The 288,358-nt window shown below is 39.8% G+C and overlaps 1 protein-coding gene across 1 annotated transcript; it reads right to left on the bottom strand.

The window, feature by feature from the left end:
• Positions 1-757: 757 nt before the first annotated feature.
• Positions 758-148,997, bottom strand: NTNG1 (netrin G1). Its single transcript, XM_059478691.1, has 10 exons — positions 148,781-148,997; positions 142,146-142,845; positions 86,862-87,502; positions 58,863-59,035; positions 49,024-49,050; positions 39,379-39,444; positions 37,400-37,459; positions 32,260-32,427; positions 26,772-26,909; positions 758-1,966 (listed from the first exon to the last, which is right to left on the bottom strand). Exons 2-10 carry the CDS (start codon positions 142,389-142,391, stop codon positions 1,722-1,724), a joined length of 1,764 nt encoding a protein of 587 aa, XP_059334674.1. The 5' UTR covers positions 142,392-142,845; positions 148,781-148,997; the 3' UTR covers positions 758-1,721.
• Between the last annotated feature and the right edge of the window lie 139,361 nt (positions 148,998-288,358).

A 288,358-nucleotide genomic window follows, 5' to 3' on the forward strand; every position in this document is an offset into this window, starting at 1 on the left:
AATTGCCAGGAAATGAATTCACACAGTCCTGCTACCTTTAGAATTTTTTTTTTTCCCAGGACTTTGAAACACTGCTGTGGTTTTGGCTTGCCTCTCTAGTCTTGCTATTCTTTTCTGTCACACTCAGTAATTGGCCTAATAAAAGGCAGTAACAAGAATTTATTACACCTTGGGCGATACTTGAAACAAACTTTATTTGCTGGAGCAGCACTTTTTATCTACTCGCTGCTGTATATTTTGACAGTCTTTCTAAATATTAAATCTGACTTTATTAAAAGTTAAATCTTGGTGCTTATTTGTGATTGCTGCTGTTTTTGCAGTTTCTTAAGCAGACTAGTACATATATAAACATATCTTTTTTAATGAAGCTTTTGGAGAAATAATGTAAGCTGTAGATCTATCTGCTTATTGCCAGAGTCCACAAAAAAGGTATGAATTAAAGACCAGCTTCTATGATATTAGAATTTAGTTTTGGAATTTAATGTATGTGATTAATTGAGAGAACAAAGATGCGAACTTTTCAGAGCTTTTTCAAGGTTCAGATTTGATGAAATCTTCCTCGAGCAAATGATGCCCTTAACATTTTAAGTTCACAAAGTAACAGTAGTAAAATTAAAGCTAGATTAGATTGCTGTGATGTAATTTCCACTTTGAAATCTGGGTTTCCTCCAGATACTGAATGGTAAAACCATAAACTTTTTTTGTTTGTTTGCTTTCTAAAAAGGCCTTAAGAAAGAGCAGTAAGTCATCCTGGAACTGTTTATGCAGGAATTTTTATTCTTTGAAATTTTCCAGTGTTAAAGCAACAAGAAAACATTTATAATGTCCTTTGGTGGAATCTTATTACACTTGTTATATATGTAAACTGATATTCTTTGATGCCAGCACGTTGCCCATACAGAGAAATCTCTGCACAATTAAATGAAAGGAAAAAGAAAAGGACTAAATAAAAAGTAATAGTTTTCTCTTACCTGATTAGAATTAAATACATTAATAAATTGGCTGGTAACACAAATAGGCAATAATACAAAAAATCTACATTGTACATTATTTCAAGAAAAATAACTTCATTTGAATACAAAAGGATAAATACACTTTTTGTCCTATAGCCACTCTTGTACAGTAGGTGAACACAGCATCTTACTGATGCAGTGCTGCTAAGGTATACAAGGATATGACTGGCTCGAGTTGTATTGAGGGGGCTGTTACACATGTGCATCACTAACATCAGACAAAGAAATCTTTCAACCAACAAGGGTTACAGAGCAACGTTCACTAAAGCACAGGTTGGAAAGGATTCGGGGACTGAAGCAGGCCAATATGGCAGCTTTTACAGATTTCCTTATACCCACAATGCACTGACAGCAAAGAATGCCTTGGTTTGGTCAGTCCACACACCGGGCGGACGTACAGGAGCGCACCAGAGGAGCAGCGGGTGTCGTTGGGGTTCTGGGCTGTCAAAGCCATGTCAGTCCCGCAGCCGATCGATCTGACAGAGCAGGCGGCTGCCAGCGTGTCTGGAGGCAGAGGGGAGCAGTGTCCGCTCGCAGCCCTGTCCGTGACTGAGTGATATGGCTTAGTTCAGTTCGGCCTTCCTAGTTTGTGTGGTTATTTTGACGGTGTTTTTCCTTTAGGGATTCCAGTGGCGAACGCCGGGGTTCTGTCCCGTTCCCGCGGCCAGGGGCCGTGCACAGTCCGGGTGTGAGGCCCGCGGCGCGGCCTCAGCAGCCCCGGGGCGGGCGGGCCGCGAGCAGCGCCAGCAGCGGCAGCAGGAGGAGCCGCGGGCCGGGCCCCGCTCCCGCCCGGCCCGGGGCCGAGCTGCGGCCGCCGCAGCCGCCCGGCTCCCGCTCGCAGCGCAGCTTCTCGCACAGGATGCCCGTGTAGGCCGGCGGGCACTGGCACCGCACGTTGTTGATGCAGGTCCCGCCGTTCTGGCAGTGCAGGAGCTCATTGTCACACACGTTCGCTGCAAGACACCGGGGGAAGGGGGACAGAACAGAGAGCAGCGTAAGTTTGTTTTCAGCAGAAATTCACCAGAACTGAGGCTCCACTTCCCTCCTCTTCCTGAATATATAAGGGACTCTGCTTTTTCAAATACTAGGATTCTTTTTTTTCCCCTAAAAGACTGTATTCTTGGAAAACCATCGAATTCACTTAACACCACTGACTAAAGTATTGATTAATTTTATATGAAGGACTATTTAATAATGAAATAATAAGAATTTTAATACGTGCCTTGTGCTAATGTCTGCATCGTTATTACTGAACTGGAACTAGGTGGTGTGTGCTATATGAAAGGGACAATGTGTCTAGAGCTTTTGGAAACCACGAACAGTGGTTAAAAATGCAATGTGGCTTTGCTGAAGTAAAAAGATCTGCATGAGAGGGAAGGTTTTATAATCAAGAACTACATGTATTAGTGATCTGAAAAAATTGTGCAAAAAAATAAGGCAAGCACAGGCAGGAAATTCAGCATGCTGTTGGATGGGGATTATAGGGTACAGACATGTGGAAATAAAAGATAACGTTATTTCCATTATAGATCAAATATTTCATTCTAATTAGATTTGCTGCTTTGGTACATGGCACCTTAAAGCTATCTCAGATATCTTAGATATTGTAGCCTGATAATAACTTCAGAAATCAGATTTGACAAGGGAGTTAGGAGACAATAATACAGGCAAAACTTTTAGACATGCATAATATTATAGTATTTGAAAAGCTGACAGCTTTACTTTGTACTGCTTAATACGAAATCAAATATTTCATGAGTGACAATGCAGAGGTATGAGCAACATACTAATTAAATGTGTCAATCTGTGTTTTATTTCAGATGCTATCACTAGTATGATATGTGTTGGATTACAGCCCTGCCTTCCACAGCGAGGCAATTTTAGTAAAGAACTTACACCTATGATGTAGGTAGAAGGTAACATAAAAGCTTTAACTTGGAGAATTAGGGAAGAGATTATTGGAGTAAGAAGCAGATTCAACATCATGTAATATTTATGTATACCTTAGCCTAAAATGCTCTAAATAATTCAGAATAGAGAAATTATTGTTAATTTTATCTTAAACATTACTGTTTATTGCTACAAAGAAGTACAGTTTTGCAATTATTAATTTAATTACTTTTAAAAGCAGTCCAAATATAATGAGAATTACAAATGAAATAGTCCAGGTTCTTAAGCGGTGTAGTTCTACATAAATCTGCACAATTTTGTGCACCACTAACCTCACTGGTAATCTTATGTGTCCTGGCTTGCTTTCAGAAAAATAATTTTCTCACCCTAGAAGGTCTCTCCAATAGCTGCTTTCTGATGTTCTGCACCCAAGTGGGCCAAATAATGCAATATGTTGGAAATTTGTAGATGCAATTAAGAGGGACCAGTAAATCAATATTTTTTTTTACTGAGTCCTTTAGCAGTCAAAGGTTTTTACTAAGAGCTATGGATTTAATACTGTTGTCCAGTTTCTGAATTGCAATGGAAAAAATTGAATATTAAGGTACAACAACACATTTTGTCGATGATTCTATGTCTGAATTTTAATGTTCTACTCATACTTTAGAAAAAATGTGTAAGAAACAGTAAGTCCCCATCAAATAAATGTGATGAGATTAACAACCCAAAAAATACCATGGTAACAGGCAGAAAAAATTAACTGTATTTTAATACAGTCAATATTTGCATTAAATCTCTTATAACTGAGGGTATGTATCTTTGAAGCTGACTTTATTATTTAGATTATATATATTTAGTCATCTTAATATGCAAAATCAAAGTACTTTATCTGATGGTACAGCTACTGGAGCTGCATGTTCTGGACTACTCATTGCTGGGATGCTTCCTACAGTTTAGGCAGTGAAAATTGTGAAATATCTGTCCCATCAATACACATCCTTGTTTGCCTTGACAAACTCAGTGGGACTCAACAGTTCACTAAATGCCACTTCTTAACCAGCAGAGGAGATGATTCACTTCACATTTTGCCTGGAATAATTTATCCAAATTTTCTCAAGCATGAAGTAAACCATATTTTTTAAAATGTATTATAAAACAAATATCTTTCCTATTTCAAAATTTATTTTGCATACTACAGCCTGTTATTTGAAGAGATCCTTAGCCCAGATCTGGTCTATAGTTGTAGGTGAGTGGAGATGAGGGGCTGAAGAGGTACTTTGCTCTGTGCTGGCTGTTCTGCCTGACACAAAATTCTGCCATCTACAAAATTCTGGATACAATGTTATAGATGCTGATTTCTAAATCAGACCATTTCTTTCTCATTAGGAAGTTTTTGACATGTGCTTAAAAAAGGGATGGATCAAAAGCTTCATAGTTATTCTTATATGAATGTTTTAAATGTTTGCCCACAGGAATGCAGGTAGGTTTTATTGTCTCAGCAAAATAGCTGAAAATTCTGGAATTGTTGATCTTGTATTGTCACAGCTTTCCTAATTTTGTGCTTCTCTTTCTCTTGCACACAGACATGTATGCACATATATGTATCATGCAGATAGCAACTGTGAGCTGGAAATTATATGCAAAAAATCTGGAAATGTTATGAAATCCCATTATTTTTTGCCAATTTTCTTTTGTCTTTATTCTGACCCACTCTAATACCATTTTAACCTTTCCGAAAGTATGGTCATGATTACTTTGAAAACTTTAGTATTGACTAATGATTATCTGAATGGCATCAGATACCAAGTTCTGACCAAAGAATGAAACATGGAGAAGTGACACAAGTAAAAGACTTAATTCTGAAGTCATCACATTGTAGACTGTTAAGACCTGTGTGGCTGAACTAGCTGTGGATTTGCTGGCAGATCCTCCTTACTTAGAAGCCAGAACACCAAACGGGTCACTTATAAACCAAAACAGGAATCTCATTTGTTTTGGAGAGCTTTGCAGGCCTTTTTGAGGGATGTTTCTGAGCACAGTCTCCAGATCTGTGCTACTGCATGAAGTGAAATATTTAAAGTAAACGAAAGAAAATGGTTTTAAAATTATTCTCATAATTCATCAATTTGCAATCTAACTATGGTTCAGTTATAGGATCCTTAAAACACTTCACAAAGAAGACAGAAAGGAAGGCACAACATGCTTTGCTATATGTGCTATGCACAAACTATTCTTGATCTTTAATTGCAATGTTAATGAATTTGGGAATGGAACAAAAAAGGAAAACAAGGGAAAATATCCATCTTTGAGCCAGCTCAAGGGATAGTCTTAGCCTGCCATAAATGTGCTAGTGTTTCACAGAATTTATATTGGGAATTAAATGAAATATTGTGAGTAACACAGCTGTTTGACAAATTACTACTTTCCTCTTAAATGTTCAAATCTGAATAATACATGAAAATTCCCGAGTCTCTCCAAAACTCAACTTTAATATCTTTGCAGCTTCTTGAAAGAAAAGAGTTAGACAGCTCTGGCTGATTTTAGTTCTGAGGCAGCAACAGAGACAGAGAAGAAGAAATGCAGGGATTGCTCTCTTCAGTCTGGGGGGGCACCTGGCACAGCCGTGTGCTCTCGGCTTGAGGACCTTCTGTTGCTGTGTCTGGGCAGCTGCAGAGCACATGCCGAGGGCCTTAGGTTCTGTCTGCTGCCCAGACAGAACAACAAGGTGCTACAGAGCTTAAATACAGTTTCTTCTACACTCCTGTCTTTCCTAAAGACCATCCAAGAGGGAAGATAACATTTCTACCTTTCTTTGTGCTACGTTAATTTTTGTACAGCTTGCTGACAGCAGCATCTTGTTCAGGTGGGATAGGCTATTGACACATTTTTTTGATTGTATTCTCTTTCTGCATCAAAATATGGATTTATGATGAAATTTTCTTTGTGGGAACAACATAAAGATCATTAATGTTTTTAAAGAAAAGTTTTTATGATAGGTCCTTGCTTCCTTTCTTGAACTCTTAAGACTTAAATTTCAAACAATGTTTCCTACATTTGCTTCTATCACTATTTTCCTTCAGTGTGCGCCTTTTGTCACATCATTTGTTACAGACTTCTCTCTCCCTCTCTCTCTTTTTAAAACCATCCCTTCACTTTCCTCCTTTTTGTCTCCCAGATCATGAGTATCACAGTCCCTGGACAGGTTTGCTGGGTTGACAGCTTTGAATATATTACACAACATATTTGTCTTTTCTAAAGCACTGATGCAAGCTTTGTCCTGACTTCTGCTGCAGTGAATTTTCCATACTGTTTGTCAGTGGTTTTTGTTACTAGCACCACTGAATTTTTGACCTTGGATTCCATCCATTGTTCATAATTTTGAGAGCATGCAGGTCTCATGCTAAAGAAATTATTCTTGTCTGTTTTTTTCTCTAATGCATTTGTAGCCTTGGTACTTCCTATTTAGTAAAGAATATTACTTGAACTCATGAATGAGGAAGATTTCACATGCTAACAGAATATTCTGTCTGTGCATAAGTGAGTAAAAACCCAGATAGTGAAACCCATGTTTTCAGTAATGATGTTTATAGGTAGCTCCAACATAAGCAGTGGCTGTCTATATATAGACCCTGAACAGCACATTGAAATGCCATGAAAAAATTGGGAGGTTTCATCTCACTGCATAAATAAGTACAGTAAATCCAGGCCAAGCACAAGCGATTTCTTGTCAAATGCAGAATTAGTTCCTGTGAATACTATGAGGAGCCTGTAACTAACATGCATTATTCTCTAAATCTGTGATCATTTAATCAATAAATGGTAAAAACAATCTCAACATATAAAAGAAATTGCAGTGAATGAAGCTTGTGTGTATGCCTGATGAGAATGTGAGCATCTGCACATACATATATAGCTAGAAAACCTCTGCAGTTGTGACAGTATTAGCAACATTTTCACCACAAATTGTCAAATAGGCAGAAATGGAATTGAGGAATGCAAAAGACTTAGTCTCATTTGAATGTAAAGGTGTCAAATTCTTTTCAATTGTACCCAGTTGCATGTTCCAGTTGAACATAAGTGACTGCAATCAAAATATTTCAAATTGCCACAGTCAGCAATGAATACCTTCAGTATTTGGCAAAAAATCCTGAAAATACAATATATAATTGTATATAATAATACAATATATAATTGCTGTGTGTTGAATACGTCTACATGGAATTCCACTGACTTATGAGATTTCACCCATGTAGCACAGATGTCAGGTAAGAGGATATAAGGGCATGGGGAAAACAGTAGTCAGACTTCTCCTGAAAGGTTACAGCTGCTGCTCTTACAGTTCGTGTTGCACAGAACATGACAATACTTCAGGTTTTTATAGCTTAAGTACCTTACTCATTTGACTAACCAATAAGTAATAACTGAGATGAAGCCTTTGTCACTGAGATTTCTTCCCCTGCCTGTCTTCCAATTAGAAGGACTCATTTTACTTATTTTATTCCAATGTTTAGAATTTAATTTATTGTTACTGTTTACATTACTGCCAAATGGCTTTAAAATGTTTTACTACTGTGAATATGTGTCAGTGTTGATCAGACTTGTTCAGTGCTTTGAATCCACAAACATACCTGATATGAAAAACAGCTACTGTTCTTATAAATGAGATATTCATAATAATTTCTTTGCTTGGAAGTGACACTAATTCATCATTTGTTGTAGTAGTAAAACTATCTTAGGATACTATCACGACAAGGCAGATGATTTTGATAGCATGAAAATAAAACTGGTTTGCACTTCTCTACCAAAGCACATTCTTAAGCTAAGACAAAATAAATCACTGCAGACAAGTACAAGCCTAAAGCATATCTTACTGTGTCAAAATTATGGTCACAAAATGACAAACATTAATACAAAGATCTCTGGTGCAAAGTTGAAACAATGTTGTGATTAATTATACTGCCAGCAATACAAGGAAATAAACATTGACCAAGCGAGAGTCGTTTCTAAAGGCAGACATCTCCATCTTGACTTGTCTTAGAAATGCCTGTTAGAAACACAATTGAAATGGCACTTGATTTTTTATCAAACCACTTTTATTGAGTTATCAGAGAGTAAATGAATAGGGGAGTAATGGAGATACTGTGTTCACTGAAAATTTCCAGTAGAATTTTTAGATTGTTTGCCTACATGTAATTTCTGTTTTTTTCTGCACAACAGGCAGTTCAAAGCCAAGCCAGTTCTAATCAAATTGCAGGTGAAGTCTTCAGAGTTTCTACAAGAAAATGTAGCTATTACTCAGAGTTCTGCCCAGCACACAGCCAGAGAATGGATGGTGATTCCTCTCTCCTACAGATAGGCAGTAATTTATCCTAGCATCCACATGGGTAAGCTTAGTTGATTATCTCTCACCACTGAAAGTGCAAAATCCTGTACAGAATATGTGGGGGGTTTTAATCATGGTATGAGGATAGCAGAGATAGCAAGTTACTGTTTTTCACAGGTTGTGTCTGTGCTTTCTCATTTTTCATCTCTATTCTTAATCTAAAATCCTTGGGTTTAATTAATAAAGAATTATGAGAAGAAATACATCTAACCTGTTTCAAAGGACACGAGGAAAAACTGAATTTTGGAATTGATACTCATACATGATAGCCATAGTAGCTTTGGTAAAACTACACAATTGTGTATTAAGATGGATGAAAACAAATCCAGATTTAGTTATCTAAGAATTATAGTTGAACTAATACCTTTCAATCTTCCATGGTTTCAGGAAATGAATGATTTAACCTTGTGGTTTTCTGATTTTGATGGTTCCAATTTCATACTTGTACAAAAGAGGATGATTCCCAAAGTGGGGGGAAGAAAAATTTCCCTATTCTTTTTATTGCTTTGCTTATAAAGGAGCACCACGGAATTGGTATGACCCTGATCATACTTTAGGGTAATCTCAGGAGAGCAATAAACTACATATCAGCTTTAGTTGCTCAGAAGGGACTACATGCCCCTATCATTCATATTTCACTTACAAAGCTGGAAGCTGCAGTGCCATTACTCCTCTCTGCCTGGAGAAAAATGAACATTCTTACATGACCTGTCTTCTCTTCCCTTAACTAGGAAAAGAAGCAGTTATAACTTCAGAGTTGTTGTTGGTTTTTTTGTTTATTTTTTTCTATTGCCAACAGCAAGGGCAGGGTTTAGATGTAACCACTATCAGTAAAACTAGTTAAGCACAAAAAGTGCTCAGATGCAAAAGATGAAGTCAACAAAAGGCCTTATGAATTGGGGGATGGGATTTGGTTCCCTAAATACAAGCAGCTACCGCCATTGGCTTTCCAGAAGTCACTTCAGACATGTACATGGAGCTGGCAGGTGTGTCCAGGGGCTCTGGGGGCTGTAACTGGGGAGCAGTGCTGCCAGGGGCTGTAACTGGGGGGCTGTAACTGGGGAGCAGTGCTGCCAGGGGCTCTGGGGGCTGTAACTGGGGAGCTGTAACTGGGGAGCAGTGCTGCCAGGGGCTGTAACTGGGGGGCTGTAACTGAGGAGCAGTGCTGCCAGGGGCTGTAACTGGGGGGCTGTAACTGGGGAGTAGTGCTGCCAGGGGCTCTGGGGGCTGTAACTGGGGAGCAGTGCTGCCAGGGGCTGTAACTGGGGGGCTGTAACTGGGGAGCAGTGCTGCCAGGGGCTCTGGGGGGCTGTAACTGAGGAGCAGTGCTGCCAGGGGCTCTGGGGGCTGTAACTGGGGAGCAGTGCTGCCAGGGGCTCTGGGGGCTGTAACTGGGGAGCAGTGCTGCCAGGGGCTCTGGGGGCTGTAACTGGGGAGCAGTGCTGCCAGGGGCTCTGGGGGCTGTAACTGGGGGGCTGTAACTGGGGAGCAGTGCTGCCAGGGGCTCCTGGGCCCTGCTCTGCTGGCAGCCTCTGCCTGCTGCAGATTCCCATTTGAGCTCCAGCTGAGCCCTGCAGGCTGTACCTGACCCCGTGGTTGCAGCTGGAGCTGCTCTGCTGCCCTGGCCTGGGGGGCTGTGTGCAGGGAAACTCCTGTCCTGCTGTCCTCACCCCTCCTGTCCTGCTCTGGGCTCATTTGGGAGCGCCCAGCTGCTGTTCCTCCTGAGACATCTGTGGCCACCTCAGTCCTGTCCAAAGGGCTGGCAGGGTGACCTTGCCTGCACAGGAGCATTTTCTGCTTCATGTGCAACAACGGGATTTTCTTGGAACTTGATTTTCCCAAGAATTATGAAACAGACCTGCAACAAGTATTGCTTTTACAGAGCACGAAACCACAGGAGAAAGTCTGGAAAACAAACCAAAGCAGGATCTTGCGAAGGTCAGCAATTCAAATACATGATTATGAATTATATAAAAGGCTGAATGTTCCTGCATCCTTGGCTGCTAAGGTGTTTGATTTGGAATAATGTTATGGGCACAAAAGAATGCAAAGAATTTGTCTTTGTTTGCAGAGAAAATAGTTTCTCTTTTGGCTATTCTTCCCAGTGAACACTACACTGAAGGCTTTGAAAATCTATTAAATAGCCCCAAACACTTGTTACTGTATTTGGCAGCAAAACCAAAGGCAAGATAATCACAACTGAAAATACTTCCCCAATGATTTAGGGGATTAGAATAATTTTAGTAAGCGTTTCCCTAAATTTTTTTAGGGAAGGGATAAAAGAGAGTGACAGAATGTGTTGTTGGTGGCTTCTATTAATAATTACTGCTATCCTAAAGTAATTTGTAATCTAAAATAATTTGAAAGTTACAAACTTTCTTCTCGCATTTGGCTTTCATTTGTCTGAAAGCCAATTGCATGGGAGCTTTTGAACAATTGAGAAAAAACACCTACTGGAAATATATGTTATGATCAACTTCTAAACTACATAAACCCAGCATTTGTAATGGAAGCACCAACAATCTTTAACTGCACTGCAGTCATTATCAAGGGTATTAAAGTGGGATGGGTATGTAACTAAATGGAAATGTGACTGATCAGCTCTTTTGCAGTGACCACAAGGAAAGGTAAAGTCAACTTTGTATCCATATGTCATTATATATTCCTTCCGTGTGCATTTGCCAAAAGAAAGGTTTAAGATATCAGGACAGTGTTCTCCTACAGGATACAAAAGCACCAGTGTGTAAAGTTAATGGTGTAGAATCTCTCAGGAGATGAACATTCTGAATTTGTGTGAACATTGGTTACAATGCAAAGACAAAGGTAAAAGATTTGCATAATTCCTACAACATGTATGAAGTGAGGGATGGGGTTTTTTGTTCAAGTAACAATGCTGTGAATCAGGAGATCTTTCTGAATGAATCTACATTGATTTATTGTTTTGAGTGTGAATGAAATGCTGCAGAGTGCTTTTGCTGAGCCAGCTTTAGAATGGGGATAAAAACACTTCCCTATAGGTGTCAAAGCTATTCAGAGTAAAACTTCTTATTGCTAGTGAACAATGGGGAAGTTGATGCCAAGGAAAGTCCAATGAGTTCCCTCCTTTTGCTTGCCTGTGCAAACAAAAGGAGGGAATGATGCAGGTCCTGTGAATTCCTGCTCTATTTATTACATTGCACTGCTGATTAGATAAATGCAACAGCAGAGTTGATTATTGTTTCCAGGGGAGTTTGCTGACAGTCAGCTTTAAAAAGGTTTCTAAACTATGTAGTTTAAAAAAGGACTATGCAATCTTGTCCAATTGTCATATGTGATTGTCAGTATTTAATCATCTTATGCAATCTCAAATACCAATGTTGTGTATTGTATCTCCTTCTAATCTCACCTATCAGAACTTCTGCTGCTTCATATTCATACATAAGGTACACAGTAAAGATATGCAAATCTTTTATCCACTCTGCTTCACCTGACCTATAAAAATATTACCTGTTGTCTATTTTTGTATGACATTAAAATTAAAAAATTAATTCAACAGGCAAATTTTTATATCCTAATTCCTGTCTGAGATATACCAGATGATAACATGCTCTCTTGTGAGAGGGATTTTAATTGGTGCAATGCTTTACTTTTCCACTCTTTTCATCAGAATACCAATAAGATGATTCAAACAGCTGGCATGTAGCGCTCTGCAAAAATAAGAACGAATAAATTAATGTATCAAATAATTAAAGCTATTAGTTGCTTCATGCTAGTTTTCATCAACAATATTTATTGCTGCACACAGACTTGCTTGGGGTTATCATTGTGCATTTATCTTCATGACAGAGCAACCATTAGATGGGAAACCCCAGATAACAGTGCCTCTCTTTCCAATGCAATCTTCTTCAGGCACACCAGTTTTTCTGCAGTGTTTTGCCAAGTGTAACCAATGTCACAGTCTTAGCCAGTGTTTTTTTACCTGAAAACATCTAAAAAACTGATTTATCACACAGTTCAACAAAAATGTCTGAAAGATGTTCATTATTACACACCAACCAATAGAGCGGAGGCAGGCATAGAGGCAACCTACAGATTTTTCACAATACTGATACACAGGCTACCACTAATAAGTTGTTTCAAGAGTAACAGAATTATATTAATATTTTTAACCAACTTTAAAGTTTTGCTATAATGTAGAAAAAGATCTGAATAAACACAGACCTGTCTTAGAGAGTACATAGCATGGTTTGTTTGGGATAATACCTGAAAAGTTCTTTCTATCAGCATACCAACTAAAGATAATGTCTCTAACCATGGATGTTGATATTGCATACTATGACAATCTGTTAAGGTAATTCAGGATATTAAAAAGACCAGAGTTATATTCTCATGAGTAAGAGCTGTTTCCCTGTGAGCTTTATATGGTTCTAGCATTGCTTTTGGCATGCTGATTAACTTACTTATATTTCTGTTTATCAATTGTGATGCACAAAGGTGTTAAAATTTAATTATTAATGAAGACTGAAATAACCTGGGTTCCTTGAGGAATAGATAACTGCCAAGTGTGATTTCACTTCAAAGTACTTTCCTTATTTTAAAATTATTTTCTCCAATTTTTAATTTGTCAAGTCATGCCAGAGTTGAAAAATACCAAGGATATCTCCTTTAATTGTTATCTAATAAATTACTGTAGATAATGTGCTAGATATTTCCAAAGATATATTGTATCAATAGCTTTAAATCTAATGATGGAAAGAAGTAGTTGTGTTACTTAAAAAGTCTTCCACCTGCACTTAAGGCTGAGAAACCAAGACCTTGGTCATTTTCTGTTCCTGAGAATCTGTGTGTGCAGCAATGTCACAAACCTCTGGCTTGGAAAAGGAACGGTCACACAAAACCCACTCAATTTTTAGGAAAATGTACTTTTAGAATGCACTTTCAAAACATCATGTTCTGACTATATTTCTTTTAAAACTCTCAGTGAAAAAGGAGACAAGTTTCTGCACAACAGACCTGGGATGATGATTAATCTGTGTTTCCTGACAAGTTTATCTCATTGGGTCCAGTGCTGTCATCTGCCCCAGAGAACCCTCTACATTACATTGGAGATCTCACAGCTCCTATCATGTTTGTCCTTCTCTTCCAGCAGCCTTGGCAGTGATGGCAATGGAAACCTGACTGATCATATCCCAGCTCCCTGAGAACTCTGTATTCCTTGACATTGACTCCTATGGCAAGAGGGGATTTGCAACACATCTGTGCTGCTGCCTGCATGTGCTAGTGGAGGGCCAGGAAAGGCTCTCATTCCAGGTAGGATGAATTTCTGTAGGCCTGGAGCCTTTTCAGGGACCACCCCTGGGGGCAAACAGCAATGGGGCCTCCTCCTGCTCCATGGAACCCCAAGGCAAGCAGGGCTGGCAAGCAGGGCCAGCCAGCACAGCGCCTGCTCAGGTTTCAAACACAGCCCCAGAGTGCAGTGAGGGTATGACAGGAGTGTGAAAGGCAAAGGTTTTCTGCTGTGAGACAGCATTTCTGAAGTGGTAGCATGGCAGATCCGAGTGGGATGCTGGTTTTCTGGAGACTGCCAGAAGCTACAGAATGAGTAGCTGTTTAGCTAAAACAGCAGGAGGAGTGATGAGGGGAAGTAGTTGGAACTGGAACAGTTCTGGAGAAGGGTTTGGGCTAAAGCCAGGGCGGGTAGGAGTAGGTGAGGGAGGTGCTCAACACATCTTAGCTGGTTCAATGTTTTGTATTTGCAAAACACTCAGGGTCCTTCTAATGGTGCAGTGCAGCGTGGGCTGCAGCATCATCAGTAAGTTGTCATCTTGCCACTGAATAAAAGATATAACTGGAGTACATTTCTCAAAGTGTCTTTGCACTTTGTTTTAAATCAGTAATGGTTTAGCATGAACTAGCAAAGCTCTCAGGTCATTGCAGAAAAATTATTGCAGGATATGGCTTTATTTTGACAGGTGGTGTAAATCTTGACCCAAATTTTCATACCTTTGCAGAAGTTATGCAGTGTACATGCCACCTTTCATATTTCTCCCTAGTTGTGTACCAAAGGCACATGTGCAAATGTAATTGGAAGCATTTCAAAGCATCCAGCTCAATTTTTGAGATGTTTGTGTTGCAGTATGTTGCAGTATGCTGTTGTAATCTAAGATATGTGGAATAGGATGCTCTTTCTGAGAGTAGAAGCCTCCTTGCAGAGCTGGGCTTTGCTGCATAATGTCAACATAATGGAGCTGATTTAAGGATGCTATGCTTGCCCTCAAGATGAATATCCTTGCACTAGCAAGTCCCAGTTTAAATCTCATTATGGGATTCTCCTGTTCTGAAATCAGTAGGAAGTAAGTTAGGTTTTTGAATTTTGTGAGAGTAACTTGTCTGCCTTAGATGCTTAGAGATTGCCTCATGATCAAAATGCAGCTTCAGCTCTTTAAGCTGCATGTGATGAAACTGTTCACACTCCTTGGAAATGAAATTCTAAATTCTTCAAGGTAAGAGTCCTATTTCAAGGATCCTTTGGCTTAAAAAGCAAGCTGAATTCCCATTTAAAATATGTGAGCCATTCAGAGCTCAGTGGTGCAGCATCTCATGAACAGAACACCCTACTGAACTGTCTCCTATGGACTGCTGTTCTGTACTGAGGACACTGGAGTTGGTTCCTCCTGCACTTGTCAGTGTATCTGGGGACTGGGTAGTGCATGTGGGAACAAACCTGGTAGCTCTTTATTTCAGCCTCTGTGTGCCCCTGATCTGTAGCTGCTTGGTGCTGCTTCTTAAGGCTCACCTAAACACCTGTTAAAGGGAGAATTCCTCCTCCAAAGAGATAATGGCTGAACTCCTTATAACCTAGAAGTTTTGAAGGGCAAGAATAGATCCTTGAGTCTATTGGAAAAGGTTTCAAATTTAAGCAGGAAAGAGTGTAAGAACAGAGGTTAGTTGGATACTGGTTCCATGAGCTGGAACAATGTTTTGGGTCATCCACAGAGAGATCTGTAAATCTGGAAAAATACAGATAAATGTCTAAAAAGTATGAAAGATTTGGAGAACTATTCCACTCATTCTCTAGAAAGGGAATAAAGTGGGTAAATTGATGTACAGGCAAGTGCAAATCAAAATGCTGGCTCTAGATTCAGCCAGTGGCATCAGTGCAGTTGTTACTATTGTCCACCTGTAAGTTTAAATTTTAAAATACTAGCTTGCATGTTTGATGGATTTCAGAGTTACTTTAGGTACAGGGGCATGCCTAATGTTAAGGTGTGTTTCTGCTCTGAATTGAAACATTTTAAATCAATGTAATCCTAAAGTAATCAGGTTTTCTAATGTCAGATTTGTACTTCTGTAGAGCTGACTATTGTAGTATCTAACAGCTTTCCATGGTTCTCCCTGTCCATCTGAACAAAAAGACAGACAAGTCATTGGCAAGAAGAAAAAAGCATATCAAGAAGTACCTGTCCAAGATGTAGTTATAAAAATGCAACATAATTTTGGGTATTACACTTTAATCATCCTGGACCTCAGCTGCCTGTTGACATCAGTGGTGTTAATGAATACAGTCCCTTTAATATAATTATTTCAAGTTGACTTCAGATACAAGTAGTCTTCTATAGAAATTAATTGCCAACAACTGAATTAGGATCAGAATCTTCCCTCTTCTCTGTAACATCTTTAAACTTCCAGCACTGTCACTTCTCACCTGATGATTACAGGTAACAATTTTATTAACAATTTAATTATTCTCTTTAGAAGCTAAGGTAAATATAAGGAGGTTGGCTTCTTCCAGAAGTCTCTTAAAATTATTTTACCATTGACTGTAGTCCAACATTAGAGAAGAACAGGCCATTATCAACAAAACTCAACAGGCCATTATCAACAGCTCAAAGTTGTGCTGATTTGGGAGAAATTGAAAGAGCAATGCTGTTAATATTTTACTGAACATCATGGTACTTTTGTGTGGGCTATGAGTCCCCTCTAAATTTATACTGTAAATCCTGTAAAGCTCTATTCACTTTCACAGTGAGTTTGTGCTGTAAAAGCTGATAGTCAAAGATCTGACAGAAAGCTGGACTGACATTTACGAGATCAAGCTTTTGTTCCTGATTTTATCATATCCATGTTCCTTGTCAAAATCTTTCCTTGCATGCTTAACCTGAAGAGGAATTTGAAATAGCTGGAAGGGCTGGTCCATGTCTCAGGTGTATGGATCTGGGAGAAGAGATCATGCAGACACTTATTAGAGACAAATGCAAGGAAAAGCTAAAGGGGCAGAATGTCTGCAGGGGATTTGGTGAGCTGGTTGTATTTTAGAGTAAATGCAGAGTAAAGTGAGTATCAAAAAACCCCCAAACCTATTTAACAGGATTCTTATAAAAATTACATTGTTAGCAGCAGATTTAAAAAACTTTATAAGAAAATACATTTACAAAGGGTAAAGAAAGGGTAAAAAAACCAAAACCAATCATCAGTTATGATGAAATGAAGGAAAAAAGAAAAGAGTACAAACGAGGTATAACAGGTTAAAGTACCAAGGTAGGCCAGAAATGATTGAGAAATTTAGTAAAGTCATAAAAATTAGCCATTAATATTTTTTTTCTAAACGTAGGAGAAACCAGGTCTTCTAGAAAGGCTGTAGGGCAAATAAATGCTTTGTAAGGTAGGGAAGGGAAAAATCTATTAACTATAGAAGAGCTTTGGGAGGTTACCAGACTCCTGTGGTGATGGGGGCGTGTTCTGGAGGTGTGTCTGAATGTTTATACAAACATTATTTAAAAATGGAAGTCTGTTGCATCATACCAAAAGAAGCAAATATTACTGCTGAGAAATTTTTAAAAAATGCAGAAATAATATTTTCACTGCTACTTGTGATTTTTCTAATTTAATTTTTCTTATTTTCAGGATGGGCTTGATTAACTACAAAAAAGGACCTGTGGCAGGTGTGATTTTTATAAAGATTTCAAGGAGATGGAGAGGAACTAGAGACTGGAAATCAGAACTTCCTCAGCAGGCAAGTTAATAGAAATTGTGATAAAGAACAGAATTAACAGTTAGATGAGTGAACATGATGAGTATGTAAGAGAGAAATAATAATGTACAAACCTGTAAAGGATTTTTTTAAAGAATCAAGTAACTATATGGATGCAAAAGATCTGGTTGACAATGTATTTTACTCTACAAAAAGCATTTTCCAAGATGCCTCAGCAAGGATTTTGTTTTTTCCTTTTATTTTTTTTAATGGAATAATTAAAGCTTGAATAATAAGAAGCAGCATAAGAATAGATGTCAGGAACTACTAATCAGTCTTATGAGGACTTACACATATAGAATTCTGCTAGAAAAGTGAACAAAGCATGGTCTAATAAATTTGCTCAGACTACAAAGGTATTGTGGCTGTAAAGACCTTCAGAAGAATTTCTAAGTTGTGAGTGACAGAAATTAAGTGTTCAAAAATAAAGTATTCCTACAGATACTTGGCTTTACTATTTAGAAAAGGCACCCTAAGAGTCGTTCAGGGTGTTTTACTGAAAATTTTGACTTAATGCTCTCCATCAGTCAGAAAAGCAAATAGATTATTGAATTTTTCAAGACAGGAAAAAGAGTGAAGTGGAAACACCACAATGTCACTATATAGCTTCATGATGTGCCTATCTCTTGACCACTGCATGAAGTCCTGTTATTGAAAAGATGTGTATATATATATATATATATATATATATATATATATGTGTGTGTGTGTGTAGTAATACCATAAAAGGTAGAATGAAAAGCTGTCACAGCTATAAGCAGGCCATATAAAAGAAGAGATTAAATAGATTATGTTTCTTCAGCGTAAGAAAGGAAAGACAGATTGAAGAAAAATAAAATATATGTCTTTAAAATCACAGATGTCATGGAAAAGCTGAATTGGAAATGATTATTCATTTATTCTTCCTCTCAAGAACCAAGAAGGAATAACCAACCAGTTAAACAAAGGTATTTAATTATTATTGTTCTTGTGCCCAGAACATTTGGATAACAAAAGTATTAATGTCTCAAGAAGTTATTAGGCAAATTAGTGGCTGAAGGACTCACTGAGAGCAATTAAATATGAAGATACTGATGAATTCTTTGGCTAAGAAAATCTATAAGCTGCACCTTCCAGCATCTGGATGCCTCTGCTGCCTGAAGCTCATACAGCCTGCAAGTGTCACACAGAGGGCACTGGTCCAGCTCAGAACAGCTTTAGTTTCTATTGTGAGATGTTCCATTGCCTGCAAGCATGCAAGGATGAAGATAAACACATGACTCACAGGAGTGAAGGGTTTTGAAGACTAGCTCTAAAATGAACCCGGTAAAATGGTCAGAAAATAGGGTGACATGGGAACTGGGAAATGCAAAAAGGCACTTCTGTTAAGTGTTTTAGTTAAGAGCTCAGATCTTGAAAAGTCTTGATTAGATTCAGAAATTCTTTGCTGAATCGCTCAATTTATTGATACTAAATAATAACACCCTTATTTAGTTTGACTAAATTTCCTTAAAACCTTCAGTCTGAATTTTTTAACCCCACCTGTACAGATTACTCATAACAAACACTATCAGGTAATCAAGACATTCAAAATATTTTGAACAAGTGAGTAAAACAGTAGTAGTATGTAACGAAGGTCTTGAATTCCTTTCCTGTTAGATACTACAATAGTCAGCTCTACAGAAGTACAAATCTGACATTAGAAAACCTGATTACTTTAGGATTACATTGATTTAGCATGTTTAAATTCAGAGCAGAAACACACCTTAACAATAGGCATGCCCCTGTACCTAAAGTAAGGCTGAAATCCATCAAACATGCAAGCTAGTATTTTAAAATTTAAACTTACAGGTGGACAAAATCATAGTATACCTACTTTCATGGCATCCATTTATTAATGGTAATTAAAAGGCATTTTTTAACTTTAATACCACTGGGGAAGCTTAGCTTCTGTTAGTGGAGGCTGTCAGCACTTTGCAAGTTAAAACCCATCAGCTTCTTCTAAAGGAAACTTTGGTTTCCATACTGTTGTGTCTGCACATGTGTAAAGGAAGTTAAAACAACAACTGTTGAAACCAGTTGATAATGATAATCAGCATGTGCTGGTGAGCAATGCCATCAGTTGCATCAGTGCCAAGATAGGAAACCTTGGCTATCTTTATTTGCCTCAGGTCAGTAATTTTTATCTGCAGTTAAGTAGGATGAAGATTACTTTACTTACTTCTAAATGGTCCTTTTAAGGCCCCTTCATAAAAATGCCCCATCTGGGTGAGTCTGTGCTGCTATTGATCTCTTAGTCTGTCCTCATAAAAAGGCAGTGAGCAGGCAAATTACACAGAATCTATGGCCACTGAGCAGGCTTAAAAGGAAAGCGTGACAGATTTTTCAGAGGAAAAGAAGTCCTGCTCATCACTGTTCAAATGAACATTTAATAATTCATAACAACTGAGTTATAAGTTTCCCCTTCAATACGCTTCCAAATGTGAATAGATTAAGTAGTAATTGCTATCAAGCTTTATGTTCTATTTCATGTACCTAATAAAAGTTTATCTAGTGGAGCTTACTTTGTATCTTTTTGATCTATTCCTAACTGACTGCAATATACTCTATTAAAATATTTATCGTAGTGCTATCAAATATTAACCATTTTAAAATCATCTGACTGAAGAAAACAAATAATGTTACTTGTTTAAGTTTTCATGAATTTCCTGATATTTAGTTGTTCAGAACTCCCCCCAATATAACACTAAAAATACACAAGATGCTACAAATTGTATTCACTCTCTTTGAATTGGGCTGTTTTGGAAATGCACTCTGCTCACATCCATCACCACTGTCCAATTTGGCTCTTCATGCAGAATTTGAGTTTTGTTGTCTGAAAAGTTTTGATTCTGCTACAGTACAAGAGAATATTAGAGAGGTGTTGGTTTTTCTATAGCTTAGTGGATTTTTAAAACTATTTTAGGAGAGTACAGAATGTTGGGGTTTTTTTTAAGAGTAACATTTTTAAGACATTTCCCTAACTATCCACCTGCTCGTCCTTCTGAAATTGTGTGGCTTTGTCAGGTAAAAATACTGGCAAGTTCCTAGGGTGTAGAATGGTCTAGTGATGGGGAGTGATGTGCCATGGTTGCATGGCAGCCCAGCCCAGCCTGGCTGCCAGGCTTCCATCTCTCCCCACTGAGTGGGTTATGCTCTCCCAGGGTGCTCCTGCTTGTTCAACCAGAGGATGATTCATATCACAGAACTAACATAGCAAAAAAACCTATTCTTTTTTGGTTAGTGTCCTGCTGAGTTAGATCTGAAATCATTCAGTGAAAGGTCAAACAACTGCCTGAGAGATTGCTAGGAGTGTGGGACTAAATAGTGGGGAATTTGGAGAAGAGGGATTGTAGCACTTGCAATTAGAGCAGTTTGGACAGCCATGAAATAGCAGCTTTGAAGCTGACACCTGGGCAAGATCAAGAGGAGAACAACCTCTCTGCTCCAATCCAATCCCTCACCTTGCTGGGGAAAAATTGTTCTGTTAAAGGTCAGGTGTATAGATGTTACTACTGAACCATTTCTTTTTGCTTTGGAGAAACCAATTCCTGATCACCAGGTTATCAGAGTAAATCTCCTGAAGAGCTGCGGTCTGTCAGGAGCTTGGTGCCTCTCAATAATATGGTAACTATGCAAGCTAGTCCCCTCTTTTGAGCTTCACTCTCTGCTTGGTTTTATTTACTTGTTATTTTCTTTGGCTTCTCCACACACAGGTATTACCTAATTCACAACCTCTTCCAGCACAGAAGCACCGAGATAAAGTCCTTAAGCTCTCCCCAGCACCCCTCTAGTCTATTCCTTCTGCAGGTTCTTCCATTTCCACAATATCCCACACACTTTGTAGGCAGCAGTGCTAAAAGAAGAAAATTAAAGCATGGTCTCTAGCCTAGACGTGCTACAGGAATTATGCAGATCTGTATAACTCTCTCAGAGCATCTTATGTTTTCATCTCCTCTGTGCTCTTCATAGAGGAGAGGTGCCTCACTTAATCATTTCTGTTCATATACAGTGTTTGTGTTCTGACATGTTTACTCTGACTAAAATATATTCTCCCCAGACAGGGAGATCAACCTTCCTTTTCTCCTTCAAATCTAGCATCTCATTAAAAAATAATAACATTCCATGATATTTATACTTTGGTGAGCAACTTTCTGTGTATCCTAGTATCTATACGAGTATGCTGTGGGTTGTATATTTTGGAAGGAACGCATTAATAAGCACATTTGCATTGTTGTTTCTCAAGTTTAAAAGACCCTGGTTTTAAAAGGATATCAGGATGGCATTACACCTGTAAGTCCTCAGCACACTTCCCCTGAGGCAAGCAGAACTAGTGTTTTGCATCATCTGAGGATCAGGTCTGATAATGCTGTAATTTTGTTTGTATTCTTGCCTTGCTTGTCTTACATCTCTAAACCATACTTTGCCGTGAGTTGCAGAAGTTGGATTTTGGATTCATGTAAAGAGAATTATTCTGGATTTAAATTTGCAGCCATTTGAAGGAGAGTCTGTTCCTCTTGCATCCAAACCCCTGTACACACACACAATTTCTTTAGTCTGCATAACAGCCATGTAAAATAGGTATTTTGAAAGCAGTATAAAGACCAGGGACAGATGACTGTTCCCTGAGGACAACAATGCTCAGCTCCAGCAGAACTTTATCCTTTTCCATAAATTCTTCTTATATTTTACTTCCCTTCAGCTCCAAGTATAGCAGTGTGGTTACTACTACCAGCCTTGGCACCAAACCACAGCAGAACTGAAATATATACAGCACCTGTGCAGAAGGGAGTCCTACTGTATCCTGATCAGCTAACAGCATTAAAACTGCTATTGGTAAAAAGATATAAAAATAGATAGGTGGATCTTCTATGGCTCCCACACAGGCAGTTGCAATGGTGAACCAGAAAGCAGGGCACCTTGATTCTGCATTTCTGTTTTTTTTTTTTTGTCTTTTTCCCTAGGCAGAAGTTCAATGTGTAGGTATTGTATACATCTGTGTACAAACGTGTAAAAGATCACTAACCTTCACTGGGGAGACCATTGCATTTATATGTATTTAATCTGTCTAGAAAGAAGTGTAGGGTGTATTTTTTTGAAAAAGATTTTAGAAGAAATTAGATGGTATATGTCTTTTCCTCTTTTCTTGCTGAATGCTAAATCCAATCTTCCAAAAGCAAATGTTAATATTAAGTTCCAAGTTTACAATTTCAAGTCTGATTTTCTTTGGCAACTCAATCTGCATGATGATTTTGATCAAATGCCCCATCTTCTAACATTTGTAACACATGAAAAAATCCACCCCTAAAAAGCTCATATTTAAATAATCATATAATAAGTTAAATGCATGCTGTGACAGAATATGAATTATCTGACTGGCTGCAGATTAATACAAGTTTAGTCTGGAAGACAGATACAAGTACTGAGTCCAATTTGAGCGTTGAAGATAAGAGTCTAATCCTTTGCTTGCTTCTGCTTAAATGAATGAGAAAGGGTAAAATGGGATAGATTGTTCAGACCTTGATATAAGGCATCTGACTGAAAACTCATTCGCTAATTGTTTAAGATTGGCACCATTGAACCAAGATAATTTAAAACACTGAATTGCTACGGGGTGCCAGCTACCATTGGTAACACTCACTCACTCTAGGCCTTTGTAGTGCTGTGGGTTCAATGTGTTTACTTGGTTTTTGTATGAAGGGAGATAGAGAATATTATTAGTCATTGAACCTTCCCTCACCTTTTCCCCTGTGAGGAACATGCCTAATGAAAATTCGAGCTGTGCTGCCAAACTGATATTGGCAAAAGATCTTTTCTGTGCCTGATTGGATAAATATGCAGCTGGTTTTGGAATCAATGCTTCTGTGAGTGAAATGAAAAGATGTTACTTTAAAATGCTGTAGTATATATGCAATGGACTTTAGTCAGCTGAAATGTCATGGCCAAGAAATACACAAGATGCAAGACTGTGAGCAATACACGTAGAAGATCAAGCGAATGCTCCTACTTAATATTTTCGTGGTGTTTAAATATTTTTGCTTTTGATACAGGTTCCTTTTTTCAAAAAACACTATGTTCAGTTAAAAACTGGCCCAAATCAACTGTAGTTGCAGGTTAAATTTCTTGCCAGGCTTGGAGCTTTTAGTTCTGTTTTAATGTTAATTTTTAAAGGAAATCGTTCAGTTTCTATAAAATAGAAAAATCAAATATATGCTATGCTATGTAATTTCTCATGTTCCAGGAGTTCTAAAAGGGTTTCAGGACCAAACTGTTCTGTTCTGAATTCATTGCTGTGCTTTGATCCTGGTGAGAAAATCCATTGTGGGTATGTGGCAGGGAGGCCCCGCTGAGCCCAGCACGTTCCCGCACGCCCACGCCTGCGGCCGCAGGGGACCTGGGGAGGGCTCAGAAGCTGCGCCAGGCACAGCCACATCTATTGTGCCTCTTCTTCTGAGGGCAGCAGACCTTCCTGTACCAGCCAGACCCCGCTGACCGCTGCGTCTCTGCAGCACAAACCCTGAATGCAAGAAGATAACAGCTGCTATCACAGTGCTTTTTATCTGGGAGGCAAAGTCTAAAATTGCATCTGACCTCGGTGTGTGCAGAGACACCAAGCGAGGAGCGCTCTGCCTGGATCCTCAAAGGGTTTAGATTAAATCACTAAGAGTGAGGTACCTAAATAAATAGTTCTGAGGATAATAGCTTCTGTGACTTCTACTTTGTGTGGTGCAAAGTAGACTCCAAACTGTAATTTATCAAATGATATATTGCAGGCCTTAGAAAACACAACTCGGCTTTTGTGTTGGTTTTTCCCTAATAGGTTTACTAATATATAAAATTATGACACTCCATTTACTTATAGAATCATACATGTAATTAAACTAGCTATGGTATAGATTTAAATAGTTTATTTATAGTCAAGCTTCTGTTTGCACTAGGTGCAAACCATTGGGTTTTTAGCAACAAAGCTCCATAAGAATAGAATTTCATAATAATGCCAATAGCCTATGTATAACAAAAACTAAACAAGCACATATTGGTCTGTCGAGTGAGTGTGTGTATCCATCTTTGCATATCTATGTTCCTGTGCAGCACAGGCTTAGGGAAAAGCTGATCAAAACCACATGCTACGTGTCCAGACAAATAATCTTTTTGAGCTTTGCCAAGGCAACAGAATGAATTCTTATTTTTCTCGTATATTGGGGTCTGCCTGCTTGCCCGGTCATTTGTTTAGAATTCAATGGGAAAATAAGAACACTAAAACTGACACTGTACAAAATTAAATTAATTGGAATTCTGTTCCTTCATGATAAGACTTGAAATGAGATTTAAATCAGTTTGTGGTTGGTAAAACATGGCAATTTGATGTCTGTTCCATAAAACTGACAACTGCATCTAGTTGTTTTTCTTCTGAAATTGATCAGATAATTTGTGCAAACTTGGAAAATATCTGACAGTTACACAATCAGACTGAGATTTGTTCAGAAAATTACAACATAGTGAAGGAAACTCAATTAGTTTTGTCAGCAAATATAAAGGCACTAGCTTGCATTTCCAGAAACTGTCCAAAGCTTTTACAGATACTCTTGATTCAGCTAAAATCAAGCTAATTATATGCTGGGCTCAAAAGTTCCTCATTAAAAGAACATTATTTGTCTTATAATATTCAAACTCTAAAAGATAGAAAGTACTGAAATGATTAAGTAATTGCTTTGACAAACTGGTGTGTATATATATTACTGTAAAATTTACTCAACAGTCCTCCAGACTTGTTCAGTACCTCAGCTACTTAGTATCTTTTTAAAACCCACTGGGCTACTTAATATCTTTTTTAAATCCACTGGGTGGACACAGTGGTAAATTTTCTTTATCCAAATTCTATGCAGAGAACCATACTGATTTCTGATTTGCTTTTTTCCCTTGTAGTTCGGGTCACTGCAATATTTCCAATGCTTCATAAATCCCAATGGTTATTTTGCCAGTGTCTAGGATAAAGTACAGGGTGGTAACAACCCTGCATATGGGGTGCAAGGCAGAGGGAGACCTCCTATTTCTGAGTGTGTTATTTGGGAGGTAACTAGGATCTGATTTGGTGAAGAATTAGTAATAGAGAACTTAGAAACTTGAAACATTACTTCAGCTGCTTTCTGCTGCAATTCTAATTGCCCAATAATTTTGTGAATCATAACTCAAGTAGAAGCAGCTGGAAAATGAGAACACAGTCAACAACCACGTGTGAAAAATATGGTTTAAATGCCCTGCTAAATACAGGACCTTGCTGGTAGAAGCTGAGGAAGTCCAGTTTTCTCAGGTTGCAGTGAACAGTGTTACCTGTGCAAGCTTCTTTTCTTTTCATATACTATCTTTAATGCTATTTGGTTAATTATCACAATATTACCTGAAATTATTTATTGGTTTTCTTTCCAGATATAATTTGTTGAGTTGTCACAGGTCCAGCTTTTCTGCTTCAGCAGTACCCATCACTTGGAGAGGCAGTGGTAATCCTCTACCATTATTGTCTTGTATGACTGTTGACCAATTTATAGTACTTGTCTAATTGGTGTCAGTAATTACATTTTCTTGGGATTCTCATTGTTGAGAATACAAAGCCAGCTCTTGTAGAAATCTGTCTTTAATGTGTGTGTGGTTAAGAAGGCAGAAAGGCAGTGAGAGAAGGTGAAAGAAAAATGTCAAAGGACCCTCCAGAGTTTCTGGAAGTAGATAATCAAAACTGTTAAAAGAATAAGTCTTAAGAATTTACTACAAACAAAACTTGCAGTAAAAGTCTAATCCTGTATATACTGAAGTGATATTTCTACTCACTTGTTTACAAGACCCGTTAACCAGAAGAGAAGCAAATATATAAATAAGTATTGAAACAACATGTGTTCTAGCACCATTTAAGGAAAATTTCAGCTCTTATTTTTAAGGGTGTTAAGTACACTTCCATTTTTTTTCCAACCATTAGGTTTCACCTAGTTTCACTAATTATTACAGGTACCAAGCCAATGTTTTGCAGCTATTGTCCAGGGATAGTTTTAAAGGTATGAAAGCATAATTAACTTAGTCAAGAAGCTGAAGTTTAGGACAGAAAAAAGTGAACATGCAGAGAAATCACCTTCTTTCTTTTAGTAGGAATTCTGAATTTGGAAGTAATATGCTGATGTTTTAGTATACAAAACTTACTTCATAGTTGCCAAGACATGTGTATTTACCTATGCCAGCGGGAGGTCCTCCGGGTGTTAGTGGGAGAGAGGGAGGACACTGAAAGTGCATTGAATTAATTGGGTGGCACAGTCAGTGCCCTCAGCTGGGAGTCTCCCAAGGGTCAGGCATTATGGCACTGGTACAGCCCCGAGCTTTCACTTGTTCTCTGCTCCCAAGAACTGGCACATGACAGCACACGGACGAGAGGCAGCGCAGCTGCAGGAGAGGGGCGACTCTCAGAGTTACTTACGTTGGCAGCCCAAGCTGTGCCAGATATATCCCGGCAGACATTTATCACATTTAGGCCCTGATGTTCCCTCCTTACACTCACAAAATCCTCTGTCATTACAGCGATCATGGACTGAACCAAAAGGGTTACAATAACAGTCTGCAGAAACAAGACAACACATACACACTGGATTCAGGTCTACATGTGGAGATAATTCATTCAATACCAATAAAGGCTGCATTTCCAGTGCTAAAGGTAAAGGAAGACTGTCTATTAAGAACATCTAGTGTACTGAATATAATTACTACATGTCCATTTATTTGTTTGCATGTGTCATTTCAGGAAGAGATGTTTTATGATGCAAAGAGAAAAAGTAGACAGAAAAGATATAAAGGCAGAAGATACCATGGTCTTGAGGGTAAGTGATTGTAACAGATTCTCTTTGGCAAGTATATTTTTGACAATTTAATGAACATTAGAAAAGCTTTGTATAGTATGGATATATCCACGTGCCATCAGGGTGAAATGTTTTGCTTTATTAAAATAAGCTTATCTGTATTACTCAATATTTTCAAAAGTGCTAGATATCTTTACAGAGCTATATAAATGCACTTTACTTATTTCCAAGATAGTCTTCCTTTATAAGTTTGAGCAGTATAATAATTTAAGTGAATATCTGCCATTAAATTGATGAGATTGATTTATCAGTGACATTAATAAACCTTTTTCATATTCTGCAATGAAAAGCTTGAGGTGAGCACTAATGTAATGCAAAACCTTTAAGAACAGGCTTTATGCAGCCATTTTAATTTCTCTCACCTCCCAGCGTGCAGATGGAAAATGCAGTGAGGCTCATTCCCCGCTGTATATTTTTCACATGTGTTCAGCTAATTAAAGAATAAGTAGGGTAACACATTTCCTCCCACAACACTTACTGTGTTGTTCATTCACAGCCCTTTTCTTTAATGCGATTACAATGTCTGTGTTCAGCTTTCAGCCAGCTGAACAAAGGCAAGGAGCTCACAGAGCTCATTTTTGGCATTCCTGTTCTTCACCTTGGTTATTTAGATTTTGTTTTCAAATGAAGGGTTATCTCATTTTTATGTAGACCCATGTAGACCCAGAGTAACTTCACTGTTAACTGAGACCACAGACTCCTTTTGGAAGCATCTGATCTCTGCTTCTTGCTGATTTGGGGTAACCTGCTGGGAGTCTGGATTTATATGTTTGTGAATCAGTGCTGCTTTGATGACTACATCTGCCAATTGTTCCCTAGCATTAGGTTAAACCTCAGTGGTACCATAAATGAAAAAATGGTCTTGAACTGGGAAGTTACATATGTATATATATCCAATGAAAAAAACTAACAGGAAAACAATTGCTAGAAAGACATTTGTCATCTGTTGTCTCACTGTTTATTAGCTATAAATTACAGATGGCACTCTGAACATTTGGAATGCTGACGAAGAATAGTTACCTTTGGCAAAAGGGTTCCACAATAATAATAGAGTCAAAATAGCTGGCAGCATTCATTAATGAAGCGGAAAACTGACATGCCAAAAATACTCTGCAAGGCTGAGTATTGCAGCAAAGTGAGTGCCATTGAAAAGCTGGGAATTCTGATGTTAATCAGATGTATCAAATGTTTATGTAAACAGGCATAGACTTGAGATACATTCTGAATGCAGGAAGTGAATTTTGCTTCAAGAGTGTTTACAGAAAACCTTGAAAGACAAAAGCTTGGAATTACATTAAAAACAGAGGGTCCAATTCTTGTTAAAAATAGCTTTGTTAGATATAATGAAGTTACAGTGATTTAAACAAGTATTTGTGAAAAAAGTAGCCTGTGATTCTGGAAGTTATATTTTCCAGAGAACAAGATCCTCAACCACTGACAGGTTTCCTACTGAGCTCTATCATATAAACGTGTAGGAAGTTCCAGGCCCATATCATGCAATTGAAGGGAAAGTAAAGAGTAGAAACAAAGTTTTAGGCCAGGCCATTTTGCAAAATTAGTAGATCCAATCAGAACACACAACAGACTAATTCTAGCTTCCATCTTTCCCAATTGATACCACAGTAATATAACCTACAGAACATTCAGATTGTCCAACACAATATCAGACTTTGTGGAACACTTCCCGAGGCCTACCAAATATTGAAGACATTACAAATCTCAAAGGTCACAATTTCAGTGTGCCACAGGGAGGCAGCAAGTATCTCCAATGCTCTTACAACAACAGGGCACTAAGGAACACTAAACTAACATTCCCAGATCATCGTAATAAGCAAACCACACACAGAAAAAGCCCCTGCAGATCTGAACTGAGAAAGAATTTTCATCCTAATCTGGGAACTATTTGTAAGGATAGGAAGATAACAGAAATGGTAATGTGTTCACTGGGGTTCACTCTATCAATGTGATGCTTCAAACAAAACACAATGAGCGTAAATAAGAAAGGAGGTGGGAAAATGGGCTGAGGTTTGCTGCTTATTAGTCTGGGCTGACAGTGGCTCCAGGACAACCCCCAGGGTTAACTTCATGTGTCATTAGGTGTTAACTGAAGCCTAAGCCTGACTGACTGCAAGGGTGGCTCTGTTAAAAGTGTGACAGCAATCACCAGTTGAGTATTTATGCAGTGAGGCAGAGGCCATGTTTTATTACTCTGGGTCTACCTGGTGGTTTCCATGCTATCCTTGCTTGTCAGTGTGTGCATTGACTGAAAGTCACTTGGGCTTTATCAAGAAATAAAAATCTCTTCAAGCTGTTAAATTATTTTTCACACCGAATGAATAATTTCAAACTTCAGAATACCTTGATTTCTTCTGAAACTACAGTTGCCCATATGAGGTAATTTTGCAGTTAATGTACAAATCCACAAATTTTTGATATTTCATTTTAGGAAATAAAATCTATTTTGCTGCTAAAGAAATTAAGGGCATCAAGAATTTAGATTTAAGCCCACTGTATAATACATTGCATTTGGCTCACTGGTAAAAAAAACTTCTCAGGATTTGAATTCTTTATTCTTAAAAATTAAGCATTTTACATTTTCTCCATTGATTTAGCATCAGCTAAAATTTACAGATTTGTTATCCATGTACTTACCATATGTATTCAGCAAACTGTGAAGCAGTTTTGATAAATCAGAGCCAAAGCCCTAATAGCTGCCATTAAACTAGCTCATCCAAACATTTGTTACCTTTCTACATACATGGCTGAAGAGGAAAGAATGAGCCTGAAAAATGACTTTCATACGGGAATAAGACTTGTACATATCACTGCAAATCTGCTTATTAAAATGTTCATGCCAACATTTCATTGTAGTTAAAACACAGAACACTGCTTTTAAACTCAGAGAAAAGAGAAATGAGCATTTCCAATAGAGCAAGACTGTGCTTGACCTAGAAGGTGGTGAATCCATCAACTCTCTCACAGGTGAAAATGGTCCATGTTTTGCCCAATTAAATCTTAGGAGCCCCAGATCAAGACAGCACTTTAAGAACAAACTTCTCTGTTTTCTGAAAAGTGCTTAGGTGTCTGTTCATTTCACTGACTTTACACAAGAAGTAGGAAAGACCTCTTAAGTTGGCAAATCAGCTAGAACACATACATTAGAAACATACATTTTGTATGGTAACTGTGATCTGGAAAACTGTCTTAGTCCAGCAAGAATGTTATTTATTTCAAATTAATTACCTAACGTGTAGAAAACCAAGGTTTGATCCTATAGTTATTTCACATAGTGCAATTCTCATCGGAGTCCAAGAGAATTCTGCTTGCATTAAGATGGAAAGTCAGCAAATGTTTCACATTGCCTATTTGTTTTGCTAAATAAAAGATCTAAAAAAATTATTTCCTCACTGTCTTGGCAATTTTAAAATGCACAGTTGTCTTACCATGACATTTTAAATATATCACTTATAAATTTATTTTAAAATTACTTATTTTTGGCTTTTTGTTTACGAACTTCCTTGTCTTATGTAGCTGCAGCTGCTGTCTTAGCATTTCAGTGTATGTTGGAAAACAACATACTGAATGAGCTGATGAAAAATTCCAAACAGACCAATTTAGAGTTGTATTCATTAGGTCTATTTAGGCAGCTGAAATTATACAGCCCTGATGCCATACCAATGATGTCTGTCATCGACATCAAACAAATATGTGGGACAGTAGTTTTTTCCCAAGAACATTTGATTTTGTTAATCTCCTCAGCACAGTCATACAAAATCATGACTTGCCTACTAAAGTTCTTATTAGCTCTGACTAATTAGTGGCAAAGGAGACCATGCATTTCCTGAATGCATTGCCAAGCAAGTTAAAAGGACACATGAAATGCCGTGCATGGATGGATCTGTGTGTTTATCACAAGATAAATATGTAAATCTGTCAAGTTACAAACTCAAATAATAGCAACTTAAATAGTTTCTGGCTTGAATCTCAACAGTGGATTATAAATATATTAAAATATAATTTATTCACCCATAGTCTATTTTGATTTTACAGTATCTGCTAACTACTCTTTGCTTCCTGGAAGATGAAAAGAAAAAAAATCACAATGAAAATACAGAACAGGTCGTACTGGTGCTTATGTCTATAGAAACATGGTATTATTAAATTCTCCACTTCTGTTTGTTATTAGAACAGTGTTTTTAGTGACTATCTGTTAATTACTGGCCATTGTACAAAGGTTCCTTTATTGACTATGTTCAGGCTTCACCTGAAGTGTCCTAACTTTGCTGTATACTGTCTGTGGTGACATGAGAACAAATGCATATTCTTCTAGCGTGCTAAGATCCTAAATTTTTTCCTAATACGCTTTTCTTATTGTGTTCTAACATTTTCTCTAATTCTGCAGTTTGAATATTTATCACAGATGCTTGTTCTAAAGCACTGTTTTCACCTAGGAATCCCTTTTCTAAATGGACATCGTGTCACACTGATTTGACAAATTCTGTTTCTAACCTCATGGGCATAATTTGAGTTCCTCCTCTAAGTAGCGGGGAGGTGACACTGCATTTACAGCCCTGTGTCTGGGAGCAGAATTAGCTGCAACATGTGAAATTCAGTGAATAAAAGGGATTAACAGAGGTCCCTCCCCATGTCCTCTTGATACAGCTGGCAGCTTTTGTAGGTATACATTCAAGAGTATGTGCAAGTAATTGGAAAAGTCAGATTGGGACCAGGTATTTAAGACTCATTAATTTTCATGTGTGACCCCAGTGTGGCTCCCTCCTATGTAAGGAGAGCACATGCAGTTTCTTAGGGTTTTCTGGGGAAAGTCTACCCAGTACCCAAAGCAAGAGAGATTTGTTATTAATTACAGATTCAAAATGCCTCCTTGGGGCTACCAGGGCAATAGAAATGAGGTGAGAAGTCTACACAGGTGCTCTGATCCATTGAAAAAGCTCATTCTGGCTTCAGTGGCAAGTAAGCAGCAGTGGTCCCTAGCAGCTGCCAGGAGCTGCAAAGGCACAGAAGAAAAGGCGCAGTTATCCCAGGACTGACCTATGCACACATTTTCATCGTCCAGCTCTGCGGAAGCATTTCTGAAGTAGCCCAGCCTGCATAACTCGCAGTGCTGACCTCTAGTGTTGTGCTTACAGCTCACGCAAATGACCGTATTGAGCAGCTCGATGTAACTGCACCGGTTGGAGTGCCCGAAGCATTCACAGTCTTTCAAGGAAGAACAGAAATGTATACAAAGTGTATACAGCAGCAGAGTAATAGCACATTACATGCTTAGTAAAAATGAACCATGAGCAGAAGTATGAATGAATGGCACATACATGTTAATCAATGTAACATGGACAGCAGCAGATGTTTATCTGCAATGGAAGTGGAGCTGGTTTCAGGCAGGTTAGCGTGACCCGACAACCATGGCATGACGTCGGAGGTTGGCTGTTGTTGGCAGACCTGATGGAACTGAAGCATTTGCAGTTGTAAACCTTTCAGGGTTACTGGAGGTTCAGTTTCCGCTGAGAGAAATGCACATATTTTTGCACATTTGAGATGAGTATAGATCAAGACCCGGGAAAAAACCTCCTCGTATTAACAATGTTAAATTCGGTGGACAAAATTGTCAAACTTAATTATGATTAAATCCACAACTGTAAGTAAAATAATTTTTTTTCTGACAGAAATGGAGAATATTCAAAAATGCTGTTGAACTTGGAGTGATATAACTGGTAAGCACCTTGAGAACTAGAGTGTTTCATGGCCAAACAAGTCTCTAGTTTGACAATTTTGGCCAACACCTCCTAAAACGATTAACAGTGAAGAAAAGGAAGGAAGACAGTTATTGGAGAACTACATCAACTGTACTTTTGAGGTAAGCATTAACCGGTTTTTGTATTCTGAGATGAAAACCAGTTGGGCTAGAAACGATTATGAAAATTCTGAAATGTGTACTGACTAGAAAGCATGCTTTTTACAGCCATCTGAAATGAAGTTGGCATGACAGCCACTTAAAAAAAAAACCTTCATTAAATATAGAATGCTAGTGCCTTTTAGTTTTTAATCATGAGCAATACTTGGCTTTATGCAGAACAAAGAAAAAATTAGAAATGTACGAATAACATTATGGAAGACAGAGCTCTGCTTTGTGTAGAATACTTGTGTAAACCTGACTGCTCAACTCTTGGGATTATGAAGCCAGAATGAATGCAGGAAAGGTTACTAGGATGATAAAAGAAGTTGAATCTATTTAAAAAGTGAAGACTAGGAAAATTTGACTTGTTTAGTCTAGCAAACTTATGATAGAAGGTATCACCTTCTTGTATAAATACAGCAAGGAGCTAAGCCTTCTGCCATCCTAATGGACAATACTGGCACAAGAACAAATGGGTGTTAACAGGCTACTGGGAAATTTCAGCTGGAAATTAGAAGATGGTATCTAGGCTTTAGGGCAGTGAGGTTGTTGGACGCTTTCCATTTGTCACAAAACACATTGATGCTTTACAGATGTAGTTTATTAACTGGTAGAATAAATTACAGTATGTTTCCTGCAATAATGGAGCATTGGATGCAGTGACTTGGAAGGGCTTTGAGGTCTTGAAGTTACCTTGTAATTAGACAAAGCTCTAGCAGGGGGTGTAAAATGTTTCCATATATGACAGAGGCCAAGTCCCCTGTGCTGCCTTTCCTCTGGTATGCTCCTGGTTATGCTGGGGCACCTAATCATCCCCCTGGCTGGTGGAGTGGGCTTCACATACAGTATTTGAGCCTGTCTGTATTTTTGTAAGGAAACAACAGTTGCAGGACATGTTTCTGAGTATGCTCTGCACTCCCAATACATGGATATTTCTTTGGCTTTTGTCTGATGTACTGGACTGTAAATAGATTGCACCGTAAATGGATTAAATTTTTTTAGACACTTAGCACAACATATGTTTCAATCTTGAGAGCTGCCTTTCTGCTGCCAGAAAACATTAATCCATTTTACATACATGCATTTAGTTAACATATATTTCTTGTTCTCTTCAATGTTATTCTGCTAAATCAGTGTTTTGTGGTTCATGCTATTCTGGTAATTTTGATGCTGGTAACTGCTGGAGTACAGGAAAATATTAGTGTATCAGTCCCAGTATGTTACCACTTGACACAAGTAAGGAGGAAAAAATGTTAGTTTGTTGTCTTGCAGCTGGTCAGTCTGATTCAGCATCTCAGCCAGCCACCCTGCAGCATTTCTCCCCAAGTATATCCATCTTGCTCAAGTGAAAACTGCCTGTGTGGAACAGATGAGATCTAAAAGTGGAAAATAGCACTAGCAAACAGGAGTAATGGAAAATTGGTGTGATTTTGTTTGCGTTTTATTTTTAAAGTAAGAAAGACTGACTAGTGATAAGCAATCTGATCTTTCTGAAGCCAAGAATCAGAAGCAAGGCTGTCAGTCTTTCTGTCCGACAAAGGACCTGTCTTCTGCTACCAACAGATAACTTGTTTTGGTGAGATAATACTGTATTGGTATGTTGGTCAGACTTGTTGCTAAACATTTTCATATTCCAGGTGAATTTAGAGGAAATAATTTGCTTATATACTATAAAGAAAAGCTGACTATGCTACATTATCTTTTGTATTTAAGGCAGAAGAAAGAAAGTGAAAATAGTTCATGAATGAATGACTGCACTACTTCCACTCTGAAACTGCAATACAACTTTCAATTATATTACTACTACACATAATTAACCATAGCAACAGCACAGAAACAAAAGCTGCACATTAAGCAATTCACTCTCAACACAGGGTCTGCTCCAAGTTATGATTTGGAGTGAAGAAACCTCTAATAATTACGAAGCACTTGGATGCATGCATGCACTGTGAAACATAAGCAGGAGGACTGTTCAAGTTCAGAGGTGGGTCATCAATACTTAAGGTAAACAAAGAGATCAGTTTTTAAACTTCGTTGCATTTCTATGGGTATTGCTCTTTTGTAACAACTGTGCCGTGTGAAACCAAGTCTTTGTCTCAAAGTTAACTAAGATACAGGAGTGCTCTAGTAGTCTTGGTCAGGTAAGTAAATGCTACATGGGGTAGAAAAAGCCACAGTTAACTCAAAAACAGTCCATCATCTGATCAAATATTAGCAAAGCAAAAAAAAAAGAAATGGCAAGTAATGATTAAATCAATTTTGTGATAGTGTTTGCTTCTCCCCTGCCTCCCCTCCATATTAGTGCAGTAAATTTTTGCTGTTGGTCTGGTCAGTGAATCATTTTTACATCCCTCTGTGCTTACAAAAATAAGCTATGTAAGAAGTCCTCCTATGATTGAAATGGAATTACTTTTTGTACTGGCTACATGAGGTGCTATCCTAAGCCACTCAGACATAGCACACAGAATTGCATTCAGCACCGTGCCAGCTGGGAAGCTGTCAGTGCTGTATGGCCCTTCCAGCAGATCATGTGGTTCACCTTAACCAGAAAGTATTCTGCTTGTTAGACCTGTCAGAAGCACAGCTTAGGGTCCTTAGGCACACAGCTCTGGCCAGCAGCCTAAAGCACTGTCACGCACTGGCAAAGTCATGCAAACACTGAAGGGAATGGGGTAAAGTCTCAAAATCAGGCTGCACATGGTTTACCAACCATTGTGAAATGACATGAGCTTCTTACAGTGCTAGAAAATGCTGCTTTCAGTTCTGAGTACCACATGTCAGAAAAGACACAGATAAGTTGAATAACAATAAGGAGTGAATGGTTCAGAAACTAAAAATCTCAGAGAAGAGATAATGACAGCTAGATAGGTTTAACGTGAAGGAAAAAGGGATTGCCATGTTAGATGTGATCATTGTTTTTGGCTGAGAAGCATTGACTCTCTGAGCCTGCCTGACTATTTTCCAGTGCAATGATTTTATTGAAACAATCTTGATTCTGTTGCAGAAAGCATGATAAAATTGCCCACTGAAGCAGGCTCACGAATTTGATAATCTAATTGTTTTGTTTCTATAAATTGAACAATTTCCCCCCATTCTAATGCTATAAACTTACATCTTTGAGATAACATACTATTATTGTAGGGATGAAGTTCAGCTGAAGCTTTAGCTATTATGACCATTAAAACATGAAATGTCATCACATGAAACAATGATAAACACACAAGGAAGGGTAGCATCATGTCTAAACTAAGGTTGCATGAGACAGCTATTAGTGTCACTTTGTAATTAAAAGCACAAAGCATATTTCAAGAAAAGTACATTCACAAATCATTAAATTATATTTTCTTTTTCATTTTCCGCTCACTCCGTGCTCCTCCTCCATACACTAAGGCAAACAAAGGAGATTTCATTGTAACCTTAGAAATTACCTGCTTCATAACAAATAGTATGGCTCATTACCATGATCTCATCAAATGGGTCAAACTAAGTTCACACATTTCTTAATAACCCTTTTCCTTGTTCATATGTATTTCATGAATAATGAGATATTCACAATAGCTGCAGAAAGACAAAACATCTTCATACATACTCTTTACAGATAAATTGATGAGGAAAAACAGTGAAAAGATCTCAGGGTTCAGACTGTGAATGACAGATATGCAAATGAAACAGGTTGTCTGTAAGTCAGAAAGAATATTTGCATCCTTTATTATATTCATAAAATTCCATCATTTTTATAGAACACTAGAACATCAGTTCCAAATGTAATGCCTGCACTCTGAATTTGCACACTTACAATAAAATGAAGACATAAGGCACACTTACAATGCACTAAAAGACACAACAATGCATTACATTCCATGGCATTTACAGATACTTCTTGAGGACATGGACAATTGGTATTTTATGGATTGTTTGCCCTCAACTAATCTGCTTATGTTTCCTCTTTTACAATTTATGCATATCACTGAGGAAAACAAGACTCTAGTAAACATCTGCTTTCTAGGCAAGGATCTGAATAGTCATATTCATACATTTATCTCCTTTAAAAATAAATGCCATGTCGCTTTATTTGCCACCAACAACTGTCTAAGAAGCATATTTATTTTTCTTTGTATGGCTTATGTTTATGTGACTTAATGCTTCTGTTGTATTCAATGAAGATGCCTCACCAGTAAACTAATGGGTACACTCCACAGATATTCCAGATTCATACAGTGCAATGTTTTCACAACACAGAGCACTATGGGATCACTGTATGAATCCTAGAATTCCTACCTCTCTTGTGGTTTGCAACTTGAACAGAAGAAACAGTTGACATAGCTAATTTGGGAGCAACTGGATAGGTAATAAAATGAACAGCAAATTAGAAAAAGTGTCATATAGGAACAAATCAAAATATTAAAATAAACATATTTATTTTCTAACTTTTGAATTTAATAATGGTTATTTTTTGTAAAGAAAGGGTAAAGTTTCAGAAAATGAGTTACACATTATCAATTATTGAATTATTTGAGCTGTAACACCCAAGACGAAGACAGGGAATGTAATTCACATCTATGCGCTTTGGCAGTTTTGTGTTAGCGTTTATTTGGCGGTTTCTCCCAATCCATGACAAATAACTATATGATAACCAGAGTGGTCTGAAAAGGGTTTTATTGAATTTGAATGCATATTTATTCTGGCCAATTAGCATAAACCTAAACCCCACAATAAAATATTTAGATATAGGCAGATTTCTATAATAATTCTTTTCATACACTATCCTTAAATGAAGTATTTAATCTACAACTATATGTTAAACACTGTAACAATATGCTGCAAACGCACAAAAGCTGAATAGAAATGCTTTGAAGTTTTTGTGTTTTGTGCTCCCTACCAAAACATCAAAACTGAATTTACTTAAACTCTTATTTTTGGGGAAGAAACACTGAGTAATTCTGTGCTGTTTACAACATATTTTGCAATGAAGTTGGGTCTTAGATCACACACAGTATAATAAGGCAATGAAATCCATTAGAAATGCTAAGTATAATTTAACTGAGAATGGTTTAATTTAAAATTCTTCTGAATAACGTAGGCTAATCCTTACAGAGAGCAGAGGAAAAGAGATCAGTCTGGGCAGGGTTTTTTGTTTGTTTAAAAAAGACATGCAAAAACTTGGGAAATACAGTGAAAGCTAAATGAAATTGGAATGCTATGTATTACTTTATCAGGGATATTTAGTTTTAAATATATAGTGAATAATCCAAACTAGAGTACATTTCTAATCCTTACATAGAGCACAGATCAATTAGTATTTTCTGGTTTGTTGGGCACGTAGAAACTTGCATATATAACATGGCAGATTTCACATGCACATGGGGTGTTTTTGATTTGGTGATTGTGATCCACAGACTTAATTACAGCCCTTCCCATGTAATTCCCAACAGATTCCCAATACATCTCATTTGGTGTAGTGGCCATTTTCTAGATTGCCTTTTCATTAATTTTATCCTCCACCTCTGTGTGTTATAGCACAGAAAGGACATCCTTTGAACATGAAAGTAAGCCACAGGCCAGATTTCTGCAGGGACTTTGGGGGGAGGAAAGGGCGGTAAATAAGAACAGAAGAAGGAAATTATTTTTATAATGAGCAATCACTTTGAAATGTGAAGTGTAGCTGAATACTTCTTCAACTAACAAAGAATCTTAGTTTTATTAATCATCTTAAGAAGTAATTTTGTTTCTTTCAGTGCTAATTGTCACATCACAGTATGAAAGTAATTTTTTGTGTAGCACTCAAATTGTAGAAAACCATAGGTCATTCCTGCAGAGAACTTGCTTGTATTGTGGATGGCATGAAAGCTGAGAATGCTTCTCAGCTCACTTGGGAAAACAAAGTGGAAACAAGACATTAAAAATGCGTTTGATGTTGACAGCAACAACCTTTGTTCACTGAAAAATCTAAAATTTACTCAAAATACAGATTGTGCTATCTAAACAAGTCCAAAATTTTCCTGGGCTTTCAGTGTATCACAGATTTTAGTCTGTATGTCTATTATTCCCATATTTGCAGTAATGTTCACAGTCTGAGTGTTGGAACACTCCCTTTTCAGGTGAAGTTTGTTTTATAGTTATTTTCTCATAGGATAGCATTACTTAGCACCAGAGAAAAATGAGTTGGAGTATCATTGTTATTACTTTTGCCACCCTGTGGGACTTGTTGAGAGCAATTTCAGTACCTTTAGACCACTAGGAATTTTACAGCATCCTACCTTGGTTTGGTTTAGAAACCTCAAGGGAAGAAATATTCGGCCATATCCTATCAAACTTTGGAGGATCTGCATGCATCAGGAAAAATCAGGTTTTGTTATTTACATCTGTGATATTGTTCTAAACAGGCAAGCATATGGACAAAGACAGAGATTACACACAGCTATTACTGGACTAGTCTAAGTTGCACTAGAACAGAACATGACTCCACAGTGAACAAGAAAACAAGCAATTGATGATTCCCAAAACACCAAATGGACATAAAATACTGTGCATAACAATTTCTCTTCTATGGCTTAAAATATAACTTTTCATGATGAGAAGATATCCTAGGCCAATATATATAGTTCTAACACCAGGAACAAAACAGGAACATATTGTGTTAAATCTGCTCTGCAGAGATAAAACAACAGTATCAGACAAATATGGACTTCTTACCAAAGACACATATCTTACTGTGACATCCTGTTTCAGGGCCTTTTGAGTGAATTACATATCTGTTATCAGAAGAAATATATTTACCAGTAGAGTGGGCCTCTTCTTTGGCTCTCACACTTTTGTGCATTTCATCAATTTCCTATCATCTGATATGTCTGCTGATATATTTTACAGCTTGATTTTTTTTTTTTTTTTGTCATAACGTTAAATATCTAAGTTTCTTAGAAGTTTTACAAAATGTGTTACTTGCATGAAGCACTTTGTGGGAGCAGTAGAATTAGCTGTGTCTCTTTAGATCTTCATCTCCTTTGATTAATATGTTCTGGAGCTGGGGAAGTGAGGAATGCCAACCCTTAGCAGACTGGTGCTGGGTCTTGGAGCTGAAAGTGAAGGGGATGAGGTTCTGGGGAAGGAAAGAAAACTTGTTTCTCTGTTGCCATCTGCTGAGCTTTGAATATTAGACTTGGACCATGTTTTTATACTCTTTTCTGAGTACTGCAGTGGTTGTGTCTTGTCTGAACCAAACAGAATTCTTCTTAAGGGTCACATCAGCCTTTGTCCCTGAAGTCCTCCCACACAAAGAACAATGAAAGGAAAGGAAAGGATGGGGACCTGCACTGTGCCATTTGCTGTTAGGCAGTCTTCTGCATTTGAAAGGGTCAAGTTGTAATTTAATCCCATAATTACATCAGATTCTTATATTTTTGTGCTTTTTCCTTATCAATCCAGAAAACAGAAGAAAGAAAAATGGAACCAGTTTGGTAGATTCTCAAAGAGTCTACATATTGACTGACATTAACCTGCCTCTGCAGGACAGATCCACCAATTCCCACACATAGGAAGTGCAAGTGCCCCAGTCAGAGTGGATGACAAGAAGTATCTCCAAGCTGTCCCTAGGGAGGTGCTGTGGTAACCCTCACCCCTCCACTGACACACTGCTACCAAGCACCTGACAGACCACCTTCCTCCTCATCAGACACTCACTGACAAATTACTTGCACAGTTAATTCTCTGTCAAATTTTGATAGATTTAGGAACACTGAGACTTGACCTAAACATTTTAGGCATAACATAAAAATCAGGAGTTAAAAAAGGAAAAGCAGTCATTATGGACTATGTTGTCCTGCTGTCTCCTGAGCCTTTTTTTTCTTTTAGCCATTGTGCAGCATCAGAGTTGTCACTGGTCACATTTCAGACTGGAGCTTCAAATATCCTACTTGTATTGTTGAGTACAGTGTGGCACACCTGCTATAAATATTCATGTGTATAGTGGTCTTCAACTGAAAAGGCCTAGGTATTACCAGAGGTAAAATTAATGGTTTCAAAGAACTTTGTAATGCCTTAGGACTAACCCTCTGGAATTTGTCATTTCATAAACTGTAAGTCCTATATAGTAAATCAGATACTTTACATAAACTGATATAATCAGTAATATTTAATATATAATTTATCCTGATCATGATTTTTCTAAGTAATATCATTCCTTGTAATGCAGAAAAAATTATATTTACATATTGTTTAGAAATTCTATAAATGCTATAGATCTGTGCTTGTTTTAGCAAACTTAAAATGTAGGTTGTGACTTACTGCAAAATAATTAAAAATTCCCTGACCCTTTAAATTAGATAACACTGAACTGAGTTTCTTAATGGGCACCCAAAACAATAAAGTTGGAGTTTACAGTGCCTGGAGATTACCATTTAAGTATTATTACTAGTGATTATTACTGGTTATTACTGCTAATCATAACCATATTAGAAGGGACTTCTGGAGGTCATTTATTTCCACAGTTTGCTCATGGCGGGGTCAACTTTAAAGTTAGATGAGGTTGTTGAGGGTCATATCCAGCTGAAACCAGCTGCTGCTTTGCAGTGTGGTTAGTGCTCCTTAGACTTAATGCTTCTGTCATGTGCTTTTTTCAGTCTTTGGTTAAGAGGGTACCTTTTACTCGCATCCTTTATTCATGGCCTGTATTTCCATCAAGATTACAGCTTTCTTGATAAAGGTCTCTCTTTCTATCTTTGAATGTTTTTTTTAATGGCACTGACTTGAAATGTTTTATCTGAAAAGGTAGGTGAGAAGTCCAAGTCCAAGAATGTTGGATGTCATTCCCGCATGTACATTGGAGCAGATGAGTCATCCCTTGAACAGACACTGGGAAGATTCATTTAGCAGCTAGTTATTCTTTCACAGCAACCTGTGAAAATATTTCTAGTCCTTGGTGATTACCACCAAGGGCTTTATTTATAGAGGAGCTGACTAGATAAACCAATCTTTTTCCAGAAGTTCCATGCCTGGAAAGTGCTTTTTGTAATTAGAGTCATTATTTACCAGAATAATAAATGAATCTTGGGGTAGGTATTCTATAATTCTATTCTATTTTAATCTACTGTAGACTATTCCATGACAGTTGTTCTGGGCAAACAAGGCTAAGAAATGTGAAAAGAGTTTCTAAATGTATGTTTGAGTGTTATTATTTAAAAGTGAAGCTACTGTAGGCATCTTTAAGAGTGGAGGTATGCAAGCTGTGTGACTGAGAAAAAAATCAGATATGACATTTTAAATTTACATTGGATATTTTTGCATCTTTAGTTACTATTGTTCCAAAGCCAATTACATGTAGAAAGTAACTACTGAAAAAAAATTTTAATTTTCTGAAGTAAGAAAAAACTTACTGCATTATATTTATTAGATGTATAATTTCCTTTTTCTCCTCCCAATCTTTTTCTTTTTTTTTTATTTCCTCCCTGACATACTGTATTCAGAACTACTTCCAATATTAAATGAAGAAAATCTGCCTGAATTATTCACTGGAAGTACAATCTGCACCATGGGCTCTATCATGGTTTCAAGTGGGGGAAATAAAGGAAATGAATGGGGAGTTTCAGCCTAATTCCAACCTGACAGCTGCACATGAAAACAACCTGTCACGATCTTGGCAGAAATTAATGGGCATTTTGTTGGTTTCTCACTCCAACCAAGTACTGAGCTGGCAGTAAAAGGAAAGTGTATTCCCAGAGAGAGGGGCTGTCCCTGCTCAGGGATGAGGGCGGAGGTGATGGAGCACAGAATTCTCCGCTGCAGCCAACAGTGCCCGATCCCCTCCTCAGGTGATCCTGCAGGCCCAGCCCTCAGACACTGCAGCTGCTGGAAATTACTACCCATAAATCTCCAAGTCTTAAATAATGCTCACTAGTGGCAGACAGGGAGCACTTGTGTTGGCAACTATCGTTATTAATTTAATTTTTAATAACAATAAGGAACCCCAGTGAGATATGCTGATTAAGATGTTTTCTAACTTTCTTTCAATTTAAAAAAAATTAAAAATGTATCAGTATAAACTTAATGATTCAGTAGAACTTCATGTCTCTAGCCACAGAAAGCTGGCCTTGCTGCTACCTATTTTAAACCATGAGTAGGCAGCAGTAAATATCTGTTCTCAATTACAGATGCCTGCTGAGGACAGTGGACTTATTACAGTTGTTTTAGGTGCTAATATTGAACAAAAAAATTAGGATTTTTAAGAAATAATGCTCACTGAAATCACTGGCAGATTTAGTAGCTGCTGGAATAACCAAGTGTGTTTATATCAGGTTATATTCCACCATTTCTTGCAATCATCATGTCATTGTTACAGCATTTCTATCTCCTTTGGTCTTTTGGAAGCTATGATAATCTGCCTCACATAAAATTTGCCTTTTAGCACTTTCAATAAACTGCAAAATCTAAATCACTGAAAGAGAGAAATGCTGATTTTTTTTTTATCAACCCTTTATTAAGTTAAAAAAATAGTAGGCCAATATTAGGCAATCTTTCTTGGAGCAATGTAGGAAGTTTCATACCTGTTCCTTTGAAGAAAGGAGAATTCTGCATAAATGTGGAGATGTGGTTGTTTTATGGTAGCTCCTCAGCCATAACAGCTTTTATAACTGTTGGAAGAATTTAAATGTAATTAGTCCTTTATGTGTCCACTTGCAGAGTAAAAAGAAAGTGATCTTTTCAGAGGATTAAAAATAATCCAAGGATCCATCTCTGGAAACCTTCAGAGATCAGAAAAAATATACCACTGATTTGAACAAATTTTTGGCTGATTCTCAAAATAGTGAGGGCTGAGGGAATTCTTCAATTTTAAGTATTTCCATTAAAATGTTTATGGAAGTGCACAATGAATGCCAGTATTTTTGGAATGAAACATTTAGGTACTTTGTCATTGATTACTTTGTTGATCGTTTGCAGGGGTTGTGTTGTTATTTTTTATTTGGACTGGTTCTGCTTTTTCCTATAAAATGTTAAAATTGTCTGATCACCTGGAATTACTGTGCAGTAATTCACAACTGATGAACAGTAAATCAAGATTTTTTTTTTAAATCACTATGCTGATTTGGAAACCTCATTCTTTGCTTCAGTCAGTGAAATAAAACGATGTCTTAAGGAACAGAAAGAAGAAGATGAGAGGGTAACATAGAAATGCATTTTTTCCTTTTTTTTCTGACAATTTCTCCCCAAGTTTTATAGATAATTAGATTTTAAAATATCTTTTTGGGTCATCTCTACTCTCTATAAACTTCCCTGAGTAACTGAGCTCAACTTGCATATAGCAAGTGCCATGTGCTTTGCATGGGTACCATGGTACATATTGAAATGTTACCATGTTATTTTCTAGAGTATCCTATCACTAGATTATTTATTAATGGTTAAAAGAAAGATAACTATGAACTGAGTAGTTCTCTATATATTGCAGCACATTAAAAAGCATTGAAAACACTATGTTTTCAGATTGATAGACTGATTTAAAATAAGATGATGGTGGAAAACTGGGAAGAGGAATGAGAAACAACTCTAAACTGCCAGTGGCTGTGTCTGACACTGCTGAGCACAGATCTTCTTATCTGTTAAAATTGGTGGATCTGGCAAAAGCAAAACTGAAACAAAGGCTCTCCCAAATCCCACCCAAGGACCTGGCAGTGCTCCCTGGGGCAGCACTGGTGGTTTCTGACCCTGCCCTTGAAATCACTTGATTTATTTATGTATTTGTCACAGCAGTTTTAGCAAAGAGGCAGTTTCTGCTCTGTGCTGGGCTCAGTTCTGCTTCCTCACCTTCGGGGGTCACACCCTACTATAGAACAGGAAACTGCCTTTGTTGGGACTCCTACCAGGTACAACTATCTGTAATGGAATTATTTGGAATGTAAATTTCTCTCAGATCCAGTATTCAAATGAGCACATCATACCACAAAGGCTGTTTGTATTTTCTTTCAGCTCAGTAATGTTTTAATACAGTGTAAAATTGAATTTTTAAAGCAAAAGATTCCAAGAGCTTCAAAGCATTAACGGAGGGAAAACAACTACTGGCTTGATATTATAATCAGTTATCTAGATAAGGTGATTGCCTTAGACTGGAAGCCTGATTAACTGTATTATTTATTAGAAGGTCAGATTTGGATAAAATTAAATTGAAATGCTTATATGTCCAAACTAATAGATACAGTCTGAAGACAATATTTGAGTTTTTTAAGGAGATAAATATCTTAATGGTCCTTCAACAGTACAGCTTTCTGTAAAACTTGACCTCAAATAATGATAGAAAAGTAATGTACAACCTAGTTATGCATGTTTATGCCCTGCTGACATGTTGGGTATAGACTCTAGTCTGGAGTTCGGCATGGTAATGGCTTTGCTCACATGACTGAAGATTTAATAAGAGAACTTCTTGGTTACTGCAAAAGGGCAAAAATCAGGTCCAAAATACTTTGTGTTGTTATTAAAAAAGAAAAGAAAATCCACTAGTATTTACTCTCACCTCCTTTTAAGGTATATATTTACCACATTAGAATTTCATTACAAATGTGAAAAACAAAGCTACACTCATCCAGACACTATTTTACACTATTTTAGCTCCAGAAAAATACCTATGAGATTTTTCAAGGTTAAGAAAACAATAAAATAAGAAAGTGCCCATTCAGTCTTTTTTTTTTTTTATTACTTCATCTTGCATTCATTATCATTAAAAAAAAGTTATCTTAATTTAAAATTGACTATAAGGAAGAACAAAACCACAGAGAACAAAGCAGAAAATATTGTTTGGTTATTGTGATTGCATCTTGCACTTGGGTGCATGGTCTGTCTCTAAACTCTGACTCATCTGCCAGCAGCAGGCTTTAAGGTGATAATCGCCCACACAGAGCTATTTGCACATCATGTCTATCTTATCCTCTATCTAATTATACCCTCTGTAACAAACTGTTTAGCATAATTAGTAGAATTATGCTTTGCAAAAAGAAAGAAGCAATAGTTTAGAAGATTCAATTTTTTGAAGGCATCCATGTACAGATTAGTAGTGTTGGTATTTCATCACAATAATGAACATTTTGATGCACTGGTCTATGTAAAATTTGTATAATCATTATTTTAGCAAGTAAAATAATGCAGTTTTCAGGATATTTACATACTGTATATAAGCATTGATTAAAATTATCAAATGGTTTTGGGACTCATTAATTGCTAACACTTTCACCAGTATTTTTTCAGACATGGCTGAAAAATGCTGAAAGAGCCAGCACTGCAATCAAGAATGCTGGAAATGATCACAGAACCTATTATTCAACTGATAGACAACAGCAGGTACAAATGACCTTAATGGAAAAGCTCTGGGTTGTTGTTTTTGGGGTTTTTTTGTTTGCTTTGTTTTCTTCTAGATGATCAGAAAGGATGTTTACTAATGACCACTGGTTTTTTGTGTTCAAATTTTAGTGCTAAGCTGCTTTAATACAAATATCTTTGAGGTAAAAAAAAAAAAAAAAAAGGAAAAAAGAGAATAATACATATATGTGCACACAGGTGAATATATTTTATTATTTGCTGGCTTTCATTGCAGTCTCAAAAAAGTGTTAAATGAGCATTGCTTGAGGTGGCATCTTCTTTGCATGCTGGAAATTTAGTGTTTCTAACTCCCCTGCCCCAACCCCATCCTCTTTATAAACTAGAAAAATCTGGGAGCACACAAAAGCCAATACCCCCCTGTAGGTGTTTGCTGCCAGGTAAAATGGAACCCAAACTGTATCTCCTGAGAGTAACTTCCTGCCCCCAGATGGGGAAAAACTCTGCTGATACGAAAACAAATACTGTGTTAGTATAGGCAAAACAAAAATCATGCAGAATCCATTAAAGCAGCCACGACTAATTAATCTTGTTTGGTTTTGTGTTAATTGGACTTCTGTTAAATTCTATTTGAGAACAGGATAAATTTATGGATTCTATCCTTGTTTAACAAAAATTCTGCTATTCCTATGTTATAGGAGAGGTGTTCAGAACATTAGGCAAGTAGACTTATTTCTCCCCTGAGATATTTAAGAAAAATCACATGGAAAAAGCAAGCAGAGTATCAGTATTTACTTGTGCTCATGAAGAGATGCTCATACTTCACCCTTTTCTGGTAGACAAAGAAACATGTCGAATTCTACCACATATTATCCCAAGACATTAACAGCAGACTAAAGATAAAACACAGATTTGCATAAATTCTTGTATTTCCTATAGAATGTTAAACAGAATTTTCTCTGTCTGTAATAAATAAACTGTACTAATCATCCCAGTGTAAAATACAAAGAGGTCAACAATGCATCCTTTCAGCTCACCATAGTTCAAAAGGTATTTGAGTTTCCCTATTAAGTTTTCAAAGGCCAACATCTGCTGATGCTCAGAAATGGTAGATGTGGTGACGAAGGCTGTATGGAGGGTGAAGTGAAAACACAACCATATAGACCATGCAACACAGTAGTACTAAGAAACTATAGCACAATCAAACTCCAAAGAACTATTTCCCATTCATCCCGTTTCTGTTATTAGTGGCAGGAGTATTTCTGAGAATGGTGACATAAACTTACTCTCTTTCATTTAGTTTTTTTTTTTTTGTAATGTATTATGTATAAACACAAAGTTTTGAAAATAGCACATCACTATGAATCTGCAGGCGTGCAAATACCAGAGCAGACACTAGAGCAGGCAAATGACATTATTAAGATTGAAGGCTTTCATTTGCACATTATTGTCATTGATGCTGTTGTTCTATTTAAAGCAGAAAACAGATGCTGTGGCATTCAGCTGCTAATGCTACTTGCACTTGCAAGGGAGAGAGTTTTGATTGCATTTAACTTGCCTGTCTAGAGCTTGACAAATCAGTGCTATTCATCAACTTAAGTAAACTGAATTGATTAAAAATTTATAGTCCTGACCCTGCATCATAAGAAGTGAGACAGTTTTACCCAAATTGTGAAAAACTTTTCACTTGGGTATCAGGTATGGCAAATTGCATTTAACAACTGTGGTATTTTATAACTGTGATTGTGCTGTATTATGCAAGTTGTGCCCAAACTATCTGCAAAGCTAAGGCTGTGGGGAATATTCTTTCCTTGAGCCACAGTGGGATCCCATTTCTCCCTCCCTGCTTTACTGGCAATTAACTAACATGCCATGACTGTGTGCACTCCTCAGCTGTGGAGCTCAGCCGAGGCTCACAGCTCAGCTGCTGTGCACTTGGTCTCTCCACGTGTTTTGTTTAAGTAATCATCTCTTTCATTGATATAGTAGTTCTTTATGTAACAGTGTTATGGTTTTGTTATAGTTTGAGTTGCATTTTGGTACTTTGATTACATACAGGAAAGCATTTTTCTGTGAAGGAACACAATTCTATTTATTTTGTGGAGTAAAGCCGAGTTCAAAGCCTGCTAGAGTTAATGCAGATTCCAGCAGATACACTGCATTTGTTAATCTACTTCATAGAAATGAAAGCTATTCCATTTATAAACTTTTCCATTTGCTCTTTGAATTTACACACACATATACATGCATTAAAATTATTGGTCCTATACTTCTGTTATTAGCAAACACTTCTCTTCAAAATGCTCAACAAATATTTTCTCTGCAACAATGTCTTAATTCTTTGTGTCACACTAGTTTTATAGGACTTGGTGCTCATCTGCTGATAAGATCAATCAGAAAATCCGGGGCTGAATGCAGATGTAAGGAGTGACATTGTCTCTGACCACATAATAACAGTTACATGTTAATGCCAGAGAGGAAGGCCAATAAACAGCCCCTGCACCACAGGGCATGCTGTCAGAGAAACATTATCTACACCAGAAAGGGATGTTGGGAAATCAGATCCATGAAGCTGAATGACAATGCAGAACAATACTGGTTTTATTACTTACTACCAATACTGGAAATACTGGGTATACCTGCAGAGAAAGAAAACACAAAGAAGTGTAGTTAGCTGTTTGCTGTAGTTGGGTGAGCTATTACACCTAAGATTCTGAAAACATCTTTAGAATTCTTTATCAATACATAGTTAAACTCAAGCATCTGCCATTATGTGCCCAGTCCTTTATAAATGCAGTCTTTTAGATTTTTCAGTATGGGGCTGCAGGGACCACTAAAATGCATTGACAGATGGGATCTATACCAGCTCTCTGAACTTCATGAATTTGTTCAGAACAGTTTTGTATTTCAACTAACCAGCCATTAGGTTTAATGCTGTAGATAAAAATATCAGTCATGCATGTATTATGCAGATCCAGGAGAGTAATTTAACCAAGGGATAGATGCACTGCTAACTGCTTTGGCCAGCTGCTTAAATCAGTTGGTACCTTCTGTTGCATTAATTGTATAGAACTATTTTTTCCCTCTTTTACCTGACAGTTATCTAAATTAAGCTATGTAAAAGAAATGTAATTGAGTGAAACAATCTAATGCAGTAGGTTGGCCATATTGATTAAGCCTCTCATTGATTTTTTTTTTTCTGTGTTCATTTCAATTCCTAAACCGAATTGATGCAAGGAAACCATTCCAAAGACAGGTGAAATTTACCATAAGAGGAGGGGCTGTTAAGGAGTAAACTCCTTCACTGGATAAGCAGTGTGAGATCTCATGCTGTATAATGCAATCTCAAGAACTGGCTTCTAGTCATGTCTGCCCTGAAAGCTAGGCTTTGTGTGCAGCACAAAACTATGGATATGAAATCTTTCCTGAAATGCCATTTCCTTAAGATTAAATGCCATTGTTAATGGACTGTGGCTCATCACTTGGGTTAGTCAGTATTGAAATCCTGGGTATTTGCATCCTCTTCCTTAAATACAGTTTGCCTTTTTAAAGTTTTATTGATTTTGTGGTATGCATTTTCTTGCAGAAATCTGTCTGTTTCTCCATTAAACATCTGCTACACTTCTTTCATCTATCTTAAAGTTCTGCCTTACTCAGAGACAGCATGGACCTCACTCTGCAATTAAGTGAAGGAATGTCTTGAGAATAAATTATATTCAATGTCAGCAAGGTTGCAGAGTCAAGCTGGGAAAAATCCTCACTTGTGGCATGGCTAAGACAATGCTGAAGTAAGAGAATTTGCAGAATGGGGACCAAAGCCAGACTTGTTATGTTTCCCCACATTAGTCCTGGGACACATATCAGAATTGCAGCTCCTGGGTTTCATAGCCTATGGAAGCTGTGGCCTGGCAGAGCACCCTGGACAGCACCTGCTGCTCACCCAGCCCCACACTCAGATGCTGTTTGCAAACTTAATTATTTCTACTTCTGCTGAGATTAACGTGCATTTTCCAAAAGTTTAGCACCATGAGGTATTGAAAGCTAAATGCAAATATCCTCATAATAAAACAATGTGGTCATAGTTCCAATAGTAACAAAAAGTGCTTTTTTTTTGGTTAAGATAATTAAAGAGAACATCTATCCCCTTATTTTAAATGTCAAAAAGACAATCAATTTTCAAATATTTTTCCTTGAAGTTTCAATAGCAGCTTGTTTCAAGTTTTGCAAGTCATTGTAGCTGGTTTAAATTAGCAGGATTCACTTTCCTTTATACACTCATGGAACCTACACAAATATTAGATAAAAGACAAAAACTGTGTTCTCGCAGTCACACTTGTGCTGTGAAATGGTATTTGTATTTCCTCTGGGTATACTCCCCCGCCTCAAACCTCTCTGTCTCCTACACACACATACAAATATCCTTTCCTTTCTCTCCTGAACAGATTGTAGCAAAGGAAGAGGTTTTCCTGCAAGTCTGCTTGCCTCATATTATTGTACTTCAAAATTTTCAATGAATTCATAGTGATGAATGCTTCCTGAGCAGAGAATAATGAACACAAGATGCCTGCTAGCCTGAGGGCTCTGTATTAACCTTGCAAAGATATCTTCAGGTTCTGTTTCAAAAGCTGTTTTGCTATTTCTGTACAGAGTTTCTTAGCTGGTGTGGTGTTCTGTAACCAGACTGGTTTTTGTACTACCAGGTATCCCTGTGTGAGGTGACTGGCCTTGATAGTGCACTACTTTATGCCCTTCTTACTAAAGAGAGTGAGAATGACACTTCTGAGTTTGTCTGGAAAAGAAGCTGGTTATGTAGGGCCACGAAGCAGGATCTATTAACACTCTGAGAAAACCGCACATATGATGGGGAAATTATTCTTAGAAGGAGTGTTTGTGTGAGATCTGGAGTTACATATTGAGGCTAGCTCTTGAATTCAGCTGAGCTGGATTTGCTGCAAGTCCTTAGGTAATCAGGCACAGGAGGTGTGATTCTGCTCTCCTTCTCTCTCCGTGTGGAGGCAGGCAAGGGCCTGAGTGCAGGGCTCTGCCCATGCCACCACTGCTGGGGACTGTGGGGTCATCCCCCACTGCTGGGGACACCCACAGGCTGTGGGGTCATCCCCCACTGCTGGGGACACCCACAGGCTGTGGGGTCATCCCCCCACTGCTGGGGACACCCACAGGCTGTGGGATCATCCCTGCACTGCTGGGGACACCCACAGGCTGTGGGGTCATCCCCCACTGCTGGGGACACCCACAGGCTGTGAGATCATCCCTGCACTGCTGGGGACACCCACAGGCTGTGGGGTCATCCCCCCACTGCTGGGGACACCCACAGGCTGTGGGGTCATCCCCCCACTGCTGGCCCTTGGCTTGAACCTGGTGTTGCATGGTGTGGATTGTTTCCAGTCAGCCTTGTACTGAAATGTGTGAGTACTCTGCAGCAGTGAAGTGATGGGGACAGGTTAGAGAGATGAAGGATCAGGCCTCCTTTGATGGACAATTCTATTGAACAAGGTACAAAAAGGGATTCAATTTACATCTATTCAGTTGTTAAACCAAAGCAATGTTCAGCCTAAATTATCTTCCAGTTGAAATCACTGGGATGGTTACTAATGGTAATAGATTTACAGTGAAGGCACATCAAGTAAAGCATGCAAAATAAGTTCAGAGGTTGGTATTGCCCCTGAAATTGCAAATATTGCAGGAAAAAGTCACTAATACTATTTATTATTTTTGACTTGAGGGCGGTGGTTTGGTATATTACATGTTCACTGTAAGTGCATCTAAATATATATGCATTACTTGAGAGGAAAAAAATCTGGTGTTTTCCTTTCGTATGATCTTCTGCATCTGCCCTGTAATTTTCTCATTTCCCCTACTTCCAGAAATGGGTTGTTTTAGCTCTTAGCTACCATGGAGCTGGCTATTGAGATGAAGAAAAAAGCAAATCAGATGCTAGCGAAGAAAGCAAGTTTTTGATTCTGTCTCTAGTTTGTGTCAGTGTGAAATCCTTAACACAAAGAAATGGATCAAGCTTTCAGTGAGAAGGACCACACTGCTGCTTCCAGTGTCAGGGCAGGTCATACCCTGCAGACCCTCTTAGCACCTCCATTGTCAGTGCCTGCATGTGCTTCTGGCAGGACTCTTTAAACAGGAACAAAATACAGAGCTTTGCATAGCAGAGTCAGAGCAGGGATGTTAATGCCTCATCCAATCTTTTGCTAGAATATCTGCCCTGCAGCATGACTCCCTGCAGTGAGTCTTTCTTCCCTTTGCAGCTCTTCCATTGAGGAATGATTGCAATATCAGATGCTCAGCATCAATTTCAGAACTTCTGAATTCTCTAGCAATTTAAAGCCCCGAGAAGCTCCATGATACTGGTGTCTTGTAATCCCTCAAAGGGAGTGATCATTATGATCATAGGAGTAAACTTTTCATGGATTGTTAAACCTGTAGTCAGACGAAGGATTACACACAGTGAAAGAAAATTCTTTGGAAATTTCATCTGTTTCATTGCAAGAGCCCCAGAACTCCTGCTACTGTTAATTTTGCAGTTGTTCCTCTGTATAGATTGAATTCATAGCAAAGGAACTGCTTTGATGAAGTTTGTTATCCCTCACCTCTGCTTTCCCAAGCGATATTACCAGAAATAAATGGGACAGAGGAAATGGCTATTGTTTTATTGGGTAACATCTTTTAAAATTTGGACTTCTTCATGTTATGTTTTAGTGAGTCCAAACCAGTATTGAAAATTCTGCTTAGGAAACACCCAGTGAGATCAAAAGATTTTCTTTTTCAAGTAATTGTAATTTATTGATAGAATATTAGAAACTTTGAAAAGCCTGAAACTCATACTATTTTTAGCACTTTGAATATCTTAAAACAGACACTTTGCCTTCCCATGCTGCTGCTGCTTAAGGACCAGAAGTCTCTTTCATTTCACTGTATATGGCAAAACCAGAGTTGTTTGAAACCAGTGACATACAGAAACATTTCCCAGCAACAGATGTCACCACAGCCAGCACAACCAACCAGCTCAGCAGGGTCATGCAAGAGGGTAGAGTGAAAAATACAGCATGTTATTTATAATACATTGTTTTTAAGTATGTACGTACAATGTTTTGCTGGCTATTGCACTGGATACCCAGTTGAAGGAAAATGAGTTTCTCAGTTGCAGATTTTGCAGTTTTTCCTGACACTCCTGTTTACCTGAATGCTGTTGATACACTGCAGTTTTGTCCTCACACTAAGTTTCCCAGCCTTCTGTGTGACATGTTCCTGTGGCTTTATACCTTCTGTAAGCTTCATGGACTTACAGAAGGTATATTACATACTACTAATATTAGTATGTAATATAAATATAAAATAGGAGCAATATGAAGCTTTGCTGTTTTGTAACATTGATTGATATCTTCCTTTTTCTCTTTGAAACACATTGTCGAAAACATCAAGGAGCAAAATTTTGTAACTTTAATATAAGTGTCCCATTCCTTCAACTCAAGTCATAGAGAAGACACTGGAAAACTTCCAGGTACTTGGGAGAATGGGCCCTTAGAAAATGGGACACTGTCTAGTTTATGAGTCTGCTTTGACTGGAAAGCAGGATGTGTGATCCTTTCAGTTAGAGGTTACCTGGATTCCTGACTACAAAGTGCAACTTCTTGGACAACTTCATTTATGCTGGTCCTTCAGGATGGCTTTGTGTCAGCAAGTATTTATGGGGAAAACTGAACATCAGTGAGGGTAATACCAGTGCACTTCTGGAGGTGCCATAAATTTTGCCAGAAACTGTTTCTGCATCCATCCTGCATGGATGCCTTGTAAGTCTTTTGCCTTTCAGGGAGGTTTAAGGCTGTGCTGCTGAGACAGAGGCTGTACCATGGCAGGGGGACCCACTGCAGGAGAAATTTGGTAAACTGAGATTGTCTGCCTGACTCTTGAGTGAAAAGAACCACCAATGTTTCCCAAAGGCCAACCCTTTGTTTCATGTTGAACAATGAATTACAACAGTCATGTAACAGCTGGGAGTTCTGCTGAGTGTGGGGCACTTCTGATACAGGTTATTGGTGGTGAAGGGACTGACACAAAGCGAGCAGGCTTTGATGCGGGGCAGCTCAGTGCAGTCTGAGACAGCTCTGTCTGATGGAGCAAAGAACCTAAGTGCCAAAGATGATCTAAACAATGAGAGGAAGAAAAGGGCTAGTGCTGTCAGACACATACAACTGCTGAGGAGAAAAGCTATCCTGTAATACCAAGTAGAGAGAAATTCAATAAGTTCATTTTGTGTGTCAAAACATATTGCAGAAAAAACTATCTATAGAATGTGGCAGCACGAGGGAATGAATGTAATCACAAAATAGTCAATAAGATAGAGTGGAAATATAAAATAAATGCTGTGTGGAGACAAATGGAGAAATATTGTTAGTGCCAGTAAACAACAGAGTACTTGCTGTCTTTCACAGGGAAAGCATGGAAATATGTTTTGCATTCTCCTGAAGAAGTCAGGGTGACTTAAAATGGTGAAGAGATAAATGGATAAAGAAAACAGCTTTGAGTCAAGGTTTCCGCTATGACTACAGAATAATCTGCAATGGTCTTCTGTTTCAGGGGCTGTAGCTTGAAAAGGTATGATAAAGTCTTACTGGCCACAAAAAATGGCCGAGACAGAGCTATGGAAATAAAAGAAGTTCCATCTGGGAAAGATTTAGAAATAGTCATTAAGCTTCTTGTTGAATCTGAATAAATTTCACAAATTCAGAGAAATCTCAAGAAAGAGTATATTTTTATTTTGTGGAAAGAAGAAAAAAAATTTCTGAGTGTTTCATTTATACAACTATTTTTAACTGTATCTTATTTAAGCATATTCATGTAAACTTCAAATATATTTAAATTTTTAAATAATTTGGTCTTAGATGAAAAAGATGGTCTTTGAAAATTAGAGGAAAGAGAAGTATCAAAGGAACACTGTATTACTGGATTATACAAAGTGCCCCCAGAGAACTGAAGTAATATATGAAGGGAAGTTATTTCTAGCAACATGTTCCAGGAACTATTTCAGAATCCACACCTGACTAGGGAGAGTACAACACCAGGGCTGCACTGCTGACCACACGATGGAGATGGTGACATAAAGGCAACAAGTTAACTGAAATTGCACTGGCTGTGCAGAGTTTACACAGTAATGTAAAACTTCATGTGCTCCAACACATACAGCCTTAAATCAGGAAGTGGCAAAAGAAACGAAGATTTACATACCATAAATGAGTGCTGCTTGTACCTAAGAATTAGACAACCCACAAGAAGAGAAGCTGATTTAGTTCTGAAGCAGTGCATAGGACACAATTCAAGAAGTAGTTATCAGAGAATCACTTCTGGACTGAAACTCAACATGCTTGTGGAGAAGGAAAAGGATAAAAAAAAAAAAATCCACTGCAGTAATATTTAACTTTGAGAAAGCAAGGAAATGAAAATGAAGAAGTTAGATAAAAGAAAAGTGAAAAGAACATCTAAAAAGATATGCATGCAAACAGCCTGGAAGCAGCTGGAGGACAAGTGTATGAGAGGCTCAGAATAATCATATATAACTCATTTCTTTTTTTGTAACTTATAAAAATTAGCTCTCTTATAAGCAAAAAAAAAAAAAAAATCCAAACCCCAATGCGAAATTGAAAACAACAGAATGTAGATGATTTTGGAAAGATACCCTTCAAACGTGTAAGTCTTCTCAATGGAGAAAGATGGGAAGAAAAGCATAAAATTTGCCAATTTAAATATAAACCACAGTATTTTGAGAATCAACTTCCTATGGACACAGAAGTTAGAAATTGTTTTTTGTTAAAACCATCACACTAGAAGCAGGAGGCCCAGAGAGATAACTGGGAAGATAGGCAATTGAGATATTATTAATACTAATTAATTTAATATTGAATACTAAGTTAATTGTTTTCACTGATGTTCACAACAAAGAAAGAGTGATTCTCACCTGCTGAGAAATTTTCTCTAAGTCTGTTAGCATCTGAGGTAAATGGTATTGAACAAGAATTGCTATGAGGAAATGTTGCCCCAAGAAGTATTTTACAGGAACTCAAATATGATGTTTCTGAACTAACTATTGTAACATATAACCTGCAATTTAAGTCAGCCTTGAGGCCAGAAGAGATATTTTAACTGTGGTACAGTTTTAAAAAAAGGACTCAAGGACTGATCTAGAGAATAACAAAACATAGAAGAGGCACATTTTTATGTTATTGTAAAGAGCCATGTTGTTGTCATGTCTAGAATATCATGTGGAGTCTTAGCCTCACCAAATAAAAAAATGACATCACAGAACCAGAAGAGAAAGCACAGATGACCAGAGATGTGGCATGGTTTTATGATAAGATCAGAGAGATCAGGATTTGTCATTTAAAAAAAGACTGGAGGAGTGGATAAGGTCAAGTCTATGTAATGATAAATGGTGTATCAGATGTAAACAGAGATGCATTATTCTTTGTTCCTTCCTTATCTGAGGAGGTACTGGCTTGACCATGGAAAAATATTTAAGGCAAGAAAAATAAAATACCTTTCACTCATTGTCTCACTAAAATTTGAAAGGTATTGCCATAAGGTATCACTGAGGTCAAGCTTATGTCAGTTGGGTGTCTCTCTCTGTTCAGCAGCCAGCAACCCCAGCAGTCCAGCTCAGAAAGCCAGTTTATTTCATGGTAACTAAGAAGATGAAGAAGAAATCCTTCATGCTTCTTCCTGTTTGCCAGAAATTCCTGCTGCCGATGACTGCTGAAGTCAGGATTTGAGGTAAGTGGAGTATTTGTCAGCCCATACAACGTTATGTTTTCATGATGCTGCCATCATCATCATCAACCCCAGGAATGACTACCTATTATTTACAAAATGTTTTGATTTTTGATGAAGCTGTATATCTGCTGAAATTCACTGTTGTTGTTTTAACATAAAGTTGATTTAACAAGCTTCAGACACACTTTCAGTAGGTGCTAATTCCACTGTTCTGTCTGGTGCGTGCTCAGCTGTCTGGGAATGAGGTAAAACTCACAGCAAGCTGAATTTAGCTAAAATCAACCTGGTAAATCTCACCATATTTCCCAAACATAGCTTTCAAGTATTAATTCCGTCAGCCACACTCAGTTTTTATAACAGGCAAAAAAAAGTGAATACTCTTACAAAATGTTTTTCCCTGCTTTTTGGAAGTTCATTTTTTTCTGCTCAGTAAGAATTTTATCATAATTTCATGCCCCCACACTTCATGGTTTGTTACTTGGTCTATTACTCTCACATTTTACTTGATAAGGTCCTGCTTCCTATGATCTTCATTTCTGAGTTTTGATTCTTCACAGCTGCTGCTTTGAAGTCTTAGATAACATTCTGAGCATTGCACATTGCTCCTGGTTTTAAACTTTTCCTTCAGCTGCATACATAGCTCTGTTTCTCTCAAATAACTTTTTCAATAAATTGTTATATCTAATATTTTAAAATGAATGTTTTGCTTTTAATCAGGGCAAAACTGTGGACTTTTTTTAAAGACAGCTAGTAACTTCTGTCAAAAGGTATCCTCATTTTCTGTCCTTTCTTCAAAGAAATTTAATTCTGCTGCTCAGTTCAGGGGGATTCTGAATCACTGTGTATTTCATATATGTGTGAAAGGGAGAATTGAGGGTCATAATTGTCTTTGTGCCCTCTCTTTCAGTACCATGTTTTATTTTGGCCCAATCTTGTCCAGAACCAGGAAATAGAGCTGTCAGTACCTTCTTGCTTTGGATAATATGGAAGTGTGCTGGAACAGTACAGCTGTGTGTTGTGGAGTGACTGTTAGCTGGAAACAAGGAGTTGTAAAACCTCAGCTTGTGCCCTTGCTTTCTCTCTTCAATACTTGATCTACAAGAGTGCATCTGAATCTGGACTGCAGGTTAACATCAGGGAAACGTTTCCCAACCTGTAGATCTTTAGTTAGTAATATGAAAAATCTGGCCTGAGGTGTTTTTTTTTCCCCCCTTTTTTAAATGGAGAAAAAATGAGCAAGGATCTCACATGTTGAGCTGAGAGTGTCACTAATCTCAAGACAACAAGGATGTATGAATAGAGAGCTGAGGGCACCATGGCTGGAGCAGTACTGCAGTTATTCCCACTGTTTTCTCTTATCTGTGTGTATTTTTTATGTGAAGAGTCCTAATTTTTTTCATTCCTTAGCCCTTTCTGTGCAGTGTCCAGGGATGTGTCTATGGATATAAACACATGGTTCTGGAAGTTATCTACAACCACGTGAGAGCACAGATAATGTATACTTACAATTAGCACTTACAAATTGACACCTTGTCCAGTTATACACACTGAGTCAGAAAGAAATGGCAAACCTTTGCAAACATTAATCTTCCTTCAGAGTCATGATATGGGGCAGAATTGTAATAATGAAATATCCTTATTATACAAAACTACTTACAGATATTAGCAGTGCCCTTAGGTATAGGCAGATAAGAACCAGGGCTCCACGGTCGGCCCTGATAATTCTTCTTGCATTTTCCACAGTCTGGGCCCGTGGTGTTATGCTCACATTCACAAAGTAGTCTTTTGTTTTCTTCTTTACAGCCAGTAGCATGAAGGTTGCACTTACACCTAATTTTAAAAGGCAAAAATAAAACAAAGTGGGATATTATTTAGAGGTGAGGTGAGTTTAAGCTCAAGTTTTAGAAAAGCATGTCCTATGGCAACTGCTCAATTTCTGTGCTGTCCCTCTGCTATTGTTCTACCATGAAAGCATGACATCACAAAGCATCCCTACAAAGAGCAAGTTGCAGATCTTCAGCTCACACAGGTGTAAAGGCAGAAATGTCACTAAGATTCCAAGACACTGAATCTTGTTTTCACTAAGGCAGCACCACTGAGAACAAATAAATTATTCTTTTTTTTTTTTTTTTTTTACAGATAGGTCTTGCAAAAATTCAAGAGTCACTATTTCCAGGAACAAAACAAGTCCTGTGCTTATGTCTTTACAGAATTTGGTCCAAATTACACCCTGGAAGCCTGAGAAAACAGACTTCATTTAGATCTCCTTTGCAATACCACACTTCAGTAGAAGGAAAGCTCACTATAATGGTGTCTTACAATTCTTGTTCAGCAAGTACTTGTTCAGAAAGGAAATTTATTTTCCTGCTTTAATTTAATATAGCTGTAGTAGCTGAAGGTCAGACAAATTATTTTGGTAGGCACATTTAGTTTTACTTGGGGAAGAAACCTTATCAAGCCTTGTGACGAAATCATTAGATAAACCAGATTCTGCATCTGGTCTTAAAACAATTGTATTTTCCTTAAATTCCCCCCTTTTCCTGAAACTAGGACACTTACAGAATGGGAAGTTAGTTTCATAAACAGTAAGGTATTTTCACCTCTTTCCATCCCTTTCCAACGGATGTCAAAACCAGCTAAAATCTATTTCTGTTTGGGGCTGGAGAGAAAACCAGTATTTAGTGACCTTTCCTGTTTGTTTTCCTAATGACCATACATCTAGTAATTTGCAGGGTTCTCATGTGGGCATTTGTCACCTGTTCCATACAGTGACCAATAATTAGAGCAGAACAACATGTGGAATGGCCAAGTGCAAATTAACACCTGTCAAGCTGACTTCCATTTGGAAGGAATATGACCTGAAGCAATTGGCCACATACATATATATCCCCAGGGTAAAACAAGCTTGCAGTTGTCATAAGTAGCTGCTGGAGAAAATCCACAAGAATATGTAATACAGTAGATGGTGGAGCATTCTCCTTTGTGCTAGAAATGAATGAAACTGCTGTTATTTGAGCAATGCTCATTCTAAAGAGAAACAGGTTCAGCACTTTTAAAATTGAAATGACCAGAATGTATTCAATATGCTGGACAAGAGAGAGTAATTTTTACACAGTTTACAAAATATGTGTGCTTGAAGACTAAATCAATTGTGAATTTTCAGTGAGTTGCCATAGCAGAAGGAAAGATGCTTGTCTGGGCATCAGTGAATGACATCCATCTATTCACTAGACACTGAACCTTTTGGTAAAGGGTACTGCTATTAAAAATGCCATGGGTTGTTTTACTGTCCATAGGAGTATGAAAATGGAACATTCCAAACAGGAGAGATATACAGTAAGAACAAGACCAAAAAATAGAGGAGAAAAGCAGGAGAGACTGTCAAGTAACTAGAACAAATTAGAGAGAGGAAAGGACTGGATTTCTTTCCTCAGGAGCAGATTTCTGTTTTATTGTAGGAACTCAGTGTCAGAGGCAGCAAACTGATCTAGGCAAGAGGAAAAAAGTGGTTGATTCTGAGGAAAAGCTGTAGTACCTAGTGCTCTGAAAGGGTGCTGCAGATTTGTACAGGAACTGAGGTGGGGGAAGATAAAGGTACGTCCCTCTGCTAATTGGAGTGAATATTCACAGCTCTTTTAACAAGCACCTGAAAATAAAGAATAGTTGTGTCACAAAATCTTGTGCAAAATCTCTTTGCACTTCTTAGATGCTGTGCTTGTCAGATGTTCCTGAAGAGAGACTGACCCTTCCTTAGTTTTGCATGCATGGGTAAAAGTCTTGGATGGACTCTGGACTTCTCCATCCTCCTCTGCTTCTATCCAGTCCTGTGCCCTGCCTCTTCACATATATATGCAAAATATATGCATGTATTTACATGTATGGATATATACATGCATACACAAATAATTCCCATAGAGCCTCACCATTTCCTTTTACTGCCCACTTGCCCTAATCCCTCTGTGTCCCCCACCTCTTTAGAGGCTGCCTCCTCCTTTCCCTGATTTCCCAGGCAAGAGAGCATGGGCAGCCCAGCTCTGCTGCCTGTCCTGGTGCCCATTGTTTGAACTCCTTAGGGCAAGATGCTGCAGAGGAAATGCTTCTCAGCCCAAGGTGCAGCACCCACACCAACACCAGGCAGCTGTTCTGGGGTCCTGCACAAGGCATCCTGTGTGACTGCAGCCACCAAGCCCCACCAGACAGAGACAGTGAGACATCCTGCAGGGCTGTGTTTGTACCAGGTACAGGCAGCTTTGCACAAAAACAGCAAAATGCATTTTCTTCTAGAAGTAGCTGTCAAATTTTAAAACCCTGTTAACTGAGATTTAAAACCTACAGCCTCCATATAGGCATTCAGACTAAACACACACAAGATAAAGTAGGGACATTTTAGCCACTTAGCTTCGTAAGTGGAAGAATTGCTAAATAGCTTTTCTTGTCCTAAACCAGTGGAATAATCAAAGATTCATTCAATCAATGCCTTTATGCAAATCAACTTATTTATATGCTTTATATGTATTTTTGAAAGCTTTCCCAGCAGAATTACCCAGAATATTGCATCCCATCTTAAAAGAAAATACCAAGTAATAATAAAAAACTGAAAAAAAAAAACTTCAACCCAAACCCCAAAGCATGCCCCCCCCCCAAAAAAAACAAAAAAGAAAAAAAAACCTATGTGAGGAAAGCAGCGAGTAGTGTAGCCTTCTAAGAGTATGATTTAAAGAGAATAAGAGAAACATAAGTTCAATCACTCAAAAAAAAAAACCAAAAGGACTGATCTAAAACTTTTGCAGGCCCAAATCTAACATTAATAACTGAGCAAAAAAGAGCCAACCACGGTGAATTTCCAAACAATCCTCAGAAAACTTCAAACAGCTGTGTACACTTTCTAATGAGAAGAAAATAATGAACAAATGTGGTCACTGAGTTTTACTTCAAGACTAGCTAAAATTAAGATTAAAAGTACATTCATATTAAAAATGTAAAATTTGACTTAATAAGAGTTAGTTATACTAGGCACAAAATTAAATATTTAAAACCCCCCCTAAACCCAAACCACAAAAGATCAGATAACGTGTGGTAAAAACTCCGCCTTATAGGCAACAGAAAAGTTGGGTTTAGCTCATGATTTTTTTCATACAACTATGAAAAAATCTGTAGATTTATAGAATCTGAAGTGATTGAACTGATAGTCCTGTTAGTGTCAGCAACTATATATAAGGAGTAAAAGAGTGGAAGAGTAAGTAAAAGATGATGTTCAGAAGACTGAACCAGAGGCTCTGATTCTCCTCTTGCACCATTTTTTTTGTGGAAGCCACTTGATAGATCTTGAAGAGACTGATCCTGATTTCCACTGCAAATCAAGGACGTGGCTGAACAGTGAATGTGTGTAAAATGCAGGCAGTGCTAAAACTGAAAGAGAACAAGAAGCATCTGTAGAAAGCAAACTGGAGGGTACCCTGTCTGGGGAAAACCAGGCCAGTATCAAAATCTGTGGTGTATGTGGAGACAGAAACAGGGAAATAATATTTCCTATGCTTTTGGTTTTTTATGAAGGATGCACTAGGAATTGGGCAATCTGTCCCAGGGACCTCATCAGAATGTACACATGCACAGTCTCAGAGACTTCTGCAGAGAAATGTGTGTTGTGCTTGAGGGACAGACTTCTCTGGATGACTGAGAGAGGTAAATGAGCGTAACGGGGCTGAGAGATGACTAGAGTACAATAAAAAAGCTGCTTCTATTTGCAGAATAGGCACTAAGGAAAACAAATATTTAGGGTTACAGAAAGAGGGCTATTTTGGTAAAAGCAGCACCCAGATAGACCATGAGAGAATTACTCTTTTGATGAGATACACTGGATTGTCAGTGGTGTGGAAACAAAGCAGCACAGTCTGGACCTTAGGAATTCCAGCTGTCAATCAGCTGAGCACCACTGATCTGGGAGCTGATTTGGGCTCCCAGCAGATCACTCAAGATGTGCAATCAGCTTCCTGTGGAGGATAACCAAATTCATCTCTTTCTTATGGAAGATTACCTTTCTTTTCTGCTCCAGAGAGAAGGAAGGATTTTGTTATCTTATACGAATATCCATGGTGATAAATTATTACTGAAAATCCTAGGTACCATTTGTAATTTCATTAGCCACTTGCTTTGAAGGCTGTTACTGCTGTCAATCTAAAATAGTAACAAAAGGTTTAATTACATACAAAGCACATTTAAGACAACAATCCCTATGTTGATGCTTCCATTGGTAAAATGTGATTGTCTGGCCTGCTTGTATAAGAATGGAGAAGGTCTGAAAACCTAAAAAACTGATTTCAGCTCCAGTGTACTTAGTTCCAGTATTCCATGCCCATTTAGAAATCCAAAGAAGAAAGTCCAAGTCCTGTAGAGGGCATGATGTACACACACCCAGAAAGGCAATTACTGGGTAGCAGTGGGTGGGTAGCAGCTGCTGGCACACTAAGTGGGTTTGCCTGCACAGAGAAGGGGATGACAGAGGGAGCTCTAATCAGTACAGCAGGTTTGAGAGCGCAGGTTAAGGTCTGGAAAACAGAAGGGGGTCTGTGCTGCAGCCTCTGCACTGCACTGACTAACAGCTTAAGGGCAAAATCTCATGTAAGGACACAGCAAATGTTAAGGGCAAAGTGCAGTTCTGAGAAACAGTACATGCTCACTGTAAATGGCACTGCTGAGGTCTAATGCTTGTATGACTTTACAGAGAATGACTGAAGTCCATGATTATAAATATCAACAACTCCATGGACAATTAGGTCACGTATGGAGAGATGTAGGCCTTGAAATGGCCTTCTACCTGAAGGGAAAAGCTGTCTGCCATTTATATCTGGTGACAGTTTTTGCAGACTTTTTTATTATTGCTCCTGGTGGGGCAGATCTGTCAGTGCTGAGCTTGTGGAAGTGAATGCCATGGCCCCACAGAACTTGTCTGCATTTGGAAACTTCCACCCTGATGTTTCTGCAGCACAGTGGATATCCATCTTCCCAGTTCAACCTGCTAAGCAGCCTGGTTATAGCACACGCAAGAACACATTTCCCTCAACGTGCAAATTCAATTTTGAATCACTGGAGATTGATATTGCTGTCCGATGCTATAAACCCTAATTGTGTGGGAGAACAAATTTGTTTTTCTGACCACTCATCTCTGACAGACTCATTATTTTGTCATAAAGCAATTGAAATGATATTTTTGGCAGTTACATAAGGCACAGGAGCGCTGTGGTGCACTGACGGAGCAGTGCTGTTGTGGTGGGAGCCCTGGGTGTGCTGTGCTCCTCACAGACTCTATTTACATACAGGCAAGTGACATTAAAATGCTGTAAATATCACTAAGGTAATTGCTAATAGCGTGCTGACGCTCCCACAGGGGAGTGCCAACCAACAGACTGGGGGCACGTGAGGGGATCCTTGATGTTCAAGAGATCATTCACGAGAAAGAAAGACAAGAGGAGCTCTTTGATACATTTTTAACGACTAGCCATATGTTCCTCACTTAGATACATCTTTGAATCATTCTAGGTCATTGCCAAAGTTTAGAAAATTAACTTGAAACCAACTTGGAAGCCTTCTGCACAGACTCTTCCCTTCTGCACGCCACGAGTCGGCTCCCTGCTCCCAGGTAAGCCAAGCCTGAGCTTGCAGAGGAGTTGGTGTGTTTGCTCTTCACATTACTGCCCACACAATGAAAAATACCATCCCCACACAGTTTTAATTAGGCATTTTAAAACACTGTTGGCAATGTTAGGAGCCTTAGTCAGCTCCCCAGTGCTAGCAACTACTTCCAGCACCTTGTTACAGTTGTCCTAAAGGACTTGGCCGTGTTTATCATGGCATCAAACGTGTTGAGGCTGTCATCTACATTATGCCTCTCAAGCTTACTAATGACCTTGAGGCAGCTTCCCCAGTGAGGTTCAGGTTTCTAATGTAATGTAGACAGAGGAAAATTCCACATTACAAATACATTTGAAGTGATACTCCAGCCAGGAAGGAGGATGAGATGTAAATTGAGACAGCAAAAGTCAAAATATACCATGAAATCTTTGTCACTGAATCATTATTTTTCAGATTTAGTTTTTTAAAATTATTTTTTACTCTTTATCAGACAGATTCATCATAACTTGAAAAACTATATGTACAGGTAAGTTACAAAACACTTGCACTGTTTGTGCAAGTGTACAAGGTAAACATCGTTACTTAGGTATGCCTGGTTATCCTTTAATTTTCTCTGATAAGTGAAGACATTTTCATTGAGGCTCAGAGTCTCAGAAACATCATGTTGGCTGAACAATATTATTCATTATATTGCAAGATTTTTCCATGTCATGTCAAAACCCCAAAGTATGCTGCTCCTTACTGTAGTTTTCTAAGCTTAATAGATTTTGTGGGGATAAAAATAAGTATAAAGGATACTGTTGTGAAGAAATAAAATGACTGCTGGCCAATTTATTTCTGTGGGGATGCAGCAGACACACTTTCATCAAAATGGTAACAAGATAATTACTGCAGTCTTGGCTACCAATGCTCACTGTAAGGACTAACCCATCTGAAGTTTTGAGCTAAAAGGGTCAAAACCACCTAAGGACAGTTGACACTCAGAAAATGGCATGGCTTGCTGGCTGCAAGTAGGTCTGCTGAACAAATGTTCTGGCTCATATGAAGCAAAAAAGTAACTTCTCTTTTCTATTAATATTTTTTTTAGTCATATAAGTATCTTAGGTCCACAATGATGTATGGAATCTAAATGCAGAGAGGGCACTGCGTCTTTTTCTGGACATCAGGAATAAGACTCCTGTGATCTGGTGGTTAAATGTAGCCACCATAGTGAGAGTAATGACATGTGAGTCCTTTTTTTCTCTTGTTTATTTCTGGAAATGCATTTGGTCACCAGTTTTTTCCCCTGTCCTTTTCCCTGAATTTATCTAATACATCATAATCTCTCACTGAAAAAAAAAAATTCCTTTGTGGAATAGGGCTACATCAATAATAAGGGATAAACAAATTCAATAATAACAAATATAACTTTGTATAAGTAGATACATTATTCTTTCATTTGCAAAGCAAGGACTAATGGTGGATCAGGTTTTTAAGCTTCTTAAATCTGTAAGTAGCTTTGCGGTTAGAAAAGAATTTTAACCTGTGCCCAGTAATCCTGCTGCACCTTAGTACCTTAGAATCCAGAGATTTACAGAAGCCTCTTCAACTTTATTCTTTACTGTTTCGTTTTCACTGCTAAATTTGGGAGGAAATTGAATTAGATTCCCACAGGCAGTATGGAAAATTGGGGAAAATAGCTTCTTATTCTGCCTCAGCTGAATATAATGTATCTGGTGGGGAAGAGCAAAGCCAAGGCACAGAGAGCATGTTTGCTTTGCTTTCTCAGCGGCCTACTTCCAAGTAGTTCGGAGAGCTTGAAATTAAAAAAGAAAACAAAGTCCAAAGGGGCAGCATAATTCCCTTTCCCTCAGTCCCAAGGCTCACAGAAAGCTTGCAGGGCATGGAATTGCCCACTGTTTGCACTAAGCCAACCCAACAATAAGAGTATGCAAGTGCTAAATTTAAACATTAATAACATTTATTGTGTTCGTATGCTAGTAAGCATTTCTATATACTGTGAGGTAAATGCTGGCAATACAACCACCTCCAGCATTACTGCTGATCAATTTATATCTCAACCTGTACTTGATTAATATTGATTATTGTCTGATAGATGCATACTATCTTCCTTTTGAAGCAAAACACTGAGGCAGGTCCTTCTGGCTTGGCTTCTCCTTTGCCCCTGCCTCTTTCAGACAGAGGGCCACAACTACCATACCTTGCCAAATAAACTATAAATGCTTCTGAAATGCAGTAGGTTACCAAATGACAGCCTTCCAGACAAACTGCACGCATCACAAACCCAGAAAGGAGGAGGCAGTAACCTGAGCAAATGCCTCAGTAGTTAAGCATTTATAACTGTTCTGATTTTGTGACTGCATAAAGGAGTGTCACAGACTAACAGATATTCTGACTTGAGAAAATATTCAGACTTTCTTCAGTTTCTTAGATCCAAAGTCTAAAAGTAATCCACTGATGCATATGTCTAATAGAACAGAATAGCTAATTGAGTCCAAGTTATTCCAGTTTACCACATTAAAAAATACCTATCCTTAAACACTTTTATAAACTTAGCCAAGCGGAGTGGACACATACTTTTCCTAACTTTGATTCCACATTCTCTAAGTGTTAAAGCAGAAATAAATATCTGACTATATAGCTGCTGTTAGCTGCTGTGGAAAACTAACTTCCATTCCCTTCCTAAATATTCATTTTTGCATTTTTCTTCAGAGGTATTAGTTTTTATGGAAATGTGTCAATAAAGAAAGTGATTATAAAATCTGCTAGAGTTTGCCAGCAGCGTGTTCTGCAAATACTTTCACTCGTGAACACACTTTGTCAGATTCTTAGCTGAAGTAAATCCATCTGGCTCCTGTAAATTCAATGAATTTATGTTAGTTCACACTGCCTGAAATGAAGCCTAATTTGTTTCCAGCTTTCATTCATATTATCCTAAGCTTGGTGGCTGTATTTTTAGGTAGCGACAGATAATCTTTTTATAATTTTCAGTGGCAGGTCCAAGGCCTTGAATAATCATGGGATGGAAACTGGGAATCAGTGGAGGATAAGAAGCCCAGATGTGATGTGCTTAGGGACAGGACTGCTGTCAAGGCAGGATCCCAGTATTCCACATTGTTTCCATGCACCTGTTTTGCTCTAATACTTAACCTCAGAAATAGGAAGCTTTTCTTACCTACATGAAGGATGCTGCCAAACATGGTCATGTCTCTACCAGAAAAGAAGCAAAACCTCTTGTGAAGATGAAGATCAAGATCAAGAATGACAGTTCCTTCCAGTGCTACCAACTGGTCATTTAACACTAGTGATTGTTTTGGTAGGATCCCAGACTACCAATGAAGAACTGAGAAAAAGTAGCTGATGTAAACTCCAAGTACATCAGTGTTACAAGTAGTTTTGCTTTTTCTTTCCCTCTCACTTGAGAATTTTTTTTCTTTCTCACCAGAATCCTTTTGGCCTCACTTACTAAATTGCTGTACTTCACACAGCAATCAATGTCTCGACACAGGGATGGGATGAGAGGGCAGAGGGGGAAGCAGGTGTTGCAGAGGTAATACAGAGCCCAGGTGTTCTGAGTTGCCATGATGTATCTTCTGTTTTAATTGGTTTGCTCTAAATATAAAGAAAAACTAGGAGATGGTAAAAACCTGAATATCCTCAGCTCCCCATAGTGTTACATATCAGAGTAGCAAGGTGTATTGAGACAAGAATACATCTCTCTCCACCCACCAGCTGGAATAACACAGTCTGCTTGGCAGTACCCTGCCATTGTCTGTCTGATAGTGCAAAGAAGTTAGGGTGCACGTTATCTGAGATTTGACAACTACTCATTGCCATCAGGATATTAAAAAAGAAAAGCTTTTGGTATTTAAAATTTTTTGGTGCTGTCCAATGTTCTTCTTACCCATTCTTAGTTTGCCATCCATCGTTTGGCAGTTATCATTATCAGCAAGTCAACAGACATGGAAAGACACCTGAAAACCACCTTCTATCTTAATCACAGCAATACCACCAGGCAGAATTCACCCACTGTATTGCAGCAGTTGTTAAAGAGCCTGCTAGATCTAAGAATGTGGTACACAAATCTTGCATGAAAGGTGCAGCAATATATCACTGCAAAGTTTTATAGCTTACAGTTTTAAAAGGAGAAGTTAAGAAATCCTTAGGAGTAATTTTTCCTTCTCTTTTTTCCTGATACAGATCTGAACACTGGATTTGAAACTCCCGGCATTGTGCTAATGTGCATCACCACTTTGAAGTTTATTGAGAAATCAATTTTTCTGGGTTTAGTTTAATTAATAAGTACCAGTCTTACATCTGCTCAGCAGCTCTCCCAAGAAAGCTGCTCTAAGATGCCAGTGATTATGCCAAGCTTCCTGTCTTTATTTGTAAGTAGTATTTCACAGCATCAGCTGCCAGCTGGTCCCAAATTCTTTTTCCCAGCACAACACTGAAAAGGAACAATTTGTTGTGTGGGAGGTCTAAAATTGTGGCCATTAAATTACCATCCAAGTGGACATGGTTTACAAATCCCATTCAAAAATGTCATTTAGCTGTCTGCAGTGGGAGAAATTTTATTCTTGCATGCTGCAATACCCGAAGTGAGCTGTTAGGAATTTGTATCCATGACTGATGCAGGACAGACCTGGCTGAAGCAGAAATATCTGTAGTAGCTTAGAAAAAGACTCAGGGCATAACACCTATTGTGTCACAGTAGGGAATATTTATTGTCAAGAGAGCAGTGTTTCTGCTACATGAGAAACAAGCAAGGTTAATTTCATACTGATTTTGGTAACCTTTGGGGGACTATAACTGAGAAAAGCAGCATAAAGATATCCATGGTGCACACAGAATTCAACACCAGGGAAACCAGCTCTGTGAAGCCATACATCTGCTGCTCTTCTTAAAAGGTTTTAAAGCATTTCAGTTTAAGAGACCTCCCAAAGACTCATTTAAGAGTTCAAATGTGTCCCCAGTAGTCACTGCTGTGGATGATACACATGGAAGAGTGGGGTATGGGCTGGAACAGGCTGCCTCCAAGGGAGAGAAAATACACCTTGTGCTGCTCTGAGCAGTGCTCCTGGAGGGGCAGGGGGTGTCCAGAGTTCACTGCTGCCCTTGCTGGTGGAACCTCTGCACCCCAGGCTGCTGCAGAGCTGGGAGGGCAGGATCCCTGCATATAGGCACAGAAGGGGTGCAGAATAGCCCACCCTCTCCACACTGGCTTTTGGCACCAGGGATCACCTGAAAAAGTGAGACCTCTGATAGCTTAAATGAATAGCTTGACTAGCCAGGTCCTGCTCCTACTGCAGTCAGTAACAGGAAAGGTTTCCCTGTGGGTGCTGGTATCAGGATGCAGTGAGGAACCTTCTCCCCTGCTCATTCTCTGATAGGCATCTGTTGTGACCAGCTCTGCTTTAAATCCCTCTGGTTATGCTTGTGTCTGTAAGCGAGGAGATTTTACAAATCAAAAAGTCCTGAGGAGATTTTCACCTCCTTTCTAAATAAGCACAAAGATCAGGGAAAAATTTGTTTCCAAGATGAGTTGTATTGAGAAAAAAGCAAACACAAAGCAGAATCATTTCAGGAGGCTGTCTAACCCTGCCAGAGGTGCTGCTTCAACCCCAGTGACAGGAGCCATGCAGGACGTGCATATGGAGCTGGAGCAAGGGAAAGGAGCCAGCAGAAAAGCTTCAGGCAGGTCATCAGGAGACTCACTTACTTCTCTTAGAAAAGAGCCAGGAAAAAGTGAGACTTTTATCCAAAGATAAAAGGTCTATTGAACATATCCCCTTTTTTTGCTACGTGTGTTGGCCACCTTTACTTTAGGTGAACCACCAATACACACAACCAGCAATAAAGCATACCAAAAAAGAAAGGCTAAGTTCTTTCCAGTTAAGTTCTGTTAATGGTTACATATGACCTAAGAGTCCCTGAAAAGCCCAGTATGTACTTTAAACAGAAAAAAAATCAGATTTCCTTCTTTTATTTATCTGTTTGTTTTGTTTTATAGTAGGTGTGTTGGGGAAAGGTAAAAAAAATATTGATAAAAGCACTCTTTTATTTTCAATATCACCATGAAATGTCTGGACACTGTTTGGACATTTAGAAAAACTGCTGGGGTAAGTGAAGGCATAAATAGAAATGTAATTCAGGCAATTGTCTTTTCACACTTTTGAGAATCCAGACATGAAAACTTTTGGCATGAGATTTAGTGGCCTGTCCTCTTAGTGGATATTTTAAAATGATAAATATCTAAAATATTTTTGAATTGTGCAGACTAATGCTTGATTCTGAAAACCACCTTAACATTTCTCTTTTTAGGCTCATTTCTACCTTGACCTCATCTGCACAGAAGCCACTGCCGGATGTTCAGCGCTGTAACCACCCTGGAAAGGCACCTTTTTACCCAGGTAAACTAAGTCCTGCTGTTCTGCTGGTTGTTGCTCAGGTGCTGCTGAATCAGTCCTTGGTGCCCTCTGCAGCCCAGCCCTGCGAGCCACGGCTGGGTGCAGCACGAGTGCCAGGTGCTTGCATGAGGGCACGTCAATTGATCTCTTTTTGAAAAACCACATCACCGAACTTCAGCTTTAAGGACAATTATAAGGCAGCTCTGTTCTCTTCTGGACTGTATTCCAGGGTATTCATGATTAAACCAGCAAAGCTGAGAGTGCTTAATGACTTGTTCAGAGTAAGGGAAGCTGAGTAAAGATTTCAAATCTAGTTTTCTCTTGGTGTTTTCTTGTGTTTCATTAGGGTTGACTTTTAAAATGCTTAGGCCTCACAGGTCCACCTAAAGTAATTGGGAATTGGTAGCTGCTTATTATCAAAGCAGACACTCCCAATTCACTTTAAAATACATTGAGCTTTTACAGTTCCTCTTTTTGCCTTTTTTTTTTCTTTTGGTTTTTCATCTTGATTGGAGTCATAACTTGAAAGAGGAATGTGTAAAAACAATACAACATTTCTCAGTGTTTATCATGTTAGCCTCAATTTTTTTAACTTCTAAATTCCATACTATATAAGTTCCTTGTCACAGAATAATTTCCTCTGAAATGATTATGATACGAATTATTGGCCACTAGTGCCATTGCAAGTAATTGATTTTTTCAGCTCACTGACTGAACTGAAAAAAAAAAAAGCTGAGGGGAAAAAATAATTTGTGTCAAATAAAATATATAGTTCTATTTTCAGATTTTAAACTGCATTTTAGAATATTTTGGACAATTTTAAAAGAAAAAATATTTCCAAAGGAAAAATTGTACCACTTTTGAGTTTTTAGAAAAATTAGTCAAAAGTATTTACTAATGTGGGTTAAATTCTAAAGATACTTTCAGCCATCCTGGGCAGAAATTTCTTCTGTGAATAATTTATACTTCCAAAATATGAATCCTTTCTCTTGCTGAAGAAAACTCAATGAAAAGCAAGCTGCTGAAGTATGACAAAAGCAACTTAGCATCCTATAGCTAACTTAAGATACTGAAAAAGAGATACTGGGTCACCCTATTTCTAGCCCTGCTGGTTATAACAACACAACAAACACAATGCTTTATGTTAGAAGTAATTTTAAACAGTTTAGGAAATAAAGTCCTGAGTGCATCTTTTTAATTTGGGAAAACAATTCTTTCATCTAATATACTTCAATTATTGATTTGTGTAGAGGAAGCTTATTTTCTTTCTCAGAAATACCATATGATAGTACTTTTTAATTATAGACACTATTTATTGTTATCTTGAAGCCAATAAACTGGCTAGAACTGCAAATGTTTTACTATGTTGTATTAAAGTCAGAAGAATTATACAAAGATGGGAAAATACTTTTTAGTATTAGAATTCTTGAGATAGGTGATAAATGGTCCCATTTTCACTTGCTTTTTACCAAAGAAAAATTGAAGGGGAATAATTTAAGTGCAGAATCACAGAACACTCTGAGTTGGCAGGGACCCACAAGGTGATCCCCAGATAGTCTCTGGGTGTGACTTCTAATGCCTGATGTGGATTTCTCAGAGCTGGGTGGCCAGAGCTGGGCAGTCCTGGCCAGAGGCAGCTGGAAAGGAGCTCTGAGACCTCAGATGGTGAAAGGCAGAGGGGACCTGGCTTCTGACACTGGCCTTGGAGCAGCGAGTGGGTGATGTGTGGACATGAGCAGGTGGCATGTGTGGACACGAGCAGATGACATGTGGACATGAGCAGGTGACACGTGTGGACACGAGAAGGTGACACATGTGGACACAAGCAGGTGACACGTGTGGACATGCATACAGGCCTGCTCATCCACCAATGCTGTTTTCCCCCCAGTGCCAAAATAGCTCTGCCCTTGGGTTTAGTAGTTGTCCAAGCCACAAACTTACGTGACATGGGACAAGAAACTTCGTGTATGTCACTGTGAAAAGGGGTTGCTGACACTGCTTTGGGAAGCTGAAGTGACAAAGGGCTGGTAGTTTTAAAGCCTTGTATTTTAAAGTCTTAAAATTCTGACCTCATGTCAGATGAGAATAAAATAGGGATTGCTTTTGGCCTTCAAGTGCTCTGGAACATTTATTATTCATGTTTGTTTTTAACAAATACTGGGTAAATCAAAGAATGTTCACACAGACACTGTAGTGTCCACGGAGAGGCTGGGAATGTGTTTTTGTTGTCTGTGAAAACAGACATGCTGGGGGGTCAAATTTGATCCAGTGACTATAGTATTCCATGTACCAGAAGAACTAAACAACTTCATTTATATTTTAAATGTTTCAAATCAATACTTCCCTTCATATTGTGACCCCCGCCAGGAAACTCTTATAAATGAAAATTTAAAGAATAGATTTTAACTTATGAATAATGTAAGGCTGTCATAGGGGAAAGCAACAGTGAAATACTGCTGACAGAAACAATCAGTACATGTTTATACTGAAGAACAAACCTTAGCAATTCCATCTTGCATAACACAGCTTTTAAAATCCTATACAAACTTTTCAGTTTTCCCTGGAATGTCAAGCAGTCTTCCTCAGCCTTAAACTCCACTGGAAAATATACAAGCTGTTTCTCAAAGACTGAGCTAATCTGGAAGTAAAATATATGCATATATAGAATAAATAGCTCTGTGAAAAATAATAGAGAACTAATAGATGCAGGTAAAGAAAGAGCTTCGATTTGAAAAAAAACCCGAAGTCCTTAATACAGGGAGGTCTAGCAGTATCCATTTCTCAAGTAGCAGGTTATTACCAGGAATAGATCTAGCAAGATAGGACAGGATCAGTTTTGGGGCACAGACACTCAGATGGTGAAGGAGAGCTTCCTTGCACTAAAGCATTCTTCAGGGCATAAGTGTGCTGTTTGAGTTGTTTGCACACGGACAGAGAGTTGCCATCCACTGAAAATAAGAAGAGGTATTTGTCCTGATGAGTAGGAAGAGCCACAGTGCCCTGAGAGAACCCTTACAAAAATGCTTGTATGACACATAACGTTATTGTTAATGAATTTGGGCATAATTATCACAAACTCCCTGAATTATGCAAATAAAAAAATCAAGAAGAAAAACATAATGGCCACTTCATTAGAAAATATTTTTCTAAGTAACACTTCTGGGGATGAAGGAGTTATTGTTTGGCTGATATGTTTGTAGCTGTGTTCTCTCTCTCAGACAATGAGGGCTGCAGAGGGGAAGGAGGGAGGCAGCTCACTGCAATTTAGGATGGTGCCCACAGCAGTCATGCCCTCCTTTCCCACCACTGCTGTTCATTGTCGTTCCCCATCTATTCTCATGCCTGCTCAGCATTTTCTCCTGTTGACCTACGCAAGCCAGGAGGGGGAAGCAGTATGCAGGACTCAGAAGTGTCCCCAAATCTTGTTAAAGCAGTTCTCTGCTTGCAAACTGGGCAAAAAACATCAGGAGAGAAAAAGGGCAGCACTTGTAGATTTTCTGGTATACACAGATTTATCATGATAAATAGCAGATTGACTGAGCCAAATGACTTAGTGGCCATATAATCATATCACAAAGGGGACAAGCTTCTGGCATCTGTTCTTCTAACAGAAGTTGAATGTAGCTTTTTTTTTTTTTTTGAGAATCCAATATTTCTATTACTGTTCTTTTTTTTTCTCCCTTATGCAAATCACTCCTGTATTTTGTCTCAGTTTTACCCCTTCATAATATTCTTTGGGTTTTCAGATGCTGACCTACTTGTGAAGGTAAAGAACTCTATAAAATAAGAAAAGAAGTCTTAGTCTGTAACAGGTTTCTCTTGAAATGCAAGCATTGCAGAATGGGAACTCTGAGAACACCTCTGACAAAACAGCTGCCCCCTCTCAGTCTTACCAGCCCCTGCTCCTGTGGCTGCAGGGCAGGACAAGTGCCCTGCTCTCCCCTACACCTCTGGGCAATTATTTCTCTTTTCGTGCTTGACTAATGTAGTTATAGCAGCTGTTTCTGTGGTTTTTCTTTTTTAAATGTGCTAAGTTTATGATGATATAAAAAGTACACATTTTATGTGTTAGGAATTAGGGGGAAGCTGCTGCATGCAGGACATCGAGAGTGGACTTTGCATTGCAGCAGTATTTGCACAACTGTATAAAAGATATCTCTCCTGTTTGGGAGAGAGATACTCTTTCCACTCAGCCCATTTTAAATTGCTGAATCTTTTTCAGTGACAGTAAACTCTTTTTTTTTGTGGTCTAATATGTGCAAGAGATTTTTCAAAAGCCCTGGTATAATAAAACACAGTCAAAATTTCCAAAATCTCCAATTTTTTCCAAGAGTCAGCACTCAACCACTGTTACATAATTTAATTTTAAATGCCAAATGTCTCTAAAAATCTGTGAGTGATGCATCAAGTGATGTTCTTTGGATGAAGCCTTTAGAGCATATGTATCTCCTCTCCACAATTCACGAGCAGGCTGAATGTCAGCCACACACTTGTGCATTTGTTAGTCAAAGCACGGGTATGACTGTGCAGGCAGGAGAGCAGGGAACATTAAAGGTAATCCTTTGGACTCGGAGCCCTTTGTCATGCCCATGGTATCACTGTCTCGCATCTATCCTATTTAAAGCATCTATATTTTATGAAGCACTAACAGACAAACAAACAAACCAACATATAGACCACAAAGTCAGCATTAGTCTCCAAAAGCAGCCATTGGAAAGATGAGGTATTGCAGGATCTGCTTTCTCAATAGAGTGATTCAGTATCTTTAAAACCCTAAAGCTCCAATATGTATTTTAAGGCATCAAGTCTGAAGCATGAGATATTTGTACATGGCAGAATGGAGGCTGTTGCTGTCATCCACCTGGAAGGATTACTGTTGGAAAGAACCCACACTGAGGGTTACTCCTGCAGTGTCTAACTGACCTACCTGATGAGAAGGTACAATGATACAAACTGCTTTGGGTGTGTAAGGGTTCTACATTATCGAAACTTTCTTTCAAGACATGTATACTAGAGGGGAAATGAAATATTATTTTTCATTTTAATTTTCATTTCATCCAACTCTTTCTCCACTCCCCCTTCACCACTCAGGAAAAAGAGGATGAAGCCTCTTAGTCATACCTGCCCCAACGCCCCTCCCATCCAGCTTCTGGATTAGGTTGAACATTTTCAGTAGCAGAATATTAGTGCAGATGATTTGATCTTTTGCTCATTACTAACTGTAACCCACCATTCTCAAACCACAGCTTCCCATCTTTTAGTTCTCCTCCTGTGTTGCAGAGGGGAAGGAGCTGCCCTTGCTGGCAGACTGCAATTCCTAGGGGACACAAGTGATTAAAAATGTAACTGGCTCCTTGCTGTTTTGCTGTCCTGCTGGAAGAATTATTTCAGGGGCATTCAAAGGAAGGAAGGCATGGTTCCATAAACACAGGATCCTTAATGAAGCTTGTTAAATGATAAGCAATGTTCTGCATTGATGAAATAGAATAGCTTGACTTTTTTATTGCAAAGGGAGCTGTTCCTCCTGAACGTTTCCATTCTGTCTCTGAGGCACTCGGGCAGCGACTCCCCATGAGCTACAACTGAAGGAGTGATGATCACATCATGGAAAAGAGACTCAGAGACAGTGAGAAATGAGCAGCTGGAGGTATGCGGGGTGTGGGACGGGGGAAGGAGGATTCCCCAAGTGGGTCACTGGCAAAGCAGATGCCTTGTCATACTGCAGCTCTGTCCCCAGGCCCAAATGCCATTGCTGCTCCCTGTTCCTGCTGGCTCCACTCCCCCAAGGGAACAGCAGGTTGTGGGACCTGCTGTGCTCTAAATGCGGACCAGAAATGATAATCTCTTTTAAAAAACAAAACAACTTTTCCAAGTCAATTCATGGTTGTGCTTACATGGCAGAATCAACAGCTCTAGCTCTAGGAGAAGAAACAGCCCACAGTTCAATAAATATGAGAGAACTCTAAGGCCAAAGAAAAAAGATCAGCTACTGAGGGAATGAATTTCATGTTTCCTCTCCTGCACAAATGGTTACCAGAGCTTCCTGGACTCCAGTGCATGTTCATGTGCTTGGATTAGCTTTTCTGAAAAGGCCTAAACCAAAGCACTATAGAACCATTACCAAATCAAAGAAGTTAAATTACTGTGGTTATGACAATTTCAGTAAACACCATCCCAACACCTAAAGATCCTTAATGCACAAGAGAGTTGAAGGGAAAAATAATTAAAATCTGTTTTATCACCTATAAAAGTCAGAAACAATAAACAGTCCTGCAACCATTCTGTATCTGGTAACTTGCATTAAAATATATATAAAGTATTCTGGGAACTGAAGCAATGCTTCAGTTCAATAAAACTAATGTAATTAAAGAGAAAGAATCCTGTTTTTCCTCTGCTTGCAATTTCAAATGAGAGCTTCTTAAAACTTGTGACTATTGCTGGAATCCAATTCAGGACCTCGGCTTATCAAATTCCCTGCTCTGGCACCATGCCTTTGAGGTATTATGAAGCGCTCCTCATCAAAGCATCCCTGTCTATAAATGCTCCCAATTACTTTAAAGAGCAGACACCCCATTTTGAAACTGGCAAGTGTTCCCTGTGAATCAAAATGGAGTCACCAAACATGTGCAGCCTTCAGCTGGCGCTTCTTTTCTTGAAAGGTAACAAAGGAAAATGTGTTAGCACAAAAAGTCTCCTTGTAACATTTTAAACTTGAAAAGCTTTGCAGGACAGCACACCTACACAATGCCGCAGCTTTTTGGGACCCTATAGACCACACATCTTATCCTGTAATTCATTCTGGGACAGGGAAACTGCCAGGCTAATGAGCTCTCCTGCAGCCTCTTCCCCTGCAGGTGCTTCCCTGGAAGCACAATCTTAAATCAGACACAGCCATGCCAGATGTAACCTCCTGAACAAACTCCATCCTCGCTCCCACCGTGGTCTGAGCAAGCCACGGCAGCACGAACGTCTGACTTTGATGAAAGCAAAAACTTCTTTTCCATTCAGACAGTGGAAGCCAAATTAATTCCTCAGCTTCTTTAATGCTGAGAGCCACATCTCAGGAATTCAATACAGGAACATATTAATCTCTCTGATAGGTGGTAATGCAATATATTACTGATGGGGGAGCCAGCACATCAGCACTGTGGTAGTGACCCTGACCAGCAGATGACTGAATGTGTAAGGAGTGAAGGACTGCTCTGGCTTGAAGGCACAGCTCAACTTTGGCAGGCAGTCCTTCACTCTTGCCCCACTGCTAATTTTCCAACGCATTACTCTGTGGCATGGGTATCCAGGAAACCTCATTATGAAGGTATGTGACAGCCCCTGATAATACATGTCTGTGGCAAAATAATTGATCCCTCTTTGCAGTGGTGATCTTTAATGCTCATGGGGCATGGGAGGCTATTAGATGGCAGGCACCCTTTGATGGTCTCCAGCATAATACGTTACCAGACAGCAACATGCCACCTATCTATCACTTACAAAATAATGTCATCCCTCAAAAATGGCCTGGCAGTTGGGGTTAGCAGAGGAAGGGGGTTTAATTATATTTGTGGATGAAAAGGTGTCCTGAGAAAAGTGTGCAGCCTGATTATTTATTGGTAGTTCAAAAGCACTCGGCACAATATAAGGAAAACATCAGGTTCTCCAATACGGTGGTTCACATTGCTGTTACAGACTCTAGCCTTGAAATCAAGTTCAAGCTGAAGAACAAAATTACCTCTTACAATATGTGGTTTACTTCTGAAAATGAAAAGGGTAAGAGACATATTAGCAGTGTTGGCATTAGTGGAGGCAGCTGTTTTTAGATATTTGGTATTTCAGGGATGTGAGTTTAGCATCGTTACTAGAAGTACAGCTTACTATATTCCTCTGCTAACTTTCCAACAGTGAGCAGATGGTTACCCTATTACCAACCATTTGCTTTTAACATATTGTAATGATTTATATACCACATGTCACCGAGCAAAGTAAAAACAGTCGATGGTAACTAATTAGTTGAGTGTGAAGATGTATATCTCAATGTATAGATCCTTATTGTGATAAAATTTAATCTTCTTGGTTGTTATTAGGTTTAATGTGTGGTGTAATAGAAATATTTTGTGGCAGTTAAATGTGAACCTTCAGGTCACTTTACCATTGAGACAGTATTGGTATCATTAATATTTCCACCAGCACTCCTTTACATGCCATTTTATGAATGATGGTGACAGAGGGTAGATTATAACAATCCATTATTCTTCTCTACCAATCCTTCTTAAGTGTGTTTCAAAGTACTTTATAAATCCTAATGTATCAGACAACTGGCCCGTATTACAGGATAACACACATCTGGAGAGGGTGGAAGTGGGAATGCTGCTTAGCAGAGAGGAAGTATGCTCAGAGCTACCATAAACACAGAAATGGATTTAAGAGAATGAAAAGAATCACAAGGTCTTCAAGGGAGTTTGCAAGGAACAAGCTGACAACGACTGACATTGACATGAACATCAAAGTCAGAAGATAGACTCAAGAGTTCAGAGGAAGAACATAACTTTAGAAACCTGCCCTCCACAACTAGAACATGGGCAGGTCTATATGCCATGTATGGCGCTATCCATGGTATGTCCCAAGGCCTGATCAGATGTAACCTACAGTATGAAGCTATGGATTATATGCCTTATCCTGAAATGGTTTTTGTTCACTTTTTGGCTTATTTCAAAATGGTGGCCACCACCCCAGATATGTCAAAATAATTCACAGTGAAGTACAGCTGGGTTACTCCAGAGTATAGCAGCATTTCCAGCAAAAAAGTCTGGATGAACTGTTATGTGAGCAACCAGGTACTGGTGACAGACTGACTCTAAGGCTCCAAGGACTCAGTATGCTGCAAAAATTACAGGTGGTCTCATTTGGGAGTTGCAGTATGTCAAGAGGTTCAGCAGTTCCTGCTCCTTCCTAATGTCATTAAGACACCTCTTGCTACTCAACATCCTTTCATTTCTACCATATCCCACAAATTTCCAGGGACACAGCCTGTTCTCCTGCAAAGGGCTGCAGCCAGCATTCTGCTTTCCTGAATGCGTCAGCAGCCAGACTTTCTCTTGGGAATTCGACCTGCAGTGTAACTCTTCGGCTCCTTTTCCCTGACACTATTGCTGCCTGCTAAAATTGCAGCATTGCCATTTGTTTCTGGAGCTCTTTCCTTACTTTTCCATGAACTAGATGATAATCTGTAGGAAAGTGTTGAAAACTTCCCCTGTAGCTCAGCCCAGTTAACAATATGCTTCACCTGTGTTTTACTGAGGATTTTTCACCAGAGCCTGCTGTGATCAAATAGGGACTGTGATGATTCCCTTTGAGCACAGGTCACTACTGCTGAGGCACGAAAATCCCTGAGGGGGATCCAGAGGGAATGGCAGGAAGGGTCTTGCAGACCCCACATAATGATACCATTAGACCTTGACCTTTACTAATTCATTTTCTATTTCTGAATAGGTGTGACTGTATCACTGGACTTGACAGAACTGGCTGGTTTACATCAGCTCTATCATATGGATATGAGCAGACTGAGATGTGTGAGTTTTTTTCTCATTTTTTTAAACAGAAGCTGGGATAGCCTTCTGACTTCTGTCCTCTCTCCCTCATTTTCCCCCCCTTTTGCTCCTTCTGTCCTCCCTTCCTTTTCATCACCTGTTTTCCCTCATTCCTCCTACATGCATTTGAAACTCAGTGGGTTAATAAGAGTAACTTCATTCACATTACTCCTGACTTACAGGATGGCATCTGAAACGAGTATCAAGACTGGTCTCTTGTTTCAATACTTAACTTCTAACATACAGGGAGTGATACAGAGCATATTATGGCACCATTCTAAAGGGAAACAGGAGGAAAGGCAGTGGGGTAACTCTCTTAATTTCAGGTATTTCCCTAGATCACAGCTGAATGATGGGTTATTTATTACAACTACAAAAAAAAACCCAAAACAAAAGAGAGAGAAGGATCACCTATGTCAAGAGAAAGTACGTGGATATTTTGTGTTCAGCTACTCCTTTCTGAGGCACTTCACACACTGAGAAGTGTCGAGGAAGAATCAGCTCCTAAGCAGATGCAGTCAAGTACTGACATGAACAAAACTAATGGCAGGCAATATCACAGCACTGGTACCCATGGAAAGGATCAGAATGCAAACTTAAAAAAACCCCAAACCCATGCCTAAAAAATGGTAGCTCCTATTACTTGTGATATAGTTGGAAATTTTTAAACTTTTAATGTGATAATATGTTGTACCACTCCAGCTTTAACTTCAGCCAGAAGGACATCCCTGTGCCAGAAATCATTTGTATATGTGATACAGGAGATCCTTAAGCTTATTTCAGTGTTTGCATTAAATTGCACTCTTTTCAAATGAAAAGCTTAAAGGAAAGAAAGTTTCTGCAAGCTATTGGAATCACTGAATTTATTCAGAAGGCTCTTTGGATTGCTTCTCAGCATACAAAGCAATACAGAAAGAAAAATCCTCATTTCTTTCATCAGGATTTTTATCTCTACTCCTTTAATATTCAATGGCAAAATGAATTATACTACAAAAGGTTTGGTGCCTCTCCTCAATAACCCTGATCCTGCATGATACTGAGCTTCCTTGAAAGACAGCTGGGGGACATCAGTAGGGAAATACTTGATGTCTTGCAAAAAAGAAAAGATGACCAGATGCTAATGAGCTAAGTGATAAGTGAAACCTGGGGATTTAAACCCACTGATTCATTTCAAAAGCATATAGCAGAATGAGGGTCCTAGACAGCATTCAGACTCCACTGCTCTGCTCCCCTTCCAGCCACTGTGACTGAGGCCACACCAAGGTGATGGACAGGACTTGTGCCATCAGGATGCAGGGTAGAAATCAGTTTTATCCAAACACAGGCACCAGTAAAACCCACTCAGGACACCCGTACTGAGTAAACCCCTGGAGACTGTTCATGTGTGAATAAACACCATGACCATTTATTTCAGCTCCTGATGACCCTAGATTTGCTTACAGAAAATGAAGGACCATTCTCCTTAGTGACATACTCCAGTAGATATATTAAAAATTCAAAAATTGCACTTGAGACTTACAGATCAATTGACATGCTCTTAAATGCATGCTTCTTTTTCTTTCCTGTTCTCTAATGAGTTTATAATTTAATCAGAGAAACTGCTAGATTCCCTCCAAATACTAGTGAAAATCTCAAAGGAGAAAAGCTGCTTATGCAAGTGTTCCTGTAAAACAAAGAGTATTCAAGTATGGTAAATAACTACCAGAGTAAAGAATGGTATCCAGTTTTTTGTGTCCTTAAAAGCTTGAAGCCTACATATCTTAATATTGATGGTCTGCTTCTGAGCTGAACATCAATTAAAACATTTTCTATTATAAATAAGACTACAGCATTTCTATAGATTATAGCTTCCCTCGGGCAAAGCTCTGCTTTTGGGGTAAATTACATAGGGACATTATCATATAGTGTTGCCAAGTGTATGACAGAGTAACATAGACATTTACTCCAGTTAATCCATCCACAGACTGCACCTGCAGAATAAGCCAGAGGATGGCAGTCAGCAGAGCCCAGCCTGCCTGGTGGAACTGTGTGCCTGAAGCTGCAGGGTGAGCTCCCACTCAGAGCAAGGCCCTCACCCACCCCAATCCACCACAGCCTCAGGAGCAGCTCAGCCTCACAGCCAGCAGGAGCAGCGGGCTGAGCAGGGAGACAAAAAAGCCCCAACCCCCTCAGTAGCAAATATATTTTCCTTCAGATTAATTTATTCAGATGCTGAGATGGATTTGAATTTCGAATAGATAAAGTGAGAGCAAGGAAGTGCTAAAACTGAGGTTACTTTTCATTTGTGTATTGTGAGTTAGAGATTTCTATTGCAGCTGGGGCTGCAACCGCAGCTGAGACACGGTCAGAAAACCCTGGGGCTTAAATACAGAAGCTTCAAGGCGAGAAGAGTATAAAAATAAATTCCAGAGGGCTTAATAGCATTGTGCAGAGACTGGATATTCTGGTGTCACAAAGAAACTGGTGGCTCTTAGATCAAAACCTAATCATTCAAAAGCAATAAGAGCCTTTGTTTTACCCAGCCAATCATTCTGTTACCCACTGGGACCACGGATTTTACAAGCACCCTGAATTACAGTTAATTTACAGTGTATAAATGTACATGTCACTGACAATATAGAAGTTAGAGCAAAACTACTTTAAAATTAACATGGTTAAACCTTCAGCAGTCTGATCCAAAATCTGCTAGGAACCTTGAGCTTGACTTCAAAGGAATTATTATCAGCATTTTAGTGAACTTCAACAAAAATAGGTTTAAAACTGGGAGCTGTACCTCACTGCTTACTGCCAGGACTGTCCTTCCCATGGAATTGAACACAGGTAGAGGCTGCAGACGGGTCGGGCCACCTCTGCAGGCAGCACAGTGAAAGAAACCTTCCTGAGGCTGCGGCACAGGGCACCCTCTGATCCTCTGCAGCAAGGCCAGATGAGGGGAAAATGTCTGTTCTTTCTTAGCTTCCCATCTCAGAAGACTTTATTTATGCATTAGTTGACCTTTCTAGCTGTTAGGACCATCTTGCTTCAGCAGTTAATTAACACAAGTGCCATAATTTAATACAGTTAATGCTACTTTATGCCCTTTAATGTACCTTCCATTAGTGATATTATTGTAGTATTACCCTGTAAATTAAAATAAGATCAAGAATAAGAGAGGCTCTCTTTAATTAAGGTACTGGCACACTGCATCGTCCATTATTCACTAGAAAAAATCACCCTGATTTAGTGAAGCAGACCATCAGTAAGTCAGAATTAGTTCATGTGGATTATTAGGTTTCTTGAATAATGGGAGCACAATGGGGTTGCTGAAATTGCTAACAGCCACGTTTCGTTTTTTTCATCACCTTAATAAATACACAATGGAAGTGGTAAATTGAAGAAGAATAAACAGGTGGTAATAGAGGAGAAAAGGCATTCATTGAGAATACACAGGTTTTCATCTCTAATGCAACATACATCAGGCTTATTTCACACCAAAATGCAAAGCAATGACAAAACAAACCTATATTAAGTGGGCAAATCTCCTGCGTAGAATTCATTGTGAAGTATTAACCACCACATAGTCCTGTATATTTAACATAGTGGCTTTAAGATAGATGCTTTTCACTGTCATTGATGCTTAAAACACAGTGTGAAACAAATTACATTTTATGCTGCCTTTAGAAATATGCTATTATGAGCTTTGGTGATTTTAACTGTATTTGACCTACAGGTTATGTTTTTCAGAAAAGGGAATAGCTTTAAAGTGGCTGCCAGCATCTTTCATCCACTACATGTCAAGCTCCTTGGTAACCTCCTGTCTTCATGGAATAATCTAGTCTAGTTTTACCAAATTTATATAAATAGCTGGGTCTCAAAGCCCAGAATATGAATCTTGGTAGCCAAACAAAATAATTTTGTAACAATTTCCAGTATACATTCTCAATTAAGGAGCAAGAGCTGGAAAACTCAGCTGAACTGGAAACTGCAGCACAACTACCCTGGTAACCTTTGCTTCCCTCCTCTGGTTCCCATGCTCAGGCCATGCCAGGGCACATGCTGGGATTGTTGATTGGGAGACTCTGGCGGGGAAAGGCCATAAAGTTTCTGGAAGAGACAAAAAATACCTAAAACTAGGTAACAGTGGGCTCATTGCAAGTTACAATGGGTGCAAATGAACAACCAGGGGCTGTGTACTGTAGCCCCACAGCTGCTCAGCAGCAAGCAAGCCATAAAGCCTTTAACAAGGAAGGCTCACTAGTTATTGAAGGAAATGGCACCAAATCCCAAAAGAGCTGTTCTTCTCATTAGCAGAAAAGTGATAAGAATTCACATGAATCTAATCTTCTGAGGTACTATTACACATCAGATACTTCTTTTAAAGTACATGTCCAATTACTGCAGCATTTAGACAACAAGCATCAGCATCAGATAAGTTCTCCGTACAGTCATGCTTCATTTCTACAGATAATTTTTCACAAGATTGGTGAGCCCCAGATGTGCTCAGAAGGTTTCTGTTTCTAATTTGCATGCAATGCACTCTTTTTTAATCCTTCAGATGCTTTCTTTGATAAAGTAATGATAATCTAATTGAAGTCAGACTAAGCTCCAAATGGGTTTTCAGACAGGGAACAGGCTTTCCTTAAAGCCTAAGGACCTACAAATCCTGAGCTTTGATATGATGCCTCTGATGATGTAGAGCTAACCTATGTGGAGGGAGCCCAGAGGAGAAAATATACACATTAAATAGGTGCTATTTTTCTGTATTGAGGCTAATTTTACCAAACTATTTCCAACAGTATCTTAAGCTGTTCATGATCCACTTAGCCCTCCCAAGAGACTTCTGAAAAATAATTTACAATGTAACTAATGAGCATTGCAAGAAGAATTCTTAAAACAGCAACATTTATTTTAGGTTTTCAAATGTTAGACTAGTAATTTTGTACGTGCGGATATATAGTTGATGTGGACACAGAAGACTGTAACTGCATGTTAAATCTCCAGTCCTAAGAAATGTATTTTGATGATTTTGATTTTCACTACAGGAGTAATAGAAAAACAGTCAGCACCGTTTTATATAATCACTATTTTTTTCACTCAGTTCTGAGTCTGCAAAGAAAGTCTCTGACCTTCCAAGATAGATTAGCTTTTCTGTTTGTTTTGATACTTAGATTCTCTTGAAGAAAAAAGTATTTTAAAAAGGAAGTCTTAAACCCCTTATAGGAGAAACAGAGAAGGAACAAAAGGTATATCAGACTGGCAAGTGAATTGCTAATAGAGGTGATCCCACTTATTTCCTCTGAACAACTTGGCATCCGAGACCCATACAAAGGGATCATTCTCCTGCTTGAGGGCATCAGTCAATTGCTAGTTTGAGCTGGGAACAAAATTTCTGATAGGAATGTCACTGCAGTTATTATTTTTGGGACTACAGCACTTGATACTAGCCACCACTTGCCCTAGAGGTAATCATTTGTCTTGAACCCAGCTGAATAATCATCTTTGTTATATTCAAATCAGTCTACCTAAAACACTGTTGGGTTTTTTCCATTTTAATTCAGCTTCTCTGCATTTCAGAGCTAATTAAAGTAGAAGGAATGGGCGCTAATCTCTGCTGCTTTCCTTGTCCACAGCCAAGGAAGGGGACCTAGTGGGAGGGGTTTGGGCAAGGGTTGCTGTATCAATCACAGCTCACATTAGAGACCTGGAAAGGTCAAATGATAAAACAGAATCTCTGTTTTTAGTTAACTGCCATTGGATCAGACTCCAACTACGTAAGAGAAGAAAGTGTTCGACTGCTAGGGTGACTTCCTGAGCCAAGACCTGAACCATCCTGCCTGTGAGACCCAGGGCTCCAGATCCAAGGTGAGTGCCAGCAAACACCCAGAACTTGTGCCACTGAGTAAGAAACTTCTGGTATGACAGCAGTGGCCTTCAGTTGAGCCAGATTTCCAATGAACACTGGCAGAAAATATCATCTTCTTTGGGGAAATAAATAGTTTTGAATACCTTCTCAAATCAAACACATATGCCTGTTTCTAAAGTTATATATTCTCTTACCTTCCGTATACCCTTATGTCTGAAATTGCATAAAAGTAGCGTGCCAGGTGTTGCTCATCAACATATATTTCACCAGTTGCTGGCCTAAGCAGTCTTATCCTCAGATCTGTGATGGTAAAGAAATCTCTTAATTTCTTGGTGGTATCAAGCTGGCCATAAAGAGAAGCCATGTTATGAAGCCGAGGTCCAGCAAAAAAAGCAAATCTATCTTTGATTTCAAAGTGGATTATTTTGCTATTTGTCATGTACCCAGTAGAGTATTCCTCTGTGCAAATGATTTCTAGGACTGTGTGCTGTGATAAATCCCTCACTGATTTTGGATCCATGTGAAAAGCATCTAAGCAGTCTGTGGCATAGTACTGGTAGGGCTGCCACGTTCGTCCATAGTCAAGTGACTTCTCCAGGATCATTTGGTCTGGACGGCCAGATTCAAAGGTGATGACTATGTTATCTGTAAGCTCAATGGTTTTGTTCCAGGAGAGGGTAATATTAACATGAAGAGGCTTTGGATAGTCCTTCCAAGTTGTGGACTGCCAAAACGTGGAGGGATGTCTTCCTTCCAGATCGAACATCAGTTCTGGAGGATGAGCCAGTTCTTGGGTACTTGCATCACATTCATTATTGCACATGTAGGGATTCCCCTGGAAAAGAGCAAAGCAGTGTTACAAGGGGCACCACAGAGGTGAGTGTGACACACAAGATATTTCTTGACTGAGGACCGCTTTTTCCAGGAGGAAAGTCAAGAAAGAAAAAACAAATGCCTGCAAGTAGTAACTTTATCTTAATGAGATTAATACTGGCTGTTTTACCTGTTGAAGTACAAACACAACATAGACAGCACCCTTGTGTCTGTACTGGAGACATTTTTCTTAATATATGTTAAGAAAGGAACAAAGTTTTTTATCCTGAACAGCTTGGACCAGAGATTGAGTCACAAAAGACTAAGAATGGTATGCAAGTCTCTAATAGCTCAGTAACTCCAACTCTTCTTAGAAAGATTCAGCAGCCAAAGAGAATATCTTTTTGAAACAAGCATGTTCCTCAGAGCTATGGCCAAAAAAGTACTAATTTTTAGGGCAAGTGTATTTTGTTAGCAGTGCAGCCTGTGTGTATTCGGTATGAGCCAGTATTCAGTACACTTTCAAGTTTCCTTTCACCCAGGTGGGAAATTTATCATGCTTAACCAGCTCAACACTGCCCTGCCTTAAAACATTTACACTTGCAACCAAAAGCCATTAGAAAAACAGTGCTCTGTCAGCTCTGGGACTTGATTCAGGTATCTGCCATCTTATTACAGGGTACCCAAAGTACTTCAGAAAAGACTTTTCATGAGGCAGCAGGTTCAATTTATCAGGACAAGATAATCCAGCACTTGATTAGGTGGGAGATGTCAGTGGCTCCAGCTGGAACACTGCCAAGGTGGCAGGAGCTATGAACTGAGGGTTGAGTTAAAAACAGCAACAAAAAAAGCTTGCCAATAGTGCACAGCTTTTACTGCTGCTTGTCCTCTGGAGCAAGGTGAAAGTGAATTATTCTCTTTCTGGCCTTTTGATGCATTAACTTTCACACTACAATCTTCTGCTTCTTCACAAAGGCTATTTTGTCTGCAGATTGGGGATATCTTGCAGCAGTTGCCAAGATATCAGACCCTGTAGGCTGCACTGAATCACGTATATCTAATTTCAGCTTTCAACAGTACGTTAGTATTTTGCTACTTGTTTATTCTGTGTTTGTTCCAGAAAGCAACTGCTGCTCTCTCTGTCCTTCCCTCCACCTGACACTCAGATTGTGGAAGAAGCCTCTATTCACTGACAGTCAGCACTGCTGGGGAAAAATATGCACATGCCTATACGTGGCAGAGCTCGATGAGATCATTAATGTAGGTGTTATTGTCATTATTGAGAGCTCCCTGCACCTGCCCTGAAAAGAGAACAAGCCCTGGCATGATGATCAACCTTTTCTTTTCTTGTAATTGCAGTTATACTTCTCTCCATCTCAAAGCCTGAGGGCAATGAAGTGACTCAGTGCTATCCAGTGTGGAAACAAGTTTCAAACATGAGTTTCCACCTTGGCCACTGCTCTGCTCCTTGATATACTCCCACAAAACACAAGCAAAAGAACTTCTGCACTCACTTTGACCTCCCCACTGGCAACTTCCTCTTACCTGGGTTGGAAAATGCTATTTTCTTTCCCTTTCTTGTTAATACAGCTGGAGTGCTAAAACTGACAACAATTCACTGGGACTGGAAGTTAGGGAAAAAAACTACATGACAACAAAAAGGGTTATTTGAAAACCAGCTGTAACTGGAAATACTCTGCAAAATTTTGTCTATAATCTGTTACAGCTCTGATTTCAAGCTCATAGTTGCTATTTCTATGCCTTCCTTTTGAATAAAACAGTGAAAATTAAAAGTAAGCTTCAAGCAGGAGAGAGAAAACACAGAATTTTTAAATGTTTAAGCTCCATTTAATATACCAGATACAAATGGTAGAATCTGCTAACTTACACAAGCCTATTTTCCTCAGGGAAAATATATATATTGTGAAATCTGTAAAATTCCAGATCCTTTGGCTATATGTAAATATCAGTTTATCAGAAGATGCTCAGATTGCATAAGTCACAACTGTCTGAGGTTGCCCAGAAAAATCTGATCACTTAGATCTGTGTACCTTTAATCTATATGCTTTATGCTTCTGCTTGGGCAAAAGCAACTGCACTGGGCAGTCACAGGTATCAAAACCCAACAAATAAATGCTCCTGTGCAGCCAGACAGGTGCATTAAGCACTGCTGAGGGATGGCTTTAGTTTCCTGCTCCACAAGCAACCGCTGAGTCTGTTGTGACTCTTTGTGCTAAAAACTAAAGCCACTCTGATCCCTTAGTCCCTGGATGCTGGAGGAAGCATGTTTCATGACTTCCAGCAGCTAACCCAGGTTGTATTGGATGTAGTGTTTCTTTCTCTCTATTGGTTGATTTATTTTACTCCCTTTGCCTTTTATCTTTTATGTTTTAGCAAAAGCTGAGGTGCCAACACGATCAGAGAATAACTAGGAGGGGATGTTCTAAAAACACCCAACAAGCTAATGTGAATACAGTATGACAGTGAGAGCTGGCAGCCATAGCTTGCAACCGAAATGCAGTCTACAACCCTGTGCACAGAACTTTTTAGGGAAAGATGAAATTATTCCAGTTAATGGCAGAGTATTGTGAGAAATAGGTCAGAATCCCAGTGCTGTCCTGTCCTGCACCTGAAACTCTTCCCAGTGGTAACAGCAGTGTCACAACGTGCCACTGAAACATTGGGGTAAGGATATCACTGCAAATGAGAATGCTAATGAAAGCTTCAGGTATATCCTCACCAATGAACTTAATTATTCTTTTGATTTTATGGCACAGGATTCTCTTTTAAGAGGTGAATGATTTGATGACACCAAAATAACCTATGTGGAGTTCAAGTGCTTGAAAATAAAAATTAGGAGAAAAAAATCTAAGCTGATTATAAGCCAATAAAATAAGTGTCCTGAATTCTAACAGGAGGAGAGAAATTATGAGTTTATGTAAATTCCCCTCTGTCTACTGACATGGCAATTGCTGATGTAATTTTGAAATATTTAATATAATTATTGCTTCAGAGGCTTGGAATCAGGTTCCCTTTTTCTCTGCTTGCAACTTGGCTTTCAACTGCTTCTAATTAATCTTAAATGTAATTTGCATGGTAAGTCATACTTACATTACCAAAACAGTCTAAAAGGGTCTTACTCTACACAAATGTCCCTCAGTACATGTTATTATGAAAACAATTAATGTAACTGGGATTAGTTACGTATTTTAATGCCTTGATCTCTATGATAATCCTCTTTAAGACTTTTGTCTCAGTAAAATGAATACAACAAAGACAAACTTTGCCCAATTTGTGAAAACCAAGCTCAGTCTGTGTTGGGGCCATCTGAAGGATCAGACCATTAGCATCTCTGAGTAATTTTGTGCCCAGCAGGCAGCTGTAAATAGATCTTCATTTAAGCCTTCCAAGACACAGCTCTTCAGTAGGACAAGGTGGAAAATATTTATAACTTTTCAAAATTATATTTAAGCCATTAAGAGAGTTCTAAATAATTAAATACTGATAAATACTTCTAAACACTTTAGTGCCAATTAGCATAAAAGGTAGCTGAGTCTTTCCCAACACCACAACCATGACCACCTAAAACAGCCCACTATTTTCCTGCACAGCAATGGGAGATTGATATTAGATAGCTCCTTGCAGGCAGGCAAATTAAGCTGCTATTAATTTTGGTTTTGGCTGCTCATGGAATTGAAAATATTACTGAAACTACTGCCATGGTCTAAGTGTTGGCTTTAGGAGGAGGAGGTACCTGATTTGCAGGCACAGTGAGGACATGTGGCCGTATCACATGACTCCATCACATTCAGCCCAGGCTGGAAAAAGCAGAATTACCTGAGAAGCTCCTGAGTAGGCTGACTGGGCCCAGTAGGTTTCCCCTCAACTAGCTGGCTTTAGTTTGTTTTAGGACACAGCAATGTCTCTGTGCCAGGCAGCTTGAACTTTTATACTGGTGTTGGAGGTGCTCTGCAAGTGTCCCTGGCTGGGACACTTGCTTTGTTCCACAGCTTTTTCCTTGCAAACAGCCTGAGCCCTAGTCTGCATTTACTGCCTAGGGTTAGGGTTAGAGTTACACCTACGGTTAGGGTTCCAAAAACCACAAAGCCCAGAGCTCCAGGCACACTGCAGCTGCAAAAGGCATCCCAAGGGAAACATAAAACTGCCACAACAGGCCTTCCTCCACCTGGCCTTGCTCCCCCTGGGCAGCAATGTGTCCTACCAAAAGCCTCTCCAGGAACAGCACAGTGACCCTAGGGTGAGGATTTAGGCCAAAACCAGGTGTCCAGCAGCAGTGTGACCTCCGAATGTCAGCAGGGGAGCAGCAGCAGTGCTGCAGCTGCTGTTCAAGGGCTGCAGTTTGAGTGCTGCTTTTCAGGTGAAGCCTCTGGTCTCTCACCTGTGCAGTTCCTCAGTGGCACCCACTCAGGCTCAGGGTTCAGCTGAAGATGTTGCTCCTTTCAATGTGTTCCCTGTCCACATTAAGACCTCATGGACTTTCTCACTCAGGAACAAAGACAGAGGGGCCTAAATCTTCTGTAGCGTGAAGACTGGAAGCTGTATCACAGATTTCATGCTGTAATGGACACCTGGCTAAATCCCTACAGAGGATTGTAACTTGCATTTTCAAACTGGTGAAGGCTGCTGAGGTCAAGCTGGCCAAGACTTAAAAAGAACCAAAGTAAATTTTCAAGGAGTGAGTTACTCCAACTGATTTTTATACCACTGCCACAAAGTAATTAGATCAGATGCACGAGACAAGAAATAAATACAGCCTCCCTTATGTCTGGAGTGTGGCTGTGTGGTAAATTACCACATTCAAGTCACATTTTTAGAAATAATGGAGTATTTCTGTTTTCCTTTTCAAAAGATCATTACAATTAATTCACTTGGTGCATGCTGTACATTGTAGGTGATTAATTAGACAGTAATAGCTAACAGCAGCAATTGCCCTAATGCTTACATTTTGCATGTGGTTTCTAACCAGGAATTACTTGTTTACCGTGACAAAGCCAGATTATGAAACCATTAATTGTGAGATACTACTACACCTAATAAGGTGTTCTGCTAAAGGCAAACAGTCAGTGAGGTGGAGGACTGGCAAGGTCCAGGATCTGGTGCATGATAATTGATGTTATCAAAGCCACTACATCCATTAGCTGGTTTGAGAGCATCTTGGTCAATGTCTGCAGAATTACTGCTGTGATGATGACAGGAATGGCTGTAGACAAGAACATTTTACCATCAACAGCCTTTCATCACTGCAGTGACAGCATTTTAAGTTGAAGTGATTTAAGTTAAGAAAGAAAAAGTGCTAAAATCTGAGTGGAAGATTTGATGCTCTTTCAAGAGCTCCCAAGCGAGGGCATCTGGATGCCCAGACTAGCACTTTGAACTCTGAGCTGTAGGCTGAACAATGTACATTCTTCAAAATGAGCAAAAAAAGAGAATAAAAGCATGTTTAAATCAATACCTTCTGGGGAGACTTAAAAAGATTAAACCAGGGAGGATGTGACTGGACAAAAATAGACAATAATGCTTAACAACTTCATGCACTTTTAAGCTTGAAAGTACATTGTAGATTATGGTCCTGATCGTGAAACAAACTCAGTGTAAGAAGGCCCTTGTAACTCAGATTTAGAAATTATATTTAAGCCTCTAAAAATCTGGCACTTTTGCTGTGTGGCACACAAACCTAGCTAATTATTCTTCATGACAACACCTCCATGAGGTATGGATTCCTACACCAAATTTACATATAGATGCAGAATTAGAGAGAAATGCTTTTGCATGATGAACTCGGTAATCCCTGATTATATTGTACTGTTGCTTGCAAAGCCTTTTGGTAGATCATGTGAAGGTATTCCTGGCATACAGAATAGTTCTCAGATTACTGCCTCTTTTCAATACTATGGATTGAAAATGCTGCGTAGGAAAACATTTAATATTTGCAGCACCAAATGCATTGGTGCATTTGCCAAAGGCATTTACTTCCTAGCAGAACATTCTCTATTTTTAGTAACTTTAGTTACTTTTTGAAAATGATTTTCAATTTACTCTGTGAGTCAAATGAAGTTTTGTTTCTGTTGAAATATTTCTACCCACTTCTGGGGAGTGAAAATCCTTCTTTTCCTCACTGGTAGCTTTCTGCTGCTAAAACTGTCTCTGACTTGGCAACCTGCTGATGTAACTTTGGCCACTTGATCCTTCTGGCATAACATTATGGCAGATCTTACTGGCACCAACCCCAGTGTGGTTTTGTTATTTCAGAAACTCAATATTGGTGTTTTCCTCTTGCATCAGCAGGTATCTGGCAACATAATCACTTTCCTATTTATAGGTTTTGCAGTGTCATGCCATGCCTGATGCTGGGACCCCACCGTGCTGAGCTCTGGCTGAACAAGACGGCAAATGTTCCAAGAAAAACTGAGTTTCTTTTATACCAGATGCATACCTGGATTTAAGGAACTGAAATTGCAGGGGGTATAATATCCCCTTCTCTCAGAACAGTGGCACTTGTCCTGGCTAAAGCAGCCCGTCCATGAGAGCCCTCCTTGGACAAGGCAGCAGAGGGTGTCCATCTCCAGCATCCTGCTCAGCTCAGCACTTGTGTCTGAGCCAGTTTTGCAGCCATCCTGCTGCCCTGCAGGAGCTCTGGCAAGGAATCAGTGCAGGAGGAACAGGGCGTATCCTCAGCTGGGAATAGCTTATGCTGCCACTAACAACAGCTTGGGGTGTCTCTGCCTTAGCTGTTGTGCTCTGATACAGCTCTCATCCTGCTCACTTTCTGATTACTTTGGGCTATCCATGGATTAGAATGGGAGCCATTGAGAAGGCAGAAAGAGGTCTAAAACATTACAGCTGAAAGGTGCCATTCCTAAGTAAGGAAAAGCCAGTGCAGAGGGAAGTTGGTCCATTATTACGAACAGATGTTATCAGTGATCACAGTGAGCATCAAAATCTGAGAAATTAAATCATCCTGGTGGGGACAGGAGAAATCAGGGTGCTGGGAACACTAAAATTTTTTGTTGTTGTTGTTCCTTTGTTGTTATAAATGGTTTTGTTCAGAGTTTTGGTCCAAAAGAGAAAACTGCATACCAAAAAGTTTGAGAAACAGGTTTTGATAGCATGGAAGACCCCTGCAGGCCTTAATGTCTTCCCTCTCCCAGCCTGGGAGCAGGGATTGATGTCCCTGACCAGCCCCACCTGGGCCCCAGGCCAGACCCTATTTAAGCTCAGTCTCTGTTCTGATGCACTGCTTGGCTAGAAGAGTACTGGTACTACCAGAAGGGATGCAACAGCTGGGCATGAAGTGAAGCAGTGCAGATGAATTGACTGGCTTAAGGGCAACATGAAAATGCACCCTAAATAGTGAACAAAGAGCTAAATTATGCCTGTGCTGTTGTACTGATGCTTAAGTGACTAAAAGGTCACTTACAAACAAAAATAGCTACTTGCATGTTCAAGTGTTATGTTGTAGAAGACTACTCAGGGAATGTGTGTGTCTGTTGGACTTAGACACAGCCATTTCTGTCCCAACAAAATGAATTTCACTGCATATGTCCCCCCAAGGCATCATTATAATTTTATTCTTACAGAGAGCAGCAGGATTGAGGACAACAAATTCAGATTATTTCCTTTCTGACAGATGTAAACATAGCACCTGCAAATGCTTACCCTGGTGTGCACTGCAGGTATTGCTGTTGCAAACTCAACAATCTAAATTCAGGTATTAAGAATTCTGTTTTTTCTACTGGAAATACTTTACTTCCTCTGTATTTACACATCTGTGTGAGCATGCTGTATATTTTTAATTTGTTTTGGTGATAATTTTATTATTTCTTGAAAGTGGAACTGTAGAATATGCTACAGCTGGGAAATACAGCAGTGTGATGGAAGGCATAGCTTGTTATGTCATTGTGATTGTAGGTTTTATGTTTTATTCTGAATAGTGGCAGGCTGTGTTAGTACAGATAGCCAAAGGCACTGTACCAAGCTATTCCGATTGACAAGAAGTTGATACAAAACTATTTTCATGCACAGAAAAGCACAACTCCTTTACTAGGAACTAGTTAAAAGGGAAACTAACAAAACCAAATCCCAAACCTTTCCAAGCTTTGTGGAGACAGAGTTCTTGTTTAAGTATTCACCCTCAGAAACAAGATCTTACAATTTATTTCTCACTGGCAATCTTCACCAACTTAAAAGATGCTATTTGATTGCCTAGATGTGCAGCTACACAGTCATTCTGCAAAATCTGTGGGATATTGACTATGAATTATGGCAAGACAACGAGCAGAAGAAAACCAAATCCTCCACGGTATTCATTAATGGTTGCCTGTGACAAACCACTGTCAGCTTTAATAGTTTTCCTGGGGTGATTCTTGCTTCCTCTGTGGGAGACTTTTGAGATTGCTAAAGAGGATTCCTAACTTGTAGCAATAGTTAAATAACTTTCATCAAATGTAATGCAAAACAGTTAGAAAAAAGTTATCTTCGATTTCATTTTATTTCTTCATAAAGAAGTAATCTTTTCAGAACAGATGGTCTAATCAAATACCTGCACAACCATCACTAAGTAATGCCTATATTCACTAGAGCATTACCAGAACAGTGAGCTGATGTTTTACTAATCACCCCAATGAGAGAAATGCTGAGTGCCATTCAATAAACAGTTAATTTCCCAATGCTGGACTAGCTTTTCCTTTGTTATCATTGAAATTAGCCAGCCTTTCCAAGCCAAGGCAGGCTGTCTTCCCCAGCTCTGACAGTCCTTGATTTTGCATGCTATCACACCAGTTTGAATAGGATGCAGTGTAGTAGCTGTGAATGAGGATAGCAAAACCAGGTCACTTAAAGCTGTAAAAAAACTTTCAATCCACATTTATGTAATACTGCATGTTTATGTAATGTTTTGCATACTACTTTTTAGCTCTAAATCTCCAAATTACTTACAACCATGTTCAGCTGCCCACAAAGTCACAGGTGCAGGAGATCAGACAAAGAGGTGAAGTAATTAGTGCTCAGACGAGTGGTGGCTAATTCAGACCCTCTTCCTTTGCCTCAAGGGCCTTTGTTTCAAAAAGAATTTTTTTTATTCATTTTCTTTTCAAAGAAAAATATTTTAATTAATGCTATGGCTAATGCCATAGAGAAAAGACAGTGCAAAGCCAGACAACAAATAAAACAGACTAAAGAGACAGAAGAAATTCTTTTCTTGCTAGGGATTTCTCAGCTGTGTTTTTGGGACTGTCTGCATCTGTAGGCACTGTTCATCGTACTCCAGAGTGTTATTACTTCTGTGTGCTCGTGGACCTCATGCAATTTGTATTTCTACAATAACTGTAATTTTATTTCTGATTCTTAACATCAGTATTATTTTTGACAGTTTTGGACCTACTAATACATCTATTGCCATTTTTAATAAGTTTTAGAGCTAATGGATTGACACTGAATGTCAAACACCACAATTAGAATTGCTGATGTTATGCAGAAACACAGTTCCTAATATCCTTCCCCCCATCTTATTATTGCTACCAAATCTGCACTCATTTCTGTTGAATTTGGTAAGTGTTTTGTGGCAGGATTTCCAGGCTTAGAGGACCTTTGCATGTATGTGACCCACTTAGAGGAAGAATGAAAAAGAAGAACATAAACAATAATGACAGTTGTAAGTGACATCCAATTTCACCTGATGTCTCTTGAAAGGTGGGCCACATTGTTTTCCCTTCATTTGTGTTTGTCAGGATGATAAAATAAATATTTTTAATGAGTCACAGTGTATACCTACATAAGGTGGAATTGTAATAGAGACAAATTTGAATGTTGAATTTCATTATACAGTGAAGGGATGTCTTATTAGTATTCACAATAAATTGTGTGATGTCTCTCCACATTCAAATTAGAGTACATAGTGCTTTGAAAAAGAATAAAGTCACTCATCAAATCCACATTAGGATACTGCACCAATATAAGTAATTCAATCAAAAAAAAAATCCCCATATATTATCTTTTGAGGAAGGGTTGCAAACTGTGACAGCCTGGTAATTTGTTCAGTTCTGTGCTGGAGAGTGTAATGTAATTTCCTTCATGACATATGTCCATAATAAAAAATAACCACACAGCTCTGAAAAATATACAATGACTTCCTAAAATCATTAATACTGTTATCTGCAAATTAATACTTCAGGTATGATATGTGCTTGTACTGCCTCCTAACCACCTGTCACTTAAAAAACTTATTTCATCATAGCGCACTGGAACATGGAAGAGCCCAACTGGTTGTGCGGCAGCGCTGCTGAAAGGGGAAGGAAAGCAGCTGCTCCTGTGCCATGCAGAGGGCAGGGTGTAATGTCTGTGTGAGCCCTGCTGCTGCCTCAGGTGGGCACCTCAGAGCAAATGGGATAAAACCAGTCCCAACAACATTTCATAGCCTCAGGTATTGTCCCAAATGATACAGAGTACCTCCCAGGCCTGAATGTGAATATTTTACCTAAAGTAAAACAAGAGCATCTTCAAGTGCAAGCAAGGCTTATGGTAAGGTATGTAACACCTTCAATTAACTCATCAGATGTGTAGCATGCAACCAGCTCCCCTGAACTGAGGCTAACTTGCTTCCTAGGTTGTTTATAAAGTAATTCAAATCTGAAGAGGCTTCTTTCCCTACAGAGCTGTGGCAAGACTTCTGCAAGCTGGAGTCTCCTCCTGAACATCTGCATGCCTCCAGAGTAACGAGGAACAGTCCTGAATTCATGGCACATGAGCTGGTAACTTTGTTAGTAAGACCAGGGCAGCCTGGGCCATACAGTGGTCTGGGCATTTCAGTGCTGCTTGCCTATGGGGGTGTTGTGCTGCCAATGCTTTTTCTGAGCTGTTAACCCCCCACAGAGATTAAATCTGCATGTGTACGCTAGGACAAGACAACTGTAACTCACAGACATTGTCGGATGAATATAACCTAAAAGGTATTTGGCTTTTGGTAGGCATTAGGTGGAGGAGTTTCTCAGAAGAAGAGACTGAATGTGATTTTTCTATAGTGGTAAAAATAGACTTTCTACAGTCGCCTGCTGGGATGCCTGAAGGTAAAGTTTATGGACAGGGTTTCCTTTTATCCTAATACATTTCAATCTATTACAGAGCAAGTTGATAAGAGAAGCTCTAACTATGCTTCTTTCCACTGTAACACCCTGGGAAGTAATAAATTACAGTCTATTATGTTCCCTATCAGTCCTACCCATCACACATCTTACAGAAGATGTGATAAATAGAAACACCTTGGCTAGAGTAATGCAATTAACTGCTGCCATTTGAAATGTGAAAAATTACTTTCTCTTATTCCAGCCTGTCTAGTTGCTCAACTAATTTTGAGCAAAAATGCTGTTTAATGACTTAATGGTTGACTGTATGACTACTTTCCAACAGATTCTCTTTGCTGCAGTAGGTGCAAGCAAGGTCAAAACCTTTCACCAGCCTGCAGTGTCCCGGCTGTGCAGCCCAGAGGTCGGGGTGCCGAGGGACAGGAGAGTACTGGGACAGCCCAGCTCCACCTCAGCTGCCTCTGTGAGGGGCACGACAGGGACAGCCCCTCCCCAACACCGGGATGTGCTTCTGATGTCAGCTGGCAGCTGGGCAAGGCAGCATCTGAAGCCAGAAAGGGATGAATGTGAGAGATATGCCTCCATGTGTTCCTGCAGGGACTCGGTCATTTAAACAAGCTAGCGCTGCTCAGCATTTATCTTTAAATGGAATTTTAGGTTCCAGCTAGTATGAAAGGAGCTGTATGAAGTGCACTTACTAGAATGCAAGTATCTGTTTATAAAATGAGTCAGTACTTGTAAGGGTGCAAAAATAAAAGACCTTAGAGCAGGTGAGGTATTCTCTCATCTGACAGAGAATTTAAGGCTGTACTGTGCTACAAACCAGAGCCATATGCCCCTTTCTTTAAAGGTATGCAACATTTACATTTTCTCATATAAAAAACCCTTTGCATATAGCATCTGAGTATTTTCAGGCCCCAATAAAGTGTTTTACAGATAAGAAGTGGCACAGCTCTGCTTGTAACAATGTCTTTAGACAGCATACAAAATCACCCTGTTCCACATGACCATCTGTGATATGTTAATGCAAAAGTAAAAAAGAAAAAAGCATCTTCAAAAGATACGCCCTTGGATTTTTTTAATTTTCATTTCTTCTAATTTTTCACTGGGCATTTATTGAAAGTGCTGCAGTGAGATCAATGGAAAATAACTCCAAGTTTTAGCCTATAGTGGAAGTGAACATAAGGCTGTAAATAATTTTAAATGGATTTGAGATTATTTTTGTGAATTCTGTTATACAGCACTTGAATGCACCAGTTAATAGTATTTTGTGGGCACATGCAAGTTCAAAAAGTTGGTCAATAATTAAAATATATATAAGAAAAAAGCAAGCCTCTTAAGGCATCTTTGATTTTTGTAACTCACAGTGATATAGTAAGGTTATGGAAATTATGTATTAATGTAATTTATTCAAAAAGCTGGAGAGATACTTGTCTTTGCATTGGAGCTTTAAAGAAAAAGAAAAATCTACTGTTTACCTCCTATCTCCTTGCAAACATTTGTGACTCTGTATCTCTCTACTTATCTGGATATATTCTGTAACACAGTACTGACTAACTTGTAATCATAAAATCAATTCCTCCATGTGATATTATGCCTACTCAAGTTCCTTCATATTTCTCAGACTGCTTTTCTAGACTTCATTTTGTATTGTTATTTTGCAGATATAGGAGAAACTTAAAGTTTCAACTATACATACATACATATATATATTTATATATATATACACATACACATACACACATATACATATATACACATATATATTTATGTAACATTTTCTTGTAGGGTCCTGTTCCTATAATCCCCAACCTGGAGAAACTGCCTGCATACTTTCAGGTGTCTGAACTTGGCTGATACCAAATGTTTGGATATGATGCTACAAAAATAGAAACTTCTGACTTTTTTTTAAATCTGCAAACAGGTAAGAAAATCATTTAAAACTTTGTGTTGAATATATGAAGGGATATTTAAGTAGTCATAAAACAACCCTATGACATAAAAAATATTTTATTAGGACTTTATAGTTTATTTAAATTCTCTGAAGTTTCTTTCAATGAGGCAAATCCCATCCAGAGATTCGATTAATTTAATTCCTAGACATGAATTTGCTGAAACCAGCAGATGTTCTTAGTGAATAAAAACGTGAACAGCAATTGAACAAAAGCTCCAGGAGGTATCCCAGTGCTTATGGAGCCCCAGATCATCCTGTCACCTCCCAGCAGCTTTTAACTCTGCACACACTGACCTTCTCCAAAGCTGCTTTGCCATCAGCTGCTCCCCCAATGGCAGTGGAGGAAAAGGAGGAGGCAGATTTTGACTGAGGGAAAACTAAAAGTCACTGCTCTGCTCCTGGAGCTTGCAGGTGTGGCAAGGTTTAGGACAAGATCCCTGCAGCATCCTGGGGCTGTGGGGAATCCATGAAAACAGGGAATGGGGGCCACAGCCCCACCTGAAGGCAAATAAAAAGGCAGTAAAACAAGTATGACTCAAGTAAGTCTGAAGAGTAATTGTGTTTCTCTGAGTGTAAGGCAAGTGTGTTTCATACCAGTGCTTGCCTTCTCAGGTGCTGCCTTTGTTAATTAAAGAAATGCTTTATAATAGAATAGCTGTCACAGATGATATAATGCTATCACTTTGATATCTTAATTAAATTACACTGCAGGCTCTAAGTCCTTCAGGACACCTTCATTTCAGATGCTCTGTGTTTGTCAGTCACCATCACAAATGGAATTTTGTTTTGTTTTGTTTTGTTTTTTAATACCTACACCTACAAATGCCTGGCTTTATTACTTGAGTCTAGGCTAGCAGAGTGAAGGTAGCCATGGGAGGATGGCTACAAGAGATTGGACCGAAAAGGCAGATTTGCTGAGGTTCTGACTAGCTGTTATACAATAATGAATCTTATCACCCTGCCGGAGAGTTTAATGTAGGTTATACAGTAATGGTGTTCAAATGTGGACTATGTACTGGATAGTCCACATTTTCCATCAAAAATCACAGATGTCAAAGAGTCTAAACTCAGTGTTTGTCATCCTGCTTCTTATTTGCAGCAGAGGAGCCAATTTTCAGCTTACACAGTGATCCAAGGGGCATAACTGTGTTGAATGCCACAGGTCTGTGTAAAATGTTTGTAGTTCAATTACATGAACAAGATTTATACAATGGTTGAAGCTAAGCAGAGGAAATAAATCTTTCTGCTGGCTGTCATTCTGTTGAATGTCTTAATTGTTACTATTTGTTTACATGTTGGTACTGCAGTGGCATGGCATGGAGTGGTGCAAGCCCACAGCTTGCTGAGGGCCATTGTCCAAACAGGGGTGAAGACAACCTCTGCCGGGAGGCATTGCCCATCTTGACAGCATTTTAATATCTCTCATTGTCAGTTTTATTATTTTGTTGATGGCCAGCTGCTCTTTTGTCACTATTACAATGACAAGCTGTCAAGCATGTGCTGGTCTTAGCAAAGTTCAGGTGTTTGCTTGTTGCTGTGCTTTGGAGAAGGAGATGCAAAACAGCCCCATCCTACACTCCTGAGTAAATCCAAGTAGCAAAACTTCAGGAAGCAAAATAAGTATAAGAAGAAAATATATTCATATATACATATATGTATTTGGTGCTGTTACTCTGGCATTTGTGATGGACAAGTCCTTCATGTGTCACTCTTAACTCCCACTGAAGACTGTGGGAATCTTTGCACTGATTTAAATTGAAGCAGACTTGCTCCTAGATGCTCCAATTATGGAAACAGCAGCAAGAGCTTATGAGACAAAATTTTCTCACACTGGGAGAAAAAAATAATGAAGGGACACACTGTATTTGATGTGAGACACAGAACAAAATCAGTCTCTTAATGATGAATAGTTGTAAAGGTTAAAAAAATGACATTGCAACAAACAATGTGCCCTTTTAGTCACCTCAGATGAGGACTGATCTCCTACTGTGTTTCATTGTTTGGCATTATTTTATTACTGGACGTAACTTGATGTAAAATTAATTATTCCTTAATATATCTGTGTTAAAAAAGTGCCAAACACCAATTATGAATGATGACATTTAAAATAATTCACCAAGTGAGTGTAATTAAGTTACAAATAGACTGTTCTGCAAATAGAACTGCTGCTCTGAGGGCAGGCTGCAGCATGCTGCCTGCATGGCATTAGCCAGGCAGGCACTCCCGGTGCATGTGTGTGCTAGACTTGGGAAACAAAACTTTTCTGAACTGGTGAAATACTAAGAATAATAATTACCTGTGAGTGTAATCTTGTAAGAAAATATACCATTCATCTATAAAGGCAATACCCCAGACTGCAGTGTCCTAAGTGATTTCATGCTTTGTATTTTTAAAATCATTCTTTAAAGGGCCATTGCAATATAAACAACTCAATGGTGAGAAGGCAGCAGGAAGGATTTGAGTTTTGAATCTGTAGTACAGCAGATGAGTAAGAAGTATTGGGGAAGGATTAATAATTTTTGCAATGATTCAACACAAGCAAGTACTTGTAAGAAAAATACATTTCCCTTCTTGCAGTACAGTTGCCTTTTCAGTTTTAGAAGAAACTCTTGTTTTTTTAACACTCCTCCATGACAATACAGAAGTTACATACAAAGGAGATTCTCTGTTGCATTCCTAAACTGCCCCAGAGTTTCATGGAAGATTATCTCTAGCTTTCTGGATGGTATCAAGGGTGACTGAATAAAATCTCTGGGAAAATATACATTTACTCTTCAGTGCTGTGAAAATATAGATAATCTGGACTATAGTGTTTATATTCTTATCTTTAATGAAATGCTATGGGAAATCTGTGTAAATCAGGATAAAGTGGGAATAAGTCTTCTGACTTTGTTAAAGCGGCAACAGACAACAAAATTAGGAAATTAGATCTTGTAACATGTATTAAGTTCCCTGCGGTATCTGTAATCAAAATCAAATTTCTCTTAGAAATACATTAAGATTTTAGAAGCTGAATATTTTGATATTTAAATATGTGAAATAAATTATATTTTGGATGCTTGACCAATTGCAACTGATGCTGGCATAATTTTCAGGATTTTTACTTTTCAAAGTGCCCAGGATGGGTAACTGCTGCAGAAGTGGAAGTTTCAGGGACAGAGGAGCCATGGTTGGGCCATGCTTTTCACAGGCAGCATTTGCTGACACATGCTGTTGATAATCTTCTGGCCAGAGAATTAAATGTGAATTCTTTATTTACAGCTCAGAGCCTTTGCTCCCCAAAGCAGTGACGTTACTGCAGCTGTACCTGAGAGCTGACTGTGTGAGCTGCATGTGCCACTGCACAATGGGATCAGTGACCACAGTGTCACAGCAGTGATCCATTCCAGGGCACTGCAGCCCCTCCTCCTGCATTTCTCCAGGTGGGCTTGGGCTGTGTCCTGGGTCAGGAAGGAAGTTTGAAAAGAAAGTGGGGGGGAGCAGAAGGGGAGGAAAGTGCACAAGTAAATTTTGAAAAAAGTTAGTGACAACTGTCAGTAACACCAGGCAAAACTGAAACAGAGAGGTGGAAATGGTATGGAACAGGAAAGGAGGGGTGTAAAGCACTGAGATCATTAGAAAAAAACATGCAAATGCCAATTGAAGTTTAAAAAGACAACCTTTTGTCACTGTTTTCTTCTTCTTTAGTTCTCAGTTATTTCAGGTCGTTCCCCTGAATATATGTCATGGTTTAAGCCAGCTGGCCACCAAGACCTATGGAGCTGCTCACTCGATCCCCCTGCAGAAGACTGGGGGGAGAGTTGGAAGGGTAAAAGCCAGAAAATTTGTGGGTTGAGATAAAAGTTTATGGGGAAGGTGAAAGCCATGCACACAAGCAATGCAAAACAAGGAATTCACTTGCTACTTTCCATGGGCAGGCATTCCTGCCCTTTTTTTCTTTAAATCTGTGCTAACACAGTCCAAACTACTGAACTACATTCATGCATATAAAAATCACACCTTCATTTTGCTGGCTATGAGGCAAACAATTGAGTGTCCAGTCTGAAGGCAGTGGAGGAATTTTGTACACAAGAAGAAAAGCAAAAGGAAATAAAAGGTTGCTGTCTTAAGATGGGTAAAGAAAATGGGATGTTAAAGGGCTAGATTACAAAAAAGTGGGCTATCATTAGGTAATTTTCCCTACTGCCTGATTTCCTTTTGCTCCTCTATCTTAGTAGACATTATGCTAAATGACAAAACAAATGGTAAAGACCAGCACAAGAGCTTCTCATGTCTAAGTGCCAGAAGGGCAACTTTGTAAAGCTGTATTTTTTTCCTTTTTCCCCAATAGTCTAAAGATGCTCTTATGAAGAGTATATGCTTGTGAACAGAAGTGGGCTTCTAAGGGAACTAAACCATAATTTATTTTTATGGCTTGCAACGTTAAGTAATTTTACTTAACATGCCATTTTTGAAACTAAATGCATGACAGAAGGAAAAGTATGAGACACAGCAAATGCATGAAGGAAGATTTATACTGAAAAATAAACTGCTGCTCTGGTCTCAGTGATGACACCACATTCCTCCAGCATTAGGCAACTCTTGCAGGTGAGTCTCCTACAGTGTTTGACAAATAAGTCTACTTCTTAACGTGCTTCTAAAATTTTTTTTTTCAGATGAGGGAAAGAGGTCACAGTTTAACACTAATTGAGTTATTGAATGGACCAGTGTGAGAGTTTGCACTGACCACTGCATGGAGAGGTATTGCAGCACAGCATTTTGTCTGCTGGATGCAGAGATTTAGCAGCAAGTCAAAAACTCGTTAACTATCTGTTTGGTGTTACTGTGTCACATCCATCATCACCACATCTACTACCCTCTACTTGACAGTTTATCTCATTATAGCAGCTAAAAGGAAAAGGGTCCTCTGAACCCTTTCTGACTGCGGCTGCAACTGGCTCCACCAGGAAAACAATTAGGAAACAAAGCTGCTATTGGCAATACTACCATCTTAAATGCTTGCTAAGATCTTTTATCAGGCTCTAGTGATTATTTTTAAGTTTAAAGAAATTTTTTTTCTGCTTTATTAGACTACAATTAAAGTGAATTATATGAATGAACAAAGACAAACTTCTTGTCTGCTGCAAAGTTATATACAGCCTTATAGATTATTCCTATTTTTTAAGCATTGCTTTGCAAGGCAATTTTAAAAACCTATTTAGAGCATGTACGATTGCTGAATGTTTTACTTTTTGTCTTCTTTTCAGTACCTCATAATTTTATTGCTGCAAACAGCAGTATGTGATCATGTGTTTGGACAAAAAAAGATGATCAGCAGGAAATATGACCTGTGAGTCTATCTGGTTAATAAACATATTTCAGGAGAGGTACAGAAGATAAATGAAAACCTAATGGTTCCTGCCTTTATCCTTTGCCAGGCTCAAGGATGTCTCCTAATTTGACTTGAACATATTTTTGAATTCCATTAAAGCTAGTGTTCCTAAAAATACCTGTAAAATCATTTCAATACTAATTGGAACATTGTGTTTTTTCTGCAGGAAGCTTCATATTCCTACTTCTGCCTCAAACCAGCCAATTTCTAGGAGAAACATCATGCAAGTCATTGCATTTGCCTGCAAAGCCTGGGTCACTCTGTTGCCAAATGATGAGATTCAAGGCCTAGAAACTTGGATCTTTGCAAACTGCGTGCCAGCTACAGCCAGGATTCAGGTGGGCTCTTTTGCAAACCATTTGTCTCATCTAAACAAATCTGCCAGTTGGCATTTTCCTCTAAGTTTTTAAATTTCTTTTCTCTTACTTCAATTATGAGAGGTACATCACTACTGATGTACATGTTACTATCTCAACACTGAGGCACTTTAAAGTAAATGCTTGTTTCATACATCTTCTGCTTCCTAACCTGGTTTACATAAATTACTGCTACTACATTATTACATACAATAATGCAGATGTATGTCATGGCTTCTTGATGTGGCAGGTGCAGGTATCCTCACTTCTCAGGGGCCCTGCCTCGCCTCAGTATGTTTGCAAATGTTGAAGCCTTAAAGATGTTTTCCCCACAGAAGCCACAAGGTAAATGCAACAAGTAATCAATCTTTGGAACAACAATCAGGAAATCTCCTAATGAGCATCCTACACAAATGCAATAATTAAACTAAGCTATGACCTGAATGGCAATGAATACAGTCAGCCTGAAATGGCGGTCATAGTGTACTCATGTTTTTGGCTTTCACAAATAGTCTGTTATATGCAATACAAACACATTGGACTGTTTTGAAGAATACTAATTTCAGGAGGGAATGTGACACAAGAGGTGCGTGCAGATCAGGTTGTCTGTTCTTACATGTTCAGAGTAAGGCAAAACACAATGTCAATGTCAAAGCAGAACAGGAAGGATATAATACACTCAGAAACCAAAAAACCCCAAGCCATCAAACCTATAGCACAAACCACACAGCAAACCCAGTCCTTTAACCACAAAGCCTCAGACAAGCAATCAAGCGAGGGCTGTGAGCAATAAGTGGTGGAGAAAGGGAAGTGTTTGGCACAGGTTCAAATTAGGCAGTGTAAGCTCTCCTTTATTAATTAGGAGGACATGTAATTTGAAAATTGCAGGCTGATCTTCAGCCAGTGTAAGTCAGCCTAGTGCCATCTTGCTCAATCCAGTTAAAGACAGTAATGCAATTTTTCTGAGACAATATATTTTTTAATCTGAATTAGTAAGTAACACATCAGGATTCCACAAAATGAATGTGTTTCTTCTTCACCTTGCATCAGCATTGGGCATTAGAAGCAGGTGGGCAGGTTTCAGTCCCCAGTGAGCAGGCTGGAGGCCGTTGTGCACAGTAATGTTTCCAGGGCAGCACTGCAGAAGTGTTTTTAAATAAGAACAAAAGCACTTCCCTAAGGATTAAAATAATGCATCTTCTAACAGACACCTCTAACAATCTTTTCTTTTACACAGATTTTCTCTTTTTAAATCCACCTACCATAATTAACCTAGGAAATGCCTAAAGAAATGCCACCAAAAAGAAATTTTTCCTTGACAAATACAGGTAATCCTTACTGATTTTCACTATCAGACATGTAAAGATGGGATTTGTTAATTTATATATTCACTGTTCATCTGTTTAGTTTGGCTGTCATTTCAAAATTATGCAGGAAAAAAAAATAGGAATTCCTTGTACTTTTTCTGGTGGTAGCTCACTAGGTAAAATTGGGTGGATGCTCGCTAGGGACTGGTGAGAAACGCTCATCATGGCATCTTTCTCAAATGACACTGAAATTGTCTTGTGAATCATTTCCATCACCTAAATTTAACTGTGTGTTAAGCATATTGTACCAGGTCCATGAAAAGGTAGGGCTGACCAAAGGATGAAAAAGTCTGACAGGTAACTATTGAGCAATTACATGTCAAGAAGAAAATTAATTGTTAATGATAATCTCGCTTACTCACAAAGAAGGAGCATAAGGAGCAAACTGAAAAACTGAAAATTTCATGTGGAAGAAAATTTCTACCAACAATTTCTGTATCTAGCAAATACAACTTTTAAAAAATGTTGACACAAAACACTTTTAATTGTTTCAGATTTTTGGAGGAGGAAAGAAAAAAAAAAAAGTGGGATACAGAAAAGCAAGGATTGGCAGCTCTAGACAGACCATGACTTCTATCTGTGAGATTTTCATAGTTGAGAATAATAAACCTGAGGTTTTATTTCAATGGATAACATCGGCTATTAAAAACCAAATAAACCAGATCTACAGACTATCTCTCACCAGTTCAGCTGCTCTGGTATACATGAGTAGATGAAATATGTTACGGGTATCCCTGCTGAAATGTAAAATGCAAGTGCTGAGGAGCTAACCAAGCTGTATGAAAGCATACCAGCTGGGCTGAGATGGCAAAGGAGGAAGGTCAGGAACTCTGAAAAGAAGAAGGATCAATACCAAAGTCTTGAGAGGAATACATTCAAGTCCTACAGAGAAAAAGAAAACTACCTTAGGTGAATTGTCAGAAGCAGCTGCCTGTTCAAAAAATAATGGTGCTTGCTCTTTTGCTCAAGTTTCTTTTTCTTTTTTTTCTTCTCTTTTCCTTTTCTTCTCTGCATTCCCTTGATTGATAACAGAAAAAAAACGGTGCCTCTATGTGCTATTGCAAAAATGTTGAAATCTGGCAAGTGGAAAAAGGCTAGAGAAATAAAAGATTAAAAATGTTAAAGTATATTCAGCAGCCAAGAAGCTAACCCAAAACCAGAGGTAACAAATTCATGCAGATGTCAACTTAAAGTTCAGATGGATCAGTATTTCAAGTGAATATTCTGCTGGGTTTTTAAAGAGAAAGGTAAGAAAGAAGGTGATAAAACTGGAAGTATTTTTTAAAGCTTGCTTTGGCTTTGCAGTCTTCTCTGTAGTTCTGCATAATGGAAGAGATAGTCAAATAATCTAGTTTTTGAGGTTTTTTTCCCTGCAAATTTCTCAACTAGAACTGGTTTATTAAATAATGGAAATTAGTGTGAAACCTCGCTAACTAATAATCTCCAGCTCTGAAAAACGAGTTGCTTTCCCTAGACATGGCATCAAGGGAGAGCTTTAGTACCAATCCTGGGCTAGGGGCAAGGTGCAGGAGGAACGAGAGGAAGCACAGTGCTCAACCCGTCTCATCCCCTGCTCCCACATCTCTCCATCTTTCCTGAGGCTCAGATTTTGATAACCCTTGCTACGGTAGGAGTTGAAAAATACTAATAGATAGAGAAAATAAGAGCAAACTTGTACTAATACTGCTAAAGCTACTGATGTTAGTCTGTATTTAACTGGTGCAAATCGGAGTACAGCATGGATGTAACCAGCTGAAGAATAAGAATTACTGTGCAAAAGGCAACATTGCATAAACTTAAGATCTATAAAGTCTCTTAGTTCTAAGGGACTTTGTGTTTTAAACTTAGTTACAGCTATGATGTGCAATGAGATATGATGCATGCTAAAGACCTTGGCTATCAATTAGTAGCAATAGGCAGGAATGAAAGATGAATATCTAATGTTTGACTGATTCAGTCTCCAGTGAGAGTGGCTGGGTATTTTAAATGCGTGCCTGCATTTCTGGGGAAGATACAGTGAGCGGCTTGATGCCCACAGCAGTTGGCACCAAACAGTTGGCAGCTTCTTCATCTGCCTCTCAGGAGGGTGAGAGGGTTTACACCAGGGTTTGGTTTCATGTTTAAACCTGCCATGGAGAATGACACTGATGATCAGCGAAGAGACAGTCAGCAAAGGTGCCCATGTCAGGCACAGTCAGAGAAATGTTGTCTGTGCAGTTCGAGTGACTGCTCAGAAATAGGTTAAACCTCCTGAGGCATGGTCACCATGGATTCCATGAGGCTTGGGGAGCTGTGTGCTCACTTGCACAGGCAGGAGCCTGTCCTCACCACCTGCCACAGACAGGAGCACAGTGAGCAGGGCTGCTCTCCATCCCCACTTTCTTAAGCTCCTCTGTTCAGAGATAAAGTTATGTCTAAGGGGGCTTAATGCTCTGAGTGTGTGAATGCCTGTGTGTATCACAGACCTGATGATAATCTAAACCCTCAAGTATTTAGACATCCTTTTAAAAGAGTAGCCCAAATAATGTTTAAACACCTGAAATGGAGACCAATGAAATTCTTCTACAATAGACTTTTTTAAGACACGCTTCATTACAAAAAGCCAGTAGGATCGTGTTCCTCATAAGGGCAGCAGCAGCTAAAACATAGAGCACAAACAGATCTATTATTTACTATCCACCTAAAGCTTTATCAGTGCCAGCAGTGAGCCAGACTGAATCTTATCAGCAAAGCTGCTTTGACATCAAGCTTTGAGAGTTTTCCTGGATTCTCCAGGCCCTGCAATGAGAACTGGAGAAACATGCAGGACAGTGTACAAGCAAACAAGGCTACACAAGCAGCCTGTGCTAAGCATTGTACACTCTTAACCTCTTGCCAACAGCTGAGAAATTATTCTTTTTTCAGATCTGAAAAAAAAAAAGAAGAAATAATCACAGTTTTATTTTTTCCTCAAAAAGTTCCAGAAACAGTGATATGACCTTTAGGGAAATGCTACAGAAAATGGGAGAGATAATGGGTCCTTTGAAACAATGAATCAGTGGGGGAAATTTGTTTTCTTACATAATCCATCACCCTGATAAAATTTGCACTTGCTCTGTTAGGGAGTAAACTGGCTATAAACTGTTCTGTGCTGGGAGAGCAGCACGGTGCGTGCTGCAGTCTGCAACGAGGACACACAACTTGGGGATATTTTGAGCTGAGTGATTTACATAAGCAAAGAGCCTGATCCTGTCCACGCAGGACTCTGGAGCAATGGAGCAAGCAGGGAAGCAAAAGAAGGAATCACCTAACTTCCATGCATTCCCTTGACTATGGTATCCAAAAGAAATGAAAGGAAGGAAATCTGGCTGTGCGTGGCACGGCTGGCACGGGGGCTGGCTGGGGCACTGCACTCTGCTTTTCTGCCTGCTGGTCAAGCAGAAGGCTCTGATGGTTGTGAAGATGAAAACTTTTCATTTGTTCTTCTCTGATAGTCTCACACCTTTTGTGAGAAGTTTTGAGAACTGTATATCAGCGTTGAGGATTTTTAGGCATGGTCTGTGGAATTCGGAGGCAGTCAGCAGAAACAGCAAAGGTAACCAGAGCAGGATTAATGCAGATTGTCTTGGACTGCAGATACAAATCATACAATTGCACTGACACCTGAAGAGTTATGCTTGTAAAATACCTAAAATATTACAGGTACAGAGCATCAACCAATCTAAAAATTACTAAAGCCCATACAAATATAAAGTTTTCCATACTGTCTTATAGCTGCCATCTTCCAGCCAGAGTCCTTTGGGAATCAGAAATACTTCATGCTTTGAAAATCTTTATGAATCCACTATGGAAAGGAATCATGCACAGCAGTATGTCTAGAAAAAAACCTCTAAACCACTGTTTTTTTAAAATGCTCACAAAATTAATAATTCAGGGTAATAAAACTCAAAATCATTGCCTTTTTAACCTTACAGTGACATTATTAAACAAAGAAGCAAAACAACTCTCAGATTTATCTTTGCTTGATCATCTGAGTTTTAGCCGATTACTGTGAATGATGAAACCCCCCAAATTACCACCAGCATAAAATGAAAATAATAGAGGATTTTTTCCCTCTGCTTTCTCTTCCCTTCATCATCCCTCCATTGGACAGCACTGTGGATTTAGTTCATATCACTGTGGCCAGTGCTGGTTTGCCACAGGTTAGGTCAGGCTGCTTGTCTTGCACGGGGTGTCAGAAACAAACACAAGAGAAAAGAACACAGAGAAAAAAATGCTCGACAGTAAGAGTGAGGGAAATTGCTGGGAGCGTTAGGCAGGCATCACAGCTGAAATAATTTCTGCCTATTTAAAAAGATAATGTTTCAATTCGGTACTGTCACTTCAAAACCAACAAAGCAAACATCTCCTTGAAGAAAATAGTAATTTATTATAAGACTAGTCTTGAAGTTTGTTTAGATGTTCCCTTTTCAGAACAAGAGTAATTCATAGCAGAGAGATCCATTGAAAGGTGTGTATTTTGTCAGCAGTAAATAGTAGTAAATACAATCCTGCTCTTTCCATCTTGCCATTTATACAGTGAAGCTGGCTGGGATGCCAGCTCTTCTGTCCAAGAATACATTAGCAATTCATCAAAAGAGCAAATGTCATTATACATGGGAAGCACAGGGAATTATTTTGCATTTGGTTTCCAGCTCTGATAGCATCATTATTGATTTAAATATTCTCCTGCATAACATGCACTAGACACAAAAGATCATTGTATTTTTGAACTTCCAATCACAGTCATCCTGAGTTGCCCAAATACTGATGGCTTTAATACAAATGAACACACAAACCCCTTAGGTCGGACTTCTGGCCTGCTCACTGATGAAGTTCAACAGAAGCTGCCAGACTAAAGCATGGTTTCTGAAATATCGAAGAATGCAACCCTAAAACAGCTCTATGGGTATACTCTATACCCACAAAGCCAGACATGAATCCTTTAGGGCAAAAATCTGGTTTAGGTAGAAGTAGTGAGAAGATGAGTAGAAAATGAAGAAGGAAACGTTTCCTTGTGTTGCCTGTCTCAAGTAAATAATGGCGCGGTGGGGCCGGCACAGTGAGGTTGTGCAATCACAGCTCAGCCTCCCCAGGTGACAGAGCCTGGGCCTCCCTGTGAGTACAAGGCTCTACCACCACCCTTAGAAACACCCATTTTAGGAGAAAGATGGGAAAAGACCAACCTGATAGAGATGAAGTGTGATAAATTTTCTCTAAGTGAAAAGGCTTTTTACTGTATTCCTTGAAAATGCAACTTTCTGATTTATCTAAAGCACAATACTATCTGTCTGCAGTGCTGGCTGTACGGTGGGAAATTACGCACATGTTGGGACTCCTGGGTTGTAAGAAAGGTGTTCCTTTGAATGTTCCTGACAGACATCATGTGTCAGACCCCACCCGACAGGACCTGTGATGAAGGGTGCCTATGGTACATGGCCAAGGCATCTTCAATAACCTCCCAAGCTGCATTAGGAAACTTACAGTGCTCCAGAAAACAAGGACTCACGGACAGCCTTTGGTCCTCTTGAAGAACAAACATTAAGTCATCACCTGAATGTGAAAGAGACTTGGCAGGAGACTGGGGCACAAAACAGTTTTGGCAGTGGTTTGCAAGATGTCCAGAAGAAAGATGGGGAGTTGTTTCTGCACCTAGTGAGACACTATGTTTTGTCATGGGTGGAACAGGCAGGACTACAGCTTCCAGTAATTTAAGGCTGTGTATGGATTTAAATCAACAGGAAGAAACCAAGAAAAGGAAACAAAAAGACCTATGACTCCATGTGGCCATATCTGAGAGGACTAGCTGGAATATTCCCATAAGGCCAAGATAAAAATGTGAGGGTGAGAACTTGGTATAAGAAAGCACAAGTTTACTATTCCTTGGTTACTCTGCTTGTAACTAGTATTGGATACAGTGGAGAACTGGTACTGAAGGAATTTGAACCCTCCCTCTGTTTCCAAAAAGCAAACAAACACACAAAAAACAAAACAGAGAAGGAGCTTTGTTTAGATAAAGGCATCCATCCAAAACCAAGAGACATGAAGTGTTTGCTGGGCTCAGACATGATGACACTTCCAGCTCACAGAGGGCTTTGACATCTGCTCCCCAGTGACTCTGGCTGAGAGATGAATTCATGGCCCCTCCCTAGAGGTCACAGACCCACAGCAGTTGGCAGCTGAGACTGGCTGTTCATGTCAGAACAGGATTCATCAGCTCTGCTGACTGCCCTGCTGGCTGCGGTTTAGAGCTAAACCAGGAGACTTCAGGGCTGAAGCAGAGGGGGAGTGGGCAATAAAGCCAGCAGGCAGAGGAGGACACTGCAGCACAGGACAATCTATCTTCAGCTATGTGGTGCACTTGCTGAATGAGGATTAAAAGACACTTGGAACATGAGACTCTGTGAAACTAGAAAACCTTCAGAGGTGGTGACCTGTAGAAAGAACAATAATGACAAATAAGATTACCACCTTTCTTCCAGATGCTTCACTAGATTAGCATCTGCTTTATTGAAATGTGTGCCTACCTTCAGCCTCCATTCCTGGAAGTGATGGAGCCAGTCTTACTTTTATCAGCAACGAGAGAGGACTGTGGTCCCAAGACAAGAGAAGACAGGACATGTATACCCATTCATACTGCAGCTTACCAGACCCTGCTGGCACAGCTCAGCTTTGTCACATTAAGTCACAGACAGGTTACAATTATTTTCTGTTTTCTTTTTTTTCTCACTTAGCAAATTGCACTGGAAAAGTTTGGTTATCAGAACTAACTCATTTCTGCCACACTGGTAATGACATACATAACTGCCTACATGCTATATAAAAATTCAGTGATCCCATACCTAGAAAAACACATGTATGTGGGCTAGGGAAAGAGTGGGATGAGGACAGGTACAAACAGCATGATTTGGTTAGCTTGACTGAATGTTAAGCTTCAGTGTCTTATTCCAAGCTACATACTTATTTAGAGGTTTGGATTTTTGGTCATACAACTTTTCTATAAATTAATACTTTTTATAAAATAAATTATCCTCTGTTGAGAAAGCATCAAAACACACTCCAGATATCCAAGGATGACAGTGGATTTGCTCTGCTTGATTTATTTATTGAAGTTGTATCCACCTACATCTTTCTCAGGTGCTACCATTCTGCTTCCAGTTTCACATTTTAAAAGGAGTATTATCTTTCTAAAAAGAGGCATTCTTCAAATCCTGTGTAACCTCCATACTAGGCTATTACTTCTAAAAATAGAAGTCAAAAAGTGCACGAATATGTTTTCATCATATAAAAGTACAGTGCTGATGGAGTGCTCCATTCCCAATTAATTAAAGTGTGAGTATTGTAACATGCATTTATTTTTTTTCAATTCCATTTTTTCATTTTTTAGGTTGATTTTTTTTGAGAGTCATGGTGAAAACTTTGCCTCACCATGGACCCAGCTTTCAGAAGCAAGGTGATAATTAGGCATGAATGATTCTTCTGTTTGAAAACCTCCACAAATGTACCCAATTAAGGTTGGTAATGGTGGTTGTTAACGAAGAGCTTAAGTAAGCATGTCAAGGGCAGTTAGTAGATATTGGTACTGTCTGGAAGGCTGCGATGGCTTCTAGTCAGTCCTGAGCAAGGTAAGTTTCAAATTACTTGAATAGGACTTGAGGTTTTTATTCTCCTAGAATTCTGCAGGTTTTTTTGTTGTTGTTGTTTTTTTTGTTTGTTTGTTTGTTTTTTGGTTTTTTTTTTTTTAATGGAGAGTGTTTCATGGGCAACCAGTAACATTTCTTTTTATGCTGTGGTTATTGCAAGTGTTGTGTGCTAACCTCTGCTGTGTGTTACTGTGTCTGTTCTGGCTGGAGGGCTCTCAGCAAGTGGTGATGGTCAGAGGACAATGCTGGCAGGAAAGAAATGGATTGACTGATGTTGAGTCTCTGCTGGTGCTATTGCCATGGATGTGCTCTGGAGCTCCTCAGTGGCAGTGCTATGTCTCAGTTGTGCAGTAATGTTGGCTCTCAAGTTCTCAGAGCTCAGGGCTTGTGAGGTTGTGTGCAGAGCCCTCTTGGCTCACCAGGGAAAGCTGCAGCACTTCAGGAGACACAGAATCAAAAGGCAAGCCTGGGGCAGCTGCAGTAGTGTGTCCAAGGTGCTGGAGTATCCACCACCAGAATAGCTCTTTTTTTCCTAATTTAAAATTTGGTATGTACTGTGAAAGAAAAAATCCTTCAAGCAATATGTGTTTAATGCCTTGTTAGTGAAGGACTTTAAATAAGTTGACGTAAAAAAGGACTCTATTAATCCAAGGTTACCCTACCTCACAAAAGAGCTAAGAGACTGCACTTGGTGTCAGATGCTCTGAAAGCACCTGGCTGCCATGCAAACTGTTTCCCAAGAAATTAAAAGCATACAACTCCTCCAGTAAGTGATGGAAAATATCAATTGCCAGAAACTTCCCAGAAAAGTTTCTTCCTTGATAAATTTGAGAATCTCCACATTGTATTTTGCTTAATGCTAATTTCAAAGTATCTTACCTTAAGCTCTGAGGGGTTTGGTGCCTACTGAACATTTTGTAAAGTATTTTCTGTGGTAAACCAAAGTTCTTTCATGTCTATAAAAGAACTTAAGACAGCACTGTGTGTATGAAGCAGAAACTTCCATGGGAAAAAAATGTCATAACATTAAGATGCAAAAAGAATAGGATAAAAACACTGGAAATACTGAGATGTCACTCCATAAATCATTGTTGTACCCTCTCTTAAAATATATTTTTGTTTGCCTCACCTGACATAGGACATTGCAGAAATAGAAAAGACTCAAGATCATGTGATAGAAATTAAATGTCTGGACTGACTGCCACAGGAGAAAAAATGAGAGCATGTTTAGGGAGAATAGTGGGACTTGCACAAAAGTACTAAATGAGGGGCTCTATTTGTTATTTAACCTAATGAAATGAGGTAAATCAGTGGAACAGGCAATATATTTTTAATTAATTACTGATGGAGCTTAATCCTATGATGTTTAACTGAATGCCTGGGCATTGCAAAGAAGGTAACAAATGTGATGTAGAAACGCATCAGCACCATTTAGGTCAAGGTAGATTCTGGACTTATGTTGGTTGTAGCAGAAGCAGTACTGAAATAGAATAAAATGGCTATTTAAAACCTGAAAAGAAAAAAACCAACAACCAACTGCTTCAAACCCCATCTTCAACCCTCAAAAGGTCAAATTCAGCCCCAGAACAGCAGGTACAAAGTATACAAAAGCTGAATTTGGTGCTAGAAGTGTATGACTTTATCCTTCATCTCCAAGGTTTTACTGTATTTTTAAAAAAAATTGTTAAAAGCTTGGACTGTGTTGTTATTCTCAGCACAGTCCCATAGGCTTTAATGTGACTATCATATTTTATTTGTGCATTTTAGTCAAATGCATTAGTCATGTATCAGAGATGACCTTGTAAGGGATAACGTTGAAAGCAGGAGAATATTATAATATTATGAAAGGTAATTTAATTAAAATGATAAAAGTTAATAAAGACAGAGCATTAAATAAAAAACAAGCTCAGGGAAGGCACCAACTCTAAATGGAAATGGGCAGTGAGTATTGTCATTCTGATTTATTTTTGCTCTAAGTATGTCCGTTGTTATGGGTATTTGCAAGTGAATGTAGTTAGCATGTTCTACTTTGTTGAATTCAGGGTAATCTATACACTGACTTTTTTCTTGCAATATTAAAAAAAATTAAAATTGCCTATTAGAAAATGCTTAATAGCAACTGCAGAATACAAACCAACTGAAAAAGGAAACAAAAATAAGAAATGACCACTTTTCCTGAGAAAGCATGGTGGACTTGGTTGTCTGTCTGCATCAGTGCTGCAGGACTGGGAGGGACAATGCATAACTTGCTGTAGAATGCAGGCTCTAGCCTGTTCCCTTGGCTGTGGGATGGAAAACAGCTTTCACGTGTTGGGGGTGGTGCTGGAGGTGCAGAGCAGCTGTGGCTGTTCATGATGCTGAGCAGAGCCATGGGGAGTGCAGGGTTCTTGCACTGCCCTGCAGGAGGGGCAGTGGCAGCGCTGTTTGTCCCATGGGTCACCTTCTCTGTCCAGGCTGGCTGAACCAGGCTGGCCCTGCTCTCGTACCGGAGATGTGGGGTCGTGCCTGTGCCCAGAGAGCATCTGCTCCTCCCCTAGGCAGAGCTGTGTGCACAGGATACAAGCAGGATGCGGAGGTTGTGTTTTTCTACTGGAAGCCCAAAGAGAGGAGCCAAGAGGTGTATTTATATCCACTGCCAAAGCAGAGAAAGAAAATGTACAAAATTCTGGTCCTAACTTACATTAAAAACTTAGAAAATGCCATCATTACAGTCTTATGTACAATATGGCCTGAGGATGTGACCGTGCCAATTTGTGCATCCTCAGGAAAACCAGTGATTATCTCAACATGGCCAGAAGAAAAACTCCTGACAAAATAGAAATGGAATGAAAAAACTCGATAACACAAACACCACCAACACATATGAATCTGATTAAATGCTGCCCTCACTGAGGAGAACAGTGCTTTATGTTCAGAAGATGTGCTATGCCCTGAATGAAGACTCAAGCTATTTAATCCAAATATGGTTAAAGTGAAAATTCTGTTACCCCTTTTTAGCCTAAATGGTGGGCAGAGCTTGGCACAGGGAGGATGCCTTTGGAAACGTGCCGATGGCGTGTCAGTGCCGCTCTGCAGCGATGATGTGATTGCGATTAACGAGCGGCACTGTGAGGGGGATGCTGACTGTAAAGAGCAATCCCATCACCTGACAATGGCTCTGCGATGAAATCTCTTACACAGATTAAAGAGGGAAGGGCAATAACTCATCAGAAAAAGCAGAACTGTCTGCTTAATTACTTGAAAAATGTCTGAGCCACTACCTTTTATGACACCTGGTAGGTATAAACATGTCCACGGTTTTAATTAATTTTCCCTCTTCTTTCATTGCACCTGTATAGCCTGGAGAAATGCAGTTCTAATGAAATTACAATTGCGCATTTCTATATGAGTTTGAAACACACTTTGGCAATAACCAAAAAATGAGGCATTTCCATGGATTTAATTAGAGACAGGAAGTGTACTGGGAAAAATACTTCCCAACAATTATAATTATTCCAAATCAAGCCACAGTGCAGAGTCCCTTCTCTTAATTCATAAAACTTAGCTTTTAGGTGTCCATTTTAATTTAAAAAGATAATGGAGGAGGCTTTTCTCTGGAGTGAAGCAGAGTTATGGTGAAAATCCATCTTGGCATTTTGAAAGCAGCAACAGCATAACAGCATAAGCTCATACTTTTGACCTTGCAGTCCTGCTACTCTCATTTAAAATTGATGAGTGAGACCCTTGAATTTGTTCTGCTGAAAACAACACTTTTTATAATGACTTTTATAAACATACCACTAATTGTGGTGAAATGCCAGCTCTGCAGAAAAATGAAAGGAGCAGAGGTCTCTCCCCCCCCCCCCCCCCCTTTTTTTTTTTTGGAGGCAGGAACAGGTTTGCTTCCATTCTTTGGGGACACGAATCACTGACTGGTCAAGCACAGCCTGAGTTTGTGCCAAAGCTTAAGCAAAGATACCTTGCATGTTCCTTCTTTCATATCACTCTAGGGAAGTCATGGTTATGCTGGTCTAAAGCAGGCAAAATTGAGATAAAACCCTAAATACAAATTCTGCTTAGAAATCAAGTGTTCCCTAAAACTCACAATTACTCAGACACAACAGGCAACCCTTCTAGAGCTGAAGTCTTTCACTCCTTTCCTGTATTAGTCTGTGAATTTGTAAAGAAAGCAATTGCTTTAGAGGTTGAAATGGTTTTAGTGGATGAAATCGGGACAAATTAAGGACACAGGGTAAATAGTAGGGGAAGCAGAATCCAAAATGTGCAGGAATAGTGCAGTCACAGCAATACAGTATTGACACTTCTATCAATCCTCAAGCTTCACTGCCTGGGAGTTTGGGTTGGTGTAGGACCAGTGCTTGGGCAGTAGCCAGGATCTGCAGTGTTCCACAGCACTGCTGATGAATACAATGATGGCCTCTGGCGTGGCTAATGCTGCTGACCAGAACATTTTCCATGGGCCCTAGCAATAAAAACACAAACCTTCTGAGCTGCTGAGGAATGCTTGAAGCTCACCTCTAAATTTTATTGGCGTCTCAGTCATTAAATTTCTCATTCTATGGACAGGTACTTCATAGTAAATGTTGTAGTTTCTCAGAAACTCACTGACTGATACTGTTTGATAGCATGTTCATACAGATGTTTAGCTAGGTCTTATTTTATGCCATCAAGCACATTACACTTGTTTTAATTTTTTGCTTCAAAGGCTTAACATCTGGAAGGTACCAAATTAATAACTGGGAAAATGTCAGTCCAAGTATACAAAATACTTTTAATGATGATATTTGTATCTTTGTCATTCAGAAAAAAACCAAAACCCAATATACTGATAGTAATCAGATTCAAAGCAGCACAGCATGAATTTTCAAGGTTTTTTGACACCATTTTTAGCAGCATTTTGGATTCCATGTCTTCCCCTCTCCAGAATGGCTGTGCTTATCATTTAACATCGTTAGAAAGCTCGCAAGTATTATTAGGTACACAACATTCTTTAGTGTAAATGCATTGAATTGTTTGGGCCTATGATGTACCAGTGCAGCCAAATAACTCTAAGATGGGTGTGTCTTGGAATGACCAGTATATCCCTTGGGAAGCAGGCATCTGAAATCTCCATATGCTTAACTGCCCTGAATAAAGCCATGGCAAACCTGGCATGTTGAGGAAAGAGAAATTACAATTTGCTGCTTAGGAGGAATATAGCAAAAAGCCAGGTCCAGAAGATGTCTGTTCCTTTGAGGATGTTGCTCCTCCCAGTGCACGTCACTGCTGAGTATCTGTCTGGACAAACTCTGTTTGCACTGACATGGAAGACAAAGCAGAACCTGAGGGGCTGGGGGAGGAAATGAGGTTGCTGTAGGGCAATTGATCAGCAAGAGGAGAGGCTGTAAGTGACTGAAGTTGAGAACTGTGAGTCAAAAGCAGGACTGCAGAGAAGGGAAACTGTGATTGCAGGAAACATTCTGCAAAGAATGACTTAAAGCAAACAGGATCTGCTGTACCTCCTGCCTGTCAGGTGGATTAATTTGGAAAGTCACACTTAGGCTAAATATGTTTCCACTGTATTTAGTTGCACAGAGCAGAGAACTGAGCTAGCTATAAATCTGTTGTTTAGATGTTCTTGTGATAGCTAAAATCCCAATAGCTTGGGTAGCAGACGCGTTGCTTTGGCAGTGCAGTGCTCATCGTGGGCTAATTGGCCTTGCTGACAGTGGACTGGCGCTGCCAGATGATTCGTGGCTTCCATGCTACATCACTATCACATCACTGTGATAGTCTTTCCTGTCCATCTTCCTAGTTAAACTCTCTTTGAGGCCCTTCCTATATTGTGTTTTGATTGCAGCAACAACCTTTCTTCTGGCCTTGACAAATGCAATCTAGGTCTGTTGATAACCATCCAGAAATCCAGAATGCTTCTGCTAAGATTGTTTTTCTAGCTCATTGCATGCTCTTGTTGCACTCCAGCACCAGCTACTCCTGTATCTCATCTGCCATCAGCTGTTTGCCCTCACTTTTGAAACCCTTCACTGCCTGTTCCTGCCACACTCATCATCTCCAGTTTGGTATCAGTCAGTGCTGCCCTCATAACACTGCTTGATGATGAGTCTTTACTCCTTACCTGTTTGTTTTTTACTTACACTTTTTTTATCACAGAGGAACCCTTGTATTTTCTTCCATGCTGTTTTTCACACTTGAGAGGAGTTCTCCATAAAACTCAGTAAAATGAGATAATTAATCTCCTTAAAGGGCCCCCCCTCTTTTTCAGCAACTGGAAATATGGTACTAAATATTAATTGTGTGCTCTGTTGCAACTAGTATCTTTCATGCTGACTAGTGTGGATTCCTTACTTCCCTGGACTTCAAAACTTGTCCATAGAATGAGAGCTTGCATTTGGGGTAGGGGATCACCCAGATGTTTGGACAGCATGCAGTTAGCACAAGAAGGGCTCATAAACACATGTTACCCTAAATAATACCGTTGTATAAATATTTTTACAGTGACAGCATAGAAAATGCTCACTTGGGAATCAACCAGTTAAACCCCCATCTTCAGTAAGTTTATGGAAATGATGCATCATTAAGTGCCGACGCAGAGTGTGATATTACTTTCTGCCTGACTTCCCCTGCAGACTCCCACAACTTTTTAGACATTGTTACCACTGTTCTTATGCTATTTGATATTCAGAGAACTCTGATTACCTTGTGACAAAGAAAGGATGAGAAGTGTGGAAAGGGTTTCAGAAAAAGAAACTCTGGACTGCTTGGCTGAAGGAGACACATTGAGAAATGATAGATACAAATAGATTAAGTTGCTGTAATAGCCCCATAAACTTAAAAAAAAAAGAAAGAAAAACAACTAACTGGAATGCCTGAGTTATAGCAGTCATCTCCTAAATTTAGCTGGCATGGCAATGAAGTGCTATTCCTTGAAAATTACCACTGTGACTGACTTCTAACAATTTTATACAAAAGCAGGAACTTTAATGCTCCGTGATCTCCTGTATAGCCTATAAAGCACTAAAAAAATATATAGTTAATTCTTTTGAAGGTACCTGGAGTGAACAGTGAGACAGACAAAGAAATATGCAGTATGGTTTTCTATAATTTTCTTATATTAATTTTCCTCTGGAGACCTCTTAATCACAGTATTCAGAAGGAGCTTGCACACTAAAGCATTTAGAAGCAGCGCACTGCTGTGGGAAGTTGAGTGCTCATCCATGGAACTGGTGTGACCTGAGGTGCAGGTGCTGGCTCCTGTTCACAGCACGTTACTGCAAGTACATGGATTGTCACAGGCACTGCAGGTGAACAGGAATATCATGGTATAAATAATTTAATTTGAGTCAGAGGTCTCTGGGTTTTGGAGAGTACCTCATGATGCATTTGCTCCACCACACAAATATTAAGTGCAATGAAAGTCTGTCAGAGGCTGCATTTCTCAGGAGCAGTCCTACAACTCTGTGCTTCAGCTCATGGTAAGAAACTGTAATGTAATCAGCTACCACTGTACACATTTATTTCTGGTCATTGCAATTTAGATTAGTTCATGCCTCTATAGGATTTCTGTCAGGCATCCTGGTTACAAGTGAGTCATTGCTCTGGAGAAGGGACCAACTCCATGCACTCACAGATATCCACATTTATCATGGCACAACACCTACAAACGCTTAGGTCTCCTGTGAAGGGCAGGAAGCAGCACTGATTTATGTGCTATGAACTCAAAGAAAACATCATAAAGAGAGTATTTTAAACTTAAAATAATGCTATTCTTAGCTGGCAAGACTTGTGATTTTGATCCTTCTCAGATGCACAGCCAACAGTGAGCTATCTGGCTGCACAAATGCCCCCGCTTTTCTTCTCTTGGTTAAATCTGTGATTTGAATGCACACTCCAGTCCTCAGGAACATTATGTAGATTTGCAAAACTTTCAGAAAGACTTCCTGTCCATTAGCCACTGGCTGCTTTGCAAAAATGCATAAAGATAGTGTTTTCCTCTTGTAACAGATGTAAGCTCCTTGCACTGTGTTCAAACCGCTTGAAGGAAAGCAATATTCCTTTCCTCCTTTCGCTGAAATAGTGGCATCTCTCAACATAAACTGAAAATATACTCGGAACTTAATTTGATGCAGCTCTCACAATTTCACACGTGAGGGATGAAAAAATGAGGATCAGCTTTTTGTAATTAGTGAGGCATACTAGAAGGACCACAGCCTGTAAAGTTTTCTGTGCTGCAAATGACTAATGTTCTTGTAGTACCAAGAAGCACTTAAGGTCTGTGTCCAGTTCTGGGCCCCTCACTTCAGGAAAGACTTTGAGGAGATGGAACATATCCAGAGAAAGGCAACAAAGCTGGTGAAAGGTCTAGAGACCAAGTCCTATGAGGAGCAGCTGAGGCAGCTGGGGGTGTTTAGGCTGAAGTAAAGGAGGCTCAGGGAAGACATTTTGCCCTTTAAGATGACCTGAAAGGAGGCTGTAGCCAGGTGGGGCTTGGCCTCTCTCCCAGGCAGCCAGCAACAGGACAAGAAAAAATGGCTTCAAACTGTGCCAGGGGAGGTTCAGGTTGGACATCAGGAAGAATTTCTTCTCTTTAAGGGTAGTTAAGCATTGGAAAGAGCTTCCCAGGCAGGTGGTGGAATCACTACTCCTGAAGGTGCCACTTAGGGCCATGGTTTAGCTGACAAGGTGGTGTTCAGTAATAGGTTGGCCTCAACTGTCTTGGAGGTCTTTTCCAAACTTAGTCATTCTATGATTCTGTTCTGTCTGAAAGGTGTTGAAAATTTTATTTCAGTTGTCATTCTTGAAGCTTATTTGAAACAAATTCAGTTTTTAAATTATGAACATACTGTAGAAATTGTTACCTAGAGCATGGAGCAAATTAATGTATTTTGGTTTCCAGTTTATGCTCATCACAAATGAAGAGGGAGAAAACTAGTCCTAAAGAGCACTTCATTCTGATTAAGACTTGGAAGAACTCTAGGCATAATTTAGAGCATCCTGTAGAGTACTCTAGCTTGTGTTGGTCACAAGTCCCAGCATTCTGACTGTCTGGAAGGGTTTTTCTCAGGCCTGCTCCATGTCCTCCAGCTGCTGGCATGGTCCATCTCCCAGTAAGCTTTTGAAATAGGGGGAGGATCAAAGAGCAGATGCCATTGAGCTGATTTTGCCAATCCTCTGCCACTGGAAGAATTTTTCCTGTGACAGTGAAAATCTTCTGCTCCATCCTAAAACCAACCAAAAGCTGGGGTTTTTTTTTTGTGTACTTAACATGGTGAAGGCAGTATGGAGAAGCTAAACCAGGGTCTAGATGCTTCCACAGTGACTTTAGTAGGCTTGCTCTAGACTCAGAGGTGCTACTGGCAGTGCAGAAAAGCCCATGGCAGATAAAATAGGTGGTTTGTAATGAATGAGGCAGAACTCTGCAGTAAATTCATCAGGGACACTGTGGCAAGCCCCAAAAGGGAAAGAGGTCTAATATCCATTGAAGAGTGATGATAAAAATAAATTTTGAACAGCTGCTCTCCTCAGTTTGCACTAGACAAGGACATTTTTAAGGGTAAATATTGTTTAGAATAATCTAAAAGCTTCTGCATAATGAATTATGCACCTTTTCTGCAATACCCTTCAGAATAGCTACCCTGAGTTTTATCACAAGACTGTCCAAAACTATTTTCCTAAAAAATCATTAGAAAATACATTCTATAGTTCAAAATCTGGACAAAGTGCTTTAGCAAACTTCACAGCAAAGCAGGAGCAGGCTGCTGGGTGAGTGGTGACAAGGTGTTTCATAACTGAGGATCTGCAAACCCTTGCTGACAGCAAGATCAGCACAGCGGGACCAGTGTTCAAGGAAAGATATTTTAAGTCTGCCAGAAATTTTACGGCTCTTGTACAACCCAAATCGTCATAGAATCAGTTAAGGCAATTTTTATTTCTGAAGGGCAGCATCTGGCCTACTTGGCATGCTTTAAAATTTCAAATGTGTATTTTTCAAAGCAAGAAGCCTAACAAAAATATATAATTTAAACTGGCAGAACATTATACTTTGGATGACATTTTGTAGTTAATAACAATTTAATATAGCATGAATTGTACTTCTGGTGCAACCTAGAAAAGCATCACACAGTTTAGAACAGGCATGCTAAAAGTTCAGTTCAAAGTGGTGGTGCAAGCAGGCTCTGTGGCTCTTGCAGGAGCAGTAGCTTCTGTGTTATTGTTAGTGACTGGTTTTAGCACTTGGTACTTGTGAATGGACAAGATTCCAAAATCAAAAGGGAATGTGAGGGGTAACACCTTGCTCATGGCACTGCAAGATTTATACCACAGTTTTGTCTGTTCTCTAAATCAAAGGCCGTACAAACTTTAGGAGACTTGTACCAAACACCCTGCCTGGGACTTTGGCTCGTGTCCTCATTTGCACAGAAAGCCCTCCCTGTGGCTGGACCTGACCTCGCCGGGTGCAGGAGCGGCTCGTGCGTCATTCAGCCCTTCCTTCCCCTGCCCTGCTTTGCACTCCGTGTCACTTACATTCCATTGTCCTTCCACCAAGTGCCCAGACATAATCTGGGCATGGCTTGGAGAGCTAAGCTGTGCCTGAGCAATGCAACTGAGCACCAGCTGCCTTTGTTTGTCCTCAAGTACCATGATACTCCTCCACTCAGTACATTCTGCAGAAATCTGGGAGGCCCCTCGCTGTGCCTGGGAATGGCCAGACCCTGGGACATGCACACACCCTGCAGGCTGGAGGAAAGCCAGACTGGCTGATTCCGCATTTGTGTCGATGTAGTTAAGCTTCTTCCTAATGATATTTTGACCTGGGTAGAGAAGAGGAGCCATATGGCATCTTCCACCCCTGACAACTACTGCGGTTAGTGTAATCAGCACATTAGCTAGGTGATTTGTTTAGATTCAGCTGTCACTAACTTGTGGCAAACTCAATTATAATTAAGTTGTGTATTAGGTAGACTCCTAATATAAACTGGTTTCATTTTCATATTCCATTTCAATTATATTTTCTGCCATAACCCTGCTTACAGATGAAGCGTCCTGACTAACTCTTCCTCAGGGCCATTGCGTTTCCCACCTTTTAACTCAGGAACTGAATTTGTCTAGCATGGCAAATCAAAGAGCTACAGCGTCAGCCAGAGAGCCATGCAACAATCTAAAAAAAATAATGCACAATCATTAGCCTTAATACATCCCTAAGTCAGCCTTCAGAGCCCCACTTTTTAATTGCTTTAGACATCTGTGTTTCAATTGTGGTCTAAGCTATTTAAAATGGTGGCAATGTCTTTCCTTAGTTTTGGACAATATGCAGCCAGTGCAGCAGCAGGTGTAAAGGAGGGCTTTGAAAGTCAAAGAATCGCAGAATATTCTGAGTTGGAAGGGACCCACTAGGATCATCGAGTCCAGCTCTTAGGTGAATGGCCAATACAGGGATTGAACCCACAACCTTGGTGCTGTCTGCACCATGCTCCAACACTGAGCTAATAAACCACTGTTTGTTTTTGCTGTCCTTGGAGGTAAATGATGATTCATGGAATGGCTCTGGGTTGCAGCAGCAGTTGAAGGTGTTTATGATGTAGGTTTTCTCAAAAAGTGTTGATGCAATAATGATACTTGTTTAAGTCCTTTAAAATTCCCAATTTTCCCAGACAGTATCTTGTGTTTAATAACAGGATGAAAGAGCCCAATAGTAATAACCCCCATCCTGCAAAATGAACCTTCCTCCCCCAACACCCTGAGGACAGAACTGTGATTTTTTGCAGTATAGATTTCTGAATCAAATATTAATGCTAAGCATAATGTAAATGGGTTCATAAAGCTTAGAAGAGAGAGAGACAATGTTGATGGTTATCTAGGGCTATACTATTTCTCAACTTTACTGCATTAACATGCTAGTTAACAGAGGGCATGTAGTACTTAAAAGCTTACTGCTCAAGAATACTGAATGGCAAAAAACATAGATGCTGTCAGATCACTGCAGTTGATTTACAAGCTTTTGTTTTTGAACTATAACCTCAGAAAAACAGAGAGAAAGAATGCAATAATCACACATAATGATCAAGCATTGAATTATGGCTTTGATAAATGCTTTCAAAATTGCAATGATAAACAAATTAGCACTCTTTTACTATGCAATAAATAGGCACAGTTTGCTATTAAAAGAACAAAAGGATCTAGTTTCTGTAGGTATTTAAGGTAAGTGTGGGACAAAATACAGGGCAGCAGACAATGGAGACTTAATCCCAAATGAACACTATGAATATCATTCAAAAATTTAGCAATTCTCTGAATTGTCTCCATCCCCTGCCTGGAATGGAGGAGACCAGAATGAGATGCAAATCAGTGCATTTATCTAATGAATAATGCAAATGAGTGTTCCTCTTATGGCATGGCAGTCTGCAGGAATCCTCTCTGCCTCACCTCACATTTCGTGTGGATTTAAGCACCATGTGTCAGAAGAAATTAGAGAACAGAATTGCCAAGAAATGACAAAGCCTTGGAGCCCCAAGTCACTGCAGACAGCAAGGTACATTAAGATGCATAGTAGAGAGGAGGAGAGAGCAGACATCTCATTAAAATGAAAATGTTGCTATTTTTCCTTCACCTCGTTAATCGAGTTGTATGACAATTTAATCAGCAATTATTTCTGTGGCTACTAATTAGAAACATCCTCTAAAATGATACCAAGGTGGGATCTCAAAAAACTTGCCAAAAATCTTTCAGTTTGGCTTTTTTTTTTTTTAATGCTGGTGTTATTTTATCTCTCTGGTATCAGTTAACTGCATCAGCATTTTTCTCATTGCATCACAGAGCATACTGCATCTTATCCATTAGTCACAAGCCTTGCTGTAACTTTCCCTTAGCATCTAACATTACCCTCCAAAAATATACTCAAGCAAACAAATCTGAAGGCATGCAAGCCCTGAAAATCAACTCCTTCCCCCCCCCCCCAATCATATTTTGCCTGAATGTGTATGTGATTCAGAATCCAGGATGGATTTCATCTGCTTCATTAAAACCTCTCAGGATGTAGACCAGCTATGCTGCCACAGCTGACATCAAGTCCCTCCTCTTCATCATTGCACTGAGTCTTCAATCTGGGGGTTTTTGAAACTTTATGCTTTTCTGACTGGTACTCTCTTAAAATACAGAGCTGGTATATCCAAATGAACAAAAACATTTGTTCCCTGGACAACTTCTTAGTTATCACATACAGAGTAGTAAAGGACAGGGAATGCACAGAAACCAGAGGTCTGAGAATGCAGTTTGGCCAGGTTCTGTGAAGTCCAGTTTGGGGTGGAAGGAAATTTCCTCCCCCTTGGAAAGGGAAGTGCACCTCAAAGTTCTGAACTGTAAAGCTGAGAAATTGTTTTAATCACTGAACTTTGGGGTGCCCATTGTATATGATGCAACGTTAGGGCCGTGTTCCCATGGGTCACTGAGCCATGAACCAGCAGGCAACAAATTGTTGGTTTGATTCAGTGACCCATCAAAGAGATAAATCTATGTATTAAGCAAAAAAAGCGATTACAGATATCTTACTACATGCCCTTCCAGGAAATGTGAAAAATAACCCAAACCAAAAAACAAAACTAAACTCCAACCCTTTTTTCTCACAAGCTGACAAAGACATCATCGTTATTTATAGTTGTGCTTCAGTTCATCAGTTGGAGGCACACTGCAGAAGATGCTAAAGCACTAGCGACATTGTACTAAATTAAGAGCTTGCAGTTTCTTTATAATAGTTGAAAGCAAAGCTATTTCTCTACTGGGCAGCTTGTTGCAAACTCCACAATACTCAAACTGGGAAAAAATGGTGTATTATTTTGATGGGTTTTCTCTCAGGTCAATCCTAGTGAATCAAGGGGGAATTGCCTGGGATGCAGGTCTACAAGGAATTTGGTGTGAACTCCATGAAAATGCGACTTGCAGTCAGTAGCATTTTCACTCTCTTAAATTAGAAGAACACGGGTAGGTTCTCTGCTCCTGTTCCTGTTGGCAGTTACCATGCCAGAAATATACAGAGAGTTTAGGTTTCTTATAGCAAGGGCAATGGTAGCTACAGCGAAAAAAACACTGTTAAAGCAAACTAAGTTGATTTGAAGCAAGGAGACAATTAAAGCACAGCCTTTCTGAAAGAGTAATAAAAATGTCACTGCAACTGACAGATTGTTACAAGTCCTTGGCTTCTTCCTAGCACTGCAATAGAATACCGTGTTAAATCAGTTCCCAGAGATTATTAGTGGTATATGTTATTTTCCCAAACTCAAGGAACTCAGTATCATTTCATAAATCAACTGTGGGTTAAAATTAGATTTTTTTTTTACAACCTTAGTTTTGTGACCCTTGCACATACAATTAGCAAAGAAAATTAGATAAAAAATATAGCTGAAACCTGACTCATCAAACTTGAAAAAGCTAAAAACATTCCAATAAAAAACCAAACCAAATCGGAAAACAGCTCTTTTCTATGACTTCTCAATGCCTGTGAGTTTCATTGACTGCAGAATAAGACATTGAGACAAAGATATTGGAGGAGGATATAGGAGTAGGAAGGGACTCTCATTTCTCATTAGCCTAAAGTTCTGTAAAGTAGCTCTAAGATCTTCCTGTATTTTGTTGTGCTTACTATCTGTACTGCTTTTTCTGTATCAAGCATTAAGAAACCTAGGCCAGAAAACTGTAGGTAATTAAAGCCAATAATAACTGAACCCCATCACCGGGCATGTGAAGATCTCCAATGTGCAGGCTGGAAATAAGTTTGTGTTGTCAGGTACAGTGGTATTGCAGGCTCAGCTCTAAGTCCCTCTGTCTGGGATGTTTCTGGGCCAGATAACGTCTTCTAACAAAGTCTCAGTGACAATACTGTTAGAATCTCACATGCCTTTCTTATGTGGCAGAAAGCTGATTTCTACTGGAAACAAATTATCCAAGAACCCTTTGAGTTCCATGGAAGGGATCTCTGTTACCATCTTCTGAGATGAAACATTGCTGTGTGTATGGCTTGCTTGGGGGGCTGCAGCACCCCTGGCACACTGGTGTGGGTTGGATACAGGGCAGGGTCTGCCACCAAGACCAGCATTCCCTTGTGGGTTCCCTACTAGCTCAGATGAGGAGGTTTATTGTCCTCTTCTTCAGCAGCTGCCCTTTGCTACAGCCACACTGACAATGTTCACATGTGTTGCAGCAAAATGCTGTGCATGTGATCCTTGGTTCAGAGGGGTAATTTTGAATTACAAAGTGTTTCCAATTTATGATTTATTTAATCACTGTAAAAGTAAACTTGTTCTGCTCCTCCTGTGATGCTTTATACAGCTCATAATTATCAACAAAGCAATTACTAAGAGTAAAGGCAGTGACAGCAAAGGTTTGCTCAGCATTGCCCTTACATCTGCTTTCTGTGGCCTTGGTGGTTGGCTGGCTGAAAGACAAAAAAATCAACTGTGGCTTACATGACAGGAGTTGAGGGAAGCTCATGTACGGTGGTGTCATCAAGAAAGTGTTGAACGGGTCATCACAGGCACAGATGCCATTCATCCCTGTAATAATTTGTGAAGAACATTTTTCTTCTTGGTCAGCTCCTGTAAATCTTCTTTTGAAGTTATGAGAACTGGCCTGACAGGAGGAGGATGTTGATGGTTGTGTTAGTAGAGGTGTAATGACCTTGAGGATGGGAACTGGAAAAAGCCCCTGTTACTAAGGTAAAACTCAGCGATGCCCTACTGCTTTCTGATTTTTGTTTCTGATCTTAGGCACAATTTTATTATTCCAAACCCATCACTTAGTAGTACGATGCCCTTGACATGATACAATCATCAGAACAAGATTTACTTCAAATTCTTGGCCAGATTGTTATTGATTGGGAGAGTCAAACACTGCCTTGTAAAAGGGCTATGCCTGCTTTTTCTGAGCTCCTGCAATGTATTTACTGTCCTAGAGAGTGAGCACCTGGGAAAATCAGCATGGTGAGCAGGTCCTCATCAACCAATCAGCATTCCTGCACAATCTTTTCCCATCCTAGTGCTGAACTCTTTAAACTTAGAAAACATCTAGAAAACACTTTACCTTACCCATCTTAAGTCCACAGATTAGATCTGTGTGGTCTGTACCGTTTCCAAAAAGAATATTATCCAAATAGGATATCAGAATTCTATGTAAGAACAAGCCCATCAGCCCCGGTGGCCTCTCAAGCTGCAGAACATCAAAGGTGTGACAAGACAGGGATGCAAACAGAAGGAAGGCAGGCAGGCTCTTCTGTTCTTTGGAGCAACTCCCCATGTCCCTCTTCAGTCTTTGTTTTCTCCCCTGTTTTCAAGACAGGGAGAGAGGGGCTGGCACCCTGGAGGGCAGCATGGACTGCACAAGTGGCAGATGTGTGAGAGCTGCCTGCCACACCATCCCATTAAATGTACGTACACTTTACACCAGCTGAGGACTTGTAAACTGTAAAAGAGGGAAAACAACTGTCTGTATGGCTTCAAAAAAACTCAAACCAACCCCATCTGGCATTTCAGGTATCAATCCACTGTTTAACACTGAAAAAGTGGCATACTTTCTGCAAAGGCTTAAAATATGACAAAATGTTCTGCTGAAACCCCCACCTTGTCTGATTAACAAAGGAAGGGCAACTGTTGTAATATTTTCTGAGACCTGTTTTTAAACTTATAAAACTTGAAGTTCGTGATTGATGATGCCTGGCTAATGTTTGAGTGCTACAAGCAATAATGGGGCAGTTATGGAGAACTATGGGATGATTAGTCAATAATAGTCTTCTGTCCTTTTCAATTATTTACAAATAATCCAGGAGATGCATAAAGCTAAAATAGAATATTTAAATATGCAAACCCTGTTAAGTATTCTATCTATGTATCCTAGCTGCCACCTTCCAGATAGATGCTTTCAGTGTATTCTTGTATGTCCCAAAACCAAGAAAAGATGGATAGTGTCCTATTCTCCAAAACTTGTTTTGTCACTAGGGACAAAGAGCCTTGCACTGAAGATCACAACGGCTGAACTAATCCAAAAGCCAGCACCAATAAAATGAGTAAAGAAGATTTTAAAACTGAAAATGCTGGAAATAATTGAACTTCAGTGAAATTGCTTCTGACAAGAAAAATATTAGAATATAAAGGCATACAGTTAACTTAAGATGGTTTTATGGTTTCTAGTTGAGCGTTTCAAACTGGTACAGTGCAGAGGGTAGTGCTCACTACTGAGGAAGCTGCATTTTGTTGCTATCCATTGTTGTCAGTAGGAGTCCTTCTGTTGCCTAACACAGGACACGTTAATTTCAATGGAAGATTGTATTTTAAGCCCTGTTGATGTAAAGTCAAACATTAGCTCTTAGGCATGAAATATACATGATGAGTCACTTCTAATTTCCCTTTAGTTATTGAAGTGTATCTTTTTTAAAAAATCAAAGCCACTGCTTCAGATGACAAAAAGCTTCTGTGTTTTTAACATTTTATTTTCAAAGGCTTATCCCACTTCTTTTTCAGGAAAATAGGGTTTTCAGCTGCAAACATGCTGGCAAAAATTTACCCCACTAATTTAGTGAGGGAAGCTCCAATGCCTGAACCCCTTAAACTCGTTACTTAACGTGTCTGGAAGTCTGAATCAACCCTTGTGAAGTGAGACACCTTGCTAGGATATTTCTGCAGGCTATCCCTACAGTATTTATACTACTTGGCAGATCCATATGGTCAAGGAAGCCAAGAGGCATGTCAGTCTGCAAGCCTGTGTTAAAAATAGAGGAGGAAAATAGCACGTGTAGAAAAAGTTGTTTTAGCAGTTAGAAAATTGCATTCTGTACTCTTTTTTTCCCTACAGCTGTGCACGTTGCAGATTTTAGAGGATGAGGGCTTTTGTGTAGTTGTTTGCTATTCCTTTTTATTTATTTTTTACCATCTCCCCACCCCCAGTCACTTGTAAATGTCACCCACAAGTAGCTCTGTTTCTAGTTTTCACTGGAGGAAAACGTCTTATGAGCAGGTGTAGCTGGTAAAAATCAAATTCATGTGTTAAAATGTGGCTCGTGACAGTTTTATAGATAAAAATCTAAAATGCACCAAGATGTTGGAAAGACATGGCACGTACATTTAAGAAAATGCTCCTCTCATCATAATGGTTTCTTCTTTTAGAGGTTTTACAAATACTTAGCTATAAAAATTCTCTCTGGGCTGAAGCCTGACATAAAATATCCCTGATATAGTACAAGTTCTTGCTTGTAGTAAATATAATTAAAATTCATTTGCACCCTTTTCTTTCCTCCCCTTTTTTAATTCCTAAATTCCATATAAACAATCTGCCTAAAGAACTAGAAGATGAGAAATAAAACCATTTTCTAGAAAATGCAACACATCAAACATCAAAGCTAAATGAAATCACTTATGCACGTTGCCAAGTCAGCTCAATGACAAGGATTTTTCTGTCCTTAGCTATATTTGTACTTGTAGATCCAGATGATGTCACCAGAAGTGACCTGTGAAAACACAAATTTCCATACCTAAAATGTCTACAACAGTAATTGTTTCTACAAGTAAATTGGGTACAGAGCTACCTATTTTTTTTAACTAGGGAGACTAGTGTTCCAGTGTGCACAGCAATCTGCATCTCATCACTCAATAGTATCTGGGATTATTTTTTATTTTCATATTCAGGCAGTACTCATAGGCCTTGAAACAAGTCAAGAAATATTTGGATTAGCAGATCTCTCATCCGGTTTTAGCTACTCTAAAATAGGTATGTTATTTTATGTATTGGAAATGACAGTTTTGGCAAAGCAGTATCAGTATTAAAAAAAGAAAAGTGGCAATGGTACTCATGCTAAAATTGACCAGCTCCCACAGATTCAGCCCTTTCTAAACTCAGTGGGTAAAAATAAATGACAGGTTTTCATCCTCACATAATGAGATGGGTAATTTCCATACCTTGTCAAGAGGAATTGCTAATGCCTGTCTGTATTTCTCTCCCTCTGCTTCCCAGCATAAAGCAGAAGGGATGGAAGTGCAGATTATCATCTCAGTTTGTACATTTATTTTTTCTTGAATGAATGAAGGTGATTTGGGTTGCATTAGGACTGGATGCTTTATAAGTAACATAAACATCTAAATGTTAAAATCATTACTCGAGAGTCAACTTAGTGATTTCTTCCTTCTCAAAGGACTCTGGGGAGCCCACTAACCAGAATGGTTGTCCTGGTGTACACGAGGTTTGTAGAATTCTCAGCTGAGTTCACTTGGCTTTGTTTCAACAAGATGCTTACAAATGGAAATTTTAATATATGGAAGTGCCTCAGGAACTTGCATTTGGTTTCCAATGATTCTTAACTTTTACAAAGTACAAGCACTGCAAGAAAAAGATGTGAAACTCTGGGGTTCAGAGACATTTAGCTACTAAATGAAGATGGAAAAATATGTTTATCCAGATAATTTGAACAAACCTGAGCAGCATAAAACTATCGCTGCTCAGTTCTGCCAAGTAAATCCAAAATTCACATTTTGAGACTTGTCTACCACAGTGGGAAGAAATATAATATCATGCTCCTTCTACAGTGTCCTCAGCCTGGACAGCCTGATGCTGCACACTCCCTTGGGACTGAGGGCATCGTGCCCCTGACCAAAATGTGTGAAAGCAAACTGAGGGGGTGATGCTGCAGCTCCGCTCCTCCAGCTGCCTGCGTGACACCGGCGGCTTAGGAGCCAAAGGTCACTCTGCTCAAAGGAGGATCTGCCATCCTGGAAAAATCCTAAATTGAGGCTTTGTAGAAGAGAAGAAATGGGGTGACCCAGCTCTGCCTCCCGTCAGCGCAGGAGGGATGTGCTGTCCTGCCCTGGCCGAGGAGCGCCAGCTGGGGTGTGCTGCTGTACTGCACTGTCTCCCTGCTCCCCAGTAAATCTGCTCAGGAGTCTGCCTGCAGTGAGCCACGGGCTTCAGATCACCTCTGCCTCACCAGCAGCAGTTCAAATTATGACAGGGTCAGTAAATATTTTATTTATAAAGCAGTATTATTTTACTTCACTAAAGGTGCTGCTGAGGGGATGTTTCTGGTCCAACTGCTTTGACAGCAAGCCATTCACATTCACCATGGATGTCTTGGAATTTATTTTATAGTGGAAGATATTTATTTCTTTACAAAATTGGTGTTGCTGGTTCCATACTCAAACAAGGCCAAAACTCCAAGTTTCCACAGAGTACTTGGGTATCTCCCTCCACGTACCCACCTCAGTGCTTTGGGGGGCTCAGGGAGGATGGAGAAGTGCGGGGAGGCACCACCTCAGGTATTTTAAAGAACCTCATCCAGAGAGCCACAATCTCCCCCTGCACGGTTCCTTGCTTTTTAAGATCAATTGTTATTTTAATAAATGTCTAAAAATGTCCACTTTTCCCAGCTCATTTCAGGGGAAAAGCAAACCAAACTGGAAGAGCAACTAGTAAATGGAATAAAGGCAATGCTAGAAAATGCTTAACAGCTGCTCTTACAAAGTGTATTTACAAAATATAAATCTCCTTAAAAGGATGCTCTTCTACACCTACTAGTGACGTGTGCTTTAAAACTGCAACTGAAAATATGTAAAAGCGATATATTTCTTTTTAGGATCCCTGTTTTACCCTCAAATATTTTTAACAACTGAAGTACTTTGTGGGTGTGCTTTTGTTTTGTTTCAGGCTTGAAAACATTCCAGTACCCAAAGTGTAACTGAGGAGGAAAAAAAAAAAGCAACTGGACAGAGTGTTGTTAAAGATTTACTGGAGCATCTTGATGTGTGATAATGAATAAAATGCAAATCTGTTTTACTACCAATCCTTGGTTTTGATTTATGAACAATTATTAATTTTTAGATTGCTTCCAGTTGGATGAAAATAGAGATTTTACCAAACTATTTTTTATTCCTGCTGTCACTAAGTATATACCCATCTTTTTAAATCTTATAGGAAACCAAGGAATCCTTTCCCATGAGAACCAAGGAGCCTTTGCAGAGTGTACAGCAGGTGCTGCCAGAGGTACAGGTAGGCTGGCATGGGGTGCTGCCCAGTGGGAGGGAGCTGGGGGACAGCACAGGGACAGCCAGTGACCCACGGGGACAGACTGACAGGGACAGTCTGTTACCTATGGGGACAGCACAGGGACAGTCCATGGCTCCTGGGGACAGCACAGGGACAGTCTGTGCCCCTGGTGTCCCTCCTGCCCCACTGGCTGCTGAGGGGCTCAGTGGGGCTGGGTGGGAACAGCCTCAGCAGTGGGGCTGAGCTGTCCTACCCTGCTGCGGACAGGCCAACAGGGGCAGGGCGAAAGCTTTCAGGTCTCAGAGTGTTATGAATTAAATGCAATGCAATGAAATGTTTAGTGACTTAAGAGGAGGCACCAAAATAAAAACGCCTCTCTCTGAAGGGTAAGGTGCTCTACAGTGACAAAGCAACAGCTGTAATAATTATATGTGCCCAAAGAGTTCAAATTAGATGAATGCAGATGTTGTAAATGAGGTCTGCAGTAACTTTGAGCTGTACATACTTTAGAAATATACAACTATGGAAATCCACTTTAAACCAGACAGTAGCAAGAGCTTCATCTTTAACTTCCTGTTCCCATTCTACCCCATGCTATCTAGTAAGACTATACAGATAGAATCCTTTGTTTTTACTCAAATTTAGCCCATAAAAGAAAAAAGCTTAACAACATCTTTTAATCATATTGCACAACACTGTTTTAAAATGTCTCTTTTGAGAAAGTATGTATAATGCCAAAATACTTTCAAAAATAATTTTTGTTTCACATTGTGATTTACCCATTACTCAGAAAAGTATCTGTTCATTTAATTATTTCAGTAAACATAATACTGGTATCACCATCTATGCTACATAGTATTTCCCCCTTTTTAAGGAATATGAGCCTACTTGTAATTAAAGGAATGCTATATTAATGATGCCGAAAGTCTGAGGGAAAAAAAAAAAAAATGTCCACCTCATAATATTATGCCAGAATTACATGTGCAGAATACTTTTTAATAATCTTTGTTTCTTAATTTAGTTTTGATTGGCTATGAAATACGGAGTAGCACTCAAGGGCTCAAATTTCTACTGTCATCAGCATTTCTGCTCTATAAATTGTACAAATGTACAGGACTCCCATCTGCAGGCTCCTTTTCAAGCTTCTATTTAACCTACGAAGGAAATTAGCTGCAGGCAACTGTAATTGATGATAATTTCATCATTTTTAGCTGTTGGGATGTATTATGATATCTAGGTCTAAACACAAACAGAAAATTATATTTTAATGTTGCCATTTGAGCTGCAAACACAGGTCGGTAACACAAACCCGTCTCTAGTTTGCAAATTACAGCAACAGCCACTAGGAGTCTCCTGGTCAAATTCATGATGAATTTGCACAGTAATCACAGCTCGGGTTTGCATGCAAACCCCATGCTAAAGTCTGGATTTCAGCAGAGGGGCCAGTCCCTGTGCAGGGCAGGTGGGAGTAGGGCGACAGGATCTCTGAGCTGTGAGCAGCATCATCGGGTTCCTGAGATTGTACCAGGGATAGAGCTGGCACATGTTTTAGAAGGAAAGCCAGAAGCCACCCACACTGTTCTGGTAGAGCAAAAGATGGTCATGATCATAGGAAGTCAGATTTGTTTCTCTTTATGACTGGACAGAGTATTGTGGATTTGTACTTACAAAGAGGGAAGTAGATTTCACTGACTGTTAGTTATTCCCAGGGATTTCAAGATTTGTTTTGCACTGAAGTGCTGCAGGCCACAAGAACTAGCACCACCAGGAACTTCAAAATTTGCTTAGTGTGAAACCTGCAGCTCAAACCTGAAAATGTGAATAGCTTCTTCCTCTTTTCCTCTCTCCTCTCCTCCCAGGCCAGCTATGCACAAGCATACAGTGCCAGACATACTCTGAGCAATGCCAAATGCTCAGAGTTCATAAATTACAGATCTGCAGGAAGGGGTCACGCTGGCTTAAACACTGTGGCTGTTCAGTCCAAGTCTGTGACTGACAAAAGATGTCCACATTTCCTTGAAGGAATACCACAGAAAGCAGTCATGCATCTTCTGCCAGCATATGTAGCTTGCTCTGAGACACTAGAGACTGCTTTAAAATGGACAGGGAAGCCAGAGGTGACCAGAGAACCCTTCCCCACAGTGCTGATTATCCTGTAGGCAGGAGGAGCCCTTATTCTTATATACTTATTCTGGAAGGATGCTGCCATATCCTCCTTACAGATACATGCAACTCCACATCTAGAAATTGTAAGTGTTCAACTGCTCTTAGCCACTTATTTGTTTATAAGGTTTTTTTATGCATCTCTCCTCTTGAGCAAAAATCCTTTCCAAGCTGTAGAAATCCTGAATGACTTTAAATCTGATGATATTTTAAACAAACAATAATTTGCAAGATTATTTGGCTTCTCCTTTTTGAGCTCCTTGGCTTCATTTTCAAACTTTTCCCTGCAACCAGAAGGACTAAGGAAATAAAGATGTTTTAAATGAAACCTGAGAATCTCATATAATCATAATTGTAGGACTCCAGGGGTTTGAGGTTTCAGAATAATCTCATGAGCTGTCAATACTGAATGTCACCAGAAACGATAATGTTATTCTCAGAATAGATGCCTAAAAGCAACTGTGGGATAGTTTTTTCTGTTGCATTCTCCCCATAATAACTAAAAATGCTGTTCTGGGGGGACACCACAAAGCTACCTGCAAGTGGTGAGCTGCCAAATGCTGGCTTTAGCTGCCAGCTAGGGCTGTTATATTTTGCAACAAATTTACATATGCAAAGCCCTGTTATTCAGTCTGTCAGCTAAACAAGGAAAGTACAAATTCATCACAGGCTCATAAGAACATTTAATACCATGGGGAATATGCAGAAATAAGTAGGGGGCCAATTTAACCACCCATCTCCTCTGTATTGTATGCTTGCACACACTGCAATGCATGCCTGCTTTGTGTGTTATTGCAGATTATTATCAGCTACTCTCACAGACTGCCTTAGATTCTACCATAATCTCTCAGCAGGACTTGAATGAAATTCTCAGTCTGGTTTGTTTCAAGGATCTAATCTATATTACACCAAAGGCTGACAGAGACTCAACAGTTAGTACCTGAGTCCATTTGGTGAAGAGAAAATTAGTAAATCTGATCAAGAAACTGACATGCAAATAAAACAGGAGGCTGCTTCAACCTCCTTGACATCTTGTAGAAGCAGACTTGGCTGCTTGATACCCTTGTTTATTATTAGAATAGCTGAAAAGACCCTGTTCTTCTCCAAGTCAGTGTTAACCCGATTTCAATAACAAAACAGTGGTACAGGTTTGGCAGGCACATAGCCAGTACTTACAAAAAGAAAACCAAGCATTTGTATAAGCCAGTTTGGCACTTCACCGTGCTGAAAAGAAACCTTTGCATCTTTGTCACTTCAAATTTGGGCTTTTTTAGCACAAGAACATGCCTAACACGAAAGAACTTTTTTCCACTGCCCACTTTCTCCAAGTATGTCAGTGCTATCTTCTTAACTCATTTTCTAAAACTAAAAGTGAACACAAAAATTCAAGATATCAAAAATTCCAAGGGCTCAGCACTACAAAATACATAAAACCTCATTTTGCAGTAAATATCTAATTCCTACAGCCAGCTATGGTACAGATAGACAATGCATTTTTAGGGATGAGAATGCTCTGCTGTGAGCCATGGGCAATACCTTAGGAACATTAAATATTTCTGTCATTTTCCTTATGTTTCAAGCAAGACAAGCCATTACCAATGCATATCTAAATACAGTGGATATGTACAATCTACATCTATCCTGGAAACAAATCCCACAGTTTATCATGTAAGAGTCAGTCACTCTACACTTGTGTAGCTGAATGCACACTCGTTCTGTGGGCTCTCTCTCACTCTTCCCCAGGTACTCCCCTTTCTCTGCTTCTCATGTGAGGATTCTGGTGGCCTCCTGCATCTCACAGGCTTAAGCTGCAGGTGAGCTACAGCTGTAATCTCAGGTCACTCCCAAGCAAACTTTCCTCCCACATCACAGCACTGATGAACTGGTGTGGTCAAATGTTTTCAAGGGGAGTTCTGGCACCATTTTTAACACTTAGATTTAATCAAAATGTCTTTTCTTTGCCTTGTTGTTTTTTTGTTTAAAATTGTTGTTCTAACTAGAGTGCATACTGATAACAAAGGCCTTCAGAAACTTACAGTATTACTTAAGATAGGAACTGCTGCAATGTTTATCTGCACTAAAAGGAAGAAACAAGTTTTATTGGGCAGGTTTGTTTCTTAAGGGTTTTTTTCTCATTAAAAGAAAAACTTTTTGCATTAGATGATGAGTTACTAAATATTATTGAATGCTAAATCACAGCTACTACTACTCAGATGGAAAAAATATATTTCAAGATTAAGGAAAAAAAACCAATAAGACAATATTATGTGGGGCACATGACTTCCATTTGTTTTTAAACAGTGGCTGCTTGAAACTGCTTGGAAATTTGGAGTGTCAAAGACATGTCAGCAGAGATGGATTAGTGGGCAGAGAGCAAGTGGTGCAGTCAAAGGTTCATAGTGAATGTAATTTATTCATGCGGCTTCGTAATTTATCACGTGGCTATTACCATAATGTACTGCTGTGGGAAGCAGCTGCATGTGTGCAAATAATGCCTTAAATGTATGTGTGGTTGGATCTGAACTCCTTACACAACAGCAGTGGTGGAAAACGATGCCACAAGGCATTTAAAAGCAAATTTCCTTCCTGCGGGGATGCTGTCACCCAGCAATGATTTGTACACAGGCAAACAAATATCTTGTAGACTTTTCTCAGTTGTGATAACCTCACTTACCAGAACTCATTGGTCTTTCAAATTTAAATAATGTAGGTAATGTGGAGCATGTTTCCAGTGCTGTATTAACAGATGTAAGTGTGCATGATTTGTAAAACAAATCTTTTATTTTCTTTTCAAAGAACTCAGTATCTTCCATTCACTACTTAACAGAAATATCCAATCGCAAAGAAAAGAGAGCCTCTCTAAGTGTGAGCACAAAGAAGTTATCTACAAGTTAAGATCTCCTTATCTGAAACTTCTCACAGTGTGATCTATCAAGCACTTGGGAGCAGCACAGCTGTAAATATTGATATACATACACACACACATATATGTGTGTGTGTATATACATATGTAGTGTCTCTCAGATTATTATACCTGTACATTTACTTACCAAGCCAAACATTTCCAAACCCAGTCTATTTTAGAACCATGTAAAATGAGGAGCCCTGGTCTCTCTTAGTTTTCTTGAATGCCTACAGTTTCAGCTAGGAAGAAAGCTGTGAGTAGTTGCTAGAGCTTGGAGGTGATTTTAGCTGCACTGTCCATATAGACCTGCTACAGCTCCTTGGGTAGCTGGGAAAACTTCAACAGCCCAACTCCCAACACCATTTTTTAAGCTTTAGCAATTGAGTTCAACCGGTCTTGCTGTTTGGAAATTAGACTTAATTATGCCATGCTATGATGCTTTAAACTGATTTAGTAGAATCAGTTCATTCAAATCTTTCTTGATCAGGCAAAGGCCATCCCAGTTATGGGTTAGCACAATAAGAGTTTTATGCTGATTTCTTTTGATACATTAAAAGTTGCTTTAGAGAGACAATGAATTCCGATCAAGTCAAGTCCTCAAAAGCAGAATATCTCATTGCTCAGCTTAATGTACTGCTCAGAGTTTTGTACAGAAGAACCTTTCACATTTGGAATATGATGCAGGTTTTCTTGGATAATTTTGTGTGCACTCTAGGGCTTCTATTCTGAAGCCATCTATCACAAATATACTCCCACTAATTATGCAAAATGAAAAGCTTGCCTTACCATCGCACAGAAAGTTTCAGGAGGATCTCCACATGTTATGTCGGGGGGATCCAGAGTCACTTTTACATATTTGATCATGTCTCTGGCTTCTGGCTGGCAGGCCATGTAATCCCATACTTTTCCTTCTTCCGTGTAAATCTGAGTCTTACAGACGTCATAGTGTCCCCACACAGAGGGGTAGTGCTGCATCACGGAGGATACAGTAACCCAGAGGGTGTGAAGTGACAGGAATCTTGACAAATACATTTCTAAATCCTTTTATGTCAGCTTCGTAAGGATGCTCAGTGCTGGCGTATGTGCAGTCTAGAGATTATATGTACATATAACGTATGTATTTATAAAATAGGTTCCAACTCAAACATGAAGCATTAGGATGGGATGTTTGTTTCACTATGTTAAAGACTTTGGTAGAAGCCACCCAGGCCCTGATGACAGCCTTTCACAGCCATGCAGCGCTTGTCCTTCAACTTATAACTTATCTGTCAGGGCTTCTTGTAAAAGATGTCCAAGAGCAGATAATAATTTGTGAAGTTGCAGGTCTTGAGCTCCACCGTTGATAACCCTGAGTGATCCTCCGTGCTCAGGGCTCGCAGGGGATGCCTGGACACATTGATAAATCAGTATCCGAAGGAAGAGGGTGAGTGTCTATAGGCTGGTGTCTGTTTCCCATCAATCATCCTTTTCTTCTGGCACCAGCACCCTTTTAGAAACAATAAAAATTAAGAGTTATTGTCCAAGAATCAATGCATTACAAAATATACGATATGTTGACATTTTGAAGGTTTGATGCAATACAAAGCAAATTGGTACAATATGGATAACCTTTACTGTGGGTTCTGTGCTAGAATGAAGCAACTACCAAAATCATTCACAGTGAAAAGTATTTTGACATGAAGGATTTAACTGTACTCTAACAAAGACAGATTTATAATGTTCCAGGTGAGTTAGAGGTTCCTGCTTCCAAAACTGTATTTTCACCCTAGCAAAAATGGAGAGCAAACTACTGAATTCAGCCATGGCCCAGATGGTGCAGGCAGGCAGGGGAGCAGGCAGCCCAGCACTGCAGGGCAGCAGCGGCAAAATTCTTTTATTCAAGTGACACAGAGCTGGGCATCAGGGCTAGCAGGTGCTAGTAGCTTCTTGGCAGGAGGACCTCATGGAGCTCCAAAAGCCTTACACATTTCTTTTAGATTATTATTATTTTAAGACTAACAAAGATACGGCAAGTACAATTCAATTTCCTTGACATTTCTCATTAGCATTGCGAGAGTTTTGCTCCCTTTTTTTTGCCTTTGAACTGTGATTTACTGACCACACTGATGACAAACTATCTGATAAAGATAATGGCTTATTTTGTAGCTTACTATAAGAATGCTTTCCCCCCTTATTTTCTTAGGTTTGAGGGTCGCTGTACCTGATAACTCAGCACTTATTTCACAGCAGATATATGCCCTTTACCCTCTTCAGAAAACAACTAGAGATCTCCTCACTTTGTAGCACCTGAATCACATTATTACAGGTAAAAAATGCTAGAAGTATATCATAGCAACTTCAAATATCTATTTCCTAAATAACGCAGGAAAAAAGAAATCCAAATTCTGTATGAGGAAAACTGCAAACACAGAGTAAGTACCCTAAACAGGGTGAAGGAAAACCAGGGCTAGGAATTCCAGTGCATTTGTCAGCCTGTGCCACCCGAGGTTGGGGAGCCAGGGCGTGGGGCTGTCGGCAGGGGATTTCAGCCACACGCTGCAGCACTTCCACACTTCCTTTGTCTGGATGCTAAAACCGAGCCAGACCCGCCAGACAGATGTTGAGAAACAACCTTAAGTCGCCACTTTCTGCAGCCTGCTTTGCTTCCCAGCTTTAAATCATGCCCAGTGTCATGAACCTCCGACATCCCACAGCCACGGGAAGAGGTGTGTGACCTGGTAAGCTCCTTAACGTGTCACGTTGGGAATATTCATTTTCCAAACTTATCTTCAAAGCTATTCGCAAACAGCCTCCCTATATTTAAATAATGCTTCATCTTAAACTGAGCTAAACTACAGACACCATGAAATGCCAACAGATGGTTGAATTGTGTTTCCATAGCAAAGTAATTTACAATAATTGCTGTATGGACGTAAATGCAATTTTCCATTATATTCATTTTATCAAGTGTTACCATACAACTCTCATGTATTTTATCAGAATACGCAGAGAATATCTGAATTTTCCTGCAGTAACAATTCTCAATTCGCTCAAACATATTTAAGCTTCAAATCTGAATCTGACACAAAAGCAGAAATATCTAAGACCAAATTAAATTTAAATCTCTAAGAAGCATGCTGGGTAGTACTGTTGGCTTTGTAGCAACCTTACATTCTTTTTTTTTTTTTGTTTTCAGTGGGAGCGTTTGCATATTATTTTGGAATTCAGTAATTCAGAGAACATTTTCCATATAATTTTAAAGACACTTCTTCCCCTGTTTCCTTTCCAATGTATGTGCTATTCTGAAGAGGGAAAAAAAGCACCTACAAGAGCCCATAGCTTAGGGTTATAGGAAACTATGTCACTATAAAAATGGGAAACAACTCCTTGCTAGAAGAAGCCGCAAATTATTTTTAATTTATGGTAAGTCAAATACCTTTTATTTGAGATGGCTTGGTCATAGCTGGAATAAACAGTAAGTAAATAAATACAATTTTTCTGTGTAGAAATAAGAAGTTACTGAGTGTAATTATATTTAGACTGCAAGCTTGTATATTGAAGAAAAAAAAAAAAGTTTTTCTTTAATATCTTCCTTTCTAGCCCTTTAGTTACCTGTAATATTTTATAATGCTGAGACTCATATCCGCTAATAAACCAGGACTGGGTAGGACTAAATAATGTGAAGCAAGCTGCTACCTTAACACACTGTGCTAAAATACTTCCCATATAACGAATTCTCATTAAAGTAAGCCAGTCATAATGATGGTCGTTACACAGAATTATAGACTATAACATCGATTGAATTTAGTGCACTGACAAGAAAAAAGTGCAGAGGAGTGCAAGACATCTGAGCATTAGGCAGCTGTAGCCATGTATAACAGACACTCCTGACAAGAAGCAGCCAATTATAGCTTAAATTTCTGGCATATAACCAGTTCTGATTAATAGTTTTCCATTACATTACAAACATATTATTAATGTATTAAAAATGTCAAGCTTTGGCAAGAACTAGTATGGCATGGCTCAGTTAGTCTGCAATATCTTCTTTTAATGAGCTTCCATTGATATAGAGAAAGATATTGACCAAAGCACATTAAGGATCATGTGCTGAGTGCTGCCAGGTTTTTTTTCTGACAGAGCTGTATGATTTGTCTTGCTTTTGTTTGTTCCTGCAGAGTCACTTATGATACACGTTTTACATTTTAGTGCCCTATTGCTAAGGACATACCTATTTGAATTATTTTGTAGAAAAAACGTTTGGAGTAACATTTCTGAAGTTTACAGCTGTGCCAGATGTTTAGTGATAAGCCTCTAGCTGTGGGCAACACACGGCAATGGGGCTTTTTGTCCCCTGTAATGCCTGTGCATTTGACCTTAGAAAAATGTAATCAAACACACCACTAATAACTACTGTCTGGTGTCCCGATTCCCGGTACCCTGCTAGTCACACACCCTGGGTGCTGGGGGCCATGGAGGTGGCAAAGGAGGGATCAGCATCCTTGATGGCTGAGGGCAAGGGAAGCCAAACTGCCCCGACGACTTCAGTAAATGTATGCAAAGCCTCCAGAGCACGCTGCACCCGGCGTCTGCTGTGTGGGGCAGCAGCGCTGGGGCCTTGAACATTCCATGTGCCACAGCCTCTGCACTATGGAAAACACTGGGAGGCACCGGTGCAAAGGCCACATCTGGCTCTGCCTTCCTCTCGGAGCGTGGCTCCATCTGCGAAGGGCCGGTGGTTCTGGCCACAAGCGAGGATGTCACAGCCATCTGAGAAGAATGGCATGCAGCTGACCCCCAGACTGAAATCAGCTGTGAGCAGGCTCTGAGCACATGCATCCCTTTCCAGATGGGGAAGTCGCAGCTCATGCAGCGTGTTAATTCTGCAGATGGAGGAGACACCCCCTTTACAGAACAGATAAAATGCATCTTGGCAGCACCAGTGCCAGGGAAGAGTTTCAGGTCTCATTAGGGGTTGTTAGCAAACACTCCTCCTTTGCCTCCTTCTATCAGTGTGAAAATCCACCCCCTTCCCCTCCTCACAACCAGAGCGGCTGGATGTCTTGCATGAGCTCCCTGCTGGGAAATCGCTGTGAGATCCATAGGGGTGAGTTCTTGGGCCTCTCTTTGGCAAGCCACAGGAACGTGAAGGAGGTAATAAAATAGTGACCATCTCCCACAGTGACCATGCATTGGACTGAGCGCACCCTGCCAGCACTCAGGAGCAGGAAGGACAGCCAGCAGCAGACCCTACATTGCCTGAGGAGAACTGGCTGAAACAACGAGGCAAGGCAAGGAGTGCCGGCTGCCACCTCCCCACAGCAGCAGCTGCGGAACAGATTTTTCCAAAGGAAACATGTTTCAAGTTTGTATCCCGAAGAGCTTAAGCAGATGAATGGATCCAATCAAGCCCAAGTAAAAAGCGCCTCCGCGTCCACTCCAGTTTTAATTACATAAAGGCAGTTTAGAACATAGGAAATAATGTTCTAACCCTCACGCAAGTTACATTTACTAACCTCGTGTTGTATACCATGTTACACCTAGGCAACTTGAGAACCTTGTACATATATACAAACCAACCCCTTTTAAAAAGGCAAAATTATTTATCTATTTTATCTATTCAAAGAAGAAGGGAACCTGTATTTAATGATTTAATACACATTATCTCTGTCAATACTTATATGAAATGCAGTATACTCAAGCAACTACTTTGGTGTCTTTGGCCTCAAATGCTGTTCCAATCAAAGTTTAGGTTCTATCCTTATCCAGCTTATTTAACTATTTAGCAGAAAAAGATTTCTTAGCCTCAGGAGAAATTTAAAATGTCAATACCTAATTAAAGAAAATAAAATACCAGCTACCAAAACCCTGCAATTTGGCACTATACTTGAAATACTTCTGGTTTTCACACATTATTCTTTGCTGACTGACACATCATACTACCACTGCCATTGCTTGCCAGGTATCATCAGCTGTCAGAATATGGAGTAAAAAGCATTTCAGCTATTTAAATTTTACAGCCTTAGTACATGGCTGCTTTTTTCCTCTCGCATCTTTATAATTGTTAGCGTCTTGCCTTAAATATCTCTAGCATCAATCTGTTCTGCAAGTTTTTCCTCTGGGAATTTAAGTTAGCATTTGGGGAAGTTACAAGCTTTGTTTTTGGATTTTTTTTCAATGACTCTTCATGCTCAATAAGGCGATGCATGCTCATCACATAGTGTATCCAGGGCATAGGGCTACAAGGCTTTCAAGTTATGGTGTGAGCTGATGACTTTCTAACTGAAAGTTCTCAGGCTCAAAAATGAATGCCTACCGGTTGCTGAATTTATTCTGTGCTATTGCTGTATTTTATATAAATAGCTAGAAAGTAGGTGCTGCTTATCAATGTCAGAGGTTTGAGACAAAGTTCATAACTCCATGAGAGTATCGCCACTGTTTGAAACTCTCTAGTAATCATCCTGTTAAGGTCCAGAAATATACCAGAAATTAACCTTTATTTTTTCCCCATGAAAAGCACAGAACGAAAAAAACCAAAACAAACTACCACCACCACAACCACAACATAAAACAAGCCAGGGGAAGTTCTGCTGTTTTCTTCCCTTTGGCGGGCTTCCCCGGCCACAGCTTCTCATCCTGAACCGCATTGTCCTTAGGCAAGACAGTGACTTATTCCCTCTTTAAAAGCATCTCCACCGCTTGTTCCACTCACTGTCTTTGCTAACATTTCTGTAGAAGTAATGCTGGCTCCTACCACATCAGATCCGGAGTAGTGAAAAGTTGATTGCAGAACAATAAAAGTGTATCAATCAGAGGCCAAAACCGCACATGCACCAACTTTGAGAGCAGAAAAGCATCTGTTTTAGCGCGTCTAGCTGATCTGCGCTGCTCATCGCCATGCGGGGTTTTCTCTGGGGGTTCTGTGTGCGTGTGAATGTTTAGAAAAGCCGCCTGCAATTTCCGATGCAAGGGAGGACACCAGGCTGGGTACCAGTGACCGATGCCCGGCGCCGCCCGTGCCCGACGGGGCCGCCGCTCTCTCCGCTGGCTCCGCGCTGCGGGGCGGGCGCGGCGCGAGGGACGCGCCCCTCCCTCAGGGCTCGCTCGCGCTCCCTCAGGGCTCTCGCACCGCCCGCGCCCCTTCACAGCTCGGCGCGGCGCGGCCCGGCCCGGTCCGAGCTCCGGCTCCCGGTTCCGAGCTCCGGCGGAGGAGGCACCGCGCAGGTACCGCCCCAGCCCGGCCCCAGCCCCGGCCCCGGCCCCGGCGCGCTCCGCTCCGCGCGGGCGGCAGGGGGCGCGCGGCCCGCACCGATCCGCCCGCGGTCGGTGGCCCGAGCCCGGCGGGGCGACCCCCTCACACAGCCCCGGCACCCGCACCGGCCCCTCCAGGCCGCGCAGCCCCCGCGCCCCATCCTGCCCCGAAGCGGCATGCGGGCTGTACTCACCCTGCGGGCTCGGGCCGCCCGAGCCTCACCGCGGGGCGGCGCGGAGCCGCCGCGGCGCTGGGACGCGCTGGGGCTTCCTCGGTGGCGGCATGAAGGGCCGCGGGGAGGGCGTGTGGAGGGGGGGGGATGCTCTTCCTCGGTAAAGTTTCCGGCGGGTCGCGGAGGGGCTCGGCGGGGCCGCGGCCGGGCCCAGGCACTTGTCGGCGTCGAAGTTTGGCGGTGCGCGGGCGGCGCGCGGCGGGCGGGTGGCCGCACTCCTCCGGCGCTCGGCGGGGCGGCGGGCGGGTCCTGCCCGCCGGGCTCCCCGCCCGCCACCGCCGCTCAGGGCGGGAGCGGCGCCGCGCGGGGCGCCGGCGTCCGCGGCATGGGCGCGCGGCGCAAGCGGAGTGCGCCCCTGGCCGGGGCTGCGGCGCGGAGGGCTCCGGCGGCGCGGCCAAACTTCGGGGGGCGGCGGCGGCAGCGCCTCCTCACTTCGGAGCGACCTCGCCGCGACTGGCGGCGAGCGGGGCGGCGGCAGCTACCCCACCTCCGGGCCCGCGCAACGCGCGGCCCTAGCGCCGCCGCCGCGCCCGCCCCCCCGCCGCCGCGCTCCCCGCCCCGCCGCCCCGCGGGCGCACCGCCGGCGCCGCCTGCCCCGCGGGGGGGCAACGGGACGGGACCTACCGCCCGAACCGAGCGGGAGCCGCCCAGCCGCCGGCAGGGCTGTGGCTGCGCCCTGCCCGCTGGAGCAGCTCTAATTTTTCCGTGTTATTTCGGCTTCAGCCTGGCACCGCACAGGCGGAGGTGCTGTCCGTGCTGCCGCCGTCCGAGCCCCGAGCCCGGCGGGCTGACCCCAGCGCCCCGCCGCAGCCGCGCTCGGCTGCAGGAACAGGGCAGCGTGCCGTGCCGCCCAACTCGCCGGAGGGTCCCTCCGCAGTGCTGGGCACGCCGGGGAAGCGCCGCTTCGTCCTCTGCCTACGGCACCGAAGTGGCACCGACACAGGGAGGCAGCGCGACTTGTCCTGTTGTGGTGCTGCGGTGACCGCCCGCCCCGCACCAGCCCCTCGGGGCTCCTGAAAGACGCGAAAACCCCGTCTCCTCCTTCTGCTGTGCTTCCTCGCTCCCTCCTGCACGCCCTCTACTTCTGTCGCTTAAACGAGAGGCGCACGCACTTCTCCCTTTTAGATTTCTCCAAGCTACAAAACAGTATCTAAAACTAATGACTATCAAGTCCTGTGCAGGAATTGAGCTTACTTACTCCTGGCAACTACCTGGTTACTGAAATTGACCGACTGCAGCTGCCAGCGCTGGGCAGTGGGACACTGGCTGCATTGTGAACGCTCAGAAGCTGCGTTTATCGTTTGTTTGCGTGTTTTGCATGTTAAGAGGTGGTAAATGTATTTATGTAGGCAACAGTGCCGTTGTATTTTGTTGACAAAATTTGGCGGTTTGCAATGCCAGTAGGTAACCAGATTAAATGAGGCAGGGGATTTATGGAAGAGTAAGAAATTTGTTCTCTATTTGAGCCATGGAATTTGGTAGGTTGTGGAAATAACTGGCAGGAGTCATTAGGAAGGACACTTTTCTTCTTTTCCCTAAGGCAGGTAACCCAGCAAAGTAAAAAAGATGCCTTCTAGTTCCTCCCAGGTTTTTTTTCTCTGTGTGGGCAGTGGTGTTGTTTTGGTATTTCCATTCATTCTCTGGAATCTCTGTGGCCGTGTTAGTGCAGGTACCACATGTATGAAAAAGTTCTTTGTGTGGGAAAGCCAGGAATGATCAAAGGGGTGGTAAAAACCAGCTTCAGGGATTTTCAATCCCCAAAAGGAGTTCTTGCTTTGTTTGCAGCCTCCTGGTCCCTGAGGTACAAATGGATAGAAGATGGAAATCAGTAATTTTTTTCTTCCCACTTGAACTGGAAGCATGTCAGGCATCGAGGCTCCATAGGGCCTTTTGTAAAGAAGAGGGGCAGAGTTTCAGTGCAGTTGGAAGAAAAGGGTTGTTTTCCTAATTACTAGACAGATGGTGGGCTGTACAGCGAAGTGCAAGGGACTGTACGCGCTGAGCCAAGTCCCTGCAGTGGCACATGTGGATGGAGCAGCCCTGCTGCCTGTGCCAGCTGTGGGGCTCCGCTGCCTCCTGGCGCTCCGAGTGCGGTGGCTTTGTGCATCTCTGGGCCAGGCTGGATCAGCTGTTTGCAGGTGCTGCGAGGGGAATGGTTTTGGAGTGCTGGGGGAGTGTTGTCTTGCTTTAGACTTGAACTGGGAGAGGATGCCTTCTTTCCACGTGTGGAGAGAATGGCTCTTCATGTCACAGCAATGCCACTGGCAGTGGGGTACTTGGAGAGTGCCATTCACACCTGCTCTGCACCTTGTGCTGCTCCACTTGCATGCCCTAAACCTCGCCTCCAGACATGTGCTGGAAGTTTTCTCTCCTCTGTGCCGAGTCTTTGACCTCCTGAGACCAGTCCCTGGTGGGACTGGCTGGCCACAAAGATTAAAGGCAGGATCGAGTCATCTGATACCTCAAAGATCATTAAGTTCTTCATGCTAATGGTATTGGCCTCTTCTGCATCAAAGCTAGAGCAGCTGGTTTGAGTTGACCAAGTCTGAGATTAGATGTGCCTTACTGGTAAAAATGATGGCCAAAAATCAAGTCTAGTCTGAGGATGTGGCCAAACTTTACAGCCAAATTTTAAGCTCATGAGAGAAAAGAGATCTGATTTAAATTCTTTGTCAAAGGCTGTTGAAAGGATGAAAAAGCAGATGGAATTCAGCAGCTAGAGATTTATCTGTTGTTTTTGTTCTTTTTAGAGTGACAAGCTGGAGTTAAAGAGAGAAAGGACAGTGCTTTTATATCCAAACTGAAAATACTGTACCAATACCTGTACTAAATTTCTGACAATTCTTTTAGTAGTCAGTAATGAGTTTTCACATGTAAGTGGGCTGGCCAAGTCACTGTCACAGCACCTTGAGACTGGACTTTAGCAGGATTCCTGAAGCAGATTTGATATGTAGACAGAAGATAAGATTAACCAAAGTTTGAAAGGAATATTTAAAAACACCTCAGTTCCCACTGCCTGCCTTACAGGATTGGAAATTGACTAAAAATGAAGATTTAGCAGTTGTTAAATACCAAAGGATGGAAAGTCACAACACTGGCAAAGTGTTATCTAAAAATGCTTCCAGCAGTATTTCTTATGTCTTCTCAGTAATAGCTGGCATTGGCCCCTAACAGAATCAGGGAAGGGGATTAATTTTTGATTACTGGCCTGAACATGGGAGCACCTGTGCCTATTAGGACACTCCTTGCTACAAGGCATCATTTATACTAGAAGCAGCATAAATTGGTGGTACAGAAGTGATACCGCTGATTGCAAACTTTTCTGGTGAAGCACCAGCTGAACTGCAAGTTTTTAACCAAGTCCTAAATCTAAACAAGCTTTGCATGTTTTCAAGCTGTGGTTTGGCTATTTAGTGCATCCCCTCATGTGCCATTATGAATCTTTTATTACTTGCTGTAGTCCAAGTTGACCTCTAATGATACAGCAGAATTATTTTATTAGTGCCTTTCCCCACGGCAGAGTACTGCTGCAACGGGCAGTAGCAGAGTACCTGGCTTTCCCTGAAGTAGCAGCTGTCCCTGGAAATGTGTCCAGAGGCACAGGGAGCTTCCCTGCCTGAAGCTCAGTGTTTCAGCATGCTGCTGGCTGAGGGCTGCAGTGAAAACTGCAGGTGTGATGTGGTGCAGCAGCTGGGGCCTGACCTCAGAACAGAGGCTGCTCCTGGTGGGGCCAGAGCCCTGGCAGGACAGAGGAGAGGAGGCAGTGGCTGCAGCTGCTGGGGCTGAGTGGTGGCAGGGAGGGTCCTGCTGTGCAGAGAGCGGCTCGGTGCTTCTGCACACCTCTGCTCTGCAGAGCTACTGGCTGCTCCATGTGCTGCTCTGCTCCTCCATCACACTGCATACCTATTTCTGACCTCTTTTGTCACCTGCTGAAGGAGTTTTTGCAGAGTAGCAGCAGGCAAAAGGTGCAGGAGATAAGAGCAAGAGTAGTGCTAATTTGCCCGTGCCTCCTACTGCTGAGCGGAGACAGGGGTAGAAATGGCAAGAAACATCAAATTCTCCCAGCGGCAGAGCTGGTCTGTCCACTTTATTGCTGCCTTGCCCAGAGTAGTTTAGCCTTCTTTAAAATCAATTGGCTGTCTAGAATTTGAGTGTTCTGGGCTTCCATGTTTAGTGCCTCCAGTGCTTACAGCAGAATGATTGGAAAATTGTATTTAGATAAATGACAAAATCAAAAGGTTTCTGCATTAGAGTTGTTGAACCTGGAGAAGAGAATGCTCTAGAGGGACCTTACAGCACCTTCCAGTTACCTAAAGGAGACCAACAGCAAGAGAGCTGAAGAAAGGTTTTTTACAAGAGTATATGGTCATGTGAAAAGGGAAATGGCTTTAAACTGAAAGCAGATAGATTTAAATTAGGTATTAGGGAGAAATCTTTTACTCTGTGGGTAGTAAGGCTCTGGAACAGGTGGCCCAAATAAGTGGTAGATGCCCCCTTCCTGGAAGTGTTCAAGGAGGAATTGGATGGGGCTTTGAGCAACCTGTTTTAGTGGATGGTGTGTTCCTGCCCATGTCAGGAGGATTGGAACTAGCAACCAACTCAGGACATTGAATGATTCTATGATTTGGACAGGCAGGGGACAAATCCTGACCTCTGATCAGTGAAGTAGTGAATACACAGACATCCCTATGTAGTATTTTGACACTGCTCAAGCTTCAGCATAGCTCAAGGGCAGGGGACAGTGAGGCTACTGAAAAAAATGTCACCCCTTGCTCTAAAACCTCCATCACAGTACAGTTTGTGAGAGGTTTTCTCTGAGCAGGCTGGGTGACAGAACAAAAAATACTGGCAGCTACAGGTGCCTTGTCTAGCCCACAGCTTCCATCACAGCACTGTGCACCAGCAGACCCAGCTTAGCAGGCCTGGGCAGTCCTAGTGGGAAAGGCCTGTGGAGGCACACCCCTGAGTAAGGTAATCCAGCAGCCAGCTGGGAGTATGATGTTACACTGATGAACACTACATCCAGAGATATGCGAATCATCCTACTCCTGCCTCCATTTCCATACAGCTTGATAATGACTTTTTCTCCTTAGAGGGTAAGGAGATCTTTCCCAATGATGTTTTAGAGCTGAGAGCTTCTCTGAACAGGACATTGGGGTCTGAAATCTTGAAATAAGGTAGGTATGAAATCTGTGAGAAAGAGTACCTCATCAGCAGTGTTTTTCATTTGGCTGGGACTGTTTCCTGCTTGCAGGCTGTGGGACCCCATTACTTTTTCCTCAGGTCTAGGGTAGAAAATGGACCATTTCATGTCTCCTGAGAGCAGTGTGTTTGTAATTCCCATGCAGTTCCCCAGGGAATGCAGGCAAAGAATTTTCATGAGATGTGCCCTCTGTGAGAAGGCAAAGTCAGTTATTTTTTATACAAGGTGTTGTTCTTAGGTATTGTACTTGTTGATTCAGAGAGGTATGTAAATTACAGCCTGGATTTCCACTTGCAGAATGAAAAATGTCTTGTTCTAATAATAAATACTGAATCTCTGCTGTTCCCATTTACATAACATACATGACACAATGTGTAAATCCTCAACAATATTTTTTCAGAATTTAGCAGCTTGTTTTTCTGCAAACATAAACATTTATTTTTGGTGTTAATAATTAATAATATGCCACATGCACATAATAAATGTGAAATCTAATCTTGTATAGACATAAGTGTATCTGCCAAAGTGGTCTTTCTGTGCTGTAAATGACTCTCACAAAGTGGCAGCATACGTTCTATTTTCAATCACTGTTTTTTTTGTTTTGTGAACAGATATGCCATTAAATTAAATGTTTTCCTTTGCAATTAACAAATACTTCCACACTTTAAAGAAAAGAAAAAATACTCGATAATTATTTTTAAAAGGAAAATGGCTAATAAAAGTCTTTGCAACTGTATCCTAAGCAAAATACAGACAGAAATGTAGAAAATCCCAGCAAGTGAGGGAAGATCAGATGTGGGAGTATCAGTCCTTTTGTGCAGTGAAAAGAAGGAAATGACCAACTCGGGGTCAAAGCTGCAGCTGGACAGGGAATGGCTCGATGCTGTGCAGAACAAGACACTGGAGTGGTGCAGGGTAGCAGACAGAGGTACACCCTTCTCTCGCTTATTGATTCCTCCCTCCAGTGCCCAGTATTTTTAGGTTCCATCACTTCCTAGAAACCAGCAGTAGCTGAGAACCCTCCTGACAAAGCCTTGGGGCTGTATTGCCGCTAATGGCTGTCCCACCTGGCGGCCGGGGCTGCGGCTGCTCTCGGTTCCGCTCTGGCTGCTCTTCCTCGCAGTGTGACTGCTCTTCCTCACGGTGTGAGCACAGCCGGCAGCAGCCGCTGGCTGCAAGCTGTGCCTGTGCTCAGGAACCCTGGCTAACAAATTAGATGGTATTTTAGCGCTGATTTCTGGTAGGAGGTGCAGTATAGTTTGTGTCATTTTCAGGGAAGCCACGCGGAACTGTGGTTTGCTAAACTGCAGAGGAAATAACCATCTTTCCAGAGCAGGCTGGGCTGACTTTCTGGGGAAGGTAGTGATGCACTTACACCGAAGGCTTAACCAAACATGAGATGTTCTGTTAGGCTGTTTGATAAGGACCTTTTATTTATATGCTTGCTTTGCTTTTATTTATACTATTCCAGCCATTAACTCTTGTCTTTGTTGACAGTTCATTGGTTATGGTTAGTAGTGGGGTCCTCAGATATTTGCCAAACCTTCTAGAAAAAGTACACCTTAATAAGTACACCATGGAATAAGAGATGAAAGAGATGAAAGACGCTTTATTTGAAGCGTCTTAATGCTATCATTATGCATTCTGTAGAAGACAAAGACCATAAAAGTCCAGTTGCTGTTCATGAGCCAATACTTATTAATCAGATGAAAATAAGGTGCCCTAGGAAGGGTGAATGTGGAGTAACTGGGCTGGGATGACTCAGCCATCGTTACAGCAGCAAACTCATTAAATGGTATTGTCCAAGGTGCTTTGGAGGAAAGTTTCCAAAATTTCCTGTTTTCTGAATTTCTCTTTGCTCAGTTCACCTTCTGTTGGGGCACTTTCTCTGGGAATTCTGGACACTCTTTTGGAAGCACACAGTCATGCAGAGCTTCACGGAGGCTCCCGTTGCTGTAACTGAACCGAGTTCTGGGGGAGCCTACTTACCCTCATGGGGGATCATAGGGTACAGCTGTCAATACCATTGATTCAAACCTTGCATAGCAAGGTTTTTTTGCACTTCCAAAGAGGCTTTTAAAAATGAAATGTTCTCTAGAAATGGCCAGCACCAATGCAAGATTCAGCCATTTTTCAAACATAGTCGTAAACACAATATATTATAAATAGGAATAGATTATTTGTCAAAAAATATTGAGCCTGTTTTTGAAATGGAGGTTATATCTTTTGATTCTATATTTTGAAAATATTTCTTGTACTTGGGCTTTTTCTTAGCAGACAGACTTGTCAGGACTTGGAGTCAGGGACTGCTGCTTATGTTTGTGTACAGAAATGAGCTCTGCTCTCATCTCAGTTATGCATCTAAAGTTGGACTTGCTGCATATAATACATACAGTAATTAGCAGTCATTCATCACCTGTCATCAGATACCTTCTAGCTGTTAATACTGTCCTAAATGTATTTCCTTTGGAAAAATCACTTTTCTAAAGACCCATAGGTCTCAGTATGTATATAACAACTAGTATGAAAAAATCAACTACTCTAAATTCAGTTCCCAGGTGAAATTTAATGTTTGGACATAGGTGACTATTACATTTGCTCTACCAGCTATATTCTGTTCCCTCAGCAGGGCAAAATGCGTATGTTGAGGACACTACTGGTTATTTACCTGATCCCACCTGTTCCTACACAAATACAGACATTATTTAGTACCACTTTTAATCTGTCCAATATTTTAATATTGAATAGAAGCATTCCAGCAAAATTGTTCATTATTCTATTATTGAGGCATTTCTTTCATGGAGGAAAAGCATAATTTAAAACTGAGGAGGGAATTATAGTAGTGCTCTGACATGGGATAAAACACAAGAACAATGGGCAGGGATAGTATTGGCAACTATCTTATCCCTCCCAGTTAAAGATATAAGCAAATATATAAAAGCATTCATTACTCGAAAACTTGGATTATGAAGAGGCACATTTGGGTGTTCATTTGATAGCTATATGGAAGTCCTGGAGGGAGGAGTAGGGAAAACTGAGTTGTCATGCAGCTGAGCCACAGTTGTGTCAGGTAGCCATTAGTTTTGATTTGTGGTATACCATTATGAACCAGTGAAGGGCAGCACTATCCAACTGTTCTAGGTAACTGGATAGATCACTAATTATGTTTTCAAGTTTACAATGATGTATTAAATGTTTGACAGGATTTGCTATGAAAATGGTTGTGTTTCTGTATTACTGCAAAACAGTAACTTCAAGAGCCTTTTGTTTTCATCACCAGATTTCTGCAGTTACAAATTAACAACTTACTTGTAATGAATTTTAGGAAAGGCCATTTGATTCATTGAAAAGGTGAATCTCTTGCTAAGAGTATGGTAAGTTCAATTGCTTTATTAGGTTGCAGCATAGGATCTACACATCAAAACAGATTTTAGCAAATTGAAATATGATTAGTATCAGAAATATGTGAACAATAATACAGATATTTTTGTAGCTCAAAACACTGGCTTTCTACACAAATTTTAGATGAGATTAGTACTTTTATTTCTGAAGTTTCCTTTAGCATTTTTCAATAGGAATTAATGATCCATGTGTCTGATACTTGTATTTATGCTCAGTATAACAGGATATTGGAAAGAAATTCCATTAACAGTTTTTTTTTTTTTCTTTGTGTGTGGAAATGTAGCTGTATAACTTATACAAGCCTTTTCAAAATGCTATCTTATTTACTATGGTATTTGGGAGGGAATAAAATTAAAAGGTGCTCTACTATTTAGTCTCTTTTTAAAGGTCCTATACCCATGTGCACATCTGAAAAATAGTATTGACAAAAAATGACAAAAAATAGTATTTTGGTTTTTACTCCAAAAATAGTATCTTGACTTTCCAGAGGAAGCTGTGTTATACTACAAGTCCATGCCAACAACAGTTCATCTACTTACATGTAAAAACAAAGCTGTACGTTGTTCTGGATTTGAAGTATTTGTCACGTGAATTCAGATGGTGACACTGTGTCCTTGCAATGTTTTCATGATGTGAATGCTATAGTTCTTTATAAAAGATGTCTGAGTCTTTCTGCCATACAGCTTGCTCTTCTGCCAAAAAAAGAGTCTAACTGGTGCATACCAGAGTTAGGATTTCACCTGTAGTGTTTCAGACACAGAATAGTAGGAGCTGCCTGAGGAAGCCTCCCTTGGCTCCCTAGGTGAGGGGATTAGGTAGGCAAGGGTTCATCATCCCTGTAAGATCTGAGCTAACTGAGAACACAGTGAGGAGCTTTATGGCTTAGGGGTGGGCTGCAGGGAAGAGAGCCCTTGGGTGCTGCCTCTCCAGCCCCAGGATGGCTCTTCCAAACTGCATTTGAGAGAAGTCCTGGCTTTATTTCCTTGTCTTCTTTTTCACACAGATGTACAATGCCTTCAGCCTTGCAGTACTGTAGAGAGGGTGTCAGGGCCAAGATGATGTTAGTTGCTTTCTTTCTCTAGCAGACTTGTGTACTTATTAAACATAAATATCAGGGTATTCACCATTTATTTATATTTTAAATTTAAATTTCACCTGCATTGCAAGACATTTATTACTATATTTAATGTGCAAGACTGTCCAATTAATTCGTGAAAAATTCTGGGACACTGGTTACAAATTAAAATGGCGACAGTTGCTGCAATAATGGTTTTAATGTTGGAGAACCAGATCCATACATCAGATTATAGAAAGATGAATGAATCCACAAATGAATAAAATGATTAAAAGCTCAAGTTGGCAGTGGAGTTTATATGTTTACTCTGGTATGTAAAACACCTATTGATCTGAAGTTTGATCAGTAATATTTACAAATATATTCTCATATACATCATTGTGATTGTATTCTCTTGTGCTAAAAGTTTACTAGGTTACCTAAGTAGGGTATACTGATTACCCAGGCTGCTGCAGATGCTCAGACATCTTGGGGAGCTCTGCTCTCCTTGCATTGGTAGGGCTTCCACCTGAGCTGGGAGAAAGAGTGAGCAGGAGGGCAAATGTTTGTCCCAGGTGAAATGATACCATGGGGATCACTCACACTCTGGGGCAGTGTGTGCTGTGTGTGACAGCAGGCTGGGGACAGCTGCTGGGGCTGTGTTGGCCCCAAGTGTCTGAGGCTGGAGAGGGGGGCAGAGCAGTCTGGGGCTCTCAGCCCTGCCTCCTCCCTCAGGACAGGGATGTCCTTCCTTGCAGGAGCAGTGGAGCAGAGAAGGCCGTGGAGCAACGGCTGCAGGAGTTTGGCCCTTGGCCTGAATAAGAGCAGGAGGAAACCAGACCCGTGCCAGGCTTGTGAGCTCAGGCTGCAGTGCAGTGCACCTCTGTGGGCTTCTTGTCATTGTTCTCAGAGAGCTGTTTCTCCAGGGCTTTGAAAAGTAACGTTCCTGAGGGTAAGCTTTCCTTTTCCTAGTCTCTTGTTCCTCATTTCCTTGATGCTCTGAAAAGACATTATATTAAACATCACACATGCCCTCCCCTCCTCTGAGCTTGGACATTTTGTGGGATCCAAGGACTGATTTCAAGACCTGAGAGGATGGGAACTCACTGTATTATGCTCCAAAGAGGCATGAACAGAGAGAAAAAGATGTGAACCTGGAGGTTTCACTTTTTAAATAGTTTTAAAAGAACTATGAACAACGGACCAGTAATTTCAGAAAAGCAAAACTGGATTAAGCAGAACCTGGGGATTCTTAAGAGAAGAAAGCTGGGCGGTGGATATGGTCTGCTGATAAAAGAGAAAGTACAAACTGTCTCTGAAAGCAAATATTTTAACAGAATTAATATTTTTCAGAATGATTCACAAACACATAAAAAGGATTGAAAAAGTTTCCAAAATCAGAAGTTAAATGCCAAGGGGATGCATCTACCATCCCTATTGTAGTTGATGGTAAAGTTACGACTGCTTTCAGTGGGTGCAGGGTTCAGATCTGGCTCTTTCCAAGTTGCCTGCCAGGTGTCCTTTGGACATCTACCCTCTTGGGCCCTTTGATTTCAGCAGATCTGGGGCTGGGTTCTCAGGGACTGAGAGCTGGGAGACCATATATTGACATTAGCATCTGTCTCAATGGGGAATCTGCCACTGGCTTCCAGTCCTGCCCAGCATTTCACACAGATCAGAATCAATATCAGCCACAGTTGTCACTTTAAGTACTGGCCATGTATATCCTTGTGACTTAGGCAAAAACATAAACTAAAATATGCATTCTCATTTTTCATATGCTTCACCTGATGTCTGAAATCACAAATTATATCCAAAATGAGAAACATTGTGTGCTCAACCAGTATATATTGCAACTTTAAAAAAATACATTTTTAATACAGTGTCATAATATATTATTCTTTGTATCTATTCAGTGGCATGGAGCTAAGCAGTATTTTTACAGGAAATATAAATGTGCTGCTGTGATTGGAGTCTGCAGTGGCCCTGCTGAAACATTCCATAACGGGCACCTCCAGCAGGCAAAATGGGGCAGGGAACCAGCAGGAAGGGTGTGCTAAATAAATACTCATAGGAGAGCCAAGACAATACAACTTATAACTGCAGGTGCTAAAGCTTGAAAGTAACTTTACTTAGGGGAATAATTTCATATTAGTTCTTAAGGATTCTTTTGTTTTGTAATTACATTCCCTTGTAAATAAATATGTAGGTTATCTTACCAAACAGATAACACAAAGTCTTTTACAACAGGAAATTGAAATATTTAAAGTCATGTCATGTAATAAGTTGTTGCCTGAACACTCATTTATTTCTGAGAAACTTGCCCAACTGCCCTAAAACAGCTGCTCACTCCATTCAGATTCTTATTTTAAAATTGTATTTAAAATAGGGATCGGAACTAGAACCCAACTTTTGTTGGGTTTTTTATTTGGTTGGTTATTAATTTTGTTTTAAGGCCCTGTTTTGCTCAGCCCAACAGTCTGAGAGTTCAAAAGATAAGCATTTTGTGACATGAACAACCTGAAATATATTTTAAAAGACAGCCGTTAGAAATACTGTTTTCTTTCACATTTCACACTTTATTATTGCTGAGTAGTGAAAAAAAGTAAAGAAATGTATCTAGAGTGATTTTGTCACTGTAGCATTATAGAAAGTGTATAATAATAATAATCCTATAATGAATAATAAACAATGTGCAGCTGAAGCTGCAGGCAGGAGGCATGTGCATGACTGCAGTAGAGATCTCATGGGTTAATTGTGTGTGTTGAGGTCCTCTTCTGCAGGTGCACAGTGTGTGGTGATTGTGAGTGGGGCTGGCCCAGCCCCATCCCCAGTGGGCACAGCTGTGAGCAGCAGGTGAGCAGCACTGACAGCAACGAGCCAGGGAGTGCCCAGGGGCACTGAGCAGCCACCAAAGGGAACAGAGGGCACACAGGGGCAGGGCACCAACAGGAGGGGATAAAAGACTGGGACAAAGAGCAAGAAGGGCAGAGCTTACAGCCTTCTGAAGGTTTGGTGTTACTCTGTATGGGCAGAGCCTGAAGCCTTCTGATGAGGTAAGGTGTTGCTCTGTTTGGATTGAATCTTTCTGAACTTATATGATGGCATTCTGTGTATTGTGGCTGTCTGAACTGTGGCATGTGCTGTGGCATACACTGTGGTACTCTTCCCCTTCCACAAATGAGGAAATGAACATCTAGCAGCACAAACAATTGTTTTTCTCTTGTCTTTCATACAGGCTGCTGAAAGAGTATGGGAAATTAATTGAGTTGTGTCTCAAAAATGGCATTAGCATGGAAAGCCTATTTTGCTTTGGAGGCTCTCTGTAATAACTTGTATGTGGATGTCTGATTGCAGCTCTGGTCTTATCACCATCAATTTTACCTGCTTGCTTATTTCTGCATCCTTTTATTCACCGCAGATCAAAATGAGAAGGTCTGTTTCAGCTGTGTGCATGTTCTCCAGTCAATCCAATAGCTTCATCTATTTTCCTCTGCAGATAGGTTTCTTCACTCCCATCTGCTGTGTAGATCTCCAAAGTGGTGTGGAAATTGGTTCAGCAACCTTATTGTATCAGATGAGAGATGCATTTACTGTGGAACAGATAGAGTACTTTCCTTCCCTTTTAACAGTTTTGAATCATTTAGTTAATAGATGGTTAGTGGCTCATGTAGCTTTATGGCTTCTTGGTAGCTTCCTGAGCAGGTGGGAATCCTTGGATGGTCTTACTGCACTGTGGTTAAAGAATATATGTGATGTCATTCTCTACCACAATGGTTGTTAGCAGGAGGATGGAATTAATCCTGGGCACCTCTGAAGAAGCTATTCTAGGTTTGTTGTGGCAGATAGTGAAATTATTAAGGAATGAATAGGGTGAAGTTTGTGTTAGTGCCATCTTTGCTCTCCCCAGTATGGTGTGTTAACCATAGCTCAGCCATCTGTCAATATCTGCACCTCTCAATCCTATTGCCAATTACTGGAACCAGCCACTCTTTGTATGTATTTTAGAAATTAGTTCCTGATTATTAAATCATGACTGCATGTTAACACACATTATTTTTATAAACCCACTGCAGACTCCCATGCATTATAAATAAATTGTATTAACTCCAGTTCATATGAAATATTTATAAATACTATGGAAAGGGCTCACTTTCTGTGCATAGTTATTAGACATTTTAGATTATAAAAGATTGCAAATGGTCAATTATGTAAAATTATGAGAATACAAACTTAAAACCAGGCTCATAATCCTACAATGAGAGACACAGAAAACCAAGATTCCAACTGGGTTCAAGAAGAGTGGCATGCTTTATGTTTCTTAATTATCTTTATTTCCCAGTAGCATTGCTATTGCCAGAGCTCAATTTACTATGTGCCAATGAAAGAGTAATAAGTTGCAGAGACACTCCTATATCAGATGAGAGAGTTTCGCTCTCCTCTGTTGTCAGAACATAAACCCATGGAGGTCAGATGATTTTAGCTGTACCCTGTTTGACTCAGAGCAATTTTGTAATTTGGGCAAAAATCAGCTGTGAAGTAACTGGTTCTTACCAAAACCCCTTCTGGAGATGGGCACTGAGGCTATTTATGTCGCTTAATGTTAAGCAGCTAATAGGAATTACAAATCTACATATTTTTGTAAATCTAGGTCATAACTCCTGAGCCTTTGAAAATATACCTGAGTGTGGTAATAAACCCTGGAAGCCAGAGCAGGAGTACTGAGCCTGCTGGTTTGCAGTGCTCCAGTTTATGGATTAGGGAAGGGCATGGCTGAGTGACAGGAAGAAGTTTTTGAAAATATTCATTGATATTCCACTGAATCCAAGGGAAATAATATTTTCATCTCTAGGAGAACATGGGGAGACCAGTGAAAAATACCTCTGAAGCCCTCAGCGTGATGGTCTGAGCTGGCCTTCACAGTGCTGCCTGTTAGTTTCCCCATCAGGGATTAGAAGATTTTGAGATGTTTTACCCTTTTGTTTTGGTGAGGAAGCACCTCTAAGAGGACTCTGTATGGTCTTTTACATAAGTATGATAAACCTGTTTACCCAACCGCCTCTCATCCTCAGCTTTCTTCTAACTAAATCTAGGTTACGTCCCTAGTTAGAAAATTAATAAATAAGTTAAATGTTTGTACAGCACCTTGAAGCTGTAAAGTGCTGCCTAAATCCCAAGTACTAGCAACCCTCTCAATTATGATACAGCATGTTTATACAAATATGTTTGATGTCCTCAGAACATTTGGACTAAGTGGAGCATATTTCCTGTTGAGCGTAGATTTTGCTAGTTGGAAGCTATGCCTTATGAAATGCAGACTGCTGTCACAGCATCCAGTTTAGGAAAATAATGACATAAAGAAACATAATTTGCCACATTAAACTCACATTTTCTATGTAGCTGGAAGTGGAAATAAAAATTTAAAAGAATCCCTTCTTCCTGGTTTAATCAGAATGGTGTTGCTTTGCTGATTACAGGAGCACCTGTGAGTTTTATGATAGTGGTATTGCATTTGACTTTAGTTAATGGTCTGACTGTTTTCATTATGTATTTTTAAGAGTTTATTTTTTTGACATTTTAAAATGGAAACATAATGAAAATCATAATGGAATTAGGAGGCTTTTCTCTAGAAGAGCAGTTTTCACCATAGCCTGCTCCTACCAGTACTGTTTTTCTCATGGCAAACAGACGAGAGGACTGTCTGGGAACACTGGGATTTACTGTGAGGTCCTGGACTGCAACCAGGGAGGTTTGCTCTAAAGCTGTTCTTCTGTCACAGTTGCAGGAGACATGTAATAAGGTGCATGGAAAAGCTAAAACAAAATGCAGTCAAAGTCAGTCTTCTAACTTCACCCTTAAGACAGTGACGATATACCAGGCTGTTCTTTATTACCATAAGCTTTATTTGACTCAGAATATCTTTAACATTCTGATTCTTGAGTGTTAAAGCTGTCAGGCAGTACCTCAGCAAGCAGAATCTATTTTTTCAGGGAAGTATTTCTCATCATTACAATGCTTTTTAGCCCCAGTTAAGGATGGTTTATGAATTACAATATCACTACCAATGCCAGTAAAGAGGTCACATTTTGCTGTTAGACTTCTAACAGCCATGTCAGAATTCATATGCTCATTGTTGAAAGCTGATACTGGATAATTAAGCCATGCCAACAGATAGCCTCAAAGATATGCTACCAAGGATACAGAATGCTATTCATGACATTAAAAAAGCTCTAAGGCAGAAAATTCTGAAATGCTCACCATTGGGGTGGCTCTGCTGCCACTGAAGTAAAAAGTAGAAGTCCTGTCAGTCTTCACAGGAACTGTGCTGCTCTACTGACATGTGTCAGATATCTTCATTGTTAATTGCATGACCAAATATCTTAATTGTAAATCTGATTGAACCTTACTCATCAGTAATGTATTAAAAGTATAGATGTTCTTGCAATGACTATGAAGTCTTCAGTGTTGCGGTGGATTTTTTTTTTGTTTTGTTTTGCCAGATTATGCTGAGATTGAGAGGAATCAGAGAAAACCCCTTTCTGAATAGTGTTCTGATTAGACATAGCTGCTTACACAGTGATTAGGGAGTCACCCAAGTGATAGTTAAGAGAATGATTCCCCATACTTGAGCCCTAGCCTGCTTGTGCATTGCTTTCTCTCCACAGCCTGGGAGCCACTGTGCCCCAGCAGAGGAGATCAGTCACAGCTGGCAGGGCTGCAGGAGGCTCTCCTGGCCCCATGCCGTGCCCTCTGTCCTGCCCCACTCCATCCGGCCTGCCCGCCCTCCATGCTGCCCCACCCGGCGCCACTGCTGCCACTGGCAAAAACCTCCCGCCCTAAACCCCGCCTTCCACAGCTTCCCCATCTTATGTCACGCTGCTTTCTGAGTCCATGATTAATCCCCACCTTTCTCATCAGCTGCTGCCCTGAAGAGCATTTCTGAATGGCGGTCAGGGCCCTGGGCTCTTCCCCCTCCCAGGCCATTGCCTTTGGTTTCCTGCAGTTGCTTTTCATCAGCAAGGCTGTTAATTCTGCTTTTTTTTTCTTCTTTCTTTTAGCTCTTTTCTCTGATATTTTCCATTTCATGGAAATGATATGACAGTCAGAACTACAGATGGAATTAAACTGAGTAATACTCAAATTCATTATGCCAGACTTCTACCTATGTTTTCCATATCTGAAATCTAGTAATAATTTTTTTGTGGATAACTTACTGCTAATGCAACATTTTCTTGTCTTACATTTTTTGCTTATCTTATTGACCGGACCAAGCCTGTAGAATAGAGCATCCTTCACTTCCCTGCCAGCCGTATGTGGAGACGTGCTGGTTTCTCTGCATGTGATCCCATATCTGCTGCATTGCTGGACTTGCCGCAGCTATCCTCTCATTTTTGTATGAATACATGAGATGGTATCACAGACAAGTTGAGCTCTCTTCAGTTTATGCTTTTTGTTCCCATAACACGGAGGCCATGGGAATGGGTTGCTCTACTACTCAATGTGTTCATCCCATACCTGCTTAATTGCCTGGATATCTGATTTTCTGTTTACTTTAAGTCTTGTTTGGTGGGTGGATTTTTTGATGTGTCATTTGGGTGTAGAAGCTTCTTTTCTTCTCCTGTGAGTGCCTTTCAGTTGAGGCAGCCTATCAATGCAGGCCCCCTGTGTGACCTTAAAGGACTTGTTGTCTGTAGGAATTCCAAATCATTGTTTAAGCTGATTCATAAAGAGCATTTACTATAGATACTGAAAACCCAAATGCTTAAGAGATCTTCACAATGCATAAACTCTTATGCAGTATCTTTACTGTGGTGGTTTTTAATTTTTTTTTCTGAAATAATTAATAGGTCTTATAATTGGGTGCTCATCATGAGCAATTTCCAGTGTTGATTAAATATTTTATGATAATTCCTGAAGCTTTCTGGCTGTCACCTGGAGTAGTGACTCAATATGTATTTTTGGTGTACAGTAAGCAACTTTCTTCTCGAGAATGATCAGAAATCCTAATTCTGAGTTGGGAGATTGCTGTATTTTGTTCCCGAGAGCCAAGCCTCTTTACCCACTAGGTTGTCCAACTAGGCAAAGTTGCAGCTGGTATCTACACAACCTGTTTTAATGATGGTGACGTGATGGATGATCAGAGTGTTGCTCCTTACCTCATTTTTTTAGTAAATATTCAGACTTCTAATGTTTTACTGAGTGAAATCCTATAATCAAAATTACATACAAAATTTACATTAATGTAATAGTATTAATGTATATTGGATTATGTTGTTAAAACTGACCAGAATTTGATTTATTAAATTTTATTTAAATGCAATTTCTAATTAAAAAGTAGGAAATCCTAAGGTGTTATTTGCATTCTTTGTAGCATGTGCATTTAAAAGAAATGTTCGGTATATATTGAGATCATACCAATTGGCATGAGGGTTACCAGAGCAATAGCTTTAACTGAAATCCACAGGAAATAGCAGAATAAACCCCAAGGTAAATATCAATAGCTTTGTAGCTCCCCATAGCACAACAGAGACTGCTGCAGGAAAGCAGTCAATTTCTATAGAAGCTTTATTTTTCAGTGCTGGTTTTCCAGCAATTTGAAACTGACAATGCAGAAAAATATTGCTTTTACATAAGCAAAATATTTTCTCCACCACTCTTGTCCAATGGCCTGATGAAGAAATGGCCAGTGAGACATGTAAGAGACCCCCAAGCTTCAGCTCTATTGATCTGTGTGAGATGAGGCTCCCTTGAGTGGCACAGTGCAGTGTGAGACTGCCCATCCCAGCCAAGGCGATGTGCCCACAGTGTGAGGTGGAATGTCAAGGGGTGCATTTCAAACTCTTTCAGAGGTGAATGCTGCCTTTCAGCTTGTCCCTTTGAGCTGTCATCTCTAAGGACTCTTTAGAGGCTACTTTTGTTTGGATCCAGTTCTCCAGCTTTATTCTTTGGTTACTATGAAATACTTATATATATAATATCATAAAATAGATATATGTGTGTGCATATATATACATAAAATATTCCCTAACAAAGTATACTAAGAGCATTTTACTTCCTGGTATTTATTGAAATGTTACCTGGATGTGACTTCGGGATGCACATTATCATATAAATGTGCATTGAAATACATGAATGATTTAGCTGTTGAAATGTTCTTAATCAACAAAATTTATAATATTTCTTTTACTGACCAGGAGAAGAAAGGAATGAAGCATGGGCAAGTGAAGTTGTCTGATTTTGACAAGAAAAATGAATTGCACATTCTTATGCCAGAATACTTCCCAGTTCTCCCTCCCCCCTTCTGAAACTCAGTGTGGGGCCAGAAGGATCTTGATGTTGTCTAGTAAAACCTTCTCTTTGTGTTCCTCTACTCAGTTTCTCCCTGTTGGCAATCATGCTCAATAGGTTGCTCAATTAATTATTAAAAAATATATTCCTAATTTTTAGTTTGAATTAATCTGCTTTCAGCCATTGCTTCTTATGCTTTTTTTTTCTGCTAGATTAAAGAACCCTTTAGTGCCTGGTATTTTCTCCCCATGAGGTGCTTATCTGTTGTAATCAACTCTTCACTCAATCTTCTTCTTGATAAGATAAACAGATTGAGCTGTTCACGTTTCTTACTGTAAGGTATTTCCTCCACTAAAATAGTGTATGTGAGCCTCTTCTGCACTTCAATTATTTTTTTTTTACATCCTCTGCCTTACATGGCTTTTTATATCTAAAAGGAGCAATCCAGCACAAAAATTGCCTTTTTATCCCCCCAAAGGAACAATCATCATACAATGACCCTATGCAAGCCTCAAAATAACAAGAACTGGATTTCTTTTGACAGCACTCATTTATTAGGCAGCAAGGGCAGCTGAATGTATCTGAATCTTACTGCTTCATTTTTGTATGAACCAGGTTGTGGTAAAATTCTGATTCATCAGAGGGAAAGGTGAACAATGACACGTGTCCCCACGAGAGGCCACCTTGCCTCACAACTGCTGATGTGCTGGACTTAAATGGGAAAGCTTTGTGGAGAGAGTAGGAATTGTGTCCAGCACTGGGACAAAGATGGGGATCAGGCCATGGCCAGCCCTGCTATGCCAAACCTGGGAGCATCTTTGTACCATAAAGATTTGGGGATTTTAAACAAATCCCATGCAAAGCAGGAACAAACATTTTGTGGGTGGAGAGGGCTCTGGAGACGAAGACAAATCAGATGAGTAGTGCTTGTACTTATTTGGGGGTGAGTGAAAGGTGGCTGTGCAGGGGATGGCTGAGAGCAGAGGGAAATGTTTCCCTGCTTGCCAAAGTCATTCAAACCCCTTGTTTACTATCTTGTGATACTCACTGATATTGTTGGTAGTGATGTGGTCCAAGAACCAAATGGTATCAGCTGTGGTATGTTGAAAACAAATGTGATTTGCCCAAATTTGGTAATTAACTCACTTTAAAACACAGAATAGGTTGCAGATAATTAAAAAGGCAGTTTTAGGGCTAGTAGAATGAATAGCAGAATAAAAGACATACTAATTAAGTTTCTCTCTAATCTGTATACCTGGTGGAATCAAATTTCATTTTAAAAAGCAAAGTGATTTACAGGTGAGTTCCTCCTGATGCTGTCTTACAGAACTTGGCTTTTCTGCTGTTTATACCTGTAAACTTCCATGTGAGTGCAGGAAGCTGCCCACTGTGTGGCTGGGTTCTATATAACCAAAAATTCCATCACTCCTATACAGCAATGCTGTATGTGGTGAAACGTGGCATTCCTGCCTTCATCTGAAGGATGGAGGAGATGAGGTTTTGGGATTTCAATAGTTGCCTATGACATGGTTCAATAGTTTTCCCCTGCTGCTAAAAAAAAAGCTATTTAAGAAATTGCTAATACCTCATTTAAAATCTTGATCCTTTTGATGTGATGACAGGGGGTCAGGCTTGGAGGCGGTGTCACAAACAGAAAGATATGAATGTTCAGCATATACAAGTATTCATTAATGACTCATAAGCAAGTGTGCCTGGCGACTAATTGGAGATTTTTGTGCAGAAATATTGTATTTATGGGCTCCATAGAATCTAACTTATTTTTGTTCTGCTGCTTTTGAGGCTATCTTTTGGCAGGAAGAACTCATTAATCAAAATCCTTCCTTTTGGAAATGACAGAGTATTGAGAGGGTGGGGAGAGAAGAGGGCAGGTAGAACATGCATCTGAAATGCCAGAGGGATTTTGTACTGATACAGCTCATACCACCAAATAGGAGAGGGGATGTCAGAAAAGAGGAGATCCTCTATTCTAATGCTGCTTATGTCAGGACATCATTGATGAAACCCAGCCCTCCTTCTCTGAGAAATCTGAAGTTTCATTTTATGATTCCTTTATATTTGTCCATTTTTTTAAAAGAAATGCAGCTAAAATCTAGTCTGCTTACCATCAAAGTATTTGAATTAACATTTTAGATTCTTAGCCTATTTCTCACTGTCTAAGGGCTCTTGGTGGAATAAAGGTTTGTGGAGAGCTGTGGGGTTTGAGCAGGGAGCCTGATGCTGTTCCTACTGGCTACAGGGTATCCTCTCTCTGTCCATGTGCAGGGGTTGCTCTCCAGCTACCACAGGCAGGGCAGCCTGGAGAGCAGGCTGTACAGAGCAGTGCTGTACAGAGGGGTGCATGGGGTACCTAGAAACTGAGAACAGCTGTGGATATGCCTAACAATAGCTCCCCTTGAGCTAAGGCAAATGCTGTTTGCACGTTTTATTGCTATTGAACAAGAATCAGGGATAATTTAAACAGATTGAAAGGTATCTCCACCCTTTCTAAGGACTGGAAAATACATTCTCTGAAACAGTTTCCTTTGAACAAGAAAATGTGGTATTTAAGCTCTTTTTGCTTATGCTGTGTCATAGACTAACAGATAGGGATGTCACATGAATCTACTGACAGAGCCACCTTTTATCCTGTTCTAGCAAAGCCTGATTAATTTGTCTTTTTAAGATAATAAATATATCATTGACCCTGTCTGCTCCCATACTTTACAAATTCATTAACGCTTTTCTATGTTGTATTTTTAACTACTATACAGCTATGCAAAGAGAGCTCCAGCCATTGTACTGTAGATCACTAATACCCAGACTGAAAGCAGTTGCTGTTAATGAGATAGCTCGCCTACCACTCACGTGTCAGAGATACTAGTAAAAGCAGGATGATGTGCACAGCATTGGTGGAGACTGAATTTGAGTTTCTAAAAGATGCAGGAAAAACGGACAAGATGCTTGTCCACACACCAGAGCAGCCTGTCTGCGATGCCAGCGGTTTGCAAAGAACATGAGAGAAATTAACAGAGATGTCCTTCTGATTAGCCAGCTTTTCCAAGTCTAGCTAGCATAAGCTCTTTAGTCTTTGGAAGGAAATACTTCCAAAGAGGATAGAGAATTGTTTTTAGGGGTGGTAATCTTCCAATAAATTACTTCTGACCAAGGGAAGACTTGGAGGGGCAAGATAATCCCAGAGTAAAGTTGATTTAACTTCTCCATTATTCTCAGGAAGGCTCTGGGATTGGAGGTTTGAAGAGCCGTATGTGACATTTTTAAAAGGCTTCAGCAGAGGCTTAAACTCCTATAATGTTAAATATATTTTCTGAAGCAATGAGGTTCTCATGCCTGGGGCAAGATGGAAGGATTGCTTTTGTGTGTGCACTAACATGGATGGCATCAGCTTTTTGACAATGTTGCAAGATGCAAAAGTACTTCTGGGCACAGTCTTATTACTTTCCTAATTAATAACAAACAGAGTTTTTATTTTTCTCTGTAATTAAGCACTGTACACAAAAGTACTTCTCCTATCAGACATGACTGTACATCAAAACTGTCTGATCCCACCTCTGCCTGTGTGCTCTAGGTCTGCCACGGAGCACATTGGCAAGGCTCAGAGTGTAGCTGGCTGCCCCCCCGGCCTGTGCAAAAAGAGGATATGACTTTGCAAGTCTTGAGAACCAATGCCTTTTTCATTCAGGTACAAGAAGGAAACCTGAAATTGTCATTCTTTGACAGGATGTACTGATTTGCATTACAAGGCTGGGAAGAAAACATGCACTTCATCTGTTTTGACAGTTGGCCTTCTGAATTACACTTATCAGCTGTATTAGCCCAGCAGCCTTTGGCAGAGGAGGAGCAGGGGTGGGTAGCGTTGTTCTTGCTGATCGGGGACGATGCATGGCTCTGGATGTCTGCGTTCCCTTTGGCACTTTGGTGGCATTTCAAAATATGACAGCTGTGAATTAGCTCAGCTATTTACAGGTTGGATTGCACATGGCTCACTGACAGGCAAGGTGCAAAAGGTTTTTTCTTCTCTTTCGCTTAGTGTTTGATTTCCACCAGGAAAGCTGCGGCAGCCAAGTGTAATAGCGGTCACAAGCCTCAATAAGACTCTGCTGATCTATTTGCCTTGCTAATTTCTGGAGACAGTTATGTTTGCATCTGCAGTAGGTCTCGGTGGGAGGATCTTCCTTTTACAGCTCTATGTGCTTGTGTTACGGGATAATGAAGAGGAAGGAGGCTGCACATCTAAATTCCTGCCCTCACAGAGGACCCTCACCCTTGTTGCTGTTTGGTGCTAATTGTGTTTCTGGCTTTCCCATGGCCTGTTTGATTGGTATTCCCTGCTGGATGACCTCTGTAGTGAACTGCCAGTGCTTGGTGAGCAGCTCACATGGCCTCTACCCTCTTACTTTGTCTTCCTTAGGAATAGGGGAGGAAAAACTCCACAACCACTGTTGGTTTTGTTTTCAGAGGTTTTCTCTCAATATTCCACTTAGTTTGATAGTTTAAACATTGGGCTGAAATTCCTAGCTGTCATTGACAGAAGTTACTTTTTCCCTGTTTTCATGTCCATATACAAGGGTGTGCAGAAGGTGCCTGGTGTTGTGAGAGGAGACAGGATGGGAACACATCAGGAAAGGCAGAGGGTCAGAGAGAAGCTGCAGCCCCAGATCTGCCCAGGAAGGGCAAGAGTCTCCTAAAGCCCTGTTTTGCTTTGCAGTAGGCTGTGTCCTGGTGAGGTTGAGGCTGGGCATTCATCCAGACTGAGCCCCTCTGTGAATGGCTGGCATGTTCTTGCCTGCTTCCTCTCCTCATGGAGAGGGTGCCTGAAAGCCACCAGGAGATTAAACAAGGAAAGCTGCTCTTTGCTTCAGACACCAGAAAGTTGCACTGCTGCCCTCTGTACCAGACAAGGAATTATCCATGTTCTTACTGATGCTGGTAAGGTTTTCCATGCATCAGTGTCTAAGGGTCTTAAAAGAGGGAGATGCTTTCCCTTCAGCTGTCTAGGAAACTTGGTCTTCTCTTGTCAGATTGTACCTCAGCAGCACCTCTGCACGGCCTTGTTGTATAGATGTAGTCATATGTCTCTCTTATGTTATATAATCTATGTTTGTGGTGCAGAGTAGAGGATTGGTGTGGAAAATCATGTCTTACAAGAGTTATTTCTGTGTTTGCACCCCCTTCCCCTCATCTGACTTTAGAGTGATCTTTTTAAATTTTTTCAGTACCTCCCCATACAATTCTGCACAGTCACCACCAAAATCAGTCATCACAGAAAATCCTTCCCCTTCTGCCCCCTTGCATTGCTAAAATCTAATTTTAGCCTAGGAAAAAAGATTTAAAGGATTCATATGGGTAGGGTGAATTTTGTGACAGACTGGTCCGAAACTCCATCCTGGAAGCAATTCTGCCTGTCAGCTGAGCCACTGCAGTATCTGTAATTTTTATGTATTAGGGATCTGGCTCCTTTCTCTGGCATCTTCTGCCGTACAAAATTAGCCCAGCATATGGGTAGTGTAAATTGGAGGACATAGGTTTGAGTAATGAACAAACAGTGACTATGCTAATTGGTTTCATGGACATGAAGTTCAGTGTCTTCTGAACAGAATCACCTCAGCTGTTTTACAACCAAAAATAATAAAAATGAGAGTCCCTGATTTGGTGGTTTTAGTTTTTTCTTTTTGTTTTGGCAGTGGCAAATATTTCCAGCCTTTTACTTATTATGATTAGAGTTTGTGTGCCGCCCAATTATCTGCATATTGGTAATGGATGGCTCACAAAGAGGTGAGCCAACATCCTTTTCGTTTAAGGTGTTTAGTGTAGCTGCAGTTGATAATAAAGATCAGCACATCCAAAAGTGTTCATCAAATTCTAACATCAAAACAGTAAGGGAAGCAGGAATCGCTGTGCTCGTAAGAGCTGTAAATATCTCATAAAACTGAATATCAATTTTCAAAAAATAAAGCTTGCTATAAAAAGGAAACCTCAGAAAGATATATTTTGCAATAAGATTTATTTTATGAATTTCTATTTACTCCAGTGGTTTCCAAACTTGCCAGGCTGGGGTTTTTTTGTGTTTTGTTTTTTTTCCCCTGCAAGCATTTTAATGACCCTCATTCTTCCTCTGCCTGATCTTAATTCTGCTGCCCATGGTCACTGCTGCCTTCTGCACGGAGTGACCTCTGGCCCAGAGACTGCTGAGTCAGCAGCAGTGCTGTCTCCCTTGCCAGCCTTGCTCCTACACTCTGGCTGGCAGAAGCACCCTATTGCTGCAGGGCTGAGTGTGTTCTTTGTCCTTTCAAAAGTTGTGGGCCCTGTTGGGTGAGTGAGGGGGATGGAGTGGGAAGCTGGGACACCTTTGGGAAGTTGTTTGCTGCTGTTTAGGTTCCTGCTCTTGGTGCAGGCAGGTCTTGCCAAGCCCCAATGTTGGGATTTAGTGCAAACTGAGCTTCTATGGAGTGAGTGCAAGCAATTTCAGTTCTCTCACTATGAAAAGAAATGGATGGTGTAGAGGGAAAAGGAAAGAAGAAAAGGTGGTTTAGCCTTGTGAAAGCAGCTCCTTGAGAGATGGTATGCTTTCTCGTTGCTGTACAAGCACACCTCCATCCTCAAGTTAAAGTTTGCAGTCTGTGTTTTGAGGAACATAAAAGGTGATCATTCAAATGGGGTATTCTGGATTTGTCTATGGCTCTTGGGGCTATGGAGGCATTCTGAAATTGAGAAGTGTAATCCAAATGCAGTCTACAAAGGGCTTCTTAAGCAGCCTTTGTTCCTTGCGTTGGTTTAGAGCACCAAATACCTGTGTTTTAGGTGCTGTTTATGTAGTTTTTACTGTGAGTAAATGAAGGAATTTGATAGTCACATCTGTCCTGGAGGAGAGGTAGCTTTAACAGGTTTCTTGGCTGGTCATAAATCATAATCACAGATCTCAGAATTTCATGAGTTGAAAGGGACCCATGAGGGTCATCAAGACCAACTCTTAAGTGAATCACCCATACAGGGATTGACCCCACAAGCTTGGTGTCATTAGCACCATGCTCTAACACACTGGGCTCATCTCAGGTCATAAAGATCATAAGGATTCATAAGGATTGACCATTATTCATGGTAAATGAGCTAGAAAAGTTGTCCTTTCTTTCATACCCCTCCTCAGAAACCTGATGATCATTACTGTGCTAAAAACATTAAGAAATATCCTAAACAAGTTGCTTATCAATACAAGCATTTATAATGGAGATATGTGTGTTTTTGTATATGCAAAAGACTAATAGTACTGGTTTTGTACTGCTGATATTTTAGGATTTAAATGGGCAGGGTTTTTAGAAGGGAAATGCCTTTTGTTGGATCAGTGGTTTTAGTTGGGGAACACTGGTAAGTGCTGGTGTCTATTCTCTCTCTGCCTTGCAACAATAGTGCCTATTAGTGTAATTCTGACATGGTTGTTGCCAGTTATCACTGATGCTGGGGCTTGACTTCCCCACCTAATCATGATCACTTAAAAGCACATTTTGGTTGCTTTACATTGCACCTGCTGGAATTATCTGTGGAAAATAAAAAGGTCATGCCAGTGGCACCTCTAGCCAGGGACATACTCGCAGTGTATGTTACTTAGAAATTTCATAGTCATGGCTGTCCACAGTTCTTCTCAATTATTTTTCAGGCATACTGAAAAATACTCCCCATCCCACAACTCATGCAGTAGAATGAGGACAGCAGCAAATGCTGTAGCTGCTGCCCAGTGTTTTTTTATCACCAGCTGGGCTGCTCTTTTTAAGAGGAGTGTCTCTTTGTTACTGTCTATGTACCTCTATTGCCGTGCAATAACTTCATCTGCTGAGAGTAAAAGTAACCTAATTTTGAGTAATATTTAGGAGAGACCTGGCTCAAATATCCTGCTGGCCTTGTTATCTGTAAGATTTTCTGAAGTAGAGGACCTGAGACTGCCTCATCTCCCATACACCAATTTCTCTCTTAACTCTCTGAGGACTAAGAGGAGATTCAGATGGGTGATGACGTGATAATGATCAACTTGTGTAAACATGAGCACAGATTTTAAAAGCAAAACATCATGATCTACACTTCTTCTTTTGCCTCACATTTAGTTTTCATGAGTTGTACACAGTGCATGCAACAGTAATGGGTTCTTTATATTCTTGGCAGATGACCAAGAACAGCCACTTACTCCAAAACCCAAGCATCAAACATTTTCAATCTTTCTAGTAGATAATTTTAATTCTTTCCTAATAAAGCAGCGTAATTCAGGCAGTACAAAGCTCGGCAGGTAGCATGATGGTGAAGATTGAACAACTTAATTGTGTTCTAGATAGAAAGTGCCAAAAGGAATCAATGATATAGGAGCCAGTGAGAAGCAAACTTGGGCAGTCACCCTCTCTTGCTTTCCATCAGAGACTAGGGTAGTTTGTAATTTAATAGTTCTACATCAAATAGTTTGTCTTTTTCTTCCACAGAGGTGTTTGTAGGAGAAATTCAGAAACATTTACGAATGCTTAATTAAAAGTTTGATGTTCCATTATTATTAATTGTTATTATTTCATTTATATGGGCATGTCTAGCAAAATACTCTTTTCCATTTTTAGACTTTGGTCCAGTGTGTAAACTAGATTTGAAGAGGCTTATTTCAATTTAATAGCTTCCCAAATATCATAAGAGAAAAAAATCACAAGTTAAGCAAACTAACTGCATTTGGCAGGTCAGAAACCTGCAAAGAAGCTTGGTGCAAAGTATTTTCCAATTCCAATGTTTTTCCTGATTTTATTTTTATAAAGCAATTAGGCACACATTTTTAAAATGTATTTAATAATATAATACCTAGCAATTTCATGTACATAGTAAGGAAGTAGCTTACTGTCTTTCAAAATAGTCATGCCCTTTCAGTTACCTGCTGGATGTGATCCATTGAATGCCAAGTGTTACAGTGGCAAATCTACAAGAGGGGAAACAATAACAAAGACAAAAATCCTTGATCAAGAGAAATACAACTTTCCAGCTGGAGAATAACACCTCTGCTGTTCCTTTTGAAATATAACAGATTTTTAATAGATATACTCATCCCAGAGCTGAGCTGTTGGTCACCCCCCACCAAGTACTATTAGAAATAATCAAGGATACCATAAAAGCACTTCAGTCTTACACATTTGCTTTGATAGTATAGAAAATAGAGTCAATAGATATCATATCCCTACTTCTAGATTTCAGTTTTAGCTGGTCTGTAAGTTAAAAATTTAAAACTAGACAAGGCATGGAAAATAAAGACACCTTTCTTTCCAAGGCAGAAATCCTTTCACTTCCTTCTCATATGGGCCACAGTAGCTCAGAAATAGAAGAATTTGGCAGAGAAAGAAAGGATAATTCTTAATTTTACTGTAAATGCAGGAATAATTTAGTTTATCCAAACTGCAGTTTCTTCTGGATGCTGTTACATTGAACACCCATGCTTGCAGGCAGTGCTGTAGGCTCTTTAGCAGTCACAGTCCCAGGGACCTTGGCACTGTGTGTCCCAGAGAAGCTGGGCTGCCTCCCCACATGGGCACTGGGATTGCTCCTGAAAGGTTGTACTGGGTCTCTGAGTCTCCCTCTCACAAACCCCTTTACTGACGAGGAGCAGCAGGCCCATCCCTGCCAGAGCTGAAATATCTTGGCATGGTTTTTGTTCATGGTGTCACCATTCTCTGACTCACCTAACAAGGTCCCTGCCTAGGAGCAGGGCAGGGGCAGAGACCCCACAGGCCCTGGTGCCCACTGGGGCTCTTGCATATGACCTACCCTGTTGGCAGCTTTGCTGTTTTAAGGGCTGTGCTGCTCTTACAAATTGGCCCTTGGAGGCCCTGTTGGGCCAGTACCACCTTCCTTCTTCCTGCCCCTTTCTGAAGCCCAACAGGAGGAAGCTGGGGAGATGCAGTGTGCCAGCTGCCCGCCCTTTCTCTCTTCCTCAGGCTCTAGACATGTTCCTGAGGAAACAGCACTGCTGTGGCAGATCCTGTTCTTGGAAGAAGCTGCCTTTCCTGGTGGCTCAGCTTTCAGGAGCTGTTTATGCAGTCTCCTCTCTGCCTTATGAGTCAATGAACTGCAGTGAGGTTCCAGTGTGGTTTGCCAGCTCTTGTGTTGCTGGCAATGCTTGCAACACTCTTGGTTGGATGTGCTGGGAACATGACAGTGTTTGTAGCCAGGCTGGGCCAGTGTCCCCTCACAGGCATTGTTGACTCTTCTGCTTTGTTTCCCTAAAGTACTTAGATGCAAAATGGAAACCTGTGCCTTTCAACATTCAGTGTAAAATCTGCATTAGTTTGGAATTGGAATAAACTGTGGCCATAATGCTCTTTAAAATATGGGGTTTGCTCAGGCAAAAGATGCAGATGAGTATATACAGCAGTAAGGGACAAAAAATCAGAAAAGTACAAGGAGTTAATGTGCTCATTCATGGCAGTTTACTATTCCCTCCCTGTTCTTACCCTGTGTCTGAAACGGAATCATCCCTCCAGGGGAAAAGAGTAAAAATTTGGTAGTACCTCTGGTTCAAATTAGAACAAAACTTTGTTTTCAACTACTCCAAAAGGCAAACAACTTTCAAAAAGTTTTAGATCAGAAATGACAAAGCAGGAGGTTCTTACTGCCCTATCAGTCAGAGGCAATTTCACATGCTAAAATCAAACCTCAGCATGTTCATCCACATGACCTTGGCCCCAGGCAGTGAATAACTCCCATCCCTCTGCTGGTGTCCCCCATCCTGGACTTCCCCTGGAACTGAGGCAACCACCCAGCTCCAATCTCTCTTGCAGGCAGAAATACAAGTAGGAGTTCAAAACTTGTGCAGGGATGAGCACATATTCCTCCTAGTGTCCTCTCAACTCTTTTGAAGGAGTTTGGATTAAATGCATACTTAGCATTTTATTCTATTAATAAGAATGCATAACAAAGATATGTTGCTGCCTGTGCTGTTTGCACTATGCTGTTCCAGTAAATGTGTTAATATCAGGAATATAAAGAACTGAAGCATTTTTCCTGATGTGTTGGTTATTATTAGAAGAGGTGTAGGCCTACACAGGATGGAATGGAATGTGCTTCTTCAGAATATAGTGACTGATCCTACATTTTAATGCTTTCTACTATATATACACTTGTTTTTATTACAGCATAAAGTACTTTGCCACAGCACAATCAAGAGAAATACAGTTTATGCATGTGTATTTATCACATTTTTGGCTGATATACTTCTGGTGAAAATTAGGAATAGAAATAGGGCTATGAATACTACAGCAATGTGACAAGTAAATTTAGAACAAGAGAGTAAGCTGCTATCTGGGACTAAACTTTGTGCAAGGGTTTTCTTTGTAAGGATACAAGGATAAATATGAAACAATTCCACAGAATATATTAGGGTGAAAAACAAATATTAAATTGAGGCAAATAAAACTCTGACTTTGAGTCCTCACCAGTTTGGGGGAGAATTTTGGAGACTGCTATTTAGGCCAAATTCTCATCAAAATTTAGGTTCAGATATGACTGAAGTCCAAGCTCAGTAATAAAACCTGTGTGTGCCCTGAATTTATATGAATTATTTAATTACATCTGTAGTTATAAAAAAATAGGAAATAGTCTAAATTTTGAGGAAAACAACCATTATTCAAATCCCATTTCAATGTAATTCTCGCCAATTTGCCTTCCATAACAGATGCTACTTCTCTTGACAGTTTATTGAGGCCAAACCATTTATTTCTAGCCAGAAAATGGAATAAATGACAAAAGCCACACTGGAGGAAGAGCTATGTTCTTGTCAGTGGAAAGGCTTTCCTTTCCCCCAGGAAGGTGCTGGTTGCACAGGAGGTTGGGTGCCTACCCAAGTGCATGTGCAGACACACACACACATTTGCCTTTTTCTTCTCGGGTGTTCATTAGCTTAGGACTTGCTTGTTTACATTTTTGCTCTTCTAGCATATTTCTATTTGGTTTGTTTGTTTTGTTAAGAGTCTGTTTTCTCTCAACTCTTTCTCTCCTACTCCAGGCTAGTTTGGAACATTATGTCAGTGTTTGGTCTGGTGGCGCATCCTGTCCTCTTGCATTTTTACATCACGCAGGTTGCATCATGCAACTTCGTGCCTCCCTTCTTGGCCCTTCTTGTCCAACTCCTTTCTGAGACTGGAGGGTGCAACTTGCTCTACAGGGCAGTGTTCTCTTCCTACCTTTAGAAAATATCAAACTCTTCCACTCAATATCAAAATAACCTTAATAATCACTTACAACTAAATCAGAGTTGCAGACTGCTGAAGGTACCATTATGTGGAAGACCCAGAAAATGATAATTACATAATGATTTACTAATTTATATTTTTCCCTCTCAGGAATTCTAAGCAGATCTTTACACTGCTTTATTTGTGACTGTAACAAGAATTTTAATCTGGTGGAATACTTAATGAAATTAAGCAAAATTGTCACATAATAAATTTTATCAGGATTTAGAGTCATTGCAGCCAGACACAGAGAGAAGCATTTGCTTTTAGTGAACAATAGTTGCACAAAACAGAAGAGAAAAAGATCAAAGGATTATTTTTGAAGGCGTTCTTCTACTTTAACATCAATATGCCCAAATTTCCCTCTGCTCTTGAAGAAACAGCTGGATCAGATGTATTTCACTCTTGAATCAGGAAAAGGATCCATGACTTTTGAGTACAAACTGTCCTCAGAAAGCTTGCCTTCTCTGATCCAGTGGTGTATCTTTGTCTTCTTCAGTGTCCTTCACAGGTTTAACAGCCCACACAGAGAAGAAGATTGCAAAAGCTGAATCCATCTTGACCTCAGTTCCCCAAAACAACCAAAGATTTCTGCAGAAATTCCAAGGAGTTGAAATATTTTTCCAGAAGCCATTGGGAGATGGGTTTAATGAGAAGTAAGGATTTTGTAGAGGTAAAAGCAATTTCAGATCTCACATTCATGGACAGGATGTGACTTCAACATCATGATTTGTTCATTTGTGCTGAGCTGCCAGCCTGCTTCTGTCTGGGCTCTGGGCAGATAGGGACAGTCAGGCACGAGGACTGGGTACTTGAGGTCTGAAGACAAGGTCCTGGCAATAGTTTGCTGGTGACCAGAACCCCTCTGGGCAGAATGATCTGTGTAAAAGTAAGCTTTATTCTTACTAGTAAGACTTTTCAGATTCCCTTTGTTACAATTACATTCACAACATGAGTGGAGACATGCTGCTAAGACTAAACTTGATGCTTACACTGTATTATAATAAAAATTTAAGATAATTTTCCATAGAAAGGTTTCCTTTTGCTTTCTTTCTGTCTTTCCTGATGGCGTAGCAAACTACCAATTGTTCAGCCTGCCACCAGCTCTGTACTGCTGTGTTTGATGGGAAGGAGGCAAAGGTTTCATGCACTAATTTTGCATTATTTGTAATATTACACATTTTATGGCTTGTCACAATCTTACTTGCATTTGAATGCAGTTTCTCTGCATGTTAAATGCAGCCTTTGAAAATAGGTGATATTTTCTGTATTTTATGTGGTGACAAACTGCAAAGTAAGAGTCTTAAAAATATCAAATGACATGCATGATAGGCCAGTGAAAACAGAAATCTTGGTGTTTCACCTCTTCAAGAGGGTTCAAGCAGTAAGCAGTCCATATTCAAGGTGTCAGCAAAGACACCACAGGACATCAAGATATTGCTGTCTTATTCCTCTCTGCCAGTTCCTAAAAGCTGGAACCATGACTTGGGTTCAGTGTGTTCTTGGGTACTGTGAGGAAAGGCTTTGCCCCAAAGGTTTTGTGATTAAAGCCAATCTTACTCAGATTTTTAATTTTCTTTTTTTCCTGGAATGTTATAGATAAGAATAAATTTTACTGCCAATGGTGCAAATGGTTTCTCTTGATTTTGCTGAGCATATAAAGTGAAATATTTTTTATCAGATTGAGGAAATATTTAACTCTAAATTATCTGATTCTATCCTGTAGCTGTGCATGCCAGGAACCCCCAAGCACTGCAATATACTTGCAACATTATAATTTAGGAACTGCTGAATCATGTTTTCCCCTCTGTATTCCAAGGCAACAGATTTTACTTTCTTTGGTACAGGAAACATTGAGGGAAAATGTTCAAAAAATTTTTAGTAAAAAATCACTGACCATCACTAACATCATAGATATGGGTGGGCCAATATTAAATGGAAAAACTCAATCCAGACATGCACACATTTAAGCTCACAGATGATTCTAAGCACTAGAGCACATCTCTATTGCATGTTGCTGTATCTTGTTAATGTCAGCCTGAAAACATTCCAGGCAAATCTGTTCAGAAAAAGAGCACAGGATGTACAAATCTCACTAATCTAAACAAGATGGGATGCTACTTACAGGTATGCAGTTTACAAGGCATGGAACATATGTTGAATGAGCAAAACAAAAGAAATCGTGATCATGTAGCAATCAACCATCTGAATAAGCAAGGATGCTATGCACAAATGTCTTTCATCGCTTAAATGATAGCCTGCATTTTCAAAAAGCTTTATTAATGTATTTGATGACTTTTTTTTGCCTTTAGTGCCATTATTTTATGTTAAATTTAGTACTATTTAACACAGTTCATGCAGACAACAAGCAAAAGTCTTAATAGACTGTAATTATAACAAAGTATCTTGATCAAGAAACCTTAACACTCCTAACCCTCCAAACCCAACCTGCTTATAACAGGATGTTTGCCAGCTGTTCAGATGGGAATGGGCCAGAATTCATCATTTCAAGTAATTAATTAATATTTTTCTGCAACTGATATCAAACATTTTTTTTGTAGACCTGAGTGCCTATAACTTTTGTGTATTAAACATGTCCTCAGAATCCTGTTTTTGCCCTCTGTTTTAATACAGCCCTACCAAAACTTGCCCTAAAGGAACAGCTGTGAAACACCCTGGTGTTCAGATGTGCAAAAGTCAGTGCAGCCAACAGCTCTGGGGAGGAGAGCTGTGCCCCGGGGCTGCTGTGGGATGTGCAATACACAACCCAGCTCACAGCTGGTCACTTGCCTCTGCTCACTAATTTGGCTTTGTGGACTCCTGGGGTCATAGAGCAGCAGGAGGCCAAGGGCACCAGACTGTGGTGATATTTTCCCTTGGTTTTGTCTTTGTGGGCCAGTTAGTTCTGTCTGTACACTCCAGTGGCTTTTATCCCACTTGTGTTCCTGATCTGTGCCTACAGAGGTGTCTGGAAGTGCATGCTGTAGCCAGGCACAGCAAAGTGAGTCAGCTGCAGCCTGCATGCAGCACTGAGCTATGTCCCAGCAGAGCTGGTGACGTGTCCCAGGCCTCCCACTGCAGGTAATTCTGTTCTGTAGCCAGGAGAATTTGCTGCAGTTGGCCTTGCCCCACCCCAGTGATTTCCCTGGCTGCCCCAGCTCCCTGTGCCCAGCTGCCGTGTGGGCAGACCGGGGCTGGCACCAGCAGTGCTGCCCAGGGGCAGGTCAGAGGCCTGGCTGGGCTGAGCATGACAGGGACTGGCACAGTGCTGGCACAGCCAGGCATCGTGGGCCCTTCTTCCAAAGCACAGCTGTGCAATGTGCATGGGGAATTACTTACAGGGGTTTCTGAGGAGTTTTACAGAGAAGCCCCATTTTACAGACCCGGAGAGAGAAAAAACACACCCAGCCATAAGAGAAATGACAAAGAACCTGAAGAAGATCAAAACTGGAGAGACAGAAAATGCAATGATAGGGATGCAGCTCTGAAATGCTGCGTGGTTTTGTTTTCTCTGTCATCTCATCTGCTGTCTAACCTGTAGCTCTTCCAAGAAAGAAATAAAATACAGCTTAGCTTGTGGAAGTAAGGAGAACAAGTCTGGAGCTGGATATGAACCTCGTTATATAGGACCAAAAATTCTAAGGATAACTGTGTAAGCCACAGAATGATGGATTGGAGTGAAACACAGAGATGGGCATGGAGGGATGCTCTGCAGGGCATGCTTGATATTTTTACAACAAGCTGCAATAAAAAAAGGCACATATACATGTGTCTCTGTGCAGAAAGCTGACCTTACCTCCAAAGAAGCTCCTAACTGAATTTTGCAAGTGTGACCATAAATTTAAGAGGAAACGCTCATATTTTCCTTCTCTAGACCTTCTTCTGCTTCTGTTTTCCCCTGTGAGAGGAAGGTGAAACCAAAGTGGAGTTAACCCATCTTGTAGCAGGAGCAAGATGATGCTTCTACAGCCTGACAGCACTGGCTAAGACTGATGTTGATGAAATCCCTTTGATTTTTTGCTGATACTTATAAATATTCTGGGGGCAATGACTAAAATATTTGAAATGGCATGGAGAAACCAACCTTGGTGTGCACAATCTATATGGATATTTTAAAAGACTGATTTCTGGAGTCTAAAGTCCCTCCAATTGAGACATTTTAAAAAAAATGCTGTGATCAGGAAATAGTGTTTTTCTTTATTTTGAGCTTCCCAGCTTTTGTTGGTTTATAACATACAGAAATATAATAAAAAACTGTTATGCTTTAAAATTTGGCATAAAAATAGAAGTTATTTACCTTATTTAAAGAACCTAATTTTAGGAGCTCTCCCTTCCCTCCTTTCCCAGTTTTTAAGAATGCATGGGGAGAGTTTAAAAAAAAGAAAACTGTGTGATGGTGGGATAGCTTGCTTGACATTTCTCAACAAAAACTGAGTTCTTGGTTTCAGGCTATTTTTCTAGCCTGCATGAATTTTCATGGTTACATCGTAAACCCTTGAAAATCACAGTTTATAGGGAAATGGGATACAACCTTAGTTATGATATATAATGAGCTGCCATTCTAAAAAAAATAAATTGTTAACTCCTTCTGGGAACTTGTGACTATATTGTGATGTTCATGCACCATCTGTTTGGTTATATTCCAAAAAAACGTGATGGTGAAACATGTATAGTCTAAGTGTCAGTTTAGATTAAGTGATCAGCTCCATGAACTACAAACACAGACACACACCTACACAGCTAATCAATCTGCACTTCATTTGTCAGCTCAGTGCATATCATTTGCAGAGGAGAGAACTAACTCATATGTTTAATGTGGTTAACTTTGCAATGAGGAGGCTTTTCCTGATCTGTATGTTTTTCCTTGTCTGTAGTTCTGTTTTGGTGACAGAATTTGAAACTGGGGAGTCACACTCTCAGGAATGGTGATGTTGGCTTAGAAATCATGACCTTTGAGATGTAAAGACTTGGGAATCTTATTAATTAGTTTCCAGGCCCCTTAAAAACATAGGTGTGAATTTCACAATTAGCAGAGGTCTGGGGTTCTAACAGTTATCGATTCTTTGGCCAAGCAAACACTTTCAGGAGGCAGTTATGGGGTCTGCCCTCTGACCCCATGGTGTGTGTCAGGAGCTGGAGCCACAGGGCTCAGCATCTCTTTGGCTTTCACCACTGCACTTTCACACTCAGCACTTGTGGGTCACAAAGCCAGCAAGACTGCAGGTACAAGGAAATTTTATTGGCTTAGTACAGCCATCAAAAGTTATTGGGCAAAGAAATCTCAGCAGCTGGGGACGGATGTATTGGAATTACTGGCTGAAAAAAAGCAGAATGGGTCTTCCTTCCTCAGGCTCTGCACAGAAGAAATGAATGAAGCATAGGGATTTCAGTTTAAGTTAATGCCGTGTTAGCTGATGCACAGGCAGCTTCAATTCTCTTTAATTAGTGCAGCATTAAGTGACAAAGTATTTAATCAGCAAGCTAACAAGTGCAGTGGCTGATTGCTCTGTGCATGCACTTGTGTGGGGGCGTGACTGAAAAAAGTAAATAAAATTACTTTCCTTGCTTTAAATGAAATGGGATCCCTAATTTTATTACAGCTGCAATCAGTTTAGAGGCATGATAGAGCAATAAAATTGATTCTATCCTGTTTTATTCCTTTAACAAAGTATTTCATTAAAAAAGCTAATACTGTAATTTGACTGTTTAGCTTCTTGAGATATGAATTTAGGCCTTATTTCCAAAGGGTCTCTGTGGAGGCAATGACCCAGCTGTCTTATCTTGATGTTGTACTCTTGCATCTAAAGCATGCATCTTTCTATTTGCCACTGATCAGATTGAAGATTGAGCCCTCTTTTCTTAGAAAGGTCTAGAAATCATGATCCAAGTACATAAGCTTATTAACTTTCAGTATTGCAATTCATTACATCAAGGTCTTAAGATAAATACTGTGAAAACCCTCTAACTGCTGCAAGCCACTTAGTGGCTTAGTAATGCAGATTACCATCAGCATGTCACCCTGCACTACGCTCTCTGCTGGGTTCCTGTTGAATATTGTCCAGTTCAGGATTTCTGTCTCAGATCCAAAGCCCTCTGCAAAGACCCTGCAGTTAGCTGTGGGATTGCCACTCTACTGTACTAAACCAAAACTGCATGAAATGGCAGAGGGTGGTTTGTATGGTCCTTTCTTGCTACTGAGTTCATGGATCTCACACGCATGGGCTGGAAATGCCCATGTACCTGTTCACTTTCAGACTCAGAGCTTCCAGTTCCAAGCAGAATGATTGCTGAACCTGATGTTCCAGGCACAGAGGGGACTTCACGTGTTAGGTACCCACCAGTCAGAAAGGCAAACCTTGTGCTAAGCACTTTCTGAAAGTAAATCAGACAGGAGGCAATGGTGATAGATGGAGGCACTCATAGAAATAGTGAGTGTATTAATTTATGTGGGCGTTAGTGTGAGAACAGTGGAAACTTGAATGGGCTTTGAAGTAAGTGAACCAACTACTTTAGTATTAGCTAACTACTTTACCTATTCAAGAACTTCCTTTGTAAGTCCCTAAGAGGGAAAAAGGAGACTTTTCAATTAATGGAAAAAAACCATGACTCACAAATGCAAAATGGCCCCTTGTAGCTGAGTGGCAAAAATCCTGAATAGTCATTGAGATTTTTCTCATTGTTTTCAACAAGCTCATAATTTCAGCCACAATTGATAATTTATAGTTTGAGCCATCCCAGAAATATGATGGGGGAGCTGAAATAACTCAGGTGGAAAGGCTGATGTGAGTAGGTGGTTTGTGGAGGAGAAGGGTGCCGAGCACACCACTACCCAGCTGTGGGAGTGGGGGACGGGAGCCCATGCCCACAGCCCTCCTGAAATCCATGCCTGAGGCAGCAGAAGTCATCCAAAATCTGTCACATTGTCTCCACTCTTTATCAACAGCAGCACTCCTGGGAAGTTTGTTTTTTGAATTTACAGTAGAGTGCTGAGGGAGGTTAGCCTGAGAAGACAGACATGGAAAACAGACCCTTGAATATGAAGTTGACAGGTTTTATTTAGAAAGCTGGCATATGCACTGGCTGCATTCATATCTGCAGTGTTCCCCAACTTGACAGGCAATCTAGAGTATGGTGTATATTAAAGAGAAGTAGTTTTGAACTCAGATTTTGGTTCCTTTCATACATTTCCTGTAACACTGAACATTTTTAGACAAGTACTGGTTTTGTTTTTCAGTAAAGACTACAGGGCTTTTTTTTTTTAACAGCTCACTAAAAAAATGTGTAAGTAGCATAAGTCTGGCTGCCTAGTTAGGCAAGTTTACTTGCATTTTTTTAATGCAAATATAATACCATCAGAGTTGGTCATAAAAGCCTGCCTGAAGAGAGTACAGGAAAGCATGGCAAAGTTTTTTATGGTTTTAATTTAATCTCAGAAATCATGTCCAGCAAGTAGAATACTCTACATAACTATGCAAGCAGTAGCAACACAACCACAATGCCTTTGAATTTCTCAGTAACCTTAGGAGGATGGGTTGATACTGCAGATCAAGCTAATGCCTCTCCTCTGAGATGACAAAGTAAATGGCCTGTTCATGGGATCTAATGCTGATTTATTTTATCTCATTCAAAAAGAAATATATGTAAAAGAAATAGATTGTTCATCCATCTGCTATTGACCTCGGTTCAAGTCCTAACTCAAGAAAATATCTTTGGGAAAGCACTTAAACACAAGGCCTGTTTTTACATGCTTTCCTGAGGGGGAGGTGGGCTGCAGAGTGTGTGCAAGTTCTTTCTTCAACTATAATAGAAAAAAAAATGTATGTAGTCCTGTTGGAAATCTTTCAGAATGGGAAAAATTAGGAAACTTCAAAAAACCTGCCAGCCATAATTGTTATAATTGTTGAAGTGTATTGGTCCAGAGTCAAGGTGTTGCTAGATCTGTGTAATAAAGGCTGCCAGGCTGTACTTTAAATGTTGCACTTTAATAAATGTCTTACATTTATTGAAGAGGGGGTTCCCACACAAGTCTTCCCTTGTGTGTAGAAGTGTTACTGAAGAACTATGTCATGTAATTTCTTAACCTTCACAGGCAAGTTCTGATTGCACACAGAGTACACCACCATCATTGTGATGGTCCTTTGTGATCCTAGAACCACAGGACTGGCTGCTGGGAAAGATGTAGATTCTGGGAAAGCATCTGAACAGCTTTGTAGTTTACCTTAGATTGGTCCCAAGGGCTAAAAATTATAATCTATTTTAGAGTTATTATGAAATAAAATTTTTAAAGTAGCAAACAGAGAAGCCTTCTGCAACTTCCAACTTAAACCAATCTCAGAGATGGCTCAAAATCAAATAAAAATAGTGGAAATTAAAATTTTGTTATGCAAGTTAAAACAATGTAGGTATTATATTAGTCTCTGTAATATTTTCTTGGGTTTATACAGACTTATCAACATATCCCAAGAGTTTTACAGTTCTCTTACACACCTTCATTATATTGACTCACTGAGAGCAAGTGTGAAAAGAACAGAAAATAAGCATATGACAAAAAGGAGTTATTAGGATTTCTCCTAAAGTGGGGTTTAATCTGTGTAAGTACTCTACAAGGAAACAACCTCAGGTGTTCAAGGCTTTTGGCTCAGGAGATGATGAGACCCAATGTCTGGCACCTGAGTGACTCAGTGTGCAGATGGGGGTGGTTGTTGATTGCTGGTGACCAATCAGCCCATTCCCCAGGTAATATCAGGGAGCTCCCAAGGCAGCTGTTTCTGAGTCAGAGATTTTCAGGTTAGGCCTTATAAAGAAAAGAGTTTACCCTTTCTTCCCTCTCCCCACCAGAAAACCCCAAACTCCACCTACCAAAAAAGGGTTATGTATTTCTTTGGAGTATAAAGTGTTTCAGCTTCTATGTGTATCTATAAAGCCTGAAGAGCAGGAGGAATTATAGAAAGCTGATTGTTTATTGACTGGTAAGTGAAATGAACTTGTGGATTTAATCCAAGTGTGTCCTGTAACTATTGCTACTTCTGTTTTGGTAATCTGAAGAGAAAGTTCCCTGGAACTGTCATTTGGGACTGAGGCTAAAAGGCAGAAAATAAGGGTCAGGAATCAAACTGTCAAGAAGGTTTCCACTTTCATTTGTCCACTAGGTGCTGCTTCTGTTTACAGCTAGAGATTGCTCATAGTAAAATGATGCTCACGGGGGAGGATGCTACTTCATGGTCTGAAATGAGCTTGTGGCAACATGGAGAGTTATTCCCTGACAGGAGAGCTGAGCTTCTGGAGAACCCTGGACTAGGAGAGAAGGTGTTAGCAGTGTTTTGCCTGTTAACAGTATAAATACTGTTTTCTGCAGACTGAGTTCTGGCTGGACTAGCCATGCAGATTTATGGCATCTCAGTGGTTTCATGACACTGCCTGCTGTGCGAACCCTGGAGCTGGTTTCTACTGGAAACCAAGTACTGCAACACAGGGATCATAGATGCACTTAGAAGTCAGAAGTACAAATGGAAGTGATAATTTTGGAGTGGTCCTTTCCTAGATTTTAAGGCTCTTTCTGTACTACACTGGTATGTAGGAAATATTTTTCTTTGGTTAAAATGAAATATTTAACATAGAATGTTTTCTGTGTATCTGGACAAAAGGGAATAAATAGAAGAGGGCAAGGACAGGGAAAGGGGAGAAGAGCAAATCTCTGAAGAAGCTGAGGAGCTTTCCAAAGAACAAATAGTATGATCTACTTTGTTGCTAAACTGATTAGGTCTCTTATAATCACATCTCAGCTGATGAACTTTGTGATCTTCCTCTGTAGAGCCCTCTATGGCTGTTCTATTTCATTCCTTAAGAAGATTAGGTGGGTAATCCTGAAGCTCCACAAAACCACCTGTTGTTTGGGCTGCTGTATAATACGGCTTTTGAGGCAATCCTTTGACAGTTCAGAAGCAGGATTGTGAGCAGGCTCAGTTATTTGTGTACCTGCTTCTTGCAGTCTGCATGTGCTGTGTGGCCCTCTGGGCTGTTTCCAGCAGCATAAGTTGCTGGCCTTTAGGAAAACCGGACCCAATCAACCTCCCCTCTCTCCTGCTTTCCCTTCCCCAGGGACTGTTTCTGTCTGCAGCAGCACTGCTTTCCTTGCTGTAATGACATTTGCAGAGTCTGTGTCTTTACCATCTGGCTGTTCTAGGGTTTCAAATGCACCAGGTGTTGGTAATTCATCCACTTTGTCAGAAAGGGTGCCTAGCAGTGTGTCTAGAACAGAATTATAAAGAAAACAGAAAATAACCTAAAAACAGATAAATGCTTTGGAGAGAGAGAGTAAATCCAGTAAAGCCAGTCAGCTGCAGGTTGAGCTGTAAATAATAGTCATGCCAAAACTGGGTCAAAATCCTTGTTCTACATAATCTGCTGGGACACAATGGTAGCTGTTTGGGCTGGGATGTTTTCCTGTAAGCTGCACTGTCTCACCATCCTACTGAAAATGTCACTCACTAGAAATGAAATTCCTAAATTTAAACCCACAACCCTAACTCCAGAAGAATGTAGGAACTTTTTTTTTTCTCCTCAGAGGAGTTCAGAAACCTGTGAAGATAAAATATATTTGTAAGATATGAGTTAAATACTCTGGGCTTCCTATTTTTCTGCTCTGCCAATGTTAAGGACACAATCTAACAATATGTTAAGCTGGTGCTTAATTCTAAGCATCTTAATGATCTAATGGTAGTAGGCAGTAGTGTGGCTGTTTGTCTGCTTTGATTTAAAGACTTCCTTAAATGCATTGCTTATTTTGGCTTTCTCCACCACAGGTTAATACATTGTGATTAAAAATGAATAAGTGCAGGCATATCATCAGCCACAAAGTTGTCTTTGTCAATCCATTAAAATAAGATTATTTTCATCAGTATGTTTATTCTTTTCCATCCCCCCAAATGAAGCCTGTGAGGGGAGGAAAAATAATTTTCACATCATAAATCTTATTATAAATGAGGAATTTCAGGCAAAGGTCTTAAGAATGTCTTACATTTAGTGTCTTTTCCTACGAAAATACAGACAGACATTCAAGTAGTTCTCTCATCTCCTGCTTACTCATCTGTCTTTTTTACCCTAAAAAAGTATGTTTTGGTCAAAGGATTTTCCAGCATCTGGAGAATGCATGATGGGAGTAAGAGTTGCACACTGCTTGTGTCCTCCCTTAGGGCCATGATGACAGGTAGAGCTGCAGCTATTTGCTGCAGTTTGATTACAAACACGAGATTTTGTGAGCCATGGGTGCTGAGAAAGTTGCGGAACCACTTGTCAATGCTTTTCTGACTGTGGAAATCTGATTGCTTTAAAAAATGGTAAACATATGGCTATTATGTTTGATTAATCTGCTTCTTCACATTCCCTGGCAAGGAATGAAGGGGTCACCAGACTCAAGCATAGATAAGTCACTTCTGGTTGCCCTTCAATTTGATCTCTAGTAATCACCATTAATGTTGGTGAAGCTTAATTGAATGTTTTGTATTGCAAAATGGATCCATATGGAGATCAGCATTTTCCATGCTTTAAATGGCTCAGTAGAAAAAGAATTATCTGAAAAATGTTTTTGACAGGGTGTCTTAAGTGGCAGACTTACAGACTAAAACAGAAGATTACTGTTGTGAGGATCAATTTTAACAGTGGTGCTAAAGGTAAATGGAAAATAGATTGATTATCCTATTCCTGACAGTGCAGGGCAGAGAGGGTTAATAACAGGAGTATTCTTTCACCATGTTCTTCTGGCTGAGAAAGCTCAAGGTAACCAAATGTAGGGATATGGTTTGATTGACAATGGTTGACAAACATCAAGACATTGATTGTTTCCTGCCATTCAGCTTGTAGACAGGTTGCTGAGTAAAGAAGTGTCTAATTAAAATTCCTTTGTGCTGTGATTCCCCTAGAAACACATGAAACCAACAGATGAGACAGCAGAAGAATTTAAAAATACTGTTTTCCACTGTTTCAAAGTCCCTGTTTTGCGTGATCAGTTTAGAAACTTGATTCTGGAGGTTTGTCTTTTGATGTAGCTGTCCTGTGAAGTTTCAAGGCAGGCTTGTGCCTCTGCTTTCTTTGTGCTTTTGGTTAATGGCTTTGTATTTTCTGATGACAACTTACCAGGGCAGAACTGTGATAAACTGGAGCTTCTCTCAAGATAAGGAGTAAACAAACCAGGGAATTTAGTCTACTTTTGGTCGAGGAGGTGAATTTGAGTTGTTGATGGCCTCTTTTCTTCAGAAATTGATGCATGAACTTAGGAGTAGAAAGGAGCTTATCTGTTTTAGCTCTCTGAAGGGTAGGGAATATGATAGGGGAAAACAGCTTTTTTGCTTGTAGCAATTACATGAACAGCAGAATTCAAACATTAAAAATTCTTCCACTCCAGAAAGTCAGCATGCTATAGCTCAGCCTTGTGGTTGCTCCCATTGTACTGATAGTAATTTTCTGTCCAATAGTTACTGTAAGACAAATATTCTCTCTATTGCAGATATCTCCTGCTGTTTATTCAAAGAATCAGTTTCCCAGCCTTCCTAGCTCCCAAAGGAAGTGTCAAACAAACTAGGCTGCCACAGGGATTGGAAAATCTTAAATGTTTTGTAGGAAGAGTGCTTCTAAAGATTAAAATAATGCTGAACAAGCACAGTTTTTTAACTTTCAGAAGTTTCTGTTGCTATCTTGTAATCTGTAAGACAGTAAAAGGACCTTTTTCCTAGTAGAGAACTCTAGATTGTATCTTGCAGAATTGGAGAACATTGAGTGGCATTATATTCCAAAGTACTGAGATACAGCTACCAAACCTTCAGAGGAGACAGAACTGGGTGTGTGTGTATACAGCTGGCAATAGCCATATTTTTATTGCAATGAAATGTAGGGATAAAAACCCATGAGTGAAAAAGTGATTGTAACTACATTTAATGTAGGTATTTGCATATTCCATGATGATAAAGGGGTTAAATGAGACTTCTTTTAGGTCAGTATAAAAGGATCTTTCAATATGGTAGTCATTAATTCTAGATTTTACATAAAATACTTGTAAAACAAACAATCTTTCTTCTTGTCTAGGTCTTTCTAGAAGCTGACTGCAGTGTCACTGAAGTGTTTGAAGTAGGGGGAAATAAGAGTTGTATGGCTTAAGACAGTGAGAAAAGTCAAAAAGTCACCTCTTAGAGAAACAATGCCTGGAAAAATGAAGAAAATAAGTTCCTGGATGCTTTATTTCTTATTAAAGTTTTTGGCTGTAGAGAATCTATATTCCTTAATGGGATTATTTCTGATTATTTTGTTGTAATACTTTCATGAGGATGCAAGGTGGCCACAAACTGCCATCCTTCTGATTGTACAGGGCTCTGGTAGAAGGCAGCAGACAGCGCTGTCACTGGCAGGGATGCGCACCTAATAGACCTGCTGCTAAGTTTGCTTTTATCTAAAGAAAGGGCCTAAACCTTCCTTTGGACTTAAATGAGAGAAGAATAAGTCATAGGGAAGATCTGGAGTTGTCCGAGTATCTAGAAGTGCTTTATTTTAATTTACAATTTGCTTAATGGAAGATGGACTTCAGTCCCAAAAGTGGCAAAAAAGTCATTTGACTACATTCAGGAAGAATGTGAATAATTCTGTGGTGTGATTTATTATGTGCCATTGAAAGCAATTTTGGTTTAATCAGAAATCATAGAAAATATGTAATTAAAAAGCTCTCAAAATGTATGGGTTAAAAATGTCACTTAGTATGGGTTTATAACAGCTTCATTTGTCCATTCTGCACTTGGAGCTGGATGGCAGGGCACAATCACATGTATAGCACAGTGATTTATACAGCTGAGAGCAGACACTAATGAGAAAAAGCTTTTAAAATAAAGACTTGTATTATATAATTTACGTAGCTATGGCCATAAAAATTCAAAAAATACTGAACAGATAGTTTCTAGGCTTTAATGTGAAAGTGTCCAAGCTTTATACCCTTATGCATATAAGAATATAGTAGGAAAGAGCTGACAATAAATCTGGAGGACAGCTATATCTTGCTAAGTAGCACTTCAAAACTTGTATTAATTCTAAAAGCTAAAGTCAAACTTGCCTTTTCTCTCTCTTCCTTATGCAGCGAGGAGTTTGGACTTCAACTGGTGTTGGGTTTTTGTATTGTAGATGAATACATACCTCTTGTATACACTATAGAGGCACAGGCCAGAGAGAAACCTATGTTATTCAATACAATCCAGGCAAAAAAAGTCTTTAATAAATTATTTATCTGAAGACTTTTTGTGGTAGGGAAGGTGGTGCCCAGCTCTGGCTGGCACAAGTCAGCAGTGTTGATATTAGAAGCTCAGGGCTGATTCCCATCTGCTGCCAGGTGATAGAACCCATCATCAGCTCTTGCTCCTGTTTAGTAGTTGGCTGGAATTGCTGTGCAGTAATGTGGAAAGGCACTGGCAACCTGGAACACAGCTCTGCACATGAGCAGGAAACAGCTGTGGAGGGAATGCTGCTGCCTACTTGTCCCAATTCTGCTGTTTATGTGGCCTGTCTGCAGTGAGCTGGGTTTGAACCTTACAAACATCTTTGCTGCCATTAGCAGTTGTCTCTGTCAAAAAGTCCTGCTTGTGTTTTTGAGTTGAAAAAGGCTTTACTAATGTCAAGAGTAAAGAAGAAGAAAAAATTATAAATAACTAATACTAGAAAGTAGAAAACTTCATCAACAGACAAAATCTTACTGGAGAGTTGAGTGATCTTGAAGGTCTAGGTACTTTGATGTACAAATAGAATCTCAGTTTACAAAGCCATGAAAGGCTAAGTATGTTTGGGTTTTTTTCTGACTGACATCTAGTAACTGGCTCAGTAATATCAGAGAACTGTTGCTAAGGCTATTGCAGGGCAGTCTATGCATTTCATACAGATTCCATAGGTAATGCTGCAAACATTGCAGTGCTATTCCAACCAGTAGCTCAGAGCGGCGCCAGTTTGGAGTCCTTGTCCAAGAAGGACTTTAATGATGTTAAGTAAAAATTTATGTATCACAGAAACTAAATAAACTTCTACTATAATTTCTTAAAAATGCTAAAAACCCTCCAAAACCCAAAACAAACAAACAAACAAAAAAGAACTACCTCAAGGACTAGTGGATTCTTAAAGATGGATTTTACTTGTGAAACAACGGGAGGGGTTTTTTTCTTAATTGTTTTTATCAGCAGGATTGAGGAAGCTGTGTAAGAAACTGTAATGGGTATCTTTGTAAACCAGGAATAGGAGATGTTTATGAGTCTTGCTCCTACCTATGGAATCACTGGAGATCCTTTAGGGTGGATGGCCTTCCTTTGGGGTCAATGCTTCCTTTCACTAGAAATGGTACCAGTGCCCAGTTACATATCCTTATGAGTGTTGCCTCAGCACCAGGGTAAGACCTTGCCTGCTACCCCAGGTAATTTTTCTGTGAATATCATAGCTGAGGAGAGAAACAGGCAAGTTTTGCCTAGCCCAGGAACCTGAGCTAGGCTGGGAGCCAGGCTGGATGCCAGTGCTGTGTGGTGTGCGTGCTGAATGACTGCTAGTAAAACCATTGCCCTGCTCACATTCAAAAACATAGGATTATTTTAGCACTGTATTTCTGAGGTGAGTAATTATGAAGGATGGTCAGAAATAACCTGTCAAACCTATTGCATGAGGAGGAGCTATTGCGTTCCTAGGTACAACCTCTAAATTTTTGGCACCCTGGGAGCTACTTCAGCCATGAGGGCTGTTTTGTGTGGTATATGCCTAGGGTGAGTCTTTAATATAACATGGGCAGGCTTTTGCAAGGTGTATTAGTAGAAAAAGTGATATTAATATACCTGTTAGTTCACATACCTGGTGAATTACAAATTATTCTAATTATAAAACAATTTATCTTTCTCTTTTTTCTTTTTCTTTAAGAGTTCTTCATTCCTAAACAATAGTCAGTCTTAGAGGAAGCTAACAGGGGACATTTCAGCCAACTAATAAAAAATGCAGTGTTTCCTGAATGTGTGATCTTTGCTTGGCTTTTGTTAGATTAATAATTTAGTAAATATAGTTGAGTGTGTTTAATGCAATTTTCTCCACTTTAAAATGTTCTCGTAGGTAAACAAAAAAATCACTTTTATTTGTGCTTTCATGAACAGAATTCTATTTTCCCTCCCTTCAGGATGATCTAATGCTGCAGCAAATAGGGGATGGAGAGTAGAGGGGAAGGGTTGAGCAGCCAGGTTGTTCAAGCATTGCTGTCAACTTTGAAAGGCCAGTGCAAATTAATTGCTTTTCACAGTTTCCACCTTTGTAAGCACTTTGTGTATCACCATGACTTTAACCAAAGGAAGCTTGGTGATGGTGCTGTGTCAGAGCAGGCAGTAGAGGGGTTGGAAGTGCAGGTGAGACATGAGGACAGCTGGAGAAGCAGAGTCTGCTCTTGCTTTGCCTGCCCCACATGGGCACAGCAGAGGTGCAGTGTTTGAAGGGCTGGGATCTGCTCCTTTACTGCTCTGTGCACAGTGTTGGGGTCATGGTGATTCCAGCTGCTGGTGCTCTGACAGCTCAACTCATCTGTGGCTCATAGTGAGTTCTCCTGGCCCGCTGCCCTTTCCCTCTTCCAAATGGTGCTCCTTCACTGTGTGTCACACCGTGAGCTACATAAAAGACAAGTTCTCAGTTGCTGCAGTCACTGCCCCAGAGGCTGTGAAGGGTTGATGTGCACGGTTGTGGCTGCCAGCAGGTGCCTTTCCCTCACATGACTCATGGGCTCCAGAGCACATCATGTTGTGGAAAAGATAAGGAAGGAAGGATATGGCCATCCACCCACCAGCAGCTGGGCTGAATCAAACATTGTATTAAACAGGTCTGCTGCCTTGTGCTGGAAATAGAAGCTAGCAGTAAGCAAGAGAGTCACACGGGCTCTACTTTGAGCATTAGCAGAGGATCATGCCTCCTGTTCCCTAGAGGCTGTCCTGCACATCATCTGCTGCTGTGGGCTACGTGCTCAGCAGCCAAAAATTGGCATTTGGGGAACAGATATTAAGTCTTTTTGCCTAATTCTCCAGAAATCTTACTGGTAACTAGACCAGGAATTGCACTGCCTGGTATGAAAATTTTATGTTAAATAGTTCAAATGCTTAGTCTAAAAAAATTAAGACTCTTGTCCTTTCACAACTGGAATACAGAGCAGAATATTCAGGTAAAAATAATTTATGACAGTAATATGGTATAAACCAACTTTTCAGCAGCCAGTTGCTTAAATTCGTTCTTCCCCACTCCACACTTGTCAAACCTATAGGGAAATCACTGCAAGAAATACCCCTTCTGCCTGCTATATTCATAAGAAATAGGATGTTGTATGTGACACTTAACTGTGTAAGGAAAAAAGGATCTTATATGCAATGATCTGGAGGATCAAGAGGTTAACTAGTTTTCTGAAACTAAGTCTTAATTTTTACTGGCAACATCTAATATTAATTACTAAAGCTCACACCTTTCCCCATTAAATTCTGAACATTTATGCACATTAATATGGGACATCTAATGGCTTGACAGCTTTAATTTTTTTCACTGTGTGCATTTCATTTTGTTTAACCACAAGAAAACTGAACTTCTATTTATTATGGGAAAAATTGATTCAGAATAAATCCTGACAGTTTGAGTTACTTCTGAGCTTTTGTATTTAATGGAAACACAGTATGAAATCCCTTTCTGTGCTCCCTGTGTGGGAAGGGGGGATTTGACAGTAGGAGAGCAGATATCACCACTAATAAAAGTGACTGCATGGCAGGGTGGGACAGGCATGTTGTGTAGGCATTTTGCTTCAGGACCCTTCCCCAGCAGGGAAGCCCCAGCATGCTGGTAGAGAAGTGCAGATAACCAAGAGCAGCTCCAGCAGGCTGTGTTAGTTGTGATAAGTGCAAGATTGCTGGTGTTGCTGCCTTTACACCAGGGGTTTCTGCAGACCAGAGGTAGTCAGTAGATGATCAGACGTCCCTTCTCCAGCTGTCTCTTGATGCCTCCAGGCAAGCTGAAGCCTGTATGGTAAGTGCAAATGCTGCATTCAAAAACCAAGCTTTGTTTGGTTGAGCTCTTCTTCATTGCCACAACAACAATGCAGAGGTCTGGTGCTTACTGGGGTTTGGCTGAAATGCTCAGTCTGGTGTGACAAGCATGGATGCCAACTGGGTCGAGTATGTAATGCTGCAAAACTGAAAGTGGTCACCAACTCATTTCACACCAGCTACTGGAGAGATACCAGCTGAATAGAAAGGCATATACTTGGTATGGGATTTAAGAAAGAAAAAGACCCAAGCCATATTTTAATCATTAAGAAACAAAGCATAAATGAAATGCTGGCTACAGAAGAAGGCTAGATATGGACATTGTGAGGCTCTGAGAGATTCTTTATAGGAGAACAGTTACTGCAGCAGAGTTCAAAAGTGGTAGGGAGATGTTCAACAAGGAGAGTGGAAAGAGCAAATGAGCTGTCGTTGATAGGACAATGACTATTAAATAGCAATTTCTGCTTTTGCTTGCTTGTCTACCTTGTTTTTTCACTTTGACTCAGCATGAATAGTAGCTTAATAACTGCTTTTGTACTGGTAGTCCCCTGACAGTAGTACTATCAGGTTAGATAAGCTGTGAGAAATTCAGGACTCCTGAAGCAGAGGTACTGAAGCTTGGTCCCTGCCCCCCCTGTTGCTTGTCATTCCTGCTCTTGTTGCCAAAGGGGGATTTGTCCTCATCACTTCTGACACTTTTCTGTCTTTAAGATTGTTTTGTAAATCATGGATGTTGGAATCACATATATCTAAGCTGACTAGAGTTCAGGCTCTTGTGCAAGGATATTGCTTGACAGAGGGAGAAATCCTTCATAGTCCTTACCCTGCAGTAACCTAGGATAGTGAGCAGGAAATGGTCTGATAGTTAAAGCAGATGGTTTCTCAGCAAAAGCCTTCTGTGACTTGTGTTCTCTGTAACTTTTTTTAGTGAGACGAACCAGCTTTCCTGATATGACAGCTTCATTGCTGAGCCTTGTGGAAACATGCTGCCACTTAGACTAATTTTACCTTGTAAGAATATGAGAGCACAGTGGTAAAGCAAAAAAGTCAGCATTGCTATGATTTGAGAGATGCTTTTTTTTTTCCTGTGGCATAAGTGGTTGCCAATAGAGGGAAGCAATTTGTTAAACTATGCAGAGAACAAGAGCTTTAAAACATAAATGAGTTGCTGCTTTTCCTGGTTTTTGCATATCTGCATTGTGAGCCAATGCAATTGCTAAAAAGTGCTCCCCAAAAGGGCTGTTCTACAGCTATGTGGCTTGTGAATGACAAGACTTAGGGGAAAAATGATAAAGACAAACATCTTCCAGAAGACTGCACTAACAGGATTTAGAGTCTGAAACAGGGTACATGTAAATGAATGTAGAGCATTGGTATTGATAGAGGCCAGGGAACACTGCTAACAGGGCTGGGGAGCTGGGAGATGTAGCAGTGTGCTGGCCTTCCAGGGCGAGAGGGGACCAGGGAGGTGGTGGCACATCTGCTGCATCTTGGTTTGTGCAGACCAAGGGAAAGGGGAGCATGCCTGCCTTTCTTCTGAGGTACAAAGGAGGAGCAAACAACAGTGTCCTCTCCTCTAACTGGTGCATTGGACTTCTATGTAAGTAGGAGGTGAAGATATGATAATTAGTTTGTTTTAGGCTATGTTGACTTCCATTGAGTATATCAAAAGGTTTCATATCAGAGCCTGAGTGACACTGAGGTGGTTTTCCTACAGTGCCAGGTGTTGTGTTTGATGAGAAGGGTTCACGGTGGTATCTGATTACATACATGCTTGTTCAGAGTTTTCCTTTTTTGAGTGATTTGAGGTCTCTGAAGGTCAAAGTACAGGAATTAAAACTAATAATCACCTATAAAAATTCAGAAACAATCTCTGGAAATGCCTTCACCATATTAACTGTTTGCATAAAATATGAATTCTTAAATGATTGTGCATTCATCGTCCACATTTCAGCTCTATGAAGCTGAATTCATTGATTTTGAATTCACGTCTCAAGACACTTCAGTTTCCTAACCCTGTATTAGGGCTCTAAATGACAAGTTGATGACATCATGATAATTTTTCTTATGTAGTAAATGGTGAAGCCATTAACATATGACTTAACAGGACTATATGACTTTGGACCAAAGAGAATGGGTTCTCAAAGAAAAAAGTTCTTAGTCAAAAACATATCTTCAATAATAGCAGGGAAAATACAGAAAATGACTGTCAAATTAAATTGCATTTTGGATGGATACCATCTTCTTTCAAGTTTGTCCCACCATGATAATCCTTTATTTACTGGTATTGGCCTTTTCTGTTTAGAGACCTTTAGCGAAGACTTGTTTTATATTTCATGTATCATTAAAGTGACTTAAATGATCAAGGATGTGGTAGGCCTGACATTTATTTTTAATTATTAGCATAAATAAAGAGCCATCTATATTCCACACCTGCTGCAATTATAAAAATATATTTTCTTCATTTATAAAAGAAATGATGTGCTTCAGAGAGTCAACCAGAGAGATGAGATGCTGTTCTTTTTGGTAATCTCTCTATATTGTCAAGATCTATTAGATCTGACTGCAAAGGGCCAGCAATGTGGTTTTGATGCCACGCAATTCATGAATTCCATGCAGTTTCTGGGAAGGGTATCTGCATAGTAATGAAAACAGAATTGTAGAGGAAAACCAATCCAGAAGTGTTTTATCCCAGCCTGGTATCTACACTGCTGGGCTGTGCAGCCTTAGATATTGTATTTCTGAAAAGAGCAGTTTGGTGAGAAATTATACATTGGTCACAAAAAACTCAGGCTAGAACAAAGAAGAGCTCCCTTCAGGTTTTAGATACCATCAAAATGCCCTCCAGTTTAAATTTTGATCAGTTTAAAGATGAAAAGTTTCATATGAATTTAAAAAGCTGAGCTATATTTTACTCAGCATTGTGTTCTATTTTTGTTCCACTTGTATGTGTAAGTCAGCATTAGTTATAAAATGTATAGGTAATTACATTTTAGAAAATACAACATATTCAATTAATCTAATCTGAGACTCCATTTGTCGAAGTACTCTGCTTTAGTAGTTCATAATCCCTTCTCATGCAGACTATCATATTTATTTTTTTTTTAATGAAAAGTCTATAATGAAATAGTAATGGTATTTTAGCACGCTTGGCAAGACTGGCTACAGCACAACAATGGAATCAACTGGTTACGACTAAATAATTTCACTTCGAATTGGTGTGCCTTAGGTTAGACAGTCTTGTCTAACAAGGCTGAGAGAAGCTTTCTATGCTTTTCTGTGTGGTGGAGGAAAGCCTCTTTTATATTATGCTAGAAAATTTGTTTCCTAAGCTGCTCTCCCTGTTCAACAGTAACTGACTTCAGTGGGTTGTGGTATCCTGCACTGCAAGTGAAGATGTCTTCCATTTGGGGGATTTCTTGTGATCCCATTAGATGTAGGGGCCCACACAAGATCTTCTGAGGTCCATGTGTCTCTCTGAGGCTTCCCTGTCTCACAGTGTGTCACAGCTCTTCACACTTGGGAAGGTTTTACCAGCACAGGGTGTCTAATGTGACATGTTTGCTTCTTGTGACACACCAGGATTGTCTAGCATTTGTCACAGTGCAAATTATTAGCTGAATACCTTTTGATGAAATAAGATATGATGGCAATTTGGTAATTTAGTGTAAATTCATAAATTTGTTGTTTAAAAGTTAAAGTAATTAGTTAAAAGCATTTTGATTAATGATAGCTAACAGCTTGTATGTATGAATATAATAGTGCTGAGTGGCTGTATTCCATGAGAAGTGATTGATTGTGTTCTGGGGGTGCACATATGTTCTCGGTGCATATAAATTATTGTTAGTAATGCAGTTTCACTAATGGGATTATTTTCAGTGGTATTTCTGCCATTTTAATATACTTGCTTTTCAGTCTTATTCTTGTTATCCAAGACTGCTCTGTCTTGCATCAGTATGGTTATTCTTTTGTTCTCTTTCATGTAATTGTCATACCTCAGGGACAATGGCAACAAGAAAAATGAAAAGAAAATGTATTTTGATATCTTGAAAATAGCAACATAGACAAGAAAAACCCCCGAACCAAGAAGCCAAACCCATAATACTTTGTATTTTAAGCAAACGAAAGGTCTACTTTGAATTTTTTGTGCCAAGACAATTTGGCTTTTAGGATAATGTTTCCACATATTTCAACAGCCATCTCAGTAAAACTCTTTAGATGTCTGTCTTCCATTTGCTTTAGTCTGAGGTAGGAATCCAGACTATATGGTGAAAGAAACTGGTCTCTAAACATTCCTACAATTTGTTCCTCAGGATGCACACCTTTCTATCACTTGACATTCAGGGAAGTAAGTGCTCTTTTGTTAAAATAAGGTTTCCTGAAATTTCATTTGAAGGCAACAAACTGAACTGTGTGGGCTCAGCTTACCAAGCATATTGCAGCTGCTGTGGTGGTTTTGTTAGCACAGAGAGCCCACTAGACATCTCTGGCTATACCAAGAGATCTGTGTGAGCAATGAGCTTCTAGGATATGGCCGAGAGGTTGACTAAGACTTTGCTGTGAGGTGTTAGAGATCACTTGGAGCCACTGGGGATTTTGATATGCAATATAAAATGGAATAACCTAGGAGAGGATCAATGTAATACCAAGCCACCACAGGGTGGAGTGAATGCAGAAGTGGCATCAGCTCAGCTTTGGCCCCAACCTCTGACCTGGGCAACAGCTCTTTGGCTGCAGCCCACAAATGCAGAGCTACAGAACATGCTGTTCTGAAAAACAAACCCAAGGTGCTAGACTGGCAGCAATTGTTGTGCAGTGCTCAATTGTCTCAGGGATACAACTAAAAAGGCAGTGACCATGCATGTCTTCTGTCATTTCCTAGTTCCATGAACCTCACTCAGGATTTACCCTGACCATTTTTAGATATAAAGGTGTCCCTCATGTCCTTTCAGGATTTGGCCTCTATCTCAGACTGTCTGGAATTTTGTGGAGAGGATGCTTGTCTCCCACAGCCCAGACTGGGACCATCCACTCATTTTACACAGTGAGGAGAGCAGCTGTCAGACAGTTACTGCTTTCATCCACCGACCCTCTCCCTCTGTTATTTGTACATTTCTGTCATTCCTGCCTCTCTTCTCATGTGCAGAATATCTGCTTCTAGATGTTCTGAGCAGTTTCTGCATGCAGATCTGGAGCAGGTTGCCTATCAGAAATCAATATTTTAAATTATGTTTTCCCCACAAGATTATTATCATTGTAAAATCAAAATATTTTGAAGATCTTGAAAGCTCCAAGAATATTCTGTGTATGAGCTGACAGGAAACCGTAATCAAATTGTCAAGCAATTGCTTCTACTGTGGCAAAGTGAGAATGTTAGATTACATGTGTCAGCATGTGAAGATAAAGACGGTGCAGTGAAGAGCAGGCTGAAGGCTTGATAGGAGACGGAGAGTTTATCACTGTACACTGTAACCTATTGTGGACAGTTCTGCTACCTCAGCAGTCCTCAGTTTGCATTAAAAACTATGATCAATAAAATGCCTCAGTTTTGTCATTCTACCAACTTTATTTGATCAATTAAACTGAAAACTAATTGCTATTCCAAAGGGTTAAGTAATAAAAGATGCAGAATACTAATGTATGTTCAGTAGTTGTTTACTGAATCTAATATTATCACTGCTGTAATCTCTTCAAACTGGCATCAAAATGTATGCTGCTGTGATTATCTGAGTAAGAAAATCGGCTCATTTATTCAACATATGCATTGGCTGCTGATCTGGGTTTTTAGATTTTTAAAGATTTATGTTCAATTTTTTTTCCAGTTTTCCTGTCCTTTTACCTATTCTTCTGTAAACTCTTCCATCTTCCTGTTCTCTGTGGCTGCTCTACGTTCACTGAAAACTTACCAGTTTTTGGTTCTGAGCTTGGGACACTAACCTGAAATGTGCTAAGAACTTGAACTCTCATTAAGTTCAATCAGAATTAATGACTCGTCACCTTGAAAGATCTAGGCTTGTAGGACATGTTCTCAAGTAGCCCAATCATTCCTGTAGCTTTTTCTCTTGTAGAGAAAGAAAATGTGTTTGCACGAGTGGAATTAAAAAGGCTTTTAACACTGGTATCCAGATGGCCATTCAGGGTGATTATTTAACTGTAGCAGATAACAGGCATTTAATATCAGTCAAGTAAATGAGTAATTTTAGAAAAGTACAGTAGTTAGCCAGTCAGCTGGTACAAACTTTGTCTGACCATGAAAGGACTTGTAATTCCCCAACAAAATTTAAAAGGAAGTAAACAGTGATACAGGATGGGAGAACGAAAATAAATACTAGACAATCAGAATTCGGTTGCCAATGGTAGATTAAACCAGTATTGTACATTGAGAACAGTGACTGGTGAAGAGAATGAACAAAATTTTATAATTTTGGTTAGTAGCAAAATATTTGTGAGGGTATTGTTTGAAAGTATATGGAGGGAATTATAATGGAGAATGACAAGTGCATGAAAACTGACAGAATCATGAGCATGTAATTTAAAGATAAGAAAAACAAAAAAAAAAAAGATGAATTGTGAATGTTTAGACTGATTTAGAAATAGATTTCTAATCTTCCTGGGGCAAGGGCTTGGAGCAGGCCTGCCAGCAAGACTTGTAAGTGGTAAGTGTGCTTTCACCTGCAGTCATATGACTCAATTTCCTCTGACTTGCACTAGAGAGGGCAAAGCAGAGCCAGTGTTGGCTGTGCCTCTGCCTTTTTGCTAGTGGGTGTTGCAGGTGGACTGTCACCTTAATACTTAACAAGAAGGTAAATTTGCATTTAAACTGGAAATTAGTCAGCTAGCGAGACAATCATGTAATGTGGGGCTGGGACTAGACAGGATGTCCAATGACTCAGCTCTGGTTCTCTAGTCTTGCATATTTTATCCTAAAGAGCACATTATTTCTCAGAACTATTCTATGTCTGGTAGGGGCATTAATTCACAGATTGAAGGGCAAAGTCTGTGCTTCTGTGATCAGTGTATCTGCTGTTTTAGTGTGTCATTTGAGAATGTCTACTGGGGAGCAATATGGCCTAGGCTTGTACCTTTATTTAGTACCCAACAGGCAAACTCTCTCTAAATTTAAATTTCTTTGCTCCTTCTGGGGGTCACATACATTTATAGCTGAGTCCTATCCCCATTAAAGCAGTAGGAAGACGACAGATGAGATTCTCATGATCTGGAGAAAATATTCTTTGTCAGGGTCTTGAAGGCTAACGAAATGTTAGAGTCTGAGACTCAGAAGAAGAGAGACTGAGGCTGTGACAGATCCAAGAGTAGTGCTAGGGTAAAAGAAGATCTGTCATTCCAAGCTACTAGTTCTTTTAAATGAGCACTTCAGTGTCTCCTCTCTGCTTGTTTTCTCTCCATGAGAACACTTTTCCTACAGTCCACAGCAAGGTATCTCTCCTCAATATAAGGAATTTGAGAATGCTGTTTAAAAGGCATGATTTAAACCTATATAAAAATGATTATATATTCACAATATCCTAGAAGAATATTGAAATACAAAAGGAAAGTTGAGAAAACCAGCTGGGCTGAGAACTTACTGTTGATGCATGTTCAGTACACATTAGTTTAATGCTCAGAAACTTTTGTTTGCCAGCAATCTGTAAGGCCTTTTCATTAGCAAATTACTGTTTGTGTTCAATCACTGTTTTCTCATCCCAAAGGCTTATCAACTCTATTTCACTAAGCAAATGTATCTCTTCAGTAAATTTTTTTATCATCATGCACTTGCAGCCCAGAGAGCCAACTGCACCCTGGGCTGCACCCAAAGCAGGGCAGGGAGGGGACTCTGCCCCTCTGCTCTGGTGAGACCCAGCCTGCAGTGCTGTGGGCAGCTCTGGGGCTGGAAACACAGAAAGGACAGTGAGCTGTTGGAGTGAGACCAGAGGGGAGACTATGAAGATAGTCAGAGGGCTGGAGCACCTTTCCTATGAAGATTTGCTGAGAGCATTCAGCCTGGAGAAGAGAAGGCTCTGGAGAGACCTTCGACAACCTGAGTACCTAAGGAGAGACTGTGAAAGAGGGACTTTTACAGGGGTGTGCAGGGCTAGGACAAGGGGGAATGGCTTTAAACTGAAGGAGGTAGGTTTATATTAGACTCTAGGAAGAAATTCTTTGCTTTGAGGATGGTGAGGCACTGGAACACTGCACTCTGTATCTCTGGCTATAGTGGATGGGGCTTTAAGCAACGTGATCTAGAGGAAGGTGTCCCTGTCCATGGCAGGAGTATTGGAACCAGAGGACCTTTAAGGTCCCTTCCAACCCAAACTGTTTTGATCTCAGTTGAAAGTTATGCAGCCAATAAGTTTTGCTCACTGTACCTAAGCAATGAATCCTGACTGGATTCTGTCTTTGTGCTGTGACAATGGGAACTGCAAATGAGTAGGAATTAAGAAGCAGTTACTGTTGCTTTAACTCTTGGTTTGAAACTGCTTACTTGTGGTTTATTTTTGCACAGCTCTCCAAGCTGCTTAGCTGAAAAGGCATTTAAAATGTTTGTTGTATTGCTGGGAAGGATAGCCTGCCAAGGGCTATTATGATGACAAAATAAATGCCAACTACTACTTTGCCAACAGAATATTGGACCATAACCTTTTTTTTCTTCAGCATTTTCCAGAGTCACTATCTGAATGGAAAATGGCAAGAGTGTTGGGGTGAAATGCTGTAGATCCAGCGTTCTCCCTTGACTGACTCTCTTCTTTACTTGGAGGACCTTAAGTACACATCTTCTTGAAATGAATCTTATACAGGACCCTACTTCATCTTCCTGCCTCTTTCAATTGCTTTGATAATAATAAGAATTTTAGCATTAGAAGTATGCCTTTGTAGTATCACTCAAGGAGGACTCTTTGTTGTCATACATCTTAATAATTTATCATGCTCTTGATAAGAATTCTAGATCAGTAGAAAAGAGTAAACAAGCTCAGGGAGACAGCTGTTTGATGCTGATGTTAATTTTGCAGCAACCAAATTGGTCTTCTGTCATTACAACTTAAGATGTATAATTGCAAGATCATCATTTTGGAGAAGTTACTGCTACCAAATATTTTACGAAATGTGTGTTAATTAAGCAGTTTAAAATTAAATGCACCTTTCCTTACTAATGTGGAAAAGAGGAAATAACTGTAGTGTTGAGACCTTAAAACATTTATAAATGAGGAGGAGAGCATGCTGCAATCTCAATGCTAAAATAAGAAAGATTTTTTCTTTTTTTTGGAATATAACCAAGCCATTAGAAATGGACAGACTAGTGCAGATAAAAATAGAATTAAACTGAACCTATATATAATCAAAAATACTGAATGCTGGAGAAACTGGTAGTCATTTTTGCCTGTCTCAGTAACCAGTCTGATTAGTAGGGGCTAAGGAAAGCAAGGAAATATGTAATAAAAAAGGCAATTCTGGAGAGGGAAGTGGTTTAGTGATCTAAGTTAAGTTATTTGGGAGTTTCTATGTGCTTTTTTCATGATCACGTCTGTTAGTGTGCTTACAAATAACTTTAGTATGACGCCATATGGAAGAACAGCACGGGAATGCAACATCAGCTCAGTGAGAAATGCCTGCAGTTGTTTGTGAACTTGACTGTATTTGGCAATGATGAGCTTTGTAATGCCCTTTTTCAGAGGTAAAAAGAAAGGTGGTGGTTCTTAGCTCCCTCTGGTACACTCTTTATGAGAAGTGACAGCAGGTCTGAGTGATCTGAGAAAAAGGAGAGCACAAAATGTGTGACTTGTATCAAGTTTCTGCTCAAGTGCAACGAGAACAGCAAAAATGGCTGTTGGATGTTAATTAGTCTGTTTCTACCACATTAGAATAGACTTAGCTGCAACAGAATTCTTGCTAAAGAATTCTAAATATCCACTGAGGAGAGAGCAGAGAGAGAGGCCTTTGTAGGTGGGGAGATAAAGCAACAGTATTGTGGAATATTTCAGGAACTTTGAGGAAATGAAGCCAAAATCCCCAGGATCGATCTTTTGGGAAGTTTAACAATTGTGGAGCTAAATGGAAGGGAGATACTACAGGTTCATTTATTCTTATTGGAGAAAACTATAGCTTAGGTTCTAGTCGAAGATGCAGTGGTAGAGGCTAGGAATTAATTTATAAAACTGAAAGGTGCTACAGAAGGATAAAAACATCTGATCTTGTGGCTCTGGTGATATGGGTTCTGCTTGTGGAACTATGCTTCCTTTTAAAAGAATGTGTTCAAGTATTTGCCTCATTACTACTCTGAGCTGGTTCTGCTTTTACCTTTAGGCACGTATCTCGGAGTGGGCAGATGTGTGTGTTGATCCATCTAGACTAGACCCCACCACTCAGACCAGCTTCCTGCCCACAGGCAGGAGAAGCCTGGCCTGTAAATCTGCTTCTTTGTTCCTTTGTAATCCAAGTCCCTGTCCCAAGAGCACTGATTGCCTGCTAATGTTTCTGGTATGAGGACAGCAATAAAGACGGCTATTACAGCGGAAATGGAACCAAGCGCAGCTAGGCAAAAGCTAATTAAAAATGAAGGGGATGAGGAGCCTGGAAGAGGTAATGGTCCTGGAAAACATTTTGGTCCTAGGACAAAGGGTTATTTCTGATAGGTTTTCTTAAAAGCATTGTCAACATAAATTCCATCTGTTCTGTAGAGATGTCTTTCTGTTTCGGGTATCTTTCACAAACCACTGTCACCGTGTAATTGTTGCTGTCTGATCTTTTCCATCTGGGCTTTTTCTCTTCAAAGTGATTTTAATTGTTGCAGTAACATAGCTACTCTATGGATCTTTGTTGCATTCTCTAAGAACTCTTGCCCAGTGCCGAACCAGGGTTGAAGCTGTCCATTATGAATGAAACGCAGTGCAGCTTCACAAACAGCATTATTGAAGAGGCACTTTGCATTATTCCAAGTGCCCACTTTACTAACATGTATCTATTCTCAAGAGTAATAAGGGCTGCATTTGATTCTCTGGGAGCAATTCAAGGGTCAGGGTCTAGACAGGGTCTCACTTGTGCTGGGATAAATGTAGCAGAGCACCACAGAAGTCAGTAGTTGTTATGGCTCTGTATGGCTGGAGCAGAGATTGAAATGTTTTTCTCTGTATCACAAGTAGGGCTCTCCCAGGCCAAATACGTAGATTATATTTCCTAAGTACTTATCACCAAATAGAAGAAATATGTATTTAACAACCTTAGAGAAATGAAAATAGGGTTTAGTAATTTAAGATATTAACATTTTTTGTCAATCTGCAGTTGGTTGTTTGCCCTTTTTGTCTAACACTATTGTTTGTAGCTTTCCATTTTATTTGGGCTTAAAAAAAAAGATGAAAGAGAGGAGTAATATCTTCTAGCATTTTTATAGTAACAGTTATGGTAATTTTAGAACATTGTCATGACAGTTGGTGTGTTAAGGTAATTTGAAAACATTACAACAAGATGAAAAAAAATCTTTTATGCTGATGATGGCTGATTTACTTGCAGTGGAAGCCTTGGTTTTCATCTCTGTTAGTGTAGCAGGCCTGCTGTTGCACCTGCCTCACTACTTCTGAAATAAAATGTCATGAGCTTTTTGGAAGAAGATTGAGAAACTTAAAACAAGGATTATAGCCTATTATAATTCCTGGGTTTTGGATATTCCGTACTGAGTCCCCACTGCTGAGAGTCTGACCTGTCTGGAGCTGCACAGTGATGTGCTGCGTTATTTTAATGAAGAGGATTGAAGGCAAAGAGATGAAGGGCATCTTTCTCCAAATCATTCATGAGTCTGTGCCAGAAGGCCTGGGGTATGTTGAGGCTGCCAGTGCATGCTTCTGGTGTGCACCCTGGCTGGCACAGGGTCTCCCCACTCTTGTGCCTTATTGCCTCTGCTTTCCCAGGGGCTGGCTCTCCTTTCCTTTTCCTTCCATCTCATTGAGGGCAGGAAGATGTGGTTCCCTTGAGCTGAAAATAAGAAAATGTTACTTTTCTACCTTCAGTTTTTAGTGATTTTAATGGGCATGATGGATATGGGAAGAAGGCTGGAGCTGGCTGAAGGGTAGAGGTTGCTATGGGATTGTCATGGGATGTTGAGGTGGACGTGGGGCCGTTCTTTCAACCAGGAGCTTTGCTGATGAAGAGTGAGTCTCTCCCTCCCTGAGGAGGCAGAACTCATTGCCATGGAAATTGCTGAACCACAAAGCCTGATCTGTTCAGAAGTGCTTTCAGTCCAGGACAGTTTTTGGAGCCACCTCTGCACTGACCCTGTTTTCCAGGAGAGTGTGCTGGATGTGGCCATGTGGAAGGGAGAGCAGAAAAGGGCCAAGACACTGAGGCAAGGGCTTTGGAGATTTGCAGGGTATGTCTTCAGAAGTGAGTTGTTCCTGAATCAGTGCTTCCTTACTGAGGTGAGGACTAACTGCTCCTACCTCATGAATTCCTGCCTCTGGCTTGATGTCAGTTTCTTTATGCCTGTTGGATTAACCTGTTCAGTGGGCTGAAATGCTCAACCTGTGGCTGTCTTGGAGGACAAGGGGGTTGGTTTTTGCCTGTCCTGTTTAGCAAGACAAGTGCAGCAGAAGCCCTTGAAGGAAGCTGGTGCCTGGTTCCTCTGTGAGGGAAAGGATGTGTAACCTGGGGAGTGCATGTCTGAGAAAGCTTTTTCTCATCTACACAGGGAGCAACAAGGAAGGAGAAGCAGGAGCAGTGTGTTGAGAAGTTAAAGCTTTAAGCATCCTTAATAGGAGAGTGGGAGGGAATACTGTTTAATCTCTGAGTTTTACCACTCTCAGGAGATAAGAGTGGAGGAGTGAGGAAAGTACATCATGACATACTCTCTGACATGGCAGGGAAATGTACTCTTTTTTTCAACTTTACTGAGGAGCACAAGTTATTGACTTGCACTCTTTTGTAGCCAGGTACTGTACAAACACAGCAAAACCCTGTAAACTCCTTGGATAGGTGATGTCTTTCTAAGCCAGGGAGTACAGACCCCTTGTTTTATACTCTGACTAGCTGGCTTTCCTGCAAGTCAAGCAGTATTTCCACAAAAATCAGAAAAAAAATCAAACAGGTGCCTGTTTCACATGTTTTCAAATGGTACCTGGTTTTCACTGCCCTCTCTAAACATGTGCACTGTGTGTGCCCAAGGGCTTCAGCAGCTTTTCCACAGTGACTTACTCATTGGACATATCTGAGCTTCCTGTGATTCCACAGCAAATAACTGAGTAAGGCATTCTCTGAGAATCAGCAATTCTTATTTTTTGTTACAGATCCCTGAATCTACATAGTTATTAAAATGGATTGAATTTCTTCATGCAACAAACATTAGTATATACTGTTCTCATAGTACAGTGATAGCAATTCAAGTCGCCTTTTCCATAGTGTCTGGTAAAAAAGGACGAGATGAGCAAAGGGTCCTTTTCACCAAATCTTTGCTCTGAATGGCAGTTCAGGTATGTCTATAAACACAGAATTGTACAGTGTACAATTCTCATGGGAACAGATCACTACCAAGGAGAGACTTGTCTGTCACTGCCCACCTCTTTTTTCTGGTAGTTGGTGGTAGCTTTTAGTTTACAGCAGGTGACCGAATGACCCACATGTGTAAAGGTGACAAACCAGCTGCTGTCTAGCAGCTGCCCCACCTAATGCCTGCTCCTGTCAGTGCAAGCAGCGTCATAAGCAGGAGAAACCTCTTGGGAGCTTGATCAGGTCCTGATGAAATCAAGACAGTTGCTGTGGGAGATGTGTTGGCAGACAGCCAGGTGCACTGGTGGGGATGCCCAGGGTGTGGTACTCTCCTTCCCCCACCTGGCGGATGGACAGAGATCCAATTTGTCTTTTGTCTTTGGCCTGTTCTTGTAATTTTATCATCAAAATAACTTGCACTATTTGAGTATGCCATTAGTTATGGACACTACTAATAAGTCTTTGTGCATGTAAGCCTGTGTTAATGTTCTTTTTGCTACAATTAACATGTTAGAGCTCAATGTCCATTGGAGTGTTTGGTGGTGGTAGTAATGCAGCAATTCAATATCACAAAGCTCATTTGCACAGGCTGTCAAGTGTTACTGTGCTGCCATATAACCTCTTCTAGAAGGACAGGGAGTCCTGAGAATTTTACAATAAATGAAGAGGAAAAACTAGAACTTGTATTCACTTATAGTTAGGATTCTTGTCCAGTACACACTTCAGATGGAGCAATAAGCTTTCAGCTTCCATGTAACTATGCACAGCAGGTCACCCACTTGGTCTGTCTGGATTTAGATGAGAAAGGAGGTTCTTGTCAGAAATCCAAAGAATGCTCTATGGAGCAGATTTTTAAAAGAAAAGTCATTATCCACATTGTGAGCCAGACTTCCTTCAAAAGCTTATCCCCAGTTTAGGCACCAACACAAAGTGATCGTATTCAACCCAAGGGCTCAGTGTTGTGCGTGTGTGCAGAGTCCTGATCTCTGTGGCACTGCCAGGGCAACGAGGGGCAGCTGCTCCTTAAATCATGAGTGTCTAAATATGACCTTGGCACATTGAAAAATCTGTCCATCCCCAACTGAGGGTGCGGAGCCCTTGAAGATTAACCCCCTGGGCTCTTATGGAAGTCTGGTCCTGCATCTGTTTGATCTGGAAGTGCTGAGACGGAGCCCTTGCAATGCAGATTCACATTCCTTGTTGAATTCATTTAGAACTTATCATATTTTGTAATTAATCTGTCATAAACATAAATATGTTTGGGGGAGTAAGAATTATTATTAATTTGTACTATTACAAATCTCTTTGGCATAGTTTTCATTATTCTCTGTTTTGTTAGAAGAATGTATCTTTGTCACAGCAAATTACACTTCACTTGATTAAATGTGGGAGAAATTTTGTTCCCTGTCAGCCTTTACTAAGATAGTGGTAGTTCTATACTTTCCACTTTGACTAACTTCAGAGAAGTAAGTTTAAGAAATAATTAAGAGTAGATGATATCTGAGAGAATTTTTAATTCTTTTTTTCCCCCCTCTCCTCGTTTTCTCCCCTTTTCCCCATATTTTTCTTCCTGGTGATGCTGATAAGAGATGCTGCTCACAACTCTCTTTCAGTTTCAACATGTCAGGAGGTCATCACAGGGCCTGTGGTCTACCTTTACCTGTTTTATTACTTTTAACTTAGATTATTACTTGCTTTGCAACAACTCAAAAATTCTGCCATGTGGTAAGGAGTTCTTAAGAGCACAAGCATGTGCTCAGGAAAATGCAGAGAAGCTAACAGCTTAGCTGATGTCATGCACAAAAGCAATTGGTACAATTGAGAACAAGCATGAGCCTTGCAACCAATTATTTTTTCAGTGTTTTCCAGAATAGGAGCCCACTTATTCAGACAGGGGTTTGTGCCATGAATGCAGACAACAAAACACTGTGATCCTCTGGCTGAAAGAGTTCAATCCATATGTGGAATTGTGGTTATTACTAATGATACATGTTATGCATTTTTATAAATAATTTATGGTTTTGCTAAAATAGTGCTTTGACCCATTGCAAACCATAACACGTTTTCAGTATGTTCTTTCAAGCTATAATATTTAAAACCTTTTAATTATGTTCTGTAGATTTTTATATTTCTTGACAAACAGCTTGAGCATCCACTGTCACATGCACCTTATTTGGTGTGCATTACTTCTCAATTTCTCTTGCATTGTTGAATAACTTGCCAGAAAACAGCCAGTACAGTAATCCAGCAGAATTTGTGCTATGCTGTCCTCAGTTTGCAGTAAGAGAAACACTGGCACTCACATTCCTTTATGGCACAGCTTTAATCTCACTGGATTCATCCTAATTGAGAGTATCATCCTTGTTACAGAGACATAGATGAAAATGATCCCTTTTTTAATCTGTGGATATTCATTAATTTAAGGGAATATCCTAAACTTGTCCTATGGTGAACCTTTTAATAGCTGCACAAGCAGAGGGAGTATTGAGAGAACAATTTCTGTCTGATAATTATTCATTTCTCTTGGTGCCCAGGGTTCAAAGATTAGGCCATGCAGCTTAACCAGTGATAACCTACCATCCATGAAAGTCAAAGACCCCTTTCACTCATAACCTGTATCCCTGTAGAACACTCATCTCTTAACTTCTGTATGTCCCAGGGAGAGCCTGTGTTGCACAAAAGTTGCATGCAGTCCCTTCTGTTTCATGGATGGTTTTTGTTGTTGGGAGTAGAAATCACATTGCTCCCCATGTCTGTGGCTCCTTGTTGAAGAGGGAAGACTGTCAGTGAAATAAGGTTATGGTTCTACCTGTGTCTTTAAACAAGAATGTGCAGTAAATGGTGAGTGCTTTGGTTCCATAGCAGCACACCCAAGTCTGACTGGCACTTAAAAAGAGCTTTTTCTCTTAATCTCAGTCTCTTTGCAAGCTCTAAGTAGTGTCATTAATTCTATTTTATTTGTGAGAATATGAGAGATGCTAGTTATGACCTTTACATTTAAAGAAGTAACTTCTGATGGTTGAATGCCTCAGTTTTGTTGTAAGTAATCTCTACCAGGAGATTAATAATAGGCTATTATTAATAGGTAGTTTTCTCAAAAGTCCCAAGTTTTAGTAGAGGCATAGGGAGAGTTTTCATGCAGTAAAATATGATGAATAAAAAGTAAAAATAACAGTTTGGATTTGTTGTTTCACATGGATAAGTGTTTTGCATCCTGTGGTGGTTTTAATGCTGACATGACACCAAGGCATTTGCAGAGGCCAGTGAAGCTCCTGGAGTACAGTGTGGATTCAGGCTTTTACTGACCTAGCACAGAATGGGTAATAAGTTCACCTGGACATTGTGGACAGAGAAAACAAGAAGTGAAGGAAACCAAAATACATTCAGAACAGAAACAAAAATATTTCTGACAGGCAAGAAACAAACCAATGATTTAATTCACAGTCAGCCTTGAAATGAGAGAATCTAATTCCAAGGCCTTCTGTGCTTGTTACAGAGTTTATTTTCAAATGCACAATGTAAGTTTTCTCTGCCACTGTTTTTACATGTGATTTCTGACATCTGGTGTAAAAGTATTACTAAAATACTTTATCATTCTTTGTAGAGTAATTCCAGGTGTCTTTTCAAAGGACACCATCATGGAAATATAAATTTTATTTTTCCCTTAAGTGGTATTAATTAGCTTGGAAAAACATCTGTGATGATTGTAGAGTGTGTTTTGTTTGACTTATAGCCTTTATTATTTTAGGTGATTAACAATAAAATGGCCATTGTTGTTAGTACATAGAAGTCTTGAAACAAGTAAAGTTTCAACTGAAGAACTTCAGATAACACTGACAAATGCTTGAGACAAGTGTGCCTTGATTTGCTTTTGCTGTTGGCAAGAAAGGAGGCGGGGGGAAGTTATATCTGCAGTTATTTCTTTCCTGGGGAGCAGATTTGAGGAATGAGTTCTGTGAACACCTGCAGCAACACTCAGTATTTCTCATATAATCAAAATGAACAGCCACACAAAGGGCTTTTGCATAGGAGACACATCCTCCAGTGAACTAGACAAGAACTATAGATATCCTCCAATAATGATAGATAGGCTGTACCTCCACAGTGATTTAATGTGCAACAACACTGTTTATAGATATGAATCCTTGTCACATCTGTGTGAGCCATTCTGTACAGCATCCTAATGGGTTCCTAGCAGCCTGTGAGATGGTCTGCCTTAAAATGGTCCTTAAAGGGGCCTTAAAGATCATCTCATTCCAATCCTGCATTTCTCAAGTATACATGAGGACTCCTGTACTTAGATCTTTCTTTAGAGCACTTCCATGTTGGAGACATGACTGGAAGGATATAACAGCTCACTTGAAGAAAATGGTTATAAATGCATATTCACTATTAACCTGGACCACCTGCTTAACCTGTAATCCATTAGGTAAAGAAAGCATATTTTAATTTCTTTTAATAATCAAGATGTGGATTTAGAAGCTTTATAGCACCACTTTAAAATAGGCAAAATAGATCCTATGGGTGCATTCAGAGTGTTCAACAGTATTTAACAAGGCATATCCCATTAAAATCATAGGCTGCTGTCTGGATAAAAAAGAGCAGCAAGAATGTAATGGAAAACAAAATAAATCAAGCAAATGCACACTGAATCTTAGCTATGAATCTGGCCTTAGGCAATTTGGCACCAGTTTGCACCCTTGGAGATCAGCTGCATTGCAGAGGAGCTGCTCTCTGACGGGAGGGTGCCTTTACAAGCCTGTTCAAGGCTCTGCTGCAGCCCTCTGCCAAATGAGTTTCTTCTGCCCAGGGACAGGTGCTGAATCATGTCTCTCTTGGTCAAACAGGAGCCATCTGCTTCTGTACCAGCACTGTCCTTTCCTGGTGGAGATGTTGGCCTCTCCTTTGTGATGGAGAGCCTGCCTGCAGGATAATTGTGATTCTGAACCTAAGAGGGATCAGTGTCTGAGTAGTGAGTCTAATCCTGTATTCTAAGGAACTGAATTTTTTTTTGTTTTTTGTCAATATGGTGTAGTAGTCATCCATTTCACTAACCAGCTGAAAAGAGAGGATGATTCTGGAGCCACTTGCACAATATCTATCTACCAAAACCTTTGCTAGAGACACTTATTTTTAACCAGCACATCTGAGGTTGTATAAACTTATGAACTTGAACAATAAGCACTAATTGAGAGAACCAGTTAAACAGGATGATAAAGTGAGACTTACAAAACAGGTGGAGAAATCCCACTTGCCTGTGCATCTGAGTTGTTTCTACATGTCCCAAAACAGGGTGAAGAAGCTCAATTTTCAGTAAACTAACAAAACCTAACTCCTGTATGGCTTCAGGTTTAGTAGCATTGTTTGAAACCATCCTGCTTTGGTCCCTTCTTAAAGATGTTAATGTGACTTGTACTCAGATACTTTTGTAGATGAAGTTTTAAACCAAGGCTATAACTCTGCAGAAGCGATGTTTTTGGAGGAAGTGGTTGACTGTGGCCTAAAATAAATTATTGGTCCCAGAGTCCCTGGAGCAGCTTGCTTTCCTTGGACAGCACAGGACAGGCAGCACGCTAAGCTTCAAATACTGACAAATGTTTTTTGAAGTCCTACTAGCTATATTAAACCTGCAAATGCTCACAGTAGCCCCATTTTAGCCACTTACCCTCATTTTTCCTGCAGTCATTATTTGTTCCTTTCATTTTCATGTAGCTCAGCAGTTCTCTGCCATGAAAATGGCACACAGAAACAATATTGACAAAAAAAGGGGAGAATAGATTGAGAATATATATGTAGATGTGTTTATGCCTCCCACATTAGCTATTAACATAGAATGTGCCAATTTAAATGAGTCTTCATTGATAATTGCTTTACAATTACTTGAAAATATTGCAAAAGAGGACCTTGATCTGTAAAGAGCACTGAGGAACAAATGCTGGAAAGCCTTCTGGTACAGGAAAGTGTATGTTTCATTTTAAGGATGCTTAAACAGTCATTCTGAGTATCTTAGGACTCACCCATTTAAATGCATTACTAAATCATGACCTAAAGCTTTCCAGCTATCTGAAGATATTAAAAATAAGTGTGTTTAATAAGAGACATACTTTAAAATAATAAAAATAAAATGTTGATGCTGACTATGTTCCTGAGATTAGCAAAAGACCGCTGGCCTTCCTCATCCATTAATTAATCCAGGAGGATTTACACGAACTTTTGTTGTCATCCACCTCTTCCAAATGAACAGTAAGCCTGTGCTTCTTGGTGGAAAGTGGACCTGCTAAATACCTCCCTTTGCCTTTTATAAGTACAGAGGTATTCTTCCATTTGGGGAAAAGAAGAAATTAAATCTTGAAGACCAGACTAAATTTACATTTTGAGCAAGGACTGAGCAAGGATGGATATCTGTCCGGGCTGTAACAAATATTTTAAATAGTTAAATAGTAAGAAATAGTTCTTTTATTTCTCAAAAGAATTCTATTTATACTTATGGTAAAACAGTTTATTACATTTTATAGGTAAATACAAGTTGCATTTCAAAAGGTAATTATTACTGATGAGAAAAGTAAGTTGTTCCTAAATAATTTCTAAATGCAATGAACATGTTTTGGAATTTTTTTTTAAGAACAGCCTCACACCAGAATACTAACCTTCCATAAATATTTTTTGCCTATGAAATATTCAATAGCAAGAAAACTATGGCAAAAATTAGCACAAAAAAAGAAAAAAAAAATAGATTGATGTCAACAAGAGCAGAGTGCCTGCCAGAAATATTTAAAGCAGGTATTGATTGAGATACCATCTTACAGTCTTGGCAGTGAGATAACTTTTACACAGAACAGGGGAAGCCAAAAGGCTAAATTCTCTGAAGAGCAGGGTGTTCAAAAACCTGCCCAGCTCATGACCCAAGAGCAGTCTCTTCAGAGTACTTCTGAGTGAAATAGTCTATTATTGATTCAACAGGCTTTCTTGCTTTCCTTGTCTTTAGTTTCTTGTGCTGTCCTTCATTTCAGTCATTTGGGGCTTTTCAGGAAATCTCAAATAAGAAGTATCTGATGTCTTGTTTTGCAATTTCTATTATTCCCATCCAGAATACCTTGTTAAAGTGCTAAGAAGTTTGAGAACATACTAGTAATTTAAAGATGTAGAGCAGTAAAAGAATATACAATTTTGTGGATACAGTGTACAATTTTTTTTGTGTATTTATATATATATATTTATAAAGCCGTACATTATTCTCACAGAATTTAAAATGCAGTCTAATGCACTATCAAGGCTGAATGTCAATGAAACTAGAGAATTCTGAATAATAGAGGTGCAAGGTTAAGGTCACTCCAACCGACTTCTGTGCTGTTCTTGTTAGCAGGACTAGGAGCAGCCTTTTGCATAGTTTAGGGATTAACCTGAGAGGAGGAGTACTTTTCTGAAATGTGTAAGAATACTGTGGTCTTAAAAAGAGCTCATTGCAAGTTTGCCAGAAGCATAATGACATATTTTTAGCTAAAACAAATTGGTCTTTTCTTTATAAAGCCATGTGCTGAGACAGTTATATTAGCAGAGGAATTAAAATCAGTTTTTATGGAGGAATGCCAGATTAACATGGCTGCTGCTGCCCCACAGCCAGTGGAGTCTAAGTTGCTGTGGGTATTTTTGTTTGTTAGATTTTAGGATTCTTTATTGTTGTTCTGTGGGGGGTCTTAAGATTTTTTCTGGTTTGGTTGGTTTTAATTTTTTTCTCCAGAACAGTTCTATTCATTGAGGATTTTGTTCACTGAGGTCAGTCAGAGCTGTAGCTCTTGCTAAGCTTCTTAGGAATGTGTCATTTGATGGGTACAAACACCTTTTTTAGAATTGAGGAAAATGAGGCAAATCAAGTACCAAAGACTTGTATTTTTTTTCTTCTTTTTAGGGGAAAAATGTATTTCCTTCCTGTTTCTGAAGATTAAATTACAGAATGGCAAATACAGAATGCCTGTAGAAAATGGGAAATGGAGAGGGTAGTAGAGACGTTTGCAATAGAGAGTGGGGAAGAAACACAGTTGAGTTTAACAATCTTTTTGGTTGTGATCAGATTTGCTACTGTTTCAGGCACTTAAGACTACAGGATTTATATTTATTTCTTAGTGTTGACTTGGAAGAGAAAATACATTATTTTATTTTATATTCTGGATACATTAATTTCATTCTCATTTTCATTCTGTTTCCATTGGAAGACTTCTATTGTACTAAATGTTTCTGGAATAGAAATATGTGAACTTTGAAATTTGAGTTTAAATTGACCATACAGAAGAAAGAACTTGAAGACCTGCACTAAAACTGGCTGGGTACATCTGAGGCTCCATCTTTAATAGCACATCTGTGCCCAGTGCAGGTTATTCTCTGAGCAGCTCAGGTCAGAGCAGTTTTATGAGGACCTGGCTTGGAGCAACTCAGCCTGGGGCTTTTCCAAGCTGCCAGTCCCATTCTCTCTAGATCTTAGTGCTTTTTAGTCCCACCTCTTTTTATAGGACTATATTTCTTCACATAGGCCATGGAACATGTGGCAATATTTCTGACACTTCTGGCTGTTTATTAATGGTTGATGCTGAGTGAGCACACAGGACAGAATAGGAGCCGCTTTCTCCAGCCACCAGCTAACACTGTATCTTTTGGACTGTAAGTTTATGATCCAATGGGTGGCAAAAGTTTCTAGATGCTATCACTCCATAGGGATAGCTGATAGACTAGTTAATAAATTTCCTTTGTTCTTACCATTTTAGTTCATACTTTGTGTATAATTTTATGGCATTATAAATCCATTTAATTTATAATTATCAGTAGCTGGTTCTATCTGCTTTTCTCTAATTTGCTTAACAACATGATCCATGGACTGAAGATCTTAAAATACAAGCAGTGTGTTGGGTTCAATCCTCAGCATAAAAGGTTCAGTAGATTTGCTACATCTGATCTCCCTTAAATTCCTGTCATTTACTAAATTCCTTAGAACTGAGACTTTGCATGCTGTATAGGAAACTTTAGAATGATTTCCTGGATGTAATACAGCAAGTCAATTATATAAATTCATTCTTTTTAGGTGATTTGCTACTGGCTGCTTATTGATCTTTGATGAAAAAGTATTATGAAAGGAAATTTATGTGCCCATAAACTTGATGGCAATAGTGATAAATAGGATTTGCATGCAAGCATAGCTACTGCTGGCATTCTCAACAGAGAGGTTATATTGCTTCCCTCCCTGTGACTGGAAGGGAGAAATAGTGCTCTACAATTTAGACTCACGGATTTGGGGTGTGTGTGTGTCTATGCATGTGTACAAGCATGGAATATACTCATCATATGGTAAATTAGAGATTTTTGGCTCTTTCGTTTACATTTAGTGACTGTGAAGCACATCTTGGGTAGATCAGGCCCAGCTCAGCCTATGCTACTGTAACACTTTCCATGCAGGAATTGTTCTCCTGGATTTTGGGCTTTTCACATTGTTTCTGCTGGGGGAATATCTCCAGGGGAGCTGCATCCTTTCTCAGTTTTTCAGAGCTGGACAAGTGGTTTGTACCTTTTTAGTTTATTCTGGGGTTGGGTATCATGAATTGAATATTCCCTGAATGTTTGCTTCAGTACTGCTGACAAATAGGGATGAGTTGTTGGATGTCAGTGTAGGGGTTGATGTCACTTTGAGGTCTTTGCACTGGCATGGGGGAGATTGTCAGGCCTTTCTGCAGAACTGCACCTTTCTTTGGTGCAAGGCCTGTGAGGCTCAGCCAAACACAGCACATTGTCAGCAGGGACTATCATTTTTTGCCATGGTTTAAAGTAGAAGTCACATGAAAATTGGTGACCTTGTGATCCATCCTGAAGGTGTTAATCATCTTCACAGTACATTAAACAGTCAATTTGATCTGTGCATCAATCTCCTACAAAAGGATGGGAAAAACAATATCATAGTAAGATAGCCCAACAAAATAATTAATATGCAGTATTAAATCTCTCATAAATGGATAGTGAGGAAAAGAAAGCTCAGTCATTATGTTGGATTTAATTTGCTGAGGGAAACAGCCTTCACACCTGAGCCACAGCCACAGCTTGGTTTTCTCTCAATTAAATCCATGCTTGTCTAAAGCAATGAGGGTTTGGAGGACAAGATCAGGGCACATGCTAATGAAATTCCCTGCAGAACAAGGACATTATGCAGAAACTGTTACAAGGCATAGACCACATAATCTGTGTTTAAAATTCTCTCTAAGGCAATGAATGCAAAAGCTTGGTGAACATTATATATAGACCATGCTATTAATAATGAGAAGTATTTTTTCAAAGTAAAATTCTATGGATATTCTAAGCTTTTGCTATAGGGTATTGCTATTCAAGAGTACTTATCACAAGATTTATATTTTTACACCTACTCTTTTGAAATCTAAACAAAAAGTTGTTGCTCAGTCCTTTCCAGATCCATTTAGAATTCTTCCCTTCATAAACTATGTTGTTGGCCAAATCAAACTATAGCACTATGATCTACTGCAATACTGCTCTAATTAGGTTTCCTTGCCAGACTGTTAGAATTTCTGGCAGTATCACATAGCTCCCAGAGAACCTCTAAGTTGGGGCTTCCAGAAAGTTGCAAGTAGTTACTGTGAAGGATTGCTTTTCCTTTACTGAAAACCAGCCTTAGAAGGATGATGAGCAATTGCATTCAAAAAGACTTTGAGTTATGCCAAAAGCAGAATGTTTTTTGTTTTTTTTTTCCTTTCTGAAACATGGCAAAGATTTTTCAAGAAACGTTTTCAAGGTTCTTCATCTGTATACATGTATAAGCAAGTACCCCTATCTAAATAGTTCTCCACCCTGTCCATATACATTCACTAGTTCCTTCCCTGAGTCTAGAAGAGAATTTTAACTGTTTCAAATAATTCCTAACTGATCCCTTTCTTTAATTCTAGAAGACATTTTTTGGCTTCTGTGTGTAACTCTCAAGAGAATTTTATAAAAGAAATTTTAAAGAGCTTAAGAAGTTTGTTAAAACTAACGATTTTACATTTAAGAATGCTTTTATTTGCCTTCAAAATATTAAGTCTGAGGTGTTGTTTTTTGGTTTTTTCCCCCCTGCACCAAAGTCATCAATGTCCAGATTTGGCATTGGAGAAATCCAGCATTGTGAGTTTGTATCTTTAGGAGTCCCATTCTCTAATGACTGGCTTCACTCCACATAATTTTTTAAAATATAAATATAATAAAATAACTGATTTGCAACAGGAAACCCATTTGCAGAATTTGTTTCTTTGGAAAATTCTGAATTAAAAATACTGGAGATATAAAGAGAGGGTCTAAGAAATCAATTAGTTTCTCTCTTCCCTTTCCTGCTTATCCCTAGGCTGCTCTTGGATTTGTCTTATTTTTATGCAGGGGTCTAGATGACCTATTTCCCCTCTATCTCAGGGCATTTTGTCAGCCATACAGCTATTTTTGTAATATTCTTAATTTGATCCAACTTGTGTCATATGTCACATTTATGTCATTACTATTTTTTGTCTAGTCTTGCTGTTTATACATGACGAAAAACTTCCTAGCTGAGCCTAATCATTGTGCTCCTACCCCAAAATTTATAAACTGAATTTCAAATAGTGAGCTGAGTTTGAAACAGGCAACAAAACCCTTAAGAAAGGATTAAAAAAAAAAACCTGAAACCAAACAACCAAACAAAAACATCACCATATGTTGGTCAGCCACTTAGGATTACGTCTTTTGAACATGCTGAGTTACTTCTGCCAGGAACAGTGCTTAACTAGGCTATTTGGAGGTTTGCTATTTATTAATTTATGAAAATCCCCCAACTAGTAATTTCCACTTTGGTGTGGTTTCACTATTTGTTTGGGGTGTTTTTTGAACACTTTGTCTCTTGGTAGCGTTTGCTTTTGGGGTTTTTTTTTGAGTTCTGACCTTGTCTGGTTTGTGTAATCTGATGAGTCATCAAGGTTTGGACTCTGCTGATGTGACTTTATTTGCATATAAAGCCCAAAGCAGCAGTGGTCTGCTCACAAAAGCAAAGAATATCCTCACTTGTAAGGGACCCATGAGGCTCATGGAGTCCACACTGGGCAATATGTTAAACATCTGAGAGCACTGTCTGAATGCTTGCTGGGCACCAAAAGGCAGGGCCATGTGGCCACCTCCCAAAGGAGCTTATTCCAGTGCCTACCCCCACTCACACCTCTCACACTGACTTGTCTGCCTGTTTTGTATTCTTCTGAAAGTAAAGAGTCCACTGCTTTTTTGGTTCAAAGGCATAACCTCACCATTGAAAATTCATGTTGGCAGAAGAAAATTGAGAATTATAAATTCTTCAAACTGTGAAATGTGTACTAGTCAGCCTCAGAATGTTTGTAAAGCCAACCCCATTTTTGGCATATCATGTTTGTGCCACTTCCATGGAAAAGACTTGATTCTCCTAACACTATTGATAAGAATTCTCACGGCTGCTTTTACTGCTCTGCCAAGGGTTAGGGTTATGTATAGGGTTAGGGTTCCAAACACCACAAAGCCCAGAGCTCCAGGCACACTGCAGCTGCAAAAGGCATCCCAAGGGGAACGCAGAACTGCCACAACATGCCTTCCTCCACAGGTTTTTCCTTGAAAATAGCCTGAGCCCGAGGCTGCATTTACAGCTCTGTCTAGGGTTAGGGTTGTGCCTAGGGTTAGGGTTCTGGAAACCACAAAGCGTAATGCACTAGACACTCTTCATATGCATATGGAATTCCAAGGGAAATACAACTACTGAAACATAACCCTAAACCTAATCATATCTCTTACCCTAGACCATAACCCGAAACCCTAACCTTGACCCTAACCCTGTATCCTTACCCTATCTCTGTCAGTATGTCTTGAAAGTAAATTTGTGTGGAGAAATAAGTAGCACTCTCAGCAGTCCTGTGAATTCTGATATTGAGGGATATGGCAAGAACCAATACATGACTCTGCAGACTTGAAATATAAGCAGTGTAAGATATGTGGGGAAAATGACAAAAAATAAAGAGCTATTTAAAAACATGTCTTAGATGATGGAACACTTGTAGTGTAAATGGTTTTAATTATTAAATATAAAAAAGCAAGAAATGAATTAACTTCCTTTCACCTCAAAGTACAACATAAGGTACAGTCTCTCTATTCAGAATATAAAAAGCCAAAACAAGAATGGGTCTGTAAAGGATGTTGTTCTTGCACATAAATCCAGAGGAAAAAAATGAAGAAAACCCCAACATCAAGCACTAAAAATTATCCTAGGAAGAAAAGGATAATAAAAATGTGTTACTGAGGGAAACTAGGCAGTATGACTGGAACTCTAACCAGTATTAGTGAACAACAGATCAGTGCAAAATGTTTTCATGTTAGAATTTGGCATTAAAGAATTGGCATGTTTTGTTGTAGTCTGCTTTTCACTTTTCATGCAAAAATGTTGTAATAATCCAAATCATTATTCTTTATTTGACTTTGATCAGAATTACTCCTAAGGGGATGTAAGAGCCAGAAATAGTGCCTTATACATGTTCAGGTTTGGGTTTCGTTACCAGCATCTAACCATGGCAGACACATGAAATTGTGGAGTAAATAATTAGTAAGAAATGGTAATGTGGGTGCATAAATGATGGAATCCAGCTATGTGTGTGCTAAATCAATGGAACTTTTAATTGGCTAAGGATCTAAGAACAGTGTGGTAATGACCTCTGTGAACATAACATTGTCAAAATTCTCCAAGACTTCTTTCTGGTTTTCCTTCCTAAAACTTAAAGCATGAAAATTTTATTTTTTTTTTACTAACTAAAATACATGGCATGTATGACATGATTTAAGGTTGTTTTTTCATTATTATGGCAAATAAATATGTTTTTAAGGGGAAAAAAAGAAAACAAAAATGTTAAAGGTAACTACACTTTAATTTCCAAAAAATGAACCAAAAGATTGCCTTTCTTTTCCCTTGCGGATTTGCAAGGGCAGCTGTCCTCCAACTTTTCTCCTTCTGCAAAAGAAATCCAAGAAGACGACATGTAAGCTGGTAATTAAATCTGCTTCACACTGTGTGGCTCAAAATGCAAAGGTAAAGCAGAACAGAGAGAAGAGCTCTCTGCTGCACCTATTGAGCTGCAGAGAATTAACTTCTTTCTGAGCATCCTGTTATCTCAAAGGAAGGACCGCTTCACAGAAAAAGTCAAATGAAATCCCAGTAATCACAAATGCTCAGTGGTTTATAAACAAGTTGTTATAATGGGACTAAGGCATGCACAAAACAAATTTCAGGTTAGAATGGAAAGCAGTCTTCATGGCTACTGCCACGTTAGAAACCAGCATTTGTGACAGGCTCAAACTACAGAAAAGTAGTTCAAGGTGCACTCACTCACTTGTGACTGGTCGTGTTTTCCTATTACTGCTATCAAATGAAACATTTAAGTATGAAATGAACTGTCAAAGAGTATTGGTCTAAAAAGTAAAAACCAAACACAAACCTTTCCAAAACAAAATAACCCCTAATCTCTGCCCCCCCTTCTCCAAAATAAAAGAATCCCCAAAATAAATACCCAAATTTCTTTCTGGGAGTAATGTTCGCAATTATTTTGTCAAGGCTTCCTCAGTGAGGAGCCAGAATGAATGAGATATAGAGTGATCTCATTTGTGAAGAAACACTAAACAAAGATTTTAATTTTTTTTCCTAACCAAGGCACTGTTTCCATAAGTGCCTTTTCTGACAGAAATATTGGCTCTGAACACAGCTGTAGGAAGTTTTAATGAGATAATAAACTTGTTGCGTCGGTTAGGGTAAGAAACTGGTGATACCATTTTAATAACAAGTTTGCAAAAGAAGCAGCTTTTAAGGAGTGCCATAGGCAGGAAACAAATAATGATAATTTTTGAGACTCAAATTATTATTGGAAATGCCATAAGTGAGTTCTATGGTTCCATAGTTTAAGTATGCAAGGCATCTGATTGTAATGACTTTAATTTTGCATGAAGGTATGACATGGAAAGAAGTACATAAGAGTGATGGAATGCAATGGGCAATGTTATTGGGATTATTGGAGGCCCTGGTGTTGTAGTGTGTTAAGTTCATTTAATTCCTCCCCCATTTTATGTATCTGCTCTCCCCCATTTTGTGTAAAATGGTTCTGCCCTCCTCAGTTTTCCCGCCGCAGCCCTGCCAGTTCAATTGTCAATCTGTTAGGTTATATAATTCCCCCTCCCCATTTTCCCTTATATGTATGCCTTTTCTCCTTCCTGGGCCAAGTCATTCATCCCCCCACTCCACCTAGCGTTCCAGAAGCTTCTCCTCTTTGGGGGTTGTGGTTGGCTGTGGTCCCGGGACCCCTCCCATACCTGGTACCTATTGGGCTCTCCACTATGTTATTTGTGTTAAGTTCATCCCCTCTTCTCCCCCCATTGGTCTTCTGTAAACCCCTCCTGGGTCCACCCCTTCCCTTTAAAACCCTTAAGCACCCTTTGTCCTTTGGCATTTGCTGGGACATGGTGGGTTTTCCAATAAACCAGTTTAGCCCCCCCGGCGAGTGTCCAGCTCCTTCCTTCTCGTCGTTTAGCAGCGATCCAGTCCGCAACCAGCACAGGCCGAGGCCTTACGACACCGAGGGGTGTTGGCAGGATATGCAGCGAGTGTCGGCCTTAACCTCAGCTAGCCGGACTCTGACCTTCTCTGCTCTAGAAGGCTAAATATGTTGGAATCCATAAAGTTAGAGGATATTTAGGAAATGGTTAAAAAAAGTATGTAGGCCTCAGGCTGAAGTTCTGTTACAGCAGAAAAGTTTCCCAAGCAGTAGACGTGACAAATAACAATAGGCCTCTGTAGAATTAGCTTTAGGATGGCAACAAAGTTATTTAATGTATATCTTTAGAAGGTTAGCATGAATAGAGCCCTGTTCTTTGTCTCCTATGAACTAGTCTTTGTTTTAACTATCATTACGTGTATTTTATAAGATTGGATAGAATGCCTGTCAATATGTGGTTTTCTGTGTATGATTAGCTGAAATCTAGACTGAGATGATTTTACGTCTTTTTGTATCACCCCACCCTCGAGAGACATTTTGTGTAGATCAGTAAGGTGTTAACATCATGTCTTGATTGTTTTGAGACTGATATTCTAGAAATAAAAGCAAAAATCTCTTCACTAATCTAGTTCCAATGCTGTCCGTATCTAGACGTTTTGCTGCAGCATAGTGAATTCCTTTTTTAAGACGTGAATTCCTGACACTATTAGACTTATATCTACCCTTCCCTCGCAATAAAATACATGTAGCTACAGTTTGACGCCCAACGTGGGAGCCGTTTCTGGACAGCTGGACGACTTAACGCCAGGTCCCTCGATCCCACGGATTGGATTATAAATTCCTCTGGCCGTCAGACTACCTCCGGTGGCAGCGGACCCCGTTTTAGGGGTGGCGCTCCCGGGGGATTCGAAGCCGCAACTCCCCGCACCTGAGGAGGGCTTCGAGACGAGAAGCCATCCGCCTGAACTTTTCGTTTGCACCGCTGCTGCGTTAAGTGAGCCCCGGACTCGGTGGCTACCTCCCCTGCCTTTTTAATTTTCCCTGGGAGCCCTCCCTGCGCTGGGGGCCGCGGTCTGCCGTTTTTCGCGTGCCGCGGGAAGCCCCGGCAGGCGCCGCCCGCCGCGCCGCGCGGCGGAGCCCTCTGCGGCTTTTTCGCGCCCGCGGTGTCCCTGCACGGCGGCGCCGGGGCGAGTAGCGGGGCTCTCGGCGCGGCGCCGAGCGCTTGCGGCGGGTTTTTCAGCGCGGGGCGGCTTTTCCGCGCCGTTTGCCGCGGCGGGACCGCTCCCCCCCCCTCCGCTTTTTGCGCGCCTTTTTGCCGCGGGGGGCCCCGGTGCCTGCCACGTGGCGCGGCTCTCGGCTCTGCGGGGGGGCTGCATTCCACGGCGGGGGAGCCTTTGTGCCTGCCCCGGCTCCCTGCTGCTGCTGCCCGGGAATTTTAAAAGCAGTATACACAGCTGCATTGTCTCTCTCTGCGGCGTGTTTTGCTGTCTTTTGGAATTCGTGCCGGCGGGCGCGGGGTGTTCTTCTGGGGGCAGTCCTCTTCCCTTTCGTTTTTTGTTTTACCTTCCCTGTGCGGTTTGTCTCCCCAGACTTGTCTAGGGTGCTTTAGGAGCAGGATCATGGGTGCAGGTCAGAGCAAAACCCAAAAAGGAGTTTATTTTGTAGTTAAGGGTTTGTTACTTGGGGGAGGGTTTACTGCCCCCAAGAAAGAGTTGATAGTGTTGTTTAGATGGGTATTCTCCCATTTCCCTGAAGTTTCCCCAGACTTGTAAGGGAGCCACGGTTTTTGGCAGCCGTTGTGGCAAAATTAGATAATGCAGTTAATTCTGGGGAAACTCATCTTTCAGCCGTGGCGTACTGGGCGGGCAGAGTGCATTCTACACTCTGTCCGTCAAGGGAATTGAGGAAAAGTCCCTCACGTTCTAGTTTGATCCCCGGTTTTCCCAGTTCTGGTGTTCCTACCCCTCAGTCCTTACCCTCTACCCCTAGGCAGGAGCCCTTGAGAGGTGTTCTAAAGGCCAACAGCAAGCAGGGGGGTCATCTTGCCCCTGCTCCTTCTCGACCGGCTCGGCCCCCCCCTCCGAAGAGCCCTGGGCAAGCTCTCCGGAGTTCTCTTCCCGATCCCTTTATCCCTGTCCCCAAGTCCCCAGTTTCGGTTCCCAAAGTTGTCCGGTTTATTGAAAATGCCCAGGATGGCTCCCATGGAACCCAAAATGGTGGCTGCCACATGGTTTTTCCCGCCCTTACCCTTTCTTCTCCCCAGAATCCCTTTCTTTCCAAGTCCAACCCTTTCGTCTCCCTTGACCCCTCCCACTCCTCTGTTTCTCCGCCCCTGGTTCCACCCTCGGTTCCTCCCCCAGCTCCTCCCCTCACTCTGCCCACAGCTCCACCCCCTATGGGCCCCTTCCAAGTTCCTCCTCCTTATTCCGCTCTGCCTCCTAACTCCACCTTGGAGGCGGAGAAAATGGAGTCCCCACGCCCCTGCTGTTGCCCTGCCCAGAGACCAAGCCCCGCCTCAACCTCCTCCAATTCCAGTTCTCACGCTCCCCCTTCCGGTTCCCACGCTTCGTGTTCCGGGGTGGGAGGGGTGGATGACTGAAGCCGGGACAGGTGCCTTTATTGGAAGCCGCCCTGGTTACATCCCACCTTGGGGGGGAAGGGAGTGCCCAGGCCCAATGGGTGCCTATAGCCCAAGCCCAGATCAAGGAGCTGTGCAAGGCCCAGAGGGAGTACTCCCGGGAATTTGAGTATTTTCCGGGGGCTTCTTCACCCTGTCCTTGCACAGGGAGATCTGGTGCCTGCGGACCTGAGGGCTCTCTTCTCCAGCCTTTTAGGGCCCATGGAATTCAGGGTCTGGGCGGGAGAATGGAGGAGAGAGATTGTGGAGGTTCTCCCAACACTTTGGGGGACCCCCTCTGCATCTCATGACACCGATGGCTTGGTAATTTCTGAGGACCATCTTGTGGGCACCGGGCAGTGGGCAAGTGGGGCAGCTCAGGCAAAGGCGTTGTTCACAGAACAACTTGTGGAAACAGGGAAAGCTGCGGAGCGTGCTTTTTATAAGCTAGCTACTATCACCTCCCAGTTAGAAGAAGAAGAAATAAGGCAGGGCGCGCAGGAATCTTACCTGGCATTTATGGAAAGACTCTACCGGTTCATTGAGGCGCAGGTTCCGGGGGAGAGGGGGAGAGAGGAGGTGCTTAGGCAGATAGCTTATTACAAAGCCAACAAAGCGTGCAGGCGGGCTATCTGATCTCTCCCTCGAAACCCCTGACCTACAGTAGAAATGATGATCAAAGTGTGTGCCAGGAAGGTTCCTCTACAAGACCTGAAAGCGCGCCCCAAAAGAGCCTCCGTAGCCTTCGCAGAGTATCCGACGCCAGAGGACACAGACGCTGAAGCTGCCGCCGCCACCGGACCAATGACACCGGGGTCTGGGAGAAGGACGACGGCGACTCACCCCTGCCACCTCTGTGGCAAAGTGGGCCACTGGATGCCCCAGTGCCCTATGAGGCAAGATTACTTAGCATATAGGAGGAGGAAAGAGGAGAAGGACCATCCAAATGGGTCAGGTCCTTCATCTCGAAGCAGAGGATGCAGAAGGAGGCTGTGTCACAGGTTCAGGTGGCGTGCTGGCGGCAGCAGAGAAAACCCTCCCAAACACCATCAGTTTCCTCAGATGTTCAGTTCCTCCCCAATGCTGAGACTCCTCCTCCTACCCCTCTCCTCACTGAACTACCTCTGCTTTATGAATCCCAACCTCCCTCCCCCATGGCTCCCTGTGTGCAGCAGGGGTCCATGTCAGTCTGTTCCCATGTGAAGGGACTCAGGGCTGTGGCCCTGATGACCTGGGACACCTAGTGCATCCACTTGATATGGAACATCTCAAAGAAGAAGAAATAGAGTTTAGACCAAAATGATGTGACAGCATATGCCCCCATAGTAGTCCAAAAGTTTTGGCATGTTTTGCAAATGATACATTGCCATTGCAAACTGGTAACTGACTGTTTAGGAAGAAGAGTTTTACTCTGATGCTTAGGACTGAGGTACAAGGATTAGAGGGTTGTATCTTTATAGTTTATCTGTGTATTTATCATGGAAACTGTGAGGGAGGAATGGAAGCAGGTAGCTGAGAGTAAGTTAATCGGATACACCATAACATATACTGAGATTTCTGTTGAACTAAGAGGTGTGCCCAAGACTGGAAGTTAGAATTTGCTGTGTTATATGCATTATGTAACATATAATGTGATATAATGATGTCACATGCTGTACTTAATAAAGTTAAAGCACTAAATTAATTATATAGCCTTGCCAGATAAGTTGTTTTCAAATATGTGCCTGAATAGAGAGAGAGATGTTACTGTACAAAGACCAAGGGGTACAGTGCCAGACATGGAATTATTTTCACAGGAGAATTCTGACTGTGTGGGCTGGATGCAATCCTGATGAAAAGGGTGTCAGAGTAACCAGAACTGAGAGGACCAAAGCTGCATGGAGAATGCAGCGAGTCTAGAGAGGGAGTGGCTCTTTGCTAAAGGATAGCGAGTCCCACCAGAACCCTATTATATTTGCTGGAATAATTGTCTGTATTTTGACTTTATAGGAATATGCAGTGATGACATAAAAAAGAGAAATTAAAGAAAATAGGAATATGTCATGTGTTAAGTTGCACTGTCATAACTTGTTACAATATGGGAACTTACTTTTCACAGATTTTGTTGTTGTTTTCCCAGTTCTTATGTTAGCATTCTTTGTTGTTCTTGTACCTTCTCAGTTTGAATTTGCTGTGGGAGCTTCATCTGACAGAACTTGGTTGAGACTTTAGTGATTAAGATTTGAGGTTGTCTTTTGTACTACTGACCCCTTATATCCCTGGCTTTGGATTGTCAGTATCGAGAGAATAACTAAACTAGTACTTGTGATCAAACCAGCAGGAGTAAGGGCTGAAGACAAAAAGAGCCTTGTGGAACCTCCACAGACACTTGGAAACTGTGAAGGAATAAATGGAGAAAGAGGCAGCAGTAAGGGGAAACCACAATATATGTTTCAGATTTTAATTTCTTGGGTTGGAGCTATCAGATGACTAGCTGACCTGTTAAAGAAAATGTCACTAAATTAGCATTTGAGATGGGCCTGATCTTTAGAGATTTGCCTTGTAAGGACAGGGTTTAAAGAAAAATGAACAAACTAAAAAAGGCTCTATTTTAAGGCATAGGTATCTGAATTTCAAGATGTGTCTATTTTCAATGGAATATTTGGATAGTAATTTGCTAGAATGTAATGAAAAAACATTGCCATTATAGAGGGTTTTTTTTTCTTCTTTTTAGATAAACTACCAGATGGATTGTAGTAACTGTAATACTAAGAAATATTTTTGGGTCAAGAATCAAGCAGATATCAGATATTTCATATCAAGAAGCTTTTAAAGGTTTGGCCTTCATAAATTGTAGACAGGAGAAGGTATCAGATTGATTGTCAAGTATGTGTTAGTTACTGAATAGGGATAAAGCAGTGCTATATCTAGATATTTGGCCACAATCCAGTAAAAATTTATTTTGTCCAGACTTTTACTATATACTTGCTAATTTAATTTCTGTGAAAGCCAACTGGAAGGAGCAGTAGAGCAGTACATGGGGGAGGTATGCTACAGCATATGCTCTGGTTCTGCCCTTGAATAGAACAGTTCTGAAAACAAATTATATAATGTGTTGACAGAAAACTATAATCCCTGAGGTAAATTTGGCTTCAGAAAATATTCTCTAAGAATCATTTGACAGGTCTTTTGAGAACAACAATATGGTAAGAATGGTATCTGATGAACTGTTAGCAGATTTGAATCTATCCAATCTTTTTTAAGACATCTGAAGGATCTGTGATTTATAGTGGGTATAAGGCAAATATTTGCCTAATTTGGGAGGGAAGTTTTTCCATCTACAGGGTTATGTTCTAACACATTTGTTCTTGATCCTAGATCTAGCAAAAAGGGGGCAGTTCTGCTAAGAGTCCTGCTGAGACTTTGGTCAAATTTAGCTCTCAGCTGAACTTCTAGAAATCCGATCTGCTTTAGTTAGTAAGGTCTGTGTGAACTTGTACAAAAATTACTGTCAGAAGAACCTGACTCAGTCAAGTATTACCAAGTGGTGTGTATTTTCTAAATGACTGGTATCAAACTTAACAGCCTTCTCACTGATGTAAGCTGGAAATATAATAGAAGTGGAGGAGAGTGTGCGGTGCTGGGTCATGGCTCATGCTTCAATGGATTGTTTTCAGAGCTTATGTGAGACTGTTTTAAAGAGAGTAAGGTTTCAGCAAGGAAACTTTAATGCAGTTATTTTGGTACGGGCTGGATTCCATTGCAATGAAAACTGAATAACCCTTCTTACATTTTAAACCCCTTGTTAGTCATACGAAGAATGTTATGTACTACTATATTTACAACAAACAGCATTTAAATGCTGCTTGCTGTGTGAGCCTGGGATTGAGAAGCTCGTGCTCAAGACCATTATTAGCACAAAGTCACTGGCATGGCTCGGTCAGAACTGACCACATGTACAGGTGTTCTACATCTGACTGAGTTTAACTGACACTTTAAGCTTAACAGGAAAAATAGGAATTTATATGACAGGCAGTTTTGGGACTTCATTTGTAAAAAGAGGCATTTAGCCTGCCAGTGAGTTAATAAACTCCTAAGGGTTTAGTGGAATTAGGGAATAATCATTAATGGTCTGCTGAGAAGGGGAGACAGTTTTGGACAAGCCCAAAGTCTTGGTGACTTAAGCTTGCTCACAAAAACAGATGTGTGCTTTTCTGAAAATGGGCTTGGTGCTGATGTTTTTAATGATACCTTGTGCCTTGAAACATGGGCAGAAACACATAAAGGTCAAAGGTTGCCTTTCCTGGTGGAAGCCATTTGAAAGTGAAAAGGCTCTTCAAAACTTAATGGAAAAAACAATAGTTTCCAGCACATCTTTTGCTTTATTGGATGAGCTCTTTTTCCTGCTTTCCATGCATGATAGCACTGTTTGGTCTTTGGTCACTCAGTGCGTTAAATGGCAATGGAATATCACTGGGAAGCCTTTTGTTTGGGTAAAAGAGTGAAATAATCATGGTTCAGATGCAAGCTCTTACATGATTGAAATAAAGGAAGATCTTGCCAGTCCTTGGGTCCATATTTTAGTTTACCCATACTTTGAAGCCCAGTATTGAACACATGGTTGAGAATTTTATTTACTTATTCCAAATAGATGAAACTTTGTTCTGTTACTGGAATTTAAATGCTCATGGAAACAAACTATGGCACCTCAAATGTAGTCTAGCTTTGAAAGGAGTGCAAAAGGATGAAGAAACTTCACAAATATCGGAAACCTAGAATACCAGAAAACTGTTCCTTCTTCCATAGTCCATTAGGAAAGATATTTCTGTAATTTCTATTTCAATTATTGTTCTACTGAAATATACATTTCATTTTTTTCCTCTTTTAATTTTCTTCTGGTAGTAACAACTGTTGCTCTCTCTGTACCCTGCCCTGCTCCAGCAAGGAGAGCAGAAGTTTTTGCTCTGCATGCTGCATGCAGATTTATCAGTAGGAATTGTTAGGAGCAGTGAAATTGTCACACTTCCTCTGTGATATCCACAGATATCACAAAACTTTATTATGGTACAGAAGACTTGAGGAGGTACTTTTGCCTGGGTATTGTGACTGTGTCCAGCTGCCCTACTGAGACAGCAAGATTTTCACAGCAAAAAAAGCTTTTTTTCCTTTGAGAAATGTATTCTGTGTTTTTGTATTAAATACTGGAAGAGTTTTCTTTAAGCTACTTCTACTTTCTCTCACTATTTTGTTCTTACCTACAAAATGTTTCCACTCTGTACTTGTGAGGTCTTCTGTGACATTCATTTGGTCCTTGCAGGGAAATCTTTTACCTGAACAAATTCAAAGCAAGTCAGAGGCCACCTTGAGAAGCCCATGGTGGATGAAGTTGCAGTATAACAGTATCATGCTCAGAATAATGATCCCTCTTCCACTTTCAATAGAAATCAGAGGTACTTCTCTGCAATGTAGAATTCTCATTCTGCTCACATTCTTTATTGATTTCCAGTGCTCAAATCCGATTTTATTGAAGTATCCTTCCCACCAACTGCAAAATGTCAACACAGCTTACAAAATTTTTCATCTTTTCTATGACCAAATTCTATTCGATTAAATGTATTGCATCAGCAAACATTAAAACTCCAGAGTGTTCTGAAGGAAAATGCAGTAAAATTTATTTTATTTTGCTATCTGAGGTCTTCATTCAAATACAGTTGAGTAAGACAACTGTCATTAACAGGCAGCCTTTTCAGCAGCTGAAAATGACTGTGGAACTGCGGAGCATCATTTGTGTTTTAGACAAAGTCACTCTTAAATAATTTAGCCAAACTATATGACCTGACAATTTATGTGACTTCCAGGGATCACAGCATCTGTGGAATGGGTGTTACTAAACTACAGTCTGTGCTGGCGCTGATTTTTGATCTGGGTTTTTTTTTTTTGGAAGTATCTTGACCAAGAGCTAAATCCTGCTGCCTTACCAATGATAACGAGTACTGATATTGTGTGTTCAACAGTGTTAAAGGAAAAAGACATTGCTTAGCATGAAGAAAGAGGGTAGAGTCATGCTTTACAATATGACCTATTCATTCCTATAGCAGGGAAAAACTGGATATCATTAAAAACAAAAGAAAAAAGGGACATTTTAATTTTATTTTCTGTGTTGAAAATATTCAGCAAGGAGCCAAATGATCCTGGGAAATCTTTTCAAAAACTCAAGTAAAAGTGTGTTAAGATGACTGAATCTCACACAGTTGAGGTGTCTTACTCCAACAGCCCACAGTGCCTGCTGCAAGGGTGTTTGAGTCTTCGTTGGCAATTAGGGATATTTTGGCCAGTCCTGCTCAGTGGGTATGGAATGAAAGATTTTCCTGCTGAACCTCACTCTTCAGATGTCATTTTAACTTTTTTTCTCTAGGGATCATATGTATTTGAATCCCAGTTCTAAAACTGTTCCTGCTCTCTGCCACAGTGGACAGCCAAGTTCAAGTCATGCTACAATAAATCAGGTACCTAGAAAAGAATAAACAGGAGAGCTGAGTCAGAGCTCTTCTCCTGCATAGCCCATCAGGTTTTTGTGCTTCAGGCAAACATCATCAGACCCACACACATTCCCTCCTGAGCACACTGACAAAGGGATGCCCCTTTCTGCCCCAGAAGAAGGGGAGCATAGAGACACTACCTGCAGGGTTTAGAGATCAGTTTCTAGCTTTCTGTACCACTTTCCTGGCCCTGTAAAGGCGTTTGGGAGAGGATTGCATAGGCAGTGACTCAGACTTGTTGATTTAGAGTCACATTGAATCAGCCCACAGGAACTCGAGTGCAACATATATACTTTATCTGACCCACTTGAGAAGATCAGATTTAAAACGGAGATGACTGAAATATAGCCAACAAGAGGAACAAAAAAAGATATGAAAGTCTGACCTATACTAAATTTTTCAGTGCTTTTTCACTTAAATTGGGTCGCTTTACATAATAGGTCAAAGGAGCTACATAAACTTTGCAAGAAAAGCTTGAATATTAGCCTTTGTCTCCGAACCTGAAATGAAACATAAGCTTCTCTTTATACCTTGCTTTCTTCAAATGACAAACAGGACATCCTTTTTTTTTCCTAATTACTTCATATCTGTGGTCTAATTCACTTGGTCAGATTTTATGACCAACTTAGACAAACAAAATATAGTAATTTTATTTTCTTAGCTTTGTGATAAATTTTTAATTCCTCCGGACTCGATCATGATCATAAAAATCAGTGTGAACGAGTAACAATTGAAAGGGTTTCTGTCACTCATACAACCAATACATTTCCAAGAGACTGAAGGACTCTCTTCAGAGTTAGGCAAGAGAAACAGAGAATTGCCCCTCTGGAACTGCTGTTGCAGGTGAAGAAACGTCTCACCATTTTTTTCATAAGATCTCTGTAGGGTCTTGAAAATGATGAGAGCTTGTGTGAAAGTGTAGACAGCCAACCATTAATCATGGGTGAGGTGGGAGGAATGCCAGGCTGTCTTTGGGAAGGTTGGTTTGTCAGGTGCCTCCTGCAGGAGCGTTTGTGCTGTTCGCGGCTCCCCTTCGTTTGGGGGCTGGCAGCAGCTCCAGCCTCTGCCCTGCACTGCCGTGCCTGGGCAGACACCTGGATCCTCACAGACCAGCTCCCCTGCCCACACACTGACTCTTGGATGTCTCAATTTGGAATTCTGTCATCTTTTTTCTTCTGTCGAGATTATTTCAAACTCTAATCCTGCTTGTCGATGTTACCTGCAGTCCCTCTTGGTTCTGTGTCAGTTATCTACTTAATTTTACATCTGTCTCATAGTAATTTCACTTGCATCATATTTCTGAAGCTTCCCTATGAGAATGTCATCCAAAACTGTCAAAAGCTTTACTAAAACCAAAGAACATGACACTTATTCCTTCTTTCCTGTTCACACAGTCTGTCTTGAAAGGAAACCGGACAGATTTGATGTTTGCTCTTGACTTACCACAGTGGCTGCTGTTAACCTCCCTGCTTCTGTCCCAGCATTCACAAACAATTTTTAATAAATGTTCCAGATTTTTTGTCCATTGAGCCAATTCACCTAAAATTACCCAGTTTTTCAGTTTTCCTCTTTGGCTCCACAAACAGAGAGGGTCACATACAAAAGTATGGTTTATGGCATAGTAGACCAGAAGTTTATAGTGATGGTTTTTTCCTTACTAAAATTCTACTAGTGAGAATTCAGATTTGTGAAAGAAAGCTGCTCAGAAGCAAGCTTTTGTTTTGGTGAAAGAAATGACTAAATTTGACTCTGAGGGAAATTGTATAAACCTTTTGTAAGCAATAGTGTCTTCAGTAAGGGGCTGGTTGGGAAGAAAAGGTAATTTCCTTTAGAAAGAGCGATGTGATTTAGCACTAGTGAAACAAAGATCTAGAACTGTTATTTCCAACAATTTTGGCAACATACGAGTCGGAATCAATTATTGCCTCATGCAAGGTCAAACTTTTAATGCTTGCAAAAAATAAGACATAATTTTAGTAAATAATCTATAACTGTGGATATGCTTGGGCCTTTTAAATGTTGCCAATTGAGAAAAGGACCTGTGGATTTTATTTTCTTCTGGTGCTTTATTTTTCATTGGACACAAAAAGGCCAGCTATTTGCAGAATTGTGCAACAACATACCTAGGTAATAAAATTAGAATATTAAGAACCTCTTTCGTTTAAGCAAGTTCAAAACACACTATTGCCCTCTTATAATTTCAGAGTGGATCCTAAATATACATTTATGTAAAATGCATCACACAGTACATGCAACTCTTATAAAATGCTTGACAAGAAAGAGCTATTATATTTGTTTAGCACAGAAAAAAGAGGCTGGAGGAAGATGTTTTTGTAGTTTCTAAGAAGCAAGAGGCTAAAAAAAGGCAATTTTAAGAAAAGCTGATTTAGATCAAGTAAATATTAATTATATGGATATTTAAGGACTAAAAAAGGCTACAGGTGGAGGCCATGAAATGCCCTTGACAGCAGAATTTTAATTATAGGTCAGGCAAATATCCTGCATGAACAGAACAGTTACACTTGACTTTGTATCAAGTTCTGGGGCATAAATGGGATGACTTCTTAAAGTTCTTGTAGGGTTTTTTTTTCTAATAAATATTAAAGTGGACACATCTAAATATTTTGAAAAAATAAAGTGACATAGTATAATATATAAGAATATATAATGATCTTCAGATTCTCAAATGGATTAATGTCTTTTTTACATCAGCCTGGGCAATCAATATTGCTTTTTGTCTCTGTCTATTATTTAACACCATCATTTAGGCTTCTAAAAGCTGTGATTAAAAGCATGCTTCCCACAAATAGATCTTGAAGTAATTGGCTGTCTTTGATAGAGTTTATCTAACCAAAACCACATGATTTCAACTGTTCAGGGACACATCATTGCATCTGGGATGAGGGGAATGGATTGTGTGTTTTACCAAAGCAAATGAATGTGATGCATTATTATCTCTTGTTTGCGTGGCACCACGAATGACCCAGGTGCTATCAAGACAGGCAATGAAACAAAGGGAAATGAGCTCCAGACATAAATGGGGCTGTTTTGCACAACATGGATCCAGGCATAAGAAGGGAATGAGCTGAAAGAAAAGCAATAAGTAGCTTTTAGCCTGAAGACTCAGCAATTATTGTGTGGAACCCGTTAATGCTGTGATGTACCAAGGTGCAGGATGGCGTTCCAGGGCTGATCCTTGGGATCATTATGGAGGTGATGGCATTTCTGCAAAACTGAGCATGTCTCCTCTGGAAGCATTAGTTATTCCCCTGAAGGTGGACCAAAATGTACCAAAGGAGAGAATTTGCAGAATTGTGCACACAGTGTATGTGTGAATAGACTTGTTTGGAATACAACAATCATGACTTTAATAGTCAGTGATTACAAAGAGATGATGAAATCTGAACCCATGCTTTATGACTGCCAAAACAGCATTCAGCCGTATGTTATATACAATCTTTGGAATAAAAATGCAAAACCGTTGTCAAAAGTAATTTCAGAAACTTTTCAATTGACAGTAACTACTTTAAAAGAAAAAAGCATCCTCATTGATGAACTCTGCTGTGAAAACTCATCTGCATGTAAAGCATAATTTTAAGAAGAATTAACATTTCTCATATAAAAAGAGGATTCCAGTGGCTTTAACAAGCAATATCATTGGTTTATGCTTGTATCTAGGGGAATGTGAAAAAAAGTTCCATAGTTTCAGTAGATGAAACTTAGTTAAACTTAGTTACTGCAACACTCATGAGCCTCTGTTCTGTAAAGGTCATAAAATGAAAGCTGGCAGGGTCAGTCCAGCAGGTCCTTCGGTCTGAGGCAGGACATGTCCTCTACTCTTCAGTGAAATAAACATCCCTGCATGTATTTGCACTCATTGCAGAAACAGCAAAATGTTTATTTTTATTGCAAGGTCCCTCCCCCAACTTTTTTTTTTCTTATTTTCTTTTTCTGGAAAAAAAGTGAGTATGACTGCCTTGTTTGTTTCTCATTAAAATGCCAATTATTTATGTTACAACATGCAACTGTCATTGAACTAGGAAGGATGTATAAAAGTATCATATGAGCTTGCATTTGAATCAATCAAAACTGAAAAAAGAGAAGAGAGGGTAGGACAGGAAAGAAACTTCAATTTGTGTTTTTCCTACTCTTAATCTGCTTTTTTCAAATGAGGCTGGGTGAATCAGAAATGAGGCAGAAGATTATGCAGGGAAAATATAGCCTCTGAAAAACATAAAGAAAAACTAATAAATACCTCAAAATCAACCCTGTAACTTGTAGGACCTTTAAGAAACTTCCTGCTCTTTCTAATGCAGTTTTTTTTAGCTTTTTAGGGCATGTATTTTCAGCTTTTCTCTGTACTTATAAGGCTTTTTCCTATTACCTGTAAATCAAAAGTTGACCTACTCACAAAATCACCAGATTCTAGCATATAAAAGTTTGCTCAGAGTTATGAAATACAGAATGTTGCAAAACTGAGAGAGTAGGCAATATTAGTTTGAAATCCATCAGATTTAAAGGCAGATATGCCAAAGCAGCAGGAGGGAACTGAAGTAAGGGGAAAAGAAAGTAACAAATTCAGAGATAAAAGGTGTTATTGGCCCCATCTGTGGTTTACCTTGGCTACAAGGAACAGATAACTCATACCTAAAAATCAGCACAAAGCTCTTAACCTTCTGTTTGAGTGCTGCTTCAACTTTTGTCCCTGGTTCCTCCATTTTGGGGTGTGCAGAGTTCCAGGTGTTTCTTTTCTCAGCTGCAGTGTGACATTCTGCATGTGGCCTCTTCAGTTGTCCTTGTTTTTGAGCAGAGCCCTCACCTCCTCCCTTTGCTGTGTCCTTTCCTGTGAGTCTTGGGGCTTGTGCCAGAGAGCATCATGTACCAGAGGATGAGTGACTGTGCTGGGGACACCGGCACGGCCATGGGAAGCATTGAGGACACCTTGTGCTTGTAGCATAGAAGAGGTGAAATAGTGGAGCAGGCTGGTGACAGCAAGACAAGTCACCCTGCTGTGTTGCTATAGTAGGAAATCAAGGAAGTAGGTTTTCTGTGAAACTTCAAAAGAATGACAGCCCAGTTTTCTTCTATTCTAGATGCTGCTGTGTGCCTCTAAAGTGGAGAAATTCACTTGTTGTGAAATACCAAGGTTTCCTCTAAAGAGCATCCTGACTCAGTTTCAGAAACTTTCTCTGACCCTGTGGCAGGGTCAGGTGAAGCCACTATCCCTATGATCTATTCAGAGAAGGGAAAGGATGAGTAATTAAGAGGCAACACTACTGACACAAACACCTGTCTTGGAAGGTATCAAACCTAGAGCGCTGTGAAGTGCTGCATGAAGCACTTGATATGAGCCATTGCAGAGATTCTGGGCTCCTGCAGATTGCTGTTTTGATGGGCAGTAATTGTGATTTTGAAGCAGTGATAGACCAAGCCACAGCAGGCTGCAGTGTTCATAAACTGCCATGTTCTTTGGATCACTGAGATACAAAATATTTTCTGTTTTACTGAAGTTGATTTAAGCAACATAATCTTGTTTTGTTTTATAATGTCCTGCTGGGAAACAACTCTACCCCATGAGGGGTGTGGTTAAAATAGCTCAAGGCCTGCTGTGATTGTGCCAAAAAATACCACTGTTTGTATATATGATTCACATGTTGTCTTTCACAGGGTGGAGCAAGATGAAAAAAAAAATCAATATTTTTACCAGATAAATGATCTTTTTGCTCACAAAGTCTACCTGTCTAAATAGGCTTTCAAGAGGCAGGGCAATAGTGATCATACTTTTCATCTTTAGACCAGAATAGTCTAAAAAAATGGATTTCATATAACAGCTTGAGGTCATGAAGTACACACAAAGTGGATGATAAATATGTGTATATAAATAAGTTACTTGTCTGATTATTTAAAGCAGTAAAAGTTACTGAGGCTATATCCTCAGCTGGTGAAAATTAGGTTGGCGTAATTGGCTTAAGTTTGGTTTGTTGCTTTACTCTGATTTTCATCATCACATTTAGTGGTTGTAGCTTTTAATCAATGCAGAACAACAAGAAGAAAAAACCAATGTGAACTCTTTGCTCTTTAGCTGTGGAAGAGTTGCTCCACATAATAGGGTTGTTTGTTTTGTTAAATAACCCATGTGGTATGTTTTAATAAAATTACCTGAAAAACCCCCAACCAAAGCAAACCCAAAGGAAGCAGCATGAAAAGGATGATGGTGATTTTCTCTCCTGGTTGACAAGCAAGTATAATTCCACAAGGAACAGAATTTAAGAACTTCTCAAGTTGATTTTGGACAGTGTAGAGACACTGGGGCGGGGGCTCTGCTGTGGCTGGGATTTGGGGGCCCTGGGGGTGTTTCTGCCAATCCGGGCACAGATCACCTGTCCAGGGCCTTCATGCTGGGGCTGCTGCCTGCACTCTTTGGCCTCAGACATGAACATTTTCTGTAGCAGCCCCATGCCAGTTTCTTATGTGATGAAAAGGCAATATGTAAAGATGCTTCTATTAAAAAAAAAAATTATCTCTGACTTGAATGGAAACAGGAATATGGAGAAAGTTCTGCCTTTCCATTCGCCTTGCCTGTGTGAAGACTTTCAGGATTACTTTGCTACAAAATTACGCTTTATTTCATTCTCACTTAATGTAAAAATGTTGTTGATTTTGCTATTTTTTTCCGTATACTGTGCATTCACTCCTATGGCATTAATGGACTTGAGAAATATAATAGACAAAACAGACAATTTTGTGTTGCAGAAGGTTAATTAAGCTGTTACTGTTCAAAATTTTGCTTGATTAAAGTCAATGAAAGACAAGAATTTTTCTATAAACTCTTTCTGTTGCAAGATTTGAAGGCTGAGGAGGTTTATTTGGGGCTTTTGAGAACTGGAAATATGTGTGGGGGTGGTTCTCCTGTCTTGAACTTAACAATTTATGAAAAGAAGACAACTTTGTGCTTGCAACCTTTTAAGATGGGGTTTTCTGTCCATGAGTTTCTATTAAAAGTCTGACATCCATCTTGGCTCCATCTGTGGAGTCTCTGAAATAGGTGAAATTGTTGTTTCAACCAATAACATAATTATTCCATTATGATCTTTCCTTAAAAAACTTGATAAAAGTAAGGGGAAAATAATTTGTGCACAGAGCTTATCACATATGTCTTTACAGGCATTGTGGAAGTGTAATGTAGTAGGAGGTTAAACTTGCTTGTGGTGCACTGAATCAATATTTTTGTCCTAACTACTTAGTGTCAGTAAATCTTTTCATATGCCTTATATATGTGAAAACCTCATTTCTCAGTAAATAAGCAAATATATACACACTTTGGAAACTTTTTTCTGAACATAACATTTCTTATTCTTCCTCTGCTTTTGACAAGAAAGGGATGTAATGAATTCCTACAGTGATTAACTAAACACAGAAGTGATGTAAATAACATCATGCTGGTGTAACTTCTAAAGGAATCTTATAATGCACATGGTGCTTGGAGACTCTGACCACTGAGCTCCTTCTAACTTTGTCTTATTTCTGTAGGTTATAGCATTTTTCTTTCATGCATGTGTCAGATTTGATAAAGCAGAAACAAGTAACAAATAACGAGAAACCAGGTAAAGTTACTGATAAATTAAAGATAATGCTTCATCTTAAATCTTTATTTTTATTTGCTCTTCTGCTGGAGCACCATCCCTTGGTTCAGCTTGGAAATTACACCAATGTTCATGAGCTTCCTCACACCAGTGCAGGGTTTTAAATTAAGGTCTACGAAGGGATGATGAGAATCTGCAAGTAAGTGCTGTTGCTTCTTGACCAGAGTCAAAAATCAGAAATTTTATACATTTTTTTAATGATAAGCTCAAAGAAACAGAGAATAATAGTAGGAAGGTTTTTAGATCACCTTTGATGTCTTTGTTAGGCCTATATGAAGTGGAGAATTTTTGGTTTTATGAAGTAATTTATGTGACAGCTATACTAATACTTGAAGAACTTATTCAACAAAGACAAAATATTGAAAAAAAAAAAAGAAAAAGGGGTCCTTCAAGGAAAGAGGCATGGCTCTATATATGAAATCTGCCTATACTCCTTCCAAGGCAGAGATCAAGGAGGACAGAAAACCTCTGATCCTTGGGTGACAGCTAGAAAGAAGAGCCATGATGAGCACTATTGGTGGGATGTTCACTATGAAGTGCCAGATTTAAGGCCTGAGTGAAGCTGCTGGTGAGCAGGGGACAGGGTAACCCGAGGCACGTGGTGGTGCTGAGAGAGGCACTGAAGTGGCTGTGCTGGGGAAGGAGTACAGTAGGGAACAAATCAATCACATTCTTTAAATCAAATTGTCTCTTGTTTTAGTTAATAATAGAGAACAAAGATTTGAGGACAGATAGTTTTTTAGATTTGCTTGTACCTGCTAGGTAAATTCTATATGATTAGTATTAAAGTCAGGTAGTTAGAGGTAGTTTGAATGAAGACAGCCAAAAAATTATAGCATCTCTGGAAAGGTTCTTACCTTCCAGAGCAGAAACAACCATATCCTCTCAGGCAAGCAAAAACCTCCAAAATGTGCAGTAAAGGAACCAAGGTATTTCACAAAGATCATTTTCAACTGTCACAGAAAACTCCTAAGGTACTTTTTCTGAAATGCTGGTCCAATTGAAAAAAAAACCAGTTACAATGATTTAGCAGATCTTTTAAGGAAAACAATTTTAGTATACTCTGGGGGAGCACAATGTAGTTGAAGTTACTTGGAAATCCAAATCCAAAGAGTTGCTTGGTGGTCCAGATTCAAAATGGAGGACAATGTTGAACAGTGCTGTTCAGTTAATTTTCTTGGGTCTGGTTATTTTCTGTGTGCATTTGCTCATTTTTGTAATGAATTAACTAGAAGACTGAATAGTGTGACAGCTTTTTAAATATGGAACATATCTAGGAGAAAATTTGGATGTGTTGGAGGATGGAAATGGAAATTTAAAATGGGAGAAATATTCTGAAGATGATGGATGAAGTCTGATGGTTATGCTCTGCAGGAGGGAAAGCTAGAACAGCTGGGTATCAAGTTCTGCAGGAAGCAGTAGTGGGCTTCCAGTGGACCATGACCTGTTTATTTTGTCTAAAGTGGCAAATTTGCTAATTTTGCCATGGCTGCAAAGAATCGTCATAAGCACTCTAGGGTTGTGATCCTGATAAGGCTGTGAGACTGATACCACAGCAGTGCACCCTGCCAGATGCATGAGGTAGCTTCTGCGAGTTCCAGAGCAAGCCTCAGCTGCAGTGTGGTCGTTTGCACACTGCAACTCAAGACTGATACAGACAATAACGGAGATTGTACAGAGAAGGAAAGAGAACTATGGTATACATATAGAAACTTTACAAAGAAAAATTGAAAGAATTGGGGAATACTGAAGGAGGACATCTATTCAAGGATATAAAATACTGCTGCAAATCCAAAGGAAATGAGCCATTCTCCATCTCCACAATGAATAGGACAGAAAATAATTATAGATGTCTGCAGGAAAAGCTGATTTTGGGAATGAGGATGATTACTGTTGGTGCAAAAATGAGTCTTGATGTGGGAAATGATTGCCTTTGTCAGTTGTGGAGTGGCAGCGATGGAGACTTGTAGAACAGAAACTTGTCAGGACTGATGGTGGGACCCAGCAGAACAGTAGATGGCTGCTTGAAATGTCTTCCAGGTGTGGGTTTAAAACATTTTTTTATAAATTTTATGATTCTCTAAAGAAAGAACAGAAAATGGAAATGGAGAGTTTTTGCAAGCCCACACTATCGTGTTTCATTGCTTCTTAGTGTTCTGGTGTACTGGGTGCTACGCTTTACCTGGTAAACTGATTTTACTGAGTTGGTGCTGGAGCTTCTAGTGATGGAAATGAAATCTCATGGAGTGTTTTCCATTCCCATTTAACCTAAGTCAGTCTCCCTTTAATGACTAATTTAGTTTGCACAAGGAATACTTCCTTTCATACATAAATTCAAGCAGAATTTGCCACACCCAATTTGAATTATTAATCATTGTGCATTTGGAGTTTATAGAAGTTTTAACATGTCTGATCTAATTTTGACTTTGCAACTTTTATTTGGTTGAACATGATGAAAGATGAAGGAAAACTCATCTTTTGAGCTGATTAAATGATTGTGTGAATATGATAGATTTCAGCTAATCAATTTCAGTTGAAGAATATATCATTAGACAATAAGTCTGTCAAATGAATTCAAAAGCTTGACAAAATTTTTTTGTACAAACAAGTGATTATAAATGGGAAGCTGTTTTCTGGCATACAGGCACAGATCTATGTTTTGCAGAACAGTAAATCCACATTTTCATGTAAGGTTTATTTCATAAGAGCAGCAGGTCTTGGTCTTTGACATTTTATTACCCCATGCTTTTCAAACTAACATTTAGTTGGACTTGGTAAATATTGTTTATTATTTTTAGTCATTCACAACATACATGAATCTGTGTTCTTATGGAGGCAGTAATGCATTCATCGTAAATGATACAGAGCTGTGAGCATATTTTAACAGAAATAACCACAGTATACAGTCATTTAAAAACACATTTGCAAAATACTGTTTTGCAACCAAAATGAAATGCTAATGCTGAATATAGACACAATATTTCAGATATGACAGATTCCACTTTTTTTTCTCAGTTTCTAACATTATTGTTACGAGTTGTCATGTGTAGCTGAGTGCTTGGTGATTCTGAATCCTTGTGATGATGCATTCAATTTCTGCAATGAGCTTTGCACTTAGAGAAGTTGAGTAACAGAGTTGAGTGTTGGTTTCTTGATTCCTTTTATGTTCTTTAAGTACTGGAAGGAATCAGATGTTCAATAAACTTAGGGTCTCAGTAGATGTGGTGCAGGGTGGGTTTTAAAATTTGGAGGGGGGAATGCATATTCAGAGTGAGAGAGAAAGACAGAGAGGCTTCACTTTCTGTGAGAAACACTTGGGGAGGAGAGAGAGGGGGGAGGGTTTCCCCCACTAATCCAGAATCTAATTTGCTGCTGGAGGCTTAATCATGTCCTTGTGTCTCCGGTAATTGTTACCTGCTATTTGGATGATTTTACTTCATTTTCTAAAGCAGGCAAGGACAATTTGGAATAAGGCTTACCTCCCTGGAGCTGGTCACAGTTTTACCTCATGGAATGCCTTAGTTCGTATTCTGCTTTACTCTGTGGGCCTTTTGGGGTCAGGTCTACCAGCTGCTGAGCACAAACTGCACTTTACAAATCTAGGTCCTGCTAACCAAACTTAGATTACAGTAACACACATTTACAGTACACAACAATTGTAGCAGGGCCAGCATGTTTCTGGCTGTCTCAACACAATGCAGTAATGTTTTGCTGCTGTGCACATGAGGTAGTTTGATGAGTCTTTTGGTGTGCCATTTTTCCATATTTTTTTTCTGATGTTACTAATTAAATAATAAGTTTTACTTTCTCTGCTAAATAATATCTGGGATTAACAAAACTATTCCTACTTTCAGTTCGTATAAATACAAAGACAGAACTAATTTTTGTGTATCTGTTTATATATCTGTTTATAATATATCAAGTGAATGTATATTTTAAAGGAATTGCACATTTGGAATTATTTTAAATAACCAGTGGACGTTGCTGCTGGCTCTGCCAAAGACAGGAGCAGGAATACTTCTCTGGCTGTTTAAATAAAGACAAGTCTAGGTCCAGAAGTCCTTAATAGGGCAGTTTTGGAAGCTTGCCTCCTGTCTCTATTCCCCAAAAGTTGTATTTTGATTTTAGTATTCATAACCAGCCATTGATTTTTCCAACCTAATTTCCTCCCTGATGTATTTAATATCAAGCCAGATCTGCCATCTATCTACAAATCACCCTGGCTTTACAAGCCAGCTCTGCCATCCATCTACAAATCATAATGGCTTTAGTCAGGAAATTAGAAGTAGGCTTAATTTTTTTTGAAAGTAAAGGATTCTTAAACCACTTACTTCAGCCCTCTCTCATGACTCAGCTTGTGTTTCTATTTGTTGCAGCTCCTGGCTCTTGGACTTCATCAAGTTATAATATACAGCATATTGTAGCTGATTCAAATTCTGGCAATCAGAATGGTTGGTTGCATTTTTTCTTTTTAAAGAAAGAGTCTTCCTTTTTGGGTAATAATTCTAGAAATATGCGTTTTAATGACAAGGCAGTCAAAATCAATTGCATTAGAAGAAAGAAACATACAGTGTAACAACAGTACCTCTTTAATAAAGAACAGGAAACTATTTAAAATTAATTACTGATAATTAATGACTGTAATTATGTCCTGAGTTTCCTTGATATGATAAACTGTATAATCAAAACCTCTTTCTTTGTAAAAGTCCTCTCAGAATATATTACCAGAAGTAAAACTGAAGTTATAGTAAGAATAAAAATGTTGAAGTTCAATGATCTTAATTTCTGACAGATTTTGAAGATTATTCTAAAGCATCACGATTGTTCCAGTTAGGCATATGCCAAAGCCATGGCTCCCAGTGGGTTCCAGTCACAGAGGGATAATTCATCACCTTTGTCTTTGCTGCTGAGAGCAGAAATTTATGAAAATCAGCATTTGGGAGCTTACAGGGACCAGGGACTCACTGTGCCCTGGAATTTAATAGCAAATTTCAGATGCTCTGTTGATATTGATTAATGTTTAAGATCACCCTATAATTATGTTGTTACTATTATGTATTAAGCTTATAATACTTAATATAGAATATTCATCAGCATAATATATACAATCTCATGTACTCATGCTTTGGTTTCATATGACAGTATATTTTTATGCTACTTTGGGGGTGGAAAGACCAGAGAACTACTTTTAGAAGAGGTAGGTATGCACCCAGATGGGTTTTCTAAAGCATCTGAGAAACGGCAAAGTCTTACCTTTGAACTGTGGAAATTTTTCTAGATTTGAAACTCTTGTTGGGGCTATCTTCACAAGTTTTTAGTTGCATAGGGCAGTATTTCCTAAGGGACAGAGTCTGTTTATGTGTTTCTGATGTTATTGCTAGAAGAGGCACTTTCCCCTACAAATAGCTCATCTGTCTCCTCCCCAGCAGGGTGCTCTGCAGGGTTCACTCATTGAACTGAACCCATTGAAACTCCCAAGTACAGAGCTATACATTGTCAAAGAAAATTACCTTGAGCTTCTGCACATAGATTAAAAAATAGAGGTCTAAGTTGTAGAATTCTTATCTTAAGAAAAAAAAATCCATCCTCTAAATGAAACATCATGAAAATCTCAGTGTCTGAAAAACTGTGTCTGAGATGGTAAGGGTCAGGAAAGGCCCTTTCTTGACCACCTGAAAACAGCTGAGCATTATTGAGCAGACAGTGGATCTATGCACCTGGAGCACATGAGCATCAATACCAGCAGTATCAGTAATGTCTGTCTGTGGTGCAAATCACCTGTAGGAGGCAGGGTTTTTGTTTGGTTTTTTGGGTGTATGCTGTTGTCCTTCCAGTATTTTTCCTGGATGACTAGATGGTCTTGCCCTTTCTTTTATGAGATCATTGCATAGTTTTGCTTGTACTTATTGCTTGTACGTATAACTTTTATACTCCTTATAAACTAATGGTGTCCTACAGAGATATTTACAAAAATGACTCAGTTTAGTTGTATTTTGAACAGATTTCTTGTAATGTATCATTTATAGGGAAAGGAGAATTCATCTGATAGAAAAAGAAAGCTGATGCTCTACAAAATGTGCTTTGCTGCCAAACCCTTCTTGCATATGGGCTGGTTCTGTGTTTTGACAGTGTGTGAGGGGAATACCAGATGTCAGCTAATCAATGTATACAGCACTCAAAAATGTTTATTTACCATAAGTTAATAATTTTTTTTTCCTGTGAGCTGCTGGAATGAGCTGTTCAACAGCTCCATTTAGTTGTTGCTGGGTCTGCATCCTGAATTGAAAGGGAAGAGATCCTACTGGAAACAGAAACCTTGTATCTCTTCTCCATGGGAACATCAAGTCTTGGGGAATTAGATAAGGGTGTTGAAAAAGCACCAAGGGAAAGTTTAAAATGTTGTTACAAATCACTACATAAAAATTCAGCCATGTACAACACCTCAGGATTTATAGATCAGAAATATAAATTTCAAGTAAGTTAAAATTTTTCTATATAGGTAACAGAACTGTGGACTTCAAATCACTTGGCTCTACACCAAAAAGTTTGAAGATTTTAAATATTTATCAAGATGTACCTTTTAACCTTCACTCCCACTGCAAAGCAGTCTAAACTCTGTCCAAATCATTAAATTAATCCTTAGTGGCCTCTTCGAAATCAAAATTTCATTTCTTTAACATGCAAATGATACTATTAATGCTTGAAAACATACAGTACAAAACAGCTCTCCTCCACCTGCCTATTTTGGTCTTGTCTGAAATCTTCAGCACTGGTAAACTATATACACAGGACATAAAATGTAATTTTAAATTAATTATTGCGGTTAGGTGGCAAGAACTAGCTGTATTTGAAGGATAAAAAGATTAGTCTTATCTGCTTTATGCTGCTGAAAAGCATATGTGGACATTGTAAACTGAATGCTGTAGGAGGAAAATGTGTATTGCTATCAAAGATTTTACTATTTCTTTGATTCTGCAATAAGTTTTGGGATTGCCTCTTCTAACACAGTTCAGGAGGGTCAGTTATAGAACAGGGCTGCTGAGTTCTTCCCTTGCCTAGAGAACTTGGTGCCAGGGGAACCCTGGGGCCACCCTGGCTCCAGCTCAAGTGCCCTGGTTCACCTCCTGAGCATCCTTGGGTTTTCAGTAGCAGCTGCTTGGTGAGAGGGACTTGTAGGTTCCCCATCAAATACCTGGTGCCCGTGGCTGTGTTGAACTGGGTTTTGTAACCTCTCTGTGAGTGCATCTTCTTGAGGTGCGCCATGCTGGGCGAGCTGAGAGGCCTGTGCACAGCTCTGCGGAGGCTGCAGCTCCCTGAGCAGCCACAGCCTGGTGCTGCCGGGGCCTGGCTCGTGCTCCCCGCCCAGCCTGCACCTCCAACCCTGGGTGCCCAGCCTGCGTGTGGCATTAGTGAAAGGTGGGGAAAGGGGTGAAGGTGCCTGCCACCTTCCTCTCCAAGCTTGGGAGGTCACTTGAGGCTGAGCCTGGAGCACTGCCAAACCCAGCAGCCAGAAAGGTAAAAGCCTGGGCGGCTGGCATGACCTGGAAGGGGAGCTGAGCAGTCCTGGCACCTGCTGCTACCCTTCTGGATGCCAAAACAGGCAAGTGGACATCATCATGTTATGGCTTTTTCCCCTGGCTCTTGCCTTAGTTTCAGGAGACATGGGTGGCTGAGGGATGGCATTGGGCAGGAGAAGTGCTCTGCCCACAGTTACCCACAGGGAGATGTCAGCAAGGAGCTGGGACTGCCGCTTCTGAGGGTGTCCATGGGGGTCTGGGCAGCCCGCTGGAGTGAGGGGGCATGCCTGAGAGCAGCCCAGAGACATCAAACCCCAGCAGACAAACCTCTTCTGCTTCTGAGCCCATGGGCCCTGATCACTTCACCTTTTTCTGTTCAGACCAGCCACTTGGGCTTTTCTCCATTTGGAGATATATTTTAAAAACATCTTCCTATGCTGAGTTTAGAAACTTTTTGATCATCTGCTGTAAAGTTAGAAAGTTTAGGCAGGTCTAATTGAAACCTGAGGCCAAGCTGGGGTCCTGTCACAAACTATCAGGTCCTTAAGTTTTCATGTGGTTAAAATGAGTAAAGATGCTGATGTGAATAATTGAATGATGTGTAGAGAAAGGCTAATGCTAAGTAACCTGAAAGACATCTCTTATTAAATGGGTTCCTGTTCTGGTTTTGAGACAGGTTCCGTATTTGGGAAAGCTGTAGTTCAAGTCTAGTGGTCAGTCTTTTGCTGCTTATATGGAAAGAGAAAGGCCTCATGGAGTTGTTGTAAAACTAAATTAAATTTCTTTAATTGCTTCAGGAAGAGTTGGAGTTGAAGGTTCAACACTTTATGATTTTAGGGAATTACCATTTACTTTAAAATCAGAAATTTTTGCGCTGTATTTTTGCATGCCAACTTTCCTTCAAAAATTTACAATGCTTTCAAGGTAAGGTGAACTAGAGTAGTGTTGAAAACTGAACAAGGACATCCAAACAAGTGCTTGTTATGGTTGATTGCTTCCTTTGTTCCACATTATGGGAGCAATATTTTGACATATTGAAAAATAATAATACTTCAAAATACTTAGCTAAATAATCAAAAGTGTTAATATTTCTTAATTTATTGATTTTGCTAACAATATATTTTTTTCTCTTCTGTCACAAAAGTAATACCAGCTTCTGTGGTAGCCTAGAGCACACTGAGCTGGGGAGGAGCAGAGATGGATGATTGGACAGGAAAATGATCTGTGCTCTCCAGCCTATACCCAGCTCCTCACAGACCCAAGTATGAGGTCACAGCTGATGCAATTGTGAGAATGTTTGTGATGGTTCTCTGCTCTCTATGCTGAAGTGATCTCAACACTGGGAAGAATTTTTTACTAAGTACTAACTTGCATATAATATGTTTGAGTAAGTGTTGAAGTGTTATGTTGGATGGAAAGGATTTTGATGATTGTTTTACCACATAAGTCCTTTATGAAGACCTGAAAAAAATTGTTCTTAGTTCTGTTCCCTAAAAAAGTATTCTTAAACAAAAGCTAATTAGAGTGGTTACGGTCTCAAATATGCACACACAGGTAAGGTCAATATTATTTGGGTAAGCATATCCGTCAGTGAATGTACAGCGTTGAAAAGGATGCAGATATCTGAGCTGAGCAATCTAACCAGTAAAACCATGTTCCTACTGGAAAGTAGGCATTTCTTGTTAATGGAAATTATTGAAATTAAATCTCTGAATTTTTGACAAAATGAGAAAAGCAAACATCTATTTGGTCACATTGTCTTTTTAAAATAGCTTTTTTTTACCCATATCCACAGATCAATAAAAGATACAAGAAAAGATAACAGCTATTGTATTTAGAGCAGGGAGACTCCTTCAAACTCATCCTTTCCACAAAGCAAGCAAGCAACATTTTTTTACATTTGTTATGTGTATGACATAATCTTTAAAATATATGTGGTAGCATATTAGCAAGTAATGCTGTTTATTAATAAAAAACTTTGAAAATATTATAATATTTGGGTAGGAGGAAACAAGACTAATTTTGTTCAAAGATTTACATAAAACAATCCTCTTGTTGATGTTTGATTCCAGATTTAACATCATGTGTTGTAGGATACCTTTCAAAGTCTGTGCTAGTCTGTATTCCTGGATGTTGGGGATAAAAGAGGCACACTCTTCTCTGAGATCTGGGAGTTACGGTTTTTGCTCTGGAAGATCACACTGACTGCTCAGTTATATTTTTTTTTCTGAAGATGTAATGCTGTTTGCTAAGTTTCACAACTCTTTTTAACAATCACTCCAAACTCTTTGGGCCCCCACCTTGCACTCAGGCTGGTCCCTGACCACAGAAGTTGAGCCACTGTGACTGCTGCCCTGTGACCCTGGCCTCGTGCTGGTGTTTCTTTACATTTTGATAATTTCAAGATTGTTTAACTCACACACAACTTCCATCAGAAATGTCTAGGTAAGGAACAGCTCTGGATTTCTGTGAGGGTAAAAATCCACTCTGAGGTGGGAAAATGCACTCGGAATGCTGCTGCTCTGCTGAGGATTGGGTGGATGCAGAGCAGAATGGAGACTGTGTATGGATTGCACATAATGCCATAGAGGGCATGTGAGATGGACCATGGGTGAACTGAGGTTCCAGGCAAAACTACTGAGCTTTTAGATCATGCTGTTCCCTTCTTCTGCTCTGGGGACAAAGATTTCTGTAGAAGGAATTTAAGAAGATCGAGGGAAAACAAAGGAAAGGAATTATCTTTGATACTACATGGCTCCCAGCAAATCATTTCACTTGAAGTTACAACTGTTCGTTGGAAAGACCTACTTTTGGGAATCTTAAAGCTATAATCAGAGGAGCATCAGAATTTTTCTATTTTTTTTCTGTAGCTAGTATGGAGATTAAGCATATTTACTCTATGATTAAATTTAAAGTTTTGAACTGGTTTGATATAAAACCAATTTATAAATATCAACAATATGTCTATAGTTGATGAAAAAATACTAAATTCAAGCTAGTTTGAAAAGAATGCCATTTTCTTGTGGAAGTCGATGGAATGGAGCTTCTCTTTTAACTTCAGTTTTCTCTGTCTGCAGAGATATGTAAAAATTTCTAGAAAGAGAAACATGATGGTAAATTAAAAAAAAAGAATGGATAAAAAACTTACTGATGAGAATTTTGATCATTAAAGAGAATTTTTCTTATTTCAAGATCTTGTTCTATCAAGTGTTGGCTTTGCTGTGTTTTATTGAATCATGGGGCAACCACCATATGTCCCTGAGTTTCATACCCTTTATATATCTAGAATAATCATCCTCCCACCTACTTGCCTAACAGTTTGCCAGAGATGCTCTGCTTTATGTAAATATAATACTTTGTATTATACTTCACATTTAATGTAAATAACGTAACTTGCTGTGTACTAACACATAGAGAGAGTCAGATTGACATTTTATAGCCTGGATAAATAACTCATACTAAGAACCCTACTAAAGGCAGCATCTGCTATCCATGTGAATAACTTCTGTACAACTTGGCCATTTTTCTAACACTTGTACAATAGCATGGCATATGTCAGAGTACCAGGAGCTCATATTAGTATTTTTTGAAAGACCTTATGATGAATATTGACTTGTAGATGTTTTCTGCTGAGCTAATACATAACAGATCACCATCTATGCATACCTACTAGTACTATAAACCACCTAAGGATTTTTGGTTTAGATCTCTGTGTGTTGTTGTGGGGATCAGTGATTTTTGGCTTCAGAACCTGTCTCAGCCACAGGTTATTTTTTGAGATTGTTTTTCAGAAAAACAAAATGGGGTTTGTGCATTGTTTTCTCATTAGTGAAGTTGTTGGCATATTTATCTGAAGCTGAAAGTTTTAGTAATGTAGTCAATCAGTGCTTTGCTTATATGTTAATTACAGAGGTGTAGGAATGCTAAATTTGTTTATCCACAAATATAAAAGGATGAGACTGTATAATGGGCATTCACTGGTACAACAGCAAGACAGTCTTACAAATTAAGATCTCAATTTCAAAGTATTTAGAAATTAAATAGGTATTCTCTTTTATTTTTCCCTGAAAATAATTGTCACAGGCATCACAATGATTAGTGTTTTCATAAGAAAAATATTAATTACTTCAAAGAATGTGCTGGTTCCTTACTAGACCTTCCAATCATTCTTTCTAGTTTACACAGTCTATTACTCTAGAGGATGAAATCCAGAAGTCTGCACTCAGTATTTATGCAGTTTCAATTGAAATCAAATCCCCAGCAGCTTCAGTAGGACTTTTACCTAAACCAATTTCTGAATAAGCACTTCAGAATCTGGACCCTAGTGGAAATATGTTATCTGAATTTAAAAAGAATTGCTCTGAGTATACAAAAAACTATAAAGTTCAGCAGCTGAAGAAGAGAATTCACAGCATCCTAGGTTTTAAATTATTAATTCCTATGAATTTGTTATCCTCTACTTTCCTTCAAAACTTTTTATTGCAAAAGAAATTATTCTTGTTGGCGTTGGGTTTCTGTCAGAGATGCTTGCAGTGCTCTTCCCCAGCAGGTGGGTCTGGTTACTCTTTGCTGACCCATCCCTGCTCATGCCACACAGCCCCAGGGAACCCCAGGTCAGCTGGAGTTCCTTGAATTGGACAAAGGACTCATCCAGGAATAAGGGCTTGTGCTTATGAGTTAGCACAGAGCCAGGGCTCCTCTGTGCACCTCAGGTGAAGGCTCTGTTTGGATGCATTCAAACTTTAAATAGTAAACTTGAATAGTAAAAAATATGATATTATTGGACCATATGCTAATGCTCCTGTATTTGTTGTTGCCTGCAATATTTCATGTCTATTTAAAGGTAGTATTCAATATTTGATCTTATCTAAGGCTAAGCAAGAAGGGAATTGCACAATATGCACATTTCATCAGCCTTCTTTATCTTCCCTGGTTTCCATATTTTCAAGCAGCAGTGATTTGGCTAGAAAAATATTCCTTTGTGTGAATGACTTTTCCTACAGTAGTTTAAAATAAGACCAGATTAATATGGAATTTCCTAGCTTTTTTGATTTTTTTGGCTCTGGCAGTATTCAGTATTGGCAATACAGCCCTTGTCCAGCTAGGTGACAGACTTAATATGGGTGACACATTTATATAGAGCCCTATCTGGGTCACCAAGTTACTGATTTGATAATTTAATGGTATCCAAAGAATATCTTTCCTTTCTTTCTGCCTTATGGGAGCATGTTCTCTCTCAGGATAATTGCCTCATGAAGGTCCAGCCTTTTCCCAAAGTTAGGGAAGAGAAATGCTCTAAGACAAATGAAGTTAGCAAATATCTCTGCTTTATGTGGTATGTTGGTTTCGCTCTATAAATTTCTAGATATGTCAGTGTTGGAACAAGGGAGTAGTTCAGAGTATATTATGTAAATAAAAAAGATCAAGATCATCAAGGAAAACTTTATTTAATCAAACATTTTGGAAGAAACACTATTGAATATGGTAATGCTCTCGTTTTCCTTTGTGTGCACTTTGTTTGCATTTCATGGGACTTGGAGTACTGAATTTTGCATTCATATGAGCTGGAATGGGTGATAAAGTAGAGTAGTGAATACTATCAGTATTTAGCATTTGGAAAACAAAATATGTGTTTTGGTTCAAGTATAAGTGTGACTTGATGTATTTGTTTTCTACTTCTATAAGTGTAGCTCACCACATTCTTTTTTCAACAGAACTCATTGTCACAAGTTCTGAATCCCAAGTCCTAAAGACTTTGGTTTAATGGGTTCAGATTTTTTTGGTTTAGAGAAATAAGTCTTGCAAAAAGTTGTTTTACAGGAACCTAGTGGAATAATAAATGAAAAAATGGACACAATAGTAGGGTGAGCACAGCCTGTGTATATTTAAGAATTTGGGTATAAACCTGTTACTGAAGATAACAAACTTCAAAGTGAGTGTGCTGGATTATCCAGGGAGCCATATGGTGCTAAAAACTTTGTTGCTTGGATCAGTCTACCACTCAGATGACAGACAAGTAAGAAATGGAACTTGATCATTTGTGAAGTTAGTGAAAGGTCTGACACTGAGTTTGATCAGAAAATACAGGACCTTTGCTCCCTGCCTAATGCTTTCTACAAAACCTGTGCATTTTGAAAAGTCTCATACTGAGACTTAACATCTTTGAAAATGTATATATATTTAGAGAAGTAAGAAATTATAAATATATGAGACAATGGAAAGGAAACCCCCCACAAAATTAGAATAGTCTCTAAAGGCATGAGGGAAAGGCCTTTATTTCTAGCCAACTATTATGTTTTATCTTATGATGTTCTTAGTAGTTCTTTTAATCCCCTTGGTCTTAAATGGTATCAGTAATACAATATACAGTCATCCAATACACATTAGGAGGCTGTAAAAAAATAACTGCCTTCTTCAAACATTTTCTAATAAACTTAAATTTAGATCTCTTCTCCATTCCTTAGTACAAATAAAACAGGGGAAGATACGTTTTCAAAAAAAAGTAATTTTTCAAAATCAGTTGTTGAATTGAATTTCCTCTTTTCTGTAGTCAGGTGATAAAATCAGAGTAGTCTGTGTGGGTTTCTCTTTCATCAGCACAGGGAATCCTCCATAATGACCCAAGCAGTTAATGAGCAGTGATAGTTTCTTGTGCCATTCCTTCTGAACACCATTTTGTTCTGTACTGGAATCAGTTAAAAAAACCTTTGAAATACAGAAGTGAAGCACAAGAACTGGAAATGTACTGGTCATTTTTCATTAGCCATTTCTCTGCAGTATGGAATAGCATCACATGATGACCAAAAACTGCCTAAAGCCTGTCTGGTAGGCAGTATGGGTGCTACAAAATCCAAGGAGTTAGTGTACTGAGGGAGAATTTGATCCAAAATGGGAAGGTATTGCATGAATTCTTAAAATCATACTTTTCTCTTTTTTTCTATAGGTAGGCTGGGGATATTTTTAAAATCCTCCCACCAACCTGCCAAATCACAGGATGGAGTTACTCAGTGTCTCCTTTCCATTGAATGTTTTGCCACATGCAAACTTTCCTCTTCTGTCTCAGTGTACTGTGTTTTGCTAGGCTTACTTGCAAAGGTAGGTATTTTGCTAACATATGAAACTGCAAGGAAACTTAATCATATAAATGACCCAGTTCAGAGTCACAGGTCTAATGTCTTTGTCTAAGGGTACATTTCTTATCATGGTGTGGTGTGATAATGATAGGAATTGCTTTTAATTTTTTTATTCCCTGCAAATTCAGCTCAAAGAAAACTAACTTGTAAAGGTTCTAATTAGAATGGATTTTTTTTCCTCCTCATTTTCTGTGGATTAGAACCAAACCGAATTATACTATCTCTGATTTCTTTTCTTTGCATTAGGAGTAGGGGAAGGTTAAATGTATCCAACAGCATTTTCTCTGTGGAAAGAAGCTACCACAGAGTGAATTGCAGCTGCAAATGTGTGGCCCCAAAAGCCCTTTCATCCTGACTCACAGCTTCAGTGTCAATAGCTGTTATCCCTGGATTAATAGTTTGCAGTTCATGTCAAAAAAGCGCCTAACATGTTGCTGGAACCATGAAATAGATCAAGTTATAATGAAGATTACCGCTGGTCTACAAAGTTTCTTAATCTGGCTATATTAATAATTGCTTTGAATCCAGGTGATTTTGTCAGAAGAAAACAGTCTCAGTGTAGATGTTTCAGGGGACAATGAAGGGAGATGAGGCTGTATGGGTATGACAGAGTACCAGTTTTAAAGCTTTGCCTACTTTGCTTACTTTGAAATGCCAGCAGATTGACTTAATTCTGAATTTGTTATTATTGGGTCTCTTTCTGCTGATTTCAATAATCTTGCCTCAGAGTAATAAAAAACTCTCTCCAAAGCAAAACAGAAAAAGCCAATCAAAACCTGTAAAAGCAAGAATGCATGTTTTTTTTTTAAAGGTTAACTAGGAAGCTTTGGTATTTATTGAACAAAAATATAGGTAGGATATTCCATCATTGGTTTTTTTGGGGGGCTCAAAATCTTTTTCATAACTTTTCTGCTGAAGAACTGGGATGTAAAATTTCCTTGTTTAATGACTGGACAAATACTAGATAACTCTACTCATAATTTTATTTCATTGAAATTTTATTCTTATGTTCTTTTAGGACAATTTCAGATATCACTACTCGCTTTCATGTGGCTAAAATATTTCCTGGGTGATACTGCAGGCCACAGTGGTTTGATGTATTTCAGTTCCATTTCAATATTACAGGAACCCTCCTTGGGCTGTTCTACCCTGTACCCTCCAATCTTAAATTAAACTTTTCCAGCTCCACTAAAGACATAGAATTTAAATGAATCCTAGAAAACATTAAATAAGTGTTCATATTTTCCCCCATTAGTTTGTGTTGGATGAATAAGAGGTTCTGTATCTTGTATCAAGGCAGGCCTATCTGTATAATCCTGTAGTTTGATCTGAGCTCACAGCAAAGGGAAGCGGCACATGCTGGGCACTGTTTTATGCTCATGGTAATCTCACTGTGACACATTCACTTTAATCTGTCAATGACTCGTGTTTGACACAGACTTGAATTAATGTTACCAGAATTAAAAGAATAGGAAAAGCTTTTATTTTTAAAATAGACATGCAAAACAGGCAGAGTTGAATGCCTCTAGCCAAGACAGTATCTCAAAGAATGTTCTGTGAGATAGACCCAAAGATCAGGTGCTCTTGCCATGAAGGAGAGAAACTTTTTTTGGAAAAACTATATACATAAATCCAGAAAAACTAAACAAAAAAAGCCATTTATTCTCCTCCCTCTAGAATGAGATCTGCAGTAAAAGATGATTAGGTTTGCATGCAATGGCCATAACCAGACTGAGGCATGAAGAATTAATGCAAAGGCAATTTCTGTAGCAATCACTAAACAAAGCAAAGATGCCACACAGACACAGCAGAGATGTGTCTTTTTTTTCAGAAAGAGAAGCCTGGTGTCTGACAAAGGGTCAAATGAGTCTCATGCTGCTGCTGCTGTCGTGGTCTGGCCAAATTTGTGACATCTCCTTCTCTAAGGGATGATGTTGGAAGCCTTGTAGGTTTCAGATCTACTTCATATTAGTAACTGAGAGGGTCTGTGTTGATCCCACAGATGTTTAGATGGCTACTCTGGGCAGTATTCATAGGAGAGAGGGGGATTTACATGTGTCTCCCAGCCAGGGAACTCCTGGGAACTCATTTTTCCTTTTAACTAGATAAAACCAAGAACATGATGATACTATTTATCAGCATGTTATGGTTGTTCCCATAAAACTGACACAGGAAGCTGGCCTGCTTGGTCATCAGTTGAATGGTTACTAAGCTAAATCCTACATAATGACTGTTGACTTGTATTGGGACAAATGTCCAAGTGAAGCTAGGGCAAATTTCCCTTGGAGAGCAGGTTCTGAATTTTGTGTGTTTTGCTTTGGAGAAATATTGGTTGGTGGTATTTATGCAAGACTTATTTTGAGGTTTCATTAGAATCTGAAAAAAAACCCCAAAAATATCTGTCCCCCACATTTTTACTAGAGAAAAAAGATCTTTAACTTCCAGAAGCAAATTATCATTTTAATTCTCTTGCTTCCCTATTTTCTTGTCAAGGTTAAAAGAATGGAGTGTACTGGAGTCAGGAAAGCTCAGTGTCTGTTGGAGGTGAAGTCACCAGCATTGCATTTCTCCACCAGTCACAACTGATAAGTTCAAAACCACATCAGGTGAGTTTATTGTACCCTTGACTTGAAATGTGAAAGTCAATGCATGTGCAATCACATATCCCTGTAAAACCTCTTCCTTGTCAAATCACATATCACTAATGAGTTTTTAACTGTGAGCTTGGCTATTTAAATTGTCAAATTTCTTCTGCATTCATATGGTACAAACAGATAGATAAAAATACCAATGTTATGGTCAGTTCTGCATTTTAGGTTAAAAAGTGCATATAATTTTCTTTTTTACTCAAAAGGTATTGCTAGCAAATCAAAACAGAAAACACAAGCAAACAGAAGAGGGAATATTTGAACAAGTACATGCAAAATAATTATTCAGCACTGCAAACTAGTCTTTTGCAAAGCTTTAAATAATATATGTACAGAGATTAGAAATCTCTGCAAGGAAGTTTTTAATTTTTTCCTGTATGCTTCTCTCCAATATTTTCTTTGAAGCTCACATGGCATATCTTTTAGCCTAATTCAAAATGATGTTTTTACATCAAAAACTGCAGCCAAGCCAATGCTTTTCCTTCAACTGGTTGTTCAAAGGGGAAAAAATCATTAAAATTTGTTTTTTAAAAGCATTCTGCTTTGTGTTAGTCAACGTGTAATCTCTTTCTCTCTCTCTCCTTTTCTTTTCTCCTTTTATTTTCTCCTTTTCTTTTCTCCTTTTCTCTTCTCCTTTTCTTTTTTGTCTTGTTTTGGAAATAAACACCTGTCCATACAATAGATAATTTTTAAAAGGTATCTCTGTATTTCTTCAAATGTTGCATTTGTTGAAAATATTTTTGCTCTAAAACATGATAAAGAAACAGATCCTTTTCTTTAGGTAATGGATGGCCATAGTGGTTAAAAATCCAACAATTCTTCATTGGAAAGTACTAGTAAATGACACAAATTTTTGTGTTACAAAATTCTTTAGCTGAATTACAAAGTAGGTGAAAGAAAGTGCAGAACAATCAGGGGTTAGAAACAAAACTAGGAAAACAAAGCTATAAAGACATACTATATTAAGCCCTGCGGCAGTGCACCTTATTTATACAACAGAGAATGTCTACAGAATAAGCAACCAGCACAACAGAGGTATGACTAATAGATAGGTATGAATCAGTGGATTTGTATTCTCCTCACACATCCCTCTTCCCAAAAGCAGAGAAAATGAAAGAAACCCCCTCCTGCGCTTTCTCACACATTCATCCTTTTCAAACCTGATGCTCACAGTTATGATAGTTAAATTTTAGCTTTGGGCAGCCCAGGGTACTAATCTTGCATGACCTGTTCCAAATGAAATCATGCCCTTATGACTCATTTGCTTTCCCTGTCTAATTTTTTTTCTCTTTGAGGATCCTGTATCCAAGGACTCTTTCTATCAAAATAATAATAATTTAAAAAAAACCTAGAATCTCTCTTGTTGCTATAGATTTAAATACGAAGAGGAAGATCATAGGTTTTGATATTGTGGAATCTGGATTACTTCTAGATCACAGTTTTCCAGCTTCAATTCAGTTGCATGGAAGGGCATTTTCTTAATATCAGTTTTATAACTACCCCTGAGTGCCAATAAATGAATATCTAATTGCAGTGCTGTTAAAATCAATTGATAAATTTGTTTCTATGGTTCTTATAGGGAGGCAACTACTAAGAATAGAAAGTACCATCTCTGCCATGATAAATCATCCCCAGGAAAACCAGCTTATCCCAGCTCAGGGTGGCCACAAAACCAACATTCCAGTAAGTGGCTTTGTCTCTAAGAATATCCCAGCTGTTTTATCACTAATTATTCATGTAAATTCAGATCTTCCGGGTTTTTTTACAAATGTAGTGCTTATGGATTACTTGGAGGTACATGTATGGGTTTCAGCCTTTCACAATACCTCCTCACAAAAAAAAATTGTTATTTTTTTGTTCTAGAAGATATATATCACTATAACTGGTTTGTGCCTTAAATGTGCTTTTCTGTGCAGCTGGGGTTTGAGAAGGATTCCAGTGATTCATTGGCCTTGTCCTGGGTCTCATGCAATAGCACATTAACCTTGGTGGAATATGTGAAAAGAACAGGGTCTCGACCTTGCAAACGTTGCTGCATGTGCCAAGCTTCCCCTGCGGGACTCCCTGCAGCTCCCCTGGAAAATGCCTAACACCATATACAGGAGTATTTATTTTGCAGGGGGAATAATGTTAGGATACAAACCATACTCTGCTACTTATACTGCCTTTCCAATGTAATACAAAAGCCCTGCAATCTGCTTTCAGCTGTGATTGGAGTTAGCAGATGAATACAGGGGGCTTCTGTAAAGGATGTTGGTTTAACCCAAGCTCCTCATGCTTAGCTGTTCTTGTTTGCCTCTGTAATTAATGACAAAGTGTTTTTCTCATGTTTCTTATCGATGGTTGGGTAACTCCAGACACAAATGCCAGATCTGATGAACCTGAAAGGGAAAGTAGGTGGGAGCAAATTTTCCAAGAGCGTTATTCTAGTTGACAGGTCTGCCTCTTGTGACATTAATAATGCTTCACAAATGTTGATATAAATCAAGATAAAGCCAGAAGCAAACCATAGGCAGGATGGGGAGCCTTGGCTCTGCAGTTTTAGCATCCCCAGAGCTGATAGAAAGACTGCAGTTTTCAGCTGTGAATACCTTCCTTCTTATTCCAGAAGCCTGTATAATAATATAGGTTCTACATCTGCCTGTATATATGAATCAGGCATCCCCAAGGCCAAATCAGCAAACTTGATTGAACAGTGGATCCAAAATATAGTGGCTAAAAAAAAAAAGGTCTTTTCATGCACTTTGGTGGGCTCAATCTCAGCATGTCCCTGAAATCTAATTCTCTGGCTACTTCTGTGACTTTGCAGGTCCACATTTCTGGAGCACTTTGGTATCAAAATACCAGCTTGGTACTCCAGTCCTTATGTAAGAAGGCACATCTTAAATTTACAGAAATAAGAAGGTAGCTGGCAATCTTTCAGAGTTTATGTGCAAAATAAGTTGGTTATAGGCCTTATGCTGCTTCTGGAAGTAAGGACAAATATTAGTTCCTCTTGGTGCTGCAGAGCCCCTCTCTAGCTTTTGTTTGTGGTGAAGTGCTCAGTCTGAGATTAGTAAAGAACAGGGCAATCTACAAAGTACACAGGAGAGGAATGAGCCTGGAGCCAAGGTAAGTGTTTGCAGTGCTGTGTTAGAGTCCCTGCCTAATAATGAGGTGCCTTTTGGAAGTGAAGGGCGTTACCTCTCCTGAATGTAGAATTCTGTTCCTAAAATATGTCTTTTAACACCTGCAGCTGCTGATTCTGCTTTTCTGCTGCTGTATGGTTAAGACAGCAAACACCAGAGGATAATATTTTGGCAGGAACTACTCTGTCTGCACTTTTTCTTCCATGGAAGATGCACGAAGGTCAAAAGATTTCAAGGGGGGTTTTGTGAACAAGAGAGCTGCATGTTCCGTAGTCGAAGGTGGATACCACAGCAGCATTTTAAGAAATTGGCGTTGTTTTATTTTTCTGTGGGTCTTCTTGCAAAGCCTTGTCTTCCACTCATGTGTGGAGCTCTTTCTTGACAAAGAAAATTTTTAACTCTAAAGCCATTTGTCCATCTGGACAAGTAGTCGAACTCTGCTCACTTAACCTCCTGCCCAGCTTCTCTCTCTCCACTCTCTCTTTCTGACTGGTCTCAGAGTCTTTTCTCACTTAAGCTCCTTTGCAAATGGAGAGAGAACTCTTCCTTGCTTTTTTTATCATTCCTGACAGCTTTTACTCCTGGAATCTGTGTCCAAACTGTTTCCCAACACCTGCCTCAGTCCCTTCTTTGCCTTGCTAAAGGCTCCATTAAAGCAGTATGTATCTCTAAGCAAAGGCATGATCTTTTCAATTAACAGTGAAATTTGATCTAAGTTCTAGGGCAGTAATTCCCTCTTTGATGTATTTGTTGTCTACATTGTTTGGGTATCTGTACCAAAGAGGGATGTTGCTCCAAATCTGAACACTAAGGATAGTAAATGCATGGAAAAATATGCCATTGAACTAGACCTTGAACTTCCCAGGAAACCTTCATTTACTCCCATCAAGGTATAGGGAAAAAGCAATTAAATGGTTTAACATTTGCACTGTCTGCTGAACTGCAGTTGCTGAGTTTAATGCAGCATTTGCACCTAGCAGAGTAAATCAGCTGTGTAGCAGGTTGAGCTTCTGATTATAATAAGATAGGACAATACCCTACCTGTAAGACATGAAGCCACATCTCCAACAATGTGATAAGACTGAGACAGAGAATAAGGAAAAAAAATAATTAAATCCTTCTGTCCTTGAGGAAAATGGACCTTGTGGAGACCTTGGAAATCTATTTGCCTATTCTGCAGTAAAGCAAGAACACAACCCTTGTTGACTCTTTCTGGGCAAGATTTCTGGTCACAGCTATTACAGAATGCTGGAACTCTGTGGCATGGAAACTTCTCTCCATGTCCATGTCTCTCTTGACGGACATGGAAATATTTGAACATTGGAAATACTGCCCTTAAAACACTTCCTTGGTTTGTGACCTTCAGTACATTTTTCTGACATTACCAGAGTAAAAATTTGTGGTTTTCAGATGTGAGCACATTTCTCCTACATTCTTGGGTTCCAGCCAAGTTCCCTGTAATTTTGGTTTACCTTCATCAGGTCTTTAAGATTCCAGGGAACAGACTATGTCAATTTGAAAAAAGGGTTTAGCTTCATTTGGAGTTGTCTACCAAACTATGACTGTCTCTGTTCCCCTAACTATTACTTCAGTTCTCACTTGAAAGAATTTGCAACTTTCTATTGCACATGTTACAATGTAAAATTGTCTTTTTCATGCAATCTTTGAACATTTCACTGTTTTATATTAATTTACTTTCCTTTTCTTTAAATGTAAATAAACCCCAACAACAACCCCATATGATGGATTCTCTTCATTTATATAACCTTGACTTTACCAGGTGCATTTATCCCAGAAAGGCCTGGCAAGCCCCAGGGTTCTCATTTTTCTTGTAATCTCCTTTCATTGGCACCTAAAGTGGCATTAAGTATACAGACATTTTGACCTTGAAGTCTTCTCAATAGAACAGAAAAGCAAGACCCCTTAAATAATAAAAGAGGCAGTTCATACTTTTATGGTTTTAAAATAAGGTCCCATTTATTTTCAAATGCTGTGATGATTTTTCGGTGTCTACATTTACTGACTCTTTGGAGACTTAGAAGTTTGTTTCTTTCATCTCCTGAAAACACAACTAAAGTCTAGAAGGGATCTTCTTTTTTAAAAAAATGCAGCCCATTTTCATTTCTGGAAATGCTAGTTTTCATTCACCATCTATACCCTTTCATCCTTTCTATAATAACCCATCCTCTTTTTCCTATTACTTTTTTTCCTTTTTCCTGACAAAATGCTTTGTGTTTCATATTGTCATTCTCCATTTTGACTAAAGATCCTCTAACATTTTGGATATTCAGTATTAGTCCTTAACTGCTCAATGCACAGACTTCATAAATACTATATTAGCTTTCTCTTTAACAAAAAGACCCAAAATGCCCTATTTTTATTAAGAGTGCAGTGATGAAAACTCATGTAATTTACTTTTGGTACAGTCTCTCATTAAGAGAAATGGAAAGCTGATTTTATAGTCTGAATTGGTACCTTGATAATATAATAGCATATGTCTCATTGACAGAACACAATAAAATATATTTCATTGATACAACACCCCAGTTTCATTTTAATAAGTAAAGAGTTCACAGTATTCCAGACAATTCATTCTGTGATCAAAGTGTTGGCAGAGACTTAAAAAATGTTGCCTGCTGGACATATTCTCCTGCGTTTCTCTATGGCACATAAAGCATTTAGGACTAATTACCATTGTCACCTTTAGAAACCATTGAAAAATTGGAAAAATTCAGACACCACCACTGTGGCTGTGTGGCCATGGTGTCTGCAGGGCCAGGGAGCCGCAGTCTGTGTCTCTTGGGATGGCTCCATGTCTGCCAGGAGAATGGCCTCTCCAGTGGCAAGCTCAGCATCTCAAGTGCCTCTTCTGGGGAGGGCTGCAGCTTAGAAAGGACTCATTGCTTTTACAAGGGACTGAAATTTCTGGTAGTTTTGGGCATGGCAGATAGGGTACACTGACAAGAGGATACACAAGGATGGGGTGGGGGTTTGTGGGGCTTGCAGAGTTGTATTTTAGATATTAGTAACACTTGGGGAGCTGTTTTTTTGACGTAGGAAACTTTCCTTCAGTGAACCTTCTGCTGAAGCAAGCTCTGTGCCAGGTTACCGCTGAGTGAGTTTACTAACCCTTGAAAAGTGAGGATGGCACAGCTCAGTGGCCCGTGTAAGCTTCTTGTCCCTTAAATGCCAGTGTATGAGAATTTTATATTCTCCCTCTGTGCTTCTCTTTTTCACACTCAGTTGTTCATTCTTCGCATTCTCAACTTTGTTTTCATCCTATTTCTCACTGGAGTTTTTCTCTGCTCCCTCACTGATCCTTCATTTGTAGTCTCTCCTAAGCAGAATAACAATCAAGTGACATTCAATTTTGTTCCAGCCTTTTCAAAACAGTGTGATTTGAAATTAAAGAGCTTGAATATCCCATCTACAAATCTGTACACAGATGTTTTGTGGATAAATCAAAATTAAAATATTCTGGGAATTATTTTTAAAATTACACCTTACATATGAATTTACAAGGATAGTCCTTAGCCTTGAAAAAACCTTCACTGGAATTAAAATTGCGCAGTGGACTAATCCCACTAGAAGACGTGCTGCAGATACTAGATAATTTTTAGTGTAGGATAAAACTACAGAGATTGCATGTTTACTCTGTGTTGTAAAATTATGTATAATTACATTGTTTGTCCATGTTTTTGTATTTCTGTTAGTTATATGTGAAGACTAATTGGATAGGAATTTGTGTGCACAGAATTCAATTCCACATACCACCACAGACAAATTCACTGTCTCCAAACTATCCACACATTCCTCTTCAGCAAATAAATAGACATGTGGTTAAGTCCTTCAATTCCTTTGAAAAACAGACTTCTAAGCACATGCTTATGTCCTCTGCTATAGATAAAAGTAGTTTATGGTCTGAATTAAGATGTATGGCCATAATCCCTTACCACTGAAAATTTAATTGTTGAATGTAGCATCACACAAATGATAATGTCTGAAAGCCTTTAAATTCATTTAGCATTCCCTAGTAAAAAGTTTTAGGTGCATAAAGCTTCATCTACAGTGCTAAAAAAAATATTACAACATGCTCATGTCAAAATCAAGTGCAAAAGTTTTATACAAAGTCAGATATCTCATCTAGTGTGTCTAATATCTCTGAATGTGTGCATGTTTTATGAGTTATAGGTACAATAATTCTGGCTTATTTCACTTGTATAATGCTACGTTTGTGAGCTGAAGGCCTGGATTCTGTGGTGCATGTAGCCAGACCAGGGTAAATTCTGAGAAATGCTTTATCCAGAGTCATCTTCTCTAGATGATTCTTTTGCATTAAAGCTACTTTCACAGTGATGTCTTCAGATAAAAGTTCTGAAACAGCCATTCAGATTATCATATGGAACAACTCATGCAATTTTATCTTCTCACACAAGGCTTAAATTTATCTTGAAAGACATAGTTAATTCTTAATGATTTTTATCCAGAACCAGACAAATTTTTAGAACAAAAGCTGGTATTAGCCCCATGAACAAATGACATCAATTGAAATTTACTTTTTTTGTTCAAGGTGATTGATGTAATTTTGTATTAAAGTGACCTTTGTTAGAAATGTTTTGACTATAATGATTTCCTGTCCTCTTTGCTCAGCAATCAGAACAGCAGAACTGGCATCAGCCTGTTTCAGCTGCTTCCCCCAATGCTTGAAGGGAAGCAAGCTGCACTGAATGCCTGCTTGAAGGATGGGCAGAGGTGAGGGTCAGCACCAACTAGTCATGGAAATGTAAAATACCAACCTGAGAGGTTAGGAAGGAACCAGACCTCGGCCTCACACCACCAAAGGTACCGTCCCAAGCTATGAACACTACTGTTAATGTACACTCATGCTCCATCTGTTTCCTTTTCCATTATTCGAATCTCCCAACCAGTTTCTCATGCACAGGGGGGAATGGTATATGTCCTAGTATTAAGAGTTTCACTAGTAAAACCTCATTTACAACCCTGCGAACTCGTGTTACACTACATTAGAATCTAAAAAGATTAACTTAGTTATGCAAATTAAATTTACTGTTTATCTTCTAGATAGTAAAAGTCCTTGTCAACATTGGAATAGCCGTATTAGTCTAAATTCATTTCTTTCCCTCCAAAGTGAACCACATGTATATTTGAAACTCCAATGTAGTTAATGTCCATGGTGTTGATAATGATGTATTTGTATATTCTGACTGATGAGAGATAATCAGAGAGGGAAAGAGCACAGAATTACCTGTCCTTTTTTCCAGTCAATACAGAATGTATGAATTTATTAGAAGAAAAAAAATGTGCAAATGAACTTCCTGTAATTAGGCCATTCTGACCTGTGCAGAACCACACTTTGTTTGAAATTTATAAAAATTATAACTAGTACAAAACCTTGTGGTTGCTGTCTCTATATGAAGCAACAAGTAAAATGACATTTTTTTCTATTTGAAATACATGAATTTTCAGTAAAGGCACATTGTCAGAGCTGATAAAATTGACATATTTGTCCAATATAAGAGTAATTTGTCTAACACGTGTATCAAAGGGCAGAGTAGGGTTTTTTTCCCATTACCCATCTCCCTTAGTCGAGTTCTGAATCACTGGGACTCTTAGAACAGTGCAAAGGTTCACACAGACAGAGAAAGTCATAGATGAGTTTATAATAGTTACTCCTGAGATATCTGCATGCCTTTGGCTACCAGTGTTCATTAGGGAGTGCTAATTGATCCAAATACAAGCTGTGGATCACATAGAGAGGCAAGCAGGTGAAAATGAGAATGTAGGAACACAGTGCAAGTAGAACCAGATAAACTGGACCTGATTTGACCCCAGAGTTAACTGCTGGTGCGGCCGATCCCGGAAGCAGCGCTGTGGTTGGATGAGGCGGCGCGGAGTCACACTGCTGGCGCGGGGGGTTGTAGCAATTGCGCATGCGTGGCTTGCGTCACAGCGGCGGGCCACATGGCCAGCGCGGGGCGGCCGCATGGCCGGTGCGGGGCAGCCACGCTGCGGAAACGGGAGACGCGGCTGCGGTCGTGGAAGAGAACAACGGGATGGCCGTGGTTGCAGGAGGCGGCGGAGCCGCGCCATCCAGCAGTTTGGAAGCGGGAGGCTGCTGGGGGGGAGGAGGCACGGCTCGGCCCGAGGCCGCGGTGGCGGGCAGCGGCGGCAGGAGTGGAAAAGCGACCACGGGCAGTGGCGGGGCGGCGGGAGGAACGGTGGGAGGCAGCTGCGGGGGGGGCCACAGCGAGCCGTGGGCTCGTCGGTAGCTGCAGCCGCCGGAAGCTCGTAGGCTGGGCTGGGGTGGCTGCTGGCTCGGCGGGCAGGGGAGGTGCTGAGGTTGAGCTGCAGCCGTGGCAGGCACGGGGCAGGCTGAGGCCGCCAGTGTAAGACGCCACGGCGCCGGCACGGGGTGGCGGGGGCGCCCCGGTACCCAACGCAAGCGGTGCCGTGCCGGGACCGGGGGATGGCGCGGAAACAGCGGCAGTAACGGGGTTACCCATGGGCGTCTGCCCTGCTGGGGGGCCCGTGGGCTGCTCGGGCTGTGCTGGATGAGCTTGAATGCCAGAGGGGGCGGGCAGGGCTTCCCGTGCCAACGCGCACAGGGGGCGCTGCGGGCGGCAGCGCAGCACGACAGACGTGGACGGGACTTCGACCACCAGCGGCGCTGGGTCAGCAGAGGGGGCGAGGAGGACTTGGGGGGCCGGAGGGGCGGTCCCCCAAGGGGCCTGCTGCGGGTAGCGGGGGTGACGGGGGGCGGGGCAGGAGGGGGCGGGGCCACGGTGACGCTGGTGGGCGGGCTGGTGGGGGCGAAATTAGGGGGCGGGAAGAGCGGCAGCCGGGACAGCTGAGACCAACGGGATGGTAAAGGCGGGGATGGCGGGAGCCGTGGGAGGGGCCATGAAGTCCGGGGCCATGGCTGGGGCTAGAGGGACGAGTGTCAAGACCGCGAGGGTGGGGGGTAGGGCGGCAGGGGTGAGCAAGACTGCGGGTACCAAAGCTGTGGGGTCCGACAGGGAGGAGGGGGGCGTGTCCCGTTCGAGAGTCACGGCAGGAGAAGAGCTCGGCAAGGCAGCTGCTGCGGCCATCCTCCTTGCAGCAAAGAGCTCCACCAGCGCCCTGCAAGCTGGGACCACCTGCGCGGCAGCCAGATCCCAGCAGGAGATATTATTAAAGTGCTCAATCCCCATGTGTCCAAAAGCATCTTTATGACAATCACGCTTTACGGCCCTTTTTATAGCAGTCGCGCTTTACGGCACTATTACGACAGTCGCACTTTACGGCAGTTTTTACGACAGTTGCACTTTACAGTAGTTTTACGGCAGTCGCACTTTACGGTTTTCTTTACGACAGTCGCACTTTACAGGAGTTTTTACGACAGTTGCACTTTACGGCAGTTTTATGACAGTCGCACTTTACGGCACTTTTGCGACAGTTGCACTTTACGGCAGTTTTTATGACAGTCGCACTTTACGGCAGTTTTACAACAGTCGCACTTTATGGCAGTTTCACGACAGTCGCACTTCACGGCACTTTTACGACAGTCGACCTTTATGGCCTTTTTACGACAGGCGCACTTTACGGCAGTTTTACGACAGTCGTGCTTTATGGTAGTTTTACGACAGTCGTGCTTTACAGCTCTTTTTTACGACAGTCGCACTTTACGGCACTTTTGCGAAAGTTGCACTTTACGGCCTTTTTACGACAGTAGCACTTTACGGCAGTTCTGCGACAGTTGCACTTTACAGCCTTTACGACAGTCGCGCTCTACGGCTTTCTTTATGACAGTCGCACTTTACGGCCTTTTTACGACAGTCGCGCTTTACGGCAGTTTTACGACAGTTGGTGCTTTACGGACTTTTAAATGACAGTTGCACTTTACGGCAGCTTTGCGACAGTCGCACTTCACAGCCCTTTTTTTTAACGACAGTCGCACTTTACAGCCCTTTTTATTTTACGACAGTCACGCATTATGGCAGTTTTGCTACAGTCGCGCTTTACGGCAGATTCTGGAGATGTTCAGAATTAAGGCTTGGCATGTGTTTCTTAAAGCTGATTCTGTGACAACTTGAGCAGCTGCTGCTGATCCTGTGTGGCTTTTGGCTGTTTGAGTAACTTCTGGAGTACCTAGACTTTTACAGTAGGAGAGTGTTGGTACCTCTGGGAATTGAGGTTAGATGCTATCCAGAAGTTCCCCTTGCCTTCCCCCAGGAAAAAATGAGTTTATCAACTAATAAGTTTTGTTTCTTCTGCTTCCAGCCAGCTACCCTTCCATTAAATAGCACTTAGTGCACAAGCCATCCTTCTGTTTTCAGTGGGGTTACTCACTTCACACAGGGAGAGTGATGGCATCAGCACCTGAATTGCCCACCACCGGTTGTTGTGACATTAGTGCTTATTGGCGTGGGTTTACCCACAACTTCCAGTTATAAAAAAAACTGAACCAAACCATAAACCACAAGCAAATAAAAATCCCCCCCTCAAAAAAGTGGAAAAGTAATGGGAATTGTGGATTTTTGATGTCTTTCTCATATTATGTTTGACTTTTTTGTAATGCAAGCCTACCCACACTACTCTTATATTTATGAATTCACATGCTAGGCAGTCTTGTAATGATTTTTTTTTGGTAACAAGTCCAACCTGTTCTCTTTGTATTTATTTTGTACACTGGCTTATCAATAAATCATTCAAATGATCTTAGTCATCTACTGCAATGTGAAGAAGCTATTCTTTGTTTCTGTCAAATCTGCTTCTGAAGTTATCTGTTCACAGGTACATGAATATTTATACAGATGACATTTTCAAGGCATTTTTGGCCCTAGTTTCCTAATGGAGAATAATATTCCCATTTAAATGAACTTTTATTGTTTTAATTTTCTATGAAACATTATCACTGCACATAAACTAATGCTTCGTTCACTCGTTTTGATCCCTAATAATCTAATCATATGCAAAAATTATAAGCGTGCTATAAACACTGGTGAATTATAATCAAAAGCAGATTTAATAAGGTGTTCTTAGCTGCTAATTGCCTTCTTGAATTGAAATCTGAAGATTCATGCAGGATGTTTTTAAGGAAAGTCATATTAGGTACGAATTTTGTGAATATATTCTTTAATGATGTCAGTAAAGAGGAAGAAGGCGTTGAGCTATATTCTTAACACTGATGCTGCCAGTGCCTACAGTTCAGGTTTCACCCAATTTTTGCATTACGCATGGAGAAAAATATCATGGACTTTGCATTAAGGTGCTGGGTCTGACCACATTCCTTTTTTATCACCTCAGGTTCTCACTGGGAAAGGGCTGTAACAAACATTGCACTGGGATCTGTTGAAATGTGTCAGACTTGATCAGTTTTCTGTGAAATATGCAGAGGTCTCTGCACAGGAATGGCACTTTGGAAGTTATAACATATTCTCAAATAAGTGTTCTTTTCAAAGGAAACCTTTAACAAGGTGCTGCTGGGATGTTATCCATTCTCTGCAGCATCCTTCAACTCCATGCTCAGGGTCATCTTCAAAAACTGAATTTGTGAGTAAGCATGAAACAGATTTGTCAAGCTGCTGTCCACAAAGTACTCAACAACCTGCATGGTGAAAGGTGGAGGAAAAACTGAGATGCTTATAGCTTGAGCGTTTACTTACTTTTCAACTATCAATTTGTTTAAAAGGGGATTATGTTGTTTAAATAAAATAACATAAAATTAATATGAGACTCAGGAATTGTCCCATTTGATCATTGGACTATTACAGAGATAATATTTTGTACTGTATATACTAGATATATAGCTCGATCTACCTACATATGTATCTTAGGAAAAAGCCTACAAATAATCCAGTGGCTGAAATTGATGGGTCCCTTGTGTCACAGGGCCTGTTGTATGAACTCCCTGAAAGGAGCCTTTGTTTCCATAGGCAACAGAGCTGCTGTGGCACTATGGATCAAACGCATCCGGATTTACTTTTATGCCTCTGAGGTAAACAGTTGCCTGCTGCACTACATAAATACTGAAAGAAAAACCCTCTTTCAGTGAGAGACCTGAGCAGCATGAGCGGCAGGCTGCCGAGGAGAGCCTGGCACAGGCAGCTCCTGGGGGAGCACCACATGCGCTGCCATTTTTGCCTTTCCTGCCATTTAGTGCTCCAACTTTTGTCTTGTGTATTTCACAGCTTAAAGACTAATAGAAAAAGAATCTTTAATGTGATCATTTTTCCTTCTCCCACATCCAGGTAGACTATGTTTTGGTTGTCTTGTCACAGTAGGGCTGGAGATAAAATTATCAAATGGTTCTGCTTTTGACTATTTGAATTGTAGAATTAACTGTACTTCCTGATTTCACCCAGCCCAAACTGTTCGATACAGCTAAATGGAGAGTTTTAAAAGACAATGCAAATCTAGCTGAGTTTTGAAAGCATACCCTTCCATTTTAACCAGAGTGAATGAAATTAAAGCAACATATTATAAAAGGTGGCACAGGAAAAATGACCTTTACATTAAAAAAATGAGATGTCTTATGATTGTTGTTGTACAAGAAAAATTAACCACAAAGATCAAAGAGAAATATAAGCTACTGATAAGTTATGTCTGGGTCTGCTGAGTTTGCTTATCCATCTGATTAAAATTATGCTATTCCATGCAATCTATGTTTATTTTATTTGCACTTCCTATTTGTCTTGCTAATGGTTTTGTTCTCTAAAAGGCAGGTTTCCAGAGGTGCAAGCCACAGAGAACTGGTACACTCTGCTGATTCAGTGCAAGTGGAGCCTAATCCTGAGTTAAGTACACAAAGCTTTACAGATGTTGCAGTGAGAATTTTCTGATTGATTTTAATGGTATCCACTGTCACATTTCTGAAACCACTGTTACCCTGCAAATAATCAAACCCATCGAGTTTCTGTCTCTGTGATAGTAGATTGAGACTCACAAAATATATTTGTACTGCTGCTAAAAATGCTCTTAGTGCTTACTTATGCATCTCAATGAAAAGTAAGTGCTCACCCTGTAGGCAGAAGTTTTTGAGAGTGTTCAGGGCATGGAAACTCTGCTGCCTCCCTCTTACAGGGTGGATTTGTGCAGTGACCAACTCGTGCCCCTGCAGAGGTGGCACCAGCGTCTCAGGTCCCCTGTGCTGAACGAGGCTCCTCCCTGCTGTCCCCAGGAGCCCCAGCCTGTCCCTTCCTGACCTTCCAGGGCTTCTCCTTCGGCATTCTGCTTCTGCTGGAGTAACTTCCCTTCAGAAAGGGAACATGGAACAGCCTTTTGGTCTGTGACTTTCTCTGTCATAAGAGGTCAAGTACTGAATATTTTTATCTCAGCTGCTCTTGTCATAGAAATACTCCTTGAATTCATATAAATGCCCTGTTTATTTGTTCTGATTAAGGCTACTGCATAAATTAATTATTGAGAGAAAAGTTAAAAATGTCATTTTAAGGTAGAAATATGTAATAAATAACAAAGTGAATATGTGATAATCCCAAAGTGATGAGCACAGTCTTCATGGCAATGCATATTTTTTGAGTTCTGTGTTCTAGGTCTCTCCATCCTTTTTAGGTTAACATGAAAGCTTTTCAAGGTCAGCAGTGCCATAGAGGTAACGATGAGCCTGGGGAAGGCTTATGTTAAATGTGTCCTCAGTGTTCAGGTTAATCTTTTCATTTGTGATATTTTTTTCCCCATAAATGGATATGTGGAAAGACATTACCTGTGTCACAAAAGTAATTTTTATGTCTTTAAATATTATGGTGGTCTATTTTTCAAATGAGAGGTTATTTATGCATTAAAAACTGTGACTTTCATTAACAATCCCCTAACTTCAAGCACTTTATTTAGAAAAATGTAAACTCTGGGTACTGCAAGGTTGAATAGATGTAAAAAAATGAAGGGATAAATAAAAATAGGGCAGCTTATCTGCACTTTTACATTTAATCCAACATTGCATGTTATTTTATCTGACCCAAATAGGTGGAAACAATAAGTTAATGAGTTGAACAGATTACCGGTGTCTTGAAAGTGGAACTCAGTTTAGGTACTGCTGGGCTGAGCCCTGTAGTCTTTATCTGATTTTGTGAGCTCTGCCTGCAACCTTCATTTTCCATTTATTTTAGTGAGGTGTTGATTTTTGTTAGCATGCACAGCATTTGGTGTTATTTTGTGAAGATTTGCAATAGGTCATTGTTTGCCTAAACACTTTCAGCTACTAGGAAATAGTGTGTTGTTATTCTTTTCTCTGAGACTCTTGAGTCTTAAACAGCAGTCCAGCTTGTTTCTTAGGATTTCCTTATTATAAGGATCCAGCTGTCATATATTTTCCTGTGCATGAAACTGAACATAAAAAGATAAAATAGTTTTTTGGGAAATACTTCTGGCCTGTTGTTATAGCAATAATATTTGTGCATTTGTGTGTGTATGACTTGTCTAAATGCCTTGTCTTTCAAACCTTTCAAACTTTCAAACCCACTGACCGGTGTCAAGCAATTTTGACAGAAGGGAAGTAGTCACAAGGATAATTGAGTTCTCAGTAGCTTTGGAAAAATAGACCCCATAAGCATTTTGACTGAAGGAAGGACAGCAGTGAAAACTCACGTTTTGTGAGAGGTTATAAATTCCCATACCAGAAGTAAAGCTCAAATTGGAGCTTAAATCATGAGATACAAATCCACAGAAAACCAAGCTGCATTTATTTCAGACTTCACTGTTTCACTTTTGTTTTTAATAACATCTTATGGGATTTAGAGATCAAAAATTTTTTAATCTTTTGTATTTGTCATTATTTGCACTGTTTATTTAGCAAACTTATTGAAAGGAGATTATTTTTCTCTTTTTGCATTTTGTCAACGTAAAATGAAACATCAGTGTATGGGAGGTGCAAATCATTGTATTTGCTGTTTAATTACTAATTTCTATCTATTTTGTGCTTTAACAACTGTGGAGAGCCTGGTTCAGTTCCCAGGCTTGATTTTGTAAATAACTAGGTTCTCAGACACCTTTTCTATAAACAATAAGATTCTCAGACAGTCTTCCCATAACAGGCAAAACATTCTTTCCTTGGGCTCTCTGGGAACAGATAGCTGCTCTGGGAACAGATATGAAGGTTTTGAGAACTTTTCATATCACCGTGAAAACGCTGGTCCTGTTTTCAATAAACAAACCACAGGTATTGTAAAACAAAAGGAGGGGTTAGAGTTTTCTCTGTAACCTATCGTGAGCTCGAATTTTGCAATATGCATGAAGTTAATTAACACTGTTATATAAAGTGGCTGATTTAATCAATAAATTGAAGTCAATGCTGATCAACGACAAGGTGGGTTGGCTTCCTTTGCTTTCGACAAACAACATTATTCCATGTTTCGTTCTTTCTTAATGCAACAGGTATGTCATAGTCTTCTTTGAAAATTGAGTTGAAAAATCTGCAACCAGTGAGGTGTGGAAGGTACTTCCCTTGTTGCCTCTGGGTCTTTGAATTGGAGAAATAATCCTGAACTGTTGTTTGTTTGTTACAGGCATCTTGCTTCCCTTAAGCATGCGATGGGATTTGACATCAGTGCTGTTTCTCCATGCTGATACTGTGATTAAACTCCCAAATTTGAGCAGGTACTTGAACATGCCAAACAAATCCTTCCCCTTTTCTAGTCTTCCCCAACCAAAGTCCACTTTCATGCCCACTTCCCTGCAACACCTTTCGTATGCTGAGGAAGAAAGGACCCTGGAGAGAAGACATGGGAACCTGTGGCAATGTGCATTTTCTGGGACTGCTCGCTTTGGTGCAAAATTACCAGTCTGTGCTCTTTTTTTTCTAAAATTTCCTCTACATGTTAGATCTTGTCAAGGAGATAAGGGGGTCTGTGAATTCCTGCTTTCTTCTGTATTTATTCTGGCAGGATGAGCTATGCAAAAGCAAGCACTCTGTCTGTAGTGTGCATACTGGCAGTATCATTGTAGATGGAGACTGTGCTCTCTCTCTCTGTGATTATAATTGTGCTAAAAAATTATACCAGATAAATTATCCTGAAAGGTTATTGTGTAATCATATATTCCAAACAGTTTTTTAAAAACATTTAGCACTTGGCACAAGCATTTGTTCAAAGTGAGTAGGAACTGAGAGCAAACAAGCAAAGAGTTTAGGGTCTTGGAGTAACTAGCATGCCTATCATCTAAGTGACTGTCATGTCACACATCTGCTTTGTGATATGTCACTGCCTTTCTATAACATGCCACTTCCTAAGCACTGTGCTGAGTGACAGTCACTCACCTCACTGTCATGCACAGTCTTGTAGTACTGAAACCTTCTCAGGCAATGGTTAAAATTTGAAATTTGCTCTGTGTTTCCACAGTGAGTGGTGAAAGAGCAGGGAGAAAAGTATTAAAGGAAAAATGAGAATAAACTCCCACTTACTGGTTGCTTTCTCCTACCAGTTAATTCTAGTCCAGTAAGCACACATTTTCTGCCTGTTTTTACAATATTCTACCCATTGTCCTTTGGAAAGAGGCTGCCTATATTGGAGGCACTCAGGAGCTGGGCATTTTATAAATGTAAGTCAGGGTTCTGACAGATTATCTCTGACAGATTTAGATGCTGTGATAGAATGCTCAGACTTTACACCTTGCTTCTCAGCTAGAAGTAACCACCTGAAGAGCAAAGGCACCAGATTGGCTGTGCGATGAAGCTCATAGGCTAGTGGCAGGCCAGCTGACACTGCTTATGAAGGTAGTGCTCCCAAACTGGGAACAAGCATCCCATGTTGTAGTACTGGGATAGAGATGGGTGGAGGGAACACTGTAGATCACAACAGGTAAATACCTGAAGGAAATGTAGCTCTTCTGCTGAATAGGGCCGGGGGATGGATGGAGGATGTAGGAAAGGTCAAGGTGCTCAGAACCTTTTGGCCTCAGTTTTTCCTGATAAGGCCGGCCTTCAGGAATGCTGAGTGAGCTGCTGCTTTACCCCCTTACTGAGGTGGACAGTGGGTGAGAGTGTCTCCTGTGAAGCTTTGCAGTTGATCAAGACTAGGAGTCTTGGATGCACCAGGCACTGTCATTCAGAGGGACCTGGAGAGGAGCTCACAGAAGTGGCATGAAGTCCAGCAAAGTGGAGCATAGTGCTGCCCCTGGGCAGCAGTAATCTTGGGTGCCAGTAGCTGCTGGGGACAGCCAGCTGAAAAAAAGCTCTGCAGTGGAACACCCTGGTGTCCTGGTGGATGAGAACATTGCCATCATGCCCAGGGACATGAACTTTCCCCTCAGATCACCAATGGTGAAACACATCTGGCTGCTGTCTCCAATTCTGGGCTCCACAGGACAAGAGATATGACAAGAGGAAATGGGCACAATGGAAATAGGGGACATTCCAGTTAAAGGTAGGGAAACACGTTTTAGAGCAGAAATGATGGAACAGAGGAACACATTTTCAACAGAGCTTCTGAAATCTCTTTTCTTAGAGGTATTCAAAACCTGTTGGGACCTGGCTCTGAGCACCTTGCTGTGGCTAGCCCTGCTCTGACCAAAGGGTTGGACCAGACAATGTTCTCCAGAGGTGCCTGGTGCAGCCACTCTGAAAGTCTGTGATTCTAAATCTCACACATCAGACTCCCCAGTCTCTAGACCTGAAGACAGTTGTGCTTTTAAATTTGCTTGCTGATTTGCTTTACTTTTGTTTGATTGTCAAGAGAATACAACATGCAAAGTACACTACTGGGATAGTGTTTGCTAAAAACTTGTACAACCTCGGGCTAATAAGGGTAACAAAAGTAGGCAGTGGTGGAAATCACGAGCTGGCAGTTTTACAAGGTGTCTACTGGAAAGAAATTCTTTATAGGTATTTCTTTAACATTTTCTTGGAATTCTGTGAGGTAAGTTTCCTTTCTTCTTATGCTTTTAGACAGATGAACAAACTGCTTTGAAGCCAACCATACTGGAATTCCATACTGGAATTAATAGTTTTTTCAAGCCATTATGGACTTGATTTTTTTTTTTTTTGGCATTTCTTCTCTTAGAGACCTCTTTAAGAGATTTAACTTTGAAGCCTTTGTCCCTTTGAATGTTTTTTTCTTCAGCAGCAATTTGTAACTCCCAGCATCCCCTTTCTACTGCAAATATGAATGTAAGTCCCTACATTATTCATTCTTTCTAAAGTGAGAAGGGAGAGTTGTAAACTGCTGAATTACAACCTGCAGTTGCCAAGAGCCAGGAACAACTTAAGAGCAATTTAATTGTAGATGTTTTCCTCCTTTCCCTTTTAACTCTTTCCTCAGGGAAGGATAAACTACAGGCAGTTGAATAGTAAAGGAGCTGTTCTGGAGACAGAGACAAGGAGGCATAGAGAAGGTCAGAATGAACTTTGCAGCTAGGAGAACAAAAGACAGCCAGAGTATCAGACCAACTTTAGAAGGGCAGGAATTTCAAATTAGTTCATTGAGTTACTCTGTTCAGGTTTGCTAATGTGATTGACTTTACTCACAAAAAAAGGTAAATTTCAGTTTAACATTGGGAAGGAGTTAAAACTGTTGTAATTTTTTAGTGGGTGAGATTCCATCAATGCCCTACATTACCCCAGGCAGCTCAAGACAGAAATTTGTGAAGGAAGCAGCTCTGAGGTAAAGGTAAAATGAAGCTACCAGGGGGTCATTGTATAATCAAAGTGTATGGTGTCAGGCCAGTTGATGTCATAGTTACAATTTTAGTGATATTTATGCTTGTCTGAAAATGTCATCATGGAAAGTAAGTGCTATTCTGGAACAGCCTAAAGAGAGTGCTGAATTGGTGCTCCTCCTCTTAGATGCTTTTTTTATCCATTCCATTATTTGTTTATGACCATGGGAACTTCTTGTGTGGTTCCTCACCATTGTTTCCACAGTAATAATGTGGATGCAACCTGCCTCCTAACACTGAACCTCTACAAGATGTCATCTCAAAAAAATTGCATCAGCTGGAGAACCTTAGGCAGATTACATCCACAGTCAGCCACAGCGCTGCAATCCTGAGCTGCACATGCTGCAAACTGCAGTGCCTGACAGCAGGGTGAGCTGTTCCTGTTGACTGAAAATATTCTGCTTTTTATTTAAAGTGAGGAGTGGTTGAAAGGGACTTAGAGAAACACTTATTTTACTGTCCTTCATAAGCTTCATGTTAAAAGCAGTACAAAGCTGCAACCTTTTTACCTTGGTATGCACTACTAGAGAGGGACAAGCCTTGAAGCCAAGAGCTTTTGTGAAATATTAATCCTATTACCATGGTTGAAATAGAAGTGGGCATATTCTTCTGTTGTTGGCTTTGTGAGAATGCCTTATTTTCCCCTACCAGCTTGAACAGTGTGTACTGCCAGCTAAGGGTGACCCTTTTTTTGTGCTCATGTTCCACGCCGTATCTGTGAAGTGTACGGGCATTTTTGCATGACATTGCATACTGTATTTTTGCAATTCCTTAACGCAGCTGAAAGGAGGATGTTTACAAAGAAGATGTAATGTGGGCACCTGCAAAAAGATTTTTCTTAGGTTCTCTGCCTGAAGTGGAAGGTCTACAAACCTGCCAACACATTAATTCACTATATAAGGTGTCTGCCATTTTTAGATCAACTGGTTATACCTCTGGTCCTCAGAGTCTGGTAACAAAAATCAAAATGTGTAAAGTCAAAATATACACAAAAGTATCTTTTTAAAAATATTTTTGTTCTTTTCTCTTCCTTTTTGTCTAATTGGCCATTCTGTGAAGTAAAGAAAGTAGGAATGCAAAAAAACCTCTGGCTCTTTTTTTAAATCTCTCTCCTTTTGATGACAAGTCAAATATGGAGTCATTTGTTTTGTCTGAACTACAAGGCAGTGTTAGCCTTGAGCTTGTTTCCTCTGGAGAAGAGAGATTATGTAACAGCACTAAATGGTGTTAGTCTGGACAAATAAATAAACCTGGCTCACTCCTCGAAGGTAGGTAGGGATGAATATATAACAATAACAGGTAAGGGAGACTTTTACTGTGACTGGCTGAAATTTACTTGTAGAGCCACACACTGCTGGTGTTACTTTAGCTACCTTCTCCTTTCCTCATGAAGAAAACCCTCAGAAAGGTTGGATGTTTGCAGCCATTTGGCCAAAAGCTGGGATTGTCAATATACTCTACTATAATCAACTCTGCAGTGTTGTGACATGAGTTCTTGTGGCCCTTGCAAGTTGAACAGTTTTTCTGAGGAGACTTCTCTTTAATCACCTGAGTCTCAGGAGTTTTTTGACCATTTTATCCCCTCTTTATGTGTCTTCCCAGCCCTTCCCACCCCATTGTTCTGTGGTTCCATGTGTACTTGCCTTAATATGGCTGACATACAAACCTCTGGGGAACTTATTCTCAGACTGTACAAAATCAAGGCCATGTAAGACAGAAACAAAACCTACTGTTGTTAACCACTTTAAATAATAAACTGTAAATGTTCCATGGCCATTTACAGTCTCCATCCATAAAGAGTTTTATAACTTCTAATCCTATTACTAAAGAAACATGTCATTTTACTTGAACAGACCATTCAGGGAGAAGAAATACTTTTCTTTTGAATTCACATTTCCATTCTGCAAAAACCTCAAACACAAAAGTTTCCTTTAGTTTCTTTGTATTCCTATGACTTTAATTTTTTTTTCTGCAGTTCCTGGAATATTCTGGTTTTTAGGATGGATCCTCACTTCTTTTGACATGCTATTCTTGACACTTAAGGGGTAAAAAGTGCATTATGTGTGTAAGTTCTTTCTGCTAAGTCTTTCTGTATGATTTTGGTTCCTTCTCTTACTGGTTCACGTGAGCAATTTTCTTAGGGTGTGTGCAGAGAACCTGCATGAGCACATCACCCCCTACAAGACTAATTGCAGCTGGAACATGCTACAGCAACAAGTATGTTATTGGGGCAAAACAAACTACCTCCAAAATCCACATCTTGAGTTTCCAAAAATTACATACTTAATGATTGAACATTTATTGACCATGTGGAATGTCTTTTTGAAGTACCAGCTATATTTTAAAACATGCACAATCTTAATCTGAAACAAGCATAAAGAGCAGTTCTGTTGATAACAGCCATGTCAGAATTTTCTGATCCCTCTGTGCATAAATCACTTTCATTCTGGGATGTAAATAAATGTAGTCTGAAGGAAAAGCACTTCCTTTTGATGGCTAAGAGTATATGGCACTTCTTGGGAAAGAATATTATTGCCTTATTTTTTCCCTGAATGGTATTACACTTTACCTCACATCCCCTTGTACTTGGTTTATTTATCTTTAGAGCAGTTCTCCCTATCCTGAGGGATTTGAATAGCCTAACTTGCCTTTCTTTTCATTTCTTTTAATGTCCCTGTTTCATGTCTGCGTAAAGAGAAATAAAGCTCTCAAAAACTTTTGCTAGATTAACAGCATTTAAAATACTTAAGTAGTATTTCAAACCCAGCCAGGACTATGAGAGGAGGGAGATGAGGAGTGGATCTCTGTCCATGTGCCCTGTTCATCTAGGGAGAAGATTACTTGCAAGCATTTTTCTCAAATGCTAAATAGAAGACAAAAATTATTTTGAAGAGGTGAACTTCATGGTAATAATGTACAGTTTTATGGGATAATTGGTGAAGAAATACATATATGAGACTGAAATAATTTGTGTCACAATGTGACAGAATGCCACTTAAAGTCCTTTTAGCAGTATACTGTTACTATGGGCAGGACAGTGACCTTTACTCATAACACGTACACCTGGTTTGAATCAGGGTTGTTTGGGTTCATGAGCAAGGAAGAAAGAACAGCCACAGTTTTCTTTCCGATTTTGGGCCTGGATAAGTCTCAAATTCTATTCATAGTTATTTTTACAGTAATCCCTGAAATCAGTGGTGCTAGTAAGCTTGTGCTCAATTACAAATACTTCAATATTAAAATTTCTAGAAGATAGCAAGCATTCTACAATACATGTTTTACAATTATTTTTTCATCTGTCCCCTCTCAGGCTATTAAATTTGAAATTCTTGAGTAAACACAATTTTCAGATTGTTCATCTAGTCTTTATTTTTTGATAATACTGTTCTATTATCCTTCTTTTCAGCTAGACACACCAGGCAGATCTTGTGATAAATTTCTAGCTCATATAATACCAAAACCAAGAACACGTGAGCAGCAAAATGCACTCCTCTGACTAAGCCTATGAAAATATTAGAATTAATTGCTCACAAGCAGTCTTTTCATAAGTATCCTCAGTGATGCTAAATTGTGAATCTAAAATTCTGATTAAGGTTATCAAAATAATTCAGAAGGAGGGATTTTGTGTAATGGCTGCATCTTAAACCTGCAGGGAATTAAATATTCACCTATCAGATATTTTAAGATAAGTATGTGTATAAATATAAAGGACATAGACTCCTAAAAGAAATTTAAAACATTTCTTTTGATTTATTTCTTATAATAACCAGAACCTGATCTTAAAATAAAGAAATATTTCAGGAAATAGTTCTCCTCCCTTAACTTCTGTTTTCTAGGTAAAACATTGTTATTTGTGGTGTTTATATAATTATATTCCAGTGTAATTCAAGTATGTAATGACATTTCTTAAATGAAAGCATTTAAATAACTCAGGAAATTGTTCTACTGTTCTGTTTCCTGACTTAAAACCCATTTTGTCATGTTAGTTTTATTGTTCAATCTGTCTGAGCTCATGTAGGTATATTCTACCCTATACAGAGTAAAATGAAGTATTTAATAGCTGGTCCTCTCATATATGCTAATATACAAATATGCATGTTATATTAAAACCATTCATCTATATCTATATATCTTCATACAGTTACTATTTTCACCCTTCACTCAATTTTAGTTAATATAAAAACAAGAAATCTCACATAACATCAGAATATGACTAGACTATAATAAAAAAAAGAACAATCTTAAATGATGGCATATCAGATAATAAATCTATTGGTTATCAAATAACAATTTTTAAAAAAGAAACCACTTTAATTTTTCATGTAGTACCAATCGAATGTAAGAAATGTAGAGTTTTTCTTTGTATTAGGCAATACAGTAAAACAGTTTTCTCACATGTACAGCCCAGAAGGATGGTTTGTTTTGTACAATGAAGTAAAATAGTTTGGTACAGAGGTGGTATTTTTCAGCAAAGAAGGGGAAAATTTACCAGGCTTGCAGGAGAACTGAGTCTTCTTTTACCCTAAAGACCCTTCTATGAGACAAGTGATAGGTTAACCTGTCTCATTTTTATCCAGAGCTTTTTTAATTTAGTGGATAAGATTAAAGAGCAAGCTGAATACCACAGGTGTAGCTTGGGTTTTTAATCTGCTTGGCTCAAGTTAATCTAGTTCCTGAATGGGGCTACTAATAATGTAGTTCCCAAAGTAAAATAGGAAACCTAAGTATTGCAATGCTTTTATTCAGCTTTGAATAAATCAGAGGAGCATAAAATATACTGAAACAGATTAAATTTGATTCCTGCAGGAATCAAAGTTTTAGAAGTTGTAGTAGAGATGGAGAGAAACTCAATAGTGGAGATCAAACTCTGCCCAGGGCAGACAGATTCTGCTGGGGTGTGATGGTGCCCAGAAAAACCCCCTGGGCACTTGGCCTGAATAAACAGCTTAGGCACAGCCATGCTCCTGGTTTTATGCTAAGAGTAGACACCAGTGAGATTATGGTACTTATTTCTGTGTTGTCCTGCACTGGAAAATATGTCTGCATGGTCCAGGACAAAAATGGAAAAATACCCTGAAATAATTGCTGGTATATAAGTACTGTCTAATTCAGCACTACAGCATAAATTCTTGGGTGTCTTTTTTTAAAGGCACTTTAAATTTTATATATTCTATGCCAAATTCTTTAGCCCTTAGGTGAGCAGAACTCCTGCTGTCCATGCTGAGAGGTGTGCTGAGTTAAGAAGCACAAAAGCTTCACCCTGTGTTACACTGATAGCTTTGATATTTCTGCAAGTTTTCAGAATATTTTTGTGAGCTGAGGAGTCACATCCCCCTGTGTGTGTCACCCAGCTCCTGGCACTGGCACTGTAAAGGCAGCAGAGTGAGCCCTGTCCCACAGGAGGACCTGCAAGGGGCACAGGCCCCAGCTGCACCCACCTGTGAACTGGGATCAGCTCCTAGCAATGCCCTGGTGGGGACTGGAGTGAGAGCAGGAAAGTGATGGGAGAGAAAAAAATGTTGTGTTGCTACCAACAATTGCAGGATGTAGTTCAGAGGAGCAATGGATTTTGTAAAAGCCTGTTCTGGCCAGAAAGGAACACTGGAGTGTTTAGTTCCTCTCCAGCCCACTTTGGTCTGGGAAGCAGCAGGGGTGCATGCAGTGCCTGTGAAGAGCTCTGGGCACCCCTGAATTGGTGGGGAGGGGAGCCAGTGCAGGCACTGCCCAGGAACTGTGGTGGAGGGGAGGATGCATCAGCCCTGGCCACAGGGCTCCCCCTGAAGAACTTCTACCGGTCCCCACAGCTAAGGGTGCGCTGATTCTGTGAGTGCTTCCAAGTTTTTCCTACATCTTAAACTTCAGAAAGAAATGTGAACTTAATCTGTGATTAAGCTTAAACTTAATGTGAATTTTTCTTCATTGGAACATGCTGTATTTCCTAGATGTTGGCTCTAAATGTGGCAAAATAAACCCACTGGATATGAATGTAACTGTGATGGCTCAACTAATTTTATATACCATCATTATCCTATTCAGGGAGACTGAGCAACTTGAATTTTTAGTATTTAGCTAAGTAGTCAATATATACTTGCATGTTTTAGTTAGTACTCATTCACATGTATATAAATATACAGTCCTTTTTTTTAATCTTCAAGTCAAGAAACTAACACATTCTTTTAACCATGTTATTTACAGAACTTCTTGAGAAAATTTCATGATCTGAGCAACTGCTGCAGCTTGTTGTAGCAGTGAAGGGTTAAGGCACTAACAGAAACTTGAGTACTTCTCTAATTTATAGAAGAACCTAACAGTAAGTATTTGAAAATCAATGTAAATACACATCTTTAAATAAAAATACATGTGTCAGTATCTCATGGGGTCCTAGCTTCCCTGGGTACTTGCTTTGTGGTGAGGAGTAGTTACTCCCAGTTAAAAAGGTAGTGTATGTGTTAATCACTTAATGTGCTGTGGTTAAACCATCCTGCTTATTTATGTTTAGATAATTTTCATCAAGTAAAGAAAACATTCTGGTCTTCTGCTTACTAGTGTACAAATGCAAGATGTGGAGTAGTTTTTAGTTTTCCCTATCTTAATCCTCTTTTTAATATTTAAGAAATATAAATTCTACCACTATGATGTACTCAGCAGATATTTGTTACAACAATCTTTGGAACTTATTTCGTAAAGATGTATTCTTACAGACTGCAAGGAAGGAAGAAGTTAAGGTGAAGAGATTTCAGATTAGATTTCAAATAGAAGAAACTGCATACCCCCACAGTGGAATGATGTTGCCTTTTCAAGGCTAACCCACCCCTCCTCAACTGGTACAGAAGATGTTTGTAGTTGGGTTTTTTGGTGATCTCTGTTACTGTAAGGAATTCAAGCTTAAAATTGTAAACAATGTGGAAAAGTCTTACATTTTTTAAGTCAGATATCATATATCTAGAAAATACCATATATAATGGGTCTGCAGGGCTTCTCTCAGAGCAGTTGTGGCCAAGAGGGCTCTGAAGGCTCCCTGTGGGCTCAGTTATGATGTTTTACATTTGTGTTAATGGTTCCTAACTTAAATGTTGGCAAAAAAGCCATAGAAATCCCACTTAAGTATCTCAGTAGGTGCTTCTTAGTGAAGAAAATGTCTTCAAGAAACAATAGATACTACTAGAGTTACTCATGCTTGAAAAATATTGCAGCCTAGTTGTTAGAAAGCCCTAAAGGTAAAAACGGCTGTGGGGAGGGAATGAAGGATTTTTCAGTTGTCTCCTCATTGGAAGGTAAGTTTTGCAGGGTTCAAAACCCTCTGGTTAGTGGTGGGGTCAAGGAGAACCTCATCAGTTTCTGCTAAGTGTTCTCTGCCTGTCTTGCACAGGGTGAATGGTTAGACAATACCCGACTGCCTGACAGTAACAGATG

This window comes from Ammospiza nelsoni, chromosome 9 (genome assembly GCF_027579445.1).
Source record: "Ammospiza nelsoni isolate bAmmNel1 chromosome 9, bAmmNel1.pri, whole genome shotgun sequence".
NCBI classification, from domain to species: domain Eukaryota; kingdom Metazoa; phylum Chordata; class Aves; order Passeriformes; family Passerellidae; genus Ammospiza; species Ammospiza nelsoni.

Excerpts from the sequence above, each read along its gene's own strand:
- NTNG1 (XM_059478691.1), bottom strand. The coding sequence starts at position 142,391 with ATGTATTTGTCAAGATTCCTGTCACTTCACACCCTCTGGGTTACTGTA. Across the intron at positions 37,460-39,378 it reads GGTTTCTAAACCAAACCAAG|TTGCTCCCAAATTAGCTATG; the intron begins GTAGGATGCTGT and ends TTACCTATCCAG. Across the intron at positions 32,428-37,399 it reads AGTTGCAAACCACAAGAGAG|ACTGTGAATGCTTCGGGCAC; the intron begins GTAGGAATTCTA and ends CTTCCTTGAAAG.